This window comes from Sinohyriopsis cumingii, unplaced genomic scaffold, assembly GCF_028554795.1.
Source record: "Sinohyriopsis cumingii isolate HCF-2022 unplaced genomic scaffold, ASM2855479v2 utg000229l, whole genome shotgun sequence".
NCBI lineage: Eukaryota > Metazoa > Mollusca > Bivalvia > Unionida > Unionidae > Sinohyriopsis > Sinohyriopsis cumingii.
Genome location: NW_028315879.1, coordinates 2,469,657 through 2,758,014, shown reverse-complemented (window position 1 = coordinate 2,758,014; position 288,358 = coordinate 2,469,657). Strand labels below are relative to the sequence as shown.

Here is a 288,358-nt window from a genome sequence, read left to right as displayed (position 1 = left end):
TCTTTGCAGATTAGTGCTAAACTTAATATCAGTTTGGAGTTTGTTTAATTTACAAAGTGTATATGGATGAAGTGTCTTGAAAAGAATTAATGAAAATATCAAGACGGGCATCCTTCTGCTGTCCATTTGTATGCTCTTCATGTTCCGGCAGTTACGTCATTATTTTGTTGGTGAAATTACATCCTAATCAATCATGTTTTCACAGGATCAATCGGAATTTCGGACCAGATAAAGTTTCTCTATAAAATGTTTGCTCTTAAATTTCAGAAGATTACATTGGAGCCAAAGTGTCGGATATCTGTCAATGCAGCACTTTCGATAGTGACAAGCAAGCAATTCCATCAACTGAAAACTCATTGACTAGCTTTCACTCTGACTGGTGTTCCTGATTAGCGTATTCATACAACGTTTGAGATTTTCGCAGACAAACTAAACGTGTAAAATCTAACTTTAATATCTTTGATGATTAGGTCGTCTTTTTGAAGCGACATTTTAAATTACATAGGAATATTGACAAATCCATCGTTTGTTTTGATTGTTGAAAGTCTAACCCGTCAACATTAAATCAGTAACGTTCGGTCCGTACATTAAATCAGGCATGTTTGGTCATTTCCATTTCAAATTTCTTTTGCCAGCGTAAGTAAATACACGAGGATGGAACTGTACAATTAAAACTGGATACAAGGCAATGCAAGCGAGCATCAAACCGGATACATGATACTTCAATAAAACTTCGAACTGGATACATGACAATTCATGATAGATTTAAACTAGATACATGACACTTCAATAGAACTTCGAACTGGATACATGACAAATGAAGAGAGCTTACATAGGATACATCACACTTCAAGAGAGCTTAATTCTGATACATGGCAATTCAGGAAAGTTTAAATTTGATACATGACAGCTCAAGAAAGTTTAAATTTGATACATGACAGCTCAAGAAAGTTTAAATTTGATACATGACAACTGAAGATAGCTTCAAAATGGATACATGACAATTCAAGAGAGCTTCAAAATATATACATGAAAGATCAAGAACGCTTCAAAATGGATCGTGATATCTCAAGAGAGCTTCAAAATGTATACATGACAATTCAAGAGAGCTGTAAAAAAGATACGTGACACTTCAAGAGCGTTCCAGATTGGATACATTACAAATAAAGGTAGCTTTAAATTGGATACAAGACAAATGAAGAGAGCTAAAATGTCTGAAATTATATCTGATGCTATTTAATAATTCATGACAAGGAAATTCATCCAAACTTTGAACGCAAAAATGCAGTGATTATGACCTTGTCGAAAGGGTCTAAGTGGCAAGGTAGCGTGGCACAGAATGGTTTGTCTTTGTGTCACAATATTTCGTCCCAAGTATGAAAACAATTAATCAAGAAAAGTTAGAAATACAGGGACATTTAAAACGAAAATATAGACAAGAAACTATAACCAAAGCTTCACATCTATTATCGTTTACTTTGACCTTGGCGTCAGGGTCATATGGGCAACTGAGAATGTTGCAGATGAATTGTTTCAGCGACATAATTATCCAATCGAAGTTATGAAGAACATTTGCTTTACATGATTGTTGTTAATAGTAAGAAAACGAATCTATGATAATAATAATAATAATAATAATAAGAATTATTGTTATTATTATTATTATTATTATTATTATTATTATTATTATTAGCTTGGCGCTCAGCATTAAGAGGTTAGTGTTAGGAATGGTCGGCCTGGTGTCAGGATAATGTGACTGGATGGGACATCATGCTACATGTCTGCGGCATGATGCCCCAGTGCTAGACATCACTATAAACTGCCACACTGCAGACATCGTAGCGATATGACTGAAAATTTATTATTATTATTATAAACTAAAAATTTGAACACAAATATTGTTTGTCTGTGCCTTTAATGCAAAGTAAAAGAGTAGAGTATGTGTGCCACAAAATAAATTGGGTGAGCTTCTTAATAATTTATGCCAGGTACAATGACAACCTATTAATGGGTTTAGGAAATTTATGCCAGAGAAACCCTATAGCCAGACCCTTATCAACCTCTTGCCACCACCACCTCTAAAGTGAGTGTTATGTGATATCAATAAGATGAAACTGGATACTCTCTGCTAAAATAGATACATCTTTTGCCGAAAGACAAATATAAATTCACTACGAGAACACTAGATTTACTAGTTTAAACATCATATTTAACATTACCTAAGTTAATTTAGGGACGGTCGTTCGAAATCAAGGTAAAGTCGAGAGAAAAAAAAATCTTCTAAAATGTTTATAGCAGAGTTTAACTTGTCATGACAACGGCTTTATTCGAGCTGTAAGGGGACCGAATGCACTGTAAGATGTACGCCAAAATCCACTTCATAAATACTTCCACGGAGTGATACAACATAGGAGGAAATCGCCCAAAGAGGGCGAAGTATACAATACAAAATAGAGCCATGTCAAAAATACAGTTTAACCTGTACTGAAATAGTTAGCAAGTTCCGAAATTGAAAGTTCTTATGTAAGTTTATACTTGAAAAAGAAAACTTTGGATTTTTGCAGTAAAATAGGCCACCTTAATCGATAAGTATCCATAATGAACGCGCGCGATGTGCATATTATGTCATCTGGTAATTCCAGGCTCACGTATAAACAGTTTTGTCCTTCATTTCCAAAGTGGTTGAAATTTTCCAAGAAAGACGGGGGAAAAACTAATCGATAACTATTTTATTTGTACAGAACGCAAAATGAAAGCGAAGTTTGCAGAGGGACAACAAGTTGAATAGTTACTTAAAGACGAAAAAAAAAAAAACTGAGAAACTTCAAATTACATGGAGCGTATGTCATGTTGCTCTGATTCCTTCAAATGTTGGGATTGTCCAGTCATTTTTTTTACTTAAATCGATTTAGAATAAATTAAAAAAGGTTGGAATGGTTAATTATTATTCACGCTTAACCACTATAATGCATTTTGTACTGAATTTACAAAATATATCGCGATACACCGTCCTGTAAGGAATTATGTCTCATATACAAAGCTATACGCAACCATGTCTTCTTAAATCAAAACTGCTCCATCCCCAACATCACTTGCATCAAGAGACAGTTTTAAAGATTTGCTGAAATTTGGAGCTGTAATAACTGGCGCATTTTTTAAGTATGGCTTTTAACTTTTCAAAAGCCTCCTGGCATTTTTCTGTCCAAAGGAACTTGTTTGTCTTATTCAGTAAATCTGTCAGGGGTTCAGCAAGTATAGAAAAATTGGAACAAAGTTTGTGGTATTATCCGGCTATTCCCAAAATTCGCATCCGTTGCTTTTTATTAACAGGCACTGGAAATTCAGAGATAGCCTTGACCTTAGCATCTATATGTTTAACTTGTCCATGTCCCACGATGCGTCCTAGGAAAATTACACTAGCACGGCAGAACTCACTCTTAGAAAAATTAATTGTCAGACATGCATGTGTGAGTCTGTCAAAGAATTTCCGAATAGTCGCTGAATGTTCTTTCCAGTTGTCTTGTAGATGATGACATCATCGATGTAAGCATTACAATTGTCTACAGCTGAGATATTCACGAGGCGTTGAAATGTATTTGGCGACCCTTTCGTCCAAAAAGCATTACTTTATATTGGTAAAGTCCATCTGGAGTCACGAATTAAAAAATTTCCTTTGCTCTTAGTGACATACTTGGCATTCCGGATCTTATCAATACATTCATCGATTCTTGGTAATGGGAACGGAACTGTTTTTGTCACACTATTCACCTTCCTATAATCAGATTTATCTGGTTCTGGAACAAGTATGCATGGTGAATTCCAGTCACCGTTACTGGGCTCTATAAAATCATTCTCCAACAAATATTGAATTTCCTTTTACAGGTTTTTCTGTTTGAGAGGGTTCATCCTGTACGGGTGCTGTTTGACAGGTTTGGAATTTACAATTTCAACGTCATGAAAATTTTTGTTTGTCTTTGTAGGAACATCTGGAAATAAGTGCTCATATTCAAACAATAACTATATAAGTTCATTTCTTTGTTGCTCTTCCAAATGAAAAAGTTTCTGGTCCAGATCATTCATAATTTCTGAATTCCTAAGATTTGTCACTCCGAAATCAATAGAATCTGTTGATATTCCTTCACTTAAATCTTCTTTGAATGGGCCAGGTACAACTAAATTAATTGCATGTTTAACATAGCTATCTCTGTCGACATAATGGTACTCCTATAATTTATTTAGATCTCAGGAGCACTAATATTATAATTTAACTCATTCATTTTCGTCTCAAACTTGTAATGGTCGTAATAAAAAATTTGAAAAATGACCAAGAGAGACAGAAATCCATTATTACCAAACTCAATTGTTCTCTTCACTATAGTTCTATCAAACCATAACTTAACATCCGACTTGAATTTCTGAATGTCAAATTCAAACAATATAGGCTGGAAAGTTCCCGACCTAACATTTAACCATTGACTCGATTGGATAGAGTCGGACTGGCCAGATTGAGTAAATGTAGTTAAAGGTCCCTAGGCCTTTCGATTTGCAATGTCCACGGGTATTTCAGTTTGTAATATCCTCTGGCATTTCGATCTGTAAAGTCCCCAGGCTTTTAAATCAGCAATGTCCTCAGGATTTGAAATCTTTCAAGTTCTAAGGCCTTTACATCTATAATGCCCCCAGGACATCAAATCTATAATATCCCAAGGCCTTCGATCTGCAATGTTCTCAGTCATTTAAATTTGTAATGTACTCATGCCCTTAAATACGAAAAATCCCCAGACCTTAACTCTATCGTGTCCTTATGCCTTTAAATCCGTGATGTTTTAAGATCTTTAAATCTCTAATGTCCTAAAGCTTTAAAATTTGTAATGTTATTGGGCCTTTACATCTGTCATGTTCTAAGATCTTTAAATCTGTCCTCTTTTCTAAGATCTTTAAATCTGTAATGTCCAAAGACCTTTAAATCTATAATGTCCTCTGGCCTTTAAAACTGTAGTGTCCTCAGACCTTTTATTTTGTCATGTTATAGTGTCTTTAAATATGTAGTGTCCTCAGGCCTTTAAATTTGTAATGTTCTAAGGTCTTTAAATCTACAATGTCATCAGGCCTTTAAGTTTGCATCCTCAGGCCACCTAAGTGTCATATTGATATTTGGGAAACGGTTTTGTCCTCTATGAAAGCTGTAACCGACTTTACTCCGTGAACAAATTATAACGTAGAATCTAAATACCGATCATCTCAAGCCAGAGGACAGAAAATAGCGCAAAGTAGTCCGTTTAGCATCAGCGATGATATATATCTCCCTTCCACTTAAACGACGAATCTCCTACTCCTGATTATGAAATCTACTGGAAATGATGCCATTGAATCTGGTCAAATGTCTATTGAAGATCACATTAGAGATTATATGGCTTTATTCATTCGTACTAAATTCGATTACGTCAGAAATTAATCATTTCAAACGAAAATATGGTCATAAAAAACGAAAGTACGCACTGCTGAGTCTACCCATATAGAACTATAAGTTGTGAGAGTTTTTTAAAATTTATCTAAGAACGTTGAGGAAACTTGTGATCTGACTTTGTAATGAAAAATTGTGTATGTCCTGTTAAATTAATTGAGTAATGATATTCCCCTCCAACAGGTAAAACGGCATTACATTGAATAAATTTAGGCCGCAGTACCCGTCTAAATATGATTATCATTATGGTACCATGGTAACGACGAAGTTTTAAATACATTCTGTAAATTATATAATTCTGTATTTAAAAGTAGTCAGAAGGTTTAGTTATACCACTGCATTTAAATGATGGTAATACTTATAGAAGTATCATACGTTTTGGTTGCGTAGGTAAAATTAATAACAGGTGACTAAATTCCAAACACGATGACCTAACAGTAAACTATGCAGATTTTTAATATAAAAAAACACTAATCCCCCATCAAAATGAACTCCCAGTAACAATAAGTGAAACACAATGAACAACCCAGACAAAAAACACAAATAAAAATTAATACAGACAATATTTTTATTTTGCATGGGTTTATCACATATGTAATTATTAAGATATTTTTGGTCTTTACTTGATTCCAAAAAAGCGTTACAAAGAAAGATAAAGTTTGGTATCACTAAAAATTCTTCGTTTAAGGGAAAACAAACTGTTGATCTAATTAAATCTATCTATAGCAAGATTAAGTCAAGAGTTAAATATGCTAAGTGATGAATTCTGTCGTATTAATGGTGTCCGCCAAGGTGAGTGTTTATCGCCATTTCTTTTGTTCAATGTTTGTAATTGATTAAGAGGACAATCCTGTTAGGAATATTGATTATTTTCAGCTTTTGTATTCTTTGTTACACATACAACATTATCAGTTTCGCACGAAGTTCTTCAGGCCGGGTTAAAATGTTCATTTCACAGATTTTTGTGCTAAGTGGAAACGTCTCGTTGAAACATAAAAAAAATTGGATATGAGTTTAAGAAATGGCGGTATGTTGCTTAGAAATATGGAATGCATGTCCTGTAATAAAAAATAAAGACTTGTAAATAAGTTCATATATCTTGGACTTTTGACCTTTGGCAAGTTTGATCTAAAATTAGATGGATCGTCGTATGAACAGTAGTCGAGCCTTATTTTACATAAAATAAAAAAAAAAATGTCTGATCAAAACGTTACCTTGACAACATCTTTTCTTTTTTAAATATAGAAATGTAATTGCTAAATTTAGATCATCCTCTCTAAAATGAAGGGAGACTTTATAAACCAATTCAGGATTTGTTCTACTTACAACCTCACTGAAGATGAACATCATTCTGAATTTGAACGCATATTGTATACAGACCTAGGAGCAAAATATTTTAGACAGATATTTTCGATAAGGAATAACTAAGTTTAAAGTAATAAAACATCTGACTACCCTGAAATGTGAATAATTGGGTCACTTACATGTATACAGTTTTAAATCATTTAAATAACATCATATATACAGTATTCTTGTAATTATTTGTACATCACCGTTGCTCAAAAATGAATTTTTGTTAAATAACTTCTCCCTAAGGAGAAAGATTGACCTACTTATTTAACTTGCATAGATCTGCATCAGCATGCATATGTTATGTCGGATGTTGATACCTTTTGTAATAAGCATTTTGATTGGTTAGTATCGCATCATGTGACGCTTAAAGTTAAACGTCTTGCTCACAACACCCGAAGGAAACTACTAATATATTAACACGCCCTTCGTACGTAGTTTAGGTATATTTGGGATTAGTTGCTAAACTATAGTTGAATTATTTTTTAATTTCTTCAGATTCGTAATTATTTATATAACTACTTGTAATTATACGAACTGAACGTCACATTTTATACGCTTCATTTAGTCATTCATGTTGTGCGCACTCAATTGTCAATTCATATTATACATGCCTTATTCACGGTTATTCATGCAGTATACAATTATTTTTCAATTCATATTATACAGGCTTCATTCACGGTCATTCATGCAGTGTGCAATGGAGTTTCAGTTCATATTCTACAGGCTTCATTCGTGGTCGATCATGCAATGAGTAATTCAATTTTCAATTCATATTTTACAGGCCTCATTTACGGTCATTCGTACAGTATGCAATCGATTTTCAATTTATATTATACATGCCTCATTCACGGTCATTCATGGTGTGCACAAAAAAATTTCAGTTAATATTCTACAGGCTTCATTCACGGTCATTCGTACAGTATGCAATCGATTTTCAATTCATATTCTACAAGCATCATTCGCTATCATTCCGGCAGTGAGTAATCAATTTTCAATTCATATTTTACAGACCTCATTCACGGTCATTCCGGCAGTGAGTAATCAATTTTCAATTCATATTTTACGGGCCTCATTCACGGTCATTCCAGCAGTGAGTAATTCAATTTTCAATTCATATTTTACAGGGATCATTCACGGTAATTGCGGCAGTGGGTAATCAATTTTCAATTCATATTTTACAGGCCTAATTCACTGTCATTCGAACAGTATGCAATCAATTTTCAATTCATATACTACAGGCCTCATTCACGGTCATTTATTCATTCGGTGTGCAATCAGTTTTCAATCTTCATGGTTTCATAAATCCTTTAGTGACAATCAGACCAATATACACTATTTGGATTTGCTCAGGCCCAAGACACTCAATTAGATAAGAGAAGGCAATACTCACCAAATATAAATATATAAAATACAAACAAGCAGGGTGTGAAGGGGTAAATTTCTGGCGATCTACGAAGAACACATTAGTCGAGACAAGAGAACAATTCATTAGTCGAGACAAGAGAACAATTAATTAGATTTATGGGGACAGGCGCGTATCAAATCGCCATACTACCATGATCGGTAATGTCTTTTGTGGGGGGGGGGTTCATTCTTAAGTAAGCATTTGTTTGTACAGCAGCCAGACGGACTATTTGGACACGGTAAACTTTGATGTCATGGTAAAACTGTCGCAAATTGAGAATCTCCAGTAACTCGTAGTCGCGACGTAGAAGGTCAAGTTGACCCCAGACTTTGGCGCCTCTGGAAAAAAGGCGGCATATATATTTGATTCTGATTGCTTACGCTAAAAAAGGGGCGTGCTTCCCACATTAAATTTCTTAGTTTTAATATCGATAGTAAGATCTGATAACAAGGGGGAATAATAAAAAAAGCCCCTGTTATCATAAACAACAGAAAATTTAGGTTGTCTCTATTTATATTTTTTTAAAGGGAGAAAATAGCTCTGCGACGGATTAATTCTGCGAAGTATGGTGGGACGGTTTAATTCTGCGACGTATGGTGCGACGGATTAATTCAACGACGTATGGTATGACCTGTTAATTCTGAGACGTATCCTGTGACGTATCTGTGAATCTACGTGTTACGCAGAGTGAGGACCGAGAGAGGCAAGACCGACAAAAATCGAAAGAACAGCTACAGTGGAAGTGGAGTGAACGAAGAAACAGGTTATGCAAATTGCACAAGGAATTAACTTCGATTGTTCACTCGATCCTATGATGAACTAAGTCTATCAGTAAACAGATCGGCTATTTTATATTAAATATATTCGTGTTTTACCTTTTTTTACTGTAATTCGGTGAAAATTTTATATCTAAAGGCAGAGTATATTCCTGATGTGATGAATTCTCACAGTTGTTTTATGTAATTGATTAAATGGTTTGTTTACATGTACGGGGGCTCGTGTTGGTTTGTTCTGTATATCTGCTCAGATCTCTATCTATTCCACCTATATATTTCACCACTTATATTTATATTTACTCGAACCGGGCAATAATATCGAGGGCGGCCAACCTCTAGATAACGAAAACCAAATTAAGCGTTACACACCAGCGCCTTACACATGGTAAATATTTTTCAATGGTCACCAAGAAAAACTGATGCAAAAACTTAGGCGTAACTTTATCAAATATCAAAATAACATATCGAAAGTACCATTTACAATGAAAAAGATTTATAGCCAAATTACTGAAACGTATACATTGGAGCCTTTTTAATCCGGACACATTCGTTCCCAGTGAATATGTCCGGATTAACGAGCTTTCCGGATAATTTAATCATGCACATTTTTATTTTACGATGTTATCACACCGTATACATGTACATGTATATGCTAGCTGTAATTGTACTGTATATTCAATAATGGTTGAAATAAATTAATGAATACTTCTACTGACGTGTGTTTATTTCATATTATTATAACATGCGAGTGTACATACATGTACAGTAAATATAAGTTTAGACAATGAACACTTTGTTCATGTCCACACTCTCTGCTTCTCCCTCATACAATTTGCCTTTGATGCCCCGCCGATTCTTGGAATTTTGTAGCCAACCACGAGAATAGGCAAAGTCAGTGATGCCGAGTTGGTCTCTGAGTATCTTTGCCTTGGCAATGAGCATTTCATCGGTGACGGCGGCGTGGTGGGTCCACATGTCTGAGAACCACAAGAAGACGGGCATCATCGACTTGTTGATATTTGGCGTGGCGAGCGCGAGTTAGGTCTGCTGAGTCGGCAGGTATGGAAAATCATTTGCCCGTGTTTTGTTTTATGATGTCCGCAACTGTCGGCATGCCAATGACTAAGGATGAATAAGCCATAATATGCTGGTGTATATCTTGAATGGTAGCTTTTGGGTGATCTTTGTGCTGGCAAATCTTTTTTTATGCTGGCCGGTATCTCTACTCGTCTACGCTTGCTTGATGGTGTCGCCATAATATATGTAAAATGTACAACGAATACAAACTGATATCTCACGTTACGGTAAACTAATGAAATGCAGTCATTTCTATTTGTTGTATTTTACAGCTGTTATTGTTGCTAATGAGCTGATAATTGACGTCCACATTTGATTCTGATATGAAGCCCTATACTATCCACAGCTTAAATCAATTAACTGTATTTGTACAGCCATCAATAAACTACGATTGTTACATACATTTGGTAAACAACAAAGAGGCTTAATAACACACTTAATTTATTTACCATATGTTATGTCAAAAAGCATGGACAATTTGATCCCAGTGTGATTATTTAATTATTAACACCCCCGTCGGCGACTAGCTAAAACAAACATTGTTTATACTATCGCTGGTTACAACATGGTCACGCTACCTAGTTTTTCCACACACGTGATCACGTGATTAATGGATAACTTTAACATACCACTAGAATTTTAACAATCAGAGATTGATACATTGGCACACCTCCAGCTTTGCGTAGGTGAATCTGTATTATCCGACTGACTGTATTTTCATATACGATTTTTCTATTTTTCTTATTTTTGGACAGAATATTTCCGGATTATCGATACAAGTTTTAAAGTAATTTTACACTTTGGTCCCCGATTTTGATTTCCGGATCCGGAACGCGGATTTCTTGATTAACGGAGCAAATTAACGTTTAGGAATTCCGTTCCCGTTGAATTATGTCCGGATAGCGAGGTTTCTGGATAAACGGAGTCCGGATTAACGAGGCTCCACTGTATCTATATTTTCTTCACTTCAGGCTGGTAAATTCCGACCTGAAAAAAATATTAATTTCTCTTACGCAATTTGTTCTGTTAACGACACTAATAAAAAATACGGTCCTGAATAATGTAACAACACTTAATTTAAATGAAACTCAGATCGATGAAAGTAAATAAGAAGTTACAAGTTAGACACAACAAAATAATAAATTTTCTGCTCCAGAAACGATAAGCAATCTCTTAAGAATACAGTCCTTACATCTGGTAATCCATTAGCACTTCCTCAGATAGGTCCCCAAGGTCAAACGAATGTTCCAAGCAACAGAAACTAGCTAACGTAGCAAAACAAAGAGGACGAATCAACGCGATCTAACTATGGACTGGTTTCTCTTTTGACCGCTATCAGCAAATATTTGAAATGCTTCTTTTAAAAACATTAATGTTATAAACTTAAAGTAGGTCTATTCCCGTCTCCTTGTTTAGTTTTATTAGACTTTTAGTGATTATTTATTTCATTATGTGGAGTCGGTGTTCGGAAGAAATTTCTCAAAATCAGCTAACTACATAATTATTTGGAGTAATTTCATCCTGTATAGCATTCACGAGACGTTATGGCAGCAGGGTTTACTGTCATAAACTAAACCATTCCTAATTTCTTAACATAAGGAATTCTTCGGATATTCTAGTGTATAAGTGGTTAGTAATTTGAGATCAGGGAAGTTCTTTGTATTATTTGTTTGGGTTGTGTTTCGTGGTTCATGGCGTACAGTGTCAATCTTCCGCTTACAAAGACTTAATGATGGTTCATGCAAACGTGAATAAAGAAAAATCACGCAATTGCGAAATTAGAGTTTCGTGGATGTGTGGTAATTAGGTGATTAGAAGAAAAATATTTTTAGTATTTGCGATTACATGATAACAACTGTTGTCTTGACATCCTTCGAAATAGTGGAAACATGGATTTCAATCAGATTCAAGCAGCAATTTTTTTTTATTATATTGGTAGTGAGATATATTTCTGTCTTAAATTATTTGTAATTATTATCACGAAAATGTCTTTCCTCACAACTTTCAATCTAGATTTATCCTTGGCAACTCAGCTTCATTTAAATTCTTAGATATATAGCAAACTCATGGCAAACCAATAAAGAGACACGCAAACTTGTATGTGATGTCTCTAAAGGCTTCGCGCGAGAGTATAACTTGAGGATTGAAACTGAAATGGATTCGGCCACATTAATTATTTCTGTGTAGGTTCGCATACCCGTATATACCATGACGATCTAAGTTTTCCAGAGGCTATAGTAACTGCCGTGATGATCAGAATCTGATTAACTGCTATCCCGCTGCTATCCCGAATGGACAACAGCATCGAAAATGTTGTAAAGCCAGCAACGCCAAGACTACCTTTGACACGGCAGACACCGCGCGGGCAAAACCGACAATATTATAATAATAATAATGAGGACTTTGTATAGCGCCTAATCTTTAGAAGCTCTAAGCGCTTTACAACATTAGACAAGACCTAGAAGATAAAAAACATATAGTAATATTATTGCAAAAACAAACACCATGAAATTAGAAAAACATTAAAAAAAAAATAAAAAAACATGCTGAGAATATTTCAGGTAGGAAACATTATTAGGTCTTTAAGTTTGTTCTTGCAGTCGAAATAAGTGAGTTTTGAGAGCCCTCTTGAATGGAATCACTGTGTCTTTGTGTCTAAGTTCAGTGGGCAATTCATTCCACGTTGCTGGTCCTTGTTATGCAAAAGAACGCTGTCCATATGACTTTGTTTTCATAGTGGGAATAATGAGCATACGATTGTCAGAGGAGGAGCGTAAGTATCTTGCTAGTGTGTACACATGGGTGAGGTCATATAGGTATGTTGGACTATAGTCAGACAGTGAAACGTAGCACAGAGAACAAATTTTGTGTTTGATTCTGGATCGAGTGGATAGCCAGTGTAGGGTAAAGAGCAGCGGGGAGGTGTCCTCTGATCGTGGTACTCTAAGTATGATCCGAGCAGCTGTGTTTTGAACATTTTGAAGTTTCTGCAGTAGATATTGAGATGAACCAGACAGAATTGAGTTACAATAGTCCAGTCTTGAAAGTACTAATGAACACACGTCTGTTTTAGCGGCATCAACTGAAAGATATTTGCGAATTGAACTGATGTTTCTCAGCTCAAGATATGCTCATGACATGTTGGTGCAATGTGAGAGTGCTGTCCAGAGTAACACCCAGGTTTCGTACTGATTGTGTGAATCTAATGTTGGCGTTGCTGATATTTATTGTTGAGGTAAAAGATGTGAATGAGACAGTCTTTGTGTTGTGATCAGAATAGCCTCAGTTTTATCATCATTCAGCTGCAGCTTGTTCCATGTCATTCATGATTTCACATCAGAAATGCACCTCTCTACACCTTGGTTGGTAGCATGAACTTCAGTTGGGTGGCTAGATTTGTATATTTGGGTGTCATCAGCGTACAATTGGTGAGACACCGGATGATGTTCTATGACACTTGAGAGCGGCTGAGTGTACAGAATGAAGAGAACACGCCCAAGAACAGACCCATGTGGAACACCACAACATATATCAACTGGGCTGGAGTGTATTCCATTTGCAGATACAATTTGTGTCCTGTTGACCAAGTAGGGCTTGAACCAAAGTAAGGCTGTATCATGAATGCCAAATACATGCTGGAGAGGTGGAGTAATATATCATGGTCTATTGTGTCAAATGCTGCAGACAAATCAAGGAGGGTGAGGACTATAATCTTTCCGCTATCCAACGCAGAGAGAATGTCATTAACTACTTTCAGAAGAGTAGTTTCAGTACTGTGGCAAGGGCGATATGCAGATTGTACGTTGCTAAAAAGACTGTTTGAATTTAGATGAGATACAAGCTGGGATAGAAGAACCGTTTCTAAGATTTGTGATATGAATGGGAGATTAGAAACTGGGCGATAGATCTTTAAATCGTTATGGTCTAGTGTTGGTTTCTTCAGCAGAGGCTTTACAATGGCAGTTTTGAAAAATGATGGGAATTCCCCGGATGAGAGAGAGGTATTAATAACATCAGTTAGTGAAGGCAATACAGGATCTAAGCACTCAAGCAGCAGTGATGTTGGAATTGGATCAAGTTCACATGACTTTGGTGCACTCTTCATCACGATTGTACGTACAAAATCCATAGAGACTGCTAATAATGGTTGCCGCTCAAATTCTGTATCCCAACTGTATGGTGACGACGAGTGAATTGAAATTGTCATGTCAAGCTTATCTCTAATGGTTTGTACTTTGTCACGGACGAAATTTGCAAACATGTCCGGAAGGATGACTGGAGAGAATGTAGTTGCAAGTGGTGTTGATTTGTTCCTTGACATTAGCTTGTTAGTAATCTCGAAGAGCTTTCTGCATCTGGAACTTTCCATCATCTTAGTAGTGTAGTAGTGTAGATGGCTGATTTCGCTGCATGGACTATATTTGTGACATTCTTCTTAGTGACTTCATAGATTTGCTTATGAATAGTGAGTCTGGTGGAAAGCCAGAGCCTCTCAGCTTTACGGCGGTCTCTTTTAGCAGTGCGAAGCTGGTCCCTAACACTGCTATACCATGGAGAACACTTTTGAATTGATACTCTGCACTTGGTAGCTGGGGCATGTTTGTCAAGCATTGAACGCATACAGTTATCGAGTTGTTCTGAGGTAGGAGTTAAGCAAGTTGTTAGGTTAGCTTGGATGTCTTGCATTAGTTTGGTTCTATTCATCATACGGAGGTTTCACTTAGTAGCAGATAAAGGGGGGGGGGGTAGGGACTGATACGTCCAAATGGCATATAATGCAGAGGTGATCTGATGCAAGGTCATGGGATACCAGGGAGGACCGTATAATGTTATCATCAGGTCTATGAAGAATCCAGTCTAAAATATGACCATGTTTATGGGTGGGTTGGTTAACTGATTGTTTGAGGTTGAAAACATTAATGGAATCTATGAGTTTTTATGTATCTGAGTTTCCGGGACAGTCAAAGTGAAAGTTGAAATCTCCAAGAATAATCAGATTACTACCTATCGAATTTCCATAGTCCAGTAGATTCGGAAACTGCTCCAAAAAGAGAGAGTCAGCCAGCTTGTTTTTTCTACTAGGAGGAGGGAAGTATAGGCAGAAAAAATGGACTGACCTTTCCTCCAGTGTGAGTGTGGTTTGGACTAGTTCAAACGATGTGTGGTCGAAATTGAATGTTGTGGTGTAGTTAAGACGTTTTGTCATGGAGTTCTTTGTGATGACAGCAATTCCACCTCCGCGAGAATTACGGGTGAACGACTTGATGAAGTAACCAGTGGGTGTTAGATCCGCACACATGGGTTCATCGCTTGATGTTTTAACCATGTTATGTCAGGAAAAATATGTCAACATTTTGGTCGTTGATAAAAACAACTATTTATGTGCGCTTTTCCGGTGGTCCTACTGACTGGGCATTGAATAATGCAATGCGTAGAGGTATTTCTTGGACAGTTGACACAAAGGTTGACGAATTAATAGGGATTTGAATTAGGTTATCTAAATTAACGGTCGAAATTTTGTTAAATTATTGAGCCGAAATAAGGGAGGTAACTGGGATTCTTCTTCCTGTTCTACGCCGGCCAGCTTTGAAACAACGTATCTTTTTTCACTTCTGTTTACATTTAGGTAATGATGAATGTAGTCCCAGTTTGTTTAATCTAGAGCATAATGTAAAGTGGAGGGCCAAGGAGTGATCATTTAAAGCAATTAATGAGGGTCCGTCGTAGCATAAACTGGTTGATTGGCGAGTATCACGTGATGGCGATTTGTTCAAAAACATTGGAGCAATACAGCTGATAAAAAGTCTAATTGTTCCCATTTCCCAAACAAGGATATGAAGAAACACATACGAATTTAACAGCCAATACATAATGAACACAATAACGAAGATGAAAACAGGCAGCAAGCACAAATATGAAAACGGCACTAAAAAACGGTGAAGCGATAGCGGCCATCTTGTTTTACCTAATACATAATGAACATAAAAACGAAGATGAAAACAGGCAACAAGCACAAATATCATGAAAACGCGCGTTTATATCTGATGATAAATTTAAACGCATTTACTTATTTCATCGCGTTGTAGTTCTTGCTCCGCTTCCATGATTTTATTTCTGCGGTGGTAGTGTGGATCATAACCAAAACCTGTCGCTGACATTTTTAATCTTGGGCATTTTGAACAAGCGGTCCTTCGGTAATACAGCTGTATACGCTGATTAATTGAAAGCAAAACGTTAATCTAAAGTTTTCTTTGTGGTAGAAAGCGATGAAATTTATATGCTTACAGCGGATTTGCTCTCTAAATTAAATGTTGTATTTGGTCCTTCAACGAGAAAATGACAATGGTAAAAAGACTATCACCGAGGCGGATCATGATCTCGAACAAATATTTTTCAAACGCGAGTAACAAAGCGGAAAGAAAGCTTAACGTCCGCGCTGTCAGGCTTCGAACACTTACGTCGTTGCCTGTAAACGGGATTCATCTTCGACGTAGACCTGGTTACTTCAATATTTAACGCGACAAGCTGTTTTTCAGCGTTGGTTATACAGTAGCAGGTTTGACACAGACACACCAAATAAATTACCAAGTAGATTTCTAATTGTGCATACGTAATTGTGTAACAATGATACGTTCTCGAGGGGTAATATGTGTTGCCTTGTTGGTGTTAGTTTGTAACGCCATTAGCAACGCTGTGGTTATCGTTTCCCCAAAGACCTTTTCAGCAGTGTCCAAACCATCCATTGGCAGCACAGCAAACATCGCGAATTCGCGCGAATGCCTTTACCTGATGCTCACACGTGGTTGTTAATCACGCTGCAGCAACTGTGCCGCTGTAATGGACACTTATATTGCCATGGCTTGATCAGTAAGTTTAACGAGTCAGTTCAGTTGCTGATCCTGTTGAAGGTACCAGGCGTTATGTCGCCTGTGTTGCTTAGACGCGTAATATCGTTTCAGTCAACCTATCTCCACATCCTATTAGTAAAATGCCAGAATTGGAGATCACTCCGGTGCTCGTGAAAGCAAACAAAAAACACAGTGTTAACCCGAAATTTGTTTAGTATTTCTCTGAAAATCAATTTGGAACTCTTAACATTTGGATCCTACAAGACCACAGTTTTATTCAGGAGGTAAACAGTGATACAAAGCGAGATTATTTAGTACAAACCATCACTGGCTGCAAATCCTGACACGTCCACCGCGGTGCACCACGCACAAATACGTGCTTAGCGCGATGGTCAAAATATATACACAACCATTTATTCATCATATGGTATAGTCAAATTACGCCCTTGCCGGATTGTCTGCGTTGTGAAGTACACGTTGTGCCAGAGTGACTTCACAGCCTCCTATAGGACCATCCACGGAAACAACTCGATGACGTTTTGCGGTATCGATAAATTCTCATGAATGTACCTAACAAAAACACCGCCGTGTGGCCCGAAATGATATAACTCTGGCATTTACAACTGTCTTGTTATAACATATTTGTTGCGTTTAAGTGTGAACACGATCGCGAATATACAATTCAACTGCAGGGCGTTATGTAAGCTGTGTGAGTCGGCAACTGACAGTTTATACCACAATAAACTCAGAAAAATACAACGTTAAACTCTTATAATTGAAATTTAAACTATTGATTATGTTATTTTGTTTGCATCATTAAAAACAGAAATCTCAATTGAGCGTAGTAATAAATGTTTGGTGATTACTGTTACGTGGCTATTTATAACACTGGTCATCATAACACCAGTCCTTCAACCAATGGAAACCAAATTTATTCAATTATTTTCTTTATAAACAGTGTTTATCTTATGCTGTACACGTGTCTCTATTTATAGACATGGGTTTTCTTAGAAAAAGTAGTTCTCCTTACAGTTCATATAGAAATAAACACAATTCATTTTGATCACGAGGTAACATTCTGACCAATGAAAACGCTATTTTCCTTAACCAGCTACTAGCACTGCAATTATGATATAATTGATCCCAAATGATCCAGCTTATGACCAGGTCAAGCTGATTTTTTTTTTTTTTTTTTCTGATACAGAAGGCCCAATAATGTATACGCGTACTGGATTGGGGAACGCATTCGACTCGGCGCTGTTATCTTCAATGGACGATTTGCAATCAAAGGAATATTCACAGGATCAGGAACTGTAAAATATACATTTGAAGACGGGGCGTCCGGGGTCAGTTTTATCAGAAATTCTTCCAGGGTGGTTTCAGTGATACATTTACGCATTTGATCATTCTGAATTTGATCTGGCTGCAGGCACATACACGTTTCTAACTGTCGCAGCTGCTCATCTTTGGCTTAGCAGTCATGGCAGATTTGTTCAGAATGAGCTGCACGCGCAATTAAAATATCATTTGAAGATTAACTAGTAGTGGTTGTGTTGTGTTGATCACCACGTGCAATCACAATAACATTGTCCTGCAGTGACCACCCGAGAAATGTTTTTTTTTTTTTTTACGAACTATATATATATATATATATATATATATATATATATATATATATATATATATATATATATATATATATGCCATTCCCTTAGCATGGCGCTCGGGGCCAACTGCCTTCTCCCAATTAGTCTCGCGCGTTGCCACTGATATGACGAAGGGAAAAAGAAATTCGACGGACCTAATTTGTTCGAGGTGAAACTGGCGATCATAGGTATTTTCATCAGTCATTGTGAGTCACGCACACGCCATTGAGTTCTGCCTTAAACTCACCACGTGTCAAGTGCACTGCGTTCATTCTGCCATAAATTAATCACGAAATGAAAGGTTAAGCAAAGCAAAAGTTTCATAATAAGACAGAAAATAAACTTTAATACATGTACATCAGTTACAAAGAACATTAGTAGCTGTAAATCACTTTGTCTCATCCCTTGTCTTCCTTGGAAACAACCTTTTAATTACCGTACTGCATCTGTCCAAGTCTCGAAACGTGTTTATATCTGACTTGTCTCTTTTCTTTTTCTCTACATCGCTCATATTGGTACTCCAAAAACACGGTGTAAATTTCATAGGGGTTCCCGACGGACATCTGCGTACTAAACAAGACCTGTCGTCTTTAAACACCATCTATTATGGATAAATTAAATATGGAATTGGGCATGTTTTCTCCGGATCTCGCAGTATATTATATCTATCTCTTTTGCTTCTTAACTGCGCACATATATTAATCCTTAAAGCTCGTAACTTTTAGAGAGCAAAATGAAAAAAAACCACATTGCAAATCGGCATCTGTTTTGTTTGTTTTCTGTTTTAGTGAAGTGGAAAAATGCGGGTAGTATTTATATATGTAAGGCGTAATATCAGAAGTTTGACAAAACCAATATTCCTTTAACTGAACGTGCATCTTAGTACTATATGAATATATATGGAAGAATGTCTTTTTGCAGGTGACTTCCCAGACATTTACAAATAAAAGCAGAAAATAATGAAGAACTATTTGAATCGTACGACTTGCTAGCATTAAAAAAGGTTTCTTGATTCCCAGTCTTGACCAAGGTGACACATACGGGTACAATATAAGGCAACCCGTGTTGACCTAACTGACAAGTAGGGGGACAATGTAAGGAAATTCCAATATTTACCTAAGTGACATGTAGGTGTACGATAGAAAGAAACCACAGTCCTAACCTAGTTCGCATGCAGGAGTACAGTATACAAAAATCCAGTTTTGGATTAAGTGAGATGAAGGTGTACAATATAACCAAACTCCAGTATTGATGGTGACACGATGGGGTTCAATATAAGTTTAATTCGGTACTGACATCTGCAATCAAACAAAATTCTATAACTTTTACTATAAATTAATGTTTTTTGCAAAATTATACATTTCCTCTTTTTCGTGGGCCCAAAGATAATACAAACATGATTGTAGAATATACATATTCATATAATATTGGCATATCATTGTTTATAATTCACTATGAGAATGTCTTTATTGGCAACAATTAGCACGATAAACTTCGTTCCTTTAAGCACAAACATAAAAGGTGAAACGATTATTGATTGAATGTAAATAACTCTGTTCTAACCAAAGCAATTATCAACCCACTGCTTATGTATATGCAGTAAGAATTATTACACTTTTGAAAGTCGTAGACACAGGGATCCACAAATAAAAAATCATAACGGTGGTGATACGTGACAGCTGTAAAGAATGGCTTCATTTATTATTCAGTTGTCACGTACACACTGTAGGTTCCTATCTTTCTCAGTGTTGCTGTTTGAGTGAAAGCCACATCATTATCTGTTCTGCAGTGTCGTTTCTAACTTCAGTTCACGTTTTCCTATTAATGACCTTCTCATGGGATAATGCAGTGATTGTCTATTCCTACTGGTAGCCGAACGAACTATGAAGAATATTTTGTATCTTGTCCCGCTGTTGCACATTTTAAGAAAACACACCAAAGTCTATTGTACAAGAATCTTATTTCTCATTCATTTGCCTCCAGATGACCAAATAGTTAGGCGATTTAGTGATTTTACCGTTGAGATACAAGATACTAGTCTGGCCTGAGGTTTCCTTAGGGACTCTTAATTAATTTTAGTATAGGAGCCCTAATCACGTTAGAATATGACACTAAAATCCAAGATGGACAACATCAGTGATTAAATATCACGTATTTCAGGTGATAGGTATTATTATTAAGGAGGTCATATTTTGTTTGCAAAATAGGGATTTTATGAAGTAACTGAAATGACATTGGACATTACGAACCTGCAAATATACAAATAATGCCATCTAATACCATGATTAATCTAGCAAACGCTTATTTTCTTGTAGCCATCCAGATTCATAGTTCTCATTATCCCACAGTACTTTTTTTTCCTACACGTGTAATGTTCTCAGTGTCTCTGTGCTATCTTTCACACACATGCAATGTTCGTAGTGGTGTTTGGGTCAGATTTGCGCTAACTACATTTGCATTGACAAATTGGCGAACAGTCCAGATTCGATCTGCCGTATGTGCACTTAAAACAGTCGCCTTTGCAGGAGCACCTAACCATATCTCTGTATTTTCTGAAGACTTCGGAACTGTCATCCAAACCGGCACCCATGATTTCGACACCATGGCCCAGGCCAAGTCCTTTAAAGAAGGAATCACTGTGCCTGTGTGCTTGCTGTCCAGGTTCTATATTGATACACATCATGTCTGGTATGTTAAAGTAGAGCATCACGTGTGGCGGTATTATACACATGGATAGTGTTTTAGATGGAAGAGTTCCTTTCTCGTTTGATTGATAGAGCGCAAGGGACTAGTTTTATCTTACAAGATGGCATTTAGTCCCTCTAGCTTTTGGACGTGATCATAGTGTTTATTCTAAACCTCAGAGGAGTGACGGCAAAGATATTCTTTTGAGCTTTTCGTATGAATGCCTGGTTGACGTATTGCTCTTGCCCTTGAAGGCCAATGTGATAATGCAACCAGAGAACACACGGAACACTGGTGATGCTTGCTATCTTGGTTCTCTAACGCCGGCACATATAGTGATGATGCAGTAAAATGTGTAATTCTCGTCCACACCAAAGGCCGCCCAGATTTTTGCCAAAGGTTGCATTACAGCCAACTTATGGAATGCAACAGCAACAATGATTTCAACAGTGCGTACTTGGACAGTCTTCCTACCCTGCTTCAGTGGTTACAGAATGTGCGACAACCCACTTGTCAGCTTCCTCGTGGTTAAAGAGAGCACTGTTTGGTTCCAGGAAGCATTATCATGCAAGTTTTCACCAGGCTCGTTGCTTGTTGTAAACTGGCAAAGGCTGTTCCCAGTTGCATGGAAGGAGGTCAGGGAAGTGTTAGACGTTTGATTGTGATTTAAGTTCAGAGGGCCGGTCTTTCAGGACACAGGTAGAGGATTCAATCTTTTCTCCTGGAACGGGCATACTGACATAATGTAGCAATCCAGTCTTAAAGCCCCATAATCCATTCATATGAAATTGTGATACACATATTGTATAGTTTCTGGATGCGACTTTTGCTTCTGGTCAGTCCATGGATAATGATGGCAATATATATATAGATAGGGATGGGTGCCTTGCGCTCCAAAGGGTGTTTCGTTTACAGGGGTGAACTTGAAGCTCTTTTCGTTATTTTGTAGAAAATGACCTGGCCAATGGCGACATAAGCCTGGAAGACACACTTTCTTGATCTTTCATTTGAGGTCTAGTGAAAACCAATAGATGAAGGACATGCTGCATGAGGTCAAGTGAGTCTTTTTTAGATTATTATTGAAAGCAGTCAGTAAATTTTAAGTCTTCATGACTGAATGTGTCTTTCCGATTTTCATGCCAGCTTTGACTAGGATACCAGCTCGTTGGTAACGTATCGCTCTTATGAGCTTCCTTAACGTGTTTTTCATATCTTCTATGAACATGAGCTCATCAATCGTCCCATCATACTGCTCTAGAATCTCTGGAAAGGTTTTCATAAAATGATCCTTCTGCCTAGACTTGCTAACCAGTTTATTGGTTCCTAGGTAATCGACACGAGTCACATTGAGGGATTGGTTTGCACACTGATCTATATTCTTTTTTGCTTCATCGACAACATTTATTAACGTTCATATGGCATGTAATGTACCAAGATGAACAGTCTGTTTCAAAATTGTTAAAACATTCCTCAGAGCCAGCATAGAACTTAGCTGGAAGTACAACATTGTTTGGAACTGTTCTACGTTTGTAAGAAACGACTTGATGTCAACTGTCTTGTCATCATCTCTTCCATGAATGTGCAACTTGAAATTAAATCGTTTAGATGTATCTTGCTGTTAATAACTTACTTAAATATAAGTATATTAGAGTATTGTAACAAAGTAGTCATTTAGGTATTAGGTTGCATACATTATTGGCTATAAATGATGTTAGTGTGCTGGTACTATTGCAGTGACAAATTCAGAACCATTTACGTCAAATGTCCATAATTTGATAACTATTTGACCTACCTAGAACTCATACAACCCGAGAAAGTATACATTTTAGCATGAGCGTCGGCCATCTGGGACAGTGGTGTTTGACAAAAGTTTATTAGTAGTCATTTAGGTAGCTTCTTGCCAAAGTTGGTGCTTCCATCCATCCACTGAAATATTCATTAAAAATAACGCTAGGCGACATGACGACCAAGGTTTGACGAGAAGTAAAAGAAGAATCAGAAGTGCAGTAATAAAATTAAAGCTTTATTTTTCAGTAGTTAATATTCAGAAACAAAATTAACATGGTATATTCATTTGCACGACACTTAATTGTTCCGTTGTAAATTTACTGCTCAATTCATCAGAGTCTTAAGATTCATGTACAGCAACAAAAAACAAACAAATAACAGAACATTAAATTAGGCAATATGAACACTGCATGACATGCATAGGAATTAGTCTTTCCAGTAAATGTTTTTTGTAAAGATCAAAGTAACTCATCGATATCATCCATAATACTTTTGTACACTCAACAGTTACTTTTCGACTAATTAATTAGATTCGCCCATTTTAGCTCTGTGAGTTATAGTACTAACTTTTGAAAACCGATATTTTGAAATTAGCTAGAAGAGTCATACTCGACAGATATGCATTTGCCTTCAATGAAACAAAAAATACTTTATATCAGTTAAGGAAAACAAATGTCACATTTGCATGCACAGCAGTTTCAGAAACTGATTCCTGGCCAGAATGCAAAGAGGAATCAGGATGGATATGAATTTGCAAAAGGTAATTTTGACCATTGAAGCTGAAACAATGTTTAATGTGTATATCCAATTAACTTGGGCTTCATCTTAGCATCTCACATTTTGTATATTATTATGGATTCCAAGTGTTTGTTGTATTCTCTAAGTCTGTTGTCATGGATTCCAAGTGTTTGTTGTATTCTCTAAGTCTGTATTTTGAACCACGCATACTGTTGTATCCTTGATATATTTCGTTTACCAAATGTTTAATGTCCTTTTCAAGTTTGTTGTTCTCAGAACGTTTCATTCTTTGTTATCTTCTGAATTAATTTACAGCATCCATTGAAGTACCTACAACAAACCAGTACATTGTTGATCTCCGCAACAATCTGGAGGAAGTTTGTAACTTGGCTTAGTAGAAGCTGGACAAACTCATGTTGAATTTGCTAGAGATAAAAAGCAGTTATTTGATAGATGGTGCTTAGCCAAGAACGTTGAACGAGATTATGAAAGTCTCAAACAATTTGTATTACTTGAAGATTTCAAAAACTGTGTACATAGTGACATTAAGTCTTATCTTGATGAGCATGATACTGAAACCTTGGAAAATGCTGCTCGTGCTGCTGATGAGTATTCTTTAAATCAAAGTTCATATTATAAATAAGACTTCTACTCAACAGTCTTCTTGCAGAAAAGTATTTCAGCCTAATGCAATCCCTTCTCAAACTCAAATTGACACAACAACTTCTAAAAATCAAACTTCGGAGAAGCTTGATTCAAGATCATTATCTCTTTCTAATTGTACCTTTTGCAACAAAAAGGACACTTTATTTCTGATTGCACAAAATTGAAAAATAGGCATCAGAATCAAGACATACCCATTCCAAATGGTCTTATTTCAAAGAGGTAACGATAATGTATTGAAAACAATAAATTCATTGGGTCCAATAGATCCCAGTTTGATTTGATTATGGAGAATTATGAACCATTCATATCGAAAAGTTTTATATCACTCTTGAGTGATTCGGCCAATCCTATCCCTATTAATATTTTAAGGGACGCAGGAGCTTCTCAGAGTCTCTTATTGTCATATACTTTGCCTTTTTCTGAGAAGTGTTCCTCTAATGAGAGTGTTCTTATTCAGGTAGTAGAGTGTGGCTTTATTAATGTTCCTCTCTATTGTGTAAATTTGTCATCAGACTTAGTCTCAAGACCTGTGACAGTCGAAACAGTCTCTAGTTTACCCGTTGAGGGCATTCATGCATTAATAGGCAACGACCTAGCTGGATACAAGGTTTTGGTTAATCCACTTGTAACTGACAAGTCTTGCTTGGATCAGAAAATAGATCCAATTGAAAACGAATTCCCTGATATAATTCCAACTTGTGCAGTTACCAGTGCTATGACAAAGAGACCTCTTGAGAATGATGTTGATAAGGAATATATTCCTTTAGCTGACACATGCATTGGTCAGGCTTTAGCTGACACACGCATTGGTCATGTTTTTGATGAGGTCACTTTCACTCCTTGTTTGGATCAGTCAGAAGGTATTGATCACAGTGATCATATTTAGCGACTCATTCTCTTGATTCTAATCACTTGTCGTCGAACAGCAAAAAGATTATGAGATCTCCTGTTTGTTTTAAAATACTATTAGTGAAACTAAAGCTACTGAAGTTCCTGTTTGTTACTTCATTAAAAATTGAATTGCTATGAGAAAATGGAGACCTCCCGAGGTACCTGCTGATGATGAATGATCAGTGAACTATCAAATTGTAGTTCCAAAATCTTACAGACAGGAAATACTTAGTCCGGCCCAGGAAATTCCATTGGCTGGTCATTTATTGATCAATTAAATTTATCACAAGATCTTAACTCACTTCTATTGGCCAAAAATCAAAAGTGATCTTGGTCAATCCTGTAGATTTTGTCATACCTGTCAAATGGTAGGAAAACCAAATCAGAAAATTCCCAATGCTCATCTACAACCTATTCCTGCCTTTGACCAACCCTTTAGTATAATTATGGTAGATTGTGTTGGTCCCTTACTAAGATCACGTCAGGTAACCAATATATGTTGACCATTATGTGTTCGTAAACAAGGTTTCCAGAGGCAATTCTCTTGAGAACAATACAATCGAAAATAATAGTGAAAGCTTTGATAAAGTGTTTTTACTCAATTTGGGTTTCCAAATCTATATCCAATTGGGTCAAGGGTAAAAGTTTAGGTCTGGAACGTTACAGCCTATTGTGATTGAATTTGGCATTCAGAAATTGAAGTCAAAAGTGACATTATGGTTTGACAGAATTATAGCCGAGAGAACCTTTGATTTTGGTAATAATGGAGTTCTGTCTGTCATGCTCATTATTCAATTTTTTGTTCAGATTAGTTATTACGCCATTACAAAGTTAAGAAGAAAAGGAGTTAAATAATAATATTATTTAGTGCTCCTGGGATCTAATTAATTATAGGAGTAGCAGCATGTTAAAAGAGATAGCCATGTTAAACATACGATTAATTTAGTTGTACCTATCCCACTCACTGAAGATTTATGTGAAGGAATATCATAGGATTCTACTGATATTGGAGTGAAAAATCTTAGGAATTCAGAAATTATGAAAGATCTAGAACGGAAACTTTCACATTTGCAAGAGCAAGAAAGAAATGAACTTAAACAGTTATTATTTGAATATGAGCACTTATTTCCAGATGTTCCTACAAGAACCAACACAACTTTCGATGACGTTGAAATTGTAAATTATAAGCCAGTCAGACAACATCCGTACAGGATGAAACCTTTCACACAGGAATACTTGAAAATGAAATTCAATATTTGCTGGAGAATGATTTTATAGAGCCCAGTAAAAGTGAATTAAGTTCACCATACATATTTGTTCCCAAACCAGACAAAACTTTTGGTATGTTTACTGATTATTGGAAGGTGAATAGTGTGACAAAACAGATTCATTCCCATTACCGAGAATCGATGACTATATTGATAAGATCGTCATTCGTGACTCCAGATAGACTTTACCAATATAAAGTAATGCCGTTTGGGATGAAAGGGTCGCAAAGTACATTTTAGCATCTCATGAATATGATTACCTCTAGTCTAGATAATTGTGATGCTTACATCGATGATGTCATTATCTACAACGACATCTGGAAAAAACATTTAGCAACAATTTTGAAATTCTTTGACAGGCTCACAGATGCATGTTTATCTAAAGGTTAGTTCTGCTGTGCTAATGCAACTTTTCTATTACACATCATGGGACATGGACAAGTTAAACCTATCGATGCTAAGGTCAAGGCTATCTCTGAATTTCCCGTGCCTGTTAATAAAAAGCAGCTGATGCGATTTTTAGATATGACAGGATAATATCGAGAATTTTTTTTCTTTCCAGTTTTTATATAATTGCTGAACCCCTGAAAAAATTATTGAGTAAGTGAAACAAGTTCCTTTGGACTGGAAAACGTCAGAAACTCTTGTCAAGTTGAAAGCCATACTTAAAAGCGCGCCAGTTCTTACAGCTCCAAATTTCAGCCAATCTGTTAAACTGTCTGATGATGCAAGAGATGTTGGTGTTAGAGCAGTTTTGGTTCAAGAAGATAAAAATGGTATTGATCTTCCAGTGTGATATGTTTTAAAGAAATTAAATAAGCAACAAAGAAATTATGCAATGGTCGAGAAGGAATGTTTGGCTTTGATGTTAGCATTACAACATTTTGAAATTTACCTTTATTCAGCTCCTTCCTCGATTATTGTATTTAGGGACCACAACGCCCTTACTTTCATCGGCAAGATGCAAAATTTAAATGAAAGACTTCTAAGGTAGAGTTTGTTGTTACAGGAATAAAATCTTGACATCAGGCACATCAAGGGAAAAAGGTAATTTAATAGTAGATGCACTTTTCCGTGTATAAAAATGTATTATTTAATGTCCATTTTGTGTAATTTACATGGGTTCTTTTTAAGCTCGTGTATAATTAGTCTGTGGTAGAAAGAAAGCTTTATATAAAAATCTTTCTTTTTCTTTATGTGGGAAGTGTAATGTATATTTGATTTAATTATACCTGATTTAATATATCTTTATTTCAATTTAATTGTTTGTGAGTTTTTTAAAAAAAAATAGTTTTCATTACATGCTTATGTAATGTAAATTTATTCACTGGAGATGATACTTTTTCCAGAAAATAGTTTGAACCTGACTATTTTAGTAAACACCAGGTGTTGATCTAGATCTTGTCCTTGATTCAAAATTAGTAACAACCACGTAAATAAGTTCTACTTTTATTTTAAAATGATTGGTTGTTTTCGAGGTGATGATGGGACCACGTGTTTAAGATATAAACAACTTTTTTAAATATATTTCTTAGAGTAAAATGATTGAGTTACGTCAGGGCCACGCTGGGTGTACGTGAACTTTAACAAGTTCCTAATTTCTATGAGGTTCTGGAACATGATCACGTGACCCTCTTTTTGCGTTTTAGAATTCGTACTGGATGTACGTGAGCTTTAACATATACCTAATTTCTATGAGGTTCTGGAAAATGATCACGTGACCCTCTTTTGCGTTTTAGAGTACGATATTACCTTTGTTTTGGAGAGATATTCTCAGTAAAAGCTGGGCTTTTTCTTTACACTAGAAATTATATGTTGTGCTGTTTGGAGTTATTTCAAATTACTTGGATTAAAAAAGATCAATTCTTTTTTTCTCGAAAATACGTGTGCTCATGTTAAATTGTTGAACAAGGACAGTTTTTATAAATATTTATTCAGATTTCCAACACAGGAGTGATAATTCTTGTTTCTACAAGGAACTGTTGACTTCAACACTACAGGTTAAAGCGTACGTCATCGTCTTCCATCTTGGATTGTTCGTCGGGACTCGAACTTGAAATCATTAGAACATTTTGTTATTAGAACTTCAAAAAAATTATTCGTGGAATATTCTTTATTTATTTTTGTATTTGATTCTATAAAACCGTAAGTTCATATTTTTTCATTTTTGCAGAATGTTTCCAGGGAAATAAATTATTCCATTTTTTCAGAGCTTGTTGTTTTCACTCTTTCTTGTGTTACTGTGTATTCAAGCCTAAACAGGTAACACAAGAACTGTGCATACTTAGAATAAAATCTGAACACTGTGTATACTTAGAATACGCACTGAATAAAGTGTATACTTAGAATACGCACTGAATACTGTGCATACTAAGAATACACACTGGATAATGTGTTTACTTAGAATACACACTGAAGAATGGTTATACTTAGAATACACACGGAATAATGTGTATACTTAGAATACACTTAATACTAAGTATACATAGTGAATGGTAAGTATACATACAGAATGTTAAGTATTCACTGATATTAGGTAAATCTAGTATAAACACTGAATGCTAAGTATACACACTGACTACTAAGTATGCACACTGATTACTTAGTTTGAACATGCAATGCAAATTATACAAAGTGTTACGACTCAGTGGTCTTAAACTAACAGGAAAGAGCAAAATCCAACATGTATATTTGTTTGTAAAATTCAACAAACAATTTATTTCCCATGAATAAAAAGTGAAAATTTAAATGAACGTGCATTATTGTGAATTAAATCACAAATAGTCATAAAAGTTCCATCACAAATCCAAGTGTATGCAATTTCAATTAAATTACAGTGGTATTACAAATTAGTTCCAGTGTTTGATTTGTTGATGTGCCTGTAGTCTCCAATTTGGTAATGTTCTAATGACCTGCATTGTGTCGATATTCTAAAAGTCTTCTGATGTATCACAATAACAATATCTAAAATGTCCTTGTCTGAATTCAATATAATTCCAAATTAATGTTTCCGTCCAATAATATTATTGATGAGTAGTGTATATTTCCAGTGAATACTAATTTGAATAAATAATAGCAATCAAATGAAAACCTGAACAAGAATACTGATTCTCCTTCAAGATGTTAAAGCAAGAATGAGTAGTTTTTCAAGTAAATGACATTTTATAAATGCTAATACACAATACTATAACCAGGATGAGGGTCACATGTTCATTTCTAAAACATTCAGAGTTGTCAACAAGATAAGGTCCATTACTAAAATTATGATACAGAACATGACAAACATCAGGTAAACCAGGTATTTTGCAAGGGGGATACCAATGTCCTACACACAGATTAAGATAAACGTCTTTATTTCCATTGATAATGACCCTAATGTTTAATCTATACTCTGTTAGCAATGCATTGAGTTGTTTACAAAATCAGTGTCCCAAGTCAGGTACAACATGAACTTGATTGTGTGACTAAGGTGAATTACAAGATACAATTATACATAAGACATCATCATGGATAAAAAGCCAACATTCAATACAACTTAAATATACATAACACAGAATGATAAGTATGTATACTTCCTGTCAAGTATGCACACTGTATGATAAGTATGCGTGTGTGTGCGAGTATGAGTGATTTGGATTTTTATCGTAGCTTTAACAATTTTAGTAATATCCCTACGATGTCTGCAGTGTGGTAGTGTATAATGATGTCCAGCACTGGGCATGATGCCGCAGGCATGTGGCATATGTCCCACCCAGACACAGTATCCTGAAACCAGGCCTTCTAGTCCTAAGCCTAACCTATTAGTGATGAGCGCCAAGCGAGGTAGCTGCTAGTACCATTTATAATGTCTAGTATCTCTTTGTAATGACTCGGTCGGGGTTCGAATGCGCTACATCCGGCAACAGAGGCGGACACTCTAACCACTTAGGCCACCGGAACATTTCGCAAAATATGCACACGGAATGTAAAGTATATACACTGAGTACTGAACTCTATGTATACACACTGAATACTGAAAATTCACGCTGCATGCTAATTATACAGTGTCACACTGTATGCTAAGTATAAACGCTGAAAACCAATTATACACAAATATCACTATGTTAATGTTAATGAAACAAATATCACTGAAAATAACTTCGTTTAATGTATATATATATATATATATATATATATATATATATATATATATATATATATATATATATATATATATATATATATATATATATATATATATATATATATATATATATATATATATATATATATATATATATATACATATCTATCGATACATATGTATATATATATCTATACATATCTATCTATACATATGTATATATATATATATATATATATATATATATATATATATATATATATATATATATATATATACATATATATATATACATATATATATACATATATACATATATATATATACATATATACATATATATATATATATATATATATATATATATATATATATATATATATATATATATATATATATATATATATATATATATATACATTAAACGAAGTTATTTTCAGTGATATTTGTTAATGAAACAAATATCACTGAAAATAACTTCGTTTAATGTACATATATATATATATACATATATATATATATATATATATATATATATATATATATATATATATATATATATATATATATATATATATATATATATATATATATACATTAAACGAAGTTATTTTCAGTGATATTTGTTTCATTAACATTTCCAAATGTGAATGGAAGAATGAACTTCAATTAACTAGTTGGCAAACTTTTTAAAACTTTGCGTAATTTTTTAGGTCAAAACGAGTGAGAAAAAAAATTATGTAGAACAAAACTAGTACTTTCCCTTTGCTTCCATAATTTCGACGCAAACTTAGGATTTTCACCAAGTTTCGGATGCAGTCATGAGGATTGATTTTGGACTAATACCAACTGAATTTTCAAATTTCGGTGCTTCCCAATGAGATTTTCTATCACATGCGAAACGATGCTAACTCGAGTACATAACTAGGTTTTTATCAGTGACAAAGATTTTTGTAATGACAACTGACCATTATTACGACTCTATTGTCCTAAACAATTTAATAGACACGTGCGAAAACCAAACAGTTTTGTAAAATTCAACAGCTAATTTATTCCCCTAGAATACAAAGTGAAAATTTAATAATGAACTTACGGTAATGCGAATTAAATCCTAAATTATCCCAGAATTACTAACACAAAGGCTAATAAATCAAGTTATAAAAAAAAAATTTAGTTGTATTCCAAATAATTTCCAAAACTGAAGATGTTGGTGTGCCTGTAGTATCTAATGTACTAATTTACCAATGACCTGAATTGTAATGATGTACCAGAAGTCTCTTGTTGAATCACAGGATTATAATACAATGTTTCATTGTCTGAATCTGATATAATTTCTAGTAATGTCTCTTTCCGAGAATATTATATAACACTGTTTATTTCCAGAGAAGAGTAATTTCAATTAAATAATTTCTGCCCAGATCAAACGCTATATACAACAATGATTCCGCCTCAAAATCGTATGGCACAAAGAAAAGAGTTCTACATAAATAAGATTATATATAAAACAAATTGAAACGTAAAAAACAGTCAGAATATAGGACGAATGTTCATTTTCAGAACAATCCAAACTTTAATCAAAGAAGGTTTGTCACTAAAACTTGAATGTGGAATGTGGTAAACATCAGGAACTCAGACTGAAGTAAACATACTGTTTACAAAACCAAAATCATTTATTCTGGTTAGGTAGAAAATGAACTTGATCTTTTACAAAGTATATTAAAAATTTAAAATTTACGTAACCCATAGCAGATGATGAATAAAAAAACTGACAAACAGTGCAAATTAAATATTCTTTATAACAACCAAGTTACAATACGCAAATATTAATATCTCACTTTGCATGCGTGAACATTCAGCCATGCGTATATGTCAGATATTGATGCTATGATGTTTTACACAGTAATAGCTATTTAACACAGTCAACACTCCTATGGAATATGAAAAGAACAAACTTAAATATACATGGATGTTGACATAATTGGAAAGAAAGGATATAAATTATAATAAATGGGACACACATTAATCAGTAGGAAACGTTGCACCTTTGGAACTAATCTCTCCCTGAAAAGAAAATGGAAAGAACAACAAATACGTCAAGGAAAGATGTTTAGAAATTAACGACTTGATTTGATTTGATTTTGAGTTTAACGTCGTTTCTCAGCGCAAGACAGGCTATACAAGGCGACCAGTATAACTGGATGAGGAAGAACCCGGGAAAATAACGGGAAGAACCATCGATCCACGGGAACCTACTTTATCACATACACACATTGGCCGAGCCGGAGACTGGAACCCGCGTAGACAGAGGTGAGGTGGCAGTGATCGGTAAACGCTTTAGACTACCCGGCCATACCGGAGCCCCATAAATTAACGAAGTTTTGATAAAAGATAATATCAACCATTTTAGGAAATTTCTTAAAATGTCAACGTTCTCAGAGCCAAATTTGTTAAAACATATTTTACATTCGGTCTGATATAGCAGAAACTTTCTTTGTTCTCTGAAATAGTTTCATATAATGATATCATGCAATTCATCACCCATGCACTTTTGCATGCAACATATGCACTGTATTTCTTGTTACGATTGTCTCTTGTCCTAGGAGTTAAAAGCGTTTTATGTTAAAGGTGGTGCTTTCCGGTGAAACGATCAGCTGGAGCATCAGTAAAATTATCAATTAATAGATGATATCTACAATCTAATTTGGCTGATATTAGTTTCTGCACCATCCCCTTGTTTCTGACTTCAGAGTACTGGAAAAATTGCCCCATATTTGCCAAACCATCATGTAGACAAACTAATCGATTCTTGTTATATCGTCGATTTTCTGCAAGAAACCGACAAAATAAACAGGGCATTTAATTTGATTCCCATCACTAGTTCGAACTACATTGTAATTTTGACACATTTAATAACGTCACTGAATTATACAAATCCTTTTGTTTATTAAATACATGTACTCGGATTTTGTTTTTTGTGTACAACGATACCCGATGGTGTATCATGTATATTGTACAAAGACTTCGAAATAGTGAGTTAGGTTCATCCTATGCCGCACGTGCGAAGTGCTTTCGATGGGAAGAACCGAATACTTCCAGCGCACATGCGAAGTATTGCAGCATCGTCTGTGTATCATTGCCTCACCGTAGGTCAAAATCTTTACATTACGGAAGATCTTGTCAGTTAGCAGTCTACTTTAAGGACTTACACATCTACAGGTGTATTGTTAATGTGAGTTATGAGTGTATTTTATACAATTTATAACTACTGACTACCACGTTTATTTTTGCATATTTTCTATGTAACTTCGGCTTATGCAGTATCATGAAAATATTTTCTATTCTTGTCTATGCTTAGCAAGAAATTTATATTAGCAATAAAGCTGCATTTTTAAGAAACGTTTAGGATTCTTGTTGGGCACGCTTAGGTTCACTTCTGAACTTGTGTATTGTTTTGTAATTTTTGTGCCGATAATGTAATCTGTGTAGCTTACCGTATATAACGTCATTACGTTTTATCGTATAATACCGTTTAATGCATAGTACACGGTGTTAGATGTATTTTCAGCTGACCAGATCGACCAGAGTGATCAGAGTCATCCGAATGATCGGAGTCCACGTGGTACCAGCTGCAGAGCTAACCATAAAAGTTGACCATAACAGCTGTGAAGCTGAACCATAGCAGCCGTAGAGCTGAGTAAACAGTGTTGCTGGTCGAGTAGCAGGTGATCGGGCGTTGCTGACCGAGATTGGTGGGCGCTGATTGCTTGATTGACCAACCTGGAATACAGACTGCTTGATTGACCAGTGTGACTGTTAGCCAAGTGTTCCGGTGACGGAGTGTGTAACACCATGCATATAGTCTTTTAGCCGTGGGTTAATCATTGGGGTTTGTAATACCAAGTGGGTTTTTTTTGGGTGGAGGGGTGGGGGGCTGTAAACATATTTTGTACATGTGTCTCTTTGTTTCTATCATTTTCACTATTTGAGTGAATACATTTTTACTATATGAGTAAAATACCACAGTTTTACTATTTGAGTACAACACGTCATTCTTTCGATGTGAAATGAGTGAATCATTCACCCTTTGTCATTGTACTGTGTAAGGTCATTTATTTGCATTTTCATTATCTAGTTTGTGCGGATTATGTTAATTGATCCAATATTTTGATATTATACGCATGTATTAATCATAATTATGTTCTCATTCAAGGCATTCGTCATTTAACATTGTATTTGTATCACCATCAAAAGTGTTATGTTGTAAATCCGAACTCTCATTTGGTTATCTTGTTACAGTCCGCATTTGGCTATTTTCACCGAATCAAACTAATATAAATTTCCATGAGTGGTAAGTTCATCTGAATTGTTTGATCAAAAGAAGTTTGATAATATTTTGATATTTTGATTTCGATCAAAACTCAGTTCTGCCCGATTGAAGCTGTTTCTGATTTCACGTTACTTTAAAATGTAGCTCCACGTTTGTTCGATAATCGATGTATCGAAGAAATTGATAATGATTCAGGAAATGGAATATGATTTCCAAAGCAAGTCAAGGTTTCATTTAATTGCATACCTAATTAATCTTAGTGTGCAATAGGAGTGTTCAGTTCGTAAAGTAATCGTGTAATAAAGTGAATTTTGAAGAAAATGTTACCGCAGTACATACATGAGTCTATCTTGTCACGGTCAACGTGACACGTAACAATTAACTTTTACGCATGGGTTAAGCCCGCAATAAATCACTAACCTTCGATGGATGCGATACTCTTGTTTGGGGGCATGATTCATTTTTCATTAGAATCCGTTGAGATAATGGACAGACATATATGTTAATTTTGGGTTAAGTAGCGGGGACACGAGAACGTGGAGAAAATCCGAGAGATAATTTTGAACCATTTGAAATAAGTGTCAAAAAGATGAGTTTTTCCACATATAATTATTAATAAAGGCGGAATAGAGACATCATTCTAACTTCGATGGGAGTTTTAAAAGTTTGGTGTCTTGATAAAGTAAATCATGCTTAGCTAAGCTAAATGAGGGACTTTTTCCCATGCGAAATTCAAGATGTTTAGTCAATTTCCTCGCGAAATTATTCAAAGTTTATGCAGGGAGGGAAGATGTTGACTCTGGAAATAACAAGCATTTCTAGCTACAAATTGTTCACGAGACGAGTGTCTGGAAGTTGAGGGACACGTAACATTAAATGTACAAAGAGATTCAGTTGCATGGGAAAAGCGAGTCTCGGGAAACACAAGGTTTGTCTCAATCGCATTAAATACGTTTATTGATAATGTTCGTAATTATTTGTAATTATTTGTTGCATTTATTTGTTTTAAATTCATAATTCAATTTTCATTATTGAGTTCTGAAGTTAATTGTTTTTCATCCAATTGTCTTGAATGTTTTATGTTTTATGACTCGCGTATTATAGGAATGTCATTCAATATCACCTTGATGTGAATTTTGAGAGAATTTATTCGTTTCCATGTAACCGTAACTTCATACTGAAAATGTGTGAATTTGTCCATTTTAAATGACGTCAATAAAGTAAGCTAGAAAAAAGTATGCAAATGAATTGCTAGATAGCAAATAATGCAGTTAAAACAAAACGAGAAGTCCGTTAAATTGTGTACTCAAGATGTGACTTCTGTTAACCGAGAGTCCGAGATATTTGGCGTTAGAACCCCTGCCCACCGACGTAATCTAGTTAGGGATTTATAGCCCTGAATAGTGCTTAGTACTATTTACTAATATTTATAGTTATGGCATGGTTTCATTTATGAATGCGGTTAGAACTAGAAAAATACATCAGTAGTGTGATAATATGGTTCTGTGTATTAGCTGACAGTTGCATAAAGACCCATATTATCCTTAGTTTCTGTTAAATTACGACAAGACGATATCGGACTTAACAAGAGTGTGGAGTTTTGTTCTATCCCAGAAATAAAAAGACCTGACATACATTTATGTCATTATGCATTTATTTTAAAGAGGAAATTATAGCTCCATATCTGCATAACACAGTGGGGAAATAGAACAGATAACAAGATTGTTGTTGATGATCAGAAGACAATTGGAGATATAGAGAAAAAGGTAAAGGAATATAGCGACTGTGACCGGTCACCAAGGTTGAATATCAGAGGACCGGTAGCAACCAGGTTATACAGGCAAATGAGTTCGGTCATTCACTCGAAATTTGTTTTATCGGTATAGCGGAACGGCTTATTCCTTTTCTCATATATTAGATAACTTTATTTCTTAGAGAACGTGTATCATTGAAAACGTCATGTTCAAAAATTCATTTTGCTTATGTAATTGATTTGAAATTTTTACATTTTAAATACATTGTTCTATTCTATATCTCTGCTCAGAAACCTGTTATTCCATCAATTTCATATTTTATGTTATCATTTACTCCATCAGAGGAATACCGCCGTGTTCTATCATCTCCTAGACAACGAGAACCAAACAAAAGCGTCACATGACAAAATGGCAATCTAAAAAATAAGCTTTCTGTAAGTTTTCGGTGTTTCAACGACGTTGATATTCTGACCAAATGGAACTATTAAAAATCAAAACGTGCATTGAATTTCACTGAAACTTACGATCCAGAAATATGCAGAAAGTTACAAACCTGTTTGCAATAAATACAAATATGTATTCGTGCTTGGATTGTTTCGAGTCCATGTTGTATCATTACACCTGTAGGACGACCTCGACTTGCTCTAAACCATATCAAACTCGTTATTTTGCAAGACTGGAAACAAAAAGACGTATGTAGTTTTGTGCATTTAAATTATACAAAATGACATTTTTATGACGCACGTTTTCTCAAAGTGACCAATACAGTCCTGGAAAAAAAAAAACAGATTGGAATGTTCAAGAATTATAAATAGAATTCCCTATAAACAGAAACTTCGCTATACTATGAGCCCCTAAAGATCAATATTTTTTTTGGCGTTTTGAAATGTTTCTTATTTGATATTATTCATTTTTCCCAGTAAACTGGAACCTCTCGATCCTAAATTTGAATAGTTGACCTTAAAATACCACATAAAGCCGATTCTCACTTCAAACTTTAAAAATCTGCTTTAGTTCAGGATTAGGGATACAGGTTATTTTACGGTTATCAGATGCTTTATGGTTTTACAGGTGAGAAAATGTCACAAGAACATGGGAGTTAACATGGTACTATACAATCGCGCTAACACAGATTGAGACCGACAAGACGGCTAATCCGAAGTGATTGCACCATTAAAAGGTCAGCATTGAAGATAAGCAATTATTAACTATAAAAAAAAAAAAAACTTTGTAGATAAGCCATTAAAGAATGATTGTATTTAGTTTATTTTTCTCTAATTGAGATTTATGTGTTTTCGTTCGTGTACATTTTTCCGATAATGTTCTTTGTACTGTTCTCTTTTTTAGTTTTAGTTTTTTGTAAATAAACAATTAAAAACCTGGATGTTTTGATGCTTTACGAAGGAAGACCCCCAAAACAGTATTCTAAAAGTCAGATTTACTCAAATGATTTTCAAAAAAATCACTACGCTAGCATTTAAGAAGCCGTGACCGGCACATGTTTTCACTCATATGTAAAGATGTTAGAATGACTAGAATATTGTCTTATAATTGAGCAATCCTAACATGAATAAATTAGTGTCATCAACGAGGACCAATCTGTGCCTATACCTGTGTTGAAGAAACTAGGAGAAAAACTCAAACAAAGATCAGAAAGGAAAGCGAGATCACAGAAAGTGAACAGGAAAGAGGAAACATTACAAGGAAATGAACCATCCTCCATCCCCATCTGCCCCAATCAGGAGATATAGACTACATCATTTTAACAAAAAAAAAAAAAAGAAAAAAAAAAAGGAAAGGAAATGAGAAAGACGATAGCTAAATACATGAAAGAAACTGAGCAACTAGGAATTAGAACGGAATCCAAAATAACAAGCAAAACTTAAATAAGTTCAAAACTAGGCACATGCCACAACACAATCAGAAACAAAATTTTGACTGGCAAAACTTGAACAAACGAGAAAATAAGTTAGCTCAATGCAGATATAACTGATAACCGAAGAAACAAAAACGAAGAGAGTACAGAACAATATAGAACATTAAGATAACAAGTACAAAAATTTCAGATAAAAAGAGAAATAAATAATATTGACTTCCTATACAAAAAAAAAAAAGAATTAGACGGATTTTGAGGAAAACATTATTTCTTATAATGTACATATAAAGAACTCCATAGATAAATCCGCTAATAGATATTGAAAAATATATATAAATATCATTTTCCAGTAGAATGTTATATGTCTATGAAAGAGTGACCTTGATGAAACAGTTATAGCAAATAAGTTCTATCGAGTACAGATTAGGAATGTATGAAATAGATTGCAGTTTAGAAGAAGAAAAAAAAAACATACCAGAAAACTGGGAAATAACAAAGAGAGAACTTGCTTAATTAAGAAAATAGATTAGTGAAATGCATGCTTATAAATTAGAATGCTGGAAACAGAATATAATGGATTAGTAATAAAGGAAGAAATATGGAATAAAATTAACATGTTTAAAGAATGGGAGAACAGATAAAAACCAGGAGGTTTGATTGACAGTAAAGGAGAGAATAAAGGAACTGTAAAACAGAATAAATCGGAATTTAAGATAAAAAATTAACAGAACTTAACATAGCCAGAGAAAAGTAGCGAGTGAATACAGAATTATGGAAGAAAGTTATGAACATTATCAAAGCCTTTATGTGTCACAAAACACAGACCTTGAAATAACAGGAGACTAATGTAATAATGTGATTAGGAGAGTAAAACAACGATCTTCTTTCGTTACATAATCACATATAAAGCAAACTAGACAAAATGAAATCGCTTGCAAGCTAAACTTATTATAACATTAGAAATGGCTTATAATAAAATCTCCCTTAACAAGGAAATGACGACAATTAAGAAGAAAGAATCGTGACTATTAAACAGAAGAGTCTTGATTCATTCCAATAACCCAAATGGACTGGATAGATTCCAGTTGCCTAAATGGACTGCTTAAATACATTCCAATAGCCAGGAAATGGACTGGATAGATTCCAGTTGTCTAAATGGACTGCTTAAATACATTCCAATAGCCAGGAAATGGACTGGATAGATTCCAGTTGTCTAAATGGACTGCTTAAATACATTCCAATAGCCAGGAAATGGACTGCGTCATAGATTTGTTCAATTGTTGTAATTTAATTGCGGATAGTACAATGAACAATAGCGTATTGCCGTCCATCGCGTGTAGTATATAAGAACAACATAGTGAGAAACAAATTTGCTCGTGTATGATGAAGCAGATCAGTGCAAATGAAATAAACATGTTAATTCACAAAAATATCTCCGCAGAGAGAAAGATATATATTCATGATTAAGGGTACATGAAGATACAATCAGAAGGTATATAATTCAAGGTGATTGCCATTCAGACAATATTTACAAGGATACTGGATATGACGCTAGTTATGTGATTTAAAGCTTTATACATGTATGTGGCCCAATTATTCAAAATTCTTGTATTATGGGTATTCATAAGTTCTGTAAATTTAACAATAGTTGGTCATCTTCTGAACAATTTTTCTATGGATCCTTTATGATCATCAATCAAGTTCAAAATGATATTCGTATACAAGGAGGTTACAAATATAACAAAGTCTATCATGAATTGGTTTATGCGGTCCAGCCCATCTTTCAGCTACAACTTCGAGTTTGTGAGAGCAAATTCTAAATTTAGAATGTGCATGTTTATATTTTAAAGAATATCTTCTGTCAAAGAAATAGTTTTCATTCAAAAATTGCAATATTTATATACGATATTTCTCAACTACATATCGTAAGACTATGCATCAACTTTGGATAAAATTGTCCGATGGCTTTAATTTACATAAACTGTCAAAAGAATGTGAATCGTTTCGAAACAGATTTTTTAAAATATAAGTTACTGATTAAAATGATGGTGTTGAACTTTAATTTTTGATATACAGAAATTTGATTTATTGTACATTTTAAATAAATATTAAACATATATCGAGGAGTCGGCCAGTATCGAATGTGATACAATTGTTAGGCTCTTATATGACCTAGACGCCTTCTCAGTAAGAGCCATAATTTTGACAAATACGCCAAATGTAAATAATTATATGCAATTCGTATGTGTACATATAGTCCGGAATCAGCCAAGATCACCCCGTGTTTTGTCATAGCTATAACCCGTTACAATGAAACGAATATTGTATCCTTACCCTAACAGTCTTCTGTGACATTTTACTCATTTTCTTAAATGAGACTATTCCGGGTTGAACCCGTGTGTCATGCTTTGGCCACCGTTCAGTGCAAGAAAATATAAAAATTGTATTCGATCAAATTAATATTTTTCGATGGATTATTGATAAATAAGAAAACTCATAAGAGTTTTGATCCAAGAAACAAAGCCAGTCTTAACATTAACACCTATCAAGTGATAATTGGCACTATACAACAAGTTTACCATAAAAAATGTATGCATACATAAAGGGGACAAAAATGTAATGATTCAAGGCAGGGATTATTTTAAATTTTCAAAAGGTGAGTACAAACTTTATGAATTTAAGTTTCGGACGGAAGAAATGGAAACCTGGGTACGGGAATCTAAAAGAAAGAGGAGTCTCAATCACAAATCCGTTTATAAAATTTCTTTTCGCTATAGATTCTTTTTGATTTTACTAAAAATAGGAATTCCCACAGCACAGACCGGGTGACGGGTATTGGGTGGGGTAGAAGACAAACATCTATAAACAAGCCTTTATTTTCGAACGGGGGTCACCTCATATGCCTGCTAGTTTTACATAGCTATAGGTCTAGAGATATTAACAATTAAAATAAGCTGGACGTCGAGGGATTGAATATCCTTACATGATAAAAATATTCCGATCAGAGAGTATGATTCTGTGGAAATGCTTTCGTCGAAAACCCATGACAAAAGTTTTGGATTGAGAAAATTGTGGATCATACGGAAAATCTAAACATGATGGATTATACGGATTATTGAAACATTTTGGATTGTACGGACCTTTCAAACATTATGGATAATACGGAATATTGAAACATTTTGGATTGTACGGACCTTTCAGACATTATGGATTATACGGAATATTGAAACATTTTGTATTGTAAGGACCTTTCAAACAGTATGGATTATGGAATATTTAAAGATTATGGATTATACGGATTATATAAACAGTTTTGATCATACGAAATATTGAAACATTATGTATTATACGGAATATTGAAACATTATGGATTATACGGAATATTGAAACATTATGGATTATACGGAATATTTAAAGATTATGGATTAAACGGATTATTTAAACATTTTGGATTATACGGATCATTTAAAAATTATGGATTATACGGAGTATTTAAATATTACGGATTATACGTAGTCTATCAACATTATGGATTTGGATTATTCGGAGTATTTAAATATTATGGCATATACGAACCATTCAAACATTATGGATTATACTGAGTATTTAAACATTCCGGATTATATGGACCATTCACTAGACATGCATGTGCGTGTTATGTGCGGGCGTGCATGTGTGTGTGTGTGTGGCTTTCACTAGCTGGCCAATTGCGAATGTTTGTGATTAATTATTTGTACGACTTCAACTGTTAAATACGAGACTGAATATCTGGATATATATGGTACCACGTAATTAAGGAAATCCCATGATTTCTCTTGAGTGTCGCCAAGAATACATTTTGGACAACATCTCATCTCCTAATAGTTTTGACTCACTGGTATATCGATTTACGTATATTAGGATGGACTGATTCAACCATTATCACAGAATTCCGTATAGACACAATTGATATAAGTCTTTCTCCGCCGTCTAGGAGAGGCCGTTAAATGATTCTTGATTCATTTTCGAACAGAACTACATACATCCATGTTAACTAAACTGGTTAAAAATTCAGGCTGATGTTTATCGTATTGATCGTTCAAACAACATTTTCATTTCAGATTATTTTACAGATACTTTTTTCTGGGAAAGCATTAATGCTTTATGTGCATTAAAATCACAGTGACGTTTAAAACGTCATTAAGAAAATGAAAATGTAGTTACATAAAAAAATGAAATAAATATAGACAATTTAATTAAAAAAGGTCACGTTAATGACAGTGTCAGTTTATGAACGTCTATCTAGTTTCACCATTTCTTGTCTAAAAAAAATTATATTAAAGAAAAAATAAACAACAACTGACCTTTCAGTGACCTGAATATAGTCAATAAATTTGTAGCATTTATTTCTAAACGAATTTTGGCGTATAACACGATAATTTTCATCAATGAAGTCAAATTGCTCACCCAAGTATTCTTAAGAATAATAGCCCATTTCCGTCCTTTTAGGAAAGATCTGACAGTTTGTTGTTATCATTTATTATTTTCAAGCTTAGTTTGGAGATTCTCACGCTTACAGGAAAAAAGAAAGAAAAGTAAATGCCCAAGACAACTGACAGTGCTATAGAATTTATAAAAAAAACCCAACATTTCTGCTTGCCTTGTAGATCAGAATGAAAGCTTTTACTAATGAGAGCAAGACATTGTGTGTCACAAAACAAATTGTATTATCGTTCGTTTACCCAAGTCGAAGGTCCTGGGTTTCAACACCGGTAACATAAATCTGAAGTAGAATTTTTATAAGCAATCTCAATATATTTTGAAACATTTTCTTTAAGGGTACACTTGTTTATCAAGGAGGACATTATATATCTATTTTATTAATTTATAATCATTGATACCGTTGGCAAGGGACACTTGCAATAAAGCGACGAACACTTTTCATTTTCTAGGTCTTATAGAAAAGATGCAACACTATTTCTTCTCTTGCAAGTATTGACATGTTGCAACCCATTGATCCCCGTGTAACTTAACTCTGGATGTGTCGATGTGAGTGCCAACTCATAGATCTCAGGGTAGCTTAACATTACATTCGTCATTTTCTGAGTTCCAACCATATATCTTAACTTTAGATGTACCGTTATGAAATCAAATAGATCAAAGTGTATATTAACACTAGATGAGTCATTATGAGTTCCAAACATTATATTATGTTATTATTTAACTCAAAATTTGTCATTATCAGTTCCGTTCCATATATACTAATGTAATTTAACTGGGGATGAGTCGTTATAAGTTCCAATACAATGATTATGGTGTAGCCTAACTCTATGTGCTCTTACAAGTTCCAGCCCATAGATCCCAGTGTAGCTTAAATCTAGATGCGTCCCTATAAGTTCCGGCCCATAGTTCCCAGTGTAGCTTAAATACAGATGCGTCCTTATAAGTTCCAGCCCATAGTTCCCAGTGTAGCTTAAATCTAGATTCGTCGTTACGAGTTCCGACCAATATATCCCTATGTAACTTAAATCTAGATGCGTCGTTACGAGTTCCAACCACAGCGTAGCTTATGTCAATATGCATCGTTACAATACGATGTTAATATTCCTTTGACCCCATACATAAGAATAGTGAAGAAGAAACAAGAGATTCAATCGCTTGGTATCTTTTCTCAAACATTATGTTTGCTTTCGTGTCCGTATTTGAATTTGAAATCACTAGCAATCTGATACCAACTGGGTTATCATCATGCCCGCGTTGATTTCTTTTACTATCTTTATATATATATATATATATATATATATATATATATATATATATATATATATATATATATATATATATATATATATATATATATATATATATATATATATATATATATATATATATATATATATATATATATATATATATATATATATATATATATATATATATATATATATATATATATATATATATATATATATATATATATATATATATATATATATATATATATATATATATATATATGTGTGTGTGTGTGTGTGTGTGTGTGTATGTCTTTGTGTGTCTGTGTCTGTGTATGTTTGTGTGTGTAACGTAGATGTGCTTTGTATTAACTACATCCTTTGGCTCCTCTTCTTCTCCTTCACCTTTTAATTTAATCTCATTCTCCATGTTCTGTATCTGTTTTAACACATTGCAAATGCTTTTCCTCCATGAGCTGTTGATAGGCTTTGTTATCTGCTGCATACAGTTTTTCACTGTTGCATTATGTTATAATTTACTCCCCACTATGCTGACGCCTATGTAATTAACGGAGGAAATCCTTGCAATCTGTTGGCTGCCGTTCTCATGCTTATTGTATAATTGCTATTGTTATTCCAAGTAATTAAAGAAATAAGGGCTTTTAAACGAAAGAAACTTTACATTACTTGATTATCACCCAGGAGCAACTATCTTGTTCAGATAATGTAACTATCAGTCATAAAGCCCCGGTCTAGTTACAGACTTTACTGCACTGGTAGAATCCTTATTAAATATTCACAGATAATAATCCAATCTGAAGATTTGCTTAAGAAAGTTTAATATAAAGAAGCTAAAGATAGATTTGGACTTCGTTAGAAATCTCTCTCTGAAATTTGAGAAAATCAAATAGATGCAACGCGTTAATTTAGCCATGTAATTAGACTTTTGGATTTCACATACTCAATGTTCACCTAAAATAAGCCAAATCGCTTTTTTGATCTTTCTATCGATCATCAGATTTCTTATTTTGAAAAGAATGTTCTCAGATTTCCAACGTAACAGATATTGTGAAGCCCTTTCTGGAGAGGAGGATTATGCTAAATTTAGGAAATGATTTAAATTAAATAATAAACGGGAAAATCTTGTTAGATTCTACATAACCAATTGCCCTTTGCATGAATTAATTGAATCATTGATGTAATATATGATACAGGAGCAAATCTTTCAACGACCATTTTTCTCTAGACCATAAAGCTGATCCTTGCAGATTTATCTTGACCTCGGTAGCAATCGACCCTTCATCGTCCTGTGTGTAATTTTTTCCGCATTATTGCATGACTCTCAAATACGTAGATTAATCGATATGTATATACTAATTGTGGTGTTTATAACATTGATGGCAAATGACACCGGACAATCGCATATGACAGAGACAGTCCCAAAATGGAGGACATTTTCATCTGATCTACTAGAAACGCATATATCATCTCTGCCATGAGATAAAAACGACCAAGACAAGCCAATATGTAACTGAAATAATATGCATATTAATTCAAACAAATAGTATGAAGTCTTTAGATGAACTTTCAGATGTTGACGTTTATGTTTGTGTATTGCATGTACATAAGCATGTATATATATATATATATATATATATATATATATATATATATATATATATATATATATATATATATATATATATATATATATATATATATATATATATAATATCGTACTTATTAGCTAAACACGAATACATATATATGCTTTCACATTATTATGACGTGTAGCACAATACATAATACCATGGAAAGCTCTGGTGGCCTAGTGGTTAGAGCGTCGGACTCGGATGCAGGAAATCGTGGGTACGCTCCCCGACAGAGTCATAGCAAAGACATAAAAATGGTACTAACAGCTGCCTCGCTTGGCGCTCAGCATTAAGAGGATAGTTTTAAGACTAGTCGGCCTGGTGTCAGGATAATGTGACTGGGTGGAACATCATGCTACATGTCTGCGGCATGATTCCCCAGGAGAACAAACGTCATTAAATGAAACGATCATAAATGCCGTTAAATCAAACGATCTTAAATGGCGTGCTTTGACCAACTAAACTAACTTAAAAAGATAATACGTGTCTTTGATACATATAATTCATCATCATTTTAGATTTGCAACTCGTGCTGAATCTTTAGTAACTACTTTGTTATTATGATTCTAATGTGTAATGAGGGCAAGCACTTGGTAGGCACGTATTCTTTGACTCAGGCCCGTACTAATCTTAGTCCACGTAGAAAAGAGATTAGTATTATTTAACAGTCGTTTGATTTGTGTGATTTGATGTTGGTGCAGAACTGACGGTGTTGATAGGGAGGTGGAGGTTAAATAAATGATTAGGAAATTTATCAATAAAACAGATCACTGTCTGTTATCTTTGATAACGGGGAGGTCGTAATATTACTTCAAAACAGACCCCAAAAAGTTTGTACTTCATGGCAAACCGATTGAGTTTGTACTTCATTGGCAAAAGTACAGAGATGATGGGAAAAGCCTAGATTAGAACAAGGGTACATCAGAGTTGATAGAATAGACAAAAGAAGAATATGACCACTATTGAATTATTTGAAGAGGCCGAACTGGAGCCAAATCGTGTTTACTGACAAGAAATATCATTGAGTCTTCGTTGAAACAGTTACGTAAAACATAAAACATCTGGTTCCGACGTGAATACTTCTTTAACAACTTCAAAACATATCCAGTTTAGTAGCATTGCAACTGTAAGCTTGCAGTCTTTAAAAGGACACACACACACACACACACACACACACACACCCACACACCTCTTTTTATTGAACAGAGTAAGAAACAAGTCTGTAGAGAATATAATGCTACACTGTTAAAGTTAAGTCTATCCTTTAGACTTATGATATCTGTTTTAATCCACACGAACTTTTTAAGCCTCTGTACTAATTTGCGAAGCTGTGGCTAATAAGGCAACAACGATATAAGCCAAACGTTTATTGCCACAAACCTGCGATATGGTCTCTCCTAGTCAAGAGGTTTAATTGCATTAACTTCCCTAATAGTCAGATACCATCACACAGGCAAATCTAGCAGGTGATACTTGTTGAGATAAAATGTTGTTATATCTGTCTACATTCCTGAAATAGTTCGATACCTTTGCATTGCTAAATTGCACATACAGTATTATTGAGATGGATTGTAATGAAAAACAAGCGTGCTTACATAAGTATTCTATACATTTTAAAGTTGTATGCACACATTTCGTAACACACAATCTCGACATAAATCCAATCATACCAGATCAACTTTTCTCAGACAAAAGTTTGCAAATGTCAGCGACTAATGTGCTGTGTATATTCAATTTATATTGTGTGCTTGACCTTTGTCCGTGATTGGTGGTTGTTGATAGAATTAGTGCATACCTGGCTTTTGTCAGGTTGATATTGAGGGTTGTGAATGTGAGTTTGCATACTTAGCTCTTGTCCAGATTTTCAGTAGTAAACAAGACGTTTGCTGGATTTTGAGTTCAACAGTCAGTGGAATTTTCGACTGGAACCTTTTGTTTTCCCGAACATTCCATTTCGTCGTAAGTAAAGTCGGTTTTTGCTTATATAGAGGTTTGGTAAATAATTATTCATTCATTTTTCTTATTAGTCCTTACACTTGCGTTCAGACATAATTCGAGTGAAATATTTATTTAAATTATTTTTCGGAATTAAAAATCCCGTATTGTCTTTTTTAGACTAAGGCACTAATGGGATTATGGAGAACACATTCAGAGTCATTCTGGATCGCATTATTGTGCCACATCAAGGCAATTGGTACATCAGGACAGTCAAGACGCAGGATACATAAGTACATACGAAACTAGTTAAATTCATTTGGACACTTTGGAGTTTTGAGCTTTTTATTCACAGTACAACAAATGTCTCTTAAATTATCAGTTTGCAGCTTATTTAAATGAATTTTTATTAGATTCCCTTCTTTCCATTACCTAAGGTAACTTCATAACAGATTATTGAAATGAATTTTAGAAATAAATAAGTGCATGTATAGAGGTTTAGTTAGTGTGACAAAATTCACGTTCTATAATTCACTCAAACGCTGTCGATGAATTGACTACGAATGCAACAGCTCATATGACATGTCCCATTCGCATCGCCATACAAAACTTATACACTGTGACAGGCTGTATGTTTCAATGCTCGTAGTCAAGTGGAATTGCTTATTCTTTGCATTATGCTTGTTGTTGTTCTAGGGTTTAACGCCATTTTTCAGCACAAGATTAGCTATAAATGACGGCCAGTATAACTGGTGGAGGAAGAACCCTTGAAAACCCAGGGAAGAACCACCGACCCACGAGAAGCTACTGACAGGCTTTCCCACGTACCCACGCTTAGCCTATCCTTGGACTCGAGACCACGCAGACAGAGGTGAGATGGCAGTGATCCGGAACGGTGAGCGCTTAAGACCATTCGGCCACTCGGGAGCCCCTTGCATTATGCTAAAGCTTTATTATTTATAAAATATGTTATAAGATAATTTGCGACTGGAACAGGTTTATTCGCACTTGCGATTATGTGTGTGTGTGTGTGTGTGTGTGAGAGAGAGAGAGAGAGAGAGAGAGAGAGCGTGCGTGCGTGTGTGTGATGTCCCACCCAGTCACAATATTCTGGCATCTGGCCAAACAGTCCTACCAGTAATATTTTATTGCTGAGCACTGAGCGCCAAGCGAGGCAGCTGTTAGTACCATTTTTTATAAGACTTTGGTATGACTCGGCCTGGTTTCGAACCCATGCATCTCTGTGATTATATATATATATATATATATATATATATATATATATATATATATATATATATATATATATATATATATATATATATATATATATATATATATATATATATATATATATTTCTTTCTCTAACTTTCTCCCTCTCTCCTTCTCTCGTTCTCTTCCTGCCATGTTGGCTCAGTATTTACGTCGCTGGACTCGTGACCAGAAGGATCTGTGTGCACATACAGCCATCGGATCAGAGTAGATCGGCCACCGTGGTGTCTTTTGGGTAAGGGACATTACTCTACTTGCCTAAACACGATGGAACACGCATCAAATCTCTTTAACACCCTCACCCCAGCCGCCACACATCGACGGAGATGGAATATATTACACTAGGTGGTACAATATGATTCTTCAAATGATGCTGAATTTGAAATTCCAATTTCAGCTGAGGCTTGTCATTGTATTAAATGTTTGTTGAGCCTGATAATTCGGCGTAAGGTGAAGTTCTAGTCTAATTAAGGTAACATAAAAAATGTTCAACTGTCACATGTTGATAATAGACCGCTGTACACAGAAACATAAATGTCACTGCTCTCTTGTTTCATTCTCACTGGCGTGAGCGGGAAATGCTTTTGCAATTACTTATTGTTCTCAAGTCGTTCTTCATAAATTCTGATCAAACATATATTCATACTTTTAGATATGAATAAAAATTACTTATTTCATGTTCGAGTAAACTCCAAGGATTAATTAATGATGCTATGAACGACATATTGAACTGAATGTGCGTGTACATGCGTGTACTCAGGGTCTTAAATTTGTTTGGTCAGTCTACTAATTTGCACTCCCCCCCCCCCGTTGGTCACAGTGTTTGTCAATTATGTTATATAACAGAATTTGTGTCTTTAAAACTCAAATACCACTCTGTTCAAAATTAAAATATTGTATGAAGAAAATACGCAAAATATTTATTTTGGCGTGTTCATGTATCCACGTTCTGAATAACCTAGCATGCCCTAAATTTACGTTGTCCACCACAATAAGTTCAAATTCAATAATAAAGTCTTGAAAATAAAACGGACACTTCCCAACGCCTGACCTTATGTACATGTTTCGAGGAAAACGAATATTCAAGATATGTCACTTTGTTGTTTTGCAGGGAAACCGAATAGAAATGATCTATACAGTCTTATGTCACTTGTTTAGGCGCGAATAAACAGGAACACAAGAAAGAGTGAAAACAACAAGCTTTGAAAAATACAATAATTTATTTCCCTGAAAAAAGTCTGTAAAAACGAAAAAAATACGAACTTACAGTTTTATAGAATGAAATCTAAAAATAATCCAAACATAATCCGAGAAATATTTTTTAGTATCCTAATAACAAAATGTTCTAATGGTTTCACGTTCGAATCCAGACTAAGAATCTAAGATGGAAGACGATGATGTATCCTGCAATATGTAGTGTTGAAGTCTACAGTTCCTTGCAGAAATAAAAATTATCACTCCGGTTTCTGATAGATGAATAATTTAAAAAAAAAACTGTCCTTGTTCCACAATATTACATAAGCACACGTATTTTCCAGAAAAAAATGGAATTAATCCATTTAAATCCAAGTAATTTGAAATAACTCCAAACCAAGTAATTTGAAATAACCCCAAACAGCACAAAATACAACTAACAGTTTAACAGCCTAGCTTCAATTGAGTTTAAATCTCCAAAACATGGATTATATCGTATTCTTAACGCAAACAAGGTATCTCGTGATCATCTTCTCGATGGTTATAGAAGGCAAGTAAATGTTACAGATCACGTTTACTCTAAGAAATAAAAAATACAATGAATTGTTTACATCTTAAAGACAAAGTCCCGTCATGACCTCGAAAACAACCAATCATTTTACAATAAAATAGACCTTGTTTACGATGTTTTCTAGAAGTTCTGAAACAAAAATGTCAGGATTTATATCAACACCTGATGTTTATAAACTAACAGTCAAGGTCAAACGTTTTTCTGAAAAAGTATCATCTCAAGTGAATAAATTGACATTACAATATCATTTAATGAAAAATAAAAATAATAAAACTGACAAACACTTAAATTGAAATAAATATATATTAAATCAGATACAGGTAAATCAAATATACACAAAACTTCCCCAATAAAGAAAAAGAAAGATTTATACATAAAACTTTATGTTTACAACAGTATAATTATATATGAGGTTAAATAGAACTCATATAAAATACACACAGTGTACATGAAACAATACGTTGTTATACACGAGAAAGTGTGTCTGCTATTAAATTATCTTTTTCCCTGATGTGCCTGATGTCAAGATTATATTCCTGTAACAACAAACACAACCTTGGTAGTCCTTGAATTTTGTTATCTTGCCGATTTTAGTAATTGGGTTGTTGTCACTAAATACAATAATCGAGGAAGGACCTGAACTAAGGTAAACTTCAGGATGTTGTAATGCCAATATCAAAGCCTTCTCGATTGATGAATAATTCCTTTGGTGCTTATTTAATGTCTTGGAGCAATAGCACACTAGATGATCAATACCACTTTCATCTTCTAGAATCAAAACTGCTCCAACCCTAACATCTCTTGCATCATCAGTTTAACAGATTGGCTGAAATTTGGAACTATAAGAACTGGCGCGCTTTTAAGTATGGCTTTCAACTTGTCGAAAGCCTCCTGACATTTTTCAGTCCAAAGGAACTTATTTTTCTTACTCAATAAATTTGTCAGTGGTTCAGTATTTATAGAAAAATTGGAACAAAATATTCGATATTATCCGACCATACCCAAAATTGTCATCAGATGCTTTTTATTAACAGGCACGGGAAATTAAGAGATATCATTGACCTTGGCATCTATAGGACTGGTTTATCTTGTTCATGTCCCACGATGTGTCCTAGGAAAATTACACTAGCACGGAAGAAAACAATTTTAGATAAATTAATTGTCAAACATGCATCTGTGAGTCTGTCAAAGAATTTTCCGAATTGTTGCTAAATGTTCTCTCCAGGTGTGGTTGTAGATGATAACATCATCGATGTAAGCATCACAATTGTCTAGAGAAGAGGTCATCATATTCATGAGACGTTGAAATGTACTTGGCGACCCTATCATCCCAAACGGTATTACTTTATATTTGTAAGGTTCATCTGGAGGCACGAATGCCGAAACTTCCTTTGCTCTTTCCGTTAGTGGAATCTAGCACAATTATTTCAGAAGGTCAAATTTGGTGACATACTTGGCATTCACGATCTTATCAACACAGTCATCGATTCTTGGTAATGGGAATGAATCTAGTTTTGTCCCATTATTCACCTTTCTATAATCACTACACATACGAAAAGTTCTATCTGGTTTTAGAACAAGTATGCATGGTGAACTGCAATCACGTTTATTGGGCTCTATAAAAGCATTCTCCAGCAAATACTGAATTGTTTTTTGTAAAGTATTCCTGTTTGAGAGGGTTTATTCTGTTGGGACGTTGTTTGACAGGTTTGGAATTTACAATTTCAACGTCATGGGATATTTTATTTGTCCTTGTAGGAACATCTGGACATATGTGCTCGTATTCAAATAATAACTGTTTAAGTTCATTTCTTTGTTGCTCTTGTAAATGTGAAAGTTTCTGGTTCAGATCTTTCATAATTTCGGAATTCAGAATATTCATCACTCAATTTCAGTAGAATCCGATGATATTCCTTCACATAAATCTTCAGTGAGTGGGACAGGTGCAACTAAATTAATTGCATGTATAAACTGGCTATCTCTTTCAATATACTGGTAATCTTATAATTTATTTAGATCTCAAGAGCACTAATATTATAATTTAACTCATTCATTTTCTACTTAAACTTGTAAGGGCCGTAATATCTAACTCAAACGTTCTCACCATTAAAGATCTCTAAAACCATAACTTCACTTTTGACTTGAACTGATGAATGCCAAGTTCAAGCAATATAGACTGGAAGGTTCCAGACCTAAAATTTGACCCTTGACCCAATTGGATAGAGTTAGAAAGGCCAAATTGAGTAAAATACTTAATCAAAGCTTTTACTATTATTTTAGATTTTATATTCTTCAAGGGAATTGCCTCTGGAAACATTGTTGAAGCACACATAATGGTCAACATATATTGGTTAACTGACTTGGTCTTACGTAAGGGACCAACACAATCTACCATAGTTATACTGAATGGTTCGTCAAAAGCAGGAATAGGTTGTAGATGAGACGTGGGAATTTTCTGATTTGGGTTTCCTACCATTTGACAGGTATGACAAGATCTACATTATTTACAAACGTCACATTTGATTTTTTGCCAATAAAAGTGTGTTAAGATCTTGTGATCAGTTTTGTTGATCCCTAACTGACCATCCAATGGAGTTTCATGGGCCAGACCATGTATTTCCTGTCTGTAAGAATTTGGAATTACAATTTGATAGTTCACTGACCATTCGTCATCAGCAGGTACCTCGGTAGGTCTCCATTTTCTCATTAGAATTTAATTTTTAATAAAATAATAGACAGGAACTTTAGTAGCTTCAATTTCACTACTGGCCTTCTGAACCAAACAGGAGATCTCAGGATCTTTTTCCTGTTCGACGACAAGTGATTGTCGTTTATCACCCTGATTAGAATAAAGAGAATTAATCGTTAAACTAGGATCACTGTGATCAATACCTTCTGATTGATCCAAACAAGGAGTAAAAGTGACCTCATCAAAAGCCTGACCAATACATGTGTCAGTTGAATGAATACATTCCTTATCAACATAATTCTCGAGAAGTTTCTTTGCTATAGCTGGAAAAGCATCAGGGAATTCTTTTTCAATTGGATCTACTTTCTGATCCAGGCAAGGTTTGTCAGTTACAAGTGGATTAACCACAACTTTGTCTCCAGCTAGGTCGTTGCCTAGTAATAACTGAATGCCCTCAACGGGTAAAAACAGTGACTGTTCCGACTGTCGCAGGTCCTGAGACGAAGTCTGATGACAAATTTACCCAACGGTGAGGAACATTAACAACGCCGCACTCTACTCCCTGGATAAGAACACTCCCATTACAAAAAAGGAAAGGAAAAATACCTGACAATAAAAGACTGCGAGAAGCTCCCGTGTCCCTTACAAGTTTAGTAAGGATATAATTGGATGAATCACCCAAGAGTGATATAGAACCCTTCCATATGAATGGTTCATAATTCTCCATAATCAAATCATATTGAGATGTATTAGGCCCAACAAATGTATTGCTTTCAATACATGACCGTGACCATGGCCTCTTAGAAATAAGAGCAATTTGAAAAGGTATATCTTGATTCTGATGCCTAGTTTTCAAATTGTAGCAATCATAAATAACGTCTCTTTCTTCTTGCAATAGATACACGTAGGAAGAGACAAGGATCTTGAATCAAGCTTCTCTGAAGTTTGATTATTAGAAGTTGTGTCAGTTTGAATTTTAGAAGGGCTTGTATTAGGCTGAGATACTTTTCTGCCAAAAGACTGTTGAGTAGAAGTCTTAACCACAACCTGATGCTCGTCAAGATAAGACTTAATGTCACTATGGACACAGTTTTTTGAAATATTCAAGTAATACAAGTTGTTTGAGACTTTCATAATCTTGTTCAATTTTCTTGGCTAAGCACCATCTATCAAATAACTGCTCTTTTTCTCTAGCAAATTCGACATGAGTTTGTCCAGCTTTTTTCTATAGTTTCTTTATATTTGCCGATAAGCTTCAGTAGCTAACGAATAACCCCTTAGGATGCATTCTTTAACCACATCATAATTACCACTTTGGTGAACTGACAGCGAATTTTAGATATCGCTAGCCTTACCAATAAGTATACATTGTAACAACTGAGTTCGATGCTACTTGGCCATTTCTAATTTTCAGCAACTTTTTCAAAACGAGTAAAACATTTGTCTATTTCTTTTTCTCTGAAAGTGGGCACTAATCTAATATTCTTTGTAAGGTCAAAACTTAAATTTGGATTTGAAGTACGAATGTGCTTTTCACTTGCCAGTTCCATTTCTTTCATTCTACATTGATATTCCCTCTCTTGGTCTCTTTCCTCCTGATCTAATTGCATTTGTTTTTCTTGTAACTGCATTTTTTGTTGTTGTAACTGCATTTGTTTATCTTTCTCTTTTACTTCTGCTTGCAAATATAATTGTTTTTCTTTCTTCCTTTCATGTTTCTCTCCTTTTTCTCATATTGCAACTTTATTTGTTGTTTTGTAATAACATTTGTTCTTTTACTTTCTCCAATTTCATTTGTTCTTTTCCTTTCTTCAACTGAAATGCATTTGTTTTTCTCTTTCTTCTTTCTGAAGCTCCGGCTTCCTCAGTTCCAATTCCATCTTGTATTTTAATTCTAATTTCTTCATTTTTGTGTCAGAGTCTGATACAGACTCATTGACTGAAACGAAAGCACTTTTATCAAAAACATTAATTCTACCAAATACTGAACCAAAATATTTCTGATTTCCTGTTTCGATAAGGAAGTCTTTACTTCAGAAAGATCGTATTTTCTGGCACGTTGTATCAAATCATCTTTTTATGTGGAATAGAGCTAATTGTTCCTGCGTAGGATTTGAAAGAAACCAATTTAACAATCAAAATAAGAGTACAAACAAAACAATTCTATGAGTTAAGGAAAGCTGTCGGATGGAAGGTTGGGAAGTTTTGTTGAATATTGCAACTGTATACAAAGGGCGTGAGAACCGATATCTTTGAAGCAAATTAGACTTAGACATTATTCAGACACTAATTTGAATTTTGACACGTGGCGTCCGCATCTTGAAAATCTAAGAACTGAAGAACTAGGTTAGACGTTTATTTCAAGGAATATTTAGATGAGGAAATTATGAATACTGTCAAAAATATTGGGATTCAATTAGTGCAGTTTTAAAGGACAATCAATTATGTCGTAACATAAAGCCAAATCACAGTGAAGAAGCCGTTTAAGAGCTGACAAAAGATAATGCATGTGCTTATGATAAATTACACGCAAAACGTGTTATCTATGCTCGCCAATCGATTAGTTCCATTTTGAGCTGTATTTACAATCGCATCGTTTTCTTGGAAACCTATCCCGACTACTTTAAATGCACAATCGTTCTTCTAGCTCTCAAAGGTGGAACGAAAGAAAGGTTTAACTAAATAGACATCTCAGTAGTTCCCATTTTTCAAAATAATATACTTGGAAAAATAGCTTAATATGTTTAGTAATAGGAATAATTTTCGTCATCCATAGCAACGGTCATTTGGAGGTCAATATAGTGGCATTACTGCAGCCTTTATTATGAAAGAAGAAATAGCCCACTGATTTGAAACCACTCAAGTGTGTATGCAGCATTCCTGGAAAATGCGAAGGTCTTCAGCACAGCTGGCAGTGACGAAATTTTCTAAACACTTTACTCTTTTAGTCTAGAAGAACAAACCAAAAGGGAAATTAAGTCGTAATTCTTTTCGAGTTGTCATGGCCATAATGTTAACTCTGCAGTCATTCATCGTTCGATACCATACTCGGTAAACCAATGGACTGGTTAAGGGCGATGAAAACAGCGTGGCTATTAGTAGTCATGATAAATGACTTAATATCTTTACTGGAATAATCAAAATCTGGAAGACAATTAAGAACATTAAGCAATCCAACGTGTAGAAAAAGACTAGACCCAGCAATCCTCCTCATTTAATGACACGGTATTGGTATTCTACTTCGAAAACTACACGACTTGACAATGAAATGCAGACTATTATACAATGCTGTGTGTGTGTGTGTGTGTGTGTGTGTGTGTGTGTGCGTTTTGGATTAGTAACGTAGCTTTAACATTTTTCAGAGATATCGCTAAGATGTTTGCAGCGTGGCAACTTAAAGTTATGTCTAGCACTGTTGCATCATGCCGCAGGTATGGAGCATGATGTCCCACCCAGTCACATTATTCTGACACCTGGCCCACCAGCCCTAACACTTATCTCTTAATGCTGATGCCTAAGCTTTTGGTATGACTCGGCCAGGATTCGAACCCGAGACCTACCGCATCAGAGGTTTTCGGTCTAACATCTGGCCCACCTGAGCAGTCACATACAAAGTTGATAAAAAATGTCCTATTTTCAAAGTAATCTCGTACAAGTTAGAAGAAAAGCAGATTCCCTTAGTTTCGCCAACACCATATGCCTGAGTTACTCTTTTCTTAGATCTTTATGATACTGTTACAGCGGGAGAAACAAATCATATTAAAGAGCACATCAAGACATGAAACAATGCGCGATAAAGTCAGCTGGTAACAAATGACCGGAATCGTGTCAGGATCTGGAGTTTTAATTTTCAAAGTGCGAACGTTCTCAATTATTTCTTGATTTGTTATAGGTTTATTCAATTCGGTTTTTTTAAAGATTGGTAACCTGTTCTTGTAAATTACAATATTGTTTTGTATTTTTCCACTTACATACGAATAATCTATATTACGGGTCGAAAAATATTTGGAAGAGGAATAATGAAACTATAGTCATGTTTCGATATGAGTTTGTGGAGATCAACACTGGGATGAACACATGAACGTATACTTGATGCAAGCGTTCATACTGATCTTTAACAACTCACTGCCTGAAAGCTCTAAAAATGTTGAACTGATTAGGGTTGATCTTTTTCAAACACTGCATATATCAGTCTCTTGCCTCAGGTGTTCACATAAGGCTTCCACAAGAGTGCACTAATGTGCCGTATTGTGGTCTGTCTATTGATGACTTGACATGTGAGGCGGAACACCTTCATCACCTTATATATCATTCGCCATGGTCCAACTCCTTTGGCGTTTTCGGTGTGGTTCCCAGCGTACGACTATTCTGAGTAGTGCGTGATGTCGCATTAGAAGCACACGCACAAGTCATCACCATCTCATCCTTCACGCTGTTTGTACAAAATGTTCTGCATTATGTCATTTAATGCATTTGAGGCTTATACTGGCCAGAAGATTTGAAGGATCAATCGTAGACACTTGTTTTGGATAGTCTCTAGTTTGTGATCTATTCTTTTTGTGAGCTGCAAGCACTTTGAACCATATACCAGCACACTGAGGACAATACTGCGAAAGCTCCTTAGCTTTGCTTGTGTTCTATATTGGTTAGAATTTTAGAATGTTCTTCTGCATGGCGAACGACAGGTTGGCTTGGCTGATTCGTGTATTGGGTTCTATCTCTGTGTCTTTGTCTATTGCCAAACTGCTTCCTAAATAAGCGAAGTCATCCGATTGTTGTTGATGATGACGGTACATTTTTTAGTTTCAACAAATATGTTCTGTTGATGTTTACTTCCAGTGTCAGCTTTTGAGCTGGTTCAGTAAGTCTGTTTGTCTTTCCTTGCATGTGTTTTTGACGACGTGAGGGCAGGCTGATGTCCTTAGCATAGTTTGGATTTCAGAACATGAGGTATGAATCCATCAGATGTCTCTTCAGTTGCCTGCTTTGGATACTTTAATAGACCAATCTATGGCACCAGTACAAAAAATGGTGATAAGAAGGATATAGTTTGCTTGACCTCCTGAGGTGATGCTGAAACACTCTGTAAAGTGGTTCTTGCAGCTTACCTGAAAATCGCAGTCTCTGTTAAGAAAGTGTATGACATCCAGCATCTTCTGTGGAGAGATCCTTATAAGCGGAGGAATTTCCAGAGGGATTATCTGTGAAGATTGTCAAATAAATGTTCAAAGTTTATCAATTGCTGTTTATCGTGCTGTTATATTCGGTAGACTGTTGAAGAATCTCTCTGAGGGTGAAAATGTGGTCAATACAACCTTTCGCTTTCTTAGTATCCAGATTGTTCGTTGCGGATAACGTTGTCCGTTGCAGCTGATATTTTTGTCAGGAGAATTCGTCTGAATATCTTGCTAGTGAGGGACGGCAGTGTAATCCCTGGCCAATAATTGCAGCCGTTTGACACTACTGCTAGTTTCCAGTCTTCTAGATTGTATTCTGATTTCCCTATCTACTAGGATAGACTACAGAGAATCATCAGCGTTTCTTTCTTCTTAGCTTTAAGCATCTAAGAGCTGGTTCCATCGATACCGGTTGTACATCTGTGTTTAATGCCATTATGACCTCTCTAATTTCGGTTTCCTTGATGCAATCGAGGATGAAAGGAAGTAGTGTCTCTCGTAGAAGTTCCATATATACTCATTATCAGTTATCCTGTTTTGTATTTGTTCGCGGAGACGTAGGAAAGTATTTTTCCGCAAGCATTGTCTAGAACTTTAATGTGATAAGGGTGTTATTTTGTATTGCTACCGGATACAGTTTAGAAGTTGTAGTGAGTCTATATTATGATACTGAAAGAACATCATATTTAATACTCGCAGCAAGTACTATAAAAGGTTATCGAAAACATCGCTGTTCGACACTCCGAGAAGTAGTAGATAAAGGAGCATATGAAATCACTGTTGCGTCGCCACGCCTTCATGCATGACCTGATACCGGAGACAAATCGCTCTTTCTTTAGTAGATGATGAAGCTGCCATGAACACACATCAAAGGAAAGATATTCTGTCTGCTAAATAATGTTATCAGAAAAAGCACAGCGAGATAATTGTGGAAACCGCAGTCGTATTCTTAAGAAGCCCAGTTGCTTATACAACTAATTAAAGCCCATACATATGAGAGCTGCTTGTGATGTATAAAGCTGTTGCACAACAGAAAAAGCAGATTTAAATTATGCTAGACACAACACTAAAAGCGTAGCCCACAGATGACAACGTAATTTATTATATTTTGACTTGACATAAAACGCCAGTTTTAGCCGGCTGCAGATAATTGTGGTTTACATATCAATGTTACACAAAATGGAATCGATTTTGCAAACTGAAAATTAAATTCTACTTATATATTATGGTTTGGAAAGAGCATCCTACCTATATTCAAATGTGCATGGGGATGTTACACATCATACGTCAAAAATATCTAACACATTCGAATAACAACATAAATATCAGGATTTTTTGAGTTGGCACTAATCAAAATGATATGGTGGAATACAAATGTCTCGGAAGTATCATGGTGGCCTGGTCCAGAAGATTTTGTAATTGATCATTTGAAAGACAACAGAGCAGATTTTAGACTATGGACTATAAACTTTGGAGCTTGTAATGCAGCACGAAAATTGTACTAGTGTTAATACAGGTGATGCTCACAAAATTTAAAAATCCGCTATCAATAGAGGTGACAAATTTGAAAACACATAATCAAGAACGTTTCCCTGAATGACCAACGCTTAAAAACTGTTTGACAAAAGTTGCAGTTAAATATATTATTGTTGCGCGGGTATAAGAAATACATCCTTCTCGATTATTAAAGACGCTCTATACTTTTATTGTCGTGGTTTGATGTAAACGGATTCATGTTGACACTGTTTCCTTACAGAATGCGGCACCAAATAATCCGTGGTGAGATAATATTCTTGACAGTATTTTCTTTGTACCTTTGGCAGTATATATATTTTCTTATTGCTAGGACCTATTCGATCTCTGCCATATGTTCGTTTTTTTAACTTGCCCACTATTTGTGTATTTCTAACGTTACATTACTTGCTAAGTGGATTGGGTTTTTACGAGGATAACTTAAAAAAATTAAACGTGTTCTTCATCGCAATCAATTCGTCGAGAACATTTTATGTCCGAATAGCATAGCACAGAGAGTTCATGTCAGTAAGTAGCCGTTGGGGTTGGACACCATATTTCATCGTCATTTTATATTATTAAAATTAGTACACAACAAACTTTGCAAACTCAACTTTATTACTGACTAGCTCAATATTGACTAGCTTTCTGATGTTCTACATAGTTTTGCCGAATAATGAATTATTCATTGGCTTCAAAACAATCTAGTCCAAAAATATTTGTTGCTTCTGTCAGTTTAGATGTATTTTGATTAATATATGACATCAGCCAAGCCTTCTACCTGATATATGTAAGTGTTTGTAAGTGAATTACGTAGCGCCTTTAGTCCGACATAATTGGGATCAATTTTGGAATCCTAAAAATGGCTATACCTATTGTTGGTTACGCGCTGCAAGATACGGACTCTGCATTGTGCCATCTATCATTATACTTTCTGCTGCTAGAAGATAGTCGCTACGTACCTCACGAATTCAGCAGGATATTCCAAGTCAACCTCAAGAATGTAACCAGTAAGTTATATTTTTTCCTGTAAACCTTTCCTGGATTAATCCAAACAAGCTCGTGCACAAGACGATTCTAAGAAGGTGCCCAGCCAATCAAAATAATGATATCAAGATACGTAATATATTGAATTTTCCGGTTTGTCGCAGCCTCGAAGATATTAGTCTGCAGTGTGTTTCTTTGTAAAAACTAGACCTAGGATTCTTTGTTCCATAAAATTATATATGTCGATATCAATGAGCAACTCAAGGGTAATTTTTGTCAACTTGATAACAACATCCATTTACAGCCCATGCAGAAGGAACAATAACCATGCAGAATCTGGTATGTAATGGGACATGCAGAGGCAATAAAAGGAATCCAACACGTCGGCAAACGGCAGATTTTCATTATGCACCTAAATGTTTGATACCAAAGCCATTCCGGATGATGTTAGCATGAGCGTAGTCATTATCAGAAATAACTGCGCAGTCTAACCTGGAATATTGTTATTGGTATTTTGCTGGCAGTTCGGTCACATAATATTTGGTCTCATAATATTTTTGTAATATACTATACTCGTATGAAGATCACCCTTTACAAGTTATCCGACCGAGCGTGTTGCAATACAATTTGTCAGCAGTGTATGTGAATGATTTTATGCATTTACGTAGTATTTCAAATTAATAGTTCATGATCCGACAGGCCAAAAATAAAAAGCTATTCGCTCAGAAAAATTATATATATATATATATATATATATATATATATATATATATATATATATATATATATATATATATATATATATATTTTGCACAGTTGTTTTGTTCATTCAGGCAAACATAAATAGAGTAACAACGTGAATAATAATGTGAATCAGATCGATTTATAAAAGTGATGAAATCGACATTGAACTCATTAAAAATACAATATTCATTATTATCATTACTCATATGTTTCTGAATTAGATGAATACATAACTTCAAATTATCAACTGTAGCCTAGATCTATAGACCTAATCATTAGGCTACCGGCGCTATATAATACGGACTAATAAAATTGATTGCAGCAGTTTTATAAGAAATATTTACGTTCTGGGTGAACTTGCTGGAGTTGATATTAAACGTCATGATATAATGTTCATAGAACGCATTGGAATCGTTAAAAATGTATTGTATTTGTATATTATATACGCTCCTGAGCTGTCAAATATATGGCCAAATCTACAGGTAAACATCACAAAAATAACGGGCGTATATTCTCTATCCACACAAACCTTAGTACCAAAATGTTCTAAAATATGTAAAAGTTAAAACAATGTTACTGTAATCTGTACCTTATTTAAGTCCATAACACTATACTTACCATGCGTAACTGGTCTACCTCGAATACTTTGTGCATAGCTGTAAGGAACAACATTTATCAAATCGGTAATCTGTGGATATGTTTTGCTGGAAAATCGATCATAAAAATCTCTACGTTTAGTCTTAACTATTCGAATTATCTTTTATAATTTCGCTAAAGATTCAAGATTAATCTTGCATCGAGGTGATTCGTTAATTAAAACAGTTTTGGGGTTTTCTAAACAGTTAAAAGTTTGGGTGAGATGTGATCTGTTGCTTGTCCATGATATTTTGATGATATGCGGTTTTGACAAGTATACGCACATTCTAGGATGATATCAAAGCCTTCGCCCTTCAAAAATCTGACATATTATGAGAAGGAATTTAAAAATCAATGTGATTTTATATAATAAAATCGATAATCTTTAACAGCTTGAAATTCCTTTGTCACCTTGTAGTCGGATACAAAAGACGAAAAACAATGGCTGTGAGGAAGGAACTTTATGTTAAATAGGGTCTGATATAGATCGGTATTTCTACAGAACAATTCATTGGTATTTCAGTGACTCGTAAAAATGGAAAAGATCATTATTTTTATCAATGACATACCTGTCTAAGCTAATGTATATGAATCACCTCAGATTAAAAAATGTGAAACAATAGAGGAGAACTGAATCTGTAAAACAAAACATTGTCTTCCTTTGCATTACTTATAGCAATATTTTAATTTGGTTCATGTTGCTGACTCAGAATACCTCTCCACCATGCTGTCTCGGGTGTTGATACAAAAGGGCATCACAGTTTTAATTCGTAATACCTTTGGAACGTATTTGAATTACTTGGATCTACTGGTATTGATAGAACGTTTAGGATTTGTGGAATTAATTGATCAATGCAGTTATTTTTAAATTATTTTATATTTTATTTTGTATTTTATGGAATAAATTTACATTTGACCTTACACAAAATTTCTTGGTTGTCTCTCTTTCTTCTTAAGTTGTTTACTCCTCTAGGCTATATATATATATATATATATATATATATATATATATATATATATATATATATATATATATATATATATATATATATATATATATATATATATATATATATATATATATATATATTCCTAAAATCTTAGATTAACCAGTTTTTTAAGTAATCAAGATATTAGGTTTAAATGATGTTCAAATATTCACTTTAGAATTAATATTGCAACCTCTTAATTCAGTCTCATACGTTGATTATAGACCTTTTCGTTTTCTGGACTGCTATTGATCTGATACATTCGACAAATTTCGTTAGTTACTAAGCAAATAGCAACACCATTTGTACATTTGGAATAAATTTATTCGAGAGCGAAAGAGCGTATCTGAGAAGAAAAAGCGCGCATTTGATGAAGAAAAGAGTCCAGTGAATAGTGGTGGTCAACTTTGGCGTTTGAATAATTTGAAGGGCGAACTAGTGCTGAAAACAAACCCAGAACCTACGGAACCCCATATTATTTGGGAAGCACACGACACAGATTTTTAGAATACAATATACATCACATACGTCTTTTGAAGAAAAAAAATACTCGTAAACGCGAGGTCGATTGCTACTTAATATCAAACGCAAACTGAAAATAGCGTATCATATAAAAATCACCTACCGTACCATGGCGGAGTATTGGCCTCTTAGTGTTACAACGGTGACGTCATTAATTTTTGTGTTCCAGCTTTCAACTGAAATCTTTTGACTCACGAATGTCGCAAATCAACCTCGGATTAACTCGTACGCAATTGTGTGTATGTGTGTGTGTGTAATTTGGATTTTTAACGTAACTTTAGTAACTTTTTCAGTCAATGTCGTTACGATATATCCAGTGTTACAGTTTCTAGTGCTGTCTAAAATTGGGGCATCAGGCCGCAGACATGTCCCACCCAGTCACATTATCCTGGCACAAGACCGACCAGTCCTAACATTACCCTCTTAATGTTGAACGACTAACGAGGCAGCTGTTAGTACCATTTTCAAAAGTCTTTGGTATGACTCGGCCGGGGTTCGAACCTCGCCCACACGCATCCGAGGCGGACGTTCTAACCACTAGGCCACGTAATCGGTCTCATATGCATGCGAAACATAGCCGGGTTTATCAGTTCGATGACGAAATTACATGGCTCATAAAGTGATGAAACGTGATATTGTCCAGTATTAATGGAACCCAACCACATTTATGAGCAAGAACTTTCCAGATTCAGATTTATTCAATTATTTCGCACTTGCGACTTTTTGAATGTAACGGCGGCATCGGGGTTTTCAACAGAGAAATCACAATCGTGTAGAACCTGATATTCATAATCGATAAACATAAGTTTCCTAGAAATTAAAGATACAAATACATTGGAGCAAATCCATTGTATTCATATGTCAGCTGTTTCGATTCTGTAGTGCTTACATCCATTCTGCATTATGTCATTTATTATAAAATTAGGAAGGATCGGATCGATAAATTAAACATAGCAAAAAGTGGCCGTCTGAAAGGGTTGTGTGGGTTTATCACCATTTCAGCATATTTCATTCGGGTCTATACATGGCGGCCAGTATATTTGGTGGATGAAAAACTCGTGGAAGAGACACCGACCCAGGGGAGGTACATGCAAGATTTCTCACATACCCACGTTGACCAAACCGACTGTGGTGACATGTGTGTAATCTGTACATGCAAGCTGATTAGACCACCCAGTTTCCCGTGCGGCCTGGAAGGGAACTTAGGTTAGTAGGGTCTGATATTTCGGAATATTTCACATTTATTTTCTGAACATCTGATACTAAACAAAATATCATAGATCTGTATGCCGACAGGAAATATTTTGGCATTTCACTGACGTTGTCATAATGGTCAGGGCCAAGTCTCCAGGTGTCATAACGATATGTGATATTGTGTTTGGTAATTCTTGAATTTTATCAGAGGTAACAAAATCTGATACATTTGGGTAGATTTGAACATGCCAAACCAACATTCTCTTCCTGTCAATTACCTTTAACAATATATAATTTCCGCCTTCTTGTCGGTGACTTGGAATACCTCTATCATGTTGCTTGTGCGTATGTTTTTGTGTAGGAGTGGGCTTACAAGTATAAGCAGCTCTTTTCTACGTTTGATAATTTGAACGATAAAACATAACTGATAAATATGGAACTAAAACAGAATAGTTACTTTCATTCTCTATTATACTCTGTAGCAGCCACCGGATGTTACTAATGAACAAAACATCATGCAATGTCTAATTTCAAAATCATTTCTGATCAAGAAATACATCAATTGTTGTTTTCTAGAGATTCTATCAGGATGTTGGCACGCATGTCATTCCTAAATATACACATACGTTAATGTTTCTGAATGGAAATGAAAACAGGTTTGAGAGTTAATCAGACTGGATATGTGGTGAACGTAAAATATACACATAATGTAAATGATGGCAAAACAAAGAGCCAGTCTTATGCATAAATCATTGAACGTAATAAATCTTCTATGAAAATGAAGACAGTTTATTAATGCATCATGTTCGGATATCAGGATAGAACTGGCTTTTTATCCATCATCTTTATGGTCCACGCAAAGAGGTGCCATTACGTAGGGCAAGACCACTGGGATTTTGATAGTCGCTTTTCCTTAACACAAGCGTCATGGACAAGAATTATATATTTAACTCATTTTCATCTGAATCAGAATTGGGGTCAACATCGATCCTTATCATACCTTGTTCTTTAACATCATTAGGTTATATTACGCAATCGCAGTAATTTTTCCACTGAGGGCACAAACCGTCTGTTATAATACCATCATAGTCATTATGTTGTACCAAAACAGCTGCTCCTGTAGTTCACTTCACTTCAATATCTTCCACATTATCTTGTGTGTGTTCGTGTTTTGAAACATCAAATTGAAGTATAGGAAACAAGCAGGCAATTTTCTTTCCAAAGATACCTCATTCCATATATCTATGGCTGGATATTTTTGAATAGCTTCTTGAAGCTCCAACATTACTGTTTAGTTGATGCAGTAAAATTGAATTCGAATTCACGCTCGGGATGCTGTCTGCTATTGACTCTGACAACAATTAGAGTCCATTCTGTGTTGCCAATACCTGGTTGCTCGCTTGATAATTAATAGCTGGTTTGGTAAGTTGAAAAGCAAGAAAAGAAGCTGTGTCGGCTGCAAAAGATAATATTTTTTGTACATGGTTGTCTTTTTCTAGTCTTCCACAAATAACATTATATTTTGCAGCCGACACATTTACTTTCAAATAATTTTCTAAATTAGCTTAATAGCCTATGACTACTATAACATTGAAATATCCGGGAAATAATACGCGCTTACATAATACTTGTATGATAGTACTATTTGCAAAGTATTATAGCGCATATCTGCAAAGACTTGGTTTCCGATCCTAATAAAGTAAAAACTAATCTTATGGCAATCTTTATAGCCTGACAAGCAATTAGATAAATCATTATTAAAAATAGACGGCTCCGGTGGCGTAGTGGTTAGAGCGTTCACCTCGGATGCAGGAGGCCGTGGGTTCGATCATAGGCCGAGTCATACGAAAGACTTATAAAAATAGTACTAACAGCTGCCTCGCTTGGCGCTCAGCATTAAGAGGTTAGTGTTACGACTGGTGGGCCTGGTGTCAGGAACATGTGACTGGGTGGAACATCATGTTACATGTCTGTGGCATTACGCCCCAGTGCTAGACATCACTATAAACGTCAACACTGCAGATATCGTAGCGATATGACTGAAAAATTGTTAAAGCGACGTTAAAAATCCAAATCACACACACGCACATATTATTATAAATATGCCTACCGTGACAACTCAGGCAAATGAATAGGAATAGGTGCATATAAATCATTTATGCTGACACGTTTAGGACTCGCAGATGAACCACTACCAGGCAGTTTCATCAGGATAAACCAGAGGCGGTTATGAGGCAAATTATGAATGAGCTCAGAATAATGGAACAATTATACCAAGAGGTGCAAGAATGCAGAGTTACTTGCGTTATTAGGAGTTTCCGCCAGAAGATCCGCGTCCGATTGTAAGACAGCTTTGTAATAGTATCCACATTACTTCACGGACAAAGGCAGGCGACATTGCATGCACAGTTGCGGATGGAAAACACCGCCCTCATATAGCAGCCCCTATCGCTACCGACGGTGTTGCATATATTTGTCAACGAGGCGCGCATGTTTGGGAACGAGTCCAAGTCCCTGAGCTAACGTTACACAAGCGCGTGGTGGTTTCGAAGCTTACTGGGCAGTCATTCCACACGTATCACCCAAGCAAAGACCATGTGAAGCTTCCCTTGAGCATATGTCCATTAATCATATCTATGTTGCTGCACTCCTGTTGCATCATAACATTTAACTATAATCTTGTTGCAGGCTTTATTATGTCATATTCTGCCCTGAAAACTAACGGATCCAACGATTGGTTAAAATGTAACACAGACACTTTCTCAATGTTGTCTGTCTGATATTGATCCGCAAAGAAAAAGGGCCGTCAATGATGAAATCGACAAATGTGTTTCATCGATTCATCGATTCACAGCAAGTTTGACGGTTACACCTGAAAAGGTTCAGGGTGGACTCTTTACAGTTGCATGGACTTTCCTGTTGGTATTTCCACGTACACGCTTTATTGCCGATCGAGTTATTTTCTAAACCCTTCATATGTTCCACTGCAGGCAAAAACAAACATGTACAACGACGACAAAGAGGGCTTCGAATGTATTTTATATCCTTCAGATAATTGCACAGGTCGGCATCGAAAATACCAACATCACCTGGGTGTCTAGACTTTGGTAACACACTTCCTTTTAAAATTTCTGGCATCAACATGCTTGCAATCCTCAACGCTGATATGGTCGTTAATGGTTACACTTGGAGAAAACCATCCAGCCGATCCGGTGATCCCCACATATACTAAATCTAAGAGTTTGTTAATGAGCAACATGAATTGCTCAGAGGCGCAGCATCTTTACATGTGGATATAAGAATTTCCCCAAATAGTGTACCGCCACAGCAAAGGCAAGCGGAAAAAGTTTCCGTTGAAATCTGCCTGCTGGTATTCACCGCGCAAGGTTTGCTTGATGGCTATAGTTTTATGGATGGTAATTAGCGATCAACACAGCGTTCAATTATTCCATAGTCCGGCAAAAATAGTTTCAAATTCACTACGGTGGAAAGAAAGATAAAAGCTCCATATGCCATTTACGCGTACTTTGAACGCCTGAATGTTCACAAAAGCTTCACGGGTTTTGTTACGCTGTCATCAGATAACATGTAGAAATGGAGGCGCCAATGTTGTACCTTGGAAAAGATTCGGTGATATAGCGATGATCACGTATTGTGGTTGCCGCAAGTGTGTGGATGCCCCGTACATCAAGAGCATTTGTTATATTGACTGTATATTGTGTTAGTAACTTTTGTCCATAACATAAGTTGTAAACAGAAAGTTTACCTGACTAGGCTGTGTCATTAGTTATAAGTTGTAAACATAATGTTTGCGTATCAAGAGTTAGGGACTAGTCCTACTTACAAATAGACTACGTTGTTCCGCTGGAAATCTTCGCATTACATTTAAGTCTTGGTCAGGAGAAGATCTTTATCAATAGAGATTCGATAGACAAGCATTTCATTTATGTTTGTCGGATATAATTCGAGAGGAATTATTTATTGCAAATATGCATTGGAAGTAATAAAATGCTCATTGGCGTTTGGACCTTTTCATTATTATGTGATTATTGTCAACACGTTCAAAGACATTCTGCACTGTATCATTGTGTCAGGACATTCAGCGCCCATGGGCAGTATTTTATCTGTAAAGCCTTTCAACATAAAAATTAATTTCATCACCAAGTGTTTGGATCTTGGTGTTGATTGCTCCCTATATGATTTCCTAATATGTTATCGATTGAAATGCATGCATATAATTGAAGGATAACTGCAGGGAAGTAGAAACAAAATTCAAAATTTGATAAATGACAACGGTGTCAAATTCTCAAAATCAAAACAGATGCATGCATTTATGTCATGATGATCCTACACTCACTGTAAGGGTGCAAATTGCTGTCGATCTATAAAAAGCACATTCATTTGGGCAAGAGAACAATTAATTAGATTTATGGGGACAGGTGAGAAATCACTATGCTGCAATGATGTTTAATGTCTGTGTCGTGAGAGCAAAGCTTTTCTTATTTAAGCCTTCTTTTATTTAACCGTCAGACAGACTGGAAGTATAAGGTTAACTTATATATTTGTATTGAACATATCAGATTTTAAATTGTCCAGGATCAGTTATTTAGAAATCTGGAAGTCAGGATGACCATAGTTTGGCGTTTAGTTATAAAAGGTGGTTGATATATTTAATGCTGATAAGTTACGCTAAATAAGGGGCGAGTTTCCCACACGAAATTTCTTGGTTTTAATATGCCCCATTGCAAATATTTAGTCAGTCTACGTTTTCCTGCAAGAGGAAAAAGTATAGGAGATTGAATTTAGAAGATATTCTCTCGTAAAACATTTATCCGAGGGACCGGATGTCTGGAAAGTCGACGGACACAATTCTGGTGGTAGAAGCGAGCAAAGCTTGAAAGCACAAGGGGAAATAGCTCCAATGACTTATAAACGTACCTATCCTTACAAGTATCTACCTATCAACGCACTGAGGTATCCATGTACCTACTTATCCAAATATTTACGTATCTGCGTACTTACGTATCCACCAACCCACACAAAGTTGAGGGCCGAAAAAGCCGAGACAATAGAGAGTTTGAAGAAGAAAAATACAAACGGACCAAGAAGAACAGGCACAGTGAAGCTGGAGTGAACCGGAAATAAGCAGGTTATGAAGTTATACAAGGCAATGACTTCGATTGTTCACTCGATTCTATGATGAACCAATTCTATCTTTTAAAACAGATTGGCTATTTATATAAGTATATTTGCGTTTGAAATTTGTTGAATGATTTATTTCAAAAAGAGAAGTGTATCTTCATAATGTAATGTATTATCACAGTTGTTTATGTAATTGATTGATTTGATCTGCTCAGATCTCTATTTATTTCATCTATAAATTTCACGATTTATTTTAATATATACTCGATCCGGGCAACAACACAGAGGGCGATCATCCTCTATACAACGATAATCAAAAACGTGGACACCTTGTAAGAAGACACAATCGGCCAATCAACCCCACCAACACCAACCAGCTCCCACTCTCACGTTGAACGGAACACATATACCAGTTGATGAGTACTCAAAGTCTTTTTGTATTGTCTTCGACAAACAACTCATGAAAGATCTCGATTTACTCAAAGTAGTAGAGAACACTTACTAAGGTGCTGATAGAAATGTCGTTCTTAACCAGTAAAGAATATTTAATCAATCCAAACTGGACCATGGTTGTGTTGCTTACAGTTAAAAGCCATACTTAAAGATGCTTAATCGACTTCATCACCAAGCAATACGAATCGTTCTGGGACTATTCAGGACATCCCGTGTGCAGGCTTTTTGGCTGAATCGAACAGTCAACCTCTGTCATATCGTAGAGAAATAATTTCTATACAAAATGCCATCAAGTTAAGATCCGACCATTTGAATGCTGCTATTGCGGTTTTTTCGAACCCAAATACAAAACATTATACTTAAACACACTAAAAGTCATAACTACCTTTGACCTTATAATATTTTCCAGCCTTGACAATACAAATATTGACCATTCAAATATGAAAAAGACGTCATTTTTCGAAACACCTCTCTAACTTCTTAATTAAGCCATGTTAATTGTAAAGCCACAAAAAGGAACAAAAAATTGTAGACAAATCCTTCCATTTTGCATTTGTCGTATACTATGCGTCAGGGAATATTAAAACTATACAAGTATTTTCTCGTATGAGTCAAAGGATGAAGAAAAGTCTTTTGCGGTCTTCATAAGTGGTAATCATGCTACAAACGTTTGCTTGCCAGAAGGTTTATCATTAATTTTTCGCGATATCAGGCAAGTGACATTTCCCCGGAATATATCGAAAGCAAACAGATTTTAAATTATATTATCTTCTCTGATTCACTATCAGTAATTCAGTCGCCATAAAATAGGTAGTTGGAAGGCCATTACTGGCCAATATTTTCATTAAACCTTTCAAAATATTGTTTACCGTTGTTTACCCAGCCATGTCGGTTTTAAAGGTAATGAAAACACAGACGTCGTCGCTACAATAGCACTATTTATGCTACTATCTAATTTTAAAATAACATACACTGATTTTAAAAGATGTATCAAATATAATTAGTTGGTAAGTGGCAGGCATTATGGAATGATGCTGTAAATAAAAAACTCCATTTGATCAAGTCAGTCCTTAGGGCGACCTTCCTATAGAACCATTTGTAGTGATGAGGTAGTCTTTGCAAGAAAAATAGTTATCGTAATAGGTATGATGACCCACTCCTACATATTAAATGGCGAAGAATCACTCGAGTGCATTTCTTTAAACGAACCCTTCACTGTGAAGCACTTTATGATATCTTGTTCCTATATCAAACCTACACACGATCGTTACTACAATATTCAGCACATGAAGGAACATTTCAATATGGTAAATGTGTTTTGTATTTTAAATTTCCTGAAGGAAATCAACATTGATTCAAATATTTTTTTGTATGCATGGAAGGCTCTTTACAACTAGTTATGTTATATGTTTTTGCGGCTCAGAAGGAACTCATAGGTTTCCTCATGGTAGACGTGAGTGGTGTGAATAAAGAGGACGTTGATGTATCTTATGTGTCTTATTGGTACGACAAACAACTAAAGAGCAGCGATAAACGTACAAAAACAACTGGAACTTCATGTGCACATATATGTCGGTGATCCCGTAAAAGAAATGATGCAATTGCTACAGAAACTACGGGACGATATTACAGCAGGCTAACAACTGGTTCCGAATAAGCAATTGCACCGCTAACACAGCAAAAGAGACTAATGCATCGACTTCAAAAGCACAAGAAAGGTATAGAATAGTGATGAAAATAATCGACATGATGATTGGAGTACAAGAACAATTGGGCCGGAGTGTACCAAACGCCTAACACACGGAAAACCCCGCAAAGACTATTAGGTTTTGCTAGTGCGATTAAGAGGAATCCCGGAAGCCATGGGAAAACAAGAGAGGGTAAGGGTGTGATCGTTACGACAGCCAAGTCCACGGAAGGTACCACAACGATTATTAGACGCTTGCAGGGGCGACTACGTGGGTCCAATAAGGCATTAACGAAATTGGGGAACGTTGCGACAACAACTAGCGTGTGACTCAATGATTAAATCACTACAGTAATTATTTGCGGAGTCAGGTCGCTAATGGAGTTTAGATGATGTCATACGTGCCATTTGCTAAAGACCATCTTACTGGAAAATAATTGTGTTGCATGTACCTGCGAGGTCAAATAAGTACGATACGAACAACATGTGGCACAACTGCATATTCAGGGAGATTACAGAGATTAACGCGGACCGCGTACACTGAAAATGTTGCTGGGGCATTCAACGACCGATACTTTTAACAAGGCAAGAAATTGTATTTAAAACTTATTGCAAAAGCAGAAGATAGGATAACTGCAAACAACAAGGTAATTATATAAATCGTCCAAGTGAATCCGAATGTGAGCGCGAACCAGCAGGTGACGAATTTCGCACATGAAAACCCATAAATGGGGAAAGGTATTAGTAAACCAGTTCCTCACGTCTGTGAAAGCAACTAGTTCACAATTTTATAGATTGTCTAGAAATCCTCGTTGGGTCCATTTGCGCTTGCAAAAAAGCGTCGAATGTCATAAATGAGGTCAGGTCAATTTGTCATGCATGAACTCAGTGAAGACTTGGAAATTGAACGCTATGATATATGCAACATTGATGATTAGTTCTGAGGAACCTTTGTTGTTCATGAAACCAATGCCCTCCCTTCGTTGATTTTTCCAAAGCGAATTACAACATATAAATTCCGCACACTCGAAGTCTCGTTAGTGTCCATGCGCATATGTTACAAATAGCCCAATATCAAACCGTGTACCTTCGTGGGAGTCACCACAAAGATCTCGCGTGTGTTCTCATCAGACAGTCGATCCACCTGAATCGTTGTTGAGCTTCCTATGGGTGCGTACTATGTTTAATCAATTAAAGATGACGTCAGACGAAAGATCACATGAGTAACCAGGCGAGATTTTATACTCACATACCTATATTTAATATTCGCATCACGACCTTGACATCCGACAGTTCTTCATGAGAACAGTTCTCTTTTGTTCTGAAAATATCTCTGAAATAACCGCGGACCTCCGAATTCTGAGAGCACTATGCAATATCGGGCAAGACTTGTCAGATTCACTTCCACTACAAGGTCAATCTAACATGTGACGCCATCAGCTGCAGTTGCAGAGAAGAATTTCAAATTAACTGGTGACCTTATAAGGTTTCATATTGTACTGGTTATCCACCAGTGCGAACCCTAGTAATGTGCTAATACCCCTCAGCGCCCTGGTATCTTCTATGCAGTAATCGCTTATTAATACACCTTTATTGTTTCCACGTAAACTAGAACAGACACGTGTTCGAACTGCGCGGGAAGAACCCGATAATACACCTGTACAATAGCGATCGACCTTATATTAACCAGCAAGATTCGATGACGGCAAATGTGACGATGAGAATTCGATTACTCTTGTCGACATGTCGCATAATGCATTAAACGAAACCGATCATGTGTGAGTGTAAACTTAAGTTTATAATGGCTAAATTCAAAGATGCACCTGATACAGATTTGACATGAACGCGTCTGTGCTTGTAGATCAAAGAAGATGAGTTTTAACGTATTATTCATGCCCGACAAAGTAACCTGATCAAGAAGACCGAAAAGACAAGAGCAGGACACGTCCCGATACTATCTTCCATGAGGTTTTGTTATAAAGATGGAAAATGTGTACATCGCGACAAGCGTATCAATTATGCCCACTGTAGCACGTTTAGATTTGTTAACAATCGCATCGTGGCATTATTTAACAGGGCAGGATATGTGATCGGTGGTAAGGATAACGGAGAATATTCGATGAACATTGACAATGCCACGTCGATAATTGTACTCATCAGATACGGCGACGATTATGCGATATCTGATGGCCAGTCTACGATGTTACACAAGGACGATAACGAGTAAATTGACCATGTACCGACAGCCTAGGGACCGCGCAGATCCCCTCATCGCTGTAACTACCATAGAAGAAGTAATGTTGTACAATCCGAATTTAATCCTTTAATCTTATCAGTGTCGAGGTCAGCTTCGTGAACCCTAATTGTCGTCTTAGTGTGAGATTACATAGTCGGCTTTTGTAGAGATGTTCTTTAGGGTCTTTATTTTGGAACGAAAAATACAGTCGTGTTGCACTGAAAAAGTATCAACAACAATGATACTCTCTGTAACACTGATCGTGTCGTCCATGGTAAGATTGATCTGAAAAATATTAACCTTGTAGATGCCTGTGTTTAACACTTCTATGTTTGTAGGAAAGCTTTTATTCTCGTTTTTGAATTAGGAGACATGTCAGTGTTGTAATGTAGCGCGTTAGCCTCAGGTTTGAAAGAAGCCAACGTTCATCATTTGCTATGGCAAAAAGGTACCCAACCTATTGCCAGCCAACCAAGACATGTATTCAGTCTGTGGATTGGGTGAACGACAAAAGGCACATTTATAAATATATATTTGAACCGTTATCAGTGTCTGAGGTTTCATTGAGTTTGAAAGGTCATCATGAACCCAGTGAATACATTTCGCTTGACTTCTCGACCACATATGTCGCACGTCTAAATCATAAACTGTGGTGGTACCTGAACTGACACATAAACATCATTACCGGTCAGCATATGTTCCCTAACTCTTATGCAGGTTGTACCCGATGTATTGTTTTTCGCAGGACCATCTGGACCTGTTTAAGCAGTCCATGGTTGGCATGCACTCTCCTTGCGCATATTCGGGTTGTTCCCGCTAGTGGTTACATATTCATTACTGTGATTCTCTTTGATAAGACGATGTTGGTGGTTGGGTACGAGTGCAGAATGTGAGTCACCGACGTCAAAGGAAAACCCATACTTTTCTGCAACTTGTTACTGAACTTACTGCATTTTCAAATAATAATGTGATACCACGAATTTAAGGGTGGTCTTAGCCCAGACCAACTTGAGAGAAAAAAGAGCGCTGTAAGAAATAGCCGGGTATTCATACTGAAATTGGTGAACTCTCCTTGTAATTGACTTAAAAACAAGTTGATCAATTCAAGAGGGGCAGACAATAAAACTCATTAAAGTTGTCCACATCAAAGGCGACTCAGATTCAAAAGAGTGACTGTGATAGTTACAAAAACGATCGCATTTCGGTCTTTAAGAGGAGTATCCAGATTGCTTGTGCAAAAAGTGCTTGGCCGAAGTTTGTAGAAATAAAGAAAAATAATTTCAATTAATCTTGAAAACTCGCCGTTGATGAATATGGAAGTGCGCACTTTGACTAATTTTGATCTAATCGCGATGACACAATTAATCCAACGTTTCGGAGGTGTCTTGATGCAAGATGAACTCGGAGTCAAAGGCACGTGGGAAACTGGCATCTTCAATTTAGACTCGTCTATGGATCGGGAACGCATTAGGTCGCGTACGTAGTAAAAATCCTCAACTTCTTTTGTATTTTGACTCGTGCGGGCTTGCACAGCCACACGAATTCGCTGATCATTTACCAAGTCGCTTCGTATTGCATATAACATGCTTCAGGAAGCGGAGCTTCTGGACGACCGACTTTTCTACCACTGTTTTATTCAATGCTGTCTTTTGAAGAAAAGAAACAATGGCACAAAATGCTGAGATCTCTTCGTCGGAACGTTCCGTGCACTCAGCACCTATCCCGCAAACGCTTATTAATTTTGAATTGTCAAAGAAAATGTCACTTTCAAAATACGCTTAAGGTATAACAAATACCTGTTTACATTCGCGAAAGAGTGAGCAACCTTACACTGTGCCGATGCGAATCTGACTAGACGTTCCAATAAAGAATATTTCTTTCAGTTGAGCAGCGAGGTTGTTATTGTTGAGCTTTTGATTTTTCTAAACAAATTTGTAAAACTATAAACCTTTAACGTGTACATCAATGACGTTAGTTGAAGCCACGATGCGCCATTGCAATACATCAAAATGAGACCACTGAGAACAAGGGAATCTGAGACTCATGCTTTTTTAATCAAAGACAATATTGATGCCAAGTTTGAAGTGGGTGCGACAAAAAAGTACGTTAATACAAAAGTTGCCGTGGTGGCTTCACCACCACGCGTAGTAACTTCATACGTTTATTTCGATGGAATAGTAATTGGTGAAGGAGAAAAACAAATTTATGACATAATAAATGGTCAACTTATTTCACTTGAATAGGAAGTAAGCTTGATCAACCTAATCTTCGCATCTTAAAGGTGCGCGAATCTGAATCGGGCTTGTTCGTACTGTATTCAAGAGTTGGTGGCCCTATTACTGACGTTGTTAAATAATTTCGTGCATACTGGATCAACAGTGCTGACTTCAAGGCATATTATAGATGCTATGAATATTTAATTTAATTTGTTTGTTAGTTTTTAATATTTTTTAAAACTTTTATTGTTATTTTCATTATATGCCATGCATAATGAAACATTGTATCGAGTTGCAGACCTTGTTCCAAAATCAGTGACAGTTTTGGTAAACAAGTTGTTTTTAAAAAATATTTTCTCAGAGTAAGAACAGTTAAGCTGAATCAAGGTCATACATTTTTGAATTATGCGATATTTATCATGTGCCAATTGGTAAAAGACTTCTATTTTTTCCAGAAGAATGTACTTTTGACCCTCATCCGGGTATCTATTTTGCGTCTTTTTTAGTCACATAAATGATGTTTTAATAAAGGTTTGTCAGTTGCGCTTTAACATTTATCACTGTAAATGGTGTTATGTTTGACTAGTTTGTGCTGAATTTTATTTTCTTCAAATTATTGAATTCAAGGGATTATTTGCTCTGGAAATACAAACGTGGTCTGATATAATTCTTGGATAAAGGCATTCATTGGACTTTATAGTGAATTAAAAACTGGAATAATATTTTCTCTGATTCAACAAGAGACTCCTGACAATCTGCACTTCGTAGGATATTAAAGACGTCATCGTCTTCAATTTCGGATTTCATCGGGACTCGAACTCAGTTTCATTCAGGACTTTTATTACTGGGACTTTTTTTTAATCCTCGAATCATTTTCGGATTTAATTCTTTATATCGTAAGTTCTTTTTTGTCTTTTTTCACCTTATAATCGAGTGAAATAAATTATTTGTGTAATTTTACAAAGCTTGTTGTCTTCACTCTTTTCTGTTACTTATTTTAAGAAAATAGACTTGTTAGAATAGAGGACAGTACTTCACATATATAGTATCAATACTATTAGCCGCCGAAGATAAAATTCTTTAGAAGGGTTCAACGTTTTCCAAAAAGGACAAATATTTGTTTTTGGTGTCTATGTTTAAGATGTATAATTGCATAAGGGTAATGCATCCTGAACGGTCACGCGTTGATGATGTTTTGGAATTTACCGACAGGATGTTGTATCAGCTGAAAGGGTCATGCCACAGTTGCTTGCGATTTTATCCCGTTTATTCATGACCATCTGTGTCAATGTCGTTTAATGACTCTCATGTACGCTCAAATGTAATCTATATGAGAGCCAAGTATAAATAGATCGTTGGTTCTACCCGGATGTACCAATATCAAATGGAGGTCAGTTGAGATCATGACAATAGCACGCGCAAATGCCCGGACGGTCGGTCGCAGATATGCATCACTGATCTCTCTCTCTCTCTTTCTCTGTCTTCAGATCAACATGTAAGTACGTTTGTTAAACAGTGAAATCAAATCATGAAGTGTTAAAAGGATGTATGTCCCTTTTCATGAAACATAATGGACCTGGAAGGAACGTTCGTTTGTTTCCTGCATACATTTGCACCACAAACGTCACATATATGATATATTTCTAGCACCGTATGGTGATCAGTACGCTCAAGATCCATGGTATTTTCCATGCAACGTTTGGTCTTTTGTGCATATGTGATTTCAATTTTTAACGTAGCTTTAACAACATTTCAGTCATTTAGCTACACTGGGGGCATCATGCCGCATACATTTATCATGTCCCACCCAGTCACATTATCCTAATCTTAAATGTCACTCTACATCGAAAGTATATCACAATATAAGAAGACAATTTCATTTTTGTCAAATGTTTCTTTATTTAGAATTAAAAGAAGCGAAAGATGAAAAATATCGAAATTACCGACAGTAGGAATGTTTTGTCCATGAGGACATAATCCCAAATATTCACAAACACCATTACATCAACACAATGATTATACCACACACATTCACGTAAAAAGCAAACGATGTTGTTTAAGGGGGAAAATCGTACTTGACAAATAGCTTTTCTATCAACTAATGTTTTCAAAATATCGAAAGCTGTCACAATTTGACTAAGAACATTATTCACTATTGTCATTTTTTCATATTAATAGAACAACACACAACATAACATAACATACCATACCATAATATAATATAATATAATATAATATAATATAATATAATATAATATAATATAATATAATATAATATAATATTATTTAAGTTTATTAGAGTGGATAGGAAGTGTTATCAACCGGTGCACCTCATATTGATTGACGCGTACATTGTAACAGGTTTACTGGTTCATCATACTTAACATTCACATAATAAATATATTTTTGAGTTCTTTCACATGGATTATCGTAAACATTTCTAATTCAACAATCTCAGTTCAGCCTCACGAATTATCTTAAATCGCATAAAATCATTTTAGTCAATAAAACGAAACCATAGTCTCAAGGGATGTAGCCAACAGTCGGTTTCACTGCAGTCCTTTATAATAACAACACTTCCGATAAACATACACACCGATTGATTTGCTATACTGTTAAACTGGCTTTGAATTTAATTTACCAACATTAATTAGTTAATTTAAAGTTAAGTCTTAACAGCTGTTGTCGGACTTGATCAAGTTAAATTCAGACAGAAAAGGTACCAATTTCAACTACAACAAACAAAGCAGGTATAAATTAAACAAATGTGGTGCATATAATGGATACAATAAACAATCCATACAAAAATACAAGAGCTGGCCTTAATTATAACTATATACGTGAAAAATATAAAATAAGACTGACAATTTGGAGCATAGACGTGGCACAATATCAGATAAGACCAGACCTTAATTTATAAACATTTACAGGAAGCTTCAACAATGCTCGTAGAACACACCTGCAGATTGACGAATACTTGACCAAAAATATCAGGAAATTCCTGGAAAACATGATCCAGGTAATGTACAACTCCGATTTTTTACATCTGGAAACTCTCACGTCACAGTTTTTCGCATATTTGTTTTGAAAAACAATAACATTTGTTCATCTTCTAGTCATCATTATTTACTAGTATCTTCATTTACATCCCTGCGCTTGACTGACCTTTGGTCAGGAGTTCATATCGTGATATGTCTTACATCACTCCGGTTGTGTAACTCATGATAACATGTTCCACTTCCTCTTACTGTAAGTAAAGGTAACATGTTTTAAATCTCCAGCTTGAGTAGTAACTCGTGGCAATGAGTTTTACATCTGCCTGTTTAAACAACTTACACTAGCTAATTTTACACCCCTCTGCTTTAGTTTTTCACCCACACACCTTGAGTAATTCATGGTAATGTGTTTACATAAAACTGTTGAGTGACTTAGAGTCACATGCTTGACACCCCTTGATTGACAGAAAGTAATGAGTGTACCATCCGCCTGCTTGGTTAACTCATGGTTATATGTTTTACACCCACCCGCCTTCTGGTGGATTAACTCATGGTAATTTATTTTACATCCGCCTACTGGATGACCTAATGGTAATGTGTTTTACATCCACCTGTTTGAGTGACTCATTGTAATGCGTTTTACGCTCTATTTCTTAATTGACTCATGCTAATATGTTTGCATTTGAGTGACACATAATAATGTGCTTTACATCTCTTCCATGGGTAATATTTAGTATATTCTGTGTATCATCCCACAGCCTTTAATGTTATTTTCTTGACATTTTCCGAACAGTGTGTGGATAATCCATGGTTTGTATTTACTAGCACAAAACCAATAACGTTTGAAGTGTTATACAACAAAAATATACAACACATCTATATTCATTACAACTGGTTACACCATCAGTGAAAGAGAGTTACCGCAAAGAAACCTTTTTTACCTTCCTTGTCACAGAATTGTCCAGTTTAAACTCAAAATATTCTACAACTGTAAAAAAAAATGGTACTAATATGATATGATAATTTGAGCTCTTTCGTCAAATGTACTTATCATTCGTTAAACTTTCTGTACGTCCGATAAGTGCACTCATCAGGCATTGTATTTTCTGTATGTCTTAGAAGTGTACGCATCAAACGTCAAATTTGCTGTATGTATTCATTGTGTACTCATTAGGCATTGTATTTTCTATGGGTCTGGTAAGTATCCTCATCAAACATTGTATTTTCTGTACGTCCGATAAGTGCCCTCATCAAGCATGCTATTTTCTGTTGTTGTTGTTGTTGTTATGGGGTTTAACGCCATTTTTCGGCACACGATAGGCTATGCATGGCGGCCAGTATTAATGGCGGAGGAAGAACCCGAGAAAACCACGGAAAGAACCACCGACCCACGAGAAGCTACTGGCAAGCTTTCTCACATACCCACACTGGCCGAATCTGAGACTCGAACCCACGCAGACAGAGATGAGATAGCAGTGATCTTTAATGGAGACTGCTTTAGACCACTCGGCGCTATTTTCTGTATGTCCGATAAATGTACACATCAAGCATGATATTTTCTGTCCGTCCGATAAGTTTACTGATCATGCAATATATTTCCTGTGTGTCCGATAAGTGCGCTCATCAAGCATTACATTTTATGTGCGTCCGATAGGTGTAATTATCAAGCAATATATTTTTTGTGCGTCTGATAAGTGCACTCTTCGAGCATAATAGTGTTATACGTCCGATCAGTGTACTCAGCAAGCGTTATATTTTCTGTACGTCCAATAAGTCTACTCATCAAGTTTTATATGTTCTGTGCGTCCGATAAGTGTATTCATCAAACATTATATGTTCTGTACGACCCGAAAGTGTACGCATCAAGCATGGTATTTTCTGTACGTCCGATAATTATAATCATCAAGCATTATATTTTCTGTACGTCCGATAAATGTGCTCATCAAGCATATTTTATGAACGCCAGAAAAGTTTAAGATTCAATCATTCAGTTAAAGCTTCGATAACAATATTAAGCATATAAGCTACCCATGTACAACTAGGAATATTTACATACTTATATAGATACATTGTAACAAAGATACATTGTAACATAGATACATTGTAACATAGATACACTGTAACGTCAACAGTCATGTTGATCACTATGTTACAACTACTATAATATATTTTTCAATCGATTCTTTTATAAAACAAAGGAGCGCACTTTGTGCCAAATAGCCGTCAGATATAAAATAGTTTTCAAGAAATACCTATATCAGGAGTATGAAGAGAGATGACTAGTACAATCAATTGTTTCTTCGACACAGAGTGAGTGCTTAGATTTTCAGGCGGCAATTTGTCGTCTGCTTCGATAGAAATCTGAATGATAATCACAATGTGTCGTCTGCTTCGATAGAAATCTGAATGATAATCAGGTGCTGCACTGTAAAATATCTTGGAATTTTTCAATGTCAGAAGAAAACTATAGCCTAATATTATATAATGATTTACATGACAAGAACTTTAAATTGTATATTTTGTAATAATAAACAATAAATGACCCTTGATAAAATCTTGATAAAAACCCTAACCTTTGGAATAGCCAGGTTCTTTATTGATACGAGGCTCTCAAATAAATTTATGAGCAGAATTCCAATCGTTCAGGAAAGTTACAAAATCACTGCATCTTCAGAAGCCGCCGCAAGTCATCTCTAAAGGACTTATTCATGAAAGCATAAATAAATGGATTCGCCACGTTGTAAACAAAATACATGTAAAATACGACCATATGAAAAGAAATAATTCTATGTGCCATCAGCCACGCAGGTAGAAACGCAATAAGGAATACAATAGTCACTACAAATAAAATCGCTGCAGTTCGAATGTTCGCATACAGAGTTTTCTCCCTTAATGTCAGCCGACTCGCCTTCCGCTTCCTCTCGCGCTGTTCTGGAGTTGGCTGAGGCTTCAGATCCACCATTTCTGTGCCATTAGCGTGCGTTGTCATCGTTGTCTGAGTTTCCACGAGGGTGAAATCGGTCTGGAAAAAAAAAGTTATAATAAAGCTACTACCAACATTCATGTGGAGTAACTATATTCAATAGATCGTATGATGTCTCACCAAAACTGACAGAATTACGCAATGTTATTGAGATTAGTCCGGAAACTGGAAGGAGTACCTCATTTGGAACACTTCCGTTATTTTTGCAAGATAACATCATGTTTCTGATTAATGTTGCCATACCATGTTACAGGCAGGCGTACATTTTGTTTGCTAGAAATGACTTCGTATAAAGAAACTGTGCTACATTTGGACAAATGCGATTATTTTTAAGATAGGATTGACTGTAGCATTGACTGATAAATTGCGAATGAAAACATAATTCGATGTTTGGTAAATAGCTGAGGTGGCTATAATGGTGGCTATAGGAATCTATTTGAGGTTAGATTCGTTTGATTAACTTCGAAGCTGCGAATGAGATCACTTGGCCTTATTTGGCAAGTCTCCGGCAGTTACGCCTAAGAAGACGTGAGGATATTAGTTGTAACGATATGTCTGTAAACCCTTTATTTGTGATGCTATAATTACGAGAAGAATTGTTATCTCCTTTACACAGGTATGTGTACTAATCAATTATTTATGTCGAATTTATTTATATTTGCAAAAACATTTGTAAACTGCAGATCAAATCAAGTTTGATAATTTAATTATTTGTCTCTTTAGTAACACTGACGTGGTTCTGGGTATTTTTTGGACGTATTGAGAGACATCTGTTTACCAATACTGTATTTCTATTACCTTTATGAACAATTATTATGCATAATTAGCAGGTAAAGAAATATTTTAAACATAAAATACAGCACTAAAATTGCTCAAATGAAACAAGTAAGTTAATGTTCCTCATTGTCGGTGAATACTAAATTTTACATTATATTCAAATTAATACGACATGATTTCTGAAATCCTAACTACCGCGATCTGTTAAGAGTAAAACTTTGTTTCCAAAACGGAAGAGTAGCTATCCAAAAAGATACGTATATTTTTAGTGAATGGCCTTCATAAAACATTCCGCGTCGTTTTATACGCTGAGAACTTATTGCACAGATATCTGGTTGCGAGATATAATTAAAACAGATACCTCACCATTGAAAGTAAGAAAAACAACTAACGCATTTAAAAACCCTCATGTTAAAAGCTAAAACACCTAACCTCTAGCCTAAATACTTCAAGGAAATGGATTTTATTTTCATTTGAGATTTGAGTTTGCACTACTTTGACGTCATCGTGGCTTTTATGCAATCATGCAGTGGAAATGGCACGTGAACTCTACTAAAACCAATTCAATTTCGATATATTTCGCTAAAACATGTATTAACCAATTCCGACTAAGGTCCCAAGGAGATGCGTTTTGTGCCCATTGCATCTCAATGGTGGGCAGACTGTCAGTTTATCAGGTAAAAGGTCCTATAAATTAGCCGTTTTATGTAAGGTATAAATACTCAAATCATAACATAAATCGGAAATATAGATACTGACGGAACGTGAGTTTGCCGTCATACAGATTATGTGTTGTTTCTAAAAATATGTTAACAGTGAAAGATTGTTAAAGAATTTCCCAACCTCACTTAAAATCATCATTAGGTCTCTGACGGTGTTAACAATATGGCTGCCGATAATGTTATGTGAGAAGGGTTTATATGCAAAGACATCTTAGCACGGGTCCATGCGTTTGCTGTGGTGCATATAATGGATACAATAAACAATAAAAAGAGACAATTAGAACTGGAAAAATCAAGTTTTGTGTTCAGAAAAAGATAGAGAACAACAGACATGTGTTCTCACAGGCCAACTAGGCGAGATTCTTGTTTGATATCCAGAATAAATTATCATACATATGATGATTTTCCTCACTTTTTTTGTGGGAAATATAGCTCCAAGTATGACTTTACTTTATCTGTGTCCCTTTTTTGACTCGATTAAATTTGTGACTATATCGGCAAGCTGATACACCTACCCATAAAAGCATACATTCCTTTATATTTTCTTTTGACATCCCGCAATTTTAGTAGGGGATATTTCGATTTCCCTTGTTTGTCCATTTGACAGATTTATATCTGCGTTAACCAATGAGGGTCTTCTGACTTCTTACTCCAGTGGCATGCAGTTTTCACTTATAATCTTCTAATTATTTGGTCTCAGACGCCTTTATCTTTAATATATACTTCCTTGGAATACGATAAAGCACGTACATGATCGACACATGGCAATTACAATCCCGACCAAAGATTATTTCCATGCATATTGTCTGGGTGTATTACTTTAACCGTACGATAGGGATATTCTGTGTCTACACCATACATAAGTGAAACAGGATACCACACCTGCCAATTTTTAACTTAACGCCGTTCGGGAGTAACGTAACATATAATAAAGTAACTTTCACCGATCGATTCCATCAACAATGTTAGAGAAGGGGATGCTTCTACTGTGATTGTAACTTGAAGTCAATTTACATTCCTTGAAAAAAAAAAAAAAATATGTATATATATATATATATATATATATATATATATATATATATATATATATATATATATATATATATATATAGGAGAGAGAGAGAGAGAGAGAGAGAGAGATGGATTCAGTTTAGGTATCAAATATCAATTCAAATTTCCTATTACCAGAGAGGACAGTCAAAACTTCTCGGTCAGTTTTACAGACCGTAGAGAACGGCTATGCCAGACCATGCCGACTAACCATGGAACTATTTATGCAATTCGACAAATATAGCGTTAGCATCTTGTTAACGGTACGTTAAAAATAAAAATCACACACACACACACACTCACACGCACACGCACAGCGTAGGAATCACTGAGATATATTTCAATTTCTTAGAAAGAACCGTGATGGTCCAAATATACAAATCGCAGAGAACCTGTGTTACGAGCGGAAAAAAAAAATACAAAAACCGAAATATTGACCAGACAGATGTTATATACTACAACAAGCGGTCTCCCTTGTGAATGAACAATATAACACGTGAAGACAAACTCATGATTTTTAGAGCATACCATCCCAGTGTGTCACCGTTTATTACCTTCCAGTGTAGGTTTGCAGAGCAGAATGCAACCTAATTATTTTCCCCGAGATAGCTATATTGCATAAGCTTCATGGAGTTACTAGGACAAACGTGTCGAGGACGAAATGTCGCGGACACTATGGTGCAGAAAAAAATATTGCGAGGATAAAATGTCACAGACAATATGGCATCGACAAAACGGTGTTTATTACTGGACGATATGCATGACACAAATTGCACAGACAACAATAAATTCTTAATGTGTTGAGTTTAACATAAATTCTTTTTAAAAAAATATTTGCCTAGAGTCAAGATGGAGTAATATAAAGAAAAAATTAATTTTTTTTTTTAAACTCACGGTTACAAACTTTAAAGACTAATTATTTATTCCATATGGCATTAATTAGCTAATGGTTAATATGATACAAATTATCAGACAAAATTAATAATTGAGAACACGCGAAATGTCTCCTAGAAATACAACTGGATCTCGATTGTTGTAGTCGGACATCAACGTGTGCAGCTCTTCGTTGATGCGTATGTAAGTTTTCTTCTTATTTCCAGCCTGCACTCCCAACGCCAATTGATGACGAAGAAGTTGTGTGCTATGCTGCTTCTGTTGCAGTTTGCACGCGAGTTTTGTCGTCATCGGGTGGGCAAGACCAACGACATTATTTAAGGCATGGAGCCAACCCTGGATTGCAATGCTGCTGTGCGGCAAGTTGTCGAGGACCCTGTAATATTGGTTTTAGAATTGAATTGAAAGTCTCGAGGGGGAGAAGTCGTTTGGTATGAGGTGTGAAATGAGGCTAACTACCGTCAAGTCCAGATGCACCTTCTGACTGCAATTTCCGGCATATGCGCTGACTAAAATAAAAAATACAACCGGTGATTGTTGCTAGTTTAGAATTTGTTTTGGAATCGCCTCTAGTTCAAAATCTGCGGCAAGTGATACTAGAATCAAACCAATTAAGTAAACTGAAATTTAATACGAGTACCTTTTCGTCAATGATATTTTATCCTCATAACATTGTGTCCGTACCAATTTGTCTGGCCTGCATCCGTTTTTGTTTCAATTTATATATATATATACATACATACATATATATATATATATATATATATATATATATATATATATATATATATATATATATATATATATATATATATATATATATATATATATATATATATATATATATGAATATGAAAGCATCTGTGAGTGTGCGAGAAAACTTTCCAGGACAAGGTATTATTTTTCTTGCTAGAGAGAGAGAGAGCAGTCTACATTAAGAGCTAGAATGGTTTGTTAACAACCAAAAGAAACTGTGTTTTATATATGATCTATCGAGTTTCGAAGACCTTATATTTTATATGGTGAACGGCACTTTAAGTGGTCTCAAATGTGTTCAGATTTGCTAAGTTTAGTATTCTAAAAACAATGACAAATATTAACCTTTATCTGAAACATAGTTTAAAGAAAGAAACAATACTACACAAGAAGCAAAACTAGTTCAGTTTGTCGTTAGACCATCACGAATTCTATACCCCATTCTGACCGTATTTATTGTAATAGTGGTATATTAGTGATGCGTATCACCGCGCGCTTCGCAAGCAAGACTGAGTTCGGACATCTATTCTTCCTATCTTAACAGTCATTCCATAATTTTGACGTAATTGTCCAGACGCGCTGACAGACAAAGTAAAGGTAATATGTAGATATGAACGGCTGGACGGACAAATTATCGTTGACGCCATCATTGAAAAATGCATAGCTAAAAAAGCATGCCTGGAAACGTTTTCTAAATTCATCAAATTTAATTGTCATTTCAGCGAAGAATATGATACTGACATTTAACAAATCGTAATATTTGGATATGGTGGAAAGTAAGGAATTATGTTTGGTTAGAATCCTTTTACATATCTGTCTTTGTAAATGAATTTATACTATGCTGAAATTGTATACAAGATGTGCGTCACTCTATATTTATTTACTATCCCAACCAATACAGTGCATTTTGGACATGCAACCAAATCGAATTTAGTACGTAAATACATATGTTCCATTTAAAAAGTAGCAAGAAAATGTGGGGTGGGTATATGGAATAAATGAGTATGTAAGCTGCATTGATTGGACCCAGCACATGGAACGAGCATCTGTATACATCTAATTGTGCATTTTAAATAACGCTTAATCACAAAATTCTCCGCTTTTTATATCTACAAATGGGGACCTAGATTCAAACGTAACTACCGTACAGAGGATTTCGTGATACAATTTTCATGCAATTCATGAATAGGAAACGATTGTTTAAATATCAGTCAATAATAATTTTGGATATATATGATTGCGGAAATGGTTCTAACTGATAATGTCAAAGTTAGCTTCAACGCTATTAAGATAATTAGCTTCAACTAACTGCTTTCCTCTGAGCCGTTGTGAAATAAAGTTTAGTACAGTTACAATAAGGTTGTCGATGGACTTTGGTTGCACAGTTACAATAAGGCTGTCGAGGAGTTTAAGGAGTTTAGTACATTACAATAAGGCTGCCGGTGGATTTTGGTTGTACAGTTACAATAAGGCTGTCGAGGGATTTCGGATGTACAGTTACAATACAGCTGTCGAGGGATTTTATTTGTACAGTTACAATAAGGCTGCCCAAGGTCTTAAATATAATTTACTACAATTACAATACGGCTGTCGGGGGACTAAATTAGAATTTAGTTCAGTAAAAATAAGGCTGTCGTGGGATTTAAAATGACTTTAGTACAGTTACATTAAGGTGCCGAGGGACGTTGTCTTAGGCTGTCGAAGAGCTCAAATATAATTTAGTGTAGTTACAATAAGGTTGTCGAGGAAGTTTATGCTTTATGGGATAAGGAGGTAATATAAACATTGAGTGGGAGGTGGAATATGCCATATGTATTCCATATCTACTGGCCATTTGCTATATTTTAGCCCAAATTTAATATATTAAATTTTTAAATAATCTAATTACCGTATAGAAATGAAATGCAGATCATATATATACAAAAATAAGACGAATATGTGGCAAACGCAATATATATATATATATATATATATATATATATATATATATATATATATATATATATATATATATATATATATATATTGCGTTTGCCACATATTCGTCTTATTTTTGTCTCGAAATTTTTTTAAATGACTTTTTCACTGTAAATGCATTATACCGCAATAAATTTCTTTTTGGCATATATTCAACTAGACGCACTTGGGAAGAAGACTAGTGTTTGTGTAGAATGCATATGATTTTAGAGATTGTCATGCTCACCTGTGACGGATATAAATTGGACTTTTTGCGTTTGCTCTTCTTTACTCTGTGCTTGTGAATGGCTCTGTAGATCATACCATATAGAATTAGCACTGCAATAAAGGACATCAAGTAAAACCCTGCGTACACCTTCTGATAAATTTCCCTGAATGTTTCTCCAATTAATATTCCGGATGGAATGCATACTCCGACATATTCAACGTTGTATCTCAAGGTTGGAACGGAATTCAATGTAGATCTTGGTGTTGCGTCTCCAGAAATAACGGCATTCGTTGTCCAAGTCATATTTGAGCATCCAACGCTGCTTTTATTACAGAATGAATTTTCATACGAATGGAATGTGTTGTTTGAAACAGAAGTTACATTCGACTCTGTTGCCTGTTCTATCCACGGAACCAGGTCGTAAACACTGTGCATCATCGCAGTGATCAGTCCAAGCGTCGAAGCGAAGCAGATCAGAAGAAGCACAACCAATTTGGCTCTCTTCAGATTGATGGCATGTGCAAATGGATGACATATGCAAAAGTAGCGATCAATCGCTATTGCAACCATGATAAACGCAGAAAATGGAACATTGCAGGTAATGAGAAACATGTAGATTTTGCATGGTAGATCATACAGCAATCTATACTGCAAATAAATGACAATCTCGGTATACGGTACAATTACAAGGCACGTTAGAAAATCTGTCCCGGCGAGTGTCATTATGAATACACCAGCGGTGGATTTGTCCTTTTTTGTCAGGTATATGTATAGAACTGTGGCATTCCCAATTGTTCCCAGTACACTTAGAAATGACAACATCACCAAGACTGCGATTGTATCGGGTTCTTCCATTATTTTTTTAAAAATTCGAAAATAGTGTTATAAAGAGATAAGCAGAGTACAGAAATAGCTTAGAATGTATGAAATATATAAAAGCTGAACGCGTGCTCTCTACACACAAACAATGATATTATTTAAAGTTACGGATTGCGTTATTCTGAAAAGAAATACAACAAACAATGATTGGATAATTGCGATTACGTCGAAGAAGGCACCATTTATAGGTACTCGGTCATATGTAAGCAAATGTTCATGCTTTACTTTTCAAACTGAATCCTCAAAGAAACGCAGTTGTAATGAGCATCACGTATTTGATGATAAACCTTTTAAAACTTGTATTGTAGAGTAAAAGTCCAGTATATATTTCAATGTTGACGCCACACTTGTGGGTTCACCTTTAACAGTTTCCACGAAGATCAATATTTCAAGCAACGAGGAGTAATAAATGTCAGGTTGACTGGTCCATGATATAAGTTTAAAGCAAAAGTGTAAAATATCTAGGCACATCTATCTCAGCCGTCTTGTTTTGATTCAATTTGAATAGACTTCCGAGTACGTGTGCTGTTTTCTAGCATTATACCTTCTTTCTACAAGCGCAGTAAATCAATTGTCAGTTTCTGTTCACACTGTCTTGAAGTGGCTTGTTTGAATAACTAGAATCTGAATGCACTGTTCAAAGCCAGTAGCAAATATATCCACGTAATTGTCGACGAATATGTCAAACGTTGTCATGCAAAATGGGACACTTCATCACAATTGCCACGTAAGATAGGATATTGTGACAAAATTGTCACATACGATAGGATATTGTGACACAATTGTCATGTAAAATAGGATATTGTGACGAAATTCACCAAAGAAAAACTCAGATACTATCAATAATGAAATTCAAAAGCACACGGTATTCGCAGAAGCGAATGAACTGCGATTTTTCATTTCAGTAAATCAAATATAACAAACGTGATGACAGCTTTTCTAGCAATTATCTTCACCTAAATCGTGCTGTATTCAAAATCGTGTATTCAACGATGTTTTCAACAGATGTTGCCCTTCACACAACCAAAATGCTATTAACGGCTTCTTCGAAATGTATTAAATATACATAATAAAAAACAACATAGAAAAAGAAGAAATAAAAATCCCAAAAACGACGAAATAAATATTTCTGCTTGGCTAAGTGTTTTTTGACCTCTTATGTCAACATAAATCTGAAATTATGCATCTGCACCGTCAACAAATGAAATGTCTGCAAGATACATACATAATCGTTTTTTTTTTTCTTTCCTATGAAGATTGCTATTAATTATATACGACTTTTGCGTCCAAAAGCAGGAAAGGATAAGTGATATTTATGCTGCATGACAAATAATTACTATCAACCGTCGTTGCATATACATAGCTGACCTACGGAACGATTGACAACACATTTTCAAAGTTTAGTACGCTCTAATTGTGTTAAGAATGTCGTGCAAGAAATATCTATAGTACAATGTCAATCTTTGCCGTTATTGAGTTGTCGCAAAGGTTCAGACCAAATAATAGCAAATCTGGTGTCCTTTTGTTTGAACAGAAATTGCACATATGATGTGTCAACACTTTCAGTTATTTTTTTAAAAGTACAAATGAACTGATTTATTGAAATCATATGTACTGTCTTCTATAGATGTAAACTCAAATGAAATTCAGTGTTACTTGCGTCCTGTTCCATAATTATACATGCATTAATATTGTATTAAGCTCGAATATACTAGTTTTAAAGTAGAAGTCACACGTCGTGTCGCCAGCATTTAACTATTCTCATGATGATGATACAACAATTATAGCGTCTATCAAACCTTTGATACAGTCACAATTTGCATTCCCATGATTCGTGGCTTATGATGTAATCCCTTCAGCCTTCGCTGCGAAAATAGCAAATAATTTCTTCTGAGAAAATCTTCAACAAATTATTTTTTAACATTAATATTTCTCGAATATCTTCAAAACAGATGCTTGTTCCCTCTCGATTTTGCCCGAAATTTGTATATAGATGTTATGCTTTTTACTTTCATTTGAGTAAAGTTATCACCTCTTGATAAATGTCCGTGGTGCCTATGGTGAGGAAAATCCTTGTTTTAATTGCACGCTGATCACATATAAGAATTATAACATTTCCTGGAAAATCATTACTTAAAGGAAAATTTATAATCAACAACGTCTTTCCGCAAAATAATCCGTTGTGCTGAATGGCTTATGTTAGCCGCACTATTTGATACGCTCTCTTCGTTCTCAATATCAATACTAGCGACTAGCGACCCCTCGACGGCGTTTGCGACCACAAGCGGCGGTAGCACTCCATCTTCAGCGAAGAGCACATCACTCAAATCTACTCGTTATAAATAGACCTACAGACTTCAATGTAAACAGCGGGTTTGTGACCACGTCTTTCCGCTATGTTAGAGACAGTTGTTGCCTTTGCAATACAACTAGAATATTGCAGCCCTGCGTGTGATTCCTCGAAAGTTATTTCCATGCAATGAATAAATAAATATCGTGCCATTTAAATGCTCTTAAATCGCTTAAATATGATTGACATCACCTGACCATACAGGCGTCACCGATCTACTAAAGAAACTAATTCAAGTGAATAAAGAAGTACTCGAATCGGTTGTTCGTCTATATGTGCCAATTCCGGCTCAGGTTCAGATCAAATATCATCTGTAAACGACAAAAAAAGAAGAGACATGTTAAATATTGTTAAGAAAATGCAGACATTTTAGACAGAGGTAATAAAATTCAGACAGGCTAGACAAAAACGCAGACATGTTGGAGAAAGGCTCACGAATGTAGACATGCTACAAAAAGGTAATAAAATGCAGATATTTTAGGCAAATGTAATACACGGCAGACATGATAAACAACAGTTAAAATGAAGACATACTTAACAAAGTTAATAAACATTTAGAAGTGCTAGAGAAAGTTAATAAAAATACAGGCATGATAGACAAAAGTAATTAAAATGCGGACATGTTAAACAAAGGTAGTAAAATAAAGATCACCATTTAAATAATATACTGACAGATACACGCACATACGTTTATATATATATATATATATATATATATATATATATATATATATATATATATATATATATATATATATATATATAGACACACACGCATTTAGATGCTTACCTTTCTTGCATAAAATCTTACATACAACAGCACCTATATACCCGTGGCTGAGTGGTCTAAAGGGCTCTCACCTCTGTCTGCGTGGGTTCGAGTTTCAGATTCGGCCAATGTAGGCATGTCAGAAAGCTTGCCATTAACTTCTCGTGGGTGGGTGGTTCTTTCCGGGCTTTTCCCGGGTTCTTCCTCCACCATTAATACTGGCCGCCATGTATAGTCTATCTTGTGCTGAAAAATGGCGTTAAACCACACAATAACAATAACACCTACCTACCCAGTTACATACATACACACACACACACACACACACACACACATACATACATACATACATACATACATACATACATACATGTTGTATTGTAATGAAGTTGCAAAATAGGTAAAATAGGCATGTGGAAAGTGTTTCCTAACAGAGGGCTGGATGATTCGATTACACAATCAGCTTGAGTAATTATGCAGAAGAAGAGAGTTACCAGAACCAAAATGTGAGGTAAACCAATCTATTTGCAAATTCTGTGAATACACAGATAATTGAAATAACAAAACTGGGTAATACCCTCACCATGATGGGGTTTGGAATGAAAAAAAAACTAGGTCATACTCAGATAATAAAATGGTCTTGAATGAAAATACAGGGGAATTCTCTAACCAGAATGTGCTTTGGAATAAAAAAACCTAGGTCATACTCAGATAATAAAATGGTCTTGAATGAAAATACATGGTAATTCTCTGACCAGAATGTGGTTTGGAATGAAAAAACCTAGGTCATATTCAGATAATAAAATGGTCTTGAATGAAAATACTGGATAATTCTCTAACCATAATGCAGTTTTGAAAGCAAATTCTAGGCAGCTCTCTGAATAAAAAAAAAATCAAATTCTCTGAAAGAGAATACTATGTATTTACACACTGAATGAAAATATTAGGTAACTGAATGAAAATTCTATGAATGAAAATAATTGTTAATTCTCTGAATAAAATGAAAAAGTGATTCTCTGACGATAATGAGGTTTGAAATAAAAATACTAGGTAATTCTCTGGCTATAATGTGCATGGGGAAAAAGAATAGGTAATTCTATGAATACAGCGAGGTTTGGAATTTAACTACTAGGTAATTCAATAAATACAATGAGGTTATGAATGAAACTGATAGATAATAGTCTGACTATAATGGAGTGTGGAATGCATATACTCGGTAAATCTCTGACGATAGTACGGTTAGGAATCAAAATATATAAGACAATTTTCTAACCATAATGATGTTTGGAATGAAATATCTAGGCAATTTTCTGAATGAAAATACATACTACGTAATTCGTTGACTATATTCAGGTTTGGAATGAAATACTAGGTAATTCGCTGCTGATATTGAGGTTTGGAATAAAAACACTCGGAAATTCGCTGACGATATTCAGGTTTGGAATGAAAATACTAGGTAATTCCCTGACGATATCGAGACTAGGCAATTCGCTGATGTCATTGAGATTTGGAATGAAAATAATAGGTAATTCGTTGACGATATTGAGATTTGGAATGGAATAATAGGTAATTCACTGACAATATTGACGTTTGGAATGAACATGCTAGCTAAATCACTGACGATATTGAGGATTGGAGTGAAAATACTAGGTAATTCGTTGACGACACTGAGGTTAGGAATGAAATAGTAGGTAATTCGCTGACGATATTGAGATTTGGAATGAAAATACTAGGTAATTTGCAGACTATATTTAGGTCTGGAATGAAGATACTGGGTAATTCGCTGACGATATTGAGGCTTGGAATGAAGATACTAGGTAGTTCGCTGCCGATAATGAGGTTTGGAATGAAAATACTAGCTAATTTGCTGACGATTTTGAGCTTTTGAATGAAAATACTGGGTAATTCGCTGACGATATCGAGACAAGGCAATTCGCTGATGTCATTGAGATTTGGAATGAAAATAATATGTAATTCGTTGACGATATTGAGGTTTGGAATGAAGATACAGTGTAATTCACTGACGATATTGAGGTTTGGAATGAAGATACTGGCTAATTCGCTGACGATATTGAGGTTTGAAATGAAGATACTAGGTAATTCACTGCCGATACTGAGGTTTGGAATGAAAATACTAGCTAATTTGCTGACGATATTGAGCTTTTGAATGAAAATACTAGGTAATTCTCTGACAATGTTGAGCTTTGCGATGGAAATATATGAGTCAATTCTCCATCTATAAAGAGGTTTGTAAGAATAACACTTGGTAAATCTACTACTATGATGAAATCTGGAATGACCATACCAGGCAATTCTCTGACGTTAGTGAGGTTAGCAATGAAGATGCCAAGTAATATCCTAATTATAATGCGGATTGGAACGAACATGGTAGTTAATTTTCTAAATGAAAATACTAGGTACATCTCTAATTATAATGAGGATAGGGTTAGTAATACTTGGTAATTCTCTGAATAAATTGAGGTTTGGAATGAAAGTACTAGGTGATTCTCTAATTATTAAGAAGACCAGAATAAAAATTCTAAGCAATTATTTGAGTATAAAGCGGTTGAAATGAAAATACTAGGCATTTCCCCGAATGAAATGATGATCTGAATGAAAATCCCAGATAATGTTCTAACTAAAATCAGGTTTGGAATGAACATTCAAGGCTATTCTCCGAAGGAAATACTATGTAACGTTTCGTCTATAACGCGATTTGGATTGAAAATACTTGGTTAGTGGTGAACAACTAAATGGTCCAGAATCGACCTTGACTGAACTAAGTGGGCCGCATTGCGAATGTTTAGTGTGTAAAATAAAGCATACATATACATGCGTAAAGTATGGACACGAAACGAACAAAATGTATCGCTGGTCCGAACATGGCCAGCAGTTCGTATCTTTTGCATCCCTGCACTTGGTAATTCTTTGATTATAATGAGTTTTAGAATGAAAATCTTAGGTATTTATCTGATTATGGTCAGGTCTGTAATGATAATACAAAGTTTTTATTTGACTATAATGCAGTCTAGAATGATAAGACGAGGTTTTTATTCGACTATAATGCGGTCTGGAATGATGAGACGAGGTTTCCATCTGATTCGAGCTATATTGACGTTTGTGATAAAAGTATAGATAGCTAGCTGAATATAATGCAGTTTTGAACAAGCATTCTACATAAGTGTCTTTAAGGATGATATCTGACATCAATGTTCTACATAAGTGTCTATAAGGATGATATTTGACATCAATGTTCTACATAAGTATCTAATAGGATATTATTTGACATCAATGTTCTACATAAGTATCTAATAGGATATTATTTGACATCAATGTTCTACATAAGTATCTAATAGGATATTATTTGACATCAATGTTCTACATAAGTATCTAATAGGATATTATTTGACATCAATGTTCTACATAAGTATCTAATAGGATATTATTTGACATCAATGTTCTACATAAGTATCTAATAGGATATTATTTGACATCAATGTTCTACATAAGTGTCTAAAAGGATATTATTTGACAACAATGAGATCTGAAATGAAATTAATATATAGTCATATGACTATAATGCCGATTAAAATGAAAACACTAGGTAAGTGTCAGACTATAGAGTAGTTTGTAATAAAATGAATATGTAGTCATATGACTATAATGCCGATTGAAACGAAAACACTAGATAAATGTCAGACTATAGTGTAGTTTGGAATAATATTTATATGTAGTCATCTGACGATAATGCCGATTGAAATGAAAACACTAGATAAATGTCAGACTTTGGTGTAGTTTGGAATAAAATTAATATGTGGTCATATGGCTATAATGCCGATTAAAATGAAAACACTAGGTAAGTGTCAGACTATAGTGTAGTTTGGAATAAATTTAATATGTAGTCATCTGACTATAATGCCGATTGAAATGAAAACACTAGGTAAATGTCAGACTATAGTGTAGTTTGGAATGTGATGTGATGTGACGTGATTTTGGATTTTGAACGTAGCATTAACAATGTTTGAGCCATATTGCTAAGAGGTATGCAATGTGGCAGTTTATAGTGATGTCTAGCACTGGGGCATCATGCCGCAGACATGTAGCATGATGTCCCACCCAGTCACGTTATCCTGACACCAGGCCGACCAGTCCTAACACTAACCTCTTAACGCTGAACGTCCAGCGAGGCAGGTGTTATTACCATTTTTGTAAGTCTTTGGTATGAATTGGACGGTTTGTAATGAAATTGATATGTAGTCATCTGACTATAAAGCCGATTGTAATGAAAACATTTGGTAAATGTCAGACTATAGTGTAGTTTGTAATGAAATTAATATGTAGCCATCTGACTATAATGCCGATTGAAATGAAAACACTAGATAAATGTCAGACTAAAGTGTAATTTGGAACGAAATTAATAGGCAATTCTCTAATTATAATGAGGTTTGTACTGAAAATAATACGGTTGGAATGAAGATACTAGATAACCTAGTAACTATAAGGAGGTCTAGAATGAACAAGTTACGTAATGCTCTTAAAGAATCCGACTTAAAATGAAAATACTGAGATATTCTTTGACTATAATATGTCAGGAATGAAAATATTACGGAATTATACGACTATAATGAGAACTGGAATTGAGGTACTAGGTAAAACTCTGAATGCTCTAATGCAATGAGGTTTGGAATGAAAATACTGGGATTTTCATCGAATATAATGAGGTTTGGAATGAAAATACTGGGATATTCATCGAATATAATGAGGTTTGGAATGAAAATACTGGGATATTCATCGAATATAATGAGGTTTGGAATGAAAATACTGGGATATTCATCGAATATAATGAGGTTTGGAATGAAAATACTGGGATATTCATCAAATATAATGAAGTTTGGAATGAACAAATGGGTGATTATTCTTGATACAATGAGGTTTCGAATGCAACTTATGGAATATTTTTTTACTAGAAAGAGGTTGAAATAATGGCAGCTAATTCCTGATAAAATGAGGTTAAGAATGAAAACACTGGGCTATTTTTTGCTTATAATGAGGTTTGGACAAATTGCAGGCAATTCCTGATACAATGAGGGTAGGAATAAAACTACTTTGATATTCTTTGACTTTAATGAGGTATGGAATGAAAATGGCAGGTAATTCCTGATTTAATGAGGTTGGAAATAAACACACAACAAGATTCTTTGAATATAACGAGGTTTGGAAAAAATGACAGGTAATTTCGGATACAATGTGGTTGGGAAAAAAAACTGGAACATTTCTTTGCTATGATGAGATGAGGTTTGGAATGAAAATAACAGGTAATTCCTTGATATAATGAGGTTTGGAATGAAACTACCGGGATATTGCTTGACTTTAATGAGGTTTGGAATGAAGATACTAGTTAATATTTCGATATGAAACCGTTTGGAATAAGCATGCATAGTAATTCGCTGATAATATACGGTTTGGATTGTAAATACTAGGCAATTTTCTGGCAATAATATGGTTTTCTAAGAAAATTGAATGGAGCAACGGATGCATGGTCTGGTTTTATTCACAGCTTTACGGCATACTAACATAAGTAGGACAAATTTAATAAAAGCTGTAGGACCATGGCTTTACTTGTACAAATACAAACTGACGGCGAATATTTATATTTGATATATTTTGATGGTCTTCAATTAGCAATTTGTGTCCAGTATATTTGTATAGCATTTGTCAGGACCCCTTGTGATCCCACTACACTTACTTTGTACAATTCAAGAATGTAATATATAGCAACAGCCCGTCTCCAAGTTCCCTCCGCCTACATACAATAATATCTGAGAAATCATCTTTTATGAAAAAGCTATCTGAAGACATTGACGTACGAGATGCGGTCACAATTACCTATAATAGGTTGTATGGTGCACATGTATGTTATAATAATAATAATAATACTGAGGACTTCGTATAGAGCCTAATCTTTAGAAGCTCTAAACGCTTTTCAACATTAGACAACACCTATAAGATAAAAAACAGATATAATGATATGATTACAAAAACAAACACCATGAAATTAGAAAATATAGAAAAGCAAAACATGGTGAGAATATTTAAGGTAGGAAACATTAGGTCTTTAAGTTTGTTCTTACAGTCGAAATAAGTGAGTTTTGAGAGCACTCTTGAATGGGATCACTGTGTCATTGTGTCTAAGTTCAGTGGGCAATTCATTCCACGTTGCTGGGTCCTGGAATGCAAAGGAACACTGTCCATATGACTTTGTTTTCATAGTGGGAATAATGAGTATACGATTGTCAGAAGAGGACCGTAAGTATCTTGCTGGTGTGTACACATGGGTGAGGTCGGATAGGTATGTTGGAATAGAGTCCGTCAGTGAAACGTAGCACAGAGAACAAATTTTGTGTTTGATTCTGGATCGAACGGATAGCCAGTGTAGGGTACAGAGCAGCGGGGAGGTGTGCTTTGATCGTGATACTCTAAGTATGATCTGAGCAGATGTGTTTTGAACTTTTTGAAGTTTCTGCTGTAGATATTGAGATGAACCAGACAGAATTGAGTTACAATAGTTCAGTCTTGAAAGTACTAATGAACACACAAATGTTTTAGTGGCATCAACTGAAAGATATTTGCGAACTGAGCTGATGCGTCCCAGCTCAAAATATGCAGCCTTGCTTATGTTCATGACATGTTGGTGCAATGTGAGAGTACTGTCAAGAGTAACACCTAGGTTTCGTATTGATTATGTGAATATAATGTTGGCGTTGCTGATATTTATTGTTTGAGGTAAAGGATGTGAATGAGAAAGTCTTTGTGTTGTGATCAGAATGGCCTCAGTTTAATCATCATTCACCTGCAGCTTGTTACATGTTATCCATGATTTCACATCAGAAATGCACCTCTCTACACCTTGGATGGTAGCATCAACTTCAGTTGGGTGGCTAGATTTGTATATTTGGGTGTCATAAGCTTACAACTGGAACACCACAACATAGATCAACTGGGCTGGAGTGTATTCCATTTGCAGACACAATTTGTGTCCTGTTCACCAAGTAGGACTTGAACCACAGTAAGGCTGTATCATGAATGCCAAATATATGCTGGAGACGGTGAAGTAATATTTCATGGTCTATTGTGTCAAATGCTGCAGACAAATCAAGGAGGGTGAGGACTGTAATATTTCCGCTATCCAACGCAGAGAGAATGTCATTAACTACGTTTAGAAGAGTAGCTTCAGTACTGTGGCAAGGGCGATTTGCAGATTGTACATTGCTAAAAATACAAGCTGGGAAAGAACAACCTTTTCTAACATTTTTGATATGAATAGAAGATTAGAAACTGGGCGGTAGTTCTTTAAATCGTTATGGTCTAGTGTTGGTTTCTTCAGAAGAGACTTTACAATGGCAGTTTTGAAAAATGATGGGAATTCCCCTGATGAGAGAGAGGTATTAATAACATCAGTTAGTGAAGACAATACTGGATCTAGGCACTCAAGCAGCAGTGATGTTGGAATTGGATCAAGTTCACATGACTTTGGTGCACTCTTCATCAGGATTGTACGGACGAAATCCATAGAGAACGGTTCAAATGCTGCTAATGGTTGCCGCTCAGATTCTGTATCCCAACTGTATGGTGACGACGAGACAATTGAAATTGTTATAGGCATTTCTCTCCATATTACATTACCCTACAAAGAATAGTGTCTTGAAAAACGTACTTCTGATAAAAGCAGACACGAGTCAATAAACTCTACGATGAAGGTAATAACGATAGGCTGATAAAGTCATGCCTCTCCTGCAGATGCAACTATTGACCAATGGCAATGATCCAACCTAGAATATGTCATCCAGAATCATGACGTATGAACTACAACTTAGAATGATTTTTCTTTAAAATAAATTGTTTTGATATGTGGTCTGATACTATATAAAGTGTATTCATTCAGTAACCTTCATTACCTTACTGCAATTAGCGTATTGGAAATACATTTAGGTAAAGAAGACTAATAATAGTTAGTGACCTATCCTCGTCATTGGCCTATATTTAAACGTGGGAAAACTTAACGAAGCGTGAATTATAGATTGCTGCGACCTATTTTTCAGCTGAACATATGTGACTCGTACAGAATCATACCTTCACTGGTTTCTTGAGTCTTCAAAGAACAACGCGTTGTAGATTTAGCTAAACACCCGATATTGTTTTAGTTCTTTTCCAGTCTTCTTTTGTTTGTTTGTTTTCTTAATAGTTCTTTCACCAATACTTTAACCACACGGTCTTGTCAGAAAAGTATATAATTGTGTAACGTCGTTTGATGTAATTTTATTTAAAGCTGTGTTATTAGGACAACAAGGAGTAGTGGCAGTAAAAGTCACTCTGCCATGAAAATGAGCAGCAGCAAATATACCACTGGCCTCAATGCTTTTACCAGTTGGTTTACTGACATAGAAACAAGCAACAATTTCACTGTCGAAGCCAACGCTTTGGTCACAGCAATAGCTCTGTATGTTCTTCGAATCGTCCAGTTCAGAATTTATTTAGGTTGGATAGGATAAATACGTATGCAAATATTTATATGGATTCCCCCCAACCAACTAAAACATCAAAATGATAGTTCACGTTATATTGCCATGTACGGGTAACCGTATGACGTAAAATAACATAGAATGACAAACGTCTTATTATTTCTGCTTTCGTTTTCTAAATTTGTTTTAATAGTGATACGTTGGCAACTGCTCTCTTTTCGAAGACTGTGTTTAGAGCGAAAATGATGAATTGAGATTTGCAAATAAATATTTATCTAGTTCTGTTCAGTTTGAAACGGTGAAGACATTATTAGGGTCCTGGTGTATGGGAAATACATTTAAGAGAGTTGTTCACGTAATAATAAATAAAAGATTTTCTTTTCTTTATTAAAAATCTGTTCTAAAAGAAGGAAAGGCAAGTTTCTCCGTAATTGCAGCCTTCATCGTTTCAAAACGAAGCAATTCTTCAGGATAAATTAAAAATTTTTGATGCATAAAAATATCAATTATAATTTTTACCCTTTTTCCTCAAGACCATTATTGCATCTGAAAAGTAATGGGTGAGCATGTGCTGAAAAGGGAAATTAACATTAAAGTGTTCCCTTATATATATAAGGGGGAATTTAACATTAAAAATATACCCCTGTATATATGAGCGGAATTTAACATCAAACTACGCCCGTAAATAGGCAAGGAGAATTTAACATTAAATCATAGGATTACCATTTGGAAAGGTTGTAGACTATTTAAAGGTGAATGATCCTTACAACCAAACCGTAGAGTGAACGTCAATTTTTGTAATGCTAAAATGTGTTACAAAATATCCAATATTAGGTCTGCATGGTACCATTGTGTCTCTTCATTTCGTTAGAAACGTTGTGTTTTCTTTTTGTTCCTAAAGATTTAATACACTCACCGAGCTGCTGCAGATTGTCTCCTTGATCAATATTGGTAGAAAGTGTGTAGCCAAGTAACCAATAACTGCGCTGTATGGAGCCAGTTTGGTTCATTACTTTGTTATAAATGTATATGTTTTTATTCTTTTATCCACCATGGTGTGATACACTGATTAATGCGCTACCCTGTCAAACAAGACCAGAATTTGGAGTAATGTACAGTTTTCGTATGCTTTCAGGTTACATTTCCTGACGCTTGTTTTTGCTGAAACTAAATAACCTGAAACATTGTTCTGCGACTTGAATAATAAGTCTAGAGAGTTAAACATTTTGGTTCTTCGCTTTGCTTATCATGTCAAGAATAGAACCTGCAAGCAAAATCAATGATCTTTAAATACAATAAAAGAAGTACCAGAGAGAGACAGAAAGAGTGAGAGAGAAACATGTTTGGCGCAGACATTTTTGCTTATGAAGTGCAACTCGCATAGAAGGGAAATAACATAGGAACTAAAGAGTGTACTAAACGTTCAATCAGCTTGTCAACGAAGGAGTTTTTGTTGTCAGGTTGTTTTACATTTAAGTTTTTTAAGTGTAAAAAGTTGCAAATATTGCACCCGTCATTTTTTTAAAAATATTTTTATATGACTAGAAGTACGTCAGAAAATATTGATTTGAATGGTGGTCCTACTCTATATTATCTGTAAGCGTCTTTGCAAACAAATCCTCGACTGGGGATCACTTTTATAACATGTTGCTGTTTGAATATGTTGTCGATAAAATAGTGAGGAAACTTGCCGGTCTCTTTGGTCGGACACTGTTATGTTGACTCGAAGAAACATAGATTCAGACAAGTAAATGACAAACACGCTAATATTTCTTCCTCTAGGAGAACGTACTTCAATTTGTCAGTATTCATTTCTACTGTCGTTCGAACATTTCTCGAAGTTAACTCGCAGTTTAGATTTTTAAAAAAAAGTAATACTAGGGTAAGTCATACTCTCCCTATGTCTCTTGCTCTCTCTCTCTCTCTCTCTCTCTCTCTCTCTCTCTCTCTCTTTATCTCTCTCTCTCTCTCTCTCTCGATTAATTTTGCGGTCACCATTTTATTTTCTCTTTACGTTCTTAAATTATATTTTTATCACGTACTTTATCTCGTATATAAGTAAAAAGGTAAAGAAAGCTAAATTGTTTGCTTTTATAATAAAAGCATTTTCAATAACACGCCCAGAGAATGTAGTAACATAAAAATGCACGAAAACCTTAACATAAGCATAATGATGGCCTTGTTTGACACTGTTGTAATGTCTCGCTGTTTTTACCCTTTGCTTTCTCGATAGATCAGTCAAGTTGCAGACAAAATGCATGCACCTTTTTCAGCAAAAGGATACTACATTCGGTAACGGTTCAGTCAGTGTCTTGAATTTAGGCCAACCAAAAACGAAACTAGTGTATTTATAACAAAGTGGAGAATCAAACGGGTCCAAACAGCATTGATATTTGATCTTTTTCGCACAATATCTGACAATGTTTGATATTAGATCTTTGCAGCACAGTGTCTGACAATGTTTGATATTAGATCTCTGCAGCACAGTATCTGACAATGTTTATCGAAGAGACAATAGACAGCATTTCAGTAAGTGAATTAAATCTAGGTCGACACAAGTGAAAAAATAGACTTGTAACAAGGTTAATTAAGCATCGAAATTCCATATTTTCTAACACACAAAAAAAGAACTTGCCTTTCACTGCAGGGATGGATAATATAAAACGTACGTTAGATGGTAAAAGCCGGTGATTGCCATTCGACGTATATTTTGTTCTTCTCTCCATCATGTGCAATGTCTATAGTGGATTATAGTGCTTATCAATGTTTCATTTCGAATTTGTTACTGGTGCATGATAGCTAGAAGCGCCTTAACTTACCAGTCGCACGCAGCAGGTATAATTCTAGCAGTAATTTAAAACATATTCCAAGAATACACAATAACATTCCTTGTCTTTACTTTCTCAAAGATAACTTTTATCATGTAGCAGTATTTACCAGTTGTCTGGGGATTTGTTGTGTCATTCACAGCAGTGGGCAAATGTTCCAAGAAGCTCATTGGCATTCTAGGCTAAATGTTATTTGTTCTGATATGACTGCATATAATACGATATTTCATTTGTAAAAGCATTAGCTGAAGCAGCGTTTCTCTATCATTTTTCATCATGAATTTATATCGTAATTCATGATCTCGTATTCGTTAGAATCTGAGTAACCCGATGTAATCTCTGATAAGGAGGAAATGATACAAACATGCATACATACATACATACATGCATACATACATACATACCTGACCGCTCAGGTGGCCTAGTGGATAGAGCGTCCGCCTTGGATGCGTGAGATCGTGGGTTCGAAACCCAGTAGAGTCATACCAAAGATATAAAATTGGTACTAGCAGCTGCCCCACTAGGTGCTCAGCATTAAAAGGCTGGTGTTAGCACTGGTTGGCCTGGTGTCAATATAGTGTGACTGCGTGGGACATATTGCTACACGTTTGCGATCGATGCCCCATTGATAGACATCACTATAACTTGACACACTGCAGACATTGTAGAGATATAAATGAAAAATTGTTAAAGCAACGTTAAAATTCCAAATCACACACGCACGCACGCGCGCATCTTGTACATGCTTATAAACGACCAGTACTATATCAAGCAAGGTCAAACAAGTTTTCCTATATCTAAAGATAGTTCATTTTTGTCATGCATTGTTAGAAATTCTACTTTATAAATAAGTTAGCTGAAGCCGCATTTCTCTTTTAGTTTGTAATACTGTTCCAAGTTGTGTTTGATGACCACTTATGTAAGTTTATAACCTTATTCCATGGTTTGTTACGGATCACGTATTTAGGTTTGTAATGTTATTCCATACTGTTTCATAATCACGTATTTAATTTACAATGTTATTCCAGACTGTTTTTCAGGATCACATATTTAAGTTTGTAATGTTATTCTATACCATGTTTCATGATTATGTACTTTAGTTTCTAATTTATTCCATGTACCATTTCAGAATCATTTGTTTTAGTATATAATGGTATTCCATGTTGCTTATCAAAATCACGTATATTTGTCATTTTGTTATCCCATGCAGTGTTTCAGGTTCACGTATTTTACTTTGTAATGCTATCCCAGGTCAAACAGCATGGCACACACACACACACACACACACACACACACACACATACATACATACATACATACATACACATAAATATGCATACATACATACATGAATGCATGCATACATACATACATACATACATAGAAATATGCATACATACATACATACACACATACATACATACATACATGCATACATACATGCATACAAATATGCATACAAACAACCTACCTCCCTACCTACCTACCTACCTACCTGCATACATACATACATACATACATACATACACCTACCTACCTACCTAACAACCTACCTACCTACCTACATGCATGCATGCATACATACATACATACATACATACATACACCTACCTACCTACCTACCAACCTACCTACCTACCTACATGCATGCATGCATACATACATACATACATGCATGCATGCATACATACATACATACATACATACATACATACATACATACATACATGCATGCATGCATGCATGCATGCATACATACATACATACATACATACATACACCTACCTACCTACCTACCAGGGGCCCCGAGTGGCCGAGTGGTCTAAAGCGCTCTTCGTTACGGATCACTGCCATTTCACCTCTGTCTGCGGCGGTTCGAGTCTAAGATTCAGCCAATGTGGGCATGTGAGAAAGCCTGCCAGTAGCTTCTCGTGGGTCGGTGGTTCTTTCCGGGGTTTTCCGGGTTCTTCCTCCACCATTAATACTGGCCGCCATGTATAGTCTATCGTGCTGAAAAATGGCGTTAAACCCCACAACAACCTACCTACCTACCAACCTACCTACCTACCTACATGCATGCATGCATACATACATACATACATACATACATACATACATACATACATACATACATATATACATACATACATACATCTTCTCAGTCTTCGTATTCAGGCTTTTAATGTCAATCTGTATTCCGTTTTTTATGTTATGAGAAATCTCTGCATAACAGACAGCATGGCGGCTTTCAAATCGTCTGCCACTCAATGAATCTTTCAAAATGAGATTCCGTCAAAAATCACGTGGAGCTAAATCCGGGCTGTCTGTAGGAAGTGGCTAAGTTTGGATGATGTGACTCTTCAGGATATATGTCATAACGTGGATGTTTGAGCCAATGCGATGTCATGGAGCCGATAAACCTGGTTAACAGTGTCTGGTGGTTTTCCATAACGTTTGGCAAAATTTTCGAGACATAATAATATACAGTGTATTCGGTACACTAATAGAGTCAAACACAGGTACTTGAACATCCGGGCATATTTGAACGAAATATAATACGTACATAACTGTTTCTCGTGACAGCCCACCAACAAGAGGTTTGTAGTGTCCGCACGATTCTCAGATCAAAACTTGAATGAGCTGGGGTCAAAATAGTAAGATAAAAAGGAAATCCATGTTTTTGTTTTTCAAATGTCGCAGTCTTATTGAAACGTATCTGCTAAGATTTTGCATATTAGGAAGGTAGCCTGTTTGGAGGTTGCAACCCAAGTCTTTTTGCTGGACCTATCCTGTACAGACATTTCAGAACTTACAGAAATAACATGGCCGCTCATACTTGTGTGAATCATCATCTCGTTTAGGGCTGTAATTGCGATAAATCAAACATTTACTGTAGCATTTTTAAATTTGATATAGTGCATGAAAAACACATCGGAAAAGTTGGAGAAATTAATCAAATTTCATTTTGTGAGGGTCGTCCTGATGACTTGCTACCACCACCCCAATATAATTTATAGGACAAAAGGTATTCTTGTTTATGACATCTGAAATAAATTCTGAATAAAAAATTAAATGGAACAAAATGAATAATGAAATAATGAATTGAAATAATGGTTGACTGAATATTGAACGTACACATTACAGAAGCAAGTGTAAAAGTATCCGTCTAAACAAGTTTATGTCAACGATTAGGGTGCCAAGACATACTCGATTAGCAAGCATGTCAACAAAAGACCAACGGATAAAAATAGCGTATGTCCGTGATATGAATCGTGTTCAAAGTTGATAAGGAAAACTTAATAACGACAAACGCATACACGATGGTTTCAGAAAAATCTTTGAGAGTAAAAATGTTTACAGATTTTCATTTTATTCAGGAAAATAATTTTACACCAGAAATGTTTAGTATTTGCAACAAAAAGAAACATTTTAGCATCTCAGAGAAAAAAGAATCATCTGTCGTGGAAAGGTTATCATAGTTTTGACAACTAAAAAGCGGCGAAAAGGAAGACTGAGAATAGGTAGACGTTTGTCTAACTTATGATATACATTGCCTCGGTTAAAATGAGCACCCCCCAAAAAGAAAGAAGAATTAAAAAAATCACAGAATTTCTTTATTAATTATTTTAACTAGTAAAGAGCAGCGGTTTCGCCCGCAGATTGTTTAAGAAAAACATTGTTACTTTTGTTTTCCATGCAGCACCGAAACTTTGCCTTTATATTTTCATGCAACATGTTCGTGAAGAAATTATTTTTTGTATTCAAATCCATTGTCAACCATGGATTGTTAAAAAATTGCAAAATTATTATTCCAGATGCATTTGGTGTTAGCTTGATTGAATACCTGACAGAACATTGGCATTTATAAAGGACATATGTTGATAATATGCAAGCAAAGGGAGATTCTAACTTGTATTGTTCAATGTCTGGGCTTCAGTTGCTAATAAATAACGTGGGTAAAGCAGATTTTGCATGCTTAGATGAATCACGTAGATTTTACCTGTAAGCATGTCATTTGAAAAATACAATATGTATCAAGACATTTACCTGTAGGCAAGTGTCAGTGGAAAAATAAAATTAGTATTAACACATTTACATATAGGCAAGTGTCAGTTGAAAACTACAGTTAGTGTTAACACAGTTACCTGTAGGCAAGTGTCAGCTGAAAAATACATTTAGTATTAACAAATTTAATTGTAGACAATTATTATCAATACTTTTACATTTAGGCAAGTTTACGTTGAAAAATACAATTATTATCAAAACATTTACCTGTAGGCAAGTGTCAGTTGAAAAATACAATTAGTATCAACTCATTGTACTGTAGGCAAGTGTCAGTTGAAAGATACAATTGGGATCGAAACAATTTAGCACGAAATATTACATTTGGCTTCACCGATTTATAAAACAATGCTGTTTTAAAATGTATTATGGTTTACAGCTGATGAAACTTCGATATTTTAAGAAGTCATAAAACTAATTATTCGAATTTGTTTTAACCAGTTCACAATTTTCAAAATAACAGCTCGTGGATCAATATCAAATAAAACTGCAACCCAACACATATTTAACAAAGTCATGTCTTTACCAATTGGATAATATTGTAGCTTCCCTGAAGGATAATGGGCACAAATTTAACAAAAGATTACTGTCGTATTGTGAAATGTGTGTTGGGTATAATTATTAAAATCTTGTCTGAGAAAACGTGAAGTGAATGTGTTATAATGCAACTGTATCACCTAAACCTTTTAACAAATTCAATTAAGTTAAATGGACGAATTAAATCTCAAAACAATCCATCACTGTCTCCTCCACAGCATGATGCGTTCCACTCAAGACCATGCCAGCTGACAATAGTCTTAATTTCATTTTGCAACAAATTAACGAGAGAAGAAAATATTGATACATAGATCGAGAACTGTAGATGTGTTAAAAATATAAAGTAGCTTACACAGTTTTGAATTCGGTTGAAGTTAGCATACCAGGAACTTCAAGTTACATAGGTATAACAAAATTCGGGATCATATATTGTAAGAACAGTTTCCGGTGTAGTTGTTACGTTGGAGTTTTAAAGAGCTAGGTGCAACATTGATACGGTTTGTTGGTAAAGCTTTCAAGGAAACGTTGATTGCGAACAAAGTTTTAAAACATGATAAAATAGTAACGTACGTAGTCAGTAAGTAAAATAGTCCTGATGACGTGAAAACCAAAGCAACTTCCGTGCGTTATGTGTTTATTTGCTGTGATCATCATCAAACATAATAATTAAACTTAAAAACGAATTGCAATCAGAAACAAATTAAACAGCCCTTAAGGCCTAGATATAGGAACCTCAGAGTAGCTAAATATAGTGAAAACGAAAGAAAACACGTGTTTTGGAGGAAGGAAATAAAGTGAATGAAATGTTAGAGAAACGTACTGAAAAGTACATAATCGTTACAACAAAATATACATAAACCCGTCACGCTAGATGGGTTCTTTCGAAAGTACACTACTCAATGAACGAGAATAAAATGTTGAATAGAAAACTTTAATGCCTGTTGTCTTTGCTATTAGTACATCTCTTGGCAACTTAAGTGTTACCATTAGGAATATTTTGCCGAAGCAAAACTTTTTCGTCTGATTAATAGGATTTCATCCATAAAGCAGATTGTAAAACTACATTACACCCACCGAGTTTTCGAGGAAATACATATATTTTACCAATGCCATTATTGACAGAAATGGCAAATTATTCACTTCGCTACATAAAATATTGTTTTCTGCTTTTACATTGGAACTTAATGCAGTAAAAGCCAATATATTCTATTAAATAAACGATTAGAGTGGAAAATGCCTATCTAAACTATTGATGTTTTTGTACAATATGTACGAAGCTTGTATGTCGAGTGTCCGAACAAAACCAAAATTTAGAATAACTGCGAGTATCAATTATATAGTGTTTACTATAAAGTACGTTTCAAAATTTTTAACACCATACACCAATTAACTCAAAATTAATAATATTAATCACGTAAGAATGTGATATTTTTCTACCCTTATCCACTTATCCTCATCAAATCAACGGAACAATAATACATTTCACTGGTAATGGACTGGTCTCATCTCAAGTACACTGTTTTGATTTGTTAGAAGGTTTCCGCGATATTCAAGGAAAATGGCCGTAGTGAGCAAGACAAAAGCGTCCATCTCACAGATTAGATATAATCATAACGAATATTAGCATAACGGATAAAAAGGGACAGTGCTTTAATTTTCAGTGAATGTCTCTTATATACAATTTGCACGGAACGATGAAAAGAAATAAAAAACAAAACTCGGTGTGAGCTTTTAGTGGCTTGATCTACCAGTACACACTGAATCACAAGCAGAGGAGAAACGGTTCAAAATTGTATTAAAAAAATAAACATTAACGTTAACAGTGTCACACATTCACGTTATCCTGCTAAAGAAAACGATACAACTACGAATCAGTTTCTGTATGTATTCGAGAATGAATGAATATATATATATATATATATATATATATATATATATATATATATATATATATATATATATATATATATATATATATATATATATATATATATATATATATATATATATATATATATATATATATATATATATTAGGCTTTGGATTATAATACTTTGAATGATATGAAATCATGAAGAGAAATTATTTAAAAAATCTGAGAATATTGGACAGTGGTACGAAATGAGGTAAAGTAATTTCAGAATTAAAATGAATTTTAATGCACAGGCAATGTGTTTAGTGTTGTACATGCGCTATGAACTGTAAAAGAGGGATTAAAAGTACAAGAAGTATAAGTTTATTTCCTTATTATTCAACATTTTTTAAAATTATCATAAGAAAGAGTAAAACTGTCCAGTCGATGCTTTGGAAACTGAAATGAAGTAAACAATAAATCCCTGGGGGACAATATCACACAAGAAATACAGTTGGAACAGACGCACAAAGATGTGAATAATAAAATTGAACAAAATAGTTGAGTTGAGAGATTTAGATGAAAATGTAATTAATGACGTGCCTACAAAGATACCAGCTAATATTCGTACGATGAACGTGTTGCGGAGGATAAAATAGAACATCTCAAGGATAGAAAATGTTTAAAGCAATTATGATATATGATTAAACATTAATGGTTTTAGTCATGAGATAATAAGATACGAGGTATTACATTTACCAAATTGCTTGCTGAAGTTGTACAATCAAAACCAGTTACACGAAAATGTATTGAATGAGATGCGAGTACTAATAATTATAATTTACAAAGTAATATAAATGAAAGAGATTAGAGAATAAACGCATGGAAAAAGATAGAACCAACTTGAAACAAGACTTTACAAAGGCAACGTTATCAAAACAAACTGAAATAGATAAAAAGACTTTTACATTAGGCATACGAATGCACACATTAAAAACAGAAATAAATAAAAGCAGAGACATGCATAAACTAAACCACATTTATACAATGACTCGAAATAGTAAATCGAATCGACAATCGATAACAAGAAGGATTTTGAGGAGAAAAACAAAACGGATGCTAGATTTATTATGACGAACGATTTCCGCATTATGCCAAGTCAAATATACGTTAAAGAAGCACGGACGAATATTCACATTAAACTTTGGTTTGCTTGGGCATTTCTAAGTCCACAACGGGGCCATGATAATCATGGATGCCCCGATTTCCTGAATGCACGTCGTATGAAGAATATATACTTCGGAGCAATATGCCGTTATAATGAGATGTCAGGCTAATACACGATTGTTGTTAACTCGACTATTGATGAGATGTCAGGCTAATACACGATTGTTCTTAACTCGACTATTGATGAGATGTCAGGCTAATACACGATTGTTGTTAACTCGACTATTGATGAGATGTCAGGCTAATACACGATTGTTGTTAACTCGACTATTGATGAGATGTCAGGCTAATACACGATTGTTGTTAACTCGACTATTGATGAGATGTCAGGCTAATACACGATTGTTGTTAACTCGACTATTGATGAGATGTCAGGCTAATACACGATTGTTGTTAACTCGACTGTTGATGAGATGTCAGGCTAATACACGATTGTTGTTAACTCGACTATTGATGACGCAAGAGTTTTGTTTCATTTCTTCTTTTTCTTCTTATTTGTTTTGCAGTTAATTAGAGTTAAACATCCAAGGTGTTGCTTATTTATCAGCCATAAAAAATAACCTGAAGCTCATCTGAGAACGTAAAAGTTTCAGATAAACCTATCTAGAAGAGAACAAATATTTTACTAACTCGATTGAAATAATAAAGGAGGCATCTGCTCAGAATGCCAACGATACAAAACTGTTAGCAGTATCCGCGTTTCTTACCCTCGCTTGGCACCGATGTTATCGCAATCGTTATGACTTGATTTGAAAAAGGGAATATTTTAGATAAATAATGAAATAGCTTGAGCTTGCGTAATTTTTGGAAGTGCAATATTAATGGGCTAACAATTTCAAGACGGGGTTATCTGTTCAATTTATATCATGCTTTTGAAGCTGATAAAGAATTAATAAAGCATCACATCATATATTGGAAGAATTACATAGAACGCTCCAGGTAACAATAAAAAGTCACAAGACAATTTACGTCGAGAAAGAAATATTAACAAAGAAAGATTAGGTGACTCAGACTTTAACAAGTGGGATGGTTATAAATCTACACATAGTGTTGCAGGAATCTATGCAAGTATGCACCAGTACAATAAGGCACAAGTTATGAAACTACGACTGGTACTAGTTTACGAATTTCTCCAAGTAATTAAGAAAAATAAGTACATATCAATGGTATATGTGCTGTATGTATGTGGTTACTGTTTCCGCGTTTGTTTGTTTGCTTTTAGTTGGGGTTGGGTTATGGATTAGGCATTTGGTATAATTCTGGTAAAAGATATCATATCCTTACTGATGATCCTTTCAAGGTCAATTACTACGATAAATTCAGAATATACGAAAATTCCCTGTTACTGAATCCACTTGGAATAAATAGGATGCAACAACAGTGTGTGTGTGTGTGTGTGTGTGTGTGTGTGTGGTTTGGAATTTCAACATAGCTTATTTTTCAGTCATATTGCTATGATGCATGTGGTGTGACAGCTTACAGTAATGTTTAGTACCTTGAATCATGCCGCAGACATGTAGCATGATGTCCCACCCCAGTCACATTATCCTGACACCAGGCCGACCAGTGCTAACACTAACCTCTTAATGCTGAGCACCAAGCGAGGCAGCTGTTAGTGCCATTTGTACAAGTCTTTGGTATGACTCGGCCGGGGATCGAACCCACGACATCCCGCATCCGAGGCGGACTCTCTAATCACTAGCTAACCAGAGCGGTCTCGATTCATTGAGAACTTAAGAACGGATGCAGGTAATGTACATTTTCCAGTTTGCAGTCTCTGGAAGCAGGTTTAGAATACCAATGGACATTCAGATATTATCGTATCATTTGTACATTGTTTATTTGCGCTATTCCAAAGAATTTAAGTTTGGACATAAAGATTACAAAAGCGTCTAGCGGTATAGGAAGGCTACACGGGCAATGATGTCTAAACGCGTTCTTCTATTAAGATAGGATCATCTCCTAATCAATGGCACAATATATTAAAGGTTCGTACTGAACTGTAGCTGTTTTCGTTTTTTATTTCATTACTACGGAGAGGTTTATCAATAAAACAGCCAATACAATTTCACTTGATTCTGCCAGAATAATTTTAAAAGGATGGTGTAATACTATGGAAAGTATGCACATTAAAAAATCAGGGAAAGTTTTACAACACATATAACGTGTAGTTAAAGACTCTCTTGACAAAGTTGTCTTACAAAATATCTCTTCCATCTCTGAATAATCACTGTTTGAAATCAAATTCATTGCATTGCAATCTAACACATATCTTTCCTCACTCTTTCATAATGTTGTTTTAGGTGAAATTGATTGATTGGATGATTAATTGGATAATCGATCGATTGATTGGTTGATTGATTGATTGATTGATTGATCGATTGATTGATTGATTGATTGATTGATTGATTGTCGTCTAATGGCCCACCAACACTGTAAGGCTATTTAGCGCCATAGAAAAGTTTGTATGGAAGATTTTTTACAGCTGATAAAAGGTTAATTATCGACGAACGATATTAAAATCAAACAATTAAAAGCAAAACGATAAAATGGTGAAGGTAATATATGAGGCTTTCCGATTAACGGGGAATGTAAACGGCGCATGTCTATAAATAATTAAAATAAAAAGGTATTTATGGACGAACGACTAGCACATAAACATACTCAGTGATAGTATTACAGTTTTATTTTTAATTAGATGTTTACTTCCTTCGGGAAATTCAAGATGACGAACATTGTAGTAACGATAGCTTGAAGGTTGGAGATCGAAACAATCTATCATGACGTTCTTCATAGTGAAGGATTCATTGCAAGAAATGCACTCAGATGGGTCGTTGCATTTCAAGATGTAGGAGAGGGATATATGACTAGGACCAAGTTTACTTCTTACAATGACTACCTCGTCTGGATCAGTACGAAGGAGCCAGTCGCCTAGGGTTGTTATTTGATCGCATGGAGTTTATTATTTACTGCATCATTCCGTAATTCTTGAAACCAACGTTTTATTAGGAAATAATTGTAGGCGTCCGGGTCAGCCACATAACACATATATATATATATATCATGAGACCTTACATTCTTTTCCGTTGGATAGTGTTTAGAAATTCGTTGATATAGTATTATTTACGGAGTCGACCAAGTTCGTTTTCAAGTTGTCCATTAGTGCCGCGGGTCACGAAAATGTGGGCATTGAAATTTAGAATCGCGATGATCAGCAGTATTGGAATGACGGCAATTATCCATGTCAAAGGTTTGCCTTGGATACGAATAATATATTTGATGCTATCGATGTTTGGCTGCACTCATCCTGGTTGTGAACAGGGAGCCCGTACCCTTTAACTCGGTGAATTACTCATGTCGCGATTCATGCGCGAAGAGGTTGGCGCTGCTTACTTGTTGGCTAATATAGGAGTAATAATTTGAATATTTATGCTAGAATGTCCCCCAATTCTTTGCGGAGCTTATTAATAAGCGCCTAAATACTATTCACATTCACTGGAGATATCAACTTCTATATATATATATATATATATATATATATATATATATATATATATATATATATATATATATATATATATATATATATATATATGCATTTCATCATAGATATACAAAAGAATCAGGAACAAAAGAGCCCTCGAAGCTCAGAGGAAAGCACAGAGTAAATAGATCTTCGTATGACACAGGATTGATATATCTATTTGTCTCATCTCCTCCAGGCCTGGCCCTAGGATGTGCGGGGCCCAAGGCAGCAAGCGATGATTTGGTTTGCTTTATTTCTTTTCCCTCATAATATATTGACTGCTGCTGAAAAATACTCATTCCAGTATTTTGTCCGAGATTATGCAAACATACGTTTCTTCAAAGAATTAATTGTCCATCTAGAAGGCATCAGATGGGTCCTCACACTGTTACACGTGCCCACTGATCACGTGACATTGCATGTACAAAAAACTATGCTTTTTGGTTTCGATCGATAGCTGTAAACCATCATGTGGGGAGTCTTCATGATAGAACCTTTCTATCACTGTCCTAAAGTAAAGCATTTAGACTAGCTGCGTAATGGCTGTAATGTAAGCAGCCGATTTATAAAAAACACACTTTTTAAGCGCAATTAAGGAACCAGTCACAGCGGGAATCCAAAAAAGGTTTGAGCAACATTATTTCAAGCTAAAAATAACTAGTTTTACAGAAGACCAATACAGAATTCAGATCTGTTTCGTATTTGATTTTTCGATCACATTTTGAGATTACTGCAGATGGGTAAAATTTAGGGCGTTAGATTTAGTGTAGCATTGTTTCCGCATGCAGTGCTCGAGGGTAAACCTCTCTTTGAAAATCATATGACGTAGGGGTCATTTTTATTAGAAGAATAATCAGCAAGCACTCAATTTAGCAAACATTGCGAATCTTTTTGTACGTAAAGAGCTATTCAGAAGGAAGGTTTAGAGTGGGTCGGGTGTGGTGCTGACCAATATATTTACCAATTTTGTCCGACGCTCCTCCAGACTTCCTGAAATAATGTTATCTTATTGAGTCAGTTCGCATCCTTTACGGGTAAATGGCTGTTTACTTCAACACGTCAAAACTTTCTAATGTAGGTATTGACTGATTACCATGTATTTGACATTAACTCAGTATATAGATCTCATAGGAAAACTTTAGTCTACATACGATAGTCGAATTTAAGAAATGTAAAGACGTTTCAAAAAATAATTTCCACTGCTTTGTTATCTTAGATGTTTCCTTTTATAAATCAGAACATTAATATCCTCACGGTTTCCGTACATGAATATCATCATTGTTATCCTTGCAGTTTCAGTATATCAATAACAACAGAAGTATATTCACAAATCCATTAATATTACCAGCAAACAATAAATGTATAGTTTAGCATTGAATTCTTGTTGTTCATTAAAATCATGGTCTGCCTGTTACTTGCAGAAACCTGTTTAAACATTGGTCAAATCCAAATGAAATCACAATAAATGTAAGACGATGTGTACAATGTCCTCGTGCAAATTGCTAATAAGCAATTTCTCCTAGAAAAAGCGATTTCAAAATTCGGTTTCGTACTGAAGACAGTTGTTATTAGACCAGAATCGGGTATAGTTTACCGTTCGGTGTTGAAATATAATAGTTTCCGTTGCGTTCCTCACTAAAATGTGATGAATAATACGTCAATAAATTTTCAAGGCGTCTTCTACTTTTACAAAATCGGCTTCGCAAATTACCTAGACAGGGCAATTTTATACCTCTTAAAGATATAAACAATCAAAAGATATTCTAGTAAACCATATTTAGAATAAGGATTCAAGTGTAGTTTTACAGTTCAGACCATAACTGGCAGGTCTTTACATAGGATTTAGGTTTATTTGGTAGTTTAGACCCAGACTGGCAGGGCTTTACTTAGGATTTAGGTTTATTTGGTAGTTTAGACCCAGACTGGCAGGTCTTTACTTAGGATTTAGGTTTGTTTGGTAGTTTAGACCCAGACTGGCAGGTCTTTACTTAGGATTTAGGTTTATTTGGTAGTTTAGACCCAGACTGGCAGGTCTTTACTTAGGATTTAGGTTTATTTGGTAGTTTAGACCCAGACTGGCAGGTCTTTACTTAGTATTAGGTTTATTTGGTAGCTTAGACACAGACTAGTAGGTCTTCCTTTTTAGTCGTTCTCTGACTGAGATGATCTCACAAAGAAGTTTCAGCTACGACAGGTACCGAATCCAAAACTTAGTGCAACAAAGCCTGCTCAGTTAATAACCAGTTTTGGAACTGTAACATAATTTGATGGGTAATATATACAAGAATTAAAATGTACGAATAAAGGGTAGAGAAGTACATTGATGTGTATTATATGTAATATAAGATGGTAAGTTTGTTTTATTCGTAATTGATTTTGAGGTGTGTTTTGAGATAATCGATGAAAAGTAAACGGCCTCAAATGTTCATTAATGTAAAGAAAAGTAAGGACTGAGAGTGCGTTCAATTTATGTTTTCCTACTTAATGAATTCTTATGACAGACTGAACACAATATTAGGTTTTTGACACCAGCAAGATATGAACCACGTCTTCATGGATTTCAAGAAGGTATTTGACAGGGTAGGGCGTGCAGCCTTGTGGAACGACAATGAGGCTGTACAACTTCAATGCCAGCCTCATCACAGTAATAGAGCACCTCATTGACAAGACCACCAGTGCAGTATACTTCAACGGCAGCATAGGGGACTGGTCCAGAACGTCAGTCGGATTCGGACATTGCTGTCTGCGCTCTCCCACACTATTCAACATCTTTCTGGAGCGATTCATGGCAGACGCGCTTTAAAAGCATGAAGGGAGAACAATCACCAACTTAGGTTTTGCCAACGACATTGATTGACTAGAAGGAAATGAGCGAGAATTAGCTAGCTTAGTAGAGAGCCTCGACAAAATCTATGCAGCCTACGGCATGGAAGTCAGTGCAGAGAAGACCAAAATAATGATCAACAACACCAAGGACATCAACACTGACATCAGAGTCCACGGTACGAAGCTAGAAACAGTACACATCTTCTAGTATTAGGGGGCAACTGTAGCAAATGAAGGATTGAAGCCTAAAGTACTCTCCAGGATTGCACAGACAACATATCAGCGCTGACAAAACGCAAACCCATCTGGAACGATAAGAACATCGGCCTCAGTTCAAAGATCAGACTGATGCATTCACTGGTGATCTCCATATTTCTCTACGCCTGCGAATCATAGACCATTACAGCTGACATAGAGAAAAGGATACAGGCCACATAGATGAGTCGTGTCCGAAAGATCCTCGGCGTCACATTCAAAGATCGTGTCACCAATGAAGAAATACGGCAGAGAATAGGACAAGTTATTGGGCCTCACGATGACATCCTGATCATAGAGAAAAAAACGTAAACTGCATTGGTATGGGCATGTCTCTCGATCATCAGGACTTGCCAAGACAATACAGCAAGGCACTGTACCAGGAAGAACAAAGAAAGGCAGACAAAGAAAGAGGTGGGAAGATAACATTCGAGAGTGGACAGGCTTGACATTGAGCGATTCACTGAGAAAGACGGAAAATCGAGAGGAATGGAGGAAGCTGGTTGTTCGGTCTTGAGCGGTGCCCCATCGGTCTACCTGACTACGGGACTGATGATGACGATGATGCCTTAAGGACAATCCCACGTCATTTTTTAATGTCGAAATGTGGTGAGTTTGAGGGAATCAAACAACATATTTAATCAGTCAAGATTCCAGTCTTGTGAATTTAAAATCAAAGTGTTAGTGGACAAATCTATTTTAAATTTCGCAATAAATACCAGCGTCTCTTTAATAATGTATTTACAAATGACCATAATTTTCTCTCCGCATCTCTTCGAATGTCAATTTAGCGACATAACAGATAGCTTAATGTACGTTTGGCTTAGCTAATGTCATTCTAATTACTGTTATGAATGGCTAGGCGGAGCCCAGAATACAGATTTATTACTTGACAACTAGGCAGAACCAGGTAATCTGAAGTGCACGTTAAGTTTGTTTTATACTCACTGACGAGATTGCGCCCTCCATTTTTTTTTCTAAACTGCGACTTGTGATTCATCCATTTTCTGCGTCGTCTACTTGTATGAGATTGCATGCATATCTCCACTTTGTCTGTTATAAAACCATTCTTTTTAATTAAATATGCGCCAAAGAAAAATGCAGAACATCTAACAAAAGTGTCTGCTTGGGTTTTTCATTAAATCATAAACAATGTTTCTGTTGATTGGCGAGAAGTAAAATTGGAACTACGATGCAACTACGGGGTCCACCATTTAGCATCGGTTCATCTGTTACCGCTGTGAATATTGCGGCTGGCACAGATGGATATACAAAAGTTCAGGTAAATCCTTTTCGGAGCTTTGATATTCTTGTCACTTATTTTCACTGCTTTTTTCATTCCAGAATTGTTTTTTTAATGTGTGTGTGTGTGTGTGTGTGTGTTTCCAATCGACATTCTAAATTATGAAGCAAATTTCACCAATCTAAGTATTATTATAGAAAATGCAGAATGTCGTGATCAGTTCAGAAAGGTAAGGAACTAATTTGGCCCTGGATACGTCTGGTAAAACGCATCAGTTTAATTGGAACCTTTTTGCTTTGAGTAGAAATCATGTGAAAGCCAACATGCACGCCAAAGCGGATGTATTGGTAGGTCTCGCTGTTTTTCGGCAGAGCAACACAAGACGTTATTTAGTGCAGAAGCAATTAAAACTAAATATTTTGCCTCCAAAACACAGCAGCGCAGGAAGGTTATTCAGTACATAGTCAATTGGGATAAGATATTTAACCCAAAGACACAGCAACACGAGAATATTATTTAATCAAAAGGCCATTGGAAAAAAAAGTATTTTACCCAAACACACAACACAGTAGCCTACCCCGGATGACCCGTTAGCAGAGAGTGCAATTTAGATTGCATGGTCAGCACTCTAACCACAGAGCCACTGCAACTCCTGCTTCAGTAGTCGTTATTTACAACATGTAGGGATTAACATAGGGTCTAATACACACATTCCGAAGCCCGCAGAGATGACACAAAGCAGGAAAAAAAAAACATAATCTAGATCAATATGTTAGTGCCTGAATATAATTAAAACGTTTTCCTCATTTAGTTCTAATTTCAAAAAACTAATATTGCGTTCAGTCTGTCATAAGATTCTAAAACAATTACTAGATTAGGGTCAACGTGTTTACATCCTTTTCCGCTAATACTGTTTCTAAAATCAATTATGATTGAAATCAGCACGATACATTAATCGTTATAGGGAAATAGTTTATAACAAACCGAATGTTTTCACCAAATCGTCTTCTAGAACAAGGGTGAAACTACTGCAAGATGCAACCGCTGTGCTGATATTTAGCTTAGTGTCTACTATAGCATATATGTGTACTTAGTTTGACTATAATGGTGACTGGACTATATTCTGTTTCATCAACCATACCATGTCTAATTTCAACAAGCATGACATGTCTCACTTTAACAACCGTGCCATGCCCATTTTTATCAGCCATAACATGCATATTCTCACCATCTTAACCATCCTCAATATCATCAACCATACCATGTCTAATTTCAACAACCATGACATGTCTCACTTTAACAGTTGTATCAACCATACCATGCATATTCTGACCATCCTAACCATCCTCAATATCATCAACCATGCCATGTCTAATTTCAACAACCATGACATGTCTCACTTTAACAACCATGCCATGCCCAGTTTTATCAACCATTCCATGCATAATCTCACCATCCTAACCATCCTTAATATCATCAACCATACCATGTCTCACTTCAACAACCATGCCATACCCAATTTCGTAAGCCATACCAGGTCTCATTTCAACAACCATAATATGTCCAATTTCATCAACCATTTCATGTCCAGTTTCAGTAGTTATAACATGCCCAATTTCACCAGCCATACAATGCCCAATTTCCATACCATGCCAATTATTACTAACCGTGCTCTGTCCGATTTTATCAAACATATCATGTCCAATGTCCAAACCATGCCCAATATCACTAACCGTGTTCTGTCCGATTTCATCAAACATATCATGTCCAATTTCCATACCGTGCCCAATACCACCAACTGTGCTCTGTCCTATTTCATTAATCATATCATGCCCAGTTTCACCAACCATGGTCCATACCTTGCCAATTTTCATCAGCCATACAATACTGAGTTTCGTCAACCTTGCCATCACCAATTTCATCAGCCATGTCATCTCGATTTCCATTAGTCATGCCATTCCCAATTTCATCAATCATACTATGATTACCAAATGCATGAACCATAATGTGTCGAATGTCACCGATACGTCTTAAGGTGTACGCTTAGATTTAAGCCGTATAATGTTTGGTAACACATTGCATGTATTTCCATCTGACAGTGTAACGCTGTTGTAGACATAACAACAACGGTTGTTAGACACAATCCAAATACGCGTTTCAAGAGTTGACATTTCACAGAATATGTTCTTTCGTCTGTTACTCATATGTAATTAATGACGATGATCTAAACATACTCATCACTTATTACGATAGATCCCTGTGAAAACAAGTATAAATCTTATTAATAAATAACGCTGTCAGGTCTACAAGCAATCAGTAGCCGTAACACAGGCACAAACAACTGTCTATTAACATCTCATGAGTACAGAAATTCATTTGCCAGGGGCATTTAAACGAAATGGCATATGTTTTATAATTTTTAAATATAGCCTATAAGAGTGAGAATAAACAGGTGGTAATTTAGCATTCTACTGCAGCGAAAAACGAGTATAGTAATAATTAGAGAGCTATAAATAGCGGGCATTTCTAAGTAAAGTCCAAGCTGCTTTACATGCGTAAATCAAAAATAAGATCCCGAGAGGGCGTTTTTTGCGTTCTCTACATCACTCGGATATATGTCTTAATTATGTAATCATGAGACGACTTAATTAGGGAGCAAAACCTCGACAATAGAATAATCATTTGATATGCAGCACTCTTACTCAGTTTTATGAGAGGGGCGCACAAAATGTAGTCGAAGTAATTTAACAAAACTGAAAATGTCTTACATGAAGTTGTTGTCAATTGTTTTTTTTTTCCTCAGTAATCTTTGGTGTATCCGTTTGCCAGTCTATCTGTTTATATATGGAGATAAGCGGAAGCTGGGTTGATAGAGCATCAAAATAATAACCCATGATTCGCGGTTCGATACACGCAAAAACCAGGTCGGCTGCCTTTGCATGTCCTTGAGAAAGTCGTTCAGCTGAATAACGTGTTCAGAGTGTCGATAAAAACCAACCAACATTCCCATTTATATATCAGCTTTGATATGTCTGTCATTTCTCATACGTCTACATATATCTTTCTCTCATCCTTGATAGACTTTGTCTCCATCCAGACAAATAATCTAGTTCCAGCCATTCTCTTTTTTGTCCTAAAGATGGCTTGTAAAGGTATAAATGGGAAGAATCACAAAAAAGACAGCTTGTATACCAGAAGGAATTTTCTCGTTAGTTTCACTGACATGCACGTTTTAAAAATAATCTACATTCATTGCTTTGTCGTCTAATCTCTCCAGAATCGTGTCAGCCTTTTGAGATCAAATCACGGTGAATATGTTTGTGAAATTTGGATTGCCCTTGTTACTCATAATCTTATCTTGTGGAGCCCCCGACTCAATGTCGACAACTTACACTTGACAGGTATTAACCAAGTTCTTTTAAAATCTTCTTTTAAATAATTTACAATTATTTGCATCAGAAAACGGTGCTTTCTAAATAATAATACAAGTATGAAATTAAGGTACCGAATTAAAGATTGAAATGTTCCATCTGCCTATAAATGTGCACATATGTATCTGTTTGTCCATTACATGCATCGTGCTTTATATATATATATATATATATATATATATATATATATATATATATATATATATATATATATATATATATATATATATATATATATATATATGTGTGTGTGTGTGTGTGTGTGTGTGTGAGTGTGTATAGATAGATAGATAGATAGATATACAGACATATATACAACGTATTTAGTAATATAAACTAAAATAAATATTCCTTAATAAATTAAAATTTATGTTACATGACTATTCCTGGATCCATATAAATGTATGTACTATCATGACTATTCCTAGAAACATAGAAATGCATGTAGTAATAATAACTATTTCTGGATACATACAAACATAAATATGTGCAGTAATATAACTATTACTCAACGGCTTGATTATATAATGTCCATATTTTATCAAAAAATTCCAAATACATGGAGAAATGTAGTATTTTTAAAAAAATATAAAGATTAATATTCGTTTTAAGAACGCGGCCGTTAGACAATTCATTTTGCAGTCCAAGGCAATACAAGCATCTTTTTTTCATTAATACAGCTATCGGGAGCTCGCGATTTATGTTAATTTTACACGTTTCAGCGGAGTGTTAATTTCGGCTTTGATCCTTAGCACGTGTTTATGTATTGACCTATTTTACAGCTCAGAGTGACACAGGTCGTGTGTACTTCAGAAATGTTTCAAGGTAAAAATATTTTGTTCTCTTTAACACTAATGGTGTAGAAAACAAGAGCTAATGCATAGTAAATTGTGTATTAGTCGTACCAATAGTCATCTCTGTTACATGTTCTATAGTAATGACAATTACTGTTTTGTGATAATCTCAGTTAGGGTGGTCGAGTGGTCTAAAGCGCTCACTGTTCCGGATCACTGCCTCTGTCTGCGTGGGTTCGGGTCTCAGGCTAGGCTAACGTGGTTATGTCAGAAAGCCTGCCAATAGCTTCTCGTGGGTCGGTGGATCTTCCCATGGTTTTCCAGGGTTCTTCCTCCACCAGTTATACTGGCCGCCATGTATAGCCTATCCTGTGCTGAAAATGGCGTTAAAGCCTACAACAGTGCTGTCTAACCCGCGGGCCGCATGCACCCTGCGGGCTGATTTTAAATGGCCCGCAAGAGCTCGAGCAGCTATATAGTCGTTGCTTTTCAGTGTTCTGCTGCGGCCCTCGGCTTCAAGAAAAACATTTTTCAGTGGCCCATGGTGTCAGAAAGGTTGGACAGAACTGGCCTACAACAACACTAATCTCAGTTATTTCTTCTATGCTGATTTCATTACCTGTACAATGGTTACATGTTTAATAGTGTTACATGATCAACCGTAATGTCAGCCACATGTTTCATTGTGCTACATGATAAGTTGTAACGTCATGATATATGTTAAATGATCAAGTGTAATGTCAGTTACATGTTTTATGGCGCTACAAGATCAACTGTAATGTTAAATATTGTATGGTGTTACATGAGCATTTGTAATGTCAGTTTCATATTGTATGGTGCTTTATGGTCAAATATAATATTACCTGTTTTATGGTGTGAACACGATCCACTGTAATGTCATTTTACTTTGGGAGGTTTGTTCATGTCAAAATATTTACAACGACAAGCATCTTTAATTTATGTGCGTCCAAATGGCGGATGGCAAAACAATTTCTCTCTACCACAGTAACTGTAGTTTCAAAATGACGTGAAAACGATAGCGGTCATTTTGTCATTGTCATCCATTAACTAATTTACTACAACAATATTTCGAATATACGTCAAGCGTAACTTGTTGGAATATCTTATTCTAGTATGGAAGTTGATATAATTTAATTTTGTTGCCAAATTATAGCTTCATTACTCAGTATCATATTTTGTTAAATAATACCTTTCATATAACTGTAATTTACTATTTTTTCCTCGTTTGTTTCGATTTGCTCATGTCAGGTTATTTCTAACGTAGATTTCCGATCTCAAATATCCCTTCGATCTAGCTTTGTGTATTTATGCTGCACTGGAAGTTTCACGTAAGTATTATTCCAAATTCAAGGTCAAACTATATATTAGTTTACACAGGATAGAGAAAGACAAGTAAAATTTCAAATATGAGATATTCAGGTGAAAATCACAGAATGAGCCGATGAGGAAAAAAATTTTTTTCTTCCACCATGAAGACAAAATTACATACAATGATGTCGACACACATTCATACGCGCAAATCGTTATTCTTTCAACTGGGAACAAACAAAATACATTAAATATTCCTGTGGCATTATCCGTATGCTTACTAAGAAGTGCTTATATTTTGGAATTTATGATCGTGGATTTCTCCGGAGTGTCTGTTTCAATTTTAAGAGGAACACCTGAAGCGAACATGAAAACCATGAGAACTGGAACATCAATAAAGGTAAATTCACTGCCTATATATATTATCGATGTAGGTTGATTTTCAATAAAAACCAAAATATATGACTTGACCACGCTATTTCTTTTAACAAAGCGTAGTCAGCATTTATCAAGTCAAAAACACAAAATAAACTACACATTTTAATTTCAATTAATCATGTTGTTGAACAGTGCAAACGCCCCTTTATATACACTAGTCGTCTGATGGATATAATTTTGAAACTTGTTTGAATATTTGGTAATGGAGATTAAAACAAAGACTGCATCACGTGACACAGCTAGAACTTATTATTTAACGATATTAGAAAGAAATCGTCTTCGTATTCATGTGCCCTTCCTATTTATTTGTATTTCATGTTTAAATTATAGTTATGTTGCGTATTTCGTGTGATGTTTGTTGTTTAGTCTAAAGTATTTGTAATCAGACAATTAAACATTATATTTTACAGGCTGTATAAAAGCATGAAGCTCGAAAATTGATAGCGCTTTATTCATCAACTTCCCCTACTTTGTTATGACTGTGAGTAATCAATTTTCAAGCTACATGGCTTTCGTAGATTTCTGGAAAATACGAAGTTCACTTCTTAAATAATTTGAATATTTCTCATATTTTTTCAACCTACGTGTTAGTTTTGGTATTCCAGTTGCCAGGATTTCACTGATAAATTGCTAAATTGTTTTTTAGCATCATGATCAGCTTCCATGATCTGACAGCAACACTTATACTAAAGATTTCGCTACTTTGAATTTGAGATTAACGTAAATGTCGTTAGTCAAACCACACGTGGATTTCGATCCCAACGAGATGAGGCCCAAACCTGAAGCACGTCCTACTCGGATTATAAAAGCGGGATAAGAACCCCAATCTCCAACACGTCATTCTCAGATAACATAAGCACGTATAAATGATTAGTGTTTGAAGAGTCTGTCTGACACGTGCAGTGGGATATGGATACAGTATTGCGTTATTTTTTACTGCCGATAAACACTTATGCAAGCCTTTTACTCACGACATTGAGGAAAACGAAAGGAAAGAAAACTTGTTCACATGAGAATTCTTTCACCCAGAATAATGGCGTAAGTGCAGTTTTCAATGTGATAGTATGTCCCTACTTGAAAAAAAAGCAAATAAAAGAATACAGATAGAACATAAAGTCCCAATGTACTAAACATATTAAAGGAATTAATGTTTGCTTAAAGTGCAAAAGCGGCACAGTTAAAAGCAGTGTATTGTTCCTAAAATTACCGCGTGTGAGTTCATGAAAATGTTGCTTGGAACAACTGCAATTTATACAACTCTGAAGATAATAAAATATTGGTAAAGTTTATATTATGAACATCCAGATATAGTATAATTTTCTAAACAAATGGTTCCATTTGCAGTGATGATGACCGTGTATATATTAAGATTTTGTATGAACCCATACATAAATCTAAATTAGAAAGAAAGGACAAGAGAAAACGCTTTCGTTGATTACCATTCTAAAGAAACGGGTTGCGACTGGACTTTCTCTTTAGTTGTAACTTTTAAAAATACCACTGAAGAAACACCATTTCTCCGTGTAAAAATCTAATTTCATTATATTTGTACCTTCTATGATGATTTATAAAGAAGAAAATGGGACACGGTAGGAGAGAAAATTTATTTATGCATGCTGAAATTTATTACCCTGCTATAACAGTATCACAAGACTATATTATGAAGAAAGAAAATACATAAAACTTTGATCTTGTACGCATTCCATAGCTTTATGTAGTTGCCAAAGTGTTGTAGTATTTGTTGTTGTTGTTGTTGTAATGGGCTTTAACGCCATTTTTCCTTGAAGATTAATTTCATTTATAAAATCAACTTATTTTGCAGTTCGTATTCATTCCCACCTATCTTATTATATCGCATATGTGCATTTTAAATCTGTCTGTCTGTCTGTATGTCTCTGTCTCTGTCTCTGTCTCTGTCTCTCTCTCTCTCTCTCTCTCTCTCAGTGGCTATTTTCCCTAAGACTGTTATAAAACCGGGGTAATTATTTTCATGATTCTAACGATATGGTTGTCCCAAAGAGACCGGATGTTATTAAGATTTACTATCTTCAACATTCTGATATGTCCTATCTTCCTGTCTATGACAAAACTGATGACATTTTTAATTCTATGGACAATTACTGAGACGGTACTGTGTCCTTAATTAATTTATCGAAAAGGGATAGTATTTCGGACTGATGATATCTTCGTATGTTCAACCATAAATTACGTATGTGCATTCTTCCGATGAAAAAAAAATGATAGATGACAATTTTCCTCCTAGATTGAGTTTTTTGTTTTCATATTGTCGATTTCGACTGGTTGAAGAGATTTTACGATCTTATACGTCGTGTTCTAATTTCCCTGTTTTTTCCCCTCCAATCAGCAGATTCCGTCAACAAAACATTCGATTATAAGTAACAAGTAATTTCTTTCATTTTCCGCTTCGCAGAGTGCAAGAATACACAGCCTATCTTCGCTAGCAAAGGATCGTCGGCAGTTATATAGTATTATACCTGAGGTGGTCAGAGCGGGTCATAATAGTGATATGAGGAAGTGTTTTCACTCGGAATGATTTTTAAAACGGGGTCAAACTTTAATGCTCTGTTGGGGATATGACATTTTAGGAATTGTTGTTGCTGGTTTCAACCTGTCAATTTCGATCTTTAAAGACAAAATCTGTGTCCATTTTTAGAAAGATCCCCTACTATTACGTGATATGACCATGACTTCTATATCATCGGGAAAAACATAATCGAAGCAAAAAGTAAGTTAAATGCAGAGGGTCTCGTAAAGGCAGCCATATGTTTTTTTAGGCTACAAAGGTGAATGTTGGAGCGCAGGAAGGAAAGCGATTTCACCGCTTGCACTTCTAATCGGAGATATTTTCATGCGTTGCTGATATTGATCTTAAGCCACGGCAGTTAGGTAGGGTGGGGTAATTTGTTGTCGTTATTATTTGTACTTAACGGAGTTGTTATGCATACAGTGTTACGTGTTTAGGCTCTAACAAACAGTAACAAAACAACAAAAAAGAGTCAAACAACCAGCTTTGAAAAATTTAAAAATTATTTATCTCCTTGGAAAAACACTGTATAAATGAAGAAAACAATATGAACTTACGGTTTAAAAAAAACCAAATCCGAAAATAATCTAAAAATAGTCCACGAATTAAACTTTAGAAGTCCTAGTAATAAAATGTTCTAATGACTCCAAGTTCGAGTCCCGACGAAAAATCCAATATGGAAGGCGATGACGTATACTGTAGCCTTTATTGTACAGATGTGTCTGCAGTTATTTTTAAATCCACAAACAATATTCCGGTGTCTGAATTTTCGAATAAAATTTAAAGAAGTGTCTTTCTCCAAGAATTCTGTATGAGCATTCAGATATTTCCAGGAAAAAGAATTAATCCTTAAGAATCCAAATAATCTGAATAAAAATCAAAATATTACTCCAAACTGGTCAAAACGAAACGGACAACTGGACATCAAGTGTTTTTAAGCCCAACTGAGAAATATATCTCTAATCATCACTAATAAATCTAACTACTGCGCAATTTCGGAAAACCCAGAACTGCGAAATAGGGCTGTTTACAATCTAAAGTCATATACTCCTAGTATGACCTTGATAAAAACCAATCATTTTACTCCAAGAATGAAATAAAAATTGAAAGTTGTTTACTTGTCTCAGTGATTTCTAAATCAAGATCGGAAACTAAGTCAAAAATAGAAACAGTGTTAATATCATTAGGTATTTATGAAAAGATTCAGATGAAACTGAATTTTCTGAAAAATATCAAATTCCTAGTGAACAAAATTACATTACATTGACATGTACTGAAATTAAAAATATTTTTTTAAAAAAATCTTACAAAACAGACAATTAAATTATATCAAATATAAATTAAATAAAATATACCTGACAACCGCTTGACGTAAAGTGCACTGTAAAAGGATTGGGAACAGTCTTTTTTAAAGGATCTACTGATGTGTGAAAACAATACAGATTATTATCACGTGACCGCTTATAATATTCAATGAATTTGAAGAAAACAAATTTGGTCCATTCATTACATTCCAAATCATTATTTTATCCGTATGCATCGCTGTCTAATAAAGCTACGTAAACTGGTCATTATACGGCTAACGTATAAAATAGTGTAACATGGTTGTCTGAATAATATGAAAGAAACCACTCAACCCCCACCCCCAACAAACAGTCTGCTAGAACTACAAATGTGTCACTCAAAAACTTGTACATCGAAAAATTAACATATCTAATTAATATTGAAAATGTTTTTAGTATCCTTATCTTAAGATTACTGTGTCATTTAGGTAACACGTACAATAACACCTTCTGACGTCACATATATCGTCAAGGCGCCGCGCAAAGCAATAATCTACGTGTATGAATTTACAATAACATATGTTTATCACATGGTTTGGTCCACTTTACATACAGGGATTGCGGTTTAATATTCCTGAAATGTCAACAAGTTAACGTGTCACTTTATGTGTATCCGATTGGTCAAAATAAACCCATAAAAGTCATGCAACTAAGGGTAATATACTTTCTCTGCGTTATGGAACATGTTTACTCTATTACTATGAACGATAATGGCGGCCACATTTCTAATCGGTTGTCTGATTGACACCGGGAAGAAATGGTTACGTATGTCGGAACATACCACAGGGACTCGCTCCAAATAAAATTAAAAGTATCCGTTAATAGATAACGGGTGATGGATCCAAAACCCTTACATGCACCCTGTACCTATGACACGCCTGGTTTAAGTGTCAATATAAATAAACTCGCCTCTATTTTGTCAAGAAGTAAACAACATTATTCAACCACAACATTCTCCCAAATCACATAATGGAGATATTTGGTCACATAAACATTTAATATGGAATTACTATAACCAACAATATTTTTATATTTAGTACAGTTCCTGTATCCAATAATCATATCTTTACATGAATACCCAATAACTGCAATGCTACTGTTTTCTGCCGTATCCATTAAGCATCTATGGCGAAAATTCATAGTGGAATCGACACACTAAAATTTACGTGGAATCATTTTAAATAGACTCATCAAAACATGTCGCGTCAACTACTCCAGCTGACCTAGCATCAAAGAGGAATTTCCATCGAAACATTATGCTTTACGTTTCAGATATTCTATTCATTTAGCAGGACATTTGTGCACTGAATTGTAATTTGAAAACAAAATTTAATTTTAAATGCTTTGTGTTACCAAATTGTGCTTTATTAATTCAACAAGCGTCTGGGACTATTGTTTAATGCGTAAGAATTGAATGGTGCATCGTCTGAGCCAGAATAAAATAAGTCATTACATCTTCCTTCTCTTTAAAGTCCACCACTAACTAATATAGAAACTACGTGATAGACAGAATCTCAAATACGCATTAATTTAATATTGAATTTATGAAACTCGTTGAATAAACATTACTTCTTGCTCACCATGGCTCGCAATGTTTGGAAATTATTCAACTGGTTTCATAAATTCGATAATAAATCCCTCCCCTCCCCCTATTTGAGATTGTCTATAAATGAATGTATATCAAATAATTGCCGAGTTCTTTTCTGCAGTTTCGCCGAATAAAACTATTTTTTTTTTTGTGCTCACATGATAAATACAATTTAACATGTATGCAAATATGGAACGAATTATGAAACGAAACGAATTAAATTTATCTAATTTAGTTAAGGTAGAATTCAGACGGTGTCTATTATTTGCTAAATATTTCATGCGGTGAATTGCATTAGGAAACTAGAATGGATATAATCTGACATCATAGTCATGAAAAATAATGCTACAAAGACTGGATGATGTGGAGAAAATGGAACCGATTCGAGACATGGATTTATAATGACTGGTAAGTAACTGATGCTGGAGATGGTTGCATTTTCTTACGCATTGTTTAGAAAACCGATGCAAACTGATATTATGCAAGAATACAAATCTGAATTAGAAAATTCCAGTAAGGCATGTCATTACAGAAACTAAGCAATCGTTAGATACGGAATATTAGCTATCAGATATTTTGCTTGACAAATACAGACACGCATATCGAACAGCAGGTGCGCTGTATATAATTTAACGACGGAAAGTGGGAGAAATAAAACTTTATTTTAATCAGCGATAATAGCCTCTTTGTAAAAGTAACTCATTTGAAAGGTTAGTATCAGGATATTATTAAACGTCTACACAAGTAAAACATACTATCATCCCTCAGCATGTTTTATACCTCAATTCCTCTAAAAATGTTGTTGACTGATATGACGTGCAAGACCTCCTAAACTTGGCAATCGTGAGGTCGTTGTCGTGAATGCTTTCCGTGAAATGAGTGCTTCTTTAAATTTAGACATTTCAAAATCCCTGTAACTGAAACTGCATATATAATATGCATGAACATTAGGCATGATAGTCGTATAACGGCTCTCTCTTTCTGCATTGTTTTAAGAGATCATAATTCATTTTTTTTGCTGGAAACTTGAATCCTTATGATACTTGTATGGATCGTTATAATTCAAAACTATTGTGTCATAGAATCCTTTTCGTCCAATTTAATTATAGATCCCACTGTTGTATTATTACAGTTTCCAAGAAACGGGGATGTGAACTCAAATGACGCTAGTAAATAAATCGGCCAGACCCTCTAGGATGAAATAAACATCTCATTTGATATTTATAGGCCAGACTGGCGAATGTTTAATCGAAATTGTGCGAATACCCTCATGTAAATCGATTGCTAAATAAAAATAAGGATTCACTGCATTATACACCAATTTTAAACTCTTATCTCACTTCATGTTTCCATAGGAAATTTCGACGCTTTTAATCTAACGTCATTCCTCGATAATGTCGGCCGTCGTAACAAACGATGACCAGTCTCAATGCCAATGCCCCGTATCAGATGTCCACTGTATGTAATCGGATTGATATTCCGATGTTTTCCCAATATTATTCAAGGACGAATGGAAACATTTTTGTGTATACATCGATGGATATATATGTATATATGTATATATATATATATATATATATATATATATATATATATATATATATATAGAGAGAGAGAGAGAGAGAGAGAGAGAGAGAGAGAGAGAGAGACAGACAGATCGTTAGATAGATAGATACTACTACTACTAATAATAATAATAATAATAATGAGCGCTTTACAACATTAGACAACACCTATCAGATAAAAAACATATAATAATATTATTACAAAAACAAACACCATGAAATTAGAAAACCATTAAAAAATATAAAAAAAAACATGCTGAGAATATTTCAAGTAGGAAACATTATTAGGTCTTTAAGTTTGTTCTTGCAGTCGAAATAAGTGAGTTTTGAGAGCCCTCTTGAATGTGATCACCGTGTCTTTGTGTCTAAGTTCAGTGGGCAATTCATTCTACGTTGCTGGGCCCTGGTATGCAAAAGAACGCTGTCCATATGACTTTGTTTTCATAGTGGGAATAATGAGTATACGATTGTCAGAAGAGGTGCGTAAGTATCTTGCTGGTGCCTACACATCGGGGAGGTCGGATAGGTATGTTGGACGTTGGACTAGAGTCCGACAGTGAAATGGTAGCACAGAGAACAAATTGTGTGTTTGGTTCTGGATTGAATGGATAGCCAGTGTTGGGTACAGAGCAGCGGGGAGGTGTGCTCTGATCGTGGTACTCTAAAAGTATGATCCGAGCAGCTGTGTTTTGAACTTTTTGAAGTTTCTGCAGTAGATATTGAGATGAACCAGACATAATTGAGTTACAATAGTCCAGTCTTGAAAGTACTAATGAACATATAAGTGTTTTAGTGGCATCAACTGAAAGATATTTGTGAATTGAGCTGATGCGTCTCAGCTCAAGATATGCAGCCTTGCATATGTTCATGACATGTTAGTGCAATGAGAGAGTACTGTCCAGAATAACACCTAGGTTTCGTACTGATTGTGTGAATTTAATGTTGGTGTTCCTGATATTTATTGTTTGAGGTAAAGGATGTGAATGAGAAAGTCTTTGTATTGTGATCAGAATGGCCTCAGTTTTATCATCATTCATCTGCAGCTTGTTACATGTCATCCATGATTTCACATCAGAAATGCACCTCTCTACACCTTGGATAGTAGCATCAACTTCAGTTGGGTGGCTAGATTTGTATATTTGGGTGTCATCAGCGTACAATTGGTGAAACACTGTATGATGATGTATGACACTTGAGAGCGACTGAGTGTACATAATGAAGAGAACAGGTCCAAGAACAGACCCCTGTGGAATACCACAACATAGATCAAATGGGCTGGAGTGTATTCCATTTGCAGATACAATTTGTGTCCTGTTGACCAAGTAGGACTTGAACCACAGTAAGGCTGTATCTTGAATGCCAAATACATGCTGGAGACGGTGAAGTAATATATCATGGTCTATTGTGTCAAATGCTGCAGACAAATCAAGGAGGGTGAGGACTGTAATCTTTCCGCTATCCAACGCAGAGAGAATGTCATTAACTACTTTTAGAAGAGTAGTTCCAGTACTGTGGCAAGGGCGATATGCACATTGTACATTGCTAAAAAGACTGTTTGAATTTAGATGAGATACAAGCTGGGATAGAACAACCTTTTCTAAGATTTTTTATATGAATGGGAGATTAAAAACTGGGTGGTAGTTCTTTAAATCGTTATGGTCTAGTGTTGGTTTCTTCAGCAGAGGATTTACAATGGCAGTTTTGAAAAATGATGGGAATTCCCCGGATGAGAGAGAGGTATTAATAACATCAGTTAGTGAAGGCAATACTGGATCTAAGCACCCAAGCAGCAGTGATATTGGAATTGGATCAAGTTCACATGACTTTGGTGCACTCTTCATCACGATTGTACGTACGAAATCCATAGAGAAAGGTTCAAATGCTGCTAATGGTTGGCGCTCAAATTCTGTATCCCAACTGTATGGTGACGACGAGTCAATTGAAATTGTGGTGTCAAGCTTAAATCTCTAATGGTTTGTATTTTGTCACGGAAGAAATTTTTTTAAACATGTCCGGAAGATCGACTGGAGAGAAGGTAGTTGGAAGTGGTGTAAATGTTTTCGTTGACATTAGTTAGTTAATAATCTCGAAGAGCTCTTTGCAGCTGGAACTTTCCATGATCTTAGTAGTGTAGTGGACTGATTTCGCTGCATGGACTATATTTGTGACATTCTTCTTAGCGACTTCATAGATTTGCTTATGAATCGTTAGTCTGGTGGAAAGCCAGAGCCTCTCAGCTTTACGGCGGTCTCTTTTAGCAGTGCGAAGCTGGTCCCTAACACTGCTATACCATGGATAACACTTTTGAATTGATACTGTACACTTGGTAGCTGGGGCATGTTTGTCAAGCAATGCATGCAGACAGTTACCGAGTTGTTCTCTGGTAGGAGGTAAGCAAGTTGTTAAGTTAGCTTGGATGTCATGCATTAGTTTGGTTCTATTTATCATACGGAGGTTTCTCTTAGTAGCAGATAAAGGTGGAGGGTTAGAGACTGATACGTCAAGATGGCATATAATGCAGAGGTGATCTGATGCAAGGTCATGGGATACCAGGGAGGACCGTAGAATGGTATCATCAGGTCTATGAAAAATCCAGTCTAAAATGTGACCATGTTTATGGGTGGGTTGGTTAACTGACTGTTAACTTATAGATACAATTCAGAAATGAAAGTATATTCTTTACAGCGATGAGTCTGTCGTAAAATCGTTTACTAAGGGAGTATAGATTTAAATTTTGGGAAGGATGTGTAACAAAGCGATTTTATAAAAAAGACTATAACTACACTGACAGTTGAGTATAAAGAGAAAAATGTCATTAGACAATGTGCACAGGACATATATTCATTTACTTGAGGTATAGTTTATTAATGCTGTTTTATGTGAAATGAGAATGAGCTACTATGGGAAAAAGGTAGATAACGGATGAATTCCTGCAGTAATAATTTTAGGATTTGATAACTCATCCTTTTTCTTCTAGGACACAAAGCTCTAAATTAGGCGACAACAGTCACGCGTTTGAGAATGTGAGAATGTTAATAATAGTTGTACTTGAACCGGTGATGTGTCGGCGGATTGAAATGGATATTAAGAGCATTTGTTGGCTTTGAAATTTACAGCAGGAAGGTCAGGTGCACACACCTTTATTCACTTAGATACACATGTTCTATATGCACCTTGTTACTGCAGGAAAGGTAGGTTTACATTATGTATGTACACTTAGTTTCAGTAAGAAGGCAAGGTTCTCATTGTGCTCACACCTTGTTAGAGCATGAATGTCAGGGTTCATATTGTCTATACCCACTTTGTTACAGCAGCAACTTTAGGTTCACGTTGTGTACGCAGACTTAGTTACAGCAGTAAATTTAGGTTCACGTTGTGAACGCACACTTAGTTACATCAGTAAATTTAGGTTCACGTTGAGTGCGCATATTTAGTTACAGCAGAAAATTTAGGTTTTCACTGTGTACATTCACCTTGTTACGGCAGGAAAGTGCGGTTCACATTATTTACGCACACCTAGCTACACCAGGAAGGTTGGTTTCACATTGTCTTCACAATTGATATAATTGTGGCAAATCAAATTCTATCCGTGTGCAGCTATCACATACCATTCCTGGTTGACGGTGTATACGATATCTAACAGGAAAGTCAACGACAATTACGTCAACGGCAATTACGTCAATATCAATCACGTCAACAGCAAGCAAAGAAATAAAATATTCTCGTGAAACAATTTCGTGAAGTAGATATTGAAAGAGTTACCATGCCAACATTTTGTGCGAAACGCTTTCCGTTTTGATGATTAAATAAGAAAAGAGCCCTACCACACCGCACAATATGTTTAAAAGTGAACATTGATATTTAGACATATCTGTGTACAGGAACCAAAATCTATTTTTGTAATAGCAAATTATTTTCCAATACATGCAAGAAACTATGCCAATAATAAACTTTGTATCGTTTTCGTGTGGGTATTGGATTAATTTCTTCTTAGAGAGTTCAGACATCTGATAAAATTTCGATGTCAGTCATCATATATAAACATAAAAAATGTCTTTCCTTTAGTATAGTGAAATTTGATCAAGCCTGTTCTAATGAATGCCCTAGGAATGTAGTCATGACGTAATGCATTGCAAGCTCCCAGATATACTTCACAATTAGACAGCGTAACAATACAGACGTGAGGTTTCCGAGTGCATGTGAAAAAATAAAACATCTTTTGAAGATCACAAATAACAGACGTCTTGTCTTACTGTCCTGAAATACAATTAGTCGAAACCCTTGCAAATAGGCAGAAATTTGACGTTCAGATCGCAGAGCAAAATACTAAGTTAGTGTAATTATATAGGAAGAGACAGCACGCGTTTCGCATAGCTTGCTACACTGGCAAATTGAACGCACATATATGTTGGAAATTTACAGATAGATGTAAGCTCATTTGTGTGGCAGTAAAGATAAGATTGTTATTGTAAAAAGAAGCTGCTTCTGATATAAAAGTTCTGAAGTTCGGTCGACAGCTATACGATTGCATACACCTGAAAATCAATATCGAAAGCACTATTTTATTTTGAGTGTTACGGAACTACTCAATCATTGTCATAATATTACATAGTCCATATCGATAGACCATGATGGCTAAACCTGAAAAAAAAGACCACGTAGATAGACCATGATGACAAAACCTGAAATCATAGTCCATGTTGACAGACCATGATGACCAAACCCTAAAAGCATACTCGACGTAGATGGCCAAACCTAAAAGCATATTCCACGTAGATAGAGCGTGATTGCAAAACTTGAATGCGATGTTCAAATAAATGGCAAAATCCGCAACCCTAGTCTACGTAGATAAACCATGATTGCCACACCTGAGAACATAGTTCACGTATATAGACCACGATGGCCACACCTAAAGGCATAATCCATGTAGACCGACCATTATGACCAAGCCTGAAAGCATGGTCCACGTAGATAGACAATGACAAACAAACCGGAAAGCAAAGCTAGCCAACACTGAATGCAAAATGATGATGGCAAAACATAAAAGTATAACCTACGTAGACAGACCATGATGGCAAAACCTGAAACCTGTAGATAGGCCAATTGATGGCAAAACCTGAAATCATAGTCTTTGTAGATAGACCTTGACAGCAAAACCTGAAAGCATAGTCCCCGTAGATAGACCATGATGGTTATTATCATTAGTGTCAAACTGTAGTGAATGGCAATGTTTCGGTTCGTACTAAATGACTTCTGTATTTTAGATTGTGTTCGGCTCTCGGAACACCCATACCCGATTAGCCTCTGATATATTTCATATCGCAATGCAAATTATGTGTCTCAAATTTGGATTATCTATCTAAGCATAAAAGTGGCCATGTAGTGCCAACCATTGGCATGTAGTGCCAACAAGAGTGGTTATGCAGTTGTTATGTTGTTGTTGCTTTTGTTGTAGGGTTTAACGCCATTTTTCAGCGCACGATATACATGGCGGCCAGTATTAATGGTGGAGGAAGAACCCGGGAAAACCCCAGAAAGAACCACCGACCCACGAGACGCTACTGGCAAGCTTTCCAACATACCCGCATTGGCCGAATCCGAGACTGTACATTTAATTTATATCATGTTCTCGTTCCATGTTAGTGATTGAGGGTAGAGTTTTGGCATATCCGACGATTGTCTTGGCTGAGGGTTGTATCTACCCGACTTTTGCCATTGTTTGGAAGCAGTGTACTTGAATTTAAGTTCAAGACCTAGCCTTGTTTTCGAATTAGTAACATTTTTCCGTTTGGAATTACACGCATCCTGGGCATTAAATAATGTCTTTGTGTTGCTGTGTTTTGGGGTGGTTGTTATAGATGCCAAGAGTCCTAACATGTAATTAGCATTACCGTTTTATATTGGTACGTCCAATTTCATCACGAAATCGAATCAGCGTTTCGAACATTCACAACAAACACTCCACTGCTAATTGTCTTTTATTTATACCCTTGTATCCAATACAAACAATGACGTATTTCTCGAATTTATCTCGTACCGTAGACAGTTAACATAGTGTTAGAAAAATTAATGTTTTCTCGAATATATTTAGTTACTATTACTAATAAATATATTGCATAGTCTGTTCTCGCTTAATGGCAATGAAAGCCCTGCAGGATGAACTTTTAATCACAATCTTGAACTAAATGTCGAATACATACCATTGCTCAAATGTTAATACAACCAATTTTTTGTCTCAAGGAATTCACATCTTAAACAAATAGTTAAATAACTAACAATTTCTGAGCAGAAAACATTATACATCTAATAATGATCAATCCTTATCATACATGATTCATACATCATCAAGACAAATCAATTCAAGCACTTATTTTAAGAAACCTATCAAAGAAAATGTATGTATGAAATTAAAACAATGTACCTTTCATTGCTGATGTTTGCTCTTTTTCCCCCTTAATAGAACCGTCTCCTTACAGACCCGATTATTTGTCTCTCATAGACTATCAACTACATGTCCCTTGGACAACGATTACGAGGGTTTTGTCCACCCCTGGAGTCAAGACATTTCGCCTCGCGCAAAATAGACTTCCTGTTTCGGATGAGAAAGACATTTTTAAAAAACGATACCTCGCCATTGGAAATACAACCTGAACCATTATGTACCCAATCAGATCTCAGTTATATCTAACATCCATTATTAAAACACATGCTCTCCACAATTTGGGTTTGAAAACTTCTACATTGTCCCGCTGCCATTGATATACCGATCTCTGCAAAGTTTCAACTTGTGACGAATATTTCAACCAGTTCATGCGCTGTTTCTGCAACAGTTCAACCCTTGGCCATTTAGATAAACAAAACCCAGTCTTTCCCTATTGTTTAATTTTGCCTGATATGGTGATGAAACGAAACCTCTTAATAGTCAATCAAGTCACAACCAGATGCACTTCATTACAGCATCTTAAACATACCACGGATTTAACCAGGTACTAAAGAGCATATATGTATATATGATGTAAACAAACTTATTCATTTCCTTTTTAAGCTCAGTCTGTGTTATCGTTTACTGGTGTGTTCGTATATAACTGGAGATGAATCATTTATTTATATTATCTTTTGGAATAACAGAGTACTCATTGAGATTTTGGTCTAAGAAAACTATTTCGGGATTATTGTGAATTCATTCAAATACATTCTGACCTGTATCGCTGTGATACACCAAGAATGTTGGTACATCAACATATTTAAGACTATTTGTACATCAGTACATTACATTTTTGAATTCCTTCAGAATACTTTCTACTTGCGGACTTATGATATAAAACTGACCATTAGTTGAGAATTAATTCACACTGTTGTATATTCCTCCAAGTTTTCACTTTTCAATTTACAGAACTAAATTATGTGTCAATTGTACTAAGCTTGTTGGTCTCCCGTCTTTCAGTTACTTGGTATAGGACCATAGGGTGGTAACGATAGTGCCAAGAAAAGTGGTTATGTAGTGCGAAACAAAATGACAATGCAATGACAACAAAAGCAATTATGAAGTGCTGTCAGAGTGGTTATGTTGTGTCAACAATCGGTAGAAATGTGTCCAACTTATTTGCACAAAAACATTGGAAGATAAGCCCTTCCTGGTCCAAGGCGCTCTCCTTAAGGATTCACTCACATATCTCACCTCTGTCAACGTGAATTCGAATCTCAGTTCGACAAATTTGGATATGTGAGACTGCTTGCTCTTAGTTTCCCGCCTGTAGGTTCTTCTCAGGTTCTTCCTCAACCAATATACTGGCCGTCCTGTATATCCTATCACGTGGTGAATAACAACCTTATATCCCTGAAAATCAGGTTTTATTGGCTACTTTATCTGACCTTTATTTAGCCCGTGTGCTAATGTGACTAGGTAGTCAACGGTACATAATACGAAACAAGATTGTATGAGACCATCGTGTTTCTGTAATCTCTGGGATATTAACGGATTTCAGACTTAAGATTGCTGCATGACTTTGAATGTGATAAGTGAATCGTACAAAATGATAAAATTTGTTTTATGACCGGGTTCAATTTAGTTCAGAGCTTTGAGTATGGCCTAAATGTCTGCAGTAAAGCTTGATACGTTATCCGGCTTAATATAGTGACATAGAATCGTGCATTCGCAGCTCCATTTGTGCCTTTTTTGGCAGGAATGGCATTAGAGTAACTGGTCGTGTAAAAAATGGTGTAATGTGACACTGAATTTTGTTATCACGTTGGACGCAGTTTAGGCGGGGAATTCAAAACACAATAAGCTTTAAACAAAATTTATCCTCCAAAAATTAACTGTAAGTGCTTTTCTTTTAGACTGATTCATTCCGAATGTTGAAATCTTTACATTAATGTCCTGGCCAATCATACCATTTATTAATAACTATATGCTGCTCTATCGCAGTATATTCACTGTATTGGTGTATATGTGTCCGTCCATCCGCCTGTCTGTCTGCGAATCATCATATGTTTTGCTCCTCTGCATTGATGCGCAAACTGTTTGATATGCTGAACTAAAATGGAATCGGAAAAATACACGTATACTTCAGGAGATTGAGCATCGTTTCAATGGTAACCATGCTTCATTTGAAGTTTGATAACATTTCCTGAAGAAAAATGATTTGATAAAATCTTTGGAATTTCCGGAGACATTTAAATATATTTGATGTTTTAATAAAGTATGTTCATAGTAATGTAGGAATTTATATCTTTCACGTCAGTACTCTTACGATGATCACCGTTTTTATTAGTTTATAAGTGGAGTCAAATGAAAACAACAAAGAACCTGATCTGCTACAGCATCATGCGCCTACATATCAAGGTCTATGTCGTTATGTTCAACTGATTGCTCCTGACAAACTGCGCAAAGTTAGATCTGACGGCACGTATGCGTCGGCAAATCTGGGCCTGTGCAGTTTGCAGTTTGACTCGTTTTATAACCGATCACATACGGTAATACAGTAGTTTGATCACGACGAAGATCATATTTTCTCGCTATTTCTTAACTATTGAAGGTAAGACACCAACTACGTCTGTAGTAAAGAAAAGACTCGCATACAAACGTTAGACGGCCGCCCTCGACAGTTAATTGATCTTACATGTTAAATTACGCACAAGATACTAAATATACGAAGCTCCTGAATGACAATGCTGAAAACAGAAACAGGAAACTTAATATGACACAGACGCTCTCGATACTTAGGAGATTTCTCATGTCCCATAGCTCCTTTGTATCAGGAATTAAATGAAATAGAAGCTTTCGTTTTCAGCTATAAAACAGTATTTTCATCAATAGTTCATTCTAACGATATTGGTATCTCACAATTAGTGAAATTTTATATTTATTCATTTATGACTGAAATATTTGAATAAAGATGTTTACTTGAAACTCAGATTTCCACGTATTGGATTAAGATTGTGGAGCACCTATTGGGAATCGAAATTCAAAACCAGAGTAAAGCAATTAAACCATGATGTTTGTCAAACGAATCCAAAAATTGTGTATTTGACATGAGAAAATTGTATACTTGTCGGTGCATTAGGATGAATTTAACAAATAGAACTAATATCATGTCAACATTGTCTGTCTGAGAGGAGTGCTTTTTCTTGTTTTAGCTATCATAAAACTGGTTGCATGACACGTTAAACTCGTCACCCTTCGTTGTGATATTTACTGACTCGTTCTAACATGTTGTGGTCGTAGAATCGAAGTACGTGTCATAAATTCAACACCATATTGCTTTGTCAAAGATTTTGATTATTTGTTTTTCTTCAAATGGCAATAATTATTTACATCATCTATGCTTTTAAAACCAAATTGCTGTTATTGTTTCCGGTAATTACACACCCCATCCCCCGCCACACACACATAAACACACGTAATTGGAAATGTTTCTAAGTTTTGTTATTCATTATAAGCTATGGGTTATGTAAATTATATTTTGTAGCTAACCATGACCAGTGTCAAGTTCATTATCAGTGTATGTCAAATATTACGATCATTATCTTAGTCTTAGTCAAGGACATTATGTTTATCATGTTTTGTAAACTAATTTTAGTAATAGACCTTTAATTATAACATAGACTGTTCTATAAATGAACTTTTGGCCGTCATCTGGGCACTTCTTTAAAAATTTACCAGTCAGGACCGCGAAGCCAGTCAAGAAAACATTAATGTATAAATTGGTTTGGCAGAGATTTGTTGGAATCTTCAGACTAGATTGGAGTAATTGCTTGTAGTCGGTGATTCAACTTTTATTCTAATTTACACATTCAATTTTGTTTACAAGAACGCCAACAAAAGAATGTTATACAATATAATGGTTCATTTTCAGGCTCATCGGGATACCAAATGTTGAAGAAATCCTATGCACATTCGTGCATATCGTTGCAGGCGAAGCAGAATGTCAGTAGTTTCACGTGCCACTCCCCACCAAAAGGACGAGGCTTCGTATCCCAATATCGGGCTAGCTTAGTCGGATGCTGTGGTGTGTTCTTGGCCAATGCCACTTTGCTCCAATTGGTTCAACACTAAATAATCGACCTCTGACGCATTGCCGTTAAATACCAAATGAAACCAAACCATTTGTTCTGAAATGTAGTTCGCTATATTGTAATAAACCAAGGGTATGCAATATTTACATTTACGTCTCAGTTTTTAGATTTCTTATATTTGACTGATTATTCGTTGCCTATAGGGAGTAAGTGTTGGAAAGATATTCCCTAACCCAAGCAGTTAGTTAATCTCTAGGAAGAGACTTTATAATGTATAGTATTCATTAAAATGGACACTTACTAATTTCTCAAAATAGGGGTACTGATCAGCAATATTGCGTCGCAATCGGATCATATTAAAGAATAACAATACTGCTTCGCAATCTTGACATCAATCAGAATAAATTTTGTATCTAAGTAAGAACCTTATTACCATGAAAATCTTTGGACAAATTTAGATACTGTTATGTATGTTGAATTTATATCGTGTGCTTGGCTTGTGCACATTATAGGAAGAGAGTTTGTATGTATATGTACATTACATTTTTTCGTGTTTGTAAGTTATAAATAAGTTGGTTGCTTTACTGATATGTGAGTACAAGGTTAAGCCTTATTTACAAACTTTGAATGTTCTGAAAAAATCAACAACTTATAACTCACATCCTGTGCTTTTTATTGTGTCTTAGGTCACGTGAAATTCGTATAAAAGAATGAGGTTATCAAATTTCTTCATGCCTCTTTTAAATTCAGCTGTGCAATCATTTACCGTTGTTACCAGATATAATTTGAGAGGAATTATTCACTTACATTATTCATTTGAGCTAGAACGTGTTCATTAATATTTTGCACTAAAGCACTATTTTGGGATCATTGCGAATTTACTCAAATACATTCTGGCTTTTATCGTTGTGATATATCAAGACTATTGGTGCATCAACCTGTTCAAGACTATTGGTACATCAGCACATTCAATATTGGAATTCATTCAAGAAACCTCTATACTTTTGGACTTGTGATAGAATATTTAAGGTTATCTTAGATTTAACTCGCAATATTGTAAGTTTCTCTTACATTTCACTTCGTGACTAGGATAAATAATTTTATTTCATAATTTTATTAAACCTGTTGATCTGACGTCTTTCTGTTACTTAGTTTAAGACCATATAGTGGTAAAACTACAAAATGCGCTACTGTAGGTATTCAGACTATGGGGTTTGTATCTATTTTCTCTCTGGACGTCCACGTATACACACATAAGCAATTTATGCAGAATTTAAATTGTCAACCCTGCAAATTAAAGAGATTTACGAACCTTTTATTGTTATCATCAAAGAAATTTCTTGAAACAAATATGCAATCGAACGCCAAATTGCTTGTGACAGATGCAAAATTAGATATTGTACCGAACTGCAAGCTTAATGTCCCCAATTTATTGGTGATCAAAGCAAAATGATTTTAACTTTATCGCACCATCGGGGTAATTTTGTAAGACCATTTTCCGAGTTCTGAACTGTTTAGTGATATTCCTGAATGCTAAATGCAGGAAATAGTACCTCTGACGATTATCATCCATGCAGTGCAGTAGCTAACGTCCCGGATATGATGTAAGAAATTATGGCATTTGCCGGCTGTTCATAGGACGTATGTCGGATATTTGTGCTGGTTATATCGTACATTAATGAGTTTAGAATCATAAGACAATTAATTCAGTACAGTATACGTTTTACGTAAAACACAGAATAAATTGTATTTGTATGCCCTGACTTTATATGCCCTTGATACACAAGATATGTGACTTCATGTACAAGAGTGATAAATTACCGGATGTACAAGGGTGATAAATTACTAGACAAACAAGAGTGATAAATTACTTTATGTACAAGATGTATACATTTTTTGATGTCAAATATTGATAAGTTAATTGAAGTTCAAGATTGGTAAATTACTTGATGTACAATTTAGAGAAAAGGTTTGTATGTTCAAGATTAATAAATTGCCTGATGTACCTGATGGGTAAATCACTTGATTACAAAACTGATGATTTACCTAATGTACATAAGTGATAAATTAATTGATATACAAGATTAATTAATTAATTGATGTGCACGATTGATAAGATTGATAAAATGCTGGATGTAGACGATATATAAATGGTGTGATGTACAAGATGGGTGCATTACTTGATGTACAAAATGGATTAATTACTTTTAAGGGACAAACTAAAGCATGTCTCTCAGTCGTATTAAAATCAATATCCAAGAAATTAAAGAACCGTCATATACAAACAAGTTCAAGGATAATTAAATACACCTTTACTTCGACCTATAACCTCTCATACACCATATTAGACGTAGAACTTAGCCTCCTATATTTTGGAATGGTAAAAATATTCACGGATAATTTAATGGAGAAACTAGTATAGTCATGACTGAACCGAAATAAGTCACTTTAAAAAGGGGGGTATACATCATTTGAGTGTCTAATTACTAAACTGGAATATTTTGCGGACACAGGTGAGTTTGAACCTTCGCATTAGAAGCGTGACGTTTTACAAACTGAGCTATGCAAACATGTAACACATGAGGTATTATATAATGTATACAATAATGTATAGACTTCTTATGTAAGGTCTAATCATGAACCAAATACTTGACCCTTTCCCAAATAAAAAATATCTTTGCTAATGTTACAACTCAAACACATTTTAAATGAAAAAATAAACATCGTCTGCTTGCATGTCTCGATTCGAAGACATGACAGTACAGTGTGAGATGGCATTTTTCACGGTGATTTGTATACGGTCCTAAACATTTATGGAAACGAAGAACAAAATTGTGTATTGCCTGAAAACTACAAAACAGTGTTAGGGGACAATTATTTATATCATGCAAGTATGGAGTTTGATTTTGTAGCTGATGTGGGGGACTCGTTTTCAACTGAGAAATGGCCGTAGTTTTGAAAAAATGTACTTGTATCTGTTTGGTCGTGTATATGTAAATATAATGAACCGTCACTGTCCTGTATCATCACGCATTCTGAATGTAATTCAGAAAGATCAGAAAAAAGCTATGAGTTTATTTAACTATTTATGACTGTTGAATTTATTAATTAGGATTGACTATTTATTTTGATTTTAATTAAATAAAGTATGAACCGAAACAAAATTCCTGCGCAAACTTCACTTCATCCGCTTCGCAGATTAGTTTCACGTCGTTTTTCGGTTCATATTCAGTTGAATAAAAAAATAAAATAAACAGTCAGTCATTAATGAAATTGTCGTATTTTACAAAAAGGGGCTCGTGTTTTGCTATTCTATATCTCTTATCAGATCTATATTCTTCGGTCCCTTAATATCATACTTTATTTTATTGTTTAATAATAACATCATGGTCCACCCGGTCCTTAAAACATTGCCCAAGAAATATAAGGGGTGGGAGATCACATCTTCACCACCTCCCGACAGCTCTACAAAATAGTTCTACCAGACAATATCTATTAACCATATGAATTGTCGTGGCAGTACTATCTTACACAGACTGCCTGAATTTCAATTTTCCATTTCATTGTGCATTTGATTTATGACATTTTGCGGTGCGCTGAAATTTATGGATCAGGGTTAAAAAAATTGTTCAGCACAGCAGCTAAATTGTTGCTGCAGAAGCCTGAACTTAAATGGGTTTTGAAAACATCATCCTGAAAGTATTAATTGGTCATCTGAAAGCAGGTGGAAAGCGTCACGTGGTACTCAATAAACGAGCAGACTTTTCTTCCAGATTATTCAATTGTAACCTCTTTCCATTGTATATATTTTCTTAGATGATAGAATATATCCATTCGGCTGAACGTTTCGTAAAAGATAATAAAATTTATCTTTATAGATAGACTATGAAATCTATCTGATAAACGATGTGTTGAAGTAAGACACAGATGAGGGATCTCGATATGCTGTAATCAAAATGTAGATACAAAATGTCAGCTGGCAAAGATACAAAATGTCAGCTGGCAAATATCTTAAGGTTCTTAATGCAGTTTTGTTTTCCTTTGTATATTAGTCATACTGTGCCTGAAATACAATCCGTACTTTAAGATTTAATACGTTCCTCTGACAAAATTTAAGGTAAAGAAACAAAAAAATATATTGTATTCTTTTACTAAGGATACGTCCAGATGTGTATCATTTTACCAAGTGTACGTCCCTGTGCGTTTATATACTGGATTGTATCATTTAGCTTTAAAGAAACAGATTTTATCATTTTACCAAGGATACGTCCCAGTGCATATCATTTTACTAAGTGTACGCCACGATGTATAGTATTTTACAAAGGGTACTTTTCAGTACAAGCTGGCTTTATAGAAACAAAGATAGATTTATCATTTTTAAAGACTTGTTATGATAAATACACTTTAAGTAGGAATGGACTATATCATACAAGTACACGTATACGTCGTATTGTACTGCAACATATTGATATATTATAAATGGACTGAAACAATATAAATAGAAATGGAATGGACTTCATCATACAAACTTGTAGGTCTGAATTGCTCCAACATATAAATGCACTTGTTGGTAGGAATGGACCGCATCATATACATACAGTTGGAATGGCCTGCATTAATATAAATGCACTTGTTGGAAGGAATGGACCGCATCATATACATACATTTGGAATGGCCTGCATTAATATACATGCACTCGTAATGGACTAAAATACAGTTGCAATGGACTCCAGCATATAAATTCACTTAGAATGGACTGCATCAATAAAGATACATTTGTAAGTCTGGATGTACTGTAACATAAATAATCGTAGAATGGACTGCATCATAGAAATACACTTATAAGTAGGAATGGACCGCATCCTGTACATACACTTTGGATAGACTGCATCAAAATAAATACACTCGCAAGTTATGTATTTCTCATTTTGAGTATATCAACTCGGCTACACGTTCCCTTCCAAATCATGTGAAAGCAATCGGAACATCGTTCTGCCATTTCCGTCAAGTCCAGAAATAACCTTGGATGTATTTGAAAGAATACACATACTCTTTCTGGGTTTTTGGTGATTCGCCTCCGGAGAAATGCATCACACAAGTTCCAATTGTAAAGGCTGACAATATTCCAATTGAGATTTTGTTTCTTCCGGCACGACATTGTTCCAAATGAAGAAAAGTAGCTCAGCAGAATATAGTTCTAAATGGTGGCAAATTGCATTTCAGGGTTCTATCTCTATTTGAAAGTTCAATATGCACCATTTCACAAACCCACGCACACCTACCCACCCATATATATATATATATATATATATATATATATATATATATATATATATATATATATATATATATATATATATATATATATATATATATATATATATATATATATATATGTGTGTGTGTGTGTGTGTGTGTGTGTGTGTGTGTGTGTGTGTGTGTGTGGTAGTGTGTGTGTGTGTCAAATGATGCATATCGAACTTCAATATGTTGCAAATTTCCTTGTGTTGACGTGTGTGCGGAACATAATGTCAGGAAGTGCGTGTTTGGGTTGATTGTTGCAGGCGTTGTTTTGCCCATAAGGAAGCTGTTATCACGTTTATGGCCATAATAAACTATTCATTTAGAGCAGATCTGGTGACAACGATGTTTTTAGGGCCAGAAACCGCGATGATTAGTTTCAAATTGTTTTAAAATTCTCAAGCAATTTTTAACTCCTACGTATTTCATTTTAATTCGGTGTTTTATTTCTGTGTGTGGTTCACGCCTCCTATAGGGCTATCAGCTGTATTGTCAGGGAAGGCTGTACTATTGTCTAATGTAAATTTTCTTATGTTGACGTGTGTGCGGAACATCATGTCAGGAAGTGCCTGTCTGTGTGGATTGTTACAGGCGTTGTTTTGCCCATAAGAAACCTATTATCATGTTTATGGCCCTCATAAAGTACATTTTTTACTAGATATATCAAAATTTAATTAGTCCATAGAAACGGGAATATTTGTCTTATCATTCCGTTCCATGTCAGTGATAGTAGTCGGAACGTTTGTGGAGAGCAGACCATTCGAAGGATGTTCGGACCATACAACCAATATCGTGGCAAGTGTAACTAGTTTTCTGCTTGTGTATTACACCAGTCGTGGTATATTTCTAAGGAGACATCTTTAACTGAATTTATATATTCAGTGTGATCAGGTTTTACTGTCAAAACTGAACGTATATATATATATTCAGTGTGAACAGGTTTTACTGTCAAAACTGAATTTATATGTTCAGTGTGAACAGGTTTTACTGTCAAAACTGAATTTATATATTCAGTGTGATCAGGTTTTACTGTCAAAACTGAATTATATATATTCAGTGTGATCAGGTTTTACTGTCAAAACTGAATGTATATATTCAGTGTGATCAGGTTTTACTGTCAAAACTGTATTTATATATTCAGTGTGATCAGGTTTTACTGTCAAAACTGCGCACGTCCTAATTCTGCTTGAGTTGGTGCTGCGAATAAAATAGATTTAGCATGTGCATCAGGATTTAAATATAGAATATATCATATTCTAAGCATTGCATATTTAGACTGAGAAATTAAGATTTCTCACATTTTCCACAAGGATATATAACTAACAATTTACAAACGTGTGTGTGTGTGTGTGTGTGTTTGTGTGTGTGTGTGGTAGCAACATAAAAACTATTTAATTTTAAAACCGAATCCTACACATGTTTCTACTGGTTCAGCGATCATGCGTCAATATATGCTTTTTGTTAATTAAATCTTTGCATTTACTTTGTATTTTACATCGTTTGGCTTTTGTAAAATTTAACTCTGACCATGATCAGGTTACACTCGTCGTTACTTCGTCTATCGTTTTATAACATTTCATTATTGCAACCATGATAATGTTACACTCGTCATTAGTTTGTCTGAGTAGATTCATTTCTATTATTCCATATCAAAATCGGTTGAGTTATAATAAACTATTTATGTGCTTTTCAAATTAACAGAACGAGGTTCAACGTGGTCTCCCATACTGAGGTCTTGATAATGCTGAACTAGACATCATTTCCTTGCTAGAAAATGGGATTCTGAGAAAATACCAACGTTATTTCCAACAATCAGCCTCTAAACAGATGGAAACAAGCTAGGTGGTACTGGTGAGACCGGTATCTAGCTGACATTTCAGCAAAGCATTAACACACACACACACACACACAGACATGTATATATATACAAAAGAGACACAGACAGCCCTTAACTAGGGCAGGTTTTATTTATAATAACTTGCCAAGAAATGTCTCTTACTGGTGAATATTAATTGAATTTAGACCACCAACTATAATAAAATAAAAACTTCTTCAAGATGCAGGTATACCCGACTACTATTTTTATATTTATAACTTTTAATTAGTTTTACAATTTGTAGACATTTTAAATACGACAGATCATTATGACACATCGGCATAAAATACAAATTGGGCTTAACTGAGTAATAGTGTAAATCATCCAGCAGCATACATTTGACCTTTATCTATATGGCAAGACAGGCCCGGCTCTAGGATATGCGGGGCCCAAGGCAGCAAGCGATGAGCGGGACCCCCAAGCAAATAAATTGCATTGCGTAGTTGATTTCCTGAAAGCGCGGTGCCCAGGGTGCTTGCCTCGTCCGCCTTGTCCTAGGGCCGGGCCTGTGGCTAGAACAATGTCTGCTCCTCAACCGATGTGCATTGGATCAGTTTTTATATCGCAATGAAGCTACAGAATGGGGCATGTAGGCAGCCTGAAATATATATTTAACTAAACCTGTCTAAAACTCGCACCAGCCTATATTTTGCGTATTATTTTGGACCACTTTGACTAAAATATCCGTATCTGAGTATTATTTTGGATCGCTTTAAATGTAAAATACCCGTATTTCAATATGATTGTGGATCGCTTTGACAGTTAGCTATCCGAATATACGTATTATTTTGGATCGCTTTGACAATAAAATATTGGCATAAGCGTATTATTTTGGACCCCTTTGATTGTAAAGTATTTGTATATATGTATTATTTTAAGCCATTTTGCTGTAAAATATCCGTATATGCATGCTTTTTGGACAACCTTAACTGGAAAATATCCGTATGTGTGAATTATTTTGGACCGATTTAACTGTAAAATATCTGTGTATGTGTATTGTTTAGAACGGTTTTGACTATATAATATCCTTTCAAAAAATGTTAAAAAGTTAAATTTTTCAGTATTTTGCCATCGATCATGGGTAAAGACTATCTGAGAGTAAAGATATATTTCTGGAATGGGTCCGATACCAAAATTCAGGATAGAGTAAACGGATATTGCACACATTTCAGTCAGAGATATAAACTGTACAACATAAACAAGATTAAAAAGTGACAAAGCCCAAAATATGTTTCTTTTCATAATGTCCTGTTCTACAATTTTAGGAAGAGATGCAACTATCAAGATCAAAGCATATAACTTGAAATAAATAGTTATTTTTTATCGTTAAAAGCCAGTAACCCATGAAAATGGACGGTTTGTAATATTTCAGACATTGAGATGAATGTTTCAAAAATCAACCTTCCCGTTATTTTATATCCTTGAGACATTGTTTAAAATACCTAATTGTTATATTAAGCCATATAAGAAACCTAAAGTGAAGCGATTGCTGGGGTTTCCTTATCTGACGTCAAAAACACCGGCCTGATTCGATCGTACTTTACAAGTGAATTATGGGAAACACTTGCAATCGGTAATGTATTAAATTTTCGGAATAAACAGAAACGAAAAACTTTTTAATATTGTTTATGTTGTACAGTTAAAAAGTTCAATATTTCAGTATTTTGCCATCGATCATGAGTAAAGACTATCAGAGAATAAACATATATTTCTGGAATGGGTCCGATACCAAAATTCAGGATAGAGTAAGTTAAGGTGGTCCAAAAAACATGCATATACGGATATTTCACAGTAAAATGGCTTAAAATAATACACATATACAAATTCTTTACAGTCAAGCGGTGTCTTTCTATTCGTTGACAGAAACATGGCTAAAAGCATCAGGCGATGAGCCCAAGTGTAAGGATCTAACACCCACTGGTTACTCCATCAAGTCGTTCCCTCGCAATTCTCGCGGAGGTGGAATTGCTGTCATCACAAAGAACTCCATGATAAAACGTCTTAACTACACTACAACATTTAATTTCGACCACACATCGTTTGAACTAGTCCAAACCACACTCATACTGGAGCAAAGGTCAGTCCATTTTTTCTGCCTATACCGCCCTCCTCCTAGTAGAATAAACAAGCTGGCTGACTCTCTCTTTTTGAGCAGTTTCCGAATCTCCTGACTATGGAAATTCGATAGGTGGCAACCTGATTATTCTTGGGAGATTTCAACTTTCACTTTGACTGTCCCGGAAACTCAAATACATAAAAACTCATAGATTCCATTAATGTTTTCAACCTCAAACAGTCAGTTCACCAACCCACCCATAAACATGGTCACATTTTAGACTGGATTCTTCATAGACCTGATGATAACACTCTACGGTCCTCCCTGGTATCCCATGACCTTGCATCAGATCACCTCTGCATTATATGCCATCTTGACGTATCAGTCCCTAACCCTCCACCTTTATCTGCTACTAAGACAAACCTCCGTATGATAAATAGAACCAAACTAATGCACGACATCCAAGCTAACTTAACAACTTGCTTACCTCCTACCGCAGAACAACTCGATAACTGTCTGCGTTCATTGCTTGACAAACATGCCCCAGCTACCAAGTGCAGAGTATCAATTCAAAAGTGTTCTCCATGGTATAGCAGTGTTAGGGACCAGCTTCGCACTGCTAAAAGAGACCGCCGTAAAGCTGAGAGGCTCTGGCTTTCCACCAGACTCACTATTCATAAGCAAATCTATGAAGTCGCTAAGAAGAATGTCACAAATATAGTCCATGCAGCGAAATCAGTCCACTACACTACTAAAATCATGGAAAGTTCCAGCTGCAAAGAGCTCTTCGAAATTACTAACAAGCTAATGTCAAGGAACAAATCAACACCACTTCCAACCACTTTCTGTCCAGTCGACCCTCCAGACATGTTTGCAAATTTCTTCCATGACAAAGTACAAACCATTAGAGATAAGCTTGACACCCCAATTTCAATTGACTCGTCGTCACCATACAGTTGGGATACAGAATTTGAGCGGCAACCATTAGCAGCATTTGAGCCTGTCTCTATGGATTTCGTACGTATAATCCTGATGAAGAGTGCACCAAAGTCATGTGAACTTGATCCAATTCCAACATCACTGCTGCTTGACTGCTTAGATCCAGTATTGCCTTCACTAACTGATGAACTTAGACACAATGACACAGTGATCCCATTCAAGAGCGCTCTCAAAACTCACTTATTTCGACTGCAAGAACAAACTTAAAAACCTAATGTTTTCTACCTCAAATATTCTCAGCATGTTTTGTTTTTTATATTTTCTAATTTCATGGTGTTTGTTTTTGTAATCATATCATTATATCTGTTTTTTATCTTATAGGTGTTGTCTAATGTTGTAAAGCGCTTAGAGCTTCTAAAGATCAGGCGCTATACAAAGTCCTTATAATTATTATTATTATTATTATTATTATTATTATTATTATTATTATAATATCACATGGCACCTTATTCAGTGGCCGCGTGATGAGATTCCGGGATAGGAGAGGGCTGTTTCCCCTGCCACCCACCCCAGCGACAGACGATTGCGGTGCCCTTGTGACATTTTTCTAGATTTGCAGATAAAATTATCATATAAATGTCACAATTATCTAAGTTAAAAGAGGGCATGTATTCACAAAGCTATTTTTTTTTTGGGGGGGGGTGTGATTAGGTGGCAACAGACATACAGACTGTTCTCTGTTGCATAGTTGGGGCGCTACTAAAGAGTATTATCCCCAGGAGTCTTGATAAGCTCGCCACTAAAGAATGTAGCCCTGTCGACGTCTCGAACCAACGCCCCGCCACTGATCTGTTGCTTTTGGTGTGTGTGTGTGTGTGTGTGTGTGCAAAATTTGGATATCAGAAAAATCAGTTTGAAGAATTAGCGAAGCGATCTGGGTTTCTAACGTAAGCGGGTTCCATGTTTTAAACAGTCCCATCTAATATAAGGTATGAAACAATGCAATTAATCCAATAACATATGACACCTATGACACGGTATGATGAGATATATCGAATTCTAAATGTGGCATACGAAAAGAACTCCACAACAAGCCTGCAAGCTCTCATATCATGACCAGAAAATAAATGCTTACACAGAAATAAAGTAAGTAAATGGTTAGACAGAAATAAGGAAAAATAAATGCTTGGACAGAAATAAAGGAAAATAAATGCTTAGACAGAAATGAAGGAAAATAAATGCTTGTACAGAAATAAAGGTAAATAATTACTTAGACAGAAATAAAGGAAAATACATGCTTAGATAGAAATAATGGAAAAAATGCTTAGAAAGAAATAAAAGAAAATAAATGCTTAGACAGAAATAAAGGAAAATAAGTGTTTAGACATAAAAAGGAAAATAAATGCTTAGGAAGAAATAAAGGAAAATAAATGCTTACAAAGAAATAAAGGAAAATAAATGCTTAGACAGAAATAAAGGAAAATAAATGCTTAGACAGAAATAAAGGAAACTAAATGCTTAGACAGAAATAAAGGAAAATAAAAGTTTAGACAGAAATAAAGGATACTAAATGCTTCGACAGAAATAAAGGAAACTAAATGCTTAGACAGAAATAAAGGAAAATAAATGCGTAGAAAGAAATAAAGGAAACTAAATGATTAGACAGAAATAAAGGGATAACCAAACATGATAGTAATCTCATTTTTACATTTTGTAATCGGTTATGGTGCATAAATAAACGTCTTGTATAAAGGTTTATTCATTCTCATTTAGTGGTGACGTTACACGGTTCGCCTTGGCATTGCGTGCAGATGATGTGTCGGCTAAAACAACGCGAATTTTGGAAATATGTTAAACAAATCGCATTACGAAACTACCTGGCAGGATGAACTCGATATATAAAAGCTCTCCTAAATCCAAAAAATTATTCATTGTAATAGCTACGCAATGTGTCCAGTCTTGTGCACGTGCTTCAAGCAGCAGCGCCTAGAAAAGGGGGTGGGGATGAAGGGTAACGCTACCGTGCTTTTTAAAGTGCCATGGGTATTCCTTATCATGCCAAACGGATCCTTGAGGAAGATATTGGACCCAATATCAAACAAGCTATAGGAAGACGTGAATGACCTTGAACAAGTTTCCTGACATACTTGAAATGTACGATCTATGACCATGCTCCAATCCGATAAGTTTTATTTCGCAGATATTGCACTTGTATTTAGTCTACCATCTGCAGATAACTAAACACCCAACTAGAGATTAGAAAAATAGTTTACTCATGTAAGGGGAATTTGCTGGCTTTGCCAAGATTGCGAGGGCATTATATTACTTTGCTTCGATTACAATTTTCAAAACTAACTTGGATATAGCATGCCACTAATTGTCTTCGTGAATCCTGATGCAAGGGACTTAACATAAATAAACAATTTTAGCGTGGATTTTATGTTTCATCATACAGGCGTAGGTTCAGTCGGCATTCTCTGTTATTACATTGTTAATTGTTTAGATGCATTTGATTATGAGCACACGCCTTCTTGCTCTATAGACAGCGGCTTTGAGATAGTTATGTTACATTAAACCAAACGCACATGCTTGCATTATTGCACTGCCATTCTTAAAATTACTCTGTGGGGAGTTTGTGAAACTGCCGCGTTTAACGTTTAATGTAGAAATTCCTCGGAGTTTAGAGCTTTCGGAAGATAATAAAATGACATTGATGCGACGCAATAACTTTTCCTTGGAGAAATCATATCTTGAAGTGTGGCATACCAGAAGGCACAATCATGAACATGCATGTCGCATTATTTGGATAAACCATGATTTCTGACAGTATCTGTAATGGAGGAGTCCGATGATAAACCCTCACTATACGTTGATGAAAATGCTTTGATACAACCAGGCAGCAAGTTGTGGCTGGTAAACGCATCATGTGAAATGTAAATGTGTTCTGCTTGAATAGAGATCTCTACATTGTAACTCTGAGAGAATCTAAACGTGATACCAGTTCGTAGGCTGCTTTGTATAATACAAAAAAAGTAAAATATGATAGAAATTTATATGGAGAGGGTACATTACGCAAGGGATGGCCCAATGAATGCTCTAGGCAAATTTGCATTCTTGAACAAACTAGATTATCCATGCTGTTCGATTAATCACAAAAAATTCCTAGGATAATTTGTATCGGCATATTATAGCATCGATGGGCAATGCACGCATGCTATAATCATCCGATTTTTGTACTGAAAGGCAAATGGTCGACAAGAAGCATAATGAATTACATTAGTAAAAATGACACACGTGCACTTTTCTTTGCAATAAAATGTATGTATGTATGTATGTATGTATGTATGTATGTATGTATGTATGTATGTATGTATGTATGTATGTATGTATGTCTGTCTGTCTGTCTGTATGTATGTATGTAAGGTCGCCTTCTAAGTAAAATGTGTGGTCAATTGGACTTGGCTGGCGTTATATTGAAGATGACCTCCCTGGTATGGCCCGGTGGGAGTGGAAGATAGAATTGCAACGGAGAACTGATGAAGACTATTGGGAAGAAATAATGCAGTACGAAACCTCTTAGACAAGAAAAATAACAAAATTTAATCAATAACAATTAATAGCAGCAATTCCAACTCAAATTATGTCAACATAATTTAATAGCAGTGTCTAATTTGGATTTATTTCATCATAATAACAAGTGGTGAAAAGAGCGCAATGTCCAAGACTGGTTGTATCACCTTCCTCCCTTGACTGTGTATCAACGTTTTCCTATTTCCTCGAACCTTCCTATTCTCTATGCTTCACCCATTCCCGGACTTCCTAACTCTTTATTCTGAACTCGTCACTCCTTTCTTGGACTTTCATCTTCGGACTGCCCCGTCTTACCCCAGAAAGCTGTTTCCTTAACGCTGCACTCTTTCAGAAATTGAACGTCCTAGCAATAAACCCTGTCTTTTCTTACAAGACAGCCACCTGGTCCCTTCTCTTGTTTAACGAGGAAAGCACTACTCGATTTAGGCTTCCTCGGCGTGAAACTACTCTCTCTCTCAGGAATTTTAAGACTAAAGAAATTCGACCAAGGTCATAACTTTAAATTCACATTACTTTCAAAGTGTATGCCATAATTTACTCTGCCCAGTTGTAAGCAGCGGTTCCTAAATTATCTCAAGATAGTCATTTCTTTCGTCAGATTTAGACATAATAGAATCTGTGAACTACGGTGCATATCAATTTCCCTATGAAAATGAAAATTTGACAAAGGTTCCTATGAAGCGGTTATGTTTTAATTTCTCAGGACAGCGTAGCAATGCCCTGGGCGAATCTCAGTGAGCCATAAATGCTAGCCTTTCAAAAATTTAACACTGGGGGCGGGGGAAGAAAAGAAGAAATGTCGAAGTGATCCTTCACAAAGACTATTCTGGATTAAATGTGATAACATTTTTATGATCAATGCATTCAACTTTAAGGTTCAATACAATTCAAAATTCGACACTTTACAATATATATATTCTTGACGTATTTAAAGTTTAAATAAAAAAGGAAACTAAATGCAAAAAGGAACAATTGCAAAATGGAAATCCTAACTCTAACAACAGAAAACTAAGCTGTTGGACGGAACGTAAACTGGTACTTAAAGCTTAATTGGATTTCGAAGTGATTATATTCTGAAAGCAAACTTCTACTTTGCAAGAAAGCAACACAGTTTGCAACGTTGTTAAACATTTACAAACGAGCAAATTCAGCGGGGAAATAGCATCTGGAATAAGGTTGAAACGTTTTAACACTATAAACAGATTTCATTTAGCAAAATCATCTTTTGCGTCATGCTTCAAAATGAAAAAAAAAATGCCAGCAAAAATACTTTTGTTTGGAAGCTTTAATTTCATCAGCATGAAAACTAAATTAACTACGTGTTTTCTCATAATTTTTAAAATTTTGAGAAGGAGAGTAACCTGTTACGCGGAAAATAGATGCATTACGAATACATATTTTTATGATCTTAACCGATTCGGAAATTGCTATTGATGAAGCAATGTCTATCTAAATATTATTTGTTTTGTCTAACTGAGTATTTGATGTGATATCTAGTTCTGAAAGATACCTTTTTATGAACGATGTATTTATGAGAAACGAATGCGTTTTCAACGCGCGCTTCTTAAACATTATTTCACCGATGTAGATAATTTTGTCTCAGTGATAATTCAACACTCCTAGGGTATATGAAAATTGAATTTATGCCTCCATTTATAGTTTCTTTAAATTTTCGTAATTACTTGTTGTAGGAGCTCGATGTTCGGAAAATATTTCGCAAAGAGCCTAATAAGTAAATTACTAAGAACATACGTCGTAATATCCAGTATGCACACTACGTTATGATAATATAAGAAATTCTCTAAATAGCCTCACGAATTAGTGTTCGGTCAATGGGGGGGGGGGACTAATTACTTACATCAGGTGTCTGTGTCATTTGTGGTACTATTTGGCGTGAAATACCGATCTACTGCTCAGAAATGCATAATGATAAATCACAAAATTCAAAACAAGAAACAAAGTGCAAGTGTGAAATTGAGGTCTTTTGAATGTGTGGTCGCTAGTACAATATATAAAAATTGCTTGAAGTAATAACCTATTTAAAACCCCTTTGTTGATAACGAATGTTGTCTTAAGGTCCTAAGAAATACGAGAAAGATCTATCACAAGCCAGCCTATTTATCTATCTATCTATCTATCTATCTATCTATATTTCTTTCTTTCTTTCTTTCTTTCTTTCTTTCTATCTATCTATCTATCTATCTATCTATCTATCTATCTATCTATCTATCTATCTATCTATCTATCTATCTATCTATCTATCTATCTATCTATCTATATATCTCTTTATCTATCTATCTATCTATCTATCTATCTATCTATCTATCTATCTATCTATCTATCTATCTATCTATCTATCTATCTATCTATCTATCTATCTATCAATCAATCTATCTATCTATCTATCCATCCATCTGTCCATCTATCTATCTATCTATCAATCTATCTATTTATCTATCAATATATCTATCTATCTACCTATCCATCTGTCTATCTATCTATCTATCTATCTATCTATCTATCTATCTATCCATCTATCTATCTATCTATTTATCTATCTATCTATCTATCTATCTATCTATCTATCTATCTATCTATCTATCTATCTATCTATCTATCCATCTATCTATCTATCTATCTATCTATCTATCTATCTATCTATCTATCTATCTATCTATCTATCGATCTGTCTATCTACCTACCTATCTACCTACCTATCTATCTATATATCTACCTATCTATCTATCTAAATGATTGACCTCTGTTCATAATTGAAGTTAGTAATGTATACCTTAATGAATATTTCAATTTTGCAAACAAAATTGGTTGGAGTTACAACCTTGATTGTGACCTTAGAAGATTCCATAAATGAATATTGTTTTTCAGTTTGCACTAATTTTCCATTAAAATGACAGTGTTTTCTGGCGATTGCAACATACGTCCAGTGGTATACAAAGTTATTTACATCGGACTAACTCACTCCTATCTTGGACCGCTCCGGTGGCCTAGTGGTTAGAGCGTCCGCCTCGGATGCGGAAGGTCATGGGTTTGAACCCGGCTGAGTCATACCAAAGACTTCTAAAGTGGTACTAAGAGCTGCCTCGCTAGGCGCTCAGTCTTAAGAGGTTAGTGTTAGGACTGGTCGGCCTGGTGTCAGGATAATGTGACTGGGTGGGCCATCAAACTACATGTCTGCGGCATGAATCAACAGCGCTAGACATCACTTTAAAAGGCCACACTGCAGACATATTTGCATTAAGACTGCAAAATTGTTAAGCTACATTAAAACTCTAAATCACACACACACACACACACACACACACACACACACTCCTATCTCAACATCTGTAGTGGAATCAATCTTTTGGTTATTTTCAATTATAATTTGAGATGACTTATTTATTTAAATTATTCTTTGGAATTACAAACAACTTAATGATCCTTGGAGATTTAATATCATTCTTTTGGAATAATTGTGAATTCTTTCAACGGCATTCTGGATTGCATCATTATGATATATCAAGACTGTTGGGACATCAAACTATTCCAGGTTATTGGTACATGAGCATATTCAAGACATGAATTCATTTGCAATGCCATCATAATTTATTCCGAGTATTCATATACCTTTGGGTCTGTGATAGAACCTTTAGGACTGTTTAGGATTTAATTCAGATCTAATTCAAAATCATGGGTATATTTAGTGATAAGAGAATTAAACAGCAAGGCAATATCTTGCGAAACGCCAAGATATAAAGTGACCTCAAAAATCTAAATCTAATCTAACTGCGCCATTGTTTTGGAAATAAAACTGTAAAATAATCTAAAATAAACATAAAAGCGAATATTCTGTACGTATGTTGGTAACTGGCTGACGTGCGGGGATACATTATGATACTGTTCAGTGATAATTGAAAATGCAGTCTGGCTTAAATAGCATTAAAATTCTAGGAATGGGTGTCAAGAGACGTGACAGTAAGGTCAACAAAGAAAAAACTTGTTCAGATATTTTACTGGTTATATAGATTTTGTCCTTGAATGTTTCGAATGTGAAGATATTGTATCGAAATGGCGCCAGTATAGTTCCATTATCTTACAGATATCGAATGAAGTACAGCGATCGCTTGTAATCATATAAACGTAATCGAAATATCGCTGTATACGATTAAATCTACACCATATAGAGACGGAGACAAATCGCATCGTTTCAGAAATATACCTCACTTTTTAACTTGCTACCCTCTGTTTTACTCTTAAGTGTTTTTCAGCATATCATTTGGCAGGAAATGTGAATGTAAGGATATAAATAATTCATTTTGCTGTTATTTGATATAGAAATGTAACATGATAACAGCGGCAATAACATCCAAGGGTATGATTAACTGAAATTGACATAGATCATATAATTGTTCTGGGAAACAGACATAGACCCGCCACATATATGCGTCATACTATCGAATGAACATAAAAAAAAAAAAAATAATCGCACAAAACAATGTTTTGTTCCAGATCTGATATATAATTGGGCTTAAAATCTCAGCCCAGCATCAGGATCGTCGATAGAGCTTTTTTGGAATTTGTTTGACTTTAAACATTAATGATAGTTTGTCTAAAATGAACTAGTGTACATAACTATAACGTTATGTAAATATGTAATAACCTGATGCAGGTACACGAATCGAGTTAACATTGTGAATAATAAGTCGAATACGGTTTAGTGCAGTATTTTAAAATTCAAAAATTAGTTTTAGTAGCAAAAATGCAGAGAATATACCGCAGTTTGTTGCGTTTAAATAGCGAAACACCATTTTTTAAAATTGAAACTGTAATTTTGGTGATGCATTCCCTAATATGTGATCAGTGGGTGTGGCTTAAAATCCTAAAGTAATAGCTTGATTTGAATTACATTATCAGAAGACAAGATTACTGTAAAAGACAAGATTACTGTAAAAGACAAGATTGCTGTAAAAGGCAAGATTACTGTAAAAGACAAGATTGCTGTAAAAGGCAAGATTACTGTAAAAGACAAGATTACTGTAAAAGACAAGATTGCTGTAAAAGACAAGATTACTGTAAAAGACAAGATTGCTGCAAAAGGCAAGATTACTGTAAAAGACAAGATTCCTGAGAAAGGCAAGATGTGTCAAAGTTTGTCTTCCTTGGTGAAGTGCATATTTAAAGACTGACACAATATCGACAAATATGCAATTGATTATCATTCTTAAAGAACAAATACCTTGCTAAGTGCAAATGTAAGTATAAAATATAAAGTAAGTACAGTTTACTGTATTTTATACTTAGTGTCCATACTTATCGAAATGATATCATCAATATAGACATTGTTGTTTTCTGATACAATTTCCAATGCTTTTTTAAAACGAATGTGAACCATAGCTATAAGGATATGAAATAACATCATTCACCGTAACAAGTCATCTTTTTTGGCATTAATGAATATTTGCCAATCTGTAAAAAATGTTCATCTCAGATACGTAAAGTTAGGACAGTATACGTTAGGTTTGTCCTTCAGATCATGGATTGTCAATTTATGTTTCGATTTCTCGGGTCATCAATCGGCCTTACTCCGCAAATGTTTATAATGTACCTGCCAGTCTACAGATTATCTTTGACAAAGTTGGTATGTCTATCGTTTTGAATACAGGTTATTATTCATTGTTACCAGGGAGATAGGTCGTTTTCTGTTGCATTTGCTTGACCGCATCGTATTCTATGTAGCATGTACTATTACCACATATTCGTTGTCATTGGTTATTTTCATCAGTTTGTGTTTCCATGTTTTTTCTCCGTCCGCCTGTCACTCAGTTTTTTTTTTGTAACATGAATTCCGTCTACTCGGACTGTGGTAGGTCAGTCGTATTGGGTACTATATGCATCCCCCGGGGGTCATGGTAACATTCCTATATCTAATATTGACTCATTTTTATAACCCTAGCTCCTTCCGAAAGGTGGGTGATTACATTTGTTTAAATATTTTGGTAGATTTAGTAAATCACAAGGAAGATTTCATATCCTCATAACAATGCAGGAAAGCGTTGAGGCTAGTTAAATGGGTTATGTCAATATATACCGGTTTTCGCGTGTGCTTGTTATTGAACACAGTTGCTATGTATATCGGCATCATGTGCTTAACTTTTCTCCATGATACCAGATTGTACGCTTGGATAATGGTTACTTTTAACAGAATATTTACATGACAAACTTTTGTCCATGATTGTATGATTGTTGGTTGTAAATACATACATACATATACATATACATATATATATATATATATATATATATATATATATATATATATATATATATATATATATATATATATATATATATAATGGAATAGCATTGTGAGATTTAGAATGTTCTAGAAACAGACTTATTTACAATATGATTAGAATTTTCCATTGGAATGACCCACATTTTGGTAAAGTGAAAAGTGACCAACATTTAGTTAAAGGGAAAATATGTATAAATAAAGACTTGATAAACAAATAGATTATCTCTGTCTTCAGTCAGACTTTCGAATCCGTTTGTTATCAGGATTAACAGGTGTGGTCAAATATAATTTGATATCAATTATTTAAATTACTAAATGGAATTACAAAGTGCTCATCGACTTTGGATTAATGCATTATTCTGGAATGATCGCGAACACATTCAAATACATTATGGATTGCATTATTGTATTACATCAGGACATTAGGGACAATTGTAATTTTTCATTTTTGTATTCTCCATTTTTGGACTTTTGATAAGAAATTGAGGATTATTTGGGTTTTAATTCACAATAACACAGATGTCTCGTCAGCTTTTACCTAGTAATGTTTAAAATAAATAACGTTCATTTTACTTAAATTGTTTGTTTAACTTCTATCTGTTTCACATATTAAAGCCTAGGGTGGTAATAATAGTACCGTTGTACAATATATATATATATATATATATATATATATATATATATATATATATATATATATATATATATATATATATATATATATATATATATATATATATATATATATATATATATATATATATATATATATATATGGGTATGGGAATAGTTCTGGTGCGCTTCCTCACTGCTGATGCGTGTCATCCTGCAAGATGTTTCAAAAGTTTCTGTAACTTGTGGGGAGTTGAGTTATTTATTTTCCACTACCATTGTTACAGTTTCGTTAAGTAGTGAGAGTTTGTTGCTGGTGCACACGTGATAATAAGTTACCTTCTCGTCTAGTATACGGGCGTGAAAAGTGTTGGCTCAATTCCGTAATACTACTGGTAAACAAATTCCATGAGCAGATCCTTACACAAAATGTGTTTTGAACACCGACAGGTCAAGTTGATTCCCGGCTAATGTGTGGCCCTAATGTATCGTTCTATTGGAATAATAATACTTCAACGATTGTACCGCTTCGGCGGCCTTAGGGGTTAGAGCGTCCGCTTCGGATGCGAAAGGTCGCGGGTTCTAACCCCGGCTGAGCCATACCAAAGACTTATAACAATGATACAAGCAGTTGCCTCTCTTGGCACGTAACATTTAGAGGTTAGTGTTAGGACTGGTCGGCCTGGTGTCAGGATAATGTGAATGGGTTGCACATAATGATACGTGTCTGCGGCATGATGCCCCAGTGCTTGACATCATTACAAACTGCCACACTGCAGACATCGTAGCGATATGACTGAAAAATTGTTGAAACCCACGTTAAATATCGAAGCCACACACACACTCACACATACATACATACATTCATCCATCCATCCATCCATCCATCCATACATACGTACGTACATACATACATACATACATACATACATACATACATACATACATACATACATACATACAGACAGACATACGATATGATTGATGTAAGTGAATGATGACACATATAAGGAGAAACTTGCTCATTTAAAAAGCTGGTTAAGTAGACAATGTCCTAGTACATGACTACACAAAGGTCACATTGGTAATCTAGCCCAGGGAGATGTCGAATCTGTCGTCGAATCAGAACTTGTATCGGCCATCTGTGACACTGAAATGCATATTATATAGGGCACAGTGTTTTTGGTATCAATCATTCCGCATTCATATAGGCTCTTGTGATGTCAAAGGTATATATTGGTACCAACAATTTAAATCAATCTTTATTTGATATGTTAGATGGTGACTCTATCCCGTAACCGATTACGTCTTGCAAAAGCATCAGCAAAATAGTTCAGCTGCTGTTGCCTTTGTCACTGTTACAAGCGACATTTGCCATTTAACAACATGGGTAAGAAGTAAACCCTCAAGCGTGATATACGAGCTCTACGCACTCAAATCTGCAATTGAGTTAAAGACACAAGTGGTGGAGAGACATAACATCATATAGAACTGCTTAAATTGAAATATACTGTCTAGAAGAAAGCTTGGCTAGATCATTTCACCTGTAGCAACTTTCAACCAGTGTTTTTGAGCATGCTCCGCATCCATGTTAGCGAATGTTTATATATTTGAAATGCCCGAAACAAAGAATATTTTATGTGTCATATACTGCGCATGCTTTGACCCTTTCACTCACCAGTCGGTTACACATTAAGGCCACTATCCCAAATTTCTTTCGAAGACATGCTTAAATTGCCTGTGCTCGTCTCTGTATTTCACATAACGAAAGACCGTTTAATAGTGCATTGATTCATACCAGAGAAGACTGTGATTTAGGAGAAATACATTTAAACGTCATAAACGTCCGATCAATGTTCACACTGCATAGTTTTCATCGTCTTTATAACGTAGTGAAAATCAACTTCACGTTTTCTTTAATGTCGTCAGTCTGGCTTTGTTCTGGGTTGTCATTTATTACCAAGTGTAATGTCGTCAGTCTGGATTTGTTTTGGGTTGTCGTTTATTACCAAGTTTAATGTCGTCACTCTGGATTTGTTCTGGGTTGTCATATTTTTTTTACCGAGTTAGCCCGTTGCTATCAGTATAGTTGCCATACGAATTTTTTCGTGCTTAAATCAACATCACGAATTTGATATAGCTCGACATGTGACAGCATTCACTTGAATGAATCATATCGCAGAATATACCAAAACTTTCCCTATATCTAAATTCTTTGCCTGGTTTGGTTGGTTGTCAAGACTGTATTATGTCTCTCCTAATTCAAATGTCAGCGACAATTTTCTCCTCGAAATTTGGGTGTATTTTTATTTCACCATACTCGTGGACATACATCTATATGATGGTTCCACGACATAACCCCTTCAATGTGCTATCATTACATTATTTCGGCATGTAGAACACATTTTTGATTTTCTCCAATCACGTTGTTCCCACGTAAACGGTCTCTAGAACGTTGTGTTATATACATCTTTTCTATATTGCTTCATGATTTTTCAGTTCTATAACAACAACATGTTTTTATATCAATTTTGTAGCAGCATACTTTCAATGGCTTGATACAACGAGACTACACTAAAGTAGGTAATAATTATACTCGTAGAGTTTACAAAGCAAATTATATGCACCCAGTCATCAAGTTTGTTTTCACGCTGAAATACAGAAAATAGCAATAACTGCATACGTACCCCTGCATGGGATTATATTGTAATATACAATGTATAAATGCAAGATGGACACCTTAAAATAATATTGGCAAATGAAATTCCTATTACTTAAAATGGTTTCTTACCATTATGTGGAAATTAAAATGTTACTCTTTGCCTTGCAATCAACGCGTCTCACACATTGATTCTATCAATTGTCAAATGAAATCTCTGTTCGCAGGCTTTATGACTTGTTGCAAACAAGTAATTTATAATTTTTCTTTCTTTCAGCTCATGGTCTAGAGAGCTGCATCAAGAAGGTTCAATTCGCAAAACTGCAGTTCTCACCAACAGACTTCCATGCCACTGCCAATTTCTGCATGTATAAGACCGATACATATACTGAAATGCTTGACGCCTAAATTGCTATGTTTGAAAACGAATATTTGTTCAGGTATTTTTAAAACCATAATTTGAACAACTTAAAAAATGCTTTATCTCTTTTAAAATTAACCTTCCAATGAACATAGATTAATAATTCTTACATATGATATATATTAATATTTCTTGTACCTGGCTTTATTTTTCGCACATAGGATACCAATACTACTACTACAACTACTACTACTACTACTACTAATAATAAATATCTTGTCTTGGCCCCCAATCATGGAAAGGAAACAAAATCGTCAGGTATTTTCTCTCTCTCTCTCTCTCTCTCTCTCTCTCTGTCGGGGCCCCGAGTGGCCGAGTGGTCTAAAGCGCTCACCGTTCCGGATCACTGCCATCTCACCTCTGTCTGCGTGGGTTCGAGTCCAAGGCTCGGCTAGCGTGGGTAATATTGGGAAAGCCTGCCAGTAGCTTCTCGTGGGTCGGTGGTTCTTCCCTGGGTTTTCCAGGGTTCTTCCTCCACCACTTATACTGGCCGCCATGTATAGCCTACCTTGTGCTGAAAAATGGCGTTAAACCCTAGAACAACAACAACATCAACAACTCTCTCTCTCTCTCTCTCTCTCTCTCTCTCTCTCTCTCTCTCTCTCTCTCTTAACTTAAGTATTTGCAAGTAGTAACACCCCCATAGACATTACTAAACTGCAGTAAGTGGGCAGGAGGTTGTTGTTGTAGGGTATAACGCCATTTTTCAGCACACGATAGGCTATACATGGCGGCCAGTATTAATGGTGGAGGAAGAACTCGGGAAAGAACCACCGACCCGTGAGAAGCTACTGGCAAGCTTTCTGACATACCCACATTAGCCGAATTCGAGACTCGAACCCACGCAGACAGAGGTGAGATGGCAGTGATCCGTAACGATGAGCGCTTTAGACCACTCAGGGCCCCCGTGGGCAGGAGGATTTAACTGCATGTATATAATATTTTTAATCTATTTAATAATTAATAATTAATAACTGTTTTGACATGTAGATCAGGAGACAATCTATTCGATTTCAGTTTGAATGCAACGGCAATGTGCAGCTGCCGTGTAACGAAAAGTTCTTCAATAGTTCTTTTTTCTATTAAGGAATTTAAAATTTCTCATAGCATTTGAGCACAAAGTTGAAATCTTACCAAACTGTCTGTAATGAGACAATTATATTGGAATTTTCAAACATCTCTGCCTTTGCTGTTCTTATAAAAACATTGTTTCCTAAATTATTTATTATCTCGTTAGTAGCACCGTCTTAGCCAATATACTTACCTTTGCAAAAATTCAATCTGGTGATGGATGTAGTTCTTATAAAAAGAAGGAAAAACTATTGCAGTTTCCGTATGTGTCACACGTTTACGTTTAGTTCGATTCCTTGAGCAACGGGTTGAGACCCCGTTTGGGACGTTAGCAACGAAAGCCCCAAGCCTTTTGTGATGTGTAACATGACGAGATTAATTATGGTTGTTTAGTGGCCATGACAACTACGTGAGAGTAATCAGTAATTATTATTATCCCAATTATCAAGCTTACTGACAGTTCTCTGTAGTTTTTGGACTTGATATCCTGCTTTGAATAATGTGAGTCTGGCAATTTATGATTATCGTCATATGAGTATGTTGATGACACTGTTTAGGCTTTTTTAAGTAGCAAGTCATTTATGAACAACATTAATAATAAAAAGCCTATAGTTGATCCCTGGCAAAATCCTTATTACAATATTCTTTCCTCTCACATTTACCCATGAACCACAAGTCTCTGAAACGTTTTGGTAAATATAACTCATGAATTATTATCAGCAGTTACTTTTCTGCAATGGTATTTTATGATAATTAAGGTCAAAAAGTTTTCTTTTATATTTCATTTCAGTTGCAACAAGTGTTACGAGATTTTGCTCTTAAAATAAATTACAGAAATGCGTGAAGAAAATAAGCTTTGTAAAATTTAACAAATAATTTATTTTTATAGAATACAAAGTGAGAAAAAAAAAAGAAAAGAGAACCTACGGTTTTGCGAATTAAATAAAAAATTAATCCAAGAATTAAACACGCAAGTCATAGTTATAAAAATTCCTGAATAAAACTCAGCCCAAGTCGTGAAGAGATTCGAAATTAAAGGCGATGACGTGTCTATTGTGGTCAGCGAAGTACTAATGTGTCAACAGTCTCTTGGTAAATTTAGAAATATTATTCAAGGTTCGAATTCAGTATAAATTCCAATGAATGCCTTTATTCGGTAATTTTATCAGAGCACTTTAGTATTTCCAAGGAAAAGAATCACTTGAATTCAATAATTTGAAGAAAATCAAAATTCAGCCCAAACTGGACACAACATAATAGAACGTAAAATACCAGATATTAAAGCACGACATGTAAAATCCTGACAATCACAAGATAATGTAGTTCTGTGTTTGATCACAGGTCATAAATTAGCATTTTCTAAAATCTACCATTACCTAATGCAAAATAACTTTCTAGCATGATTTAAAATGAGTCTTCTTTATTTTAAACGTAATAGCCTATAAAATTCACTTTGGATTCTCCAAAACCCTGACCAATATCAGCATATTTACCTGAATAATAATTCGGTTAATTGGCTCATACACATACAGAATAATGAAGCTATTTTTAGTTGTTTACCTGAATGTAATAAAAAATAATAAAAAAGTCAATCAGGTTAAACGGAACTGAACTCAATTTTGGACAAGGTCAAGTCCAGCAAACAATGTTACCTTACAATAACATGTATTGGAATACAATTTAAAAAAAACAAACAGACAAATAACTAAATTAAATATGAACACAAGCTCCACATATTTACCTTTATCTGGCACAATGAACCATTGATACAACCGCTGCTTGACATCAATTACTTTGTAAGTAAATGGGACATTTCTTCGTGCAAACATTGGTGACAGGTAAAGGAATCACGAGTATGAGTTTCAGGAGGTTTTCCAATACTAACATGAACAAAGGATATTGGTCTGTAATTATTTATCTCATAACCTTGACCTCAGCACTTTGTAAATATTTGGATATTGTTCTTTTTTTCAGTCTTTGGTTACAGGAAAAGTTACATTCTCCGCTATTGTTGGCACAATATAATTCAGAACTCTGTGCTTAATTTGACGCAATGCAGTTGACATTTTAACATTCAAAATGTTCAGAATATATATATATATATATATATATATATATATATATATATATATATATATATATATATATATATATATATATATATATTAATTATCATTACAATCTAGCCGTCATTCCAAATATTTCTTGAGAATGCATGCAATGAAGTTAATGTATAAACCCAGGAGAAGCTATTGGAATGGTAATAGTATGGAATAGTAATAAATAAAACACAACACGATTAGATCACATCCGGTCTGCAATTACATCGAACTTTGATTTCCACGATTTGTTTTATCATATGTTATTAAAGTGTTAAAGGTAATAATAAAAGGTCAAAATCTCCAATTACTTTTGGAAATGCTGCATCAGTGAAAGTGTACAAACCTATTTCCGATTAGCCCTCCTCTCGCATCTTTACTCTTGCTTCAGTAATACGCACCAAGCGTCTTAATCGTTCAAACTTTAATTACATTATAAAAGAAGCAACTCTAATTTATAACAAATGTAAAATGAAATTTCAATGAAACAATTACATACATTAATGCCATTCAAGCAATCTCATATTTGTTCTTAAATTAGTAACATTGTTGGAAGGAAAACTAATTGGGCTTAAGTCTCAGAAGTTATGGTTGTTTTATGTCTTGTTAATGAGGTTTTCTCTTTCAGATTTATATGTTTTGTCTGACAACTGATTTATACATTTTACTCAACGTGTTCGATAATTCCCAAGATCGACGTCTAATTGAAAGGTTTCACGACAAAATAGATTTATTGTTTTGTTCCAAAATACTTTTCTAATCTAAGTTAAATTAGGGGAAACAACAATTAGACTATCGTGTAACGTATCGAGATTGTAACGACCATCTGTGAAAACAGCTTTAATGTCAGTTTAATTATATCCGATTTCGTCTTACAGGATAAAAATAATAACGTATGTCTCTGGTATTATTTATTCATCTATTAAACTTATATCAACCACTTGGGAGTACATAGGGAAGCAATCATTCATAGTTATGTACAATCTTCTCCGTCTTTCCAGAATATAAATGGACAGCTAATACAAAGAATTTGCAATAAAATGGCATGATTAGATCATAAACTGGAGTTAGATCATTTGTTTTCTCTGATTTCACTAAAACAATGTCAGCATTACCGAAATTGCCAGCAATAAAAAGTAAAGAACTACGCTACCAAGAATTGCTAAACAGTATGTTGTCGATAGCTTCTAACTCAACCTTCTTTAGCATGCAAATACGCGCTACGATGGAAACCTGAAATATCATATGTCCTTGTTCCGTTTGTTATCTATATCTGTACAGAGTGATACATTTTTGTCTATGACTGTAGATTATAATGATCATCTATGAACACGAGATTATATAAATATTTTTTTTTCATGAGTGTATATTCTAGTGTAAGCAAATGGTCTATACATATAATGTTTATATGGGTTTTGAGTTCTAGAAAATAAACATGTGTACAATTTGAAGTAATTTTCTATTAAATAATTAAGTGAAGTAGGTTGTATTGCGACGTAAGTCATGTGGGTTGTGTTGCGACATAAGTCGTGTGGGTTGTATTGCGACACAAGTCACGTGGGTTGTATTGCGACATAAGTCATGTGGGTTGTGTCGCGACATAAGTCACCTGGCAGGTATTATTTATTCACTGGATTTACAAAATGCTCATATTATGATTTGGACTAAACGCTATTCTATTATTATTATGAATTCATTCAAAGGAGCTCTGGACAACACCAATGTGATAAATCTAGACTGTTGGCACATCAGCACATTCAAAACTTATAGTTCATTCGGACCACTATATTCGTTTGGACCTGTGATAGAACGTTTAGGTATTTTTTAAAATTTAGTTCAGAACACTCTATGTCCCTATTAAAATGTCATCTTATGCTTTAGAGAATTAAATTATTTGTTAACTTTTACAAAACTTGAGGCTTCTCTTCTTTCTGTTACTTATTTGAAGATCATAGAGACATAAAACATTGAAATTACATTAGAAACACTGTAATTAGAAATACTGAGTTTTATTCTGATCCAAACAAGACACATATTTGTTAATATTTATCTTATGTAACGTTAATCCATATCAGGTAGCGTTTGTTTCGGATGGGATATATTGCTAATGTAATATGTTAGAGAACAAGCTGTGATTGATACACTTGCTTGAAATTCACTGAAAGTTACTAAGATGACGAATGCTTTAAAGGCATCTTTCCTAATCATACGTTGAAGCACGAAAACTAAGAAAGCTAGAATGATTGGTATTGCATAGTGCATTTGCTTTTGCTTATATTTATTTAAGTATCCATCTATTTATCTATCTATTGGCACAAACACAACCACCCATGACCCTCTTCCAGTGTCAGCAGTGACACATAATATGTTCAGCCCTCAATCGGTTGAATGTTATACAGACTGCGTACGCACCCGAGTACCCGTTGCAACTACTATAAAAACCTTCAATGGTCAAACCTATCCAACGACTAGATTTTGAGCCCGCGACAACACAACGTTTAGGACACACGTGCGAACGCACCGGAAATACAATAGCCGGTCTCTACCTAAGTTCTCTGAAGAGGTGGCAGTAATTGGTACTTCAAAATTCACCGCGTATTCGACAATACAACTGCCACACCGGGGAAAGTCGAGAAAGAGATTTTTGATTTTGACAAGGTACAGCACCTGCCATATTTGGCCAAAAAGCGCCAGCCGCGAATATCAGAAAGTAATTGAAGACATCGGAATTTTTACATGCATAAGAGAGGCGCTCAGGCACTCTTTATATAACTTTGGAAATTTAGGCTGATTGACAAGACGGGCTGATTGACAAGACAGGCTGCACTGACAAGACAGGCTGCATTGACAAGACAGGCTGCACTGACAAGACAGTCTGCATTCACAAGAAAGGCGCTTTTCACTGCAAAACCTCAACATTCAGCTAGCGATTCATTTACCAAACTATTCTTTTGCTGAACACAGGAACTTGGACTTCGACTTTATTCCTGATCTAAAATACCCCCAGCTGCCGTGCAGGTACTGACAAGTACATACATTTCTGCAAATGCTTAACATTAAACACTGGAGCAATCAGAACTCTCAATATCGGTGGAAATCTTTTCAAACGTCTCGCTCTAACTAACATAACGTACGGTTAACCTTTAAAACTGTGTTCTGATACCGGATAATATGATCCCTCAGAACGAGGATGTACAAGCCATAGAACAGCATATGCCGATATAACTTAATTTCACTTGTCTGATATCTCAGAAAAAGAAAAACCGTTAATCGATATTCAAAAATAAAGTCAGTTGGCAGCCAGCTTATGTACCGGAGATTGGTGGGATTTCATTTCAGAGATGAGATTCGAAAGAATATCCGGTGTAGGTTTATATCCAGAAAACCTCAACAAATCAGACATCTGGATGTTTCCAAATTTATCGTAAAACAAATCTTTTGCAATAAAAAATGGCATATAAAGCAAATATTTATTTTCTCATGGACGGAAATTATTATGTATAGAGTATCGTAAACCTCTTTAGGAACAAAGAAAAGAAACAATTTTTATATTGATATTGTGTACAAAGTTAGAAGTAAACTTAAAAATATTAATGTGATAGCGAGATTTTGGACAAAAATGAATTCCATTATTTGATTCCAAGTTTATTTCCGCCAAGTAGACATTACCTTTCATAATTGTTTGAAGTGAGATTAGCATATTGTTAAGTGGATTTAGTTTATTTAAGCACTTCGTTTGAGAAACAGTTTTCAAATCCAAATATACAAAGGATTTCGTGTGAAACTGAACAATATTAAAGTTCCTAAGAGTGTATTCTGGTTATAGCTAGTACTTTTTACCAAGCTCGAGCATGGTCATGGTTTGGTAGCCCGTGGAAAGGCCGTGCTCGATTATTTGGATCCAAACGACAGTTGAGGAAGTTTTAAAGTTCCGAAAAATGTATTTTCAAACGAACGAAATTACTTGGTATGAAATTTGTATCTCCAAAGTAAAGATAAAGAAGTATCTAGTAAGGCCCACAACGTAGAATTTTTATGTCAGCTTTATTGGTAATATTTCCTGTATTTGAACTTAGTCCTGGAATTACCAATATGATCTTCTCAACTGGAAGAATAAACACCATTCATCAATTAAACATCAAACTAAAACATGCAAGAAAAGTGTCGACTTCTTTGAGCGAAGAATATGCAAGGGAAATAACTTCGCTAAGGGACATACTATTGATACTAGGGTCTATCTAACTATTACATATATTAAATTATATATGTATCTATCCACCTATAATGCGCATTGTAATATTCATGTATCTATTGAGGTCGTGGGTTCGATCTCAGGCCGAGCCATACCAAATACTCGTACAAAATGGTACTAACAGTTCCATCACTTGACGCTCAGCATCAATGTGAATTGGTGGGACATCATGCTACATGTCTACGGCATGATCTATCTATCTATCTATCTATCTATCTATCTATCTATCTATCTATCTATCTATCTATCTATCTATCTATCTTTCATATTTCTTGTGCAATCTATTATACTTATCGTGCGAACTATTATATTTTGTTTTTACCATCGATCTATCCTATTTATGTGTATTGTACGATCTAATATATCATGTTTATTGTACGATATATCATATCAATTGTGCGATCCATCTATACTATATATTGTACGATCTATCCATCATGTTTATTGTACGATCTATCCATCATAGTCATTGTACGATTAGCTTATTTATTAAACGATGTATCTATTAATTGCATCATACGACAAATATATATCGTGTTTACTGTACCATCAACCATGTTTATTGTACGATCTATCCAACATATTTATTGTGTGATCTAACATATTTATTAAATGATCTATCTATTAATTTTATTATACGATAAATATATATCGTGTTTACTGTACGATCAACTATGTTTATTGTACGATCTATCATGTTTCTGTACGATTTATCATATTTATTGTACGATTTATCCATCATCTTTATTGTACGATCTAGAATATTTATTGTACGATCCATTATTTTTATTATATAATATATCTATCATGTTTATTGTACGATCTACCATGTTTTTGTACGATGTATCATGTGCATTGTACGATCTATCTATTATTTTTATTATACGATATATCTATCATATTTATTGAACGATCTGGCACGTTTATTGCACGATGCATATATTATTTATATTATACTATATATCTATCATGTGTATTGCACAATCTAACATGTCTATTATACGATCTATCATGTTTATTGTGTGATCTATCAATTTTTTGTACGATATATCATGTGTATTGTACGATCTGCCATGTTTATTGTACGATCTGCTATGTTTATTATACGATCTATCATAGTTATGGTACGATATATCTTATTATGTTTATTGTACGATCTATCATATTTATTGTACGATCTGTTTATCATATTACTGAGCTATCTACATATCAATCTATCATATTACTGTACCATTTATCTATCACATTTATTGTACGATCTATCATATTTTGTACGATCTATCTCTCGTGTTTATTGTACTGTCTTTCATATTTTGTTCGATATATCATAGTTATTGTACGATTTAGCAATAACGTATATTGCACGATACACATGATAGATTGTACAATGTTCAATCATTCATCAAATATTCATGGTACGATCCATGTATAATATTTATTGTCCGATCTATCCATCATATTTATTGTACGGTCTATCATATTTAATTAACGATCTATAATTTTTATAATTCGATCTATGAATCATGTTTATTGTACGATCTATCATAGTTATTGTACAATCTATCATGTGTTTTTACGATCTATCCATCATGTTTGTTGTACGATCTATAATATGCATTGTACGATCTAACTATCATGTTTACTTACGAGCTATCATATTTATCGTACGATCTATAATGTATATTGTACGATCTATCATATGTATTGTACGATCTACTGTGTGTATTGTACGGTCTATCCATCATGTTTATTATACGATCTATCATATTTATTGTACAATCTATCTATCATGTTTATTGTAAGATCTATCCATCTTGCATATTATAAGATCTATCCATCATGTTTATTATACGATCTATCATTTATTGTACGATCTATCTATCATGTTTATTATACGATCTATCATGTTTATTGTACGATCACTCTATCATTTTTATACGATTTATCAAACTTATTATATCTACCTATTTATCCTCCATGACAATTGATTACAATTATATTAGTGCTTTAAGAATGAAACTAAAATGCTAATATCAAACGCTGGTAAGAGGAAGGAGGCATTAAACGACGTACATTTTGAATATGCAGAAAATGCTCTGCTGTAAGATGCTTCATCAAAACACCTTCATCTTCCATAGGAAAAAAATAGAATAAAAGTGAAATGCTTCTGCAGCAAATTCGTTTTCTAAAAGTTTAATTACATTTAAAATAACTAAACCGTTATTGGTGACAGCTGACAAATAAAATTTCACCACACCGCATATTGAATTAATTGCAAACAAATGGCAAAGAGAAAAATACTTTCTGCTGTTTTATTTTCCCCATCCAAATGAGGCAAGTATAAATGAAGATATCAGTGTTTTCTACTGTATTAAAATGTTCCCGTGTCCATGGATTTGGAGTATTCTTGAGTGGGGGATTTCATGAGCTATGGTTTTGAAATGTGGCATATTTTATATGTTTGATCAGTTACATAAATTAGTCTTGTACTATATAAACTCAGTTTGTTACGAACTGCAATCGAGCTTCCGAAAAGGTACATCCGAGAAAAGAAACGCAAAGATTCCCTTTACTTTAGCATGCCTTGTACAGCAGACGTGACTAATACACCTAATGACACTTAACTCATGTGAGAAAGTCTCGTCAACTTTGAATAATTTATGGTGAAATGTATTCAAATGACATTCGTAGATTAAAATATATACAGCAGCTGTAACACTAATATCTCGATTTATTGTTGCTGTTCATTGTCTTTTCAAAATGCCTCCTAACATAGCCTAAGTCCCAAAGTTCTCCACAAGTCAATAATGGCGATACTGTAACTGAACAGTCAACAATTCAAATAGGTGATACTGTAACTAAACAGCCCATAATCCAGATACTCTAACTGAACAGTCAATACTCCAGATACTCTAACTGAACAGTCAATAATCCAGATATTCTAACAAAACAGCCAATAATCCTAATGCTGTAAATGAACATTCAGTAATTGAGATACTCTTACAGTCAATAATCCTGATACTCTAACAAAACAGTCAATGATCCAGATTCTCTAATACAATAGTCAGTAATCCAGATACCCTAACAAAACAGTCAATAATCCATATTCTCTAACTGAACAGTCACTAATCCAGATACTCTAACAATACAGTAAATAATCCAGATACTCTAAAAGAAGAGTCAATAATCCAGATACTCTAACTGATCAGTCAATAATCCACATACTCTAACTAAACAATCAGTAATCCAGATACTTTAACTGAATAGTCAATAATCCACATAATCTAACTAAACAGTCAATAATTCAGATACTCTAACAATATATTTAATAATCCAGATACTCTAACTGAACAGTCAGTAATCCAGATACTCTAAACAAACAACCAATAATCCAGATACTCTAACTGACAGTCATTAATCCAGATACTCTAAATGAATAGTCATTGATCCATATACTCTAAAAAAAAACAGCCAATATTCCAGATACTCTAACTGAACAGTCAATAATCCACATACTCTAACTAAACAGTCAATAATCCAGATGCTTTAACTGAATAGTCAGATTCTCTAAATTATCAGCCAGTTATCTAGATACTCACCTTAACAATCGATAAATCTGATACTCTAACTTGAATATTCATTAATCCAGATACTCAAACTGAGTAGTCAATAATTCAGTTACTTTAACTTAATAATCAGTACTCAAGATACTCAAACTGAAATATCCATTCTCAAGGTTCTTTAACGGAATAGTTATTAATCCAGACACTGTGAGATAACAAAGCCTAATATGGTATAAAAGAAACTTTGCTTTTTGACGCATTAACACGTGTATCAACAATCTGCAGTGATCTGAAAAGTAAATAAAACATATTATGAATTTTGTAAAGTAGAATCGTGTAGAGGCACTAGAGCGTTTCCAGCACATTATCATTCAATCCATAGTGTATTTCAAATACATGCGATAATTGTTGTTATTCATCAGAATCAATTCATGATGATTGCAAACAGATTGAAGACAACACATACTGGATCATAGCCGAGACATATTTTCTTGTTCTCATAAAGAACTTTCTTATCCACTCTGCACTATATTTTTAGAAAAGTAACTTTCTGTTGCCCACCAAACGTTCGCAAGTCTAATTGTGAAATATATTTTTCAGATAAACACTCGTTAACGACATTTTGCCGTTCTTATTACATATTATCAGAGTGAAATATGGTTCAATAACATAAAAACAACAACTACTTCAATAATAAAGTAAATTTTAAAGAAAACCTTGAATTTTAACAAAACACATGCACTGAAAAATTCGATTGATGTTCAAAAATAAAATTTCAGAATATTGTGTTAGTTGCTGTGATTGCATGTGCATGCCTGCGTGTGCGCACAGTGTGTGGGGACACAAAAACAGAGGAAGAGAGAAAGAAAGATATTTCACTTATGCTAGATTAAGTAAAAAAAAAAATATCAACAGTTTACAAACATGTACATGTTTAAATCGACAAATGCATGTCAGTTTGGACGAAGGCATTTAAATTAACATTTTCCTCATATATACTCGGAGATATGAAACAAATTGATAAACTTGATTAGATTGTAACAAATGAAACCGGACTTCATATTCCTGAAATAAGTCTGTAAAAAACGTAAGGGAAAGGAATGAAAATAAATGTCGGTTGTGTTCTCACATGGTTTCCATATATTGTATGTGCTGTACATTTTCTTGTAATTAGCTAATTATGCTCTTTAAAAATTTGTTTTGCTTGATGTCTAATAAAATACAAGGACTCATGTTAGCAAAAAGAAGAAATATTTAGTGATGAGGTACATGTTGAAGTAATGAACTGTTTCCACTCGATATCCGTAAAATATCATGAACGAATTCAACATGGAGCTAGCTATATTAAACCATTCATTAGAAAGGCTGTAAAAATCACTCGTACACAACCTTCTACGGTAACAAAGGAGCGTATAAAAATAATTCATATCAATTAAAGGACCAATCATAAAATCATCCATATTAACTAAAGACAAACCAAATATAAGTGCGTGTATAAGCCGATTGCATTAATGTATTCAGTCAAATACTCGAGTGGCTGAATGAGTTTCATCTGATTTTCGTACCTGTTATTTACTTTTGAAGCTCATCTAACGAAACACTCTTATACCTGCAGTGAATTGAAAAACAACATAATACTTTTTTGTCAACGATTTCAGACAATTTGACAATTTGAGTATTTAATGTTGAAAGACACTTTTCAAAAGTGAAATATAATTGTTTTCTAATAATATTTGAAGTTAATTAAAGACAATACTCATACATTAACACACACACACACATACACACACATCTCTCTCTCTCTCTCTCTCTCTCTATATATATATATATATATATATAGAGAGAGAGAGAGAGAGAGAGAGAGAGAGAGAGACAGAGAGAGAGAGAGAGAGAGAGAGAGAGGAGGGTTCGAAACAGTCCAGGCCAGCTCCGGTCGCCTCCATCATCGTATTCTTTACAAAGTCAATTAGCTCCCATTTTCTTGGGATGAGAGAGCCAATAATGAGTTAAAAAGTGCCGTTACAATCTATGAGATAAACAACTTATTTATTGAAATATAGATTATAAAAGTAGTGACAGATGGCATTGCACTTTTAAGAATTTAATATTTAATCAGTTTGCCACTATGGAGATTGCGATACTTTAATATTACGGCAGCTTTGTGCCTGTAATGAATGTGATAGCATGAAAACCTAATGAGTTTAACATTACGGAAAACACTATGGCTCCTATAGGAAATTAACATTACGGATGATACTGTGACTCTTATGGGAATTTAACATTATGGAAAACACTGTGGCTCCTACGGTAATTTACCATTACGGATTATACAATGGCATTGTGCTTGCATTTGCTTTTTAAAAGGACACAAGGCCTTACTCTGAATTTGGAGCATAAGTGTTGTTTTTGTCTTTTCAAAAAGTGTATCAGTGTTTGTTGTCTTTTCGCAATGAGCATCGTGGAAAACCCTAACAGAAGCATCAATTGAAAACGAGAATGCAATTTATGTTTGTAGTATTGTTGCAGTGGTCGCGTCCTCAAAGTCACCGTGGAGAAATATAATATAAACATGGATTGGACAAATAAATGAACATTAAAATCATACTAAACGTCACGCAATGTCTTAACTTTAAAGTTTGTTCCTCATTAACTTTGTTTCCAAATGGCGAAATCCTTGCGAATATGGCTAAAAGCGCTACCTCTAACAACCAAGTCGTTGAAGGAACAGACACGTATGACGAGCTCGAGGTTTATGTTTTCCCCCCATATAGCTATGAAATCCAACTATCATTTCTTTCCCCGTACTGCTTTAACATCTCCCTTTGAGATATTTATATTTCTTTTTGGGGACCGATCTAGTACCCTGAGCAATGTTTCGATTCGTACGTAGCATTGTTTTTTGAGGGCATAACACTAGATAAGTTCAACCTTTCTGCTCTTTGAATTGAATGAAATGGACTAGTGTCCCATTCATATTAATTGGCTACATGTTGCCCTTAGTTGTGCTTAATGCTAAATTCCCATTGGACCTACACCAGCCTGGATTATTTAAAATATCAATTTCCCATAGCCATCATAGTGGTCCAAATTTCACATACCACTCGGTGGCCTAGTGGTTAGAGCGTCCGTCTCGGATGCGAAAGGTCGTGGGTTCGATCCCCGGTCGAGTGATACCAAAGACTTACAAGAAAATCTTGGCGCTCAGCATTAAGAGGTTAGTGTTAGGACTGGTTGGCCTGGTATCAGGATAATGTGATTGGGTGGCACATCATGCTACATGTTTGCGGCATGATGCTCCAGTGCTAGACATCACTATAAACTGCAACACTGCAGACATCGTAGCGATATGACTGAAAAACTGTTAAAGCTACGTTAAAAATGCAAATCACACACACAAATATCCCATAATGTTAAATTATATTACCGCCGTAGAGGTCACTACTACTTATGAACTCAAGTCAGTTCCTTTTTAAACAATACGTTTTCCTTTATAACTGAAAATTAATCACACAAAAGAAATAATAAAATATCAGTTGTATACATATATACAATAAATTCAAATTTCATTATATATATTTTGATGATTTAGAAGCTGATTCTTTGGTAATAAAATATGAAATCTGTGGGGATGAACTCAGAGACATAGACCTGACTTGGAGTCCGGGAGAGTTACAACTACTGTCTGGATTTCTTTAGATGTTCAGGCACGCCTACAAAGCTGGGATACCTTTAAACTGCAAGATATCTTACTGGTATACGTTCAACATTGCCCCGAGAGAGGTTATAAGTGATTTCAGCGACACGTTTGATCAGTATATATTTGATCTGACCTTGAAACATTTTCAATGTGCTTTTTAAAGTTTGCAATGTCCTCTACTTTATTTGCAATGGATTTAGTTTTTCAACCAAACCCAAACCGTAAACAAAGTATTCCCATTCTCTCAGATAGCACGACGCCCTCTGAATGTTCCAGGAACGGATGCCAAGGAATGCGGCTGATTTCAAAGTAATGCTAACATTTGTCTTCGTGTCTGAGGCACAGTAAATGTATGTAATGAATATAGTGCGAAATTTCCCATTACTAAGCTTTCCTGTGTAAATGGCATAGCTTGTTACGCTGGTCACACGCAGTAAAATGACCCGAGGATCAAATAGAGGTTGGTAAGCTTGCCAGCAAAATAACCAATAGGGCAAATGTGTTATTGTCTAGCCCTTTACAATATACCGACCTCGCATAAATTGAACAAAAGTTAATTGGCATGTTAATTCTCGGGAGAGAAAAATGGCACACGGACCAAGACTAATACGACTCAACGTCTTTTAACACTCGGGGTAAAGCCTTGTATATATAGGACTCACGGTACTAAATCAATTCCCATTGTAAACCTGTGCAATTACCATGATATTAAATATTCAGTAATTTAAATTTTTGAGTGCTCATGATCAAAGGAAAGGATATGAGCCGCGGCATTTTCTCGACCTGCATGTGTTTGAAACATATGCTTTCAATTCCGCACCAAAGAGTCAGGTGCTAATTTTAGTAATGAGTGTTTCAAACTCAAGACTGGTAAAGAAAATTCGTCAATGAAACAGTGTTTCTATTTTGTTTTTTTTAGTTACAACTAGGATGAGCTCTCAAAAGATTCTTTTTCCTAAAAATATAACTTACATTATTGACCAATCCTGGTCACACAAACCCATATGTACTCGATGTTACAGACTGGTTCCCATTTTTGCATACAATTAGTACCGTGTGTACTAAAGCCTGTTTTTTCTTCTTCATAAGGTCAACGTGACTCTTAAAGGAGGAGATGTTTAGGCCCCGTGTAAGACCCGGTGTAAAGCTCTGTATACAAAACCTGTTCGACAATGGTGCAATATAAACTCTTTTCTAAGTATTTCCTTCAGTCGACAAATATTATTGGAGCACAATATACGGTTTATTTCATAATTGCAAATATTAACGACTACTAAGTGAAGGAAACCTGTCTATTTTTGCGTCTGAAATGTGATTAAAAGACAATACAAAGTTTAGTTTATTCCTAGTTAGTGTACAATGTTTTCCCAATTTGCTTAACTCTGTGACTTGGAAAATTTCGCGTTCGTGACACAGAGAAAAAAGTATAAAATGTACATTACGAGTTAGAACAATTCTTAAACAACTGGTAATTAATGCGTTATCAACAATTTGTAATTAATTTGTTTATTTTATTCTGTTGAAGAGACAGCTATTAAAATATGGCGTTAATGATGACTGGTGTTTTTGTTTTTAGGTCTGTTACTTTAGAAGAGACGAAAATATCCTTTAGAAAGGGATGAAGGGGATACGGGTGGATTTGATGACGTCACTTCTGCTTCCGAATGTCGAAATTTCTAGGATCTTAAAGGAAGGCATAGCCTACGGTTTTCTTTGCTATTTTGAAAGATTCGGACAATAGGTATCATAAAGCTGCACGTTGCCACGTGACAGAGCTTTATAAAGTTTGGTCTGTTAACATTAGGAACGCACTCAAAGGCTTGATTCAGTCTAGAGAAACACGATATTATAAACTTTACTCATCGAATTGCAGTCGTAGACATAAATCTCAAATTTGTAGTCTTCGAATAGGACATCATTGACTGTATTTGAAACCGGCAGGACAATATTATAGGCAGCGTTTCCGCTTTCAAATCGGCAGATATATTAGCGCAATTTATTGCGTGAGGTACAAGCTCATTAATAGAATAAACTTACTTCGCATACCAATTACCTTAATTTCCTTCATGATATTGATTACCATAAATAATTGCGACATCCATCAGAACATCGATTGCTATAATACAATTTTGTTTTTGCAAGGGTACATGGAATTCTCAAAGATGGTTATTAATTTATTGGATGACCGATAGAGCTTTAATTGTCTAAATATATAAAATAAAATTCAAATAAGCAACGAAACAAAAATCAATTTTGCAAGGAATGAGACATACCATTGAATATGCATTTTCTCATAAACAGGTTTTTGGATTTGCAGGAAAATTTAGTGAAGTATTTATTTTATGTAAGTGTCAAAATGGCTTGCCATATTACAAATTTGGGGTGTCTGATAATCTGTGGTATTGTCAAACGTAAACAAATAATAATGCTAAGAAAACGTTACGAAAAATATAAATTGTTCATTATTTGTCATTATATTTTTTTAAAGACAAAAGTCGAAAAAATGATATTAAAATAAATAATACATCATTAAGTGAATGAAAGAAAATAAACCATTCATAATCTAAGGTAGTATGTACAGTGTAGATATAACTAAAGGGTGTGTGTGATTTAGATTTTTAACGTAGCTTTAACACATTTTCAGTCATATATTTAAAAAATGATTGCAAACATACAGTTATACTATTTAAATAACTGCTTGATATTATGCTACGAACATGCCATTGACGGCTGCAATTTAATCTATTGACTATGATCATGCCATGAACATGCCGTTGACAGTTGCAATTTAATCTATTGACTATGATCATGCCATGAACATGCCGTTGACAGCTGCAATTTAATCTGTTGAATGTGCTCTTGCCACGAAAATGCTATTTGCAGCTGCCATTTAATCGTTGCTGTTATAAACGAAACGTCAGACAGTTATTGCATATTAAGCTTCAATATGATATTCTCAAATGTTATTTGAGATTTCTAGGGGCATACAAAATTCCGTGTCAAACAGATGTGTGTGTATATATATATATATATATATATATATATATATATATATATATATAAAATAATTAATTATATAGATAAGTAGATAGATAGATAAGTAAGTAGGTAGGTAGGTATGTATGTTGATAGATAGATAGATAGAGAGACATACATACATACAGAAAGACAGACCGACAGAGAGAAAGAAAAATAGATAGATATATAGATATAAAGAAAGACAGTAAGAAAGAAACAAAGAAAGATAGATAGATAGTTAGATAGATAGATAGATAGATAGATAGATAGATAGGTAGATAGATAGATGGATGCATAGAATACTGCGAGCCGTTTTAATTATTCAAATGCAATGAAAAATATATATTGTTTTGTACCTAATTGTTTCTAATATAAAAGAAACGGTTTTAAGCATCCATGTTCTCCCGTACATGTGGGCAAGGGTACCCTACCCCTCTCCTCGGATTTCACATCTAATCATGTTTTGGCCTTCATACGTACCACTGAATAGCTAACCACCACATGTTTGCCCCCCCCCCCATTTTGCTGGCACCAGTGTAGTTTTACTGGCACCAGTGTAGTTTTACATCAGTGTGCCATTTTTGTTTGCATCTGATGCAAATAAGAAGTACAACAAACATATGCTTTTATTCAAACCGCAGTGTCTTTTTATACTAGCTAAAATACATAATTTTATTTGACCCGTTTTCTTCATTTATTACTTCTGGTTTGGCGCTCAGGATGAAGACGTTAGTGCGAGGGTAAAGTGACTGGGTAGGACATCATGCTACATGTCTTTGGCATGATGCCCCAGTGCTAGACATGACTATAGACTGCCACACTGCAGATAGTGTAGCCATATGGCTGAAAAATTGTTAAAGCTACTTCAAAAATCCAAAGAGCGCGCGCACGCGCGCGCGCACACACACACACACATGCACACATAGCTATTAGTTTAATTTTTAAATTTTCACCCCTCATCGGTATTTTAACATAAAAAAGGACTAACACTATTATTTTTGTCCACAGAGAGCTCATTTGTAACGAATTAAACGCTCAAATGACCTAAGACAAAAAAAATGGATTTCTTTCAAGTTTTTCATTTCATTAATTAGGTATCAGAGACGGAACTATTGGCTTCACATCAGTTGTTTTGTTGTGCTTCAAAGCAAAACGTGCAATCCATTTTTTGCGCTGTATTGCATGATTATTTTGTGAGAATTCGGCTTTGTAGCAATCATTTATGATAAGGCCAATATTAACTGGGTTTTGAATGGTTGAGAAAAACGTACATATTTTTCTTTATTGTTTCAACAGATATTCCAACGAAGTACTTGTGACTTAAATGGCGATAAGCTAAAGCTGAAGACAAGCAGCTAGCGCCGACATAACAGATGACAAACAGCAGAAATCACTGGAATGACATCTCTAGAACTGATGACAATCTGCGAACATTACTAGGACTGATTACAAGCCGCTGAAATAGCTAGAACTGATGACAAGTCGCTAACATCGCTAGATCTGATAACATGCAGTTAACATCGCTTAAGTGCCCTTTATCTGATAATCAGATAGATCTGTCATTACTACAACTGTTATATGTCAAGTCAGTGGTAAGAAATTATCATCGTTGTTTATGTCAGCTGAAAGACTCTTTTGAGCCCGACATCTATTAGCAGGTGATGGAACTAAAATTGATTGTACATTTCACATATGCGATAACGTAAATAGAAGAGTAGTGGATTAATCAAAGCTTTCTCGATTCCGTAAGTCACAAATCAATATAATTTTATTTCAGTGGCACGGATTAAGGACACTTTACATCCAGTTATGTTTTATTTGATATTAAAATTGTCAACCAGTTTGCGATAAACAAGCTGCTTTCTTTCCCATGTATATTATTATAAAGAGGCATGTGATGGAAGAAAATAACCGAGTTTCCAAAGTCGGTTTATGTCTGATGCAAAAGTACGTTTATGGATATTTGTTTTAGTGGAAAACATAATGATGAAAATTATTTACATTGTCATACAATTAATAAATGCAACATTTATTTCAGATATTGTACTTAGATTTTTGTATGTGTTATGATATTTAATTTATATTGTGTGATTGAACTTTGTCCATGATTGAGGGCACTAGTTTTGGCCTACCGGACTAATGCCATTTTTTAAAACATGCCTTCTTGAATCTGTGTTCAGGACTTTGGTTTTCTGTTGGAAACGTTATGGTCTACACGATTTCTGGCGAGATATTTTTTGTTTAAATTTAAGTAAACGAATCTGACCTTGTTTATGAATTTGATGGGAAAATGACACACATCCTGATCCTCTCACTATGTCTTAGTTTTTTTATATGAATGTTATATGAGTCATAATTACTCTTTCCTTTTCTAATACCTTTAGTGAAATCAGTCATTTTGTTGTGTTCTTTCATAGTGTCAGAGGATTTTTTTTATTTAAATTATTCATTGGCATTACATAGTGTTCATCGATCTTTATGGAATAAATTTGTATCTTGGGATTATTGTGAATACATTTAAAGACATTCTGGATTATTTTATTGTAACACATCAAGACAGTTAGCATATACCCACATTACATGCTGTTGGAACAGCTGCCGATTCAAGATTGAAATTCATTTTAAATATTAATTGAATTCATTCGGAGCACTCAGTACGTTTTGACTTTTGATATAACTTTTGGGACGTTTTGGGATTTAGTTCTCAATACTGTAAGTTCTTTTTAACTTTTCACTGTGGATTCTAGGCAAATCAACTTTTGCTGAATTGTGCTAAACTTGTTGGTTTTCGCTCTTTTCTTCTAATGTGTTTAAAACCACAGAGTTGTTACATATGTCAGACTGATAAAACTTGACCTGGTTATGTTCATCACACTTTGATCTTTTCGTCTACACAAAACTTGACCATGTCATTTGCGTCACACCTTGATGTCCTGAAAACCACTGTCATTTACATCACACTTTGATTGCCCAGATACCCCTATCATGTGCATTACACTTTGATGTCCCGAATACCCCTATCATGTATATCACACTTTGATATCCCGGAGACCTACTACATGTACATCAAACTTTGATCTCCCGGAAACCCATATCGTGTACATCATACATTGATGTCCCGGATACCCAATTCGTGTGATCTATAATTTCAATATATATCGTAATAATTTCACTCTGTCCCGTATACCCTTGTCCAGTGAGCTAAACATTTAAAATTTTGATACACTACGAATGAAGAGAAAAGGCAGATTTACAACTTAGATGCATGTAGACAAATCATACGAGGTCATATGCAAGTTTTTAATAGTCAAATTCCAGACTAGGGATCTGTATCTTCAAAACGGTTAGTTGCAATATCCAGTCGATGAAAAAACTAACAGACACTGGATGTGTAATTGTGACGTATATGCTATTGCAGTACAGATAAAAACGCATTCATTTTAGATTGCTTTAAATTCCACAGAAAAGACAGAGTGAAATGTATTATTGCTGCAAATGATTTTCTATTAGGAGTATTGATCAGAACTTAATACATATATGGATTTTATCGATATTGCTCTCGTCACGTCATTTTAATTTAAATAGACATTTGCATTTGGTATTCAAATGGCATTGTGTAACTTCATGCTGCACGGTGAAATAGGATTTAGATAAAGTGTATAAGCGATATTATATATCAATTCAATAAACATCTTACGTTACAGTTAATCAAAGCTGAAATCTCCGAGTACACATCACCAAACGGATAGCATATACATTGGAAATAAACACGGGTATTTCTTTACTGAATAACATCCATTGTCTCATAGAGAATCGTTATTGTGATGAAACATGACATACGTTACACTGATGCAGCACATCATCACGCATTTATCATAATGAACATTTATCATAATTAACGATTCTCATGGAAATCCAAATTCAAAGCCGATGTCATCAGCACTCAAGAACCCACGGACATGACTCTTTTGCAGTCTAGGTAAATCAAAAATAATTTTGATGCAATTTTACGCTGTATTTTAAATTTTGTGGTTGTGCAAGTTGAAGGGCGTTATTCAACAATGTAACCAAGTTCTCTTTAGCGTAAGCTTAGGAATGTATCAGTGAAAAAAAATAATGAAAGAAAAAAATCTAAGATTAATAGTCCATGATTTTTGGACATAAGATTATTACTTCTGACGGCCACTCCAGGTTATAATTTAATTCTGTATTCAAATTCAGACAATGATAATGAAAAACTAATGTCAATTCTGCAACCTTTGCCATTTAAAGACTAATGATTGCTGATAAATGCTATCTTAGAAACGCTAGGTAGTGGTATTTGAGATAGAAAAATTTATACTTCCATCTGATGCGGGATCGTTTGCATGCTAGTTGCCAAGAAGCACTACTCACCGTATGATTAAAATGCAAGGCTATACATTATTGTTTGATCTGGCTCTTTAACGTAGCTTTAAAAAGAATTTCAATCATATTGCTACGATGTCTGCAGTCTGGCAGATTATAGTGATGTCTAACACTGGGGCATCATGCCACAGACATGTAACATCATGTCCAACCCAGTCAATATATCCTGATACCAGGTCGACCAGCCCTAACACTGACCTATTAGTGCTGAACACCTAGCGAGGCAACATTTAGTACGATTTGTATAAGCGTTTGGTACGTCCCGGACGGGGTCGGAGGCCGCGACCTCCTGCATCCAAGGTGGACGCCCTGGCAACTAAGGCCACTGGATGGAATGTAATGTTATATTCAAGTATGTTATTGAATAAAGTCAAATAGATAAGGGTTGAATAAGGTCGGATCGATAAGATGAAAAACATATTGTTTATATCACATGTATGGAACTTACAAATATTTTTTTAATAGTCATTGGGATAAAAAAAATGAATAAATAATTGCTATCCACATCAGGGATATGTAGCAAAACACTTATGTCAATCGATCGTATTTGAAAATCAATAACAGCCTCAAATAACGCAAATAAGTTGTACATGCGAATAATATATAATATTATAATAATGATAATAATATATAATATGTGTATCATAGTTATGTATTTGTTGCTAAAGGGTGTAATTCACATATAACAAGACCTGCCATTACTGCAGCAAAATTGACATACTATTTAACGACGTATCCAATTTGTAAAAAAAACCCAACTCATTAATGACAAGACATTCTATTTATGATCTGTGCCAGGACATGCTGTGTATGTTATTATGTAATTTGTATTTAAATCAAGGCAAAGTTTTTATAAAAATACAATTCTTCGATTCAGAGATTTTGAATCTAATCAGACTGAACGGTATTCACTATTAAGACAAAAAGATGCGTCGAGGTCAGGTTGATTAAGACACCACATTTAATGTTTAATAAAATTCAGCTATTTAGTGTGTAAGACAGCCAACCAGCATATGTCTGGTGGCAAATTAAAAATACGCACTTGATCCAAAGACGAGGGCTGATTGGCTGAAATTAACAACCGGAAATAACGTCATTTTCAGAACAAGCTTACGTATGTATAAATTGTACCCATTAATAAGCATGTACCTAAAATCATGTTATTTTTTCGCCATCGCCTGGATGTCCGCATGGAGATTCTTAAAGTGGGAACACACAATGTAATTTTGTCAAGAATGGAGCGTGTAGCATATTTTTTTCACCAACAACTTTAATTTTTCTCTTGAACAGATCATTAACAAAATGTAAATGTGATTTGCCGATATTATCATACTAATATTGTAATGTGGCCAAATATTGACAATACCGTCTATTGGAATTTAATTAGCTCTCTTCACCATTAAGCTGTTTGTATTACGATAACATAACACTAATACTTGCCAGTGATTATTGCCTTGAAGCCACAGAAAATGTCGAAAACTAGCATGCATTGCTTGGTGTACACTATATCTCCAAAGGCAGCAGACAAGGTAAACTGAATAACATTCTAGAAAAGAGATCCGTACGCGTAAGAGTGCAATGACTAACATCTTACACAATAGATCCACATGCTTAAAAGTATTAAAACAAAATCATTCCACATATGCTTAGGAATAAAATGAATGGTACTAGAAAAGAGATCAGTGAAAAGCACTAATATAAAGTATAACTGTGCTCACGATAGGTATTATGTGTAATTGTGCCACAAAAAACGGCAAAATGTATAATTGTGCCACACAGAACGACATAAGGTATATATGTGCTATCAAGAACGATATAAGGTATAATCGTGCCAAACAGAACGACATAAAGTAAAACTGTGCTACACAGAACGACCCAAGGTATAACTATGCAACACAGCACGGCATATGGTACAATTGTGTCACACATAACGGCATAAGGTATGATTTTGACACACAGAACGTTAATATGCATAATTATGCCACACAGAACGACAAAAGTTATAATTGTGGTAAACAGAACGACATATGGTATAATTATAGTACACAGAACGGTATTAGGAATAATTATGTCATACAGAACGGCATAAGATATAATTGTGCAACAGAGAACGACATATGGTATAATTGGTATAATTGTACATAATGTATAATTGTGCCACAAAGAACGGTATTCGGAATAATTGTGTCCCACAAAGATCTTAATAAGTGTAGTAACATTTCGATTGTTATATGGTTCAGTTCAGTCCAGTTTCGCCCGTCACCCCTGCCGGGGTATAGGCCGCCCACAAAAGATCGCCAGAGATTTCTGTCCTGTGCCATTCCCTCGAGCTGACTCCAGGTGTTACTCAGCTTAGTGATGTCCTCCTCAAGGTCACGACGCCAAGTGTTTCTTGGTCGGCCCCTTTTCCGCTTGCCTTGAGAGTTCCACCTCAATGCCTGTTTGGTAATGTTGGTTCGCGGCTTGCGTACGGTGTGTCCTATCCAAACCCCACCTTCTTTTCCTCTACCGGAAGTTGGGAGGTTCTCTGCCATAGGTTGGCATTGGTGATAGTGTCTGGCCAGCGGATGTGGATAATTCTTCTTAGACAGATGTTGATGAAAGGCTGAACTCTCTTTACAGTCGACTATTGGTTCTCCAGGTCTTCGCATACGCAAAAACAACACAGCGAAACGTGATTCTAAATACAAATTTTAATACTATCATTCATATTCACAAAGCGGGGAGACAAATGGGAACATAGAAAGGATATTTATTGTTCAGTCAAAAGTGTTTAAATTTCTATCAGAACAAGCAAGAAACAAAGTTTATAAAATAAGGATGCTACAAAATTTGAATTGGTTTGATATAGACTTTTGGCCGCTTACTCTTAATTTGGTTGTTTCAAGGTGTTTATATCAAAACAGATATTTGAAATGTCGCATTAACATGCTGTTTCTTTGAATAACGTTTTTCTTATAGTTCTGAATATGGCCAAGGAAAGCAGGGAATGTTCTGAAAAAGAACTCCAGACTATCGATTTTCTTGACTATTTTGCTGGTGCATAGGTGTGTGTCTGATGTATGCTGATAGCATCTCTCATAGCTTTGTATTTCTCCAATAAGCAATTTAATGGCGTGACGTATTGATAATCCAATTTGGGTAGAACTGGTACGTTAGGTGAGGAGTAACTCAGCCACACTTCTGCTCACAAGTCATAAATGTCAGAATCTCCTCTTTTTTACCCAGCACGCAACGCAAGAGTGGCCAACGCAATCCGTGACACAGCTATGCTGACTGAAGAGGGATACTGCAGATTAGATAAACCAGGTGCGATTGTAGAAGTGGACATTTGTAACTGACCTTTAAAGATAGAAGACTAAGACATATGTTGCGGAGAATCATATCGATCAAAGAATGAAACTGAAGTAGCGATTAAAAGGTCGAGTTCGGGGCAGTAGCTCAGACTGGCCTTTCACAGATTTAAGAAATATGGACTGACTTGTGCTATGGTGATTTTTATATCTGGTACTCATAAAATCATGTTTTTTTTTTTTTTAAAACGTTGCGATGGCCAAAGAATAATGCTTTGGAACATCACTGTTATGCTTTTCATCGTTTAATGCGCTTAAACTGTTTTTGTTGTTTTATTTCATAAACGTTACTGTGGGCATAAGCAGAATCAGAGATGTTTTTTATTTGTTTGGGTTGGATACGTTTTTTCTGGTATTTGTTTTTAAATTTTTCATTGCCGTGTAAGCAAATTTGTAAATACCATTTGAAATAATAATAGGAAATCATAATCGCTTCGTATTGAGGACATGCTAGTTTTCTTCAAATCATCATCTTTTGTAGCTTTATAGCCTATCGTGTGCTGAAAATGGCGTTACGCCACCACCACCACCATACAATGTATTACGTACTGCTTCATGATATTCAGCACTTATATGACAATAATGTCTTACTTTGTAATTACGGAATTGGGTCTAGCATATATAACAACGTGTTTCCGACTGATATTTTTGGGAATCATCTTCACTCAGTATTATTGTAGCTGATTTTTTTTAAATAAGAAAAACCTTACTTCTTGTTTCTTTTAAGATTTTTCATGGACTTTGCTTATCATTTTAACAACTATATTGTCTATGTTCCTTATGTCTCTATCATCTTTTCCTACTATATACCGCTCCGGTGGCCTAGTGGTTAGAACGTCCGCGGAAGGTCGTGGGTTCGATCCCCGGGCGAGTCATACCAAGGATTTACAAAAATGGTACTAACAGCTGCCTCGCTTGGCGTTCAGCATTAAGAGGTTAGTGTTAGGACTGGTCGGCCTGGTGTCAGGATAATGTGACTTGGTGGGACATCATGCTATATGTCTGCGGCATGATGCCCCAGTGCTAGACATCACTATAAACTGTACACTGCAGACATCGTAGCAATATGACTGAAAAATTGTTAAAGCTACGTTAAAAATCCAAATCACACACACACACACACACACACACACACACACACACCCTACTATATAAATCTAAGATGTTTTAAAAATAGTTTTGTCTTCCTACCTTCCTTTTCTTTTTCCTAGGTATTAAGTACCTCAAAGTCAGGACACACTGTAAATGAAACAGGCATCTGGATCTGATAGTTTGTAATTACGTTGAGTCTCCTTTTATGTAGTGTTTAGTAACTTTCTTTGTACGGCATCTTGCAGTGATTACAGCTAGTGTGACTGTCCACTTCATCAGCTCCTTGCAAATTGTTGAGCTGCCTGGATCTAGCTGATGCTTATGTTTTATGACTGGGTTTAAAATTAACTATTCTTTTCTTTTATGCTATTGTTTTATCTATATATCTGTCTAATTACAAAACATCAGTTTACTTCTGCTTCTCACATATTGCATTTAAGATATTTTGATTTTTTTCGGTCATTATGTAAGGGATAACCTGCTTTACAATAACTATCACCTGGTAATGTTAAAACTTGTTTTAGCAAAAACGGGAAACGTTTGGAATCTATATCTTTATGATGGCAAAGATTGGGCTGACCATGTTAAACATACCTTATTTTTAATTCTTGTATTCTTTGCCTGACTGATCAGCTAATTAGTGTGTAAAATTAGTGTGCAAGATTAGTGTGTAAAATAGCCAATCAGATTGTTGTTTCTTGAAGAAAATGATTTAACTATTGCATAATATATTAATTATTGTAGATCCTCATCGAAACTACTTCGATGTTGTTTTGGTCACACAAATGTTGATTTTACCCTACAAATAGAACACGTACAACACACGTTTTTTGTATAATTCTTTGAAATCGTTTCTATACTAAGCATAATGGCTTTTTTCCTAGTATTTTTGCTTGGAAGCCGATCCATACAAAACAGCCTCGAAGGATTTTTATATAACATTTGTCATAATCGTTTTAATTTCCATAGTTCTAGTAGTTTAATTAGCTTTTTTAAGTACGGAGTTTCGGGTAAAAACAAATGCTCTTTCCTATCGTTTCTGGCATGAACTAATCCATATCCTAAACGACTGCAAAATGGGCTTTGTAGAAGAAATCATGCTGCCATTGCCATTGTGACTGGTTTTTGGCAAGACCGAAAGCGACTTGTTAATTTGTGCCTATTTAGTTTCGTGTTATTTCTAAAACAATTTTTGGCTTAAACTCAATCCAGATTTAATGTATTAAATCTTATATTAATACGTTATTTATACAATCAATAGAAGAAATCCTAATCGTTAGATGCTTTTGATGTGTACTGTGAATTGCAGCAGCGGCTGATGCCAAATCCAGTGTTGGCTGTACATTTCTTAATTGTGTAAGTATCTTTATAGCGAGCGCTTTTTCAAAAGTTTTAATGCGAAACAGAACCATCATTTTTTTCATACTATTGTCATTTTATGTGCAGAATACTATTTTATCTGGCTCTGAATCATAAACCTCAATAATTGTGTTTTAGTCTGAATAATTCTCTGACAGACGTTTTTATTCTTAAAAACTTTTATTGCTATTGGTTGATTATTTAAATAGACACTTGTTACATTCTTTTTGCTGATTTGATACTAACCCAGGCACTTTTGTATAACTCATTTTTAGATACAAGGGCCATGAGTGGGTTCGTTTCATTGGGCTAGGCCAGTGTTGGTAGGCCTATGTGAACAAGCACGCCAGTAGCTTCCCGTGTTTCGGAGGTTCTTACTGGGGGTTTCCATGGTTCTTACTCCAGCAGTTATATTGGTTGCCATGTCAGCCTATTATATGCTGAAAATGGCCCTCACAAAAAAAAAAAAAAAAAACCAACGCAAAAATCGTTATAATAAATGGTTTTCAAATAACACTAATTGTACACATTTATTTGATGTATTGTTAGGCAACCGAACTTAAAATAACAACATAACCTTGGTATTTGCTCGAAAGGAAATTTCTCTTACATTTGCATACTAAAATGTCAGCAATCCGAAACGCTATATTTATGTGTCTTGGTAGCTGTTCCGATGCATTTGTGGTGATTCTTCCTGTCGGACTTAATTCATAAGCATTTTGTTTTGTTGTCTACAAAAACTTTCATCTGCTGAAAATACATCTTTCTGGTACGGCCGGCAAAGAATTTGTGTCAATATCAGTTGCTAGTGACAGCAACAAATCAGGTTTGGACGTTTGTATGTTAATAAGGTTGATGCAAATTTTACCTGCAGCGGTATCGAATCCTATGAGAAAAATTAACGACACTCCTTCGATCGATACAATAATAACTAATAAAAATCTAGATCGCGGGTCAACTGACTCATTTTTATTTTCTGAAGAAAAAAAGACCAGATAGAATGTTATCATTATGTTTGATCTAGGACTGGATGGAAGTTTTATTTCAAGAGAAATAGGCTGTAATAGGTGTTCTATTTCCTATTTAAAAACTAAAAAAAATATTTCATATGGCCCGATTCTCTGATTTTAGACGAGCCGTTCATCCGTCTGATAGTCCGTTTCTGTCGCAAATAAGGAAAAATATACATTACATTCCTTCCTGTTTCCTATGTATTAGTTTGTTTCATCAGTTTTAATTTGTGTGCTACCTGATGCTCAACATAAGGATAATTAAATCGCATTGACATATGATACATTTCTTCGTAGAAACATTCTAATAATTGTTACCATATATGTATTGGAAATACAGAAATAATACAAATTACAATTTCTTCTTGGTTTTAATATATATCGAAATACGCCATTTGAGCTTCCACATCTATCTCCAATTGTTTCAGTTTATAAAACAGATTTATGTAGTTGTTTGATGGAATAAATGATTTGGCTTTTATACTGAGCTTTCAGAAATCAGTTTTCGTATCTGAAAATATACATGAATGGTATTGGTTGATTTCTACCATCTCTGGTATAATTGAATCAGATAAATGCGAGTAAGGTATTTTGCACCTGGTGGTGACATTCATACTGCCAGTGTAATTTATTGTGCCATCATTTCATATCACACACTGCTTTGAATCATCATTATCAGCTTAAAAGTTTAATTATCAAAATGTTTATTGATCCGTATGTAGAATAGTAATTTTGTGTGTTGTTTAAGATTCTAGATGTTAAACATGAACAGAATAAATAGAAACCGTCAAGCTTAGTAAAATCAAGAAATACGTTAAATCTTTAGCTACAAAGTGAAATTACCAAAACCCTTGAAATCCGAAAACGTCCTAACTGTCCTATCACAAGGTCAAAAGTATAAAATGTTCTGAATGGAACAATTTTGAATGCCTTGTATTACAATGATGCAATCCAGAAGTACTTTAAATGAGTAAGCAATAAACCCATAAGAATATTTTAGTCCGAAATGTCAGTAATGTTGGTAATTCGAATGAATAATTTAAAGAAATAGTTCCTCCCAGAGCATATCTCAACGCAGCTGTAAATGATTTCATAGACTTGTCTTTAAACAAGAATGAATAATTGTTTACCAAACCTCTATTTATACATATTTGACTTGACGTTCGTCGCAATAGATTGTACTGGAAAATTAAACATGTCCACGTACCCTAGACTCAAAACTTTATTGAATACACAGTTTACTAATTACAATCGTGACATTCGTCAGGTATGCAACAACTCCATTTACCACCATCAATCATTATCATGACAAAATTCAGGCATGCACATGTCATTCCACATCCCTTAATCAAGGACAAAAGTCAGACACACGCGATAATTAAATATACATTACAGTGTAATTGAACTTTATCTCTTAAAAGGCATTTGCTATGCGTTTTTCAACTGGTGTATTAAATTTAATTGCAGGTCAAGAATATGCTGCGCTGACAGATTCTCAAATCCGAATTCCATTATATAATATTTTGAGACTTGGATTTTTGGGGGACTGAAATTAATACAAATGTCAAGTTGGCGATTGGTTTCAAGCCTCTGTTGTTTGATACCTTCCTGCTATTGGTGGGACCATGGTTTTTCATAAAATTTAAAATGTCAGTGGCTCTTTTTAATAACATTTTAATTTCACTGGTCTAGGGCCAGGCCATTCGCTTAATCTTGACGACCTGTAGTCATTCTTATTTTCATAAACAAATTAACGCAGTGATCCTAGTGGAACCGTTAGAGAAATTTTAGAGAACAAGGTTGCTTAGTGGAAGTTGAAAAACAGTTTTTAAGGCAAATGACTTTCGATTTTCAATTAAAACAGAATGAGAGGAAGAGACGAAGGGTTGCTTTGGGATTCATGGGTAAACAATTAGGTTATTAGCTACATAAATTTTGGCAAAATTAGTTTTAATTCTACTTCAGTTAATACTTTGTTTTTAACAATAATGAAAGCGCTGCATTTTAGTGGAAAAGTCTATGAAACAGTGTTTAGGACACAGTTTCATAATGGTAAACAATATTTAAAAAATGCGTCAAACAATTAGGTGTCTGGCTTACAGGCCTTGGAGTTAAGGACTCAAAACCATTCGGTATGCACAGGAGCTAGGATATGGCACTGTGTATTCCAACTACAGATCATGGCTTTCCACGAAGGATATTAGAGTGTCCACCAGTCATCCACGTGGTGTAGCAATAGTATACAATGTATTAGTAGTATCAGTTAAAACTCGACCAAGGTATAATTTGGCGTCCACTGCCAGAAGTTTCTTCACACCTACTGGATCAATAAGCTGTAGTTACAAGCAACGGTAGCCGCTAACATGTCATAAAATATATTTTTCTTGGAGATTTCGTTAAAAGCCAAGAGCAATAGGTGCATTCAACAGAAGATAGCATTAAAATATTAGCAGAAAATAAAACGTGTATTGAGTGCTTTCTATTAGATTTTGTGCAAAGTGACAACACAATTATGTGTGATTCACACAGTTCCGGAAAAATCACACCCTGATGTATTAATCGCTAATTTATTGTTTCTTCTCTTTTGCACCTAGATGCAAAAATACAAAAAAATCAGTTATTTGGTGCATTTTATTAAAGGCTGGAAGCATCCGTTTTGGACGCGAGTTATTTCTTTCGAATTGTTCTCACTGCACTCACTAATTTGTAACATGTGTGCAAAGCTTTGAATTGTTTGAAGCTTCACTATGGATGAATTCGAAATTTTATTTCAGGATTGTTAACTTTATTTGTTTTATTAACACTCTTACAGTGTGAATCTGACACATTAATGTGTTTTGGTTATTCGAAATTGATGAGACCACTTTAATCTGTATCGGGCACTTGCACAACAGATTATTCTATTTTGCAGCAAAATTAACTAATGCATTTCTGTTGAATTTCCTATGACAAATAATGTTATTTGACCACGAAAGATGATGTAGAGAGCAATAATAAGGCACATAATGAGGGTTTTAATCCTACTATGTTACGCAAGAAAGCACTTAATTTCATGAATATCTACTTCATACGACTTATCAGAGCTATTGACATTAGTTTATATAAATAGTCCCTGTCGTGGTGGTATATGTTCTTACAAGACCTTTTATTATTTAAGTCTCTACTTGATTGGATATAGCTTGCTGTGAATATAACTCATTCGATCCTAAATCGGGAGAAGTCATCAGACTTAGTTCTAAAGGAAACAAGCAAATCTGGATAAGGCTATCTTTGTCTTGAAGAGCGTCCAGAGAGAGAGAGAGAGAGAGAGAGAGAGAGATTTCCTAGTAAGAACGCTAGCTTATCTATACTCAACACCCCTTGTAGGGCATACAATCCCTGTGGTGCATACTCAATGTTGCATACGGCTGTGCAAATAAGTGTATGATATGCGCTACTGGCTGGGATTGGCAGCTCTGTATTTTTGCAACAAACAGTTGTACGGAGTCACGTACCTCAGTCATAATATCAACTGATTTAATAAAAGGAAATTTCAGAGATATCTCAGTGTGTATAAGAGTTAAATGTAAGCCATGAAAATCATCTAAAGATCTCATCCATTCAATTTCATTAGATAACTTCGGCTGGGATACAAGGTCGCATCATTGTCATCGAATCTAATACGACAGACCTTTTCCCTAGTCATTATCGATGAAAGATATATATCAGCGAAGAGTGTATTCAAAATTATCAGCACAGGTTTGATTTCATGAATATCGGCCCAATTTTATTTACATGAATATCAACCCCACGTTTGTATTGAAAAATATTAGCTCACATATTTATTTCACGAATATCAGCCCACCTATGTAATCATGAATGTTCGACCAAGTTTGTGTTTATGAAAATCAATCCAAATTTGTATTCAAGAACATCAGCACAATTTCGTATTGAGTAATAGTAACCTAATTTGAATTTATAAATATCAATGTTGAAGTTTAGAATCATTTTATATACACGTTTAATTAACTTTACATTGTCAGAAGCGTGCAGTATTTTGCCATACTGCATGACGAATGTTTCTAAAAATAGCATCGTGTGTTAAGAACTACGTTTTATTGTAAACACACAATATATGCTCTTGAGTTATTAGTTTTGTCTGAAGATGAATTTAGTAAGCTGTTTAATCAGTATCAAAGCAGAGAAGGCAAAGTTGTGGATGTGGATGAGTTCTCTGAGCAAAAAAAATAAATGTTCAGCCAAGCAAACGACTCAGCATGATATCCGCAATTTTCAACGATGGCTTTATGGCAAAACCCATGTGACAAACAGTGTTCAGACATATCATTCTGATCATTTAAACTCTTAGTCAGCAGATATATTCAGAACGATCCGCTAATCAAATGGTTCTGAATATAAGCCGTGCTCTTTTGAGCCTAAAACCAATAGCAAAGAGAGGCATACAAATGTCAAGGGCTATCCTGAACCATTGATGGACGTACCAGTGTACCAGTCAGCCAAAGCACTACATACAAAAAGAAATGCAACGGAAGATAGCGTGCAGAAAAACAAGACCACATAATCAGTTAAGCAAGATATGTAAGAAACCTTGTTTCCATTATAGTAAAAATACGAATCTCACCATCCAGCTGCTTTTCCAGCGTTTACTCTTTTGGGAAAATGCTTGGATTTATAGTGCAAGTCGTATATGCTATGTAGCTGGTGTCCATCCAACACAGAATATGCAAGTGATAGGGCGTACAAATATGTCGTTTAACTTAATAAACATTGTAATAACTTGGCAATACATGTACTTATCTTTCTTCGTCTTGAATTTCCTCAAAATGTACTTTCGTAGTTATTTATATTAATTAAAATTATACGGGTTCCAGACGTGGATGAACATTTGTTCTGCAAGTAAGACTTTAGTTGCAAGACTAATCACGTTCTAAATGAACTTTTACTGCACTCCAAAACAAAACGTATTTGATAACCTCTGACAAACCCTATTCAATCCTTCGTCATCTTAAGAATTTCACTTACAAGATTTTAATATTGCTTCCACCTTAATATTCACAACTATCAATGACGGAATAGCAACACGTCCTTGCGCCAGGTCAAGTCCCTTCAGGAACATGAATATCGCACGGAGCTGACCAGCCAATACAGCCAGTTCATCATAGCTTGAAAATCAGAATTTACTAAATCCCATCATTGCAGATAACTTGAATAGTTGTTACAATGCACAGACATTCGCATGAATACTGGTAATGTGCATTGGCTTAACAAGGCATGCGTATTTGGTTTGGAATAGAGCAGAAATTCAATTATTTTTATTCTTCTAGTGTTCGTGTTTATTCAACCTTTGATAAAGAAGCAAACTGAGCATATCATTAAAAGATCGCTACATTGGTATTGGAAAATATAAATTCATTTATTTCTGAATTATACTGTATTTCTAACGTCGTGGAGTGTCGCTCATTAAAACTCACTGATATATTTCAATACAAATGCAGTAACTTATAAATATAACACGTCAACTCTGATTTAGGAACAACATCCGAAAATTTCCTTGTTGTCATAAACTATTAGATTATATCCAGTTTCTTCTGCATGCCTGTCATTCAATATTTAGAAACACCTAGATGCAGAAACTATGCCCCTTGGAGAGAAAGATGCCGGCCCTGTATGATTCATGTCAACATTCACATTTACTTCACACTCTCGGTTCTACAAATACGGTTAACAGCAAATAAATATTGAAAAAGAAATTGTATTATCTTGCAACACACTATATACAACGTGACAGCCAGACGCTTAACCTAATCGGTGTTGTGAAGATTTACACTTGGTACTTAGACATTACGCAATCAACATTCTGACCAAATATTTTATTTCATCGCAATTTTTCAGTAACAGTATCCCCATCTTACGTGTTCAGTATTGCATTCCGCTGCAGTTGTTGAGGTAAGCTGCCACAATAAAAGCGGAAAAAGTAAACAGCAATATAAAGTACTTATTGTTGCTTACAATATAAGTTAATAATATTTGAGTTTTATGGTAGATATCAATATTCATCTGATTCCCACCGAATATATAATGCTGTTACAAGTCACAGAAAGAATGTAATGAGGGGACGCTAATGCCAGCTTAATAGGTTGATGACTGCACTACCCTTTGAGTACCTCGGAAAACGTAATTAAAACAACAGAGCGACAAACGTAAGAAAGAAATAAAGGAGCAGATTCAAGTGAATATATATATATATATATATATATATATATATATATATATATATATATATATATATATATATATATATATATATATATATTGGAGAGGGATGGGATTTATTACAATATCCTAATTTCTGGTCCCATTTTGAGTATAGGAAGAAGCAGGCAACAACACCATGACTGTCTGGCAGATTTAAAGATAGGCATTATCTATGGATCCAAGACTTACCAATATTGCAATATTAATTTCTGATTACCTTCAATATTTGCATTTTTTGCACATTATATATGTCTTGCTGGAACGAAAGAAATGTCAGATGTAAAACGTCGGTCGACGTGCGACGATGAATGAACGAACAAATAATTTCTGCATACATGATGCTTACAGCAAGAGAATGTTATTACCGTTCTGTATGTCAATAAGAAAACTCAATAGAAACGAAAATAAATGTCAATAAATATAAAAAAAGTAGAATAATGATGGAAATATGCAAACCCCTAAACGGATGAAGGACGAATAGACTTTGATTAAGATAACACTCGTATGGTCAATTTTGTACGTTTTTGTCTTCTCAATAGAACCAAGATTATGTGCTTCTTATTGTCTTACATTAACTTATAAAGCGTTAGCAGAACTAAAGCAATGGCGACAACAGTCTGTGATTTGCCTTACGATTAAGAACACATTACTTTCTAATGTTTCTGAATCCATCAAATGTTTATGGTGTCTGTATGATAAAGGGATCCAAGGTTGTTTGAAAACAAAAGTATCACGTCTACGTTTACTTAAGAAATTAAATAAACTCAAAATACAGAAGCCTCGTTTAAACTAGCTTGGATTCAATGAAAGGTTTGATATAACACTGCACTGAATTACGTCATATGAGTTGTACAATAAATGAAATTTTCTCTTCAAATATTATATCAGTTTTAGCGAACAAGCTTGAATGCTTTCTTGGAATTCCATATAAGAGGGTTCAACTGAGATATAAACCAAATTAATGTGTGATCAATATGTGAACGGTTTAATCTGGTCATAGTAAAACAAAGGACTGGTGCAGCGGATAGAAGGAAGCGACCCCAAATCTCTATTTTATATATGATATCGCTTAGTTCATCTTTTCAGTAGACCTCATATTCTGCGTATATGTTCAATATCTAAAGCTCAGATTTAGGATGTTCAAAGAGATCGAAAAAATAGAGCTCATTCAAGTTAGAATATATGATGACGCCTTGATGGACAAAGTGATCTCAATGTTATATCAATAGAAATAACCAGAAGATTTTAAGATCGCCATATTCCTTCTGCAAATTTAAACCTCAAGGAAATCGTATTCCCTGGAAGTGTGCGAAACAAAGGTAATCATCTGTGTGAAAACGCATGTATAACTAGCGTATCAACCAGGAACTATGAATAAGAATGAAACTTCAGTGTTTGCTAAAGATGTGCTGATTGTAAAGATGGAATAAGCTGACGAGTCAATGTGCCATTTACAATAGTTAGAATCAATCTTGTCTCCTATTCGTCAATTACACCGAAGAACGTTGTAGCTTTGTGATTAGAGCACAAAATTACTACCTGGAGATTCATATAGATTTAAGAATAGGGGTGTTAAAATATACGGCCTACTGTTCAAATGCCTTTTAGCAACGGAAAGACACGCAGAGACATATTATTAGTGCTTTTTTTCTTACTCCTATATGAATGTACCTCTGGCGGTGTGTGAAATAAGCATCTGACTGTTCGCGGTACAAAATAGACGCAAAATGAAGACACGTCGACAATAACAGCTACCATGGAAAAATGTAAAAGCAATAGATACGACGACTAAATTCGTTTAAAAACATATTGTCTCAAGAAAGAACCCGTTGTTTCAAAGATCGTGCCTTTAATTTGTACCAGTTGTCTTTCCTTTTTCATTGATGTGAAACAAGCACGTGTAAGAGAGAAGAATGAATCGGGAATACACAGTTCTGACCACTTAATGTGCATGCCGGATTCATACAAATCAGATATAAATATTGGGACATATTTGCTTTAAAAACTTAATACGGATAACTAATTTAATATACACAGTATATGTTACAGCTATTGACAGCTGTAACACGTTAATTAGTTGTTTGTTCCATTAAGATTTGACAAAATGATACTTTACTTCAATCGGCATATCAAGGAGCAACATAATTCTGGCAAACTCATCCAGCCAGTATTTATTATATATCACAGAATCTACAATTTATACACTGGATTTGAAATTGTTTTTGTCCCATTCTTAATAATGCCCAGATTACAGTATAAATCGACCAAGCGAGTTCGATGGTACGATGGTGCATTATCGTTTCTTTCACCGCACCGAATACTATATAAGGTTTATGACTATAGGAAATATTTACTGATGGCTATTGGAAACGTTCATACTATTGAAGGTTGATGACTATATGAAATGTTCATACTATTTAAAGTTGATGACTATAAGCAATGTTAATTGATGACTGTAGGAAATGTTCATGCTATTTAAGGTTGATGACTATATGAAATGTTCACTGATGACTGTATGAAATCTACATACTATTTAAGGTTGATGACTATATGATATATGTTCACTGGTGACTGTAGGAAATGTTCAAACTATTTAAAGTTGATGACTATAGGAAATGTTCATATTCTTTAAGGTTGATGACTATAGGAAATATTCATACTATTTAAGGTTGATGACTATAGAAAATGTTCATACAATTTAAAGCTGATGACTATATGAAGTGTTCATACTCGTTAAGGTTGATGTCTATAGAAAATGTTCATACTCTTTAAGGTTGATGTCTATAGGAAATGTTCATACTCTGTAAGGTTGATGATTATATGAAATGTTCATACTATTTACGGCTGATGACTAAGAAATCTTCATTCTTTATGCATATTACAAAGTTTATGTACGATACATTAGGTGTCAAACAACAGAACTGGCGTGGAACGACATCTTCCTTTTGTGTGGGCAGAAAGCTAATGGGACACTACGCAAGCAAGGCAAGAACAAAACACTAAAATGTAATTACTAAATGGAATCTACACGATGCTTGGATTTTGATATTTCCAAAGACGACAAAAAATATTGAATGGTAGGAACATGGTTCTAGGGTGCTGTTTGTTATGATGCATCTTAAGCGAACCCTCGCAAGGCGGAGAGTTGGAACAAATTAAAAACGTTCTTCGTCGGATAAGCTGGCCTCTAGAATGAGTTGTTTATATGCATGAAGGTGTAAAAGTACGTGTTTTTGATTGATGGCGGCCGGCCAATAAAATTAAAACACCAGTGATATAGTATGATAAGCTAACATTGCACCTTCCATCGTTGATCCAACTCCGAAACACTCAGCACCTTTCTCAGATTTTAAATTATTCAGGCTACTTTAGATTGCAAACGCAAATTAGTTTATGATATTGACAGGATCCATATGACCTGAGAAAATGTTATGCTTTCATTAGTTTATTCGACTTTCTAATCCTTGCATGTTCTGCATTTTATTGAATTAACATTTATGTTCATTGTATCTCACTTTCACGTTGGAAATGTCCTTATCGTTGTAATGTTATAAAATATAATGATGTAAACCATTTTAATTCAATGCATTCTAGCAAAGTTTATTTACTGCAATGGATCGACTTCAGTTTTGTACAACCTGTGATTAGATTGGAATCCACAGTAAACGCAATATGCTATCTTATCAAGGCGGATTCGCCCACGTAACTGACAATAACTAATACAAAATGATACAAATATATAGAGTCTAGCTTTATGAACCATCTGTACTTGATCTGATAAAATCAAACACTGAAACTCTGTGTAGCAATTACAACCATACTGTTTAACAAAGTATTTGATGATTGGAAGAAAGAGTATCGAGAATAATTTGTATTTTTTAAAATTAGTATTAATTTCTAGATAATCAAAGTTTAGCTAGGTTCCTAATGTCATTTCTGGTCCTTTGACATCGATGACGGAATGCAAATGTTCGGGCAGCAGATGTGTTTTGCGTAATATAATTGTTGAATCTGTTTTTATTTCTTATAATCACTCTTACTGTATTACCAGTATAAATAAAATCTTGCTGGGATAGAGCCTCACATTTTTAATTTGATTCATTTGAAACTATTATCATAAAGCTAGATGGCCATGCTTTCCTAGGATTCATTTGGATCAAATCCATTTTGTATCTGAAAGTGGAAGAAACACACTGCGTTTAGTTTGCTTCTACACCTAGCTCTCATTGGCATATCCAGGGGAATACATCATTTTTTCATGTAATTTGAAAGTCACAAAGAAATCTTTATGACTATGGTGAAATCCACAAAAACACAAGAACTATTTGCTACATTCTCTATGGCAAATTCCCGCGTTGTTTATTAAATACACCCACCTTGAATACGTGACTTCAGACCTAGAGCGTGTGTACAAACGGTGGCAGATATTTTGTATCTTCGAGATGTGAGTCTATATTTAATGGGTATCCTAAATTACCCAAATCTTGCACTGATTTTGTATGTTTGACCTTTGACCCTTCCAGAGGTCTGGAAGAGAGTTTCCACCACGACGCTGATAGCTATCACAAACAATAGCGGTTGAGGATCAAATAGAGTTAGGCACAGTTGGAGGGTATCTTACACCTCCACTAAAGTCTTGGAATAATAGTGAAAATATATGCCCTATAATTAACAACGTTTACAAAAATAAATAAATAAATAAATAAATAAATAAAAATAAAAAAGAATAAAGTAAATAAAAATATAAAAATTTAAATAAATAAAAAATTAAAATAATAAATAAATAAATAAATAAATAAATGCACTGTGCATTCCTAGATATAACAGACTGAAGTTGAATGTGGTGTTACGGTCATATCTCATATTTATATCATACATTTATTGGAATAATAATTCATTCTCATTCGTCTGAATTGAAATGGCGCTTTGGGAGTATAGACACCGAAAGCAATACAAGCTTGACTCAGCTTAGGGCAGGACTGTTCTTTATTTTGACAGAGTTATCTATTTAATGTTTCGTTACTACTTTGATACTGCCAAATATGTATTAGATTCTCAATGAGTGTCACACACACACACACACACGCGCGCGCGCACGAGAGAGAGAGAGAGAGAGAGAGAGAGAGAGTTAGAGTTGTTGTATGTTTAGCGCCACTTTCAAGCACATACTGGGCTATACATGTCGGAGGCCAGTATAACCGTTGGAGGAAGAACCCGGAAAAAATCCAATGACACATGGGAAGCTGCTAGTAAGCTTACTCGCTTAACCACTTTGGCCGAGCATGAGACTCGAACCCAGGCAGATAGACGCGAGATAGCAGTAAAGGCGAAAGCTTGAGACAACATATTATGCAGATTTGTCTTTGTAACAACCCACACACACCCTAAAAAAATAAACCCAAAAGAACAACCAGGAATAATACTTTAAAATTCTATGAGACCGTTACAGCTCTCATGGGTCAGACAGGTCTTCTTCAAAAATTGGGTAAAATAGTAGATGATTTTTAAAAGATTCTGTTGACCTAGGGGATCAAACCTATCAACTATCTGGCTATGAAACAAGCATTCCATGTCTACTGTAGTTACGCAATCCAGCTAGCAGCACTTTAGAGAATCTCCATGGTAATGAAGAATTGCTGAATCAGCAAACTGCGTCTCACAAACTTGATGTTAATTATAGAGCTTCAACTCTTATTTCTTGGGAAATGTCAATTATGTTCCAGTTTTTAACAGCTTTATTGTACTTTATGCAAACAGTGGCTCGATAATTTTATTTGATTTGGTGTTACCGCATTATTATTAGATTCTAAAGGAAATTCATTTTTACTGTTTTTGCACTTTTATGTATTTTATTTCTCTTTGACATAAACAATTATACTAATAACTATTCGAATTTTTCAGTGCGCCAAAAAAAAAAAAATTAAAAAAAATGCGAGTTTTAGAAAATAAAGGATTATTTTCCCAAAAATTCTCTTTCCGTTTCTAAGAATTTAATTAAGACAGCGCTGAACTGGAATTCTAAATCTACATTTCGCTATTTATTGTCACATGCTTTTCAGGAAAATATATTACGACATAGGTATTCTTTTTAAAATCGACTGCTTCGAAGGAGAAAATTTGCATTCTATGGAATCGATAAATATTTGTCTATGGTAACTGCTGATATTTCAGACAAATGACAGCCTGGAGAAGAATATGTAATATTTAGAACTATTCTGTCAACTTTGTCACCCTCGAAGTTACATACCTCGAATATTCTTTGACACCGTTGCACCGATGAATGGTATTTATTTTATTGAATACTTGCACCCCCACCCCCCACTACATTATTAGCAATTCAGTTTTGTATAAAAACATTAACATGCCGAAAAGTTCTGTTGGAAGTGATATTTTACTACAGTTGTCTCCAAGGCTTATTTATTTGTTTTAAACTGAATTTTAGTTGATTAAGAAATAATAGTGACTATGTTAAGACTATGGGTTTAAACTAAATAACAGAAGCGAGCAAAAGCTAACAAATGTCTACAGTATTGTGAACTAAATCCCATAAATCTAAAATGTATAGTGTACCGAATGAATGCCAATCTTGAATGTGCTGTTGCAATAATAGTCTGGATTGTGCTTATTTGGTAACAGTTTTGATGTATCACGATGATATAAGCAAGAATGTCTTTAATAACTTTCAAAATAATTCCAACATTAGAACTTTGCAATTCTAATTAATATTTGAAATAAATACTTTCCGCTCAAATTATAACTAAACACAATTAAAATCCTGAATCCACTAGACATATGTCAAATTATGAATGAATAATTATGCAATGCAAATTAAAACCAATAAAAGTAATGTTTATTCCAATTTAAGATAGCTACAATATAGTAACAAGAGTTCCTATCTAAGATATATCTAAATTACTCAAAATGAGTTACTTTAATTACTCTAACTGAGGTAGTTTAATTACTCAAACTTTGGTGGGATTACTAAAATTGTACGCATTACACTGACAATTTAACCATATTTGTTAATGCAAAAACACGCCAAATTAACATGGTGCTGTATTGCAATAAACGCACACAGAACATGCGTGTAAGTACAGCTTCAAATCTCAAGTTATATAAGTTTCGTGTTAGTAAATTATATACAGGTGTAGGTGATACAACTGTTTAATGTAATTAGTGTGCCAGCCCTTTTCATTCTTCGCTGGTTGTCACAATGCAGGTATAAAAAACGAACAAACAAACAAAACATTGTTTAGGTCCGATGATGCTGAAAATGAAAATGTTGTTGGAAACAGATCAAGGCAAACACAATTCTCGTTGGAAACAGGGTAACGTAGACAAAATACTTGTGGGAAACAGGGCAGAGGTAATAACATACTTCTTGGAAACACGGCAAGGGAAAGAAACCACTTGTGGGAAAGAGGGCAAGGGAAACACATACTTGCTGAAAATATGGCAAAGGAAACAAAGTATATATACTACTATGCTTAACTAACTCGTTATACCAAATATTGTCTACAATTCGTACTATTGTCCTTCATTCACATGACTTTATTTGTTGTGTTTTATTAACTTTGCGTATGTTATATCTTTCTGCTTTTTTCTCGATAACAAGGCAAGTTTCTTGTCCGTTAATTTTTTTCGCTTGTTTAGATTTGAGCCTGATGTTCTCTGTGAAGTCATCTTTGTTTCAAGTAATTTTAAAGATACTAATCTGTGCTGAAAACTGTTCATTAGTGATACGTCAGCATGATTGTATTTTTATATATATTTCAAACAGGTGATATTGAATTAAATCCATCTCCTTCACACTCTTATACATCAGATGCAAATCGTCGGACACACTTTTCTTTTTTTAGTTAAACATTTGAGCTTTTTGAAAAGAACAAAAAAGACATGAAAAAGCACGCATTTCATGCTGAGAATTTCGATGACTTTCGTGTAATTGCACTAACGGAGACACTTCAGGCTAAATCTATTTTGGGAGATGATATTGAATTAGATTAATATCACAGCCGTATTAGACTCGATTTAACTAGCCATGCAGGTGGAGTTATGTCCTGTGTTACAGAAAATTTATTATTAAATCTTGCAATAGAAATTCCTGTACAAAATATCCGAAACACGTTTGATATTTATTAACATGTGTGTATCGGTTTCCATAGGAACGGAGTTCTTCAGTGGGATTTCTTCGGTATTTGCATATAAAAAAGTGCACAGCATTTCTGAAATTTTAACCATTTTTGGTGATGTAAATCGGCACCAGCTAGTCATTAATTTGCGAAAACTTCTTTGATGTAATGCTAAAATATTTTCCAAATTTTATAAACGAACTCGGCTTCCTTGCTCGACCTGGCAAAGTATCACAAGATGTATATTTTCTTAACTCCGGAGTTATTTTTATTGAAACGTCCAAAAAAGACCCAAGTACAACTTATTCAAGACCCTAAATTATGTTATAAATTAAATTAATGTTTGAGATGGAAATGTGTGACTATTCATAAATGCACTTTCAGGAGTTTATTAAGTTAATAACAAACTTTGACCGGAACAAAATACTTTGTACTCCGATATCAACGATGCAACAAATCTATTTACAGTCACCTTATTAGATATGGCGGACAGATGCCTCCATTCACGATCAGTAACCTTATAATCTTCCGCTAAAGCTTGGTATGATAGTGTCCTACGAAGAAGTTCAAGAAAAATAGATCGATTGAGAAATAAATTGATCACAATAAGTAACCACACAGACTGGACACTATATAAAAGTCTTCAGAAAAAAATGAACAAAGAAACAATAGCCAAAAACGGATTATTTTTAGAGCTTACAAAATGATTTACACCATTTGAATCCATGCAAGGGACGTTTGAAGGAAAACCAGACACCTAGTTTAAAACAAAAGAAAATAAAGAAATGTATCACCTACTATACACCACAATTATTCACGCACCATGAGATCATATAAAACGATGTATTTTTCTATCAAGAGAGGGCCGAGTTTTTCCGGATTAATTTCGAAAATGAACGAGACCAATATAGCTCTTCCAGAATTAACATCATGTACAGTGAACAAAGTGGTGATCAATGTAATACGTGACAGGACAGGACATTATTGTCGTTTAAACACCCTTATTTTTAAATAGAGCTTGTGGCCCTGATATGATAAGTCATACTCTTCCAAAGGGTGCAGCACCAGAAATTATACGCCATCTGTTTGTTTTATTAAACACACCTCTCAGCAAGAAAACCGTCACTGTTATTTGATTAAATTTTGTTAGCATTGCCAGAGAAAGATGTGTCCACTTATTACTGAATCATTTATTTGCCTAGCACTGTTTGTCATACTCGTGAAACGGGCCATTTTCAAATACCCATACAATTACGTTCATAAAAATTATCTTATTTACAAATATCAATCGGTTTTCTTCTAAATCACTTTACCGTATACCTACTAATATATAGTGTTACAACTCTATGGTCTTAAACTGAGAAAAAGAAAAGAAAGAAAACTAACAATTTCAGTACAATTCCAGAAATAGTTTTTTTTTTCTTTCTAGAATACAATGTAAAGATTTAGAGAAGAACTTACAGCTATATTCTAATAAAACGTCTCTAAATGCATTTAATTAAAATAGAATATTTAAGAAGAGAATTATTTAATCGTATATTTATATTTACACATACATGATTATTGTTTTGCATGCTAACCGCATCAGAAAAACCCCTAGCAAACAACAAAACCAAAATTGCAAAGTAACAAATACAAACCAACATAAAAACGGATGCAAGACGTCATAACAATCTGTTTTAGAGGTACACAACTGCTGAGCATAAGTATGCAGTCTATCATTAATGTCAATTAGACAGTTACAAAATATCAGTTACACCTTTGAATAACAAAGTGGAAGTGAATGTATGCTGTGATATACAACGTTCGCTGTGGAGAAATTTAACCAGGAGTAAAGTATGCAATTTAAATCTGTATGCCCTTGATTTACTTTGCACAGGCCTCAACGATAAGGAAGCCTGAAAAAACCATCATGTCGTGGGCGTACATATATATGTCTATCTCATCCTTCCTGCGGTGTGTATGTGTGTGCATGTGTTGCATATAAGAAAAAACTCTATCCTTCTCTCCCTCTCTGTTAGGCCTGAACCTAGGACAAGGCGAACGAGGCAACCGCCGTGGGCCCCGCGCTAACTCGCAATGCAATATTTTTTGTTTGGGGCCTCTCGCTCATCTGCTTGCTGCCTTGGGCCCCGCATGCTGCCATGGGCCCCGCACATCCTTGGGCCGGGTCTGCTCTCTCTCTCTCTCTCTCTCTCTCTCCGTCTGCAAGTAATCAATAATTTCTTTATGATTTCATTCCAGATATTGACCAAAATTGGAACTGAATACACATCGCAAAATCATGATACAGATTTTCTGCTACCTAGTTTAGTTTAAAATAAACAAATTTATTCATGTTTTATTTAGAAATCCGCAATCGCAGCATACATGAAACACATGTTTGGTGCTTCGATGTATATAATACCTTGTCAAGCTCCATTATATTGGCATTATAGAAATCGCCACTTTCATCTATGCTAGCGTACAAATCCGATCAAACTGTATGATGAAAAGATTCAGATTTGTGGTCGGGACAATCGTTGGGTTATAGAATATTGTTCCAGTGGGTTTTTCATAAATATGTTTGGTAGTAAAAGATCAATTAATTTCCCAATATAATGAAGTGTATATAATGCGTGAAATTAACTGTGCAAAATTTGCGACATAATTTTCAACTCTTACATGGTTTACAATTTACAAAAGCTGTCATTCGTGTAGAAATGAATTTAAGAAGAAAAATATAACATAAAAAAACGGTATGACATTCCCTTTCATTTACATATAGTAGCTCACAACCATAAAAAAATGTTTGATCAAGTGTTTTTGTACGTCTGAGAACGACCGTAACACGTACCAATCTGTCATAATGCATGAAAGTGCATGATAATCCATTCCATGGGTCCTTCACCATAAACTTTTATAAGACATGAAATATTTGTGTGATAAGGCTATCGATATGTCCTTCGCCATATACTTTAAGAAACCTTGATGGATACCTTTCATTTCTGTGCTTGATACTATCAGTTGAAATTGTCAACGACTATAGCCACTTTCAGTACCATAGTTATACAACTTCTGGGATAGAAATTTTCAATGCTGTACATGTACACGTTTTCTGAATAGATGTAATGTTTCAAACAAAGAGGAGTTTCAGCGCCTCTGGTCAAGCAGCAATCATCAATCAGAATTGGTCAATATAACACATGCTTTAGAAATTCTAGGTGAAAATTAATTATGAATTTTAGTCGACTGAACATGCAAATCAGTTACTGTATATTACTTTAACTTCGATTCGTTTAGAATCGAGGTGTGGAAGAAACGTCTGATGGGACTCAAGATAAAGTTAGAATGATGCGTAAATTGCGGTTGGAATGTTCCTTGAAGCTCGGTATTCAAAATAATATTGAAAATGTAAGTGCGTGAATTAATCAGGACCTGATTTCACCAAAGACTCGTAATTTGTCAAACTGAGGTATTCGACAACCTTCTTTCGCTTGATTTTGAAATATTAGAGGGTTTTAGTTTCTTTGCTTTTGTTTCGTTGACGTGTATACAGACTTAAACTGCAGCAACAACATCCTGCATCCCCCTGAACAGTGTCTTGTTTTACTTCTGGTTAAAACTATCCGATTTTTAAACTTGAACAATTACTCAGTTGTATTTCAAAAACCAAAGGAGTCCAAGATGTGCGGTTTTAAAATGATTTTTTTCTTTTCTTCTAAGACTGCAGTGTAACTTTATGCAACGTTATTTCTCTTTGGCCAAATTAATTAATATTAATTTGCGAAGTACAATCTTAGATAAACTGTGGGAAAAATGACGACTTGATGACGTCACAATGTTTGCAACGTGGTGCTGATGGAAGTAACATAAGTTGTAAGGATCGAATGATATCATAATGCAAACAATCGTTTCTCTGTGCATTTGAGGATGGTAAATGGGGGTGGGTGGGTGGCCCAAATATCAGTTGTACAGGAGCTCATGACGCGCGGCGGATAAAACACAATTTGTGGAACCAACATCAACGTCCTGAAATATCGTAACTCTTGTATTATATATAACTGTTGCATTAATCCCAATATTGTCAGAAGTACGAAAACAACACGATGAAAAAAAAATATCAATTTAAAAAGTGTTCTGAGAAATGCAGTTAACACGAGATCCACTAACGGTTTAGAAATCATTAAACGGTATCATGCAAATGAAACGGGCATATGAAAGGGTTATATGAAAGCATGCGTATTTGTTTCAGGGTAGAATTAGACGGAATCATTCGCTCTATCCTTTTGAAAGCAAAGAATATCTTAAGCACTCGCCAGCAATGTGTTAAAAGTTTATATTAAGGAGAATGAAACGATATCTCACATTATACCTGTTCGTATCGCATGACATGTGTTGATAAGCCACGAAAAGATACTTATATTCCTGAACAATATTTGCTGAAAGAAAAATGTTTTTTTCATTCGATAGCAGAGCACCTTGTCCTGATATTGCAATTTGTTATGAAAAAAATTAAAAAATTAGTTTTTTTTTAATTAAAGATGTTAAATGTAATTTACACAAAAGAAGCAGATAGAAAGTAGAGATTTGTATCGTCCAACAAATTTCATATGCATCAAGAAATTCGTATCATGTTCCTGGCCGAGCTTGTCAAAGATAACAAGATATTTACCTGTCTCGCTGAATACACATTTATTGTTGTATTTGGCAGCTATTACGAATCTTCTTACACATTAACCTAAATGGCCTTAATAATGAGTATCGTGTAAACGATTACACCTGTCGCCCTATTTCGCCCCTTGAAAAGAATCACGTCATTCTTCTCACCTGTGATAAACCTGTAGCCCAATTTCACTTCTTGAAACCAATCAGCAACTCCAATGAATAACTCGAGACAACGAAAGCACTTGTTCTAAGATAATAGCTAATTTTTTCCACATCTGTTGAAGCTTTAAGTCTCCTTACTTCCCTCTCATAAAATTAGTGACATTTTTGCATAAACATAATATTCAAAACAAACTAACAACATCACCTAATTTGGATTTCTAATTAAATATTGCATTGGAACGATGTTTTGACAACGTTGTCTGACACACACTGGGAATTTTGTATGGTAGATATTGCACCAAATATTATTTGTGGGCAACCCTAAAATTGCGTATTATTGCAATTTACAAAAATATCATTGTACATCTCTTTGCAAGTAGCTGCCATTTCTTAAAACGATTACGTTTGTGTTCTATACATGCATATTTCTAGGGAGTGCAGTATTTCTTTACGACATTTAATGTTTTTTGTATCTTTCTGACTGTTCCACCAAATTATCTAATACTCTTTCTGTCCGTCCTTCTGTCTGTCCATGTTTACATCTCTGTCTGTCTGTCTGACTCTCTCTCTCTCTCTCTTTATATATATATATATATATATATATATATATATATATATATATATATATATATATATATACTTACATATAATATATGTATAGTATGTAAGCTGTATCAATGATATACCACGAGATGTATATGCTTTTCATTACAGCGTACATACTATAGATATATTCTTTTTATATCACATACAAAATACATAGATTTTCCCTTTGAATGGAGTTGAGATTTACGACAAGCAGCCGTGTACTGACCGAGTGAATGAACTCCTCACATCCTCAAGTGTGTCCCTTACAAAATGTAGTTCTATGCCTTTTGTGGCTATTGACAATCGCCTTTGCATAATAATAATGATAATGAGAGAGAGAGAGAGAGGCCTTTCAACATGTTCATATTTGATCAAAAATAATCGATTTTTAGAACATTAAACTATGTTTAAGAACAAAAACAACAACAAAATCTTAAAAACATCACAGTATTTGTATTACGTAACCGAGAAATTTACTTTATAATCTCGACATGATTTGCAATTTTGTATAATTTATAAACACCGTAGATAAATCTCAAGGCAAGTCCACACATATCGTTATGACAAACCATATTCTTGATGGTTACTTAGTGTAATTTATATTTCTAGGTTATAATCTAGCCCAAATTCCTTTTCTCTCTCACTCAACAGTTTTGCCTAGTTTGTCCGTTATTCATGAGAGAGGAGGAGGGAACAAAAAAAAAAGAAAGGATCGCGATGAAAATGTGTACCATATTAAACTCTTTCTGACAACGAGGATTATTAATACTTTTTGTAGTTATTTTCATAAATCACTAATGATTAATGTGTTGAAATTTACCATTGATCTAGAATCAACTTATATATGTGTATTATTGCGCCATGGGCGGATCACACTTTGATATACCAATAGTATTGATGTATCAAATTGCTTTATACCAACACTTTCAAAGCCATGTTATTTTTAATGTATGTGGTACAAATATATCTTCTTGGTAGTCTCTCAGGCCGAAGAAGACAAGTTGTGCGATCTCATAGACGGTGGACACGAATGTGGCTCCGGAGTCCAAATGTCGATGCACAAAGGCGGTTGTATGTGGGGCATGGGACACGGGTGGTTGTGGACGGCTGGGATACAGATCTGTGGTGTCTCTCACGAGCTGCAGCAAGAAGCTGACGGCGGTCAACCTCGAAGGTGGAACAGGCTTTGCTGGTAAAGGCTCGCCAGTGGCTTCTGTCATCGACAGGGAGCTCGAGCTTGTTTGGTTGAAGGTTGGTCGATTTGATGTGCGTCTTGAGATTGTATCTGTACCTCTTGCAAGGGCGGCCTTGCAAGAGGTAGCCCTGGGCTAGCTCGCCAAAGAACAGCTGCTTTGGGATTCTGTTTTGATCCATGCGGATGACATGGCCAGTCCAACGAAGCTAGGCCGGGATTTGTTTGGCTTCGATGCTTTTTGTGTTGGCTCTATCAAGGATTTCCTGGTTGGTGATTCGGTCCGGCTACTTGATTCGCATGATGGATCTCAGGGGGCGCTAGTGGAATTGTTCCAACTGATCGATGTGCCTTCGGTAGACAGTCCACATTTCACAGCCATACAAGAGAGACGTGAGGACAACTGCATTGGGCACTTTCATCTTTGTTGACAGGCGAATGTCATTGTGCTGCAAGACCTTGGTTCCGAGTCGTCTGAGTGCTTGACTGCCTTTTTGGATCCTCGCAGTGATCTCTTTGCTCAAGGAGCCATCACTTGATATTGTGCTGCCAAGGTACTTAAAGCTGTGCACATTTTTAAGCTGCGTGTCGCCAATGATGATGCAGGGTTGTAAAGGGACAGTGGTTGGGGCGGACTGGAAGAGGACTTCTAACTTTCCTATGCTAACTGGGAGTCCGAATAGGTTGGAGGCTTTAGACAACCTGTCCATGATTGCCTTTTCATGGGCCATGAGGGCACAATCATCTGCAAAGAGTTCTTCAGTGATGAGTCTTTCTAGCGTCTTGGTTTTTTGCAGCTATGCGACGGATATCAAACACTGATCCATCCAGGTGATATATAATGAGAGACCAAGCTTAAAGTCATGGATTGCATGGAGCAGTACCTGTATGAAGAAGAGTTAAGGGTACCGGAGCGATCACACAGCCCTGTTTGACACCATTATGGGAATTTCTCAGAGGGTTCACCGTGGCAGAGCCGGATGAGGTTGGTAAACTTCCGAGGACAACCAAACTTTTTCAGTACTATATATATATATATATTGGTATTAGACCACTAATTAATTTACAGCCAGAGCACCAGTCGATCGGGAATAAAATAAAATAATGCACGAAATATTTTGAGATTTACTAATTGGTAAAAATGTAATCTATATACCAATATTTAAAAATAGGCAAAAAGCCTATTGACTTTTGTTTTGATATACTGCAATTCATTTCCTACAGAACAAATAACATATGGACTCGTAATTCGAGGTTATGTAATAAGTTGCGGAAGGGGGGGGGGGCACCGGATTAGATATATACAAGGCTCAAACAAATGATGAGAAATACCTGCATTTCCAAGATAAAAACTTTCTGACTAATGAATGGAAACAAGTGTGGTTCATATACTAGTCCGATACAGAAATTAGTTTCATATTTGATATCTTGATGTCACGATTTATTGGAATTTAGTCAGTGATGGTAGTTTGTGTGTATCACATCACTCATGTAAAGAGTGAGAACGTACAAATACAGTGGATCGTTTTAGAATGATTTCAAGCAGTCACAAGCAAACATGTATATATTTACAGAAAATAAGTATCACGATGCTTTACAGCTGCAAAGTAGCCCCTACTATTTGGATAATTTGCCAATTTGTTTATGTTCATTATAGTGAATTACATTTCTTACCTAACTGTAACAGCGCTGAGTTTCACTGTGGAATTGTGTTTCCCCAACTCTTGAATTAATTGGGTTATTATACATATCACGTGATTGTCAACAATATTTTATGCATCACTTCAGACAAAATTCGATTTTCCTTTTTCATCTCAGATATTTTCCATATCTTTCCTGTATGTATTGTCATAAATGGACCTGATATGAAAGATGTGTCAATGAATTGCTTTTCTTGTTACATAGAATCTAACATGTTACATGTGTTAAGTTGCACGGTGCTTGAATTCTAGTCGACTTTACAATTCTCTGTGCCGGGCATTAATTTGAGTGGATCGGTTACATGATCATTACCATATATCTGAACTTAAAATGGTACATGTATCTTGCAATGTTTTTCATTATTTTGTGGAAAACTCTGTCGATCAGAATAAATAATATTTGCGTGCAATATCTTGTTAGCCTTATTTTCGATGAAGCTTTTCATATTATTCAAATTGTTAAAAAAAGTTTGGCTTACATTGCTTTACTTCATGAATCAGTCCTTGCAAATTTGTATGTATATTTAATTTAATTTATATTTGATTTAATTTAATTTTTTGTTTGTTAGTTTCAATTTTTATTTTATTCCATCACATGCTATTGTAATGTAACTATATTTACTGGTATAGACCTCAGTTCTGACTGATTTGTTTATATTTTTGACGTAAAAACATTGTATCTTATGCTGACCTAGTTCCTGGCCTTGATTTAGAATCAATAAGATTTGAAGTAAACAACGTTTTTATTATTTTGTTTTATTCTTTTCCAGAGTAAAAGTCATTGGTTTTAGTAAAGGCCATACTGGGAGTACGTGATGTTAGGCATGTAAAAAGCTTATACGATGTTCTAGAAAGGTGATCATGTGACCCATATATGGGAATCTGTTTTGCGTCTTAAATTAGTGTATAACTGTTTTCTATAGAGCATTTGGGCAGTTGGCATAAACCATTAACACTTAAAGGTGTTTTGTTGTGACCAGTTTGAGTTTAATTTTTAATTTTTCGTCAAATTATTTGGATTCCAAGAGATTATTTTTCGCTGGAAATACTGTGCTCTAAATTAATTCTTGGACAAAAACAGTAACATAAATTTACACATGATTCAAACACTGGAATATTATTTTCTGTGATTCAACAAAGAGGTGTTGACACATAGTGCGACGCTGACCACAGCATACGTTGTCGCCTTCCATTTTGGATTTCATCGGGATTCGAACTCAGTTTCATTAGCACTTATATTGCTAGGACATTTATTTTTATTCTTGGATTATTCTTGGATTATATTTTGGGTTTGAGTCGTAGAACCTAAGTTGTTTTTCTCATTTTTACCTTGTTTTTCTATAGAAATAAATTATTTCTTAAATTTTACAAAGCTTGTTGTCTTCACTCTTTTTCTTGTTACGTCTTATAAGAGTCTAAACGTAACAAAATATTAATATTGACTACTGATGAATTTCTATCTACTCCCTTTTCTGTGAGTCTGGCATGCAGATCTGCTTATAAATCTGCGGTTTTAGTCAGCTTTAGGAACATGTATTGCACTAACATAAGCCAGTACAAGGGTGTGAATCTGCATTTGTTTAAATACAAGACTGTACTTTATTTCCAGTGGTATTTTATTTACATAGAGATTTTGTAACATCCTGCTCTCAGTTTCCTCGTTTTGTACACCATTGGAATGAAACATATTTCCTGGTTTGTATGAAAGTGTCTCTTACTGAACAAATCATTAGTTTTCCACTAGTAGCATTTTTGACAATGTAACATAACTATAGTATATGAATTGACATTATGATTTGAGTTTTAAAGTGCATATGCATTATTTATTTTGTACTGTTAGAAATATGGGTAACACTGTTAACATTATTTATTTGCATTCAGGAGAATGAGTGTCAGTGGACAGTCTGGCCACATCTATATTTGTCCTTTGGTTGCATACCCCTGCATTCATACATTTTTTGTGTTACATGTGATGTAAAGCAAACTGAACCTCTTCGCTGCCATACACACGTCTTGCTGTATGATTGAAGAAATTGAAAACTCTAACAAAGAAGGTTTTAAGCAACCAAAATCTCATCCAGGTACCAAATAAAGTAGGGTTGTGTAATTTGATCTATGTTATTACATAATTCCCATATGTACGCATTTCATGGATTTCCGTGAGTGTGTCAAACACACAAGTAATTAAGATAAATGTAAGACAAACTATTGCAATTATTGCATATGTTGGGCTATCGACATTTATTTCAATGCAACATTAATTCTTATCATTGGCTGGCATTACATAAGTCTGGATTATTATAACTCTGTGTGCTTAGAATACCACAAAAACGGGGTAGTTTAGAAATAATTGATAAATCTATGCTCTAAATTTCTACGACTCCGGTACATTTATCTTGCTGCTTTTTATGCTCTAAACCCAATTACGTTTTGCAATACACAGCTCTATTTCAAAAAGAACCTTATGCCATATCATGCTGATTATGAATCATGTTTATATTTGCTTTCCTGGAACCATCTGCACCAAACTAGCCAAATTCTTCACATTCATGTGTTCATGGCTTCAAAGCGGCTGGAATATATAATAGCTAGGAAACTTTATATATTCTATAAAACATTATATCGAGCTGAAACAAACAGCTTGTGAAAACCTTCCATCAACTGATTTTGATCATTTTATACCATGTCAGGGTGCTATTGATCTCAGAGTCCGTCAAACACACAAATGTTTATCTTTATAATACCAGAGAACAAAGTTCTTCACTAACGTATAAAGTCGTACATTTCATCACCAGGAAACTTGTAACAATTGTGCTAACTCTAAATACATTTGTTAACGTCAAAGGGTTTACAATGCAACATTCTCTCTGAAATGGTATAGGTACGAAAGTGCATGTAATGTAATATATTCGCAATTAGGTTGTATTATGTTCCAATGCAAAACTATTTTGGATGGCATCTTTCCTGTCACAGAAGTGGAATGCACGTCATTATGACAAATCTACTACAGACCAGAGTGGTTCAAAAAAGGTAGGTTGCTAATGGATACAAACAAACAGACAACACGATAAAATATGTCATTATTATGCAAGTACAGAACAAAATGCATTTATAAATATATCGTTTAATATTTCAATAATACTCAACCTTGGTCATGTAATTCCAATTTTCTTCCTTTGTGTCATCATATCAGCAGATTGCATCAAGAAACCATTCGATCTTAGGTTGCTTGTAGATTGCATTTCATCAGTGTATATACTGCACCAAAATACATATTCCCCATCTTTGCTGGCTAAGCTTAGTCTATTCTGATACAGTATTATAGGGTAGGGTGTTACAGCGGGTCATGTCAGTGAAATGAATTATTTTTGTCACTCTCTGTAATTTGGTTTTGAAACCACGCTATTGCTTTTCTTGTTTGTTTGTCTTTTGTTTAAACATTATGCCTGCATATGGCACCTGTTGTAGAACTTGCTGTTCTTGTCTTCTACGTATTTTGATTTTTCAATAATTTAGTGAAATATCCTGTTCATCTGATGCCCCCAACCTTTAGTGACAGCTGTGAAACATAGTGTCGAAGCAACACGCAATAATTTATGACTGAAAAATGGCTCGTAAAGCATGTCATATCCTTTGTTTGTCTAAAGGGGTGAGTATTGGAGTGCAGGAAGGAAAGTGCGATTATTTTGTTCTAACTTCAGTTCGGAGAAGTTAATAACGGGCTGCAAATTTTGACTGGAAATCACGTGGAAATCACGTGGAGTCTTGTTGATGTTGTTGTTATGGTCATTATTTTGGTCTAAGGAGTTTGCATATATAAAGCTAAACAAAAACTGACTTGGAATCTGGGAACCAATTCAGTCCACAGAATGCACCGATGCGTAAATATTCTATTTCAGTGTCACGTGACCATTGGTATCCAATGACATTGCATAAACTCGATTTATATAATAAAATGAGCATGGTTCGATATTTACCGGTGTGTCAATTTTACCTTAAAACTGACATATTAAAAAAAAGTCAGAAGGTCTTTAATCTGAATCAGCTCTGTGTTTCTTTTATATGTACACTGATTAAAATCTTAATTGAAGGAAATAATATTTCATCATATTGTTGTTGTTAATATAACGAGTGTGTACGTTTCGCTTATCACCAGTGATATGAATACATATTTGGTAGATTTATCGCTTTCTTTGTTAGTCGTATGAATACGTATTTGGTACATTTATCCCTAACTTTTGGTATTCATATTTATACGCTTTATTGTATGTTTAACTTTTGTCCATGATTGTTGATTGTAATGATAATTGTAAACTATATGATACATGGCTACTATTTGTCTAAATAATATATATTATTCGTTTAGTCGTCTTCAGTTATAATGTAAGAGTTGAAAGGAAACATATATTTGTTTAAATTATTCTTTAGAATTTAGAAAGTACCTATTTACTCTTGGTCTAAAACACTGTGTATTATTGTCAATTCATTCAAAGATATTCTTGATTATATCATTGTGAAACAGCAAGACGATAAATATGTCGGCACATTCAAAACGATTGATACATCAGCATATTCAAAATTGGAATTCATTCGGAATGCTCTGTTCTTTTGGATAATTTTAGGATTACTTGTAATGCAAATAAAGTAAGTTCTGTTCCAATTTTCACTTTGTATCCTAGGGAACGAAATCATTGGTTGAATTTTACTACATGTGTTGGTTTTGTTATTATTTTGCCTAGTTTAAGACAATGGGGTCGCAACACTTAGCTGGTCATATGAACACGTATTATGTTAATGTATCTCTTGCTTTATCAGTAATGTATATTAATATGTATGTAATCAATGAAAATGTTATTTAGAAATCTCTGGAGACAGCTATAAAATTCCACAGAAAGCTACTTGAAAAACCTTCTCATTACAGACATATATTCGAGGCTATCTTATAGACAACCAGAAGATACTTAAACACCTTGCAGTGAACGATATTTATGTTTATCACTTCAAGCAACATTTTAGCACACCTCCAATGAAGAGAGTTATTCAAATCTATGATATCGGACAACGGGAAAGTACTTAAACACTTTCAATAAAAAATATATTCATGTCTATGGCCAGATAAAATGAAGTCTTGTTTATTGCTTTATCCTTTATGAAACATAGAAAGAAAATAAACAGCAAAAACGTTCCATATTATCATGACAGCTTGGCATAAAGCAGAACGTATGTGTGTACTAATAACAAGAAAATGGCATTATAAGTTACCGAGGAGAATTGATGTTTTTGTGTATGAAAAACACCAATTTTGTCATTGCAGGCAAACGGGATTATTTTAAAGCTTTCATGTAATAATGTCAGAAACTTGAAGATGCCATTAACATGCCGATAATTCGTTGCTATAAGATAAACATATTTGTAATGTTTGCAGAATCGAGTATTATTCTACAGTGCTTTGAAGGTCTATGTTCTTATTGCGTACTTTGCAATGATAAAAAAGGCTAGAAGGAAGATACATTTTAGCAAATGGCAATGATTCCCAAATTTAAATTTATGTGTCCAGCCCTCATGGTATAATTATCGTATTCAAGCTTGACAAGAATGTTCCCTCATTAGCGAAAATTTTAAAATGACATTTATGACCTTAGGCGCTCAATTAAATGTCGTGTATACGGAGGAAAGAACGTTTCGAAAATAATTAGTTTAAACGTAGTTCTTTTTATAGCAACAGCGACCAGATTTTGATCACTGAGCAACTTACATGTCTCAAATAGTTTAATAATGTAGGGTGTAACTACTAAAACGTTTTCACATAAGCGTATTAACACACTTTCTAGACCAAATAACGAAACTGTCTGAGGTTAAGATGAAAATTAATATGTTTGTCTTCAAAGCCAATGTTACTGTATCTTCTCGCAAGATGACACTTTCGTAGCAAAAAGTATATATTTGTACGCCAGCAAAACTATTGAACTTTCGTCTTTTTTCGGAACCCATCTTATATGTGAGAACCAATAATATTTGGGTCAGGATTGTTTGAAGAAATATAACGGTCTTCAATCACGCAAATCTTTAGCAGAATGCTTTCAGTACCTTTTCCTTGTGGTGGTTTACAAGGTCTGCAAAAGTCTCAATTATGATTTAGTCTAGGGTGACTCATCCCAAAGCTACAGTGATCCTGGCCTTATTCAGGCAAGTATGAGAAAGTAAACATAAATATTCAAGAAGTAAAAAATTACTCGGCGCATCAGTAATATTTGCCTTTTACACGCAGTCAGAACTCCATAAGAATCATTAAAACCGACGTATATTCATCTTGTATACCCATCTGATCGAATTCCATAGGTGTTATAAACGGAGATCTTGATGAGTCGATGCGTGATCAATGGAAGAAAATGTGAATAAACTCGCTTCAAATCTGCTTGGCTAACTGGAGATAACAGTTTCCATCTGTTCCGGATAATCACTTAAAGATACGCTAGATTGATTCAAAGGAAAATCCGTTCAGCTACAAAAAGACATGCAGTTTACTCATTATTAAACCATGCTGCTACACAAAAAGACAGGTAGCTTACTCACTAGATGACCTTATTGTTACATAAAAAGACAATTTAGTTTACTTTCTCTACGACGGTGTTGCTGCACAAAGAGAAGTGTAGCTTTTTCATTATAAGACCGTGTGGCTACACAACAATGCTAGTAGTTAACTCACTATAAGACCTTGTTGCTACAAAACGTTATGCTGGACTAATGTTTGGGCAGTTAAGGGGAAGGAACAGAAGATCACATGAATGGACGAACGCGCCTAACGTATCCAACAGATGTGGCTCCGGTGCAGGATCCACTTTCCGGAGGATATAACACTACACATGATTTATCAGCCACAAAGCGTCATAAGCCATCACGCAGAGAGGCAGCTCCGGCTTCGTTTTCACGACCACAGCAGAATAAACCTTTATTGGTAGGACAAATAGGCCGTTCATCACAAACTGGTTAGACAAAATATCACTTCCCGAGGTGAGAGATGGAAAGCCAAAGAAAACATACGTTTTCCTTCCACTGCCATCAGAGTTCTGTTCACCTTCTCCTTCATTATCAACGGTCTCTATTAAGTTCCGGCATCAGATGATATATTGACTAAAACAGAAAGAATCTGTTTTCAAATTATGTCCACCACCTGACTGAGGTACTGACATTTTAGGTTGGGAGGCAGAGGGAGGGAGATTGTTTTCTTCAGCGTTTTTCACAAAGACAGCATCCCATTCTCAGATAAGGATACACAAACGCGTGTAGGTGGGAAGCTCTGAGGCTTTGCTGTAGAAAGGGACAATATTTTCTACCACAATCAGTGGATATGACAAGTAGTTCCAGAACGACTCAGTGTCACCATAGGTTCACTTCCTTCTTTGTGTTGGGTTCCCTCAGCGACAAACGTATCCACCGACCCTTTAAAAAGGCTGCCTCTTCGAAGCAAGAAATTAACGACCTTCTCCGGAAATTGCGGTACAAATCGTTTGCAATGTCAATTTGCCATGATTTTATTAGAGGCTTTTTTAGGTTACACAAGCAAAATGAGCTCTTTTCTCTGCCACCGATCTAAGCGCACACAGTCAATTCATTCGCGCCAATCTGTTCACAGTGGAAACATTATGAAGTGTTCAAACTATCGTCCATGAGGGAGGCTATGCAATCAGTGTGGGCTTATAAGATATCTTCACGTCCCCTATCAGATGACTTCCAGATAGTTCCTGCAATTCACATTAAGAGACACTGTTTACCAGTTTAAGGAACCCCCAGGTTGACTCAACATCAGTACCTGGGTTTTCACTCGATTGCTAGACCGGGTAATGGTCCATATCCAGACCACTACCATGGCTGAAACATCAAACTACCTGGATGGCATTCTACAAATAATATAGTTGAGTTGTATCATGGAGCAAGATATGATATATATTGCTACTCTGCTTCTCAACTTAGGTTTCCTTGTCAATCCGATCTCATAGCATCTCAACATTGTCTCCTTCTAGGTAACGAGTTCAAACACTCGGGTAAACGGAGTATGTCTTCACTAGGAACAAGCATTTAAAATAAGTACAAGGGTGTCTTCCTTCTTGATGCGCAACAATTAATACGCCCATGAATCCTTTCGAGTACTAAGTTTGCTTAATGCGGCATGGGACCTCGAGTCCAAGGTCGCCTGTTTATGGGCTCATTTCAAATGATTATGTTGTCCTAATGGAGGCCGAGACCCTATCCATGGGACCAACCTCTCACATTCCATATTCCGTCTCAACCTGACGTGACTCAATTCGTTTATTCCTCTCCAAGTGCAGTCTTCGAAAATCAATATGTACGGATGCAAGCACAGAGGTATACGGAAGTCACCTAATTTGAAAACTCCGGGAAGCGTGTGAAAAGTACCCCTCCATGATCGTCATTTACATATCAATATTTTCCAGATAAAAGCCATTGCTAAATAATTTCATTGGTGGCAGGGTGATCTAAATGGGAAGCGGATTATCATTCTGTCCAACAACTCCACGATAGTTACTTAGCTTAAACAGCGTGCAGGACCATGTCCTCAGTTCTCTGCGTTCCTGTTTGGGAATTTCTAACGTAGTGCCCACGTCCAAGATCGTCATACTCCAGGTTGGCTAAGTTTATTATTGGACTCGCTGTCCCGAAATAGTCAAACAATACAAGCGGAATTGTCTCTTAATTCCTCAAAGTTATCTCAATGCCCGAAGGCATCGACTAATAGCTGATGGACCAATTTTTAACAAATTAGAAAACCTTGGTGGAGAGAACGGCTCAAGCTGGTCAGGGCTCCACTTTAAAAGCGTAAGTAGGCGAATGAATATTCTTAAAACAATGGTGAGCCCAGGAACACAGTGGACCACTGCAGTCATCACTACATTGAATAGCGAACTTACTACTATGGTTCTTTGATGAGAAACAGTTAACACAAGTTACAATCAAGAATATCATTCTATGATCGCTTACACCTTGCATCATCATGAAAGAGATAACATCAGACAAAACTGAGATCTCTGCAATCTTCTGTTTAATATCGGTTATGCACAGCCATAGACGTGGTCGCTGTACATAAAGCAGAATGTACCATGGGTTATAACCTGGCTGAACAAGGCATCATTTGAACCGCTCTTAATAAACTCATTGGTTGACCGCTAATGTAAGACTTGATTTTCCTCTGAAATAGCTAGGGCATGCAGAATCGGTGAAAATCAGTGTTCTTTCAGTGGATATGAACTACTTACAGTTCCTACAAGATGGACCATTATCACTCATGACAGTCCCTGCTCATGAGAGTCTCTTCTTTCGTTGCCAAGAACATGTCAATATCACTGGTCAACAGTGAAATCATTACTGACTTGAAAAGGCCCTAATCTGTAGTATTTTGGTGTGCCGAACACGAATATAACCGTGAAAAATTTGTATTGGCTCTCGTTTTGAAGATATTCATATACCTCATTTTCTATGTTTCACTGTGTAAATTTCTCCAGTAGGACTGCAGCAACATCCGGAATAATGATGTAACATTGCATAATACCATCATGCTCACATCATCCACAGTTGATTGCATCATTTTCTGATGCAATGCAATACTAATGCCATGCGGCTGCTGAAGTAAGTTGACGTCAGCAGTGTACTATACATGTGTAGGCCTATTATACTAATGCCAGGCGGCTGCTGAAGCTGACGTAAGCAGTGTACTATATAAAGCCCAATCAGATAGGTTCAGCATTTAAAATATTTTAGACGTTGTGCGAGACAGTTCAAGCTACTGTTACATAAAACTTATTATTTTATCCATTTACGTACAATAAAGAACAGTAATGCCTCGAAAGTGTGTTAATACCGCGGACAATTTTTGCTATATTTGTGGGGAAGTGACATTTGCCAACCAGAAGAAAAGTATCAATTCTCAAGTGAAGAAGGCATATCATCTTTACTTCGGATGCAAGGTTGGTGACCAAGACAAGCCTTGGGCTCCGCATATATGCTGTGCTACATGTACAACACAGCTTTCACAGTGGTTGAATTGCAAAAGGTCATCAATGCCGTTTGCAGTCCCAATGGTGTGGAGAGAGCCAAGCAACCACCTAAATGACTGTTACTTCTGCTTGGTTCCTCCTCTTTCCGGCGGAATAACGAAGCGAAAGAAGTCGAGAATAGTCTACCCAAACATTCCGTCTGCATTGAGACCAGTTCCACATGGTGAGGGACTTCCTATTCCAGAACCTCCAGCAGAATATTCTCTTGATTCATCTGACGAAGACAAAGGTGAGTCGACCTGTTCTTCTCCTGGTCCATCAGCATGCAGTGATCCAGATTTTCACTGTGGTGCATCATCAACCCCACACAGAATAACACAGGAAGAACTAAATGACCTGATTCGTGATTTGGACTTATCAAAGAACAAGGCAGAATTGCTAGGATCAAGACTCCAACAATGGAATCTTCTAGAAGAAGATGTCACAATTACTGCATATCGAAAGCGCCACCAGCAATTGGAGCCTTTCTTCAGAAAGGAAAGTAATCTGATATTCTGTTCCGATATTGAGGGCCTCATGAATGCTTTAAAAATCACTCATGACCCACAAGAATGGAGACTATTTGTGGACTCTTCGAAACTGAGTCTCAAGGCTGTGCTTTTGCACAATGGAAACATTCTTCCATCTATTCCAGTAGCGTATGCTGTCCACATGAAAGAGACATACGATAACTTAAGGCAGCTACTGAATTCCATTGAGTATAACAAGTACAGCTGGCACCTCTGTGGTGATTTGAAGGTAGTTGCCCTTTTAATGGGACTGCAGCAAGGATATACAAAATACATGTGTTTCTTAGGCGAGTGGGATAGCCGAGCAAGGGAAATGCACTACATGAGGAAGGAATGGACTCACAGGCAGAATGTAGCCATTGGAGAGAAGAATATCCAACACCCAGCTCTGGTTGAGGCTCAGAAAATCTTGCTACCACCCCTTCACATCAAACTAGGTTTGATGAAGAACTTCGTGAAAGCCATTGACCGGACTTTGCCAGCATTCCGATACCTGCATGAAAAATTCCCTCGACTCAGCGAAGCAAAGATTAAAGAGGGAGTTTTTGTGGGTCCTCAGATTCGAGAGCTTTTCAAAGATGACCGGTTCAACAACTTGCTGGAAGGTGACGCGAAACAAGCATGGAATGCTTTTCGCCTAGTTTCTACAAACTTCCTCGGAAATGTTAGGGCAGAAAACTATAAGGAACTAGTAGAAGACATGTTGATGAAGTATAAGAAACTTGGCTGCAATATGTCTCTAAAGATTCACTTCCTTCATTCCCATTTGGATTTCTTTCCTAGCAACTGTGGTATTGTTAGTGATGAACACGGCGAACGTTTTCATCAAGATATCGCAACAATGGAACAAAGATACCAGGGAAAATGGTCCACTACAATGCTGGCTGACTACTGCTGGACACTCCTCAGAGATGCTCCCGAACAGCTGTACAAGAGACAGGCGAAGAAATCTAAGATGTAGTCAATGACTTGATTTTTTATAGGTAGGCTATTACAGTTGACCTTTTACTATTGGAATGCATTTCGTTATGTAAACATTAATTTCTTGCAGATTACAAAAAAACTAGAGCCAATTTTGCAATTTGACTGTCATATTCGTGTTCAGCACATAAAAATTGATAAGAATTGACTAATTTTATTTCAGTAACATGACTTTTGTAAAAATTTGTTGTCCAGTGTATTTATTGGGAATCAGTCTTTTTGTGTGACTACCCTGGACATTCATTACAAGTTCATATGGAGGACACAGTGCGAATTCTGAAGCGGTTCTTTAAAAGGACCGAACCATTTGCCTTCTTACACCTAAAAGAGGGAAAGGGTGATATATCTACACAGACGTTTTCGTTCCGGATAAAGTGGGTTATTTGTTCTGCATATCGGGAAAGATCCCAAGGTCAAATGAATTTGCTTCGCATTTCGGCTCACGAAGTAAGGACAGTCGCCACAGTGAAACTGTTCTCTAACGTACATTTTCATGCCGTGTGATAAAGATTCGAGTCCACGTTCTCCAGATTTGATGTCAGGTATATATTTTTCGAAAAGACCCATCTCTACATGATGGGACCTAGGGCAGGGCGAAACAGATTACCTTCCCGGGTCATTGACAGCTTCACCGGACGTAGCTTCAGACTTCGCTGGGTTTGTGGGAGGGAAAATATTGTTTGTTCTAAGCCGCTCACCGACATATGGAGTTTTTTCTCCAATCTGGTTATCTAGGAGCTGTATGACTCACCTTAGGTGACCAGGGATAACCTCTCCCGGGTAAGGTAATGTAAATTCCTATACCACTTAAATATTCTCAAAAGGAATTATTATCTAGTAATATATTCGATTAAGATACCAATTTTGTCCTACTAAAATATGTTTCTTCAAAAATAGTTATCCAATCATAATACACTTACACCCTCCCAGCCTCACCTCAGTTACATCCATATAGAGAGCGTGCGTTCATCTCCAGTAGCAACTGAAGCATTCAAGGGATTTTGTACCACTTCCTGTATTATGGGAGAAAACCTAATCTGACACCAAATTGGGCAGATAATCTTTTGCGTTTTAGCTTAATTCTTTTAGCTTCAAATAGTTGGATTTAAAAGGTGATAGTAGTACTCCCTCCTAAAGTATTTTAATCGAGTAAGAATTATGGAGGACAAATATTTTGCTAGAAAACAAATGGTTTCTTTCAAACTGTAAAAATCTGGTAGTTAATAAGCACCTTCCAGCTTCAGCCCCTTTCGCACCTACTATTCTATAATCTGCCCAGGTTTTGACACGTTAACTTTTCATGTCTAAAATCAAATTTAATGTTCCCTAAAAATGTTTTACGTAATCACATTTAGTAACTACAAATTAGCTATATTACAAGGTGGGTGATTTAAAATAATAACAAAGCAGAACATGCAATAAAAGATGTTGAAACCACTTGTACAAGTTCGTAAATTTAATAAACATGACATACGCCGTTATATACACCAGTGTTTCATGATATTTGCTTAAAGTTTTAATGTTTAGGATTGTCTAAGCCAAAATGTCAATAGCAGGATTCAGCATCATTCGTCTGTAGTTTCCAATCTTTCTTCTTATGCCTGTGGTTATATCCAAACTGCTTATTATCTGGCTTGAAGCGGAACATTTGATATGAATTTTTTTAACCTCTGCATAAGAAGAATCATTTTTCAACAACTCCATTAATCTTTGTTTCATTTATCTTTATGTTTTTGTTTGTTCCACTCATTCTAATTTAATGAAAGAAAGCATGAAAGTTGTCAAGATTGCAATGGTGCCCGCAGGATAATTGTCGGTGTGGGTTGGTGCAAACAAAGTACTCTTAAATCCGTAAGAAACATTTAAGTACTCTTACAGCCGTAACAAAACACTTGGTAAGTACTCTTAAAGCCGTAAGAAAACACCTGTAAAATAATCGTACCTCTGTAAGAAAACAGTTGTAAAGTAATATTGCAGCAGCAAGTTAACATTATTAGAGTACTTCTAGAACCTTTGGAAACTTTTTCCGAAAGGTGATCAATCACGATTATGATGCCTAGACACCTCTAGGTCAAACTGAATCATTCGAATGGTGTAATTTTGAAGCTTTCGTACTTTATGAACCTTATCGTTGTCAAAGTTGCTACAAGTCTGTTCTCCAGTATTAATGAAACAAAATAAGATTGCATATGTTTCTTAACTGTGGTACGGTAAAACTGCTGGCTCGTAACATTGTTACCACCGTAAGAGACTTGGAAGAAATATTTTTGTTATTAAGTGTAATCGGACTCAACTCAGTAATAGTTTGAAAGTCAATACTTTTAATAACGCCAGCAATTCAAACGCTGAGGCGTTCCGTTTGAACAGACACTGATAAACTCATAGAGATAATTTAAGCTGTTTCTGAGAATAATATTATTAAATTTATCTCTGTTTCTTAGCAACGTCAATTTGATGGCAGATGTGTATCATTTGTACAGATTCTGAGTGGTCCACACGTCAACTATGTCTTTATACAGGTAGAGTGTCGTAAAGCGATCTAAGGAAGAGCTGATGGTGCATTTTTTTATGGAGAAGGGTATATTTTGATGGCTGTTTGATATCTAGAAAAAGTTATGTGTTTTGTTCCCAGTGGGCTGAAAGAACAAGTTTGATACATCGTAGGATTATATCCAAGCCACTAGTTTCTCGTTTAAACTTGCTATTTAAAAGCAGAAAACAATTCCTCAGACCATAGTTTTAAAACTTAGAAGCTGGCATGAATTTTGTGTAAGTTTGTTGTGTTAGATGATTTATGGTGTCGAATGTCTCTTTCCTCTGTCATCATTACTGAAACTGGAAACGTAGTCAACTTGCGCACGGTTGAGTAACTTTTGTTCTTCGGTTTTTTAGACCATTTTAATGATTTCAGCCCAGAATTCAGCACTTTGTGGCATTTGTAGCAAAGATATTTGAAGGTCATGTGATGTAACCGTAGTTAGTGCCCTTTAAGCATGTAGTAAAGTTTTCTCTCAACGTGGGGAAATTTCTAACTATGCCTTGAATTTTGACATGGCTCCCACATTCCTTCGTGCTTTGTCTGACGTTCAGTACAAGATTTAAGGGCAAAACAATGTTCTGTCTCTCATGTTTGGTATTGCGTTACACACCAGATTCATCTGACAACTCATCGTCAAACATTACGTACAAAATAGTGTTGTCAACCTCAACTAACTTCTGATTGATCGGGGGTAGATATTGTGAAATGCCCAGAAACTCGTCGTTGCTATTTACGATATACCCCCATTATCTGCAGCAGCAAAAGCTGCCATTTTCAACCAAATTACAAACATTTGCTGACATTGTTTAATAATATATTACAATATCAATAAATCATTACCGATATTTTATAAGTGGATTGTGATTGAATATATCAGGCAGGATTTTCTGGGTTGCGATATGGAATCACCGATTGAAGCTCTGTATCGAACGCCCGATCAGTCATATCGATTACATGGGCATGTAATGCAGGCTTTTATTGATTAGCAGCAAAAGATTTGTATTTTTATGGCCGTTTGATACAAGTTTTCTATGATCAGTAACAAAAGGCATATTTTAATGGAGGTATATATGTCCTTTGAAAACGTAATAAGTCTTAATCGTTATCCTTTATTTCATATTTGGTCAATTTCTAATTATTGATTTTTAAAAATGTCCCTTGAAACACGACTGACAACTTTGAAAGGGTCTTTCATTATTCATACAACGAAATCGTCGATTACAGAATGCTGATTAATAAATTTGCAATAAGATAGTTTTGTGAAAAAAAAGTAGTTTTGATAATTTCAGTTTTACACATTTCCATACTATTAAAGGAATGCAACTATTGTATTCACTTTAAACGCGTTATAACTGGTAGACGCTGAACGTGTTTCTGTTAAGAAAAAGCATTCCATTTGTTATCTTTTCTATTTGCTTTATTTTAAAAGAATTTAAATAGTCAAGTATTTTCTGTAATCACTTTCCAACCAAATGATGAAAACATTCAAACAGCTCGATTAAAAATAATATATAAAGAGATAGTACCACTCTTAAAAAGGAGCTTTTTTAAACGTTTAAAATCCTTATTACGGTTTGAATCGTTGAAAGATGTTGGATGAATGCTGCAATACAATAAAAGATAAAATATTCGATGGAGAGAAATATATTTTCCTGAGTTTCGTATTTGTATAGCAGAAACAAATGAAGTCTATCTTGCTTAAAAAATTTATCTGTACGAAATTATAGTGAGAAAATCCCTATTTTTAAATTACTATGAAGAATGCCCGATAAATGATATTACGGCAGTCCGCATACTAACTGTCCTGCTAATTTAGTTGGAAGACGCGTAGCTGGACAATTTTTCGTCATACGCAGGTAATGAATCACGAGTACGTTCCCCTCGCTGCGTAGCGAACAACATAGTAGTGGCATACATTCATTGTCAACACTGTTCATGAAATTATGGAGTGATTTGCCTCTAATCAAGCTTGATAGCAATACGAAAAAATCATTAAAATAATTGATTTGAAATACATAATTTTTTTCTTCTTATCAAAATGTTAGTGCGCAGTCCATTTGGGAATGATTAAATAGATTAGTATCTCAGTTTCATCATAGTGAACAGCGGTAATAATTGTCTCTGATGGTTACATAAATGAATTGAGTTTTCAGGGTCTAGTATCGTAATGGCATTATCAAAGACTGGGCATTTCGTACATACATACATACATACATACATACATACATACATACGCTAGTTAAACTAGTTTTTAACTGGCCTCAGCTCAATGTCTCGACTCTTACTGAGTCTTTGCTATTGACAAATATAAAATACAAACACACCAACACATTTCAACAACAATGCACTCATACGAAAACGTTGATACGAAATATTTTTAATGGTCATTTCAGCATCGGTGCTTAAACCAATTAGGAGCGAAATTGGAGTTCATCCTAATTAAACGCGACATCAGAATTCAGACAAAATAGTTCCAACACCTATTTTTTTATGACAACTTCTGAAAATTCAACGGTGTAGTTTGTGTTTGTTGTTTGTCATATGTTTGTCTTTGTTTTGCAACCGCCTTTTAAACGGGAATTATTAAGGTCGAATGCTTAGTTCAGTTGAAACTAGTTTTTCACTTTCGCTGTCAAATTATTGCAATTTAGCTTAACCAGTATCTGACACGCGGTCTCTAACCGGAGCCAGTGCACTAGAATGTGATATATATATATATATATATATATATATATATATATATATATATATATATATATATATATATATATATATATATATATATATATAATTGCGGCATTGCTCCTCGGCTTCTACGTTCTACGTCTCACAAAAACAAGTCTTGTCAGTTGTGTCTTTGACTCTGTTATAAAGCTAACTATGCATCATTAACAGCATTGTCCTTCACGATTTTCTATTTAGAATTGAACGGCACAATATATATATATATATATATATATATATATATATATATATATATATATATATATATATATATATATATATATATATATATATATATATATATAGGAGGGAGAGAGATAGGATATCTACATTGATAGAGTAAAAATAAAATATATATACATATATGCACAGAGACACAGAGAGAGAGAGAGAGAGAGAGAGAGAGAGAGAGAGACAGGATATCTACATTTATAGAGTAAATATACTGACATATTTCACGAGCGACGTGGTCTCCACCAATTAGGAGCGAAATGGCATTGTCTCGGCCGAAGAAGCCACGAGTGACAATAGGAAATGGAGCCACATCATCAGTGAAGTAATTTCTTAAATCTAACCAAAGAAGTACTTTTTGTTTCATTTACGTATTTTAGCAGGCAAAACCGGTCCATTTACTTCGCGTTTTCTTTATTCTGTGCCCATGCGACTAACAGCTTCTTGCTACATCTATAAAGACAAATGTATGAATTTCACAATCATTTTTGCGACTGTGCCATTGTACAAATATAGCTTTACGTTGTGTAATTTGTGAAACTAATGACTGTATTTGTACGAAATTGAAGACATATTTTAGTTTTGTCAACACATTTACTGAGCGATGAAGTAATACTGGTGGGTGTGGGTAATCAGAAACCTAAATGAGATGTTAGATTTGAAAGATTTCAGGGCATAACATTTTTAAATAGGATTTTAAGAATTGTGAATTTACTTGGAAGTGTTTTCCTTCTTCATTTGTTTATTTTTACATTCAAATGTAACTTTGTGTGTGGTCTCGGAAAGTTTGCAGTCTGGTTCGATAGTGAGGCAGTATCCAATGTTCAGATGTTACTTAATTTCTGTTTGCAATCAACACCAATCAATGCCTTGTGTATCCATCGTTTCCAAACAATATTGTGATGCGAGTTAAAATTGCTAATAAACTGATTATTACTATATTTAATAACGAGTTTAGTTTCTTTATTTCTACAAAACCTGTACCGTCTCTCGTAAACACATTTTAAGATCTGTTCATCCTCATATGGATGAAGAGTGTTGAAGGGAAGAAAAGAAAAGGAACAGAAGAATAATTTAAATAAATAAGGAAATACGGATCTGAATTGCAAACGCATTACCATATATACTTCCCAAATAGACAAGATAGTAGTTCGAAAAGGGATATCTGCATTCTGGCGATAAAAATGGTATCATCTCTATAGCAATGTCATTTTTCTCCCAATGATATATTTCTGTCTCTAACAATGAAATACATTAAAAGATTGTTTTATCAATTTAGTATTTTAGTATATATATATATATATATATATATATATATATATATATATATATATATATATATATATATATATATATATATATATACCAACGAGAGTGTTGCTGTTGTATATTTCCCTACGGTAATGGAGGCTAAGACAGTCCTGCACTCGCAATAAACACGATTTTTTTCCTGGTAGAATTTATATGTCATATACCCTATTACGTGTAGAACATAACTATCATCTTCAAAACATTTCAATTTGTAATTAAATCAGATTCATCTCTTCCAATATTTATATTTGTAGATGACATTATGTCTAGGGGTGTCCTTCAGACAATCTTTCAAATTGTGGCTGGAGAAATTCAGCGCATGACATTGAGATATCGTTTCTTTGATTGGATTTTTATTCTATTGTTGGAACGCTCTCCAACTGAATGTTTTATGACTTCGTCGTCAACCGTATCTTGCAATAGCCTTTATGAGGATTGATGACGATTAAAAGTGCCGATATCTGCCTAGAATAAAGCCACCACTTAACGTTGTAGACTGATCAAATCATTTTTATCGCAATGATTTTAAAATGGCAGTCACCAGTTCAATATAGGCAGTGGATCACTCATATTTTGGAGTTTTTAGCTTGCATTTATCCATTGAAATACATGTATGTTGTTAGCGATCCCTTTTTTTTATATAATATTCCCTTTGTTAATCATTGCTCACAGTTGTAATCAAATGCTTATTGCTATCGATTACTCACCGTTGTACTCAAATGCTTTTGCTATTGATTTCTCACTGTTATACTCAGATGCGTTTTGCTATCGATTTCTCACCGTTGTACTCAAATGCTTCTTGCTATAGATTTCTCACCGGTGTATTCAAATGCATATTTTTATCGATCTCACCGTTGTATTCAAATGCTTATTGCTATCGATCTCACCATTGTATTCAAATGTTTATTGCTGTCGATCTCATCGTTTTTTTAAATGATTATTGCTATCGATTTCATCGTGGTCTTCAAATGCTTATGTTCGATCCAAAATCAAACACAAAATTTGTTCTCTGTGCTACGTTTCACTGATGGACTCTAGTCCAACATGCCTATCCGACCTCACCGATGTGTACACACCAGCAAGATACTTACGCTCCTCTTCTGACAATCGTATAATCATTATTCCTACTATAGACAGCGTTCTTTTGCATACCAGGGCCCATCAAGTTGGAATGAATTGGAGATTCTATATTCCGTGAGATATTTATCTGCGAACGTTGTAGATAAAGTGAATTTCGCACGAGCCATAACGTAAAATAAAAATGCATTGAACGAGTTTCCTAATTTATGTTCTTTTCTATTCTTTCGAAGCATGGTCACGCACAATTGCAATAAGTCAATATGTGATATAACTTTAATGTAGTAAATTACACGAACAGGATAATATATATCAAAACTAACCTTTAAAATATTTTTGTTTCTCCACAAAACCGCATATAGGAATACTGGATATTTTGGAACAAATAAGGAATAAACTCTAGCATTTGGTCATTGCCCTAAATTGCAGTTCTGCACGTAACATATTTCGTGATGTGAAGATTTGCAATTGCACCTTTTTAGTATCGACAAGGATATAGAGCTGTTGACCATCATTTGATGAGTGTTGAATATACGCTTATACACTTGATAGACGCTCAAGTAGTACTCCTTGATCTTATCATGCATTTGCAAATATCTATGCCCCTTCTGACATGCATTTTCCACAAGCCTTTGGGAATTTGCTAATGCGCGTTTGATTTTGCTTTTACTTGAAAAATATTTCATTGCCATATATGCGACTACATGTGAATGGACGCCAAAGTATTCCAAATAATGTACCTATGCCCTTTTCCTTCCTTAATAGAGCTAATTATTTCAGATAGAAAATCAAATGGATAAATTGAAAAACATTCTAAACAAGAAGAACAGCTGAAAGAAATAAACGAGAAGAGGAGAGAATTAAAAGATAAACAGACACAAGCTTCAATGTAATTTGATAAATAATTGTGAAAGTGTTATACTAATGAAAATTAATTTAATAAGTTCTCATTAGCTACTTTACGAATAAGGTAAGGTACATTATGTGTTGTTGTACTTGTTTGCATGAACCAAATTCATTTACTAGGAAAACGCTAAAGCTGGTTCATGACCTTTCTGGGCTTTAGGACTGGCAACAATTGTCAACGATTCTATTCAACACGTACTGTTTCATCATCATTCAGTGTTATTTTTATAGTAATTTCAGTTGATAAGTGTTAAAGTAATCGAAATATATACGCTAGGTAAACTTTGTATATACTAAGCCAGGAAAAATATGTTTCCACATTTTCCGTTGCAATTACACATGCACAAAGAAGACATGGATATAGACTAGTCCTGTGAAAGGAAAGATTTTAACTACACGCATACCTTAAGGTGGTATGAGCGTCCTGGTTCCTAAAGCGAATTATTCAGGCAGTCTTATGTTATGGAAATGTACTTTTCGAAAGATGTAACTGATGGGTTTATTTTTAATGGACAAAAAGCAAAATGCATCCGAATTTGAGTGAGAGTAATATTTTGTAAATTTCTTACTTCATTACAAATTCAACGCGTCCATGTTACCAGCTTAACTCTTCGTATATATTTAAGTATTTTGCTAGCATGCAACCTGCTAAAGATGATCTCAAACGAGATAGGCAATGTAATCACTATTAGAACTGCTTGTAAGGTTTTACTTTTTCTTCAAGTCTATTGGACTGTTCTTCTTTTAAACTATCTAATACCTCAGAAGCATATTCTAAGATAAACAAATTAAAACTAAATGAAGCATATTGAGAACAAAACATAGCAAGACTAAATAAAGCATATTCTATTACAAGACATAACAAGACTAAATAATTTATATTGTAAGACAAGACATATCAAGACTAAATAATGCATATTTAAGACAAGACATATCAAAACTACAACATTCTATGACGCAACATAGCGAGACTAAATACACAATTCTTAGACAAGACATATCAAAACTAAATAAAGCATATTCTAAGACAATACATATCAAGACTAAATAAAACATATTCTATAACAAGACATATCAAGATTGAATAAAATATATTCTAAGACAAGAAATATCAAGACTAAATAAAATATATTCTATGACAAGAAATATCAAGACAAAATAAAGGGTATTCTAAAACCATGCATTTCAAGATTAAATAAAGGTTTTAGTGCATTTATTGTTAAATACATCTTGACCATGCTAAGAGTGGACATGTGATTCGATGTAATTTTAGTTAGATTTATCAATGCGATATGATTATCAGGAATGCAAGTTAAAGGTATGTCCTAGATGTTTAGCGTTGACAGCGTCTTTTATTCTTCAACATTGTCAAAAAGAATTTGAACTTAGAATTATTTAACTGAGAATTTGACAACAGCTGAATCTCGGTTTTCGCAGGTTTAGAGTCGTTAGTCAATTTCCTGCCCAGTGTAGCAGGTTTGAAAATAGTACTCAGAACAATCGCAGAGTTTATGCTTTAGAAGAAGAATAGACATATAGTTACAGCTTGTTTTGTCATTCTTTTCTGTTCATTTTTTGTGGTTCTTTTTCAGATTTCCTTGTTTTAAACCAAATCTCTGATAATAATATCACTGTTGTAGCTATCTTTTTATCTACCTGTACCAAATCCATCTCTTTACGCCAGACTAGAATATATGTACTTTTGCTTATGATTCTTACACACACACACACACATTTGATTGGTACACTTTGTATACAGTGTTTGCTTTTTGAGTATTTTTTCTATGTCAACACGCTAACATATCACATTATGTTAATATATTTGGCTCATGATGTTCTTGCGTATAATGCTCATTATTTACCAGCAGTGACCGTGGGAATTTTCTTTACCCCGCCTTGTGGTTATTATTACTACCAACCATACATTGATCATCTTTCCCAACGGTTGCCGAATACACAATAGGGAAAATCGGGCGACTATCACAAAAAACATATAGTAGTGGTTCCATATGCTGCAATAAGGTCAATTTATATTATGTAAAATTCACAGAGAGTAAAATAAAAAGAACATCGATAAAACCACTGGAATTTAGCCTAGGTGAACCCAAAATGTGGAAGAACTATCCAACACGGAATACACTCTGCATATGTAGAGAAGCTTATGGCATCGTATTGTAATACTGGTAGTCCCCTTTCCGTTGCTGTTACACGCTGCATGGATATTGCCATCCACCCATAATAAAAGCTTGGCTTAAATGTCAACCAATCGTCAACATTAGTATATAAAATCACCTCTCTTAGAATGTCGCCAACTAATGCTCTCCGAACTAACATAAACCTATTCAGCCACAACATCATTCAAGTGAAATAATGCAGCTAGTAGGTCTAAGAAAACGTGAATGCCCTTGACAGAATAAAATCTCTTTTGGTTGAATGGTTATACATCTTCTTAATGAAATCTCTCTATGTTGCATCTCAACGTCTCAAGCTGACCTGACTGAGTGAACTGTGTAGAATCACGTGGAAATTTCCAGTGGAGAGCCAGTGTTGAAAAACGATAAAATTTCCTAATAACTGGAAGCAATATTGCACTTTTTTAATTGTACTTTGTACCCAAAAATCCACTTCTAAATGGTATTCGACTCACGTCTGGGACTTTATGTTAACGTTCAAGAATGTTATACACGGAGACGTAAAGAGAAATAGCACACCCCCCACATTTATTACAGTATACATTATGTTTGACAAACTATGTCGAATTGCAATTTACAGTGAAATTTCTGAACACATATTTTCAGAAGCATACGTCATCTGTCCTACTATATAGGTGCGTCGTCATACAAGGAGACTAATAAAGGCAAATCTTAGTAACTTCTATGTGGTATCTGCAAATGGGCGTATTCAACATCTGTCATCAAGTAAAACAAAACAGACGAGGAATAGAGAAGTGACTGTTATTGTTATTGATTCTTCTGGACTTGCGTTTTCTGTAACTTATCTTAATATTGCAAATTAAAGAAAAAATATATTTTTATATCTTGTCTGCGATATTTATTCAGTGAAAGCAGACCGGCTGATACTTTCCTGGATTTATTTTCTTATGTGATGAAATCCTGCTGATGCAGCTAAAACCATCTTATTTCATCAAATTGTTTCATTTATTAAAACTATTAGTACAGTCGTTTCCGCGTGGCGTTCAATTCATTAATCCCATTTTAATTTGATTTAACGTATGTAACTGCGATAAAAATCGACTCGATTCATGACAGGTTCATTGTTATTTGACTATTAAAGATGCTACTTCCACTACCACTACTAAATCTGCGACTTTTAAATCTCCTACTGTTATTACTACTACTACTGACGCTACAACAGTTGCTATTACTGAAAAGATGTGAGTACTGCTAAAGACAAAACTACTTATGCTGCAACTAATGATGCTGCTAGAATTGCTACTATTGTTAAATTTCATACTACTTCTACTCATCTAGATGCTACTACCTTTGCTAAAAATGCTATTACCACTGCTATAGATGATATTACCACTACTATAGATGGGGCTACCACTGCTATAGATGCTACTACAACTGCTATGGATGGTACTACCACTGCTATAGATGATAATGCCACTGTTTTAGATGGTACAATCATTGCTATAGATGCTTCTACCACTGCTATAGATGCTACTACCACTGCAATATATACACTGCTCCTAGCAATAAATGTTACTTCTGCTATAGATGCCACTACTACGACTACAGATGCTATTAACGTTGCTATAGATGCTACTACAATAACTTTAAACGCTACTACTACTACTACTACTACTATAGATGCTACTACAATAACTTTAGACGCTACTATCGGTACTATAGATGCCACCACTGCTATATATGCCACTATTACGAATCCGGGGAATGTCCTTCAGTATATATCTAATTCTATCTATCTATCTATCTATCTATCTATCTATCTATCTATCTATCTATATATATATATATATATTCTTTTCTTACCACGAAACGTTGTCTGGAAAATAGGAACTCGTTTTTTGCATAATAATTATTCATCGTATTATAAGGCAGGATCTTATGTAGACTGCCAGTATTGACATATATATATATATATATATATATATATATATATATATATATATATATATATATATATATATATATATATATCGTATTTATTGAATTTACTTCTATGTTTTCTTCTCAGCCAAAGAAAGATTATGTAGACGAATTATTGATTACACACAAATAATTACATGACGACGTTACAGAAGATTTCAACAATGCGTTTAATTTATTACAGGAACACCCTCAAGATAACAACAATTAGGGATATTTTGCAAGCTTCTAGCATGACTTAATCTAGCCCACTCTTTTCATTCGTGAAGTGTGCTAATTCATTTACAGGAGGCTGGATTGATACCTTTCAAGTAAACTAACAAAGTGTCTATGTTGTATTTCCTTGAGAGTAAGTTGCAAAAGGGCAATGTCAGTTTGACAATACTTTCGCTCGTTTATGGGTGCATTCTGATTTGAGTCAAAACTTTTGTCAAATAATTTTGAAATACTACATGATTTTAGCTGACTTGTCTGTCAGCTTGAGTTTAACGTATGTTCCTGCGTCCATGGTACATCGCCCGTCAGTTAGCGAATCCTATTTCCATCATCACCTCTGAAACAACTAGTACAATTTCAACGAAACGTGATAGAAAGTAACCTAGCATAAATCTGTCTCGTGTATGTATTTCAAAAAGCTTTTTTGCCATTGACAATGACCTCTGTAATTAAAAATATACAAACCATAAGCCCTTATTTTCTTGAACATAATCGGACACATTTTTATAAACAGCAATCGAATATAAGCAAAAAATGAAAAAGAATTTTGAGACCATTATCGACATTGCAGAAATCCCGCATATAGCTAAAATATCACCGGCTGATCTAGACATCTCCATCGACCCCATAATTAAAATGGAAGTGAGCAATTCCATCAAGAAATTAAAAGGTAGAACGGCACCTGAAGTAGATATGACCTGTGAAAAAATGCTGAACTCAGAGGAAAGAGATGCATCAAAACATCTCTGTACGATACTGAAGAAGGTGTGGTACATTTAAAATATAGACGAAGAACGGAAGTTTGCATTCGTCATCAGGATAGTTAAGAATGGGGTGTGAGCAATTGTAGATCTTTTTGGAGATTGTATATAATGAATTCAGCTGCAAGGTAATCTGCGGAGACAAAACAACAGAAAGTTTCAAGACTAGGACTGAAGTATAATAAAAATGCATTTTTCCTCCCTTTTTATTCACTCTTGCAATGAACTGGTTGATGAAAGAGACAACCAATGTCAAAAATCGAGGAACTCAATTGTCATAAATCTCTTTCTTCAAAGACTTTGAATTTGCAAATTACGTTGCCACCTTATATAGACGCCATCACGGCCAACAAACAGGACAGACAGGTCAAAAATAGCAGATACAGTTTGTGTGAACTATTGTTAGAACTATTCTTAGAAGAAAACAAAGCTTTTAAGAAACAACAGTTAAATAAAATACCTCTCCATCAACAAGCAGGAAATAGAGGAGACAACATAGTTGGCATACACTGACAGCAAATTACAGTTAGTGACAGTCGAGCAGAGCTCTTATCTGGATTGACGGAAGCAAACTAAACCTTTTGCATGCTATATGGAATTTGGAAATCAGAACAACTCTCTCTCTCTCTCTCTCTCTCTCTCTCTCACACACACACACACACACACACACTGGGGCCAAAGTAAATAATTTACAAATCAGACGTAGCATAATATACTTGTCTGTACTATTTTGTATTTACGTTACAGTCTATAACTTCGTTAGATGGTAGGGATTATGTGCTAGATTACGAGAAGTCTGTGTTAGAAAGATAATTCTGCAACCAAGTAATTAGCCAATTTCTAGGAGCAGACGTCACAATTTACAGCTTTCGTGAGACTCTAAGACAGAGTAGATTAATTCCTGTAAACAGACTCTCACTAATTTCTTAAAATAGGGAATACGCTGGATATTTTAGGCATACGTGTTTAGTAATTTCAGATAAGAAATAATTCTTTGTATTATTGTTTGAATCGCATTTTACATTCTCTGGGGTGAAGGTCCAATATTCGGCTCGGAAAGGATTGCTGAGGAATCTTACAAATGTCCAAAAAGAATTATTTTGCAAGCGATTAGAGAAAACTTACTCTCGTACCTGCACGTTTAAGAATATTTCAGTTCAAAACAATCTGTAGTATTGAGGTGCTTAAAAATTGTGGAAAACGATGGACCTCAAGCCACGCTCACGCAGGTGTTTGATTCGATTGGCAGAGAGCCCTTTTGCTTGTAACATTACTAAACATTCTGATGAATGGATACTAATGCTTTAAGACAACCGAAGCCTTCAGTAAGAACCTGGACCAATTCCCCACCAAGAGGCTTTACAGAACAAGACGAACGTATTGGCTGAACATGTTGCCGAATGATGAATTCATGACCATGCGGAATGAACGGTCTTTTACAGAAGAAGTTTAACATAATGCAGATCAGCATGAAATTGACATGTTTTACGGATGGATGCAGCCAGCCTACCAAAGATGGCGCTGAAACAGGTATGCCACGAAAAGCGGAGAAGAGGATGCCGGAAAGAGACATGGAGGCTCGAGAAATGGAGTTTTGACATCGACAGAAGAAGGCTGCCAGTGTTGGAGTAACTCGTGGATATATTATGTGCTACTTGTGGGCATAATGAAAACTGAGATTAACAAGCATATTAATTCTATCCGTGATCGTATCTTGCCATTACTCAAACAAAACAAAACAAAAACGCAAAATACGTTACAAATAAAACAATCGGACCCAATTTGACTGAAAACCGTGTAGCAAAAATGTCTTGGAAATGTTGTACACATGAAGTCCATCTGGCATAATGTGGCAACTGATACTAAAGCAAATAATACACAACCTTTATAAAACTTACAATGAACACGTGGACAGAATTTAACAATTTGACTAAAAATACTCTGATACATACAACGAACCCTTTTGCGACAAAGGATAATGATCCTCCGTAAAAAATGTCATTAGTAAAAACATCATACTTCAAAAACTTTTGAAGAAAAAAACGCCCAACATCATTTTACCAAAGAAAAATTAGTTTGTCAGAGAGGCCTTTCAAATGTGTAGACATAACGATATAATTGAATACTTGAATATTTTTAGCAACAGCGGTCATGATCAATGGCGAACTGATAGTTCGCCATTGATCATGACCGCTGTTGCTAAAAATATTCAAGTATTCAATGACGCTTTTTTAAAAATAAAACGCTTAACATGATTTAAACGTATTGTACGTAAATATTCTACCATTATACTTTTGAAGTTTGCAAAATATAAATAATATCATAAAAATAAAATTCAAAATATGGCTGGCAATATTAAAATTGAATAGATTGTTGTTTTTTTTAAAAAAAAAATGTTTCATCAGGGGCTTCTAAACAGAATGTGACTAAATCTGAAGAACAATGTTTGTTATAATACGCGTCTTTCAAATAAGTCAACCGATAGTAAATTTAAAAATAAATACACCGCGTCTTCTCTGTAACTACTAAACCAAACTGCCGAAATTTGACAGAAAACATTCTGGCTTAAACTCCCTTTCGAGTTTGAACAGGTGATATAAATCGACCGTCAACGTATTATAAGTGGATCAACCTTAACTGGTCAGCATACACCGTTCCAATCCATATTTACCTGATCAAAATTCCGTGCAGTGGGCTTTAAATAAGATTTTATCAGGTAGCCAAACTCGGATCGACCCATGACATTTTGTTCCAAATCAGGAAAACAGAGAGCCAATGACAGCAACCATACATAGGCGTGAAATATCATTTGCAATCAAATCAAAATAATAGATTCTTTTGCATTACTTGGGTTGTGGATTGCGGAAGGGCGTTAGGGCGGGGCTGGAAAAGGGAATTAAATATTTAAAGATACAAACATGGCAAATGCTAAGTTTTTTATGTAACCATAGAATAATTCTCTTCATGTAAGCTGGATAAATTGTGTCAAACATTTATGAAAACTTGATGTTTTCTTGGCAATGTTCTTCATTGTTAAAGGTAATTTAATAATGTTCCAAGCCTTCAATAAACAATAATGGCAGAAAAGAAAAATTCTCATATTATCCATGGCATTTACTGATTTGAATTAGCAGATCCCAAGTTAATGAAGTTCATTGGATTCAGCAGAGTAAATTGATTTCTCACAATCACCGAAGTTAGAGTTAAATGTGAAACCCACGCAAATATATTACTCTCTAAACAAATTGGGAAGAAGATCAACGGTGTGCCCAGAAAAAGATTCGTGTCCCGGTATTTGGGGTCTCGATAATAAAAGACAGATATGAATTATATCAACTGATTTCTAATTTACAGATTATTTTGTCATCAGCAATGAGGAATACATTATTTTATTTACAGTTTGTAACTTTGGTGAGAGCTGGTGGGGTGGGGTGGGTTGGGTGTGAGCGATGATATAATACAAGAATGCATGCATAGAGATTTGTTTTAAAAAACAGGTTGACAAGACTCAGGAAACTTGCGTTGCTCGGAGTTGTTTGTTTCCATCCTAACAATGTGAAATATGAATTGACCAGAAAATAAATTGTAATTAATATATGCATAACAAATTCAAGTATAAAAGAGAGAAATGAGTATAGACAGACTTACATTAAACCAAAGAGAAATCAAGAGAAATCATGCAGTTGTAATGGTGACAGACAATTGGGAAGTTGTGAGATTTGTGGTCATGTATTAGATTAAAATTATGTTTAGTTTGGACGCGTTGGTAATTCCAGTTTCTAAGGGGATTCGCGCCAGTGCTTGACATCACTCGGTCAAGAAACCCCATTATATATATAAAGCCGCGGTTGTACAGTTTTTCATGACTTTAGTACATAAAAATGTATACTATTTAAAAAAATAAATTAAACTCGTTTTAAACATTAACCATTAAAATGGTATAAATAGTGTGGAAAATACGGTATTAATAAAATTGATTTTGACTATATCAGACAGAAACACAAAGAGAAAACAGACATACATGCATCAAATAAACAAAGTATATTTATACTTTGTCAGTAGCCTTCGTTCGACATCTTCAAGAATTATATACTGTTCTATTTTTCAAAGAGAAAATAAGGGTATTACTTTGAAACCGTAACTGTACATGCAAGGAATTATAAAATATATCCTTTTGTACATTCATTTAAAAGGCTGTTGGGCTTCAAGCTTTCACCAGGATGTTTATCAGTTACAAGTAATATTAGTGAAGACCTGTTACAGCGATATAGTTTGATATTAACACAATATGTAAGAAAGGAATGATTACACTTAAAGGCTGAATCATTATGCTCAAGGACTGAATCATTACACTCAAGGACTGTATCATTATGCTCAAGGACTGAATCATTACACTCAAGGACTGAATCATTACACTCAAGGACTGAATCATTACACTCAAGAAACCGAAAATTAGTTTATGCTAGTTTGAAGCTGATCTTTTTGACATCTAATGATAATTATAATTAGGTTTGCTGCTTCGAAGGAATCCCACTAATGAGTGGCGCATAGTTACACTATGTCTTATTTTCCACAATCGTTTTACAAACTACAGCATTTTGGAAGAATATAAATGATAAAGTGTATATTTTCTATATCACTCTCTTCATGTAACATATATCGTGCAAAGATAATTATGGTATTTTAAAGGCAAGGAAATTGCAGCTCTTAATTTTGGACCTAAAAGTTCCGACAGGTATGAAGCTAATACATACCTACGTTTGGTAACGCGTTGTTCACATTGAAATGGAAGAATGGATGTAAAAATGAAAGCATAAGTGATATATTTGCTCAGAGATATAACTTGACGAGTTCTTTGAATACAACATTGAAATGGCGATTCCATCACTCAACACTTTCACACTGTCTAGTTATGTTGTATAGGACTGTATTCCTGTTAGAAGAATCCTGAGTGACTGTTTATTATATGAGAGTTAATTACTGGGTCGCCGTGCAAGTTTGTCTGCCTCGCACGGATGTCTATATCAACGACTATGATCAATCGTTTGTAGGGGATGTGCACTTGGTAGAAAGAGCATAGGGAAAAGTTTGTGTAGACAAGGTGATTGGTGCCGTGACATGCGGGCCCAGGCTCGAATCTCATTCGAGAATGCGTACAAGTTCTCTAACCCGTATGATAATATTCTTCCTGTAAAAGCACATCATTCAAACGTTGCTGCATCCCAAATACAGCCATGATTTATTTCCATGAAATCTTTGGCTGAATTCCCTTAACAAAGATTCGCCGAGAGGCGGACAATATCGACGCCGTCATGCGGTTTGGAAGTAATGTTTACAAATTTATGAACAATATACCAATGATGATTACGAAATTTCATTAATAACTGGATAATCAGACAGAGAAAGTGCGTAGAGCTGCACGGGGACTACATTTAAGGATGCATAACCCCGTCTGTGACCGGTTGACTCCGATTGGGTTTATCTCCTTTTCCTTTAGATTTTAAATCCCTTTGCTTAGCCCGAAGAGCTTCTCTTGTTAATGCAAAATTTGTGTCTGTTCCTGTCATGATTGTACTTGCATATTTCTTGATTTTAAGGTGGCGATCAATGGAGCTGATGATGCTTCTTAAGCTGTTCGGTTCAAACTCAGATCCATGTTTTCTCCTAACACTGAGTATAACATCACCCAGGTGCTGATTCAATTAAGACGGGTGCATCTTGTGTAAATTTCTGAATTCATCTTTTTTACTGCAAGAATTATGTCACTAGCCTTACATCAAAATGTCTTTTTTACAGTGTTTGCATTCTGTTTGCTTTCTATAAATTTCAGTATATCAACAGGCTCATGGTATACAAATCCGTCTTCCCTAATACAATGATGATTTTCATTTACAAATGTCTCCAACATGTCTCTATCAAACTCTCCAATTAACTCACACTTTAGTAGATTAAATGTTGCTTCATCTCCTTGTTCCTTATCTGATGTCATTGCTTTCTTTTTTCCACAGAGTTGCAGTGTTTGATGTTTGCCAGAGGGAGTGACTGGAAACAGAATTGTTGACAGAGATGACAGCATATCACACAGGGTGGAGCTCAATACTGTTTATTTCCTGGATTGAGTATGGTTGTTCTTTATTGTATAAAAATGTTAGTTTCTATATAAAAAACGTATTTTACATGAAAATCATTTTCTTGTTATTTTTTCCTTTTTAAATGTAATATTCTGAGAAATTCATATCCATGTTTAGAGAGTATAATAGCTTTAAAAACATGTTCATTATTTGTATTCATACGCCATGGGCAAATCACAATTTGATATACCAATACTATTGGTATATCAAGTTGCTTTATATCAACTCTTCAAAGGCCATGTTATGTTTGATGTATGTGGTACATCCCCGGCCGAGTCATACCAGAGACTTACAAAAATGGTACTAACAGCTGCCTTGCTTGGCGTTCAGCATTAAGAGGTTAGTGTTAGGACTGGTCGGCCTGGTATCAGGATAATGTGACTGGGCGGGACATCATGCTACATGTCTGCGGCATGATACCCCAGCGCTAGACATCACTATAAACTGCCACACTGCAGACATCGTAGCTATATGACTTAAAAATTGTTAAATCTACGTTAAAAATCAAAATCACAAATGACAAATCACCGTCTAAGATACTCCCATTTCTTTTGAATTTTGCTCAACAGTTGAGAGAAATAATAACTGTTCTGTGAGCAAAACATATGGCATTCAAGACAAATTAGCCAAGAATAATTGGATTCCATTTCATATACTTTGATCTTCTGATCTACATATTTAAAATTAAATAAAGTGCAAATTAGCTATCCTGTGATATCTATAATATGTTTATTCGATTAGGTATTCCAGCAATAAGTCAGGTGTGTACCACATGTTCATACTTCTGGACACAGTATTAGAGTATTGCGCGTTCCTGCAACTATGCCATACGGTTCATTATTCTCAGACACTGCATGAAATATTGATTATGGTATCATATATAAGTCAAAAGAACGTTATTTTCCTCTATATAAGATAACATGAAAGGACCGTGCTGACAAAAAGAAATTTGAAGTGTCGGACCCAAGTTAATAGTAATCAACGTCTGCAAATATTCCACATCTGCCACAAAACGAGAACAACGTCCACTTCTATAATTCCGTGTCAGCAGGTACAGAAGCGTTTGTGAATGGAACATGAACCCATAAACACGATGCAGATGGCGATATGCACTAATTTCAAGTTGATAGATATTAGATAAGTTTTAAAAGGAAATAAAAACTATTTTTAGACGTCACAGCGAGAGCAAGTAAAGTTAAAATGAAGATATTTCATGGCTGACACCAGTGAGAAAATGATATATGTACATAATCAGTCTATCTGCCAGAAACGCCGATGATGTTTATATCAACACGTTTTTACCAGGACGAGAAATATTAAACAAATCTGAAAGAGGCATCTATGATACGATCCTAAAGGATTTTCATAAGTCAAATAGGCATATAGGATACAATCCTAGAATATTTTCTTAAGTCAAACAGGCATATATGATATGATCCTAAAACATTTTTATAAGTCAAACAGGCATCTATGATACGATGATAAAGGATTTTCATTAGACAACTACTGTCTTTTGTGTTGGTGTAAGAAATAAAAAACATTGAAACTAAATCGTTCATTAATGCGAGTTTTATGAAACGGCCACTAACACAATCAAATTCCTTAATAAAGCAGCAAAAATTAAAACAATTTCAACAATAATTTTGAATAGAAATAAATCGATACAAAGGAGATAAAGCAAAAAATTATTTATTAGATGACCTATTACATTATACAAATAAAAAAAAAATATAGGTCAGAATTTTTTTAATTCGTACTTAATTCGAATCCAGGACCTCGGGTAAATAGCACCCATACGATTGCACAAACAATCCCATGCTCCCTCACGACTAAGCACACATCACCAAAATAATGATGTTACTCAATCGGTGTTATATGCACTCGTGTGTAGGAGACACTCACATGACGACCCAGTAATTAATTCTCATATATATATATATATATATATATATATATATATATATATATATATATATATATATATATATATATATATATATATATATATATATATATATATGTATATATATATATATATGTGTGTGTGTGTGTGTGTGTGTGTGTGTGTGTGTATGTATGTATATATATATTCACAGATAGTATCTCTTTTTCCTTGTAAAACAAAGTACCAGCAAGATTTCGATTTAATACAAGTATCTGATATCGGCGAATGGTTCAATTTGTACGTGTCTTTTTAAGTGTAGCTTTATTTTGTCTTCTTATTTTAATTTAAGAAAAATAATACGTTTTCGTGTACAATATACGTTCACAAATAATGCCATCGACGAAAGATTTGATTTCAGCAATTCGCAAAAGTTCCCAAAACAACCCAGAGCAATGAGCTACTTGATAGTCATGACTTGAAATTTAAGCGGATAGACTTGATGGAATAATCCACAAAAAGTAGATCAATGCGTCATATGATAGCCGTGACTTGAAAATGAAGCGGATAGACTTGACGAAACAGATGGCAAAACAAACAAACAAAAAACATATCAATGCGCCATATGGCAGCCGGGACTCCAAACTGATTCCAGTGTTATTTATTCGGTGGGCACTAATTTGAATTGTGCCTGTTAATTGGTACTTAGTTAGTTGATTAAGACAAGCATGCGCATTCTACCCTAACACCGAGAGTTTAATCAGCAGATAATTAATCATTGTTTCCTTTCATCGATTTCTTCCCAGAATTAAAAGCTTCTTCATAGTTGGAAATTTAAATGGAGTTAATATTAGTAACAGAAATTCAATTGAAATGAATAGAATGAAGTTCCAGAATTAATATCATTGCTTTAACATTCACTGGCAGTTGCTTTGTTTGTTAATTACGTGCTTGATGACGTATTCAATATCTCATAATAACAAGAACGAATACAAGAAGTGACAAATGATATTTTCCTCTAATGATACTCTGTACCGCTCAATTTTGCCACGAACATTTATTCTCAAAACGTTATATGCATAAAAAGAACTAAAATATATTTTCATCAAGAAGTCTCCATAATATAGGGCAATATCATATATATATATATATATATATATATATATATATATATATATATATATATATATATATATATATATATATATATATATATATATATATATATAGTTAGATAGAGAGAGAGAGAGAGAGAGAGAGAGAGAGATAATTATACTCTAAATGTTTATTATGTTTGGTCATGATTAGAAAGGTATTATTTTACGAAATTCTGTCTAAATTGCATGATTTTACAAAGTTCAATAGCAAGAACTTATAATGTTTTATAATATAGATAAAACCTTTTTTTATCTAATTTAAAATCGTCCTTAGCAATCTCCTAGGTATTTTTGACAAACACCAGCCATATTTCTTTCAAAAATATTTATTCATTATTATGTGAATCCTCAGAATCCAGAACTCATTCATCTATTTCACTGAAAAGGTAAAATTTCGTAACATTTATGTTACGTATTTTTGTTATCGTTGGGCAAATTGTAATTTTTTGTCGTTGTTAATGTTCGTCAAGTTTGATTTTCGGACATGTTCATTATCATCCATCTAGTTTCATCGATTGCTTAGGTCAAGTGTTTGAGTGAATGCAGCTATGCAACTATAAATGTCTTCTTTTAGATTTAGAAGAAACTGTCTTTTTATTATCCTGAGGAATGTAAATACAGTATCTGAAACAAATTTTGTAATTTTATTTTAGCAACGCTTTGAGTTTAAAACAATGTGTGGATGTACTGCAATTTTCAAGCTGTCAGGGTTGCATATGCAGCTAAGCAAAACTAATAACTGCAAGAGAAAGCGGAATACAGTCAACCCAGTTAGAGTCAGCATTTGTTACGTGTAATTGCATAATTAATTTCAAGATATAATGGCCTTTATCTTGGCTGATGTTTGTGTTCAATAAACTAAGTGTATAGTCGAAGATGTTTTTTATCGATTGCATGTTGAATCGTCTGCAAATAATTGCTTAAGAATGGACTATACAAAGATTTATAATCATGACTGATGTCTTCACACGAAAGTAGAGCAATGAAAGTGATCAATTACCTAGAGATATGACATGACAGGTCCATATCAGATCAGATATAAGTAGTTGTACGGCAAATGCGGTTGATAATCAGCGCTTTACAATATATTTGGAAAATAACGATATATTTTACTTACTGCACTTGAGGATCAGAGGTCAGACAGTAGGTAAATATTTCAAACTCAAAATATATTGGCATCCACTCACTCATAGATGAAGATTCCTGACCGTAGGAATCTTACATAAATTGAATCAGGGACCCTGGCTGAATACTTCTTAACAGGTTAAATTCCACAGCAACCATATTGGATAAGATCTTTGCTTGTTTCTCAACAGAAGAGAGAGTTTAGTGTTTCTCGATTTAAAAGCCATTACTGTGATTTGCAGATATCATTTTCCCCTGGTTTCTAGTACGCACAGCAAGATTCAAAGCCAGAAGTTCCTCTACTCGCTTGGCTTCTGATGTTGTGGCCTTCGTTTTTGTTGACTGATCACAGTAATGCGACAAAACATATCCTTTTGAAAGATTAAAAATTTGTCTGGTGAGAGGAGTAATAGCGTCCGTTGTACACTATGAAGACCCATTTATTTTCCACAAGTATTTTCTCAAATCAGCGTAGATACATACGACATTGTCATTGTAGTAGCGCCCCCTTACCTCCGCCCTCCACGTCCGCTATGTACTTTAATGTTTTGTTCCTGCTGCAGCGAAAGCGCATAATTATCCCAAGCTGAAAACGGGTTGGTTCGGGGTGCTCAATGTCTATTGCCTTTCTATCGTCAGTCGAACTGGGCGTGCTGGCCTCGTGTTTGTGCAGACACTCTTCCGCTAGGGTTTGTGTTTCATGTTGACATGATGCGATTGTTTTTAGAGATTTTCCAATACTCCATCACCGTTCGCTAACGCTGGATCAACGGCTGTTTTATCTATGGCTAATGATTCCCATCTAAGCTACCTGGATTTTAATTAGTTGCAACATTCGTAGTGAGGAATAAGCAAAAGATGGTTAGAGTAGTTGGAAAAACTAGTTGGTTTAGCGTTGTCGTTGAGACCCTCGCTTCTAATGGTTTCTCGAGCGACAAACCTAGACACAAAGCCACTTGTGTGGTTTTCATGTGACGCCTTAGTCGGATTGGCAGTAGTGTCATGGTGTGACATTGTGTGTACACTGATTCTATTCAGTTATCTCGACTAAAGTGGATGTTAATAGAGTAAAAACCAGCCCCAGGGCCGATGACAACATCTTTGTCGTAGTTAAGTGCAAAACCACTAACGTTTCGAATTTTTTGTTGTTGAATTTCAAAGATTGCACAACGGACGCTTCCATCGATTAACGTGATTCTTTGGCAGTTAAATACACACCACTTTCTCTTGTGAAAGAAAAGACGGTCTTTACCAGTCGCGTAGGCACTTGAGCCACAAACTCAACCTATGTCAAATACTTGCAGAGGTATACTTTTATGTACGTTTCGCTTAAAGAGCGATCATTGCACATTTTCGAAGGGTTGTCAATGTTAAGTTAGAGTAATGGTATTGAAACTCACGTAAATACCGCCACCAAAAAAGCCATTAAGTGTCTAATATCAAGGGTCGATGCTTCCTTCAAGTAATCTGCGCAAATGTGGTTTTCAATAGAATATCATCGAGGTGGACATAGAGTTGTGGAAGTTTGATAACGTTTGGGGATTAGGTACTGTGTGCTTTCTTTATGCTTTACCAGAGCAGCTGGTTTTCGTTGAATCAGAGAGGCCTAACAACGTTCAGCTTACTTGTTACTTGTCGAAGTAAAGAAAATGCGTCTGTGCCACACACTGTCGCATCGTTATAGTTTCTTCTATTTCAGGAATATAACTCTTTATTACATTTTCGAATGCATTTATCCTGTAATACTCATCGCGTAGAAAGAAGTTGGAAAAGGGAACCAATTGTCATTCATGAGTTGGGAAGCTCCCCACTTTGATGATATTAAAGCCAAGCGAAATTTCCTGTAGCGCTACCAGCGAATTTCAGTTGGTATATATATTACATGTTCTACAACCATAAGTCCAACAAGAGGATTTGTCAGTACGATATACATCATCTGACCACAAGTAAGCACTAGTGATACGATCTGGAGGAGGTGCTTTGTGCACGCGTTCAATCATTCGAGGAAGCCACCATACTATTGCACGATTGTGCCTTTTCGTCCTCGTTGTCAGCCCTATTTTATTTTAAAAACGAAGACTAATTTAATGATACGCTGAGAGAAAACGATATCATGAAGGCCTTGCGACGAGCAGAGGAATGTTATTTTCTTAAAGTGGAACGTTTTAGAAAGCGTCTTCTGAGTCCGAAAGGACCACTTTCCAAACGGAGTGTTTCCACCTCTGTTGGGACTTGGCGAGTGATGTGGTTGTGTGTATTACACTTAATTAATGTTTTAAAAGACATGACATAACACTTGCAGCCTTTGGACTAACAAACAATTGGAGACAGGCGATCAGGGTTATCTGAAGCCATAGCAGAGGCTATAAGTGACCTTGATATTGTGGAGCTTCTCCATGAGCTGGACGTCACGCCTCAGACGCCAACACATCTGCTTCTGATACAACACTGTCTCGCACAGCCTTGGCAGGGGAATGATTGGAATTGTCGGGACGGTGTACCGCCATCTAATCAGCGCGACCGTGTATCTGAACTATTTGTTTCTGTTGTGGCAAACAAATACATACAGGAATCTTTCATTTCAGGGCTCATGACGCAGGGTGATGGAGAATTGTAACAAACTATACCATATGCGAGGCTAAACGAGGGGATAAACTGACAACTTCACTGGGGTCGTCTCTGCATGGCCTTTACAGGGCAGATGTGAGTTACGTTTATGTCATTGACAACTACAAGAATATTATGATGGTTTTATAAGAACATGCACTCATGCCACCCTCTGTACCAGTATACACATCTACTTCAGGTACGGCCAGTTACTAGAACCAAATGCAGTGGGAATCATAACCATCAGACCTGCTGTAAACGTGTAATAAAAGATATCAAAAAGAGAAATAGTGCGACTTCGGAAACGAAGTCACAACTCGCACCAGTGTAAATGTTAACGATACCGGAAGCAAAGTCGGAACTTGTATAAGTGCAGCAGGAAATGATGCAGGTCATTACGATTGAAACCCTAGTTAATGTTCTTACTCAAACCAAGAAAAGATTGATGCTAATATGCAGCAACGTCGAGCTTAAAAACAAACCGAAAATAAAAAAACTAAATATTTCTTTTTTTAGTTCGAAGCGATTGCAAACAAAGCGCAAGAGCACGACAGCACGATAAGCACGATATCTTTTTGGTTCATGGGTCCGCCTAGCTTTAGGGTCTAATCTCGCATACGCCTTACTCCCCGGTTTAAGGTCGGAGAGACTGCAAGAAATCAGCGGGCAATCATACAGCACGGACCGAGAAACATTACACGCGCACTTGAACAACAAGGCACGACTTCAAGAGCCAACAACTTCTATATGACACAGGCCCAATGCTTTATTTCTGGAAGTGTAGTTTGCATGAAGCAGCAAAAACAAAAAATACTTTCCATGCACATACACTATGTCGTTACCCTCTTAGGACAAAGACCTCTGAAACCTTCCTTACCATGACCGCAAAAGTCTCAGAAGATGTAAGCGTGGCGTGGCACATAAACAAGAGCATCTGGCATATTTACATAGAAGCACTGCACTACATCTCACGGATATAGTTTCATTTTACAGTCCTTAGTGAGGTGTTCCAGACCAACCTCTTGTTTTTCTGACGCCAAACAGCGACAACGCGAGAAGTGGACAGCGACATATAAGTATTTGCTAACGGTGGTCGATGTCTTTAGCCGTTACAACGAGGCCAAACTGACCCAAAAGGAGGTTGCCAACGTGCATTGTAGAGAGGTGTAACCCTACTCTAACCTAGCGGCTGTTTGAGCATCAGTACACCCATAAGATGTTAAGAGCCGCATGCTAAACTGCATACCGTAGCAGTGAGAGTGTTGGGTTGTGGCCCAAAACGGTCAGGTAACATGATTCACGGACAACACGCCTGATGATACAAATCCTGCTACGTCTATGATGGCACCATGTGTAAGATCGAACGATTCTGACGTGGCCAGTAGGTCTTGAGGAGAAATGCCGTGCTTTCAAACACGCTAGTGTAGGTTACTTATATGTACTGGAAATTTGGAATGGGGGACCAAGTCCTGCTACCAACCATGTGTAATCCTCGCACGTTTAAAAGCTTGAGAATGAGTTTCCTAAAACCATCTTGCCTGTAATATATTATCTTGCTGTAAACAACAGCAAACACGAAACACGTCTTTAACGTGCGTGATTAGCTGCAGTTTTTCTCTGATTATAAACAATTGCCACCGAACATGGACTGAGACGTCATAAGGTCGAACCCTCTATCCTGCTGCGATGCAAGAGAAAGCAACGAAGTCCTCTCTTGCGTTTGCAATCAAGTCAAATTTACCTTACCCTTGAAGTATCCACTGGCATTTCCAGGGTTTATGCGCTTAACTATTGCAAGCTCTGGGGTCTTAGGTTCAGATCATTTTGTAGGCAGTACAGTGGTTACTTTGCTGTTGCTCGAGAAGGTCATTTCATCGGGCTTAAGCAGCTTTAATGGAGTTGCAACGTCGCCTCTGGACATATCTCTTTGCTTTTATGCAACAAGTGTTTGTTATAAAAGCAATTGTCAGATTTCCTGCACGATAGTGCATACTTTACATCGGTACCAAGAAAAGGTGGCACAGCGTCACTCTCTCGTTGAGATAGACACTTTCCACTGGATATTGCCATGTACACGAGAGAAGAACCATTAAAAGTGATCGTCGACTATCCATGCCTCGCGTAGGTTTTATATGATATGCCCTTGAGATCTGTGCATAGTGGTGGTATATCCATGGTTATAATCCTGGGCCTTTATGACCCCCTTGGCGGCTGCAATGATCACGTCTACGCTGGGGTTCTTTATTAGCTTTCGCTTTCGTTGTTGTTTGTTTCCTCTGAGGATAACAATAATGGCTGGCAGAGACTATCACGTGGGTGACACTGGCGTGGAAGCAGCATATCCGGAAACGGATTTTCTTCGCGCTCAAACAAGAGTTGCTGGGCCCTGCACTAACCTAGTATGCGAGTAGCCAGAAGCGTGTCTGTTGGTACACTTGCTTAATAAAAGTACACCAATCGCGACAGGCCATTCGCATTTCCTCAATCTGCATAGTGCTAAAATAAAGGCAAATACTCCACTTTTAGGTGTGTAGGATCATCTTTGTTGGCACAGTGATGTTTCTCCACCTTTTCGTTGAGACCCTCGCGTTCAACGAGCCATTTCTGCTAGTCTTGTTGCTGCTGTCCTCTTATTGGCGGCAGATGACTTTGGTCGACACAGCAAATAACTTGGACACCCTGCTATGCATGGCACCTATGGAAATTCTCGCTGATGTGGTAAAGAACTGTGTAGGTCTAGTCCGGGATAATTATCAGCGGAATGAACTTGCGTCCCATGAAGTTAGGGTTCTACTCCGCGTTAGCATTCCAACATAAGAAACTAATTATTGGTTTGTGAGTAGGTGCTATTCACGTGCCTCTTGTTTCGTAATTTGAACTACGACCTTGCTGCGATGGTAAAGACGAAGCGCTGCTAAAGAAACATTAGCGAGTGTGGGTGTGGCATTTGATACATTGCGCTTGAGGATGGCCTAGTATTCTTGACTGGGACTGTATACGACACTGTTGGCGGAGCAAGGAGTGTTTCTTTCTTTACTCGCCACTGTCAATAATTGGAGCTCTCTTATACTCATGGGCGGTGCAGTCATTGCATAAGGGCTCCACAACATATAGTTGGATACAACGCAGTTCAAAAGATATTGAAACCCTCATAACGCCGATGGGAAACCACTGCACTACAGCATACTGAAAAGGCTGATGCCATGTATTATTATATGGACGAGCAGAGATGCATATACTGCTACTGTGTAACATTATATCAAATGTGCCATTATCATTGACTGCTGTTTGCACGATATGATAGCTTCGGCAACCCCGAGGTGCATGAGCACGCCAAAATCAATCCTACACTGCAGCAGAGTGATGAGAACCATGCCCCGGTAGCTGCAGGCAGCCAGTGATGTTCTTCAAGATTATAGTTCGCATGAGGAATTTTGTTATCGAATGGCTACATTGTTGATGGTTGCTCTTCTTTTGCGGATTATTTTCATATTCCTCAAGTTTCCTGCACCGGGCCTTTCTGCACGCTTTCGCTCGGGTGGCATTGTCAAAGGATTCCATCGCAAGCAGTGCGATGCAGTTGATGTAGATTCTGCATAGCAAAGCAGCCACCGGATAAGCATTTTTATAGTATTGGCTGTCAAGGAGGCCCTGTTTTATTTATCACTTAGGCCTTTGTTATCTGCGTTTCTACAATAACTGGGTCGAACTTGTATATCACGATCCTTTCTTCGTTTGAGCTTAAATTAAGAGCCATTATTCAAATATAGTTTCCGTTGACTGCTGGAAGGAACCTAACGATAGACACTGCGCATTCGTCGTGCACCTGCTTGTCTATGATCAGACGCTTTTCTCGTAGCTGGTAGCCTTCCATAATGTCATGGTTTCCACTCGAAAAGAGTCTTCCATTTCAACACGAAACGTACTATAAGCGATCATTTTGCTACCAACTTTAAATTTTTGCTAAGCTTAGACGAAGCTCTGGTACCAACCTAAATCCAAGCTCGTGGGAATAGGTGAGGTATGAGGCGCTGCCTCGTCGCAGGCAAACGGATTATGGGACTACTCATGTACAATATCGTTAAGTCTGACTAATTCCTTCTCATCCCTTAGCACTCCTCGTTCTCGCAGAAGCGCTTTTACCAAACATTTCCCCCTTCTTTTTCTCCTTCCCGCACATCTTCCTTATATATTTCAGTTACAACATAAGCTACCTTCAATATGTCAGTTTGTACCTAAAGTAACGTCAGCGCTTTGTGAATTATTCTGTATGGTGATTTTGCTCCTCGTTTTTTATATTTTATCTTCTGACTGACCTTGTCTTGCTGGTGTGTGCCATGTATTGGTGATGTATATACCAAATTCTAACACTTTTCTAATTAATATATTACTACCCTTGACAAGGAATCATCCGATATCAGATAAATGCCCCGCTTTCTTCTGGATGATATTTATTTTCATCCTTTACTTTGTTTCTTTTTTCATGGCTTTACCCCTGCATTGTACACAGCTTACACAATTTCACTCTTAAATCGAACCTACGTCTCAAACCATGTAGCAGAAGAAAGTGAAACAAACGAGGTTTCTAAAATCAACAAATAATCTATTTCTCTCAGTTACAAAGTGAAAAATAAAATTCCCAAATTCCTAAATATATCATAAATCCAAAAGCATACAATGTTTCGAACGTAGTTCAGTAATCCTCATTGCCTTGCCGTAGCATAATGATATAATCCAAATGGTTTTGAAAGAGTCTTCAATACATCCAAAAGGTGTTTACCTCCAAGGAGTTGAAACCTTTTTAATTCCAATTATTGATGATTAAATAATTCCTCTATAATTATTTATGAAAACAACTACAAGCTCTGAACATATATTCCAACGACACGCATGCATCAAAAATGAAGAATTATTTACCAGGGTTATTTATGTGCAAACCCCACTTGGCCTTCAGCACAGTAGATTGCACTGGAATTCCTAAATGTCCGATGGAAAATTCCTCCAACATTTCAACAATTTCTCTTCCAGAACATTCTCACCTCGTAAACAAGGTTTAGTAAATATCATTAAAATAAACGACAAATGTCGAGTAGCTTAAAATTACAGGCCCAATCAACGGAAAAGGTCAAGGACACAATATAAATTAAATTAACATAACAGAGACAATTTATTTATGCATTTTCTGACAAATTTTTCAACGCTTTTCAACAGTATTTGCCAAAACGTATCGGTACCAAAATTCACTCTTTTAAAGACCTCAACATTGTCCTTGATAACTATCTTTATTTAGTAGCCGCGACCTACATTGTGTAATGTTTCACCTGAGGCAGTGATGTGGTTGCCAAGCCAGTTGGAATCCATTGTGAAGCCGCAGCTTTGTCAACATTCGTGGTCTATCCAACTTCAACCCTGTACCCACCATCTCCCACGCTGCCCAAGTGTGCAAATCAATCTATGGATTCCAAGAAGTGCCATAATGTCATTGTCTTCCTAGCTCAATATGTTTTGGGGAAAGAAGGAGATTATTGCTTGCAATGACATACGAGATATTAAAATTTGTTCCGTCAGGCGTGCGACTCTCATTTTGATCATATTATCAAAAAAACTGATCATGAAATTAGTGGAGGGACTTAGTCAACTTAAATGTGAAGAAAATATATAATTTAAACTCAAATTGTCTGCAAACTAATGAGAAAATGAAGAGAGAAAAAAAACCACCGTCGTTAATTAAAGTTCCAGAGCTAATATTACTTGGCATTTGTACGAAAACGCGATTAGCATAAATTACTAGAGGTTGGAGCATTACTTCATTAATTAATGTGCAGGAGATCTTTCTGTTTTTACAGCGCAGATTTGTTCATCCGATTGTGCATGATTTAATGAATTTTAATGTAAACAAACGTTCTTGGCAGTGGTAATTTTGTTTCATTTGATTTGACCAGTACGGGACGTTGTGGCGAAAAAGAATGAATCTGGAATTTGCATATTTGTAACACAGTATTGTTATCTTTTCGTTGGCTGAAATGTCCTGTCTGTGCTTCCTTAAGAAATATATATATAGAATTAATTCGCAGTCCATTCTATCGTGGTCATCATGACACGAAACCATTAAGATTGATGTATTGGATAGGCTCTCAATAACGTGGCAGCTTGTAATAGCTAACCTCTAATTTATGCATAAAATGACAGTGTTATTCCCCGTATATTAATTCCATAATTTAATATTCAAGTGTTGATCCCGAACAATAATTCGTTAATTTAATATTTCTGTGTTACTTCCCGTATATTTACTCAGTTTTCATTCTAGATTGCACCTGGCCTTTTTTACATTAGATACTAGTAGTAGAGTGCTGTGAAATAGACCCAAAAGGGATTCTTATGTGAAACACGGTAAACTGTAAATCCAAAAGAGGATTTGACATGAGACTAGGACAAACGAGAATTTAACATGAGACTAGGACAAACGAGAATTTAAGTTGTAAATGACACTTCAGGCGCAAACAGAAATTCTGTGTTTAAACGGAACAGAGGATTATAGACCAAAACGAGTAAGTCATGTGTAAATAACACTTTAAGCCCAAACGTGTCTCCTATGCTAAAATGGAATCCATGATTCTAGACCCATGATAATTTAACATGGGATAGTGATCTGGGCTCAGACGAGAATTTCATATGGGATTGGTAGAATGGGGCATAATGATTTGGGATATTTTGAACGCACTCAGTAAAGCATTGGTACGTATCTTAAAGAAAGAAAATTTACAAAGAAACATTCAGTCTCAGTCAGATAGGTTTGACTAACAAAAATACGAGTTTTAATATCCGTCGGTCAGTAATCTTACACCCCCATCATACCCCGCCCCCCCCCAAAAAAAAAAAAAAATCAGCATCAACCCCCGATAAAACAAACAAAAAGCCACAACAACACAACAAATGCAAGAGAGCTTTCACTCTCACTCTAGCTGGGTTGAAAAGCAAACATACCAGCTTTATTAAAATTAAAGATTGGTGAATTTTTCATTTATGAGTTTGTGAAATCCCGGGTTATTTTCTAACCATTGTCGAACAAACTATTTATTTTGTTACTCTACAGTGCATGTAACTTAGTCTAGGAAAGGCGTGTGTCAAACAATTCGTATTACATTAGTCTAGGAAAGGCGTGTGTCAAACAATTCGTATTACATTAGTCTAGGAAAGGCGTGTATCAGACAATTCGTATTACATTAACTACGGTGGACTTGAACATTCTGGTATTACGCAGTGCCAGGAGCAAACCTATCTATGCCTGTGATCTAAAGGAATGTAGCCATAATATGACCATACATTGATATAAAAAAAAATATATCCAACGAGGACTGCATATTTCGATCAACTTTCTTTTTGCCAAGTTAGGTCAGTTGTTACAAACCAGTGTTTTTCCTCAGATTTTGAAGACACGCCGTGACAAATTGTACTGCTATAGCCACATTATCATTTCTTACATACGCTAACCCAAACCTAAACTAGAGCTTTCGTATGAACTGTGAAATGTATCCTAGGAAAAAAAAACGTTTAACAATTTGTGGTATTCAAATTATTGAGAAACATGTTCTTCTATTTCACGCAATCATTCGAATGAGAGTAAGAGAGAGAAGAAATAAATTACCCTATAAATCATCATCTTTATTATTGTTATTATTATTGGCATTATTTTCAATATGTGTGAGAGAGACAATACAATTTGTATGTCTGTCAAGGAAAACGTTTGTATGTCTCTGTCTCTGTCTGTCTTAGTGTTTCATACACACACATTGACAGACATGTGCACATTATATAATCTTCCTCAAACATATGAAAAAATTATTATTATCATTATTATTATTATTATTATTATTATTATTAACAATAATGATGATGATGATGATTATGATGATGATGATGATGATTATCTGACCATTGTTTCGCTGAGTTTTGATGCGAGACTTATCTATGTAAGTAGATCCCATACACCTCTCTCTTTCTCTGTCTCTGTCTGTCTGTCTGTCTCTCTCTCTCTCTCTCTCTCTCTCTCTCTCTCTCTCTCTCGTATCTGTTCAGTACACATACAAATGAAGTCAACTGGCGTGCAGGTGTCACTCTTCTAATTGTGATTGTTGTGGTATCTGTTGATAACGATATAGACAACTAAAATTCCTCAAAAACATGCCTTCTTATTGTCAGTTTTCTTCTGATATAAAATTTATGTTAATTCAGTTTTTCACTTAAATTTCAATATGTTTTTCAGTTAATACATATTGTGCTAAATGGTTGATCGGTATAGGTCCAACTTATTGGGCTCAATTAAATTTTTACAAGGATAATAGAGGTGACATTAACCATTGAAATCGATAATTATGATTTAAAACCCTGTTAAACTAACACGAACATCTGTTGGTTTTGATATAAACCTTCAGATCCAATTCTCATTTGACAGCTGAACGTTTTCCATTAGACCATAACAATGTACAAACAACACACAAACCACTTACAAAACATTTTATGACATCATGATTGCTTTATATTTTACAAAAACTTTTAACCTAATTTGCGAACAGAATGGAAAATATAAATGCAAGATCGAAACAAGTTAACGAACACAGATCCAATTCATATCGATATTCGTCAAAATGAATTAGTATCCTACCTAAATATAGTTACTTCTATCTTTTTAATTTATTTTCTATCTTTTTCATAACATTCATATTTAACCTGAGAAAAACTAACCCGAATAATCATAAGTGTCCGGAATCAATATGGCAATAAAATGGAAATGCAAATTAAACTTTTATTCAGCTCCACGAAGCAGGCCGATTAATTTCCAATATTTGGTTTGATGGTTATTAGGCCACAGTCCGATAAGTTTCAACGTTTGGATCGACAGGTACTAGGCCATAGTCCGATTACTTCCAACATTTGGATCGATAGGCACTCGGACACAGTCCGATTAGTTCCAACATTTGGGTCGATGGTTATTAGGTCACAGTCCAGCTAGTTCCAACATTTGTATCGATAGTCACTCGTCCACAATAGATTTATAATCGATACTTTGGTATATTAATTCTCTGTTGCCCCAAAAACTATATTTAGGAACTGCTGTAAACACAATATATTTGTATTAGCGTTTAGCGGCACGTCAGAACAATAACGGCTATATGGGGATTACTAAAAGTAATGTCATAAAAATGTAAGTTAAAAAAGCACAGAAATTAACTAATGCAAAAATTGGGTCAAAAAAGAGAATTTTTAAACGTTTAAACTGGATGTTTTGCATAATAAGGCCTTACGTTTACATGATTTTCGACATTACAACCAGTGAAAAAAAAAGTAATGAACACTAAAAATTTTGTGGTATAATGACTGAAGACCTTGACATATATTGAAAACCATGTTTATCCGCTATCTTAAAACGTTTTTCTTTTGATTCTGAATACTAAGCACAGTCTTTCTGTGATCAGCAGCCAAAATTAACAGTAGGGAATGGCGCACCATGTTATCTGTCAAACCTATTTCTCAAGATTTGATAACCATTATCTCAGCACAGTTATCTTAATTTGTCTCATGTTTCCGTGACCTTTTAAACAGGTCGCGTCGGAATATCTACAAACGGTACCCACCGAGTAAACAGCTACTTCCTGTCTGCACTCGTAAAGTTTCACGGATATATGCGCCAATTTGTGTTCATTCAAAGGATGTGAACTTAGAACCTGAAATTCGTGGATAACTCATATGTTGTCGTGAGGTCTGACGGATTACGTATTAAATTACAATTCTGATTTGTTTTAATTATCTCAGCAATTACGGAGGGATCGTGTTTGATTAATATTGCTACTATTTACCTAAATATAGTGCTGTTATAATCATATTATATCCAATTTTAGGAACTCTATTTTTAAACGGCATTTGCAAAATTGGTTATAAACAAGTATATTCTTAACAGAGTAAAGGCAACAAGTCTGCACTAATTAAGTCTCTTTTCCTGGAGGTTAATATTTCTATAACGAATTTTAAGTTGTATTTAGTACATGTTTTGTAAAATAAAATAAAACAATGTACGTAACAACTAGATTCTGCAATACGAACGATCATAACGGATAAAAAATTACCGAATCTTTGTGTTATTATTAATGACAAACATTAAACATTTTAAAAATGTTACTTGTTCTAAGGATACAAATCGATACTTGTTTAATCAATACAAATCGTTACTTCTTTAATCGATATAAATCATTACTTATTTAACATATAACAGTCGTTAGTTCTGTAATAGATGCAGTTCATTAATAAAAGTTTTCAGGTAGTACCCCATTTGAACCCTCGATTAATATCAAAATTTTTGGTCGGAAGACTGAAGATGGATGCGTCCGAGAATTAAATGTTAAATATAGAAAATTACCCTCTGATGGGTCCTACATGTGTATTTATACATATCAGAGCTCGAATAAAGCACAATAAATAATTTCTTCAGATCCAGAATCATCGAGCATTATACGGAGACCTATAAGTAATTCGGAACATTCTATTCCTTTTGACTTGTGAGAGACCTTTTAGGATTATACTGGATTTAATACGCAAAAATGTAACTTCCTCTTAAATGTTTAAATTTATAACTTAGAGAATTAAATTATTTAATACGTTTTACAAAACTTGTTGGTTGTGCGTCTTTCTGTTACTTAATTTAAGACAATGGAGTCATAATAAGAAAATGGGAGCTCGTCCGGGATAAGGATTTCTTTAAAATGTTTAAGAGAAATTCGAATTATTTCAATTTAGTTTTTTCGAAATTGTCTGTTGTCCCTGGTGTTTTAATTTTACTGACTTCATTAGTGAAACCAAAAAGTTTTCAAAATGTCAGTTAGATTGGAGAACATAGTTTCTAATTATGTTTCGGATATAAAACCATCCTTGTTAAAGCAAGGAATAAAAATTATCTTGATATCGTATTTGGTGGAAAAGAAACTGGCAAACCTGCGTTGGGTTTGATTAGTAATCTCTATCTAGTTCTGACAAGAAATTTGAAGAAATGAAATTACATATTTAGATGGAAATAGTAATTCAGCTTCAAAAAGAAATTATGGAAATCAAAAATCGTAAAGAAAAAAGAGAAAAAGAAGAGAAAATGAAGGAAAGAGAAAAAGAAATAGAAGGGAATTACGTGCAAATTTAAAATGAAAGAGAATAACGAAACAGAGTGACAAATGCAAATACAGTGCGAGAAACAGAGGGAAATTGAGACTTAGAAAGAAGAAAATACAAACAATTAAAAGTAAAAGAATTAGAACCGGCAGTCGGAAAACACTACCTACACTCTTCTCATAAAAGTTCAGGTTACTATAAATATTTTGTTAGTACACCATTTTAAGGAAATAAAAGGGGGTCAGTAATGACCTTAGCTTCAGAAAATTGCTAAAAGAGTATTGAACTGTATTATTTTAAAATGTACTTGTGGCAAATCTCATGAAGTTCACAATTCACTTTCAGTACAAATATGTGGAGTTTATGATAAGGTTATTGGACGTGTCTTGAATGATTATGAGTATATTGTCAAATGCTTAGCAATTGAAGAAACAAACTGGACAAACACATGTCGAATTAGCAAGAGAAAAATAAAAGCTGTTTGATAGGTGGTACTCAGCCAAAATGGATGGAATGTTCTTTCACTCACAAGGCTTCATTTGTCAGTTAGTCTTAGAATTAGCATTTATTTAGTTTAAAAAAAATCTTTCATTTTCAAACCAGTACTCCAAATCTGGAACAACTTTTAGGAATCCAACTTCTGATAAGGCTAATCAGAAATTTGTATCTCTTCCTACCTGCACTTATTGTAAGAAGAAATGAAACGTTATTAATGTTTACAATAAGCTGAACAATAAGCAAAATAATGAAGACAGAGCAATTCCGAATGCTCTTATGTCAAAGAGGTGATGGTCGCGGTCTTGTATTGAAAGCGATACATTTGTTTGGTCAATAAACGCTAGTCTAATTTTGTTTTGTATATTTATAAACTATTCGGATCGAAATGTTCTATATCACTTATTGGTGATTCTGCCAAGCCTGTCACTGTTAAACTTTTAAGGGACAGATGAACTTTTCAGAGTCTGTCATTATCAGCTACTTTTGTGTATCTTAGATGTCTTCTAGTGAAGATGTTCTTTTTCAGGGAGGCGATTGCAGTTTAATACCCAGCTTGTATAGTTACAAGATCCGTGGCAAACGAACATTTCAGAATGATGCTGATTAGGAAATTATACCTTTAGCTGACACATTTATTGGTTAGTCTTTTGAAGAGGCCGCTTTTTTTCCTGATATTGATGAATCTGAGGTATTGAACACATTGATCTTCTTTTAACTACTCATTCTCTCGATTCTTATCAGGGTGACAAAATACAATAACTCATTGTAAAGCAGGAACCAAATCCTGAGATCTGTTTGTTTCAGAAGGCTATTAGCGAGACCGAAGTCACACAAAAACCAGTCTGTTGTTTTGTGAAAAATGGTGATCACCTGATGTAACTGCTTGTGACGAGTGGTCAGTGAGTTATCAAGTTGTTCCTAAGTCGTGAAGACTGAAACTTCTTAGTCTAGCCCACGAAAGTCCATTGACTGGTCTTATTAGGAGCCAATAGGACTTATCTCAAGATCTTCAATCATTTTTATTGTCAAAAATTAAAAGTTATTTTGTAAACACTGATGATCTTGTCATACTTGTCAAATGGTAGAAAACGAATCAGACCAAACATAAGTCCCATCGTAATCATATTCCTGCATTCGAAGAACCATTTAGCAGACTAATGGTAGACCGTGTTGGTCACCTAAGATCAGGTCAGGCGACTAATATTTGTTGATTATAAGGTGTGCATCCAGACGATTTCCGAAGTCAATCCCTTTGAGGAATACTAAAATTAAAACAATAGTAAAAACTTATATATTTTGTTTTTCATTTTTGGGCGTCACTGTTTTGTCAAGTGTGAGATCAAGGGTCAAATTGTATCTCTGGAGGTGTCCAGCAAGTTATTCACCAGCTAGGTCGGCATCCAACAGCGCACAATTTTTTAAATTTTAAACAATCATCAGATAAATTATTCCATAGACTAGAACGGGTGTTTGGATTTAATACTGTCTTTGCAACATTTTGAAGTGTATATTAGTACAGCTCCTTCTCCGATTACTTGTATTCAATGCTTACAACTCCCTTATTTTCATATGAAGAATGAGAAACAAAGAGATAAGTGAGGTGGAATTAGATATAGCGGGGATACAACATTGATATTAGTCATATGAGAGGAAACAATACTCTGATTGCAGAAGCACGTTCTTGTGTATAAAAGTACTGTATTGAGTTATGCATATTTTCATTGTGAGGTGATGTGCTGTGTTTATCTATATTGTCTGCTTATTTTTTGTCCATGATTATAGATTGTACTTATCGTTTATAAACATGATATTACGTGGCTAATTTTGTCCATGAGTGTTAGATTCTATTTTAATATAATGAGCTTAAATATGCTGCTTATTTTGATATGGGTTCTATATAATGACCAGGTTTACAGTTTGGGGTAATTTTGCCCATGATTATAGATTGTACTTATCGTTTATAAACATGATATTACGTGGCTAATTTTGTCCATGAGTGTTAGATTCTATTTTAATATAATGAGCTTAAATATGCTGCTTATTTTGATATGGGTTCTATATAATGACCAGGTTTACAGTTTGGGGTAATTTTCGTTTGGATGATTAAGTCAGGTGGGTTGTGTTGCGATATACGTCAGGTGTGAATTATTGCGACATAGAGTCGTACTAGAGTCATTGAGATGTATAAAAGAAGTAAAGTGAGTAAGTTATACTTATTACTATTTGTATTACTCTTCTTTTGTTTTCCTTCTGTAGAAGTATTTAATGTTGTGTTTAGATTTAATTTGAGAGGAATGATTCACTTAAATTATTTATTGGATTTACAAAGAGATTTATGACTGTTTAGAGTAGATAATATTTGGTGGTTATTGTGAATTGATTTAAAGACATTCTGGACAATGCCATTGTGATACATCAAGACTGCTGACACTTCAGCTCATTCAATGCTATTGGTACAGCATCAAATTCAGGACCTGGACTTCTTCTGAAACACTCTTTTCTTTTAAAATTGATATAGAACTTTTAGAATTATTTTACTTTAATTAAATCACTGAACGTTATCTTTAAATTTTCATTTTATAGCATAGAATTAAATTGTTCAGTAAGTTTTACAAAACATGATGGCTTTGCTTCTTTTTGTTACACAGTTTAGGACCATAGAATATAACTATTTCACTTAATCAATCTTTTCAAGCTTTCTCTCTTGGATGATTTACTTGAAATGCGTGTCATCTCCGGTTTTTTGTTTGTTTTGGTTTTGTTTTGTTTTAACTTTCCCATGCAGGAATATTTTTAGAATGCACGCTTGCCAATAATGTCAGCCTAACAATGTTTGTACGATAAAAGAAGTAAAGTTAATAAACGCAGAAACTATCAGCGTGTTGATATTAAAACGGCCGAAATAATATACACTAACACAAAATACGCCTCCCATCCGTTTGTAATTTAAATAGGAAACCCGCAATTGTATGGCGAGACGTGTAGTTTTCATTACCATTTGTAGTGAAAGAGATGGTCATACTATATTGATTTGAAAAGATAACTATATATATATAAAACTTGTTGAAAAGCTATTTCGTGCAATTGTAAATTTAAATACACCCATATTTCCCTCGCCAATATGAGAGACTCTGGTACAAAAGATTAGCAGATAACTAAATCCTTGATAAGCCCTGGTGCATACACACACACACACACATACGCATGACTACATACATACATACATACATACACACACACACACACGCGCGCACATATATATACATACATACATACACACACATACGCACGACTACATACATACATACATGCACACACATATACATACATACACACACAAATACATACATACAGACATACACACACATGCACACACACACACATACATACATACATACATACACACACATACATGCATACATACATACATACATACATACATACATACATACATACATACATACATACATACATACATACATACATACATACATGCATACATACCTACGTACGTACGTACGTACATACATACATACATACATACATACATACTTGGGTGCATACATTGTGCCTCAATGTCCCCAGTATGGAATAGATAAGTGTACTGAAATTCATTTTTTTCCAAATTTATTTAGTACAATTCCTTTCCTTTCTTAAATGTGTTAAATAAGGATGACAAAATTTATACAAGCGGAAACAAATACGTGTATTGCAGTTCTAGATACAATTCTTTTGCAATATTTTGAGAAAAAAAAAACAGCTTTAATGATAAAAAAGACATTGTCTAATTTTATTTTTGAACCAATTTTCTTTCAATGGAACAAGTCATATAATCCAGTACATTGCAATATATGACCAAACGCTAATGTGGAGTTCTTACATAAACGAAACACTAATACGTCTTATAAAAAGCAACTATAATAGGTCTAATATAAACGCTACACGGCAACATGTCTTATAAAACTATAAAATATATTGTTTTTCATAAACACCATCAACTGCAATACGTCTTATAACGAACATACACGGGTATACATCTTGTACAAACATTACACTGTAATACGTCTTACAAAAACCATACACGGCAACGCGTGTTATAAAAACCATACACGGCAACGCGTGTTATAAAAACCATACACGTCAATTCGTCTTATATAAACCACACACTGTAATACGCCTTGTAAAACCATACACTGCAATACGTCTTGTAAAAATCATTCACGGTAATATGTCTTAAAAAGACCATACACGACAATATTTCTTTTATAAACCGTACACTGTAATGTATATTTTAAAACCATACATTGCAACACGTCTTATATAAACGGCAATGGTTTGTCTTTCTTATACAGGATAAACAATTTACATTGGGATGAGCGAGAAATGCAACTATTCATACAATCTGATATTGATTGCAAATGAAAAATCGAAACATTTGCATAAAGAAGAATCTAATTTAAGGTATCACGAATTGCATAATCGTGAATCTAACTTAACGTGTCATTAAATGAGCAAACACGAATCTAATATAACATGTCATGAATCGTATAAACACGAAACCGGTTTAACAATTTAACGTGTCACTAATTGCATAAAAAAGAATCTAATAACGTGTCGTGAAGTGCACCAACACGAATCTATTTAATGTGTCACGAAGTGTATAACACGAATCTAATTTAACGTGACACCAAATGCGTAAACACGAATATGCATCCATCTGTACATCTGTAACCGTCTATCCATTCATCTGGAACTCTGACCAAGAAACCATTGTCAGTTAGGACTTATCATTTATGTTTTTATTATTGTAAAATCTTTTATTTATTATTTGTTAGAATGACTTTGTTTCATTCTTCAGCATGTAATACAAAGCATGTAATACAAAGTATGGCGTTGACTCGAATAACAGTTATTACTATAATCGTAATGAGTGTATGTGTGTGTGTGTGATTTGAATTTTTAACGTAGCTTTAAACAAATTTCAGTCATATCACTACGATGTTTACAGTGTGATAGTTTATAGTGATATCTAGCACTGGGGCATCATGCCGCACACATGTAGTATGGTGTCCCACCCAGTCACATTATCCTGACACCAGGCCGACCAGTCCTAACACTAACCTCTTAATGCTGAGCGCCTAGCCAGGTAGCTGTCAGTAGCTGTCAGTACCATTTTTACAAGTCTTTGGTATGACTCGACCGGGATTCAAACCCGCGACCTCCCGCATCCGAGGCGGACGCTCTAACCACTAGGCCACCGGCGTGGTCCTATACTCGTAGAGAGGAACCAAAACTTGAGGATCAACTAATTTATGGGGAATAATGTTGCTCTCAAACCCGCATAATTGTTTTCGGGTTGGGGGGGGGGAAGCATGTAGTTATCGCTATAAGTTTTACAGATGTAGGCCAAAACATGTTTAGAGGTGAAATCAGGGGCGGGGGCGCTATCCCCACTCCCGTCCCTATGTGCGGTCGTCCATGGTGGTTCCTTGACCAGTCGGCGAAAACTGGAACCGGATACACCTCGTGGGCGTCAACTGGATGCCATTAGTTACATACGTTTCATTGTTGCATCAATATCACTAATTTAATATCTGTACGAGCGACAATCAGTAATACAAACGTCCTACTTGCTAGTAAATATTATTCCTATTTTGTACACATTCTAGGCTGTGTTACCCTTGATGCCGGAATAATGTCTTATTCTTTGCTATATGTAAACCCTATACGGTGATGGTCGTGTTGTCCATCATATTTTTATTCATTTTTGTGTTTAAACTGGAAACAATGACCATCGATAGTGATGTATCCGTATATTTAAAATATTTGTACCTTGATTATTGTTTGTTTGATGACTCGTTGAAGTTGCAAAGTCGCATGTTCCGATTAGTTCCAATTTTGGAGCGATATAATTTAATGTATCCGTTGTTCTGCTCATTGCGTGTCATTATGTCCAATCCACTTTTGGACTTTATTGCACGATCATGGTGTCAGAATCATTCCACGATCAACTAAATTATTAATAAACACGAAATTGTTTTCAGCATCGTTGCTAAATCCAGTCCCAACCCGGGCTCATCTTGTTACAATCAAGTACTAATTTGCTCCATGAAACACTTTCTCGTCCACTTTGCTACCCTTTATGGAAATATGTACAGATATTTGAGTACTGACATGCTTATTTAAAGACTAATCAGTCTAATTGTTATGTTGTTTAAATTGTACTTGATCAGTCAGAAAGTATTAGGTATCTTCTTATGCGTATGGGTGGGCATCTATATAACCCGTTGTGTCGTTGCGGACGCGCGGTTCTTTGGGATTAATCAATAAATAACTGTGTATATATTATAAAGGTGTAAATTAATGTCACGAACCAAGTTTGATTGCCATGGCTATACAAATTATTAAAAGGTAACTGGATACAATATTATCAGGCCTGTGTAGGATAATGTTAGATTTGCTCTAATTCTATTTTCCTTGAACACCACATTTCACATCACAAGGAGGAAAGGCATCTAGGTGACTTTCCCAAAGACATACTGTCATGGGCTGGTATCAACCCTTTATCCTTAGATTACGAGTCCTACGCTAATCAAACTGAGCTTCCGCGGCTATTTTATTGTGATAGAAGTATATTGTTCCTTAAACGAAAGATACCTTAGTTTCCAAACGGACAACGTTTTTAAGCCATTATTAACCCCGCTTTTATGCCAAAACAAATGTAGATATATTTCAATTCGATATTCAGTTCAAACTTTTGCAACGTCATTGTGCATTCGATATCTTTTTTTGAAAAAAGAAATAAACGGACACCGTTACACCCGAGCTGGTGCATTGAAACGTGTACGATATAATAGTGTAGCAACAAAAACACTGATTTAGATAGGAGCGTAGTCCTTTATAATATAACTTTCAATAGATTGTACATCTATTAAGGACAAACGTATGTTCAAAACGTAAATGTGGAACGAAATTTTATCAGTGACGTGCTACGAGGCAGCTAGCAGCTCTGTGTGTGTGTGTGTGTGTGTGTGTGTGTGATTCGGATTTTAAACACTTTTTCAGTCATATCACTACGATGTAGCATCATGTCCCACCCAGTCACGTTATCCTGACACCAGGCCGACCAGTCCTAACACTGACTCATAATGCTGAGCGTCAAACGAGGCAGCTGTTAGTACCATTTTTGTAAGTCTTTGGTATGACTAGTCCTGGGATTGAACCCATGACCTCCCGCATCCGAGCGGAGGCTCTAACCACTAGGCCACCGGAGTGGTTGAAACTATGTAAAGTAACAAATAACTTTGTTTTTGATTAAGTCACATTTAAAACACTTAGACTGTTATAAGCGTTGTAATTGCACAAGATCTGTTTAGGTTTTATTTTTTAATTTCGGAGAAATACTGCGTTATAAAACAAGTTGACAAAAAATAATACAGATATCAAATTTTCATCAGATATGTTTTACTGCTGGTACCCAACAAAAAAAAAAAGATCAATAAGGAAAAATAATTCCATAAAAGTCTTCACTCATGTGAGCCAAACTTGGTCAATATTTGACATTAAGTGCCGTATGGCTGAGTACGCGTTGTACAAAAGAGATGCCACCAAGATGCTATATTAAATGACTATATTTTCTAAAGTAGATTGTCTCACGCTCTTAATTTGATGTTATGCAGGCAAACTATTGTAATAAGTTGTAGATATAATTTTGTTAAATACTGTAATAGGTTACCGAAATCATTTTTCAAAATATCATAATAATTATCTATATCATTTCTTGTAACTATCATTATAGATTTCATTTCTCGTAATTATCGTAAAATTGTAGATTTCCTTTCTTGTAATTATCTTAATAATTGTAGATTTAATTTCTTTTACATGTTTGATATATATTAATATCTTTTTGCTTTTTTCTTGTTCTTTAAGAAAAAAACGGTCGCTTGCATGGGACGCACAGAAAAGGGAATCATTTTTTCAAAATACGAAATTAGGCCCACAGGCATGGGCGACCACCGGATTGTTTGGGTGGGGGGGGGCAGTCAGTCAAGGCCGGGAGAGTCAGTTGCGTTATTCCGTGCCTAAGCAGTCTAAAACTAAAGCTAGTATTTACTAAGCAGAATATTGTGAAATAGTTTCAGCTTCATTTGCATGATTAAACTTGTCGGAATTCACACACACACACACACACACACACACACATATACATATATATATATATATATATATATATATATATATATATATATATATATATATATATATATATATTGTAGTATGATTTCCAGGGGTGTCACGTGACTCCTCCCCTTTACCTATGCTGCGGGCGCCCATGCCCACAGGTAGGAATGATAATTGCTTCCTTCGCGGTAGATATTCAAAGTGTGATGATCCGTATTCTTATAAGTCAAGTATAAAAAACAAAGCACCCTCCCTATAAACGACTTGCTAAACACAATCTACCGCATCGGTTGATCAATTGTTATTTATATGAAATTACAATTAATTTCTAGACAATCCTGCGCAGGGTAAGTCGTGAACAATTAATTCATTACATCTCATATGCTTATGTCATGTCCATGACGTGTGTTGCCGCAAAGGTTTCGACACTTGTAGAGTTTGCTCTCTTAAATACGTTTAAATTCAGTTTGTCAGTTTCGTCATTTTTCATACAACGTACGCGTAATTTTCAAAATGGACGGAACATTTTTTTTAACGAAGTGATACAAGTTTTCAATAAATAGTGCATTAGTTTGACATAAAATGCTATACTAATAAAGAGGCATTGCTTACTTTGTGGTGAAGACTTATCCGTTGAGAGAACAAATTGGACTAGAAAATTAGAAGTCAAGATCATAATCCAATCTCATTTCAAAGGATAAATTTGCTGTTAGAAAGCAATGTAAACAGCTTAAAGTGGTTGTAACTGACGGATCACCAGAGCCTAGATAACCACGTCTGTTCGTTAGCAGAGCTCCTTTTGCAGGTTAAATGTCTTTTTTCCCCTGAAATGTTATCACTTTATCAAAGATATATCTTTCTGGTTCACAGAGACAATTTTCATGTAACTTTGGTAACAAATTAAGAAGTAGTTTAAGCACTGAATGTACACATATTACACGCTCGCATACACACACGTAAATATGTATATATAGGTACATACATACATACATACATACATACATACATACATACATACATACATACATACATACACACACACATACATACATACATACATACGCACGCACGCACGCACACATACATAGATACATACATACACACAGACACACACACACACACACACACACACACACACACACACATACATACATACATACATACTGGAGGATGGTAGGGATAATTTAGACAGGTAAAGCATGCAGACGTTTTACATAATTCTAGATCGTTGTGTTTTTTTTACTGACAATTGGGGTCGTAAAGATGGCGAATGTGCATTCGTAACAGAATGAAATTGATGAAACGCAACAAATTATTTTAATCTTGATTTATATTTGGTAAAATATGCATGTATATATAGAAAATTTAAATCATAATCATTTATCTGAGACAGTACCTGCAACTTCCACCCACCTCATGTGCTTTTATGTTTAATGCCTCGGTGTTAAATATAGTGTTGAATTAAATTTCATTGTCTTGGATGCGAGTTAATATGGATTGCAAAATTGTAATTTATAGACGTATACAGGATGTGTAATGGTCTCTGTATTATACAGTGGCACGACAGCAAAATATTTAAACAACGTAACCTTACCTGGCTTCCCCCTAAATCGAAATCGAAATTTAACTAAAATGTATTTTAATTTAACCCACTTCAAATATTGCACTGTTTTCTAGAGTATTTTGTTGTTAAATGTTTCTATGGCAAATATCAAATATATACTCTAAACTAGAACTCCCTTTCTCTACGAAAGCATCCATTAAAAGAAACATGCAAACAAATTAAAATGCTGATACGAAGAGAAAGCTAAACCAATAATATACTTGAAACAAATATGTAAATTTAATAGGTTGAATAAGAGAAATACTCACAGAGTCCTTGCATCATGAGTTAATTTACACCCTTGTATATGAGAAGAACTCAGAGTCCTTGCATCCAGAGTAGTTTTATACCTTTGTATATGAAAAGTACCCACAGAGTCCTTGCATCTAGAGTAGCTTTATACCCTTGAATATTAAAAGTACTGACACAGTTCTTGCATCAAGAGTAGCTTTAGACACTTTCACAGGTAAAGCAGCTCTTTAGTGCTGTATCAGCCAAGTGTGTTGGTTTCATGAAGCAAATGTCATATACATTTAGAGTAAGCCTCTACAATTAAGCGAATACGCGGATACTAAGATAGCTGGTTATGATCAGCGGTGCACAGTGAGCAAAGCATCGTTTGCTTCGAGCCTGACATGTACTGTACATTGTTCTAACTTTTATCAACATCCAATCAAATATCTCCGATTCTTCACCTTTGATTCAGCATGCCTGTATCCATCTGTCCTCCACTTGCTATGCATTACAAGAAAATAATGTTAACAGGCATGTTCGATTTTTTTAACATTACATCAATCAACCATTATTTAATTCTCTTATTATTTAGAATAAAATTGTATTGCCTAAATTCATACTTTTTGTACAATAAATTTGGATCATAGTATGACTAAATTAAAATAGAGCAATTGGTTTTACTTGAATTTCCATTGTTTTAGTTTCGTTATGCTGGATGTTTAAAGTGTTAAATCCTAAGCAGAGAGGCAGAAAAAAGTAAAGAATAAATAAATACAACTCTCTGTATATATCTGTCTATCGGTCTCTCTCTTGATCAACACGTATTTCAACATCGATTCCATTTTGTCAAACAAAATTCTGTATGTTTAGATATCTAACTCAGTTGAAAATATCAACTGGAAATAAGTTTTGATCGTTTGTAAAACATCACTTGCACGGGTATTAATCGGATAACACAATATATATATATATATATATATATATATATATATATATATATATATATATATATATATATATATATATATATATATATATATATAATGAGAGAGAGAGAGGGGGAGAGACAGACATACATACATACATGTAGGCAGACAGACAGACTTAGACAGACAGACACACAGACACACAGACACAGACAGACTGACTGACGGACAGATAGATAGATACATAGATAGATAGATATATACATTTTATTAGAAAAGGTTCTTGCTAAAAATGCATTATAATGTCATAACGAACGAATATTACGATATTTTTAAAAGTGAATACATTTCTTAACAAAAATATTGTTCGAGGTAGCTTGGGTCCAATAGGTACTGAACTAATTTCAGAATATAATTTTTGGTTAAACTACGATTGCTTAATAATATAATATGGATCAATTAAACAAGAAAGAGGTAGTTAGGCGCCACTGAGGTTAGTCTAATATTTCATGCATACATACATACATACATACATACATACATACATACATACATACATACATACCTACAAACATACATACATAATACATACATACATACGTATGTATGTACGTACGTACATACATATTACGACAAGGTATATCCATTATGTTGACATATATTGTATATTGGAGATATATCACAATATAAACTTGCGCTTTAATTCTCCTCAAATTTCATTGAACACAATTACTTAAATATGTTGCTTTGTTTTTTTTACATCATTTTCATTCAGTTGACAACATTCATTGTATTACAATGTCGTGCATACGAACACGTATCGTACACTTTTAACTTACTAACGGCTTAGTCTATTTCATTGTTAATAGCACGCGGTTAACTTTGGTGTCAGAAATAGAACGCAATATCAGTTTACCAACAAATGTGTACGACTGATAATTCGTTTTTAAATCAATAACAATTACTCTGACGATCCCTTTAACAATCATCGTATCGACCAATTTCTTCAACGTCGTTTGAATTGCACTAAGCTAGCACAATATCTTATCGCAACCGTTATGTTCCCATTAAAAGTCGCTTCTAAAGCAATAATAATTACTTTGACCGTATTTTATATAAACACCGTATGGTCTTTTATCTTCAATACGATTATAATTGAATTGTGTGTGCGTGCGTGCGTGTGTGTATGTGTGCATGTGTGTATGTGTGTATGCGTGCCTAGTTGAATGTATATATGTGTTTATATCTGTTTATATGTGTACATGTGTGTATATGTGTGTATATGCTGTTAGATTCAATACCATTATAACTGAATGAAGACTGGTACAAGTATGATTGAAAATGTTTGTTTTTGGATGTAAGACAACCAAATTTCCATGGTTGTTCTGAAGATTGTCATGTATATTCATTAATTAATGAATTAATGTTATCATTTTTTCATGTATATTTATTTGCGTGCGTGTCTGTGTGCACGCGCTTGTGTGTGCATGATGCAAAATATGCTTAAAAACTAAAATAACTGAATAAATTATGAATTTGCTAATTGTCTTACTTTAGTGAACATACTTTTTCGCCTAACCCTCCATTTGCGTCACTACCGTGGCAGCATGTTCGGCCGTGCTGTGGGGCCCGGCCGTGTTGAAGGCCCGTCTCAACCAGGAAAACTAAACTAAAACTTAAAGTGACAGTAAGGGGTGGGATGGTGGGCCGTGGCAAACAGTTTGCTGTGGGGCCCGTGATGAGATAGTTACGCCACTGTCCTCTTGTATGATAAACACAAAGTCCCGTTGCACTTTATAAACTTTCGTGTGTTTATTAACTTCTTTTTCACCATACACTTCTAATATAAACGTGATTGTGTGATCACAATATGTATTTCATATGATATGTAACACAACTAAATAACAAGAACGAGTGTGATGTTATCTCTCTTGTATATGTACATTTCATAGCGCAATAATGTTCATTATCTTTGGTAACACGTGTATTAATGGTAAAACTAGACTTACTCAATTTGAGATGATTGTTATGGATTTATGAAACCGTCTGAGACTTTACTGATGCTTAAAATCAATCAATCAACCAACCAACCAACCAATCAATCAATCAATCAATCAATCAATCAATCAATCAATCAATCAATTAAGAATCAATAAATTGAGCAATCAAACAACCAATCAATCAATCAGCCAATCAATCATTCAGTTAAGCACTCAATCAATCTACTAATCAGTCAATCATTCAATCAACCAACCAACCAACCAACAAATCAATCAATCAATCAATCAATCAATCAATCAATTAATCAATCAATCGATCACTCACTCATTCACTCAATCAATCAATCAAATGTTTTAGTTCAGATTTTGAATGACAGCTTTCAGTTTATTATCTTTATATTGTTTGCATGTATTTAATTTTAAAACCATTCCTAAATAAAATGTGTACATGCGAAGAAAATTATACATATCACAAAGTACCTCTTGTTATTCAATTAGATGTTTCAATTGAAGATTAAATAATATTATAGCATCCACATAGAGGGATATACCTATATTTCCCTTCACATAATTTCTAGACAAAATGCATTTATCTAGAAATTGAATTTTATATATATTATTAGCTCTGTACTGCAGTTTTAATTGAAATAGCTGGATTTAGCATATATTGCAACTCTGTACTGTACAGTTTTAATTGAAATAGCTTGATTTAGTATATATTGTTTTAATTGAAATAGCTGGATTTAGTATATATTGCCAGCTCTGTACTGTACAGTTTTAATTGAAATAGCTGGATTTAGCATATATTGATAACTCTGTACTGTACAGTTTTAATTGAAATAGCTTGACTTAGCATATATTGCCAACCCTCTACTGTACAGTTTTAATTGAAACAGCTGGATTTAGCATATATTGATAACTCTGTACTGTACCGTTTTAATTGAAATAGCTGGATTTAGCATATGTTGCCAACTATGTAATGTACCATTATATTTTTAAATAGCTGGATTCAGCATATGTTGCCAACTTTGTACTGTACATATTTTTAAAACAAAATAGCTGGATTTAGCATATATTGTCAACTCTGTACTGTACATATTTATTTTCCAGTTGGATTTAGTATATATTGCCAACCATATTGTACATTTGTATTTGAAATAATTGGAGTTGGTATGTATTACCAACTCTGTGCTGTACATTTTTGTCTTGAAATTAGATTTGATATAGATGGTAAATGCTGCACTGTACGTGTTTGTTTTAAAATGGGATCTAGTATCATACATACTAGATCCCATTTTAAAACAAACACGTACAGTGCAGCATGCACTGTCAATGCTGCACTGTACGTTTTTATTTGAAATGGGATTTAGTATATATTGCGAATTTTGCGTTTTATCAAAACTAAATTCGGCTTTGAAATCATACCTACTCGTCAATATCATAAAATAGCTGAATACATTGAAGCATAATTCAGGAGTTTAGTCACAAATTAACGCTCCAAAATTGTTTCCAGATCTTTGTCGTGTGGTCTACATAATGACCATTTGGCACTAATAATAGACTTTATCTTTTGACAATAATGCCATACAATGTTTCATCAATATCAGAAACCTTAAATACCATTCAAAATTTCAGTCATAGCATAAACCTTAAATACCGTTGCAACATTTCAATATTAGCAGAAACCTTAAATATCATTCAACGTTTCAGTCATACCATAAACCTTAAATACCGTTGCAACATTTCAGTAATAGCAGAAACCTTAAATGCCATTCAACGTTTCAGTCATGCCATAAACCTTAATAACCGTTGCAACATTTCAATAATAGCCGAAACTATGAATACCATGCAACGTTTTAATAATAGCAGAAACCTTAAATATCGTGCAACGTTTCAGTCGTAGCACAAACCTTAAATACCGTTGCAACGTTTCAATAATAGCAGAAACTATGAATACCATGCAATGTTTCAGTAATAGCGAAGCCTTTTTCTCTTACTGATAAAAACATACATTAGGTAAATATGTAATTTTACTACTAGTCCAGTTTGCATATTTACAGAGCCATGTAATACCGAGTTATCATATGAGCAATTTCTGCTAAATGCATAAATGCATCATCAAAATGTTGACATTGTTACATATTTATATGCTCTAGTTTCTCTTGAAACGTACATATATATATATATATATATATATATATATATATATATATATATATATATATATATATATATATATATATATATATATATATATATATATATATATATATATATATATATATATATATATATATATATATATATATATATATATAGTTATATTTATATGTGTATACATATACCATATATATATATATATATATATATATATATATATATATATATATATATATATATATATATATATATATATATATATGTATATATATATATATATAAAGAGAGAGAGAGAGAGAGAGAGAGAGAGAGAGAGAGAGAGAGCTGTGTCTGTGTGCGTGCGTGTATGTGCATGTATATTCATGTATATTTATTTGTATATCTACCAGCAATATTGTCTGTCTATATCTTTCTGTCTATACAACTTTTTTGTTTGTTTTACGTTTTATGTATTATGTGATCCTCGCTATGGGGTACATTGGTAAGATGTACTAAAATGTTATATCAGCCCTTCCTTATGGCTTTATTAATTTCTTATGTTATATTAAAAATACATTTGCGCAAAACATCAGCTTAAAAAATATTTTGAACCCATACGAACAGCAGCAACTTCTCTCTCAAATCGCTAAAACCATCACATTAGGTGGGTCCATTTCCAGGATAATGTAACAGACTTTTTTCTGATGATATTCTTTTATAATAATCTGTTCCTAGAGAGAGTGACGGAATGGTCAAATTATCCTACCGGGAAATGTACCACTTTAGAGTAGACCATACTTGTGTTCACTTATGTTTTAATGCGTTCCGAAAATGAGAGTGACGCCATAGACTACATTAGTGTAAAGCTGTACAATTGTGTCTTATTTGGTCAAGTGATCTCGACTTTTAAATATAAGTAAGTTTTGAACATCTTCCAAATCTATTCTGAAGATTCCATCGCTTTCCTGTTTTAATGAAGATGAAGATTGGTTCGTAAATCTAAAGTAAAATATAAACATTTGCAACCTCTCATCATATTTTCAACATCGGACCGATTAGAATTTAAAAAAATGACCCAATTCCTTATAACCGTTGACATGTGTATGAGTATGACTGTTAAGAAATATGTCATGAGGAATTAAACTTCCCCCGTTCGCCCATATGGATTATGTATATTCAACGCAAGAATCATAATATTATATTCAATACACATCAATTCATAATGTTTATCTTAATCATTTCATCATGAAAGTTTTACTCCAAGAAGCTAGTCATTCGCCGTTTTCTATTGGTATTATTTAGAATGTAGTTCCACATAAACTGACGAGCTGTGACTTCAAAGAAAATATATTTGATGTATATTTACCGTATATTTTCAGTAATATACATCGACAAGAAACATCATCTTCACAAGAATATACTAAAATGATGAAATCAATAATTCAACCTTTACATTATTAGTCAAAGCACACTACTATTATCAGTTGATTAGATCCCATCGATGAATACGTGCCTGGATATTGACAGAGGATTTAATCAGGTGTGTCAGATTAGTTATCTATTGTTCACCACATCTAAATAATTACTTAAAATTCGTTAAGGTGGTAAATTTTCTAAATTTAAAAATAAAATTGCTTGTGTGTGTGTGTGCTTTGGATTTTTAACGTAGCTTTATCAATGTCACAGTCATTTCGCTACGATGTCTGCAGTGTGACAGTTTATTGTAATGTCTAGCACTGGGACATCATGTCGCAGATATGTAGCATCATGTCCTACCCAGTCACATTATTCTGACAGCAGGCTGATCAGTCCTAACACTAACCTTTTAATGCTGAGCGCCAAGCGAGGCAGCTACTAGTATCTTTTTTGGTACGTTTTTGGTATGACTCGGCCGGGGTTCGAACACGCGACCTTCCACATCCGAGGCGGATGCTCTAACCATTTAGGCCACCTAAGCGGTCCATTAATTGCAATTACAGACTAACATATTCTTTGATCTCCTGCACTAAAGATTGGAATGCTTTATATTGGTATCATAAGATAAGAACGGAAAAGAATTAAAATCAAATTATATTTTTAAAAATCAGTTTAAAAAAGAGCTGTCAGAAAAGAATATAATCTAAAAATAGATACCAAGACGGTAGAATCCTAAGCAGAATACAGACGCTTGGAAGCAGGTAAATCATTTGTTAAGCTTCCCTATGAAGCGATGATGAGAGAACATTGTGCCCATGCGTCACCGAATTTCATTTCATTATTTAAAGCCATTTTAAAACTGTAGCGCTATTATATAATTTACAAGAACAACCAATAACGACTGTCATTAGTAGCCTGTATGAGAAGAGTTATGAATAAAATATCCAACAAAGTCAAAAGATCATTTGATTCATCAGCTATAAATTCACGATTGGCTCGAGTCGAAGACAGTCGACTAATACGGAGTTTGAAAGGCGCCTACACTCTAAGCCTCAATCTCTTGAAACCATTATCTCATATTATAGTTTATACGTTTATGAGTTGTTTGGCAGGAACATCTTCCAAGCGATAACTAAACTTAGTAACTTTAAATGATATTGTCGAATACATAAATGAAATATTAAATGTCTGATACCGGAATGTATCTCCCTAAAAATTTAAAAAATAAATAAATAAATAAACAAAAATTAAAATAAAAAAATAAATAGGCTAAATAAATAAATAAATGCAAAGAATAAATAAATAAATTAAAATCTTTACATTGTGTTTTAGGTAAAACTTTAAAATTGAAAAGAAAGCTCCATCCGTTTGCATTTATTCCAGTTTTATTTCTAATTTGACACTGTTACATGTTTGCTAGACCGCTCCGGTGGCCATGAGTGGTTAGAGCGTCTGCTTCGGATGCGGAAGGTGGTGGGTTCTAACCCCAGCCAGGACTGCGTGTACATGAATGTTTCCTCTTCGTTCATTTGACTATGTTTAATAAGTCGTTTCGATCACTGCAACATAGAAGCTCATCATTATTGTATATTTGATGATAATTTTGCGTAAGGATATATAATGTATGAATAGTCTTTAAACAGATTTGCAAAAATTCAGGTTTGTGACATTTATCCCAGGGTCAGTCTTTGTTAAAGACAATGTCAGGGCAAGTCTTTATAAGGGTAAGACATTTCAGGATAAATGTTTTTTAAGGCTATCTTAGGTTACGTCTATATTTGGGAAAATCACACGGTAGGTCGTTAATTCGGGTTATCTCAGGGTAAATAATTGGGGGTTGGGTAAGGATGGGGTTATGTCAGGATAAGTCTATAAAGTGGCGATTTGGTGCTAGCTATCTCAGGGTATGTCATAATTTGCGGATATCTCTGGGTATATCTTTATTTCGGGCTATCTCTGGCTAAGTCTTTCTTTGGGTACATGCTTTTAAGCAATGAATAGTACCAACGGTATGTCTTCTAATTTCCTTTCTTATATAGATCGATACACATGGCACATTGTTTAAATGGTCATATTATTGAAGAACGTTCTCAAAATGTCACGCAGTGTCACTTCTAGAACATAATTGGGCGACAGAATATACCATTATCTTCAGAAATATATCTGTACTTCTTGTTGACTGCATTGAGCGGGATGATCAATGTTTCTTTGATACTTTGATATGAATATATATTCGCCTATCGTACCTTACTCTCAAGTGGACGTTGTTTATGTGTCGGATAATGCGAAATGCGGGACTTAATGAACTTTATTGAGCGCTGTGTTATTCTGATAAATTATCGCTGTCTGGCTTCATTTAAAGAATGATTCTAATTTATATTGCCATCCGGGAAATTTATAATGTCTGCCTCTGAGAGGTCAGTGTGATTCGTAATGTGTAAGTGAAGAGTTCTTCAGCTGGCACGTTTGTCAAGAAGATTTTGCTGTAGTTACCGAAGCTTTGGAAA

General features: G+C 35.0%; 2 protein-coding genes across 4 annotated transcripts; one reads left to right on the top strand and one right to left on the bottom strand.

Annotated features, from left to right (window-relative positions):
- Positions 1-79,082: 79,082 nt before the first annotated feature.
- LOC149774445 (uncharacterized) lies at positions 79,083-279,730 on the bottom strand. Its single transcript, XM_089945121.1, has 3 exons — positions 279,406-279,730; positions 89,590-93,111; positions 79,083-83,226 (listed from the first exon to the last, which is right to left on the bottom strand). Exons 2-3 carry the CDS (start codon positions 90,424-90,426, stop codon positions 82,864-82,866), a joined length of 1,200 nt encoding a protein of 399 aa, XP_089801247.1. The 5' UTR covers positions 90,427-93,111; positions 279,406-279,730; the 3' UTR covers positions 79,083-82,863.
- Positions 120,209-144,138, top strand: LOC149774446 (uncharacterized). Of its 3 annotated transcripts, XM_089945232.1 has the most exons (3): positions 120,209-120,484; positions 124,659-124,701; positions 143,837-144,138. In XM_089945232.1, the coding sequence occupies exons 1-3, from the start codon at positions 120,395-120,397 to the stop codon at positions 144,034-144,036; spliced, it is 333 nt and encodes a 110-aa protein (XP_089801358.1). In that variant the 5' UTR covers positions 120,209-120,394; the 3' UTR covers positions 144,037-144,138. The 3 variants fall into 3 exon arrangements, 1 of the variants encoding a protein (XP_089801358.1); XR_016416840.1 differs by lacking the exon at positions 124,659-124,701; XR_016416841.1 differs by lacking the exons at positions 120,209-120,484; positions 124,659-124,701 and adding an exon at positions 136,541-136,669.
- Positions 279,731-288,358: the final 8,628 nt, after the last annotated feature.

Bases quoted from the DNA above. Each gene is read 5' to 3' on its own strand.
- LOC149774445 (XM_089945121.1), bottom strand. From the start codon at position 90,426: ATGGAAGAACCCGATACAATCGCAGTCTTGGTGATGTTGTCATTTCTA. The intron at 83,227-89,589 runs GTGAGCATGACA...TTTTTTTTCCAG, and splicing joins CCAATTTATATCCGTCACAG to ACCGATTTCACCCTCGTGGA.
- LOC149774446 (XM_089945232.1), top strand. From the start codon at position 120,395: ATGCAACTACGGGGTCCACCATTTAGCATCGGTTCATCTGTTACCGCT. The intron at 120,485-124,658 runs GTAAATCCTTTT...CCTATTTTACAG, and splicing joins ATGGATATACAAAAGTTCAG to CTCAGAGTGACACAGGTCGT. The intron at 124,702-143,836 runs GTAAAAATATTT...GTTCATTTTCAG, and splicing joins TACTTCAGAAATGTTTCAAG to GCTCATCGGGATACCAAATG.